Source organism: Meriones unguiculatus, chromosome 14, assembly GCF_030254825.1.
Source record: "Meriones unguiculatus strain TT.TT164.6M chromosome 14, Bangor_MerUng_6.1, whole genome shotgun sequence".
Classification (NCBI taxonomy): Eukaryota; Metazoa; Chordata; class Mammalia; order Rodentia; family Muridae; genus Meriones; species Meriones unguiculatus.
This window is the reverse complement of record NC_083361.1, coordinates 49760619-50017404: the sequence shown is the minus strand read 5'-3', so window position 1 is coordinate 50017404 and position 256786 is coordinate 49760619. Positions and strand designations below refer to the sequence as shown.

Sequence of the window (256786 nt, the reverse complement as noted above, 5' to 3'; positions counted from 1 at the left end):
CTAGTAAATTTACTAGCATTCCAGCATTGGGCAAAAAAGCAAGTATCATTACCACAATTACTTGGCTCTATCTGGCTAATAATGAATAAAAATGGGGGACATAAACAAACAGGTGTGGGCTTATGGGAAATATTACGAGAAGCCTTAACCCCCTCGTTGGAACATCCTGCATCAGTTCTAGAACTAGCAGTGGTGGTGTCCGAGGTCTGAGTAGGTTCAGGAGACCATTGCCCTCAGGGGCGAGATGTGCTCCATGTAAATTGACTAACTGCATGTTTTCCTCCACTTTTGAAAGTCATTTAAGGTTCTTAAATTATTTTTTTCCCTTTTTTTTTAAATTTTTCATCAATTACACTTTATTCATTCTGCATCCCCCCATAAGCCCCTCCCTCCTCCCCTCCCAACCCCACCCTCCCTCCTCCCTCTGCTTGCATGCCACTCCCCAAGTCCACTGATAGGGGAGGTTCTCCTCTTCTTTCTGATCTTAGTCCATCAGTTCACATCAAAAGTGGCTGCATTGTCCTCTACTATGGCCTGGTAAGGCTGCTCCCCCTCAGGAGGAGGTGACTAAAGAGCAGGCCAGTCAGTTCATGTCAGAGGCAGTCCCTCTTCACATTACTATGTAACCCAATTGGACTCTGAACTGCCCTGGGCTACATCTGTGCAGGGGTTCTGGGTTATCTCTATGGATAGTCCTTGTTGGAGTATGAGTCTTTGGGAAGTTCCCTGTGTTCAAATTTTCTTGTTCTGTAGCTCTCCTTGTGGAGACCCTGTCCTCTCCAGCTCTTACTATTTCCCAGTTCTTACCTAAAATTCCATTCACTCTTCCCAACACTTGCCCATCAGGCTCAGCATCTGCTTTGATAGTCTGTAGGGCAGAGGCTTTCAGAGGCCCTTTGTGGTAGGTTCCTAGGTTGTTTCCTGTTTTCTTCTTCTTCTGATGTCCATCCTCTTTGCCTTTCCGGATGGGGATTGGACATTTTAGTTAGGGTCCTTTCTCTTGTTTAGTTTCTTTAGATGCACAGGTTTTAGTGGGTTTGTTCTATGTTGTATGTCTATATGAGTGAGTATATACCATGTGTGTCTTTTTGCTTCTGAGACAACTCACTCAGGATGATCCTTTCCAGATCCCACCATTTACCTGCAAATTTCATGATTTCCTTATTTTTCATTGCTGAGTAATATTCCATTGTGTAGATGTACCACATTTTCTGCATCCATTCTTCAGTTGAGGGCCATCTGGGTTGTTTCCAGCTTCTGGCTATTACAAATAAAGCTGCTACAAACATGGTTGAGCAAATGTCCTTTTTGTGTACTTGAGCCTCTTTTGGATATATGCCCAGTAGTGGTATGGCTGGATCTTGGAGAAGCACTATTCGTAGTTGTCTGAGAAAATGCCAGATTGATTTCCAGAGTGGTTGTACCAGTTTACATTCCCACCAGCAGTGGAGAAGGGTTCCCCTTTTTCCACAACCTCTCCAGCATGTGTTGTCACTTGAGTTTTTGATCTTGGCCATTCTCATGGGTGTAAGGTGAAATCTCAGGGTTGTTTTGATTTGCATTTCCCTAATGGCTAGTGAGGTTGAGCATTTCTTTAAGTGCTTCTCTGCCATTTGGTATTCCTCTACAGAGCTGTTTAGCTCTGTTCCCCATTTTTTTTTTTTTTTTGATTTTGAAACACATTTTTAAAAGTCGGAGAGCTCATAACAAAATACAAAGAAATGAAAAACAAATATCAACAGAAGTAAATTACTAGATCACAATCATCTTAAATATAAGGAATTTGTGAGAAAGGAATGAGCTTTGTTTCTACTGTCGTCATCAGAAGTATAAGAGGGGACTCATGAATTTCCCGAGAATTTTAACCTAATACATTTGTCACATTACTAATGCTATCTTAGATTAATTCTAAACCATAGCTTGAACATTTAATAAGCCTTGGAAACTGTCTTTTGGGGAGATTTTATAATGGCCGCAAATACTACATCCTTATCAAAACAACAACAACAACAAACAATTACAGCAAAATACATAAAGGCTAAATTTACCTTCCTAAAGTATATGATTTGTGGCAATCAGTACATCCCAATACTGTACTACCATCCTCACCACATGTTCTAGAGGACTTCTGTTACTCCAAAAAGAAATCCTTTCCTCACTAAGTAGACATCCCCCTTTCCCTTGGTAACCACTAATCTGATATGTCTAGATTCACCTCTTCCAGAGAGTTCATAAACGTGATCACATGTGGCCTTTTGTGTCTATTATCATCCTTTTTTCAATTAATACCATGTCCTTTTATACTTGAAGGACAGTGATGAGTGTAATTTATGATTGGGTTACTTGGTTTGCTGCTTTTCAGCTTCTTTAGTTCTTTACATATACTTGATATGAGTCCTCTGTCAGATAAAGGGTTGGTGAAGATTCTTTCCCAATCTGTAGGAGGTTGCTTTGTTTTGATGACAGAGTCCTTTGCTTTGCAGAAGCTTTTCAGTTTCATGAGGTCCCATTTATTGACTGTTGCTCTTAGAGCCTGTGCTGTTGGTGTTCTGTTCAGGAAGTTTTCCCCTGTACCAATGAGTTCTAGGGTATTCCCCACTTTTATTTCAAGCCGATTTAATGTGTCTGGTTTTATGTTGAGGTCTTTGATCCACCTGGACTTCAGTTTTGTGCATGGTGATAAGTATGGATCTATTTTCATATTTCTACATGTAGACATCCAGTTGAACCAGCACCATTTGTTGAAGATGCTATCTTTTTTCCAATGTATGGTTTTGGTGTCTTTGTCAAATATCATGTGTCCATAAGTGTGTGGGTTTATTTCTGGGTCCTCTGTTCGGTTCCATTGATCCACCATTCTGTTTCTATACCAGTACCATGCAGTTTTTAAAACTGTTGCTCTATAGTACAACTTAAGATCAGGGATGGAGATACCTCTAGAAGATCTTTTATTGTAGAGGATTGTTTTAGCAATTCAAATCCATATGAAGTTGAGAATTTTTCTGTCCAGGTCTGTAAAGAATTGTGTTGGTAATTTGATGGGCATTGCCTTGAATCTGTAGATTGCTTTTGGTAAGATGGTTATTTTTACTATGTTAATCCTGCCAAGCCATGAGCATGGGAGATCTTTCCATCTTCAAATATCTTCTTCTAGTTCTTTTTTCAGAGATTTGAAATTTTTTTCATACAAGTCTTTGACTTCCTTGGTGAGGGTTACTCCAAGGTACATTATGTCATTTGTGGCTATTGTGAAGGGTGTTGTTTCCCTAATTTCTTTCTCAGCCCTTTTGTCTTTTGTATACAGGAGGGCTACTGATTTTTTTGAGTTAATTTTGTATCCGGCCACTTTGCTGAAGGTGTTTATCAGCTGTAGGAGTTCCCTGGTAGAGTTTTTTGGGTCACTCACATATACTATCATATCATCTGCAAATAGTGATAATTTGACTTCTTCCTTTCCAATTTGTATCCCCTTGATCTCCTTCAACTGCCTTATTGCTCTAGCAAGGACTTCCAGAACTATGTTGAAGAGATATGGAGAGAGTGGGCAGCCTTGTCTTGTCCCTGATTTCAGTGGGATTGCTTTAAGTTTCTCTCCGTTCAGTTTGATGTTGGCTATGGGTTTGCTGTATATCGCCTTTACTATGTTTAGATATGTGCCTTGTATCCCTGATCTCTCCAATACTTTAAACATGAATGGATGTTGGATTTTGTCAAAGGCTTTTTCAGCATCTAGGGAGATTATCAATTATCATGTGGTTTTTTTTTTCTTTCAATTTGTTAATATGGTGGATCACATTGATGGATTTCCGTGTATTGAACCACCCCTGCATACCTGGGATGAAGCCTACTTGGTCATGGTGGATGATATCTTTGATGTGTTCTTGTATTCGGTTTGGGAGTATTTTGTTGAGTATTTTTGCATCAATGTTCATAAGGGAGATTGGCCTGAAATTCTCTTTCTTTGTTGAGTCTTTGTGAGGTTTAGGTACCAAGGTGACTGTGGATTCATAAAATGAGTTTGGTAATGTTCCTTCTGTTTCTATTTTGTGGAATAGTTTGAAGAGAATTGGTGTTAGCTCTTCTTTGAATGTCTGGTTGAATTCTGCGCTGAAAGCATCTGGTCCTGGGCTTTTTTTGGATGGGAGACTTTTGATGACTGCTTCTATTTCTTTGGGGGATATAGGACTATTTAATTGATTTACCTGGTCCTGATTTGGCTTTGGTAAGTGGAATCGATCAAGAAAATTGTCCATTTCATTTAAATTTTCAAATTTTGTTCCGTATAGACTTTTGAAGTAAGTCCTAATGATTGCTTGGATTTCCTCAGTGTCTGTAGTTATGTCCCCCTTTTCATTTCTGATTTTGTTGATTTGGATGGTGTCTCGCTGCCTTTTAGTTAGCTTGGCTAAGGGTTTGTCTATCTTGTTGATTTTCTCAAAGAACCAGCTCTTGGTTTCATTGATTCTTTGAATTGTTTTATTTGTTTCTAATTGATTGATTTCAGCCCTGAGTTTGATTATTTCCAGCCGTCTGCTCCTTCTTGGTGTGTTTGCTTCTTCTTTTTCTAGGGTTTTTAAGTGAGACATTAAGTTGCTTGATTGCGCTGTCTCAAATTTCTTCTTGAAGGCACTTAGTGCTATGAACTTTCCTCTTAGCACTGCTTTCATTGTGTCCCACAAGTTTGGGTATGTTGTGTCTTCATTTTCATTGATTTCTAGAAAGACGTTAATTTCTTTCTTTATTTCTTCCCTGACCCAGCTGTGTTTTAGTAGCAAGTTGTTCAGTTTCCATGTATGTGTAGGCTTTTTGCTATTTCTGTTGTTACTGAGGTCCAGCTTTATTCCATCGTGATCCGCTCGGATACAAAGGATTATTTCAATCTTCTTGTATTTGTTGAGGCCTGCTTTGTGACCAACTATGTGGTCTATTTTGGAGAAGGTTCCATGAGGTGCTGAGAAGAAGGTAAATTCTTTTGTGTTTGGGTGTAAAATTCTGTAAATGTCTGTTAGGTCCATTTGATTCATGACCTCTGTTAGAAACATTGTTTCTTTGTTTAATTTCTGTTTTGTTGACCTGTCCTTTGTTGAGAGTGGGGTGTTGAAGTCTCCCACTATTAGTGTGGGGATCTATATGTGGTTTAAGTTTTATCAATGTTTCTTTCACAAATGTGGGTGCCCTTGTATTTGGGGCATAGATGTTCAGGATTGTGATGTCTTCTTGGTGGAATTTTCCCTTGATGAGTATGAAGTGTCCTTCCCCATCTCTTTTGATTAATTTTGGTTGAAAGACTATTTTATCAGACATCAGAATGGCTACTCCTGCTTGCTTCTTGGGTCCATTTGCTTGAAAAGCCGTCTTCCTTCCCTTTACCCTCAGGTAATGTCTATTTTTGTGACTTAGGTGTCTTTCTTGTATACAACAGATTGCTGGGTTTTGTTTACGCATCCATTCTGTTAGTCTGTGTTTTTTTATTGGAGAATTAAGTCCGTTGATATTGAGAGAGAGTAATGACCAGTGGCTGTTAAATCCTTTGACTTTGATGTTGGCTGTGGTCATACGGTTGTGTGCTTGGTTGCTTTTTGTTTTACTGAAGTGAGGTTATTTATTTCCTGTGTTTACTTGAATGTAGCTAGCTTTCTTGGGTTGTATTTTCCCTTCCAGTGTCTTCTGTAATGCTGGATTTGTTTGTAGGTATTGTTGAAATTTGTTTTTGTCATTGAATATCTTGTTTTCTCCGTCTATGAGGACTGAGAGTTTTGCAGGGTATAGTAGCCTGGGCTGACATCTGTGTTCTCTTAGGGTCTGCATGATATCCGTCCAGGCCCTTCTGGGTTTCATAGTCTCTGTTGAAAAGTCAGGTGTGATTCTAATGGGTTTGCCATTATATGTTACTTGGCCTTTTTCTCTTGCAGCTTTTAGTATTTTTTCTTTGTTCTGTATACTTACAGTTTTGATTATTATGTGGCGGGAGGATTTTCTTTTCTGGTCAAATTTATTGGGTGTTCTATAGGCCTCTTGTATTCTTATTGGCCTCTCCTTTAAGTTGGGGAAATTTTCTTCAATGATTTTTTGAATATATTTTCTGGGCCTTGGTGCAGGGAATCTTCTTTTTCCTCTATTCCTATTATTCTTAGGTTTTGTCTTTTTATGTTGTCTTGAATTTCTTGGACGGTCTGTGTCAGGAATTTTTTAGATTTATCATTTTGTTTGATAGATACATCTATTTCTTCCATTGTATCTTCCACACCTGAGATTCTTTCTTCCATTTCTTGTAGCCTATTGGTTATGCTAACCTCTGTATTTCCTGCTTTCTTCCCTAAGTTCTTTCTCTCCACAATTTCTTCCATTTGTGTTTTTTTTTTTTAAATTTTTCCAATTCTATCTTCAGGTCTTTGAGCTATTTTGTTGGTTTCCTTCCCCTGTCTGACTGTATTTTTATGTTTTTCCGTCAATTCCTTCAGCTGTTTGTTTGAACAATCCACTGTTTCTTTTATTTCATTCAGTGATTTAAGCATTTCCTCTCTAAAGGTCACAGACTGTTTGGCTGCAGCTTCCCGTATTTCTTCACGGATGGCCATAATCTCCTTGTCTTTAATTTCCTCCATTTCTTTGCAGATAGCCATGATATGTTTGTTTTTGTCTTCCTGTAATTCTTTTCGTATTTTATTTGTTTCCTTTGTTACCATCTTCTTGAGCATAGATGTTAGGTCGTCTCCTTGAATTTCATTTATGCTGGGGTGTCTAGGGCTATTTGCCCCTGGATAACTCGGTTCTGGAGATACCATAATGCTCTGGCTTTTGTTGGTTGAACTTTTACACTGTCCTCTACCTATTGGGCTATCTTAGTTGTTTGAGTTTAGTTTCTGGTTGTTCCTGGACTCTTGTAGTGGAGAGAATTGCTTTGGCAGGAAGATGGTTTTTCCTGAAGGAAGCCTTCCCAGCTTTTTGGGTATAGTCCCTGGTTGTCCGTTGTTTTTCAGGAGTTGCTACAGCTCACCTCAGGCCTAGAGACCTGGGTGGTAACTGTGGTCCTGATTAGTCAAGAGGGCTCTCCTCTCACAGGGAGAAGTCCTGGGGGCAGCTGCCCTCCTTCTGGGTTTCTTGCTGTAAATTTTGTGATCAGCTGCGGTAATCTGTGGCGGGTGAGTACTACTCTGGTGTCTTGGGGCACTCAGTTCTGTCTGTTTGCAATCTGCAGTCTGCTAGACTTTCCCTAGGTGACCCCAGCAGCACGGTTTCTTCCTTCTTTGTGGGGTCCTCTCCGGACAGGGGTTTCCAGTCCCTGTTTTACGGGGGCGCAGAGCTTGTCTGTACGGCTGAGCTGAGTGCAAAGCTCTCTGCGCGGCAGGAGCTCGGCTGTGATGGCGGCAGAGACTTTCCGGGGAGAGACTGGGTTACCTGCGATCAGACCCGCAACCCTGCTTCCCCGTGGTGTCCCCCCGCGACTGGGACTCCCAGTCTCAGGTACCCTTGTGCCCACGGATCAGCCTGGGAAAGTGGCTTTGACCTGCCTGCTTACGGTTCCAGCCCGGAGACCCAAAGCCTTCATTACCCGGGATTTCTTCCGGATTCTTGCTGGGTAGCCGTGTGTGGACCGGACCGATTCCCCTGCCGTGGGAGCCTCCCCTCACCTGGGAAACACGATCGATGTAGTTTCAGGGCCCCGAGTTCAGTCTCCTGGTCTCTGCATAGAAAGTGCTGTCCTGCTGCTCAGAAGCGCTGTTTTCCCGGCGCCGCCATCTTGGCTCCCCCCCCCCCCAGAAACCTTGTCACTCTTTCTCATGCTGTCATTTTCTTCTCTGTTAAGACTACTTTCTGTACATTTTAAAACTATTTCAGTGTGTGTGTTTACATGTGTGTAAAGAGACACAGAGACAGAGGGATACTGGGAAGGCAAGAAAACCATTGAGAATTGAGGCTTGACTTTAGGACTTTCTCTATGTATACCTCATTGGTAACTAATCACACACAGCATGCACAGGCTACATTTTTTAAGGCTGTTTATCTAGCTCTTGGTTATGTGAAGCAGTTGCTCTGTTATTGCAACATTTTTTTTAGGCTGCTATCCTTAGTTTTGTCGATGGAATGGCTTTGCCATTGAACTGTTCCTTAAATACTTGAGGTTCGTTTTAACACAGGTCCCACAAACTCACTGTTTTCCCTACCCCAGCATTACTGGAAAAGAATGTACCATGTTTGGTTTTTACAGTTTTGTTAAATACCTTGTGAAGGACCTTGGCTGGATTTATGATGAGCTGTGTTTACTGAGCATGATGAAATGATGCTCAAAATAATTACTCTGAAGTCTAGCCAAAGTGTCAGTTTAAGGACTTGGGTAACACTTTTGAGACTTAAGTTCTTGGAATATCACAAGGCTTTTTCAAGGAGACTGGAGCTGTAGATTTTTTCCAGTAAAGCAAAATTGATTTTAAACCTATTGCATTTCTTTTTTGTAAGGTGCAGCTATTCCCAACACACAACAACTTTCACCTTCATTTTCATGTGATAAATGCTACAAAGAAAGAATTGGAAGCTAGTATATCTATATATCTATCTCTCTCTCTCTCTCTATATATATATATATATACTAACCAGTCTTACCCTGTGTGATAGTTTCTTAAGCATGCTCAGAGTTATTGTGACTGTTTTTGCATTTACTGTGTTAATGAGTATTGCTATATTCTTATAAGACATCAATTGAATTTTGCATTAGATAGGGATTTTATCTTTTAATAGAATGCTGATATTGAAATCATAGAAGTTAGTCAATTTTTATCCCTGTAAGGCATTGGTGGAATAGCGACTTTGTGATTTATAATCATTGTGAGAATTACTTGGCAAATATTTTGGCAGTAGAATAGCTTACTATTCCTATTTTGGAACACTTGGTTGGGCAGTGTAATTATGATAATCTGCATGTCAGTTTGTTTTGGTTCCTCTGAATTGAGTCTACTTGAGCTTATCTTTTTGTATATCATTTACTACTGTAATGTTTCCTTGCTGTGGAGCATCCTCCTACCTTTCTAAGATTTACTGAGTCTGCATATCTGCATGCATGCATATTCGACAAGTAATTTTAAAACATCTCTAAATCTTCAGGGTACAATAACGTTATAGCTGTGATATGACTTAATTTTAAATATGCTAGCTTATTGGCATATTTAGTTATTTAACATGTAAGATTATTGAATGAAAAAATACATCTTAGGTGGTACAGGGTACTTTATTTTTAGTAAATATCTTAGAATTTGAACAGGAAATGATTGCTATCATATAATAACTAACCACAAGGTAAATTTCTATAATGCACTCAGTAAAGTCATCTTTTTATGAAGATTAGGGAAGGCAAGATACTTTTCTGCTCATGTTCGAGTGGTTTAGAGCTAGGGATAGGATGAAACAAGAGCTGCGGGAAGTGATTTAAATATGTTTTATGGATGAATCTACTGCTAAAGAATGATTTGCCTTTATCATAGGCAAATTGTCTCTAAACATTAAATCACGGTTTTACAGATACTATTATATCCAACCACTCACTCACTTCTTTCTTTCTTTCTTTCTTTCTTTCTTTCTTTCTTTCTTTCTTTCTTTCTCTCTCTCTCTCTCTCTCTCTCTTTCTTTCTTTATTGTGTCCTGATTGCAGCCTCTTCTTTATTTAATGTAAATTTATCTATATACCTACCTAACCATTTAGCTATCTACTTATTTATTTATTGTGTCCTGATTGTAACGTCTTTATTCACCATAAATTTTATCCATCCATCTATCCATCCATCTATTCACTTATTTATTTATTTCTGATTGTAGCCTCTTTGTTTCTTCTGAAATTTATGTATACATCTTTCTATCTATCCATTTGTTCATTTATTTATTATTTATTCATCTATCTATTTACCTCTATTATGTCAAGATTGCAGCCCCCTTGTCATTATTTTCTCTGAACTTTATTTACTTATTATTCAACTTCCTTATCTATCTATCTATTTATTTATTGTGGCCTGATTGAAGTCTCCTCCATTTATTTATTTATTATTTATTTTCAAACTTGCCTATTTATCTATTTATTTATTTATGTATTTATTGCTCTCTGATTGGAATCTCCATTTATTTATTTATTGTTTTCAAACCTATCCATTTATCCATTAACCTATTCTGTTTGTTTATCTATTTATTTATTATTTATTGTTCCCTGATTTGAATATCTTCCATTTATTTATTATTTGTTTTCAAACCTATCTATTTATTCATCCACTTACCTATTTATTTACTTATTTATCTCTTTCTGTATTGTGCCCTGATTGGGGTCTCCTCCATTTATTTATTTATTATTTGTTTTCAAACCTATCTATTTATCAATTTACTTATTCATTTATTTATATATCTGTTTTATTTATTGCTTCCTGATTGGAATCTCTTTCATCTATCTGTCTGTCTGTTTCTCTTACCTATTTATTGCACCCTGATTGGAGTCTCCTCCATTTATATTTATCCATTTACTTATCTATCTATTTATTTATCTATCTATCGCTCCCAGATTGGAATCTCTTATCTATCTATCACTTGTTTTTCAAGCCTTTCTATTTATCCACCTACCGCCCCATTCATTCATCTGGCTATTTATTTATTTATTTATTTTGCCCTGATTGGAGCCTCCACCATTTACTCACTCACTCACTCACTCACTCAATCACTTATTTATTCATCCATTTATTTATTTATTTATTTGTTTGTTTTCAAACCTGTTTATCCATTTACCTATTCATTTATTTATTAAACTGCTCGCTCGCCTTTCCATTTATTTATTTATTTATTTATTTATTTATTTATTTATTTATTTATTTATTTATTGCTTGCTTCCTGATTGGATTATCTTCCATTTATTTATTTATTTATTTATTATTTGTTTTCAAACCTATGCGTTTTTCACTTACCTATTTATTTATTTATTTATTTATGTTTTTGTGTATTTATCTATTTATTTATTTATTGTGCCCTGATTGGTGTCTTCTCCATTTATTTATTCATTTATTTATTCATTATTTATTTTCAGACCTATTTACCCATATATTTTATTTATCTGCTTATTTATCTATCTGTCTATCTATTTATTTATTTATTTATTTATTCCTTCATTCATTTACTTATTTTGCTCTGGTTTCACTCTCTGCAATTTATTTATTGTTGTCAAACCTATCTGTATTTATCCATTTACCTATTTATTTATTTATTAATCTGTTTGCTTGTTTGTTTATTTACTTATTTATTTATTTCTCTCTCCCTGATTGAATTATCTTCATTCATTTATTTATTATTTGTTTTCAAACCTATGTATTTTTTCACTTACCTATCTATCTATCTATTTATTTACTTATTTTATTGTGCCCCAATTGGTGTCTCCTCCATTTATTTATTTATTATTTATTTTCAGACCTATCTATTTACCCATATATTTTATTTATCTGCTTATCTATCTGTCTGTCTGTCTATCTATCTATTTATTTATCTGTTGTTGCCTGATTGGACTCTCCTCCTTTTATGTATTTATTTATTTATTTTTGTTTTCAAACCTGTCTATTCATCTGTTTATCCATTTACCTATTTATTTATTTATTTTGTCCCTATTGGAGCCTCTGCCATTTATTTATTTATCATGTTTTCAAACCTATCTATGTATTTATCCATTTACCTATTTATTTATTAATCTGTTTGCTTGTTTATTTATTTATTTATTCACTTATTTATTTATGTCTCCCTGATTGGATTGTCTTCCATTTATTTATTTATTATTTGTTTTCAAACCTATTTTTTCACTAACCTATGTATTTATTTCTCTATTTATTTATTTATTTATTGTGCCTCAATTGGTGTCTCCTCCATTTATTTATTATTTATTTTCAAAACTATCTATTTACCCATATATTTTATTTATCTGCTTATTTATTTATCCATCTGTTGCCTGATTGGACTCTCCTCCATTTATTTATTTATTATTTGTTTTCAAAACTATTCATCTGTTTATCCATTTACCTCTTTATTTATTTATTGCGCCCTGATTGGAGTCTCCTTCATTTATCTATTTATTTATTTATCTATCTATGTATTTATTATCTATCTATGTATTTATTATCTATCTATCTATGTATTTATTATCTATCTATGTATTTATCTATCTATGTATTTATTTATCTATCTTATATATGTATGTATGTATTCATTTATCATATTTATTTATCTTTCTTTCTTTCTTTCTTTCTTTCTTTCTTTCTTTCTTTCTTTCCATCTATTTATTTATTTCAGCCTGATTGGAGTCTCCTCCATTTATTTATTTGTTTTTTTTCAATAGTATCTATGTATTTATTTATTTATTTATTTATTTACTTACTTACTTACTTATTGCAACTTGATTGGCATCTCCTTTTATTTATTATTTGTTTTTAAACCTATTTATCCAATTATCTATCATTTATCTATTTATTTACTTTGTCCTGATTACAGCCTTTTTCCCTTTAATATCCCCAAATTTTATTAATTTATGAGCTTCCTTCTCTTCATTCATTTTAAACTTTATTTATTTATTGCCTCCAAATTACAGCCTTCTCTCCTTTTGTTTGTTTTGTTCACTTTAAATCTTATTTATGTGCTCATTTACTTATTCATATATTTGTTTATTATATGCGCATCACAACCTCCTTTTTATACTAAATTTAATTAATTAATTTTGGACTCTCTTCCTTTTATTTATCTATTATTATCTTCAAACACATGTTCATTAATTCTTTCTGCCTTTCTTTTTCTTATTTATTTATTTATTTAGTCTGTTCTGATTGCAGCCTACTTTTCATCCACTCTGTCTCTCTACCTGCCTGCCTGCCTGCCTGTCTATCTATCTTTATTTATTTTTTTGTATGTGGATTACACCGTCCTTTTTATTCACATTTTTGCTCATTTTTGTACTTATTTATATGTAATTTACTTATTGTCCTCCTATTAACCCTAAATTCTTATTTCTTTCCTTATGTATTTATTGCATATTGATTAGACCCTTCTCCTTTTATTTATTTTTAACCTATATATTTATTGATTGAATATGTTCTGATTATAGCCTCCTTTATTCACCCTCATTTATTTATATATTTATTTTTATTTATTACATTCAGATTATAGCCGTTTTTCCTTTTATTTATTCTTCTTTATTTTTAAACTTATGTATGTAGTTATTTATGTATGTATTTATTATGACATTTTATTGATTGATTACATTCTGATTAGACCCTCCTTTTATTTATTTATTATTTATTTTCAACCCTTATTTATTTATTACATCCTGATTGTAGCCTTATCCTCTTTATTTATTTTAAATTTTATTTGTTTGGTTGTTTACATATTGTATCCTGATTTGAGCCTCCTCCTTTTATTTTTTATTTCAAACCTATTTATTTATCAACTTATGTTCTGATTGCATCCTCCTTTTTATTCACCCTTAATCTTATTTATTTGTTTATTGTGTCCAGATTACAGCCTGCTATTCTTGTTTATTTTAAAATTTATTTATGTAGTTATGTACATATATTTATATTTATTATGTCCTTTTCTTTATTGTAAACTATTTATGTATTTAATTATTAAATCCTGATATTTTATATATTTTCAGACTTATTTATTATGTCCTGTTTGCAGCTTGTATCCTCTATCCACCCTAAAGTTTATTTATTTATTTATTTATTACTTATTTTTTAAATTTATATATTTTTATTTTTATTTCCCTATATTAGATACAGTTTATACAGTTTATTCACTTTGTATCCCAGCTGTAGCCCTCTCCCTCATTCCCTCCCTAACCCACCCTTCTTTCCTCTCCTCCCATGTTCTCCAAGGGGCTCCTCCTTTGTTTACTTATTACATACTGATTGGAGGCCCCTATTATTAATATTTATTTATTTGCCTCGAAATTTATTTATTTATTTATTTATTTATTTATTTATTTATTTATTTATTTATTGCATCCCCATTACGACCATCTCAACATTTATTTATTCTTTGGATTTTAAAATTTATTTATTAATGTACTGATTCATGAACTTACTTACTTATTTATGTATTATTTTATGTCCTGATTGCAGCCTCTTCTGCTTTACTCATTCTAAAATTTATTTAGTTATATATCTATTTATTTACTTATCTATTTGTATATCTATTTATTTATTGCTTTCTGATTGGAGCCTCCTCCTTTTATTCATTATTTATTTAAAAACCTCTTTTTTACTCATTCTAAATTTTATTATTTGTTTATTTAGTAGCCTCCTTTTCATTCTAAATTTTACTTATTTATTGCATCTTGATTGGAGCCTCCTTTTATGTATTCATTTATTTTCCAACCTATACACTGTTTGTTTGTATACCTGTTTATTATGTTCTGATTGTAGCCTCCTTAATTCACTCCAAACTCTGTTTGTTTGTTTGTTTGTTTGTTTATTTATTTATTTATTTATTTATTGTGTCCAGATACATAAGGGCAAACAGGATATATTTATATTTATTTATTTATTTAGTATGTCCTAAATAGAGTATTTGTCTACCTCATGTACTATATCTATTTAATTATTTGATATCTCCTTATTGCAGCCGCCTCCTCATTTATTTATTTGTTTTATTTATTTATTTGTTTCCTTTGTATCCCACTGTACCTCTCTCTGTCATCTTCTCCTGGGTGTCATCCCCCCTCCCTCTTCCTCATCTATCCCTTCTTCCCTAGTCCACTGATAGGGCAGGTGTTCCTCACCTACTGTCTCACTATCAAGTCTTATCAGGACTGCCTAGATCCTCTTGCTCTGTGGGCTGGCTAGATCTCCCCAAGAAGGAGAAGTTTTCAAGGAAGAGGCAACCAAGTTTATGTAAGAGACTGTCTCTTCTCTTATTAGGAAACCAACATTTTAAATGTCTTTCATTCATTCATTCATTTTATTTTTTAAAATTTATTTATTGCATCCTGATTGTAGTCTTTTATTTATTTTTGTTTATTTTAAAACTTATTTATCTACTTATTTACATAGCTACGTATTTATTTATTATGTCCTGATTATAGCATCCTCCTCTTCATTTATTCTAAACTTATTTATTATATGTTCTGATTGTAGCCTCCTTTAATTAATTCTAAATTTATTTACTTACTTATTTATTGCATTGTTGTCACAGCTTCCTTCACATACATTATTTATTTTAAAACATTTGTTGCATACTGTTTGGGGCCTCCTTATTTACTCATCTTTATTTTAAAACTTTACCTTTTTTTATTATGTCCTAGTTACAGCCTCCTATATTTATTTATTTATTGCATCCTGATTGCAGACTCTTTTATTATAAAACATTATTTACATATTGCAGCTTCTTTTAATTATTTAGTCTTTATTTTTAAAATTATTTATTTAAGTTGTTTATCGATTATTCATCTATCTAGTTACCTATCTGTTTTGTCCTGATTGCAGTTTCCTCTTTTCTTCATTTTTTCCAAATTTATTTATTTATGTATTTATTCATTCATTTATTTATGTATTTATTGCTTCTGATAGTAGGCGCCACTGTTTTCTTTATTCTTATTTATTTTAAACTTATTTACTTACACTTATTTCTTACACTCAAAATATGAGATAGCATATCTAAAAATATTTATTTACATATTTATTTTCAGCCTTTTATTTATTCTTATTTATAACATACTTATTACATACTGATTGCGCCCTCCTTTCCCTTATTTATTCCTATTTTAAAAGTATTTATTTACTGCCCTAATTGCTGCATGCTCCTATTTTATTCTAAATTTTATTTGCTTATTTTTTATTGCATTCTGATTGCAGCATTCTTTTATTTATTCGTGATTATTTCTACTTATTTTGTCTTCTAAATTTATTTATGTATTTATTGCATCTTATTCATTTTAAAACGTGTTTATTTATGTACTTGTTTATTTACTTGTCTATTATTTATTATGTCCTGATTGCAGCCTCTTCTTTTATTTATTTTCATTTTTTTGTTTGTTTATTATGTCCTGATTGCAGCTTCCAGTCCTTTTCCTTCTTATTTATTATAAACTTTTTTACTTATTTTTATTACACCACTAATAGTATGACATTGCATATCTAAAAATATAAGAGGGCAGAAATTTATTTACTTTCATTTATTTTTACCATTATTAATTTTTTACATCCTGATTGTAGTGTCCTTTTCTCTTTTATTCTTTGTTTTCAAACTTATTTTTGTCCTGATTACAGTCTTTGTCCTATTATTTATTTATTTCAATCTATTTAAAATTATTTATTTCATCTGGATTGCAACCTCCTTTATTTTTTTTTTACCCATTTTCAAATTCATTACATCCTGATTGCAGCCTCCTCTTTTATTTGTTTATTGTGAAATGTATTCATTTATTACTACTTGTACGAAATAAATGCCTCTATTTATTTTTATGTATTTTACAAATTATTTATTTGGTTGTTTATTATATCCTATTGCAACCTTTTTTCCTCTCAGGACCTCCTCACTCTTTCCCCATTATCCCTTCTTTTCATAGAAGCTGGAGGTCCCCCATTGTTACCAACCCACACTGGCACATTAAATTACTATAGGACTAGGTGCATTCTCACACTGAGGCCAGGCAAGGTTAGTCCAATTATTGGAATAGATCAAAGGGACAGCTCAGAGTCAGAAAGGGTCTCTGATCCAATTATTGGAGAGTCCAAGTGAAGACCAAGTTGTGCATCTGCTACATGTACAGGGTACTTGTACAGTACACACATGCTCTTTGCTTTGTGATTCAGTCTCTTAGCTCCAGAGGCCTCAGATTAGTATTTCTGTCTAAACAGCATTTGATTACTGAAGAAATAAAAGAAATTTGAATACTAAAGAAATAATAACTTTGTGTAGATTGCCTGAGATTCCTACTTTTGCAAAAATACCAACTACCTTCAACTACTATACACACATGATATTACTATTAATGTTTAACCAGTCTTTTGGAAGTATCAAACCCTATTTATTTTATATTTAATTTTTATGATGAGGTTTATTTTACCTTGGTTTTGTTTTTATACAAGTACAGTTTCCTATGTGCAGGATTTCACACTAAATTTTCTTAATATATTTTACTTAAAATTTAAGATGTTTTTTTGTGGTAAAATGTAATGTTGTATACGTTTCAACTATATGTTTTAAGCATTTCACTAATAGAGACTTTGTTAACATGTTTATAGAAAAAAAAAGCAATTTTTGTTTTTATGTTTAAGACAGTTGTCCAATAGTAATTCAGACTTTTGAATGTTTATGAGTTGTAGAAAAAGGAAGTGCATTTTACTGTTAAAATATTATTTGACCTTTATGTAGGGCTCATTGTAGTGGTGTGATAGAGAAAGCCAAAATACCTGAACATTGTGTTAACAAAGCCATCTTTTATTATATGTGTATATTTTACCATACTATCCAATCAGAAGTCTTTTAAGCTACTAAGCTATTTATGAGTATAATTAGTAAAAGCATGAAAGTATCTCTATTATAAAAAATATATATGTGATATAAAAGGCATGTAATTTCACTTTATTTTTCTAGTCACTAATATTTATGTGATTTAGATACCTCAATTACATGATTCTCTAGTCATCTGATATATAACAAAAATGTAACTTTGTAAGTAATGAAGTATTTTTATATCAAACATCTAAAATTTCTAGAAGTATTGAGACTCAAATTTTAAGCTTTTAAATGTACTATGAATACTATCTAGTCTTTTACATTTAAGATGATAAATTGATACTTTATAAAGGGATCATGGAGTCAAAATTTTTCTTAGTTGTTAGAATCCCAGAGAAGAAAGATATAAATACTATGCATTTACTCTATTCTCTTAGAAGAATAGTTGACCATTTTGTCATGTGAGTTGCACATTAAAAAAAAAATGACTTGACAGGCAATTCAGTTGGCTTGTTGAGCACTAATGAAGTTATTGATGCACCTCTTTTATCTATGTTTTGTCAATTTTCATGAATACATTATGTACTACCTCTTGGAACACTACAAAGCTTTGTATGTGTTCCCTGGTTGCATGACAATATTCAAGACAACTTTGTAAATAATAGGCAAATATAAAATTTTAATGTCTAGTCTTTCTAGATATATAGCGTGTCAAAGGGTAAATTTTGTAAATACATCATTGTAAACTTTAATAGCTTTGTAAAAAAAAATTTGAGACTTCTCCATTTTATGTTGCTTGTTACTTGTTAACTGGTTGGCTAGGATTATGAGGCTTTTTAATTTTTTTAGTTTTTGGAGGTAGCATTTCTCTTTGTGGCCTTGGCTGTCCTAGATACTCACTTTGTAGACCAGACTGATGTCCAACTCACAGAGGTTCATCTGCCTCTGCCTCCCAAGTGCTAGGATTACAGGTGTGCACCATTGTGCTATGCCCAATGAGAATTTTTAAAAGCATATTTAATTTTAACTGATTTCTTATCTCAAGAAAAATATTCATTAACCATAGGGTAGGGTAAGGCTTATATTTTACACAGATAAATATTATTAAGGGCACAAATTATAATTCTGTGATTGTACTAAAGAAAGACCATTATGTAACTATTTTGTTGTAGACTGTATAGGAAACATCTTGAAATAATTTCTTATGCATCCTTCAATTAATAAAATATTATTTACTTTGTATGACAGCATTAAAGACAAGTTTAAGTAACTGATATATGTATACATATAACTACTATATGTATATATATATAAAGCTGATCTATATGTCAGTTTGAAAAATCCATTTTTTTTCAGATGTAAATATTACATTGTAACCTAACATTAAAAAAATTATATCTTTAAATGTTTTTTAAATGCAATAGATAAGTATTGTTTGGGCTATCAAGTAGAAAACTGCTTAAGCACAGTTTATCATGTAGAGAAGAATTCTCTAATTCTTTGTATACTGTTTACATAAAGAAAAATTGCTTACTGCAAATGAGTTTTTTTTTTTTAATCTTCATGAAGAAAGATGGAAGGGAAAATGAAAATCTAAATTAATGAGAGAACTGCTAAAATCATGGTAACTTGATTATTTATCCTCTGTACATGTATTTACTTTTATCTGTAGTTATAATCACATTACATCTTATGTTATAGGAGTATATAGATCACTTAGTATTCCTCTTTAATTGTGTATATATTGTTGATTTAAATTTGTATTTCTGCTTTACAAATTGTATAAAATTAGCATTTTATTTCTAATTCAGGTAATTCTGTATTCTCAATGTTATTATCAACCACGTTTTGTTGTAATTACGGAATGCATAGTTTGTGTTTTTATCTAATCTTTATTATATACAATATTAAAACTAGTTAATTTTTGAAAAATTTGTATCTACAACTTTTACAGGTAAATATCTATTGTTTTGTCTAATATATTGTAAGAAAAAATAACCTGTATGACATTAAAGACAATACAAATGTTAATCCCAGATCCATACTCAGTTTGAGGTCAGACTTGCCCCATATGTCCCTGTGTCAAAAGAAAGTGTGAAAACAAGGAAAAACTGAACACTTCAATCAATGTAGAGAACGTAAGGATTGTAGTTTAAGTTGAATGTAATTTAACAGTGAAATATCATTTGTCTACAGAAGGGGGTTTGCTTTATTTAATTGAAAAGGGGGACAATTTGCTTACATGTAGATATATTTTATTTCTTAACTAAAATGGATAATTAAGAAAACCCTAAGTATACATATGGAGTAGCATTCTGACATTTATTACTTTTGTATACAATGTGTGTTACTTTTCAGTAATGATTGAAGATTTGTTCAAGTGAACTAAACAGTGTATACATGCTTGGACTTATCACATGAGACCATCTAGAATGAACATTTAATGCAAACAAAGACCATCTTCAAGAAGAATGATAAAATGTTAACACTTTTATCTGCTCTTGTAATTATGAGGGGATTTGCAAATAAGAGTCTAAGCAAGAAGAAAATATGAAAAAGACAATTTGTACCAATACCTTTGATGTCAACATGGTAGTGCTGGGTTGCCGTATCCAACTTTGTATTCTTAGAAGCCCTTATGAACAGTTTTGAAAAATTTCTGTGAAGAATCTTAGACACTCTTGAGTCAGCAAAGAGTATGGCAATGACCAATGGAAGATAAGTAAAGATGGAATTTCATGTGAGTATTAAACTAAATATATTTTGAAAGATGATTATGTGACTGGCATAATGTGTTTGATAAAAACCATATTGCTGACCACAGCAACTCTTATAAAGGAAATCATTTAATTGTTGCTGTCATAGCAAGGTACAGGCAGACATGGTGCTGAAGAAGCTGAGAGTTCTGTATTTTAATCTACAGGCAGCAAGGAGAAATGGTGTGCCACACTGGGCAGAGCTTGAGCATAGGAGATTTCAGAGCCTGCCCCCACAGTGGCATTATTGCTCAAAAAAGGCCAAATCTCCTGTGGACTGCAATCACACGAGTCTATGGTGGCCATTCCTATTAAAACCGCTATACAGAGTAAGTAAGAATATATCTTTAAGAATATGCTTTCATAGTGGTGTGTATCTTCATAGATTTAGCAGGTTAAATAAAATTTGATTCAGACTTAAAGGGGATAAGCTATAAGTTTCTATTTACCTATTTGTTTTTAAAATATAACCCATGATCTGAAACATGCTGAAACACTAAACTCCCTTCTAATCATCCCAGTTTTTCTATAAATGAAGAGTAGGTTATTCCTCTGTTGTATGTGATTGAGTTGTTTTATAGATCTGAAATAGATATTTAGGGGATTTACACAATTACCAGCAAGAACTGTAAATGCTGACACCATTTAAATAAAAACTAAGAATGTTAAAGAGATGGTAACTTGTGCCTACTCTTCTTTTAGATGCCCTGAGTTCTGTTCCAGTTGCCACAGGTGGTGGCTCACTGCTACCTGCTACTCCAGCCCCAGGGCAGTGTGACACATCTGGCCTCAGGCACTTGAATGAAATGCATGTACGTATATGTGCTGTACATTTTCAGAAGACCTTAGTTAGTAAGATAGTAGCCATATCTTACTTGATCTTTGGATGATCTGATGCCTCTGACTTCTGTGGACTCACACACATGTAACAAATTGGACTGGAAATATTTGCTATTAAATACAAGTTATTGTTTTCTCCCTCAGACCAGGCTACTTCTTGTAATACTTGTTTAATATACAGCATACTCTGTAGTGGGCACTCATCCTCTAAATTTGTCAAATTTCAATTGTAAATTGAATTCTATAATGGTAACTTAATTGAGCTATTGTGATGATCAAAAATTAGGACATTTTCTGAACATTTTAATTTTCTTTAATTTTTTTATAAATTACAGTTTATTCACTTTGTATCCCAGCTGTTACCCCCTCAATCATCCCCTCCAAATCCACCTTCCTTCCCTCATCTCCTCCTATGTCCCTCCCCAAATACACTGGTAGGGGAGGTCTTCCTCCCCTTCCACCTGACCTTAGCCTATTAGGAATGGCTGTATTGTCTTACTCTGTGGCCTGGTAAGGCTGCTCTACCCTTAGAGGGAGGTCGTCAAAGAATCAGCCACTGAGTTCATGTCAGAGACAGTCCCTGTTCCTTTTATTAGGAAACCTACTTGGAGACTGAGCTACCTTGGGCTACATCTGTGCAGAAGTTCTAGGTTATCTCCATTCACGATCTTTGGTTGCAGTATCAGTCTCAGAATATACCCCTGTGTCCACATTTTTTTGGTTCTGTTGCTCTTCTGTGGAGCTCCTGCCCCTCCAGATATGTCTATCTCCCCTTTATTTGATTAGCTTCCCTAAACTCTGCCCAAAGTTCGGCTATGAATATCAGCATCTGCTTTTACCGTGCTGGGTAGTCTTTCAGAGGCCCCCTGTGTCATGCTTCTGTACAATTGCCTGTTTTCTTCTTATGATGTTCCCCCCCCAACCCCGAACAGGTCTTTCACTTATATTCACACCAAGGTACTTTATGTTATTAGTGGCTATTATAAAGGATGCTGTTTTCCTAATTTCTTTCTCAGCCCTTTGTCTTTTTATGCAGGAGGACTACTTTTTTTCAGTTAATTTTGTATCCAGCCACTTTGCTGGAGATGTTTATCAGCTGAAGGAGTTCTCTATTGTTTTTTTTTTTTGGGGGGGGGGGTCACTCATGATGCAGGTGGTCACTCTTTTACTGTTTGCTAATTTTAATTTAAAGCATGTAAAAATAAAAGGTAGACCATCTAAACATATTAAGGATAAAGATGGAGCAGAAATTGAGGCAATGGCAAAGCAATGACTGGTTCAATAGGGGTTTACCCCAGGGGAGAGAGACAACCACTCTGATTCTTAATGATGTGCTGGTATATTTTAATCATTAATACTCACATGGAATGTTTTATATTTTTCAGGTGCTCATGGTGACAGACTTAATGCACCTAACCTAAGTAGCACTGAAAGAGTGTAAGAAAAGGATTGCCAGAAAAAAATAGGTAAGAAAGGATCTGACTGTCATTCCCTTTGAATGAACAAAGAAATATTATTTCAAACATTATTATTTTATATATTCATGTTTCTGAATTAAGATGTGTGTGAAAGCTACATATTAAACTAAGTGTTCTATGAAGAAACTGCAACTGCAGTCTTTAATCATTTTATTTAATGATTTTTTTTCCTGATTGTTTCTGAGTATTCCAGGCAAGCTATGTAGCTGAAGATGGACATGAAGTTCTTTCTGTTTCCATTTCATACCAATCTTATGTACTGGGACTAGAGAGGAATATCCTCATGCCTGGAATATGCAGTTGCAAGAATCTATCACTTTGTTCATTCTTGGAAAGTACAGGCTAACAATATTTCAGTCCTCCTGAAATACTCTTTTTTGAAATAAGTTAATATGAAAAGAAGGTTTATCCTTTTAAATCTTATATTTTCCATATTAGTTACTTGACTTATTGCTTAAAATATGTATCAAGATAAGTCTAGAGAGATATAGCTCAGAAGTTGAATACTGCTCTTACAAAGGCTCTGAGTTTAGTTCCTAGCACCCATGCATGCTAACTCATGATTATCGTACACACGCGCATCAAAAGTCCCATAATTAAAATGTTAAGTAAATACTTAAAAGTGCATGACCAAAGAAACTTAAGTGTTTGGGCTCATAATATGGTGGTCATTTAATCAAGGTAGAGAGAGCATGAAAGCAGGAACATGATGCAGGTGGTCACATTATATTCCTAGTCAGCAGTCACAGAGTAATCATTATCAGAATAATGCATGGGAAAAGTAGGTTCAAGATACAATATATATATATTTATTTTGAAAATGTTTATAATTCACAAGGTAGCAAGGACAGTGAATGCTCACCATAAAAATTAAATTAGAAAAAAAAACTAATTAAAACAGGAAGCTAAAAAATAAAATAGGAAGCTGACAAGTCCTAATAAGAATGCTACAGAAATAATATCAATTACTTGTGAAAATTAACATATTACACAAGAGAGATAGTACTTTAAAAAGGATATACATATTTTTATAATAAAAATAAAAAATGTTGCCCTCTGATGGTTCTGTTGTTTTCTTCCTGTTTGCTTTCAGGTAATTACTACATTGGATAACAGGCATTTTTTACAACCTTCACAGTGCTCTGAAAAGTCTCAAAAGGTGTGTGGGAATAGTCTTGCCAGTCATTAAAAATGAACTCAGCTAATTGGAGACAATCACTTCATATTTACAAAGACTTTCTGATTGTTGTTGGACAAACCCACGAACTAGAGACACTGCTGCATGGATAAAAATTATATTGTAGAATTGATATTGGCTTCATCTCAGTGAAAGTATGAATTGGATTTCATGATAATTTTGAAGCTTTTTTGAAGTTATCACTGAATATAAATTTATAAACTTTTTAATTGGTTTTCCTTTTCAAAGGGTTTAAATATGTAGCAAGATTGACCTGAGTGGTGGGATTATAGAAAATTACAATGTGCTAAGTTACAGTACTAATTTTAACATAGATTGTATACCAAAGTTTATGGAGTTACTGGTACTTTTATTGCATCTCATTTATAAATACTTGTGTACATGCATCTTTCATGGGTTGAGATAATCACATTTTCATGTAAAATTTTTATTTCTTTGAAGTTTATTTTTGGTTACTAATAAGTTAATATAAATAAATTGATATTTGTTTAGTATTAAACTATGATTCATTTCTGTTCATTGTTTTGTTTGAATTTTCATGCTGCTTATCTGTTAATTATCCATACACTCATTTGTGAATTAGCCTGTAATTTGGTCATCATCTGTATCATTTTGTTTTCTGTTTACTTTCTTTTTTTAATACTAGGTTGTACATAAATTATGCATTAAAATACAATAATGTTCCATTTTGAAGCATTGTGTTTTGTGTTTTTTCTTTGCAAGCATGTTTTGTTCATATCATACATGTTTATGTTGTCATTCCAGTTTTTCATCAGAAATTTTTGTTGTTTCTTTAAAAATTAGCTAATTTTAACTAATAAGATTATAAATTTTGCCTGAGTGCCTGTTTGCTTTTTCTTGTATTAACTTGTTAATTACTGATGATTTGTACTGTCTTACCTTTTCTATTGAGTTCAGCCTTCGTTCTCTTCTTTTTCAGACTATCCCCTGTATGTAGTCAAATTATTCCTCAGAGTTGATGCTTATAATTATTTGTCAAGTTGGACCAAATGCACTTTTACTTTGATTTGCAGCACATTTAATAGATTAAGTAGGAGAGAATAGATTTCTTTAAAACTGAGCCTTCCTATACAACCTCAAGGTATGTCTTTCTATTTGTAACAATGTTTTCACTCCTACCCATTCCATTTACTTAATTAATATACTAGCTTGTAACGTCTATTCAGTATAATTGGTATATGAAATTTGCTTTCATATCCCTCTTTCAATAATCTCTGAATTTCTAAGATTGTAAAATTCGTACTTGTACTATCATTTCATCATGAATAAATAATAGGGAAGTACTCTTAGAATATACAGTTATGAACAGCTGTTAGATTCTCTTATGCAATGTTACATACTAAGGATTTTTGTAGAACCTTAGGATTGGTTTTGGTATTTTTCATTTATTTTTGTACTTAAACTTTTGGCCTCATATAGCCTAGGTCGCATTATGATGTGGTTCAGGTTGGAATTGAACTTACAGGAATCCTCCTGCCTTAGCACCTCCCTCAAATAAAGTTTAGTATTTCTCAAAGTTGAGTATTATTAAACTTATTGCTCTACCTGGAGAGACGCCTAAGAGATTCAGAGGATCTTGTTCTTAGAGACCAAATTTCATTCCCACCACCCACTTTATGTGCCTTGCAGTTGCCTATAAGTGTAGGTGCAAGAGTATCCACTGTCTTTTATCTGTGTACTAATGTGGACTCTTGTTTACATAGTATACCCAGGCACATAGTCATAATATTTTCAAAGTAACCCTTTTTAAGGAAAGTATGAAGCTAGGCTCTAGATATCACATATCTTTGATCCCACCACTAGGGAGACAGAAGCAGATAGGTCTCTGAGAGCTAGACCATTCTGGTGTAGAAAGCAATTTCCAGGGCAGTTACACAAAGAAACCTTGTTTCAGAAAAGAAAATTCCCTTTTCTTTGATCTTTTATTATGAAGTATGTTATTAGAGGAGTTTACAAATATTTTGGGCATCATTCATCCAATTTTAATGTTCATTTCTATCTGTTTCTAAAAGAGCCAAGACAGTTATGCAGAGGAAGGAAGGAAGGGAGGGAGGGAGGGAGGAAGGAAGGAAAGAAAGGAGGGAGAGAAAGTTTAATTAGATCATAGCATTTTAAACTACATTCTGTAATGGTGTACACTCTAATCAGTTTTATAATTAGGTAGTACTATTATTATTTGAGGCCAGACTGTATGAAGCCTTCTCAAAATAGAGTATTAAACTTAAAAACTAAAGAAATTTCATATAGCATTTTATATTGATCTCCACCTACTCTTAGAATGTTTAGGTTCAGAAATTGTCATAGCAGTGTTAACTAATTCACAATCCTTATCCATGTGTGCATTGCCGTGTCATTTTTCTTGGCCCCTTTCCGAAAAACTACATAGATTCAATATGATTGTTATTTAGGATGTTCCATAGCCTTCGATTTGCATATTTTGTACATTGAAACTTCATAGGATATTTGGTGATTGAATATTCTGGTTTTACCTAAGCTCGTTCTTTCTTTCTTTCTTTCTTTCTTTCTTTCTTTCTTTCTTTCTTTCTTTCTCTCTCTCTCTCTCTCTCTCTCTCTCTCTCTCTCTCTCTCTCTCCTCTCTCTCCCTCTCTCTCCTCTCTCTCTCTTTCTTTCTTTTTACCTAAGCTTTTTCATTGAGATTATAAGTGTAGTGGGAACAGTACTGTCGAAAGATTTTAAGGTGTTTTTTTTTTCCATTTACTATGAATGACATGTGGTTGGTCTATTTTAGTTCCTGTTACTTTGATCTCTTAGTGTTTTTACAAAGTATCTTATCAGAGGAGTTTACAAATTTCTTGGGCATCATCTAATTTTAATGTTCATACATTCTAAAAGAGCCCTTTATATCTATTTACTCTATTTGTACATTGTGAATTGTGTTTCTATTGTGTTTGGGGGCTCTGGGTACAGTATGTGAATGTTTTGCCTACAACAATGCACTGGTAATATTAGTTTTAATATTTTGTTCAAGTGCCCAATGCATGTAATTTTTTCATAATTTAATTTAAGCTTATTCTTCAGACCTTTCTTTGATAGAGATGGTTCTGCAGTTAAGAGCAATTTAAGAGTACTTTATTTTGATTTCTAGTACTGACATGGCAAGTTCTAGGATATCTCCTGCACAATTCTGGATTCATTGAGTACACATGAGTACAAAGATATACATACAAGGAAAATAGCAGTTTTAAGAAATTACATAATTTCATTGTTTTAAATGAGTAAATGATTCATATATGTGTTTTCATTATAGTTGATTAGCATCTGGACTGACTTAATTTTCTAGGTCAGCTCAGAAAATTTTTAAAAGCTGGTGAAACATGGATATGCAGATATCTCTGACTAGATAAGCTATTCTAATCCTGAATGGCACAAACACTTCAGGGTCACATGCCCCATTCACAGAGATTGAATATCAGAAATTTACTTCATGATTAATGAGAAGAGAAAAATTACACTTAGGAAGTACTAATGAAATAATTTATGGTCAAGGGTCAGTGCAACATGAACAATTCTATTGAAGGGTTTCAGCATTTGAAAGTTTGAGAACCAGTGGTCTAGAGTTCTTTTGAGTAGCTGCCTAGAAGTGGTTTCTTGGGTTATATGGATGTTCTGTTTTTAGCTTCATTTATATTAGGTAACCACCAGTGACAAAACTCAATGTCCATTGTATAATATTCTTTAGATATTTTTAACTTCCAAAGAATGCTTTTTTTAATTTTAGAATATAAAAATGTATCCTTTCACAATTTTTAGAGAGTGTATATATATATATATATATATATATACACACACACACTCTGTCACCTTATCCTATAATCCTGTGTATACTGTATTCTATTCCATGAAAGTCTTTCCTATTTTCGTTTTTATTTTTGTGGCCTACTGAATTTAGTTATAGCTCTTGATCAAGCAGGATTTGTACTTTAGTGAGGCCACTTTACTATGTCACTTAGGAATAATATTTCCCAGTAACCATTTCTTGCCTATAGATTTTCAGGGAGTCCATGCTTGTATGAAACACATCCCATAAATAATGGAAAATTGATTTGCCTTGTTTTGTAATGATTCTGTGCAGTTAGCTACTGATGCTTTGATGTCATTATTATAGTAGCTGATTTATGTCCTGAAGACAGCATTTTTTTTGCCTCTCCCATACTTGAGCTCTTAATTTTTTTTAATTCCCTGCTTTTAATTATCTAAGCTTTTAAAGGAGTGATATTGTTCCTGAGCATTCAAAAGCTACTTATTCAAAGGACATTGGTGTGTCTCTGTGTTAACTCCTGCATTGATGCTACAAGAAGATGCTTCTCTCATTTGAAATAAAATTAAAAAGTAATGGTTAACTTTAACAGTCATTCCATGTTTGTATCATTTGCCTCATTGTACCTGGAAGTCTGGTTTTTTGCTTTCAGTGTTCACAGCTATGGAAGAACGTGGATCAATTTTTAACACATAGCACTTTCCAACATTAATAAAACTAGCCAGTAAAGTTTGGTTCAGTGTCTTCATGTGCATATATGTCCTAAACCTAAAATATGTGGTACTTTCTTCAGTATGGCATTAACTAACTATGGTTGGAAATGGCAACCACATTAGCAATTCCAACAGCCTGTTTGATTTTGTTAATGTGGGATCTCCTTGTTAACACTGTACCTAGAAATATTTTGCAAGCATGTATGGGATAACCATTATTCACACATGTATGATATCTACAAACTTAGAAAAACTACCATTCACCTTTCATGTGACATCTTCTTCAGTGGTGTACCCATTCTAACTTCCTGCATTTCAATTAAACACAAATTAAAAATTTAAGGTTAAGTATTAATAGGGCAGACAAAATGAGTGATTTGTTCTCCTAGACTTTGTTTACACCAATAACAGGCAATTCTGTAAATTTATTATCCTATTCATTATATAGCTCTTAGGATGAGTCCATTTTTTTAGCTATTGTTAGCAGACAGTAAGTGTGAATGTGCAATTATGTTTGAAGTAGTCCTTTGTGGAGATTCCCAGGAATTGTAATGTTGGGTCATCTGGTAGTTCGGGTGCCTTTTATTTTTAACTTTTTTGGGAAAGTTCCATACTGATTTCCTTAGTGTCCTAACTAGATTAAGCTCTTATACTGTTCAACATTTTCCCATAGACTTTTATTCAGCTTCCTAATAGTAACCATTCTCATGAGTTAGGAAGTGAAAGTAGTTTAATTTTCAGTTTTGTGAATTCTGCATATATTGATCACCTTTATTGAAAAAAAAACACCAAGAAACAAAATTACCCCAGTCCAATGCCATATTTTTTATGTGGCTGTTTTCTTAATGTTTAGTTATGAGTTCCCTCTATATTCTAAAGTGTAGTCTTCATGGTAAAGATTTCCCCCCATATTTTCCTAATGAATAGTTTGTTTTAATATGTGAAAGCTTTCTTTTACAAACACTAAACCTGAGGGAATATTTTGTATGCTAAGAATTTGTTAAAAAAAATAAAAAGACAAGTCTGACAAAATGTGAGACAAAGCACCTACAATGATGCCATTGAGTTTGTTCTATTTAGGACATCTTATGAGGGGCATGTCACCTACTAGTGGTTTGTCATCAATGAGACTGTATTAGAGGAAAGTGAATTTTTGTTTGGAAGTAATTCGCAATTGGAGGTAGTGTCTGTTAGGGATTGAGATTACACTTTGCTTTTTCAGCTGTGGGAGTCCTGATTTGCAGATCTATGCATACCCTGTGCATGATGTCACAGTTTTTATGTGGGTATATGTTTGTGCTGTGTTTAGAAGGCTTTGGTTCCTTGGTGTGCTCTATCCCCTTTTGCTCTGAAAATGATTCCATCTCTTCTGCACACTTCCCTTACCCCCGAGGAGCAGAATTTGAGGGAGACTTCCTGTTTTGGGCTGTGTGTTTCAAGGGCCCTCAAACTCTGCAAGTATCTGGTTGTGCATCTCAGTATTTGTTCCCATCTGCTAAAAGGTATAGGTGTATATATATATATATATATATATATATATATATATATATATACACACATGTATGTATGTATGTATAACAATGTTATTAGGGATCATTTTATTGCTATTTGCGAGTTTTATTGATCTTTTTATTGATCTTTTGCGAGTTGGGGGTCTCCCAGGAGAGGTGTACATAATTGCTTGGAGCTAGGAATTCCAAGGATGCTTTATTTGAATTTGGCAGCATGCTCCTATCATGAATGAGAACACAGTATCTAATTATCCTATTGGGGCAGGCAGGGGAGAACTAGCAGTAAACTGTGCGAACGGGCGTATATTCGATGTGATTAGAGGCTTCTATGCCTAAAGACACTCTAAATGATGTCAGGCAGAGAGTAGGAGGCCCTGCTTGTGGAAAGGGAGTCCTCTATCTTGTACAATGTCAGGAAAGCTATGTGTACGCGAAGTAGTGCAACATAAAACAGCACGGCCCTCTAAAATCTCTGTTTTATTTATATTGAAGAAGTGTCACCACGAGTTTAGAGAAATACGTAGCAGAGGTTTTTAGAGTCTGGTAATGTACTATGGCCTAATTGATGGTGATTCTAACAATGGTGGTAATTTGTTGCCAGAGGAAATGTATGAGGCAGGAGGGAAGCATCAAAATAAAATGTAGCAGCTAGGAAAACATGGGGTTTTGAACCAACTTAATTTCACAGTGGGTTGAAATCCCTATAGTACATATGTCTAGAGATTTTTGAGGATATTAACATTGGTCTAAAAAAGAGGTACATTTACATAGAAGTAACATTGTTTTCCCAATACCGTGAAAGTCCCCATGATTAGCAGTTATTAAGTCTAGTGTAATGCACAAGTTAAGCTGGTAAAAGTTTGATTGACAGCACATCAGTGATATGTTGCTTTAGCCATTGAAGAGTGTTGGGGTAACAGAATACACATTTGATTGAAAATGGGACTATTGGGCAAGTGAGGTCCAGTGAATTTGTGTGTGTGTGTGTGTGTGTGTGTTCCTAGGGTACAGAAGAGTAATAACTAGTTGTGCTATCAGCAAAGGTCTATTGCTAGATGTGCAGAAAAAAAGAGAAATGTTAGGATAGGTAGTGAAGGGAAGGAAGTCAGCAACATGTTGAATGTCATCATTCTTTGTTGGCATCCTGAAAGTATTTTGGGGCACTGCAGTGAACAAGAAGAGGCTGCTAAATGTGCAAAAGAAACAGTGTGAGGCTTTTAGGTGTATGGAGTATGGGAGGAAATTATTAGCCCTGTGTTTGTTTATCCTGTAAAACAATATTATTATGAGTTTTCATGGGCTTAGCTCCTGGTAGAAGCTGTGGAAAGGTATGGAGGCATTAGTGTTAAGACATTAGAGTTAAGAACAGCCATAGAATGGCAGATGAGAAGGCTTGACATGTGACTTCAATTAAAAAATTCTAATTGTAAGGTTCTAAACAGTGTCTTTTCCCACTATGGTGGAGTTATTTTTTTAATTTTTATATTAATTATAGTTTATTTACTTTGTATCCAGCTGTAGCCCCTTCCCTCATTCCCTCCCACTCCCACACTCTCATCTCCTCCCATGCCCTTCTCAAAGTCCATTGATAGGGGAGGTACTCCTCCCCTTCCATCTGACCTTAGCCTATTAGGAATGGCTACCTTGTCTTCCATTGTGGCTCTCTGGTAGGATCCTGTCCTGTTGCCTGTTTTCTCCTCCTTCCAATGTACATACTGTTGGTCTTGATGAGTGAGTATTGATCATCTTATCCAGGGTCCTCCTTCTTGCTCAGCTTCCTTAGGTGTATAGATTTCAGTATCTTTATCCTATATTATATGTCTAGTCTCTACTTATAAGTGAGTATATACTGTGTGTGTCTGCTTCTGGGATACCTCACTCAGGATAATCTTTTCTAGATCCCACTATTTGCCTGAAAATTTCGTGATTTCCTTGTTTTAAATTATTGAATAATATTACAATATATAAATAAAACTCAATTTCTGAATCTATTCCTCAGTTGTGGGATTGTTCAAGGTTCTGGCTATTACGAATAGAGTTGCTTTGAATATGGTTGAGCACATGTCATTGTTGTGGACTTGAGCATATTTTGTATATATGCCTAGCAGTGGTATAGCTTGATTTGATGAAGCACTATTCCTAATTGTCTGAGAAAATACCAGATTGATTTCCAAAGTGGTTGTACAAGTTTACATTCCCACCAGCAAAGGAGGAGGGTTCCCCCTTTTCCATATCCACTCCAGCATGTATTGTTACTTGAGTGTTTGATCTTAGCCATTTTGATCTTAGCCTGATGGGTGAAAGGTGAAATCTCAGGGATGTTTTGATTTGCATTTCCCTGATGACTAGGGATGTTGAGCATTTCTATTTATTCATTCATTTATTTATTTATTTATTTTTAAATTTAATTTTTTATAATTAGTTACATTTTATTAACTGTATCCCAGCTGTATCCTTCTCCTTATTCCCTCCCAATCACACCCTCCCTCCCTCATCTCCTCCCTGCCCCTTTCCAAGTCCACTGATAGGGGAGGACCTCCTCCCCTTTCATCTGACCCTGTTTTATAAGGTATCTTCAAGACTGGCTGCAAAGTCCTCCTCTGTGGCCTAGCAGGATTGCTCCTCCCTTGGGGGTTGGGGAAGTCAAAGAGCCTGCCAAGTGTTTTCCTGCTATATGAAGTTGAGAATTGTTCTTTCAAGGTCTGTAAAGAATTGTGTGGTATTTTGATGGGAATTTCATTGAATCGATAGATTGCTTTTGGCAGGATCGCCATTTTGACTATGTTAAACCTAGCAATCCATGAGCACAAGAGATCTTTCCATTTTCTGATATCTTCTTCAATGTCTTTCTTCAGAGATACAAATTGTTTTTGAACAGGTCTTTTACTTGTTTGGTTAGAGTCATACCAAGGTACTTTATGTTATTAGCGGCTGTTGTGAAGGGTGTTGTTTCACTAATTTCTTTCTCAGCCCTTTGGTCTTTGGTACACAGTAGGGCTTCTGATTTTTTTTTTTTTTTTAGTTATTTTGTGTCTAACCACTTTGCTGAATGTTATTATCGGCTGAAGGAGTTCTCTGGTTAAATTTTGGGGGTCGCTAATATATACTGTCATCATCTGCAAATAGCCATACTTTGAGTTCTTCCTTTCCAATTTGTATTCTCTTGATTTCCCTTAGTTGTCTTATTGCTCTAGCTAGGACTTTAAATACTGTGTTGAGATTTGGAGAGAGTGGGCAGCCTTGCCTTGTCCCTGATTTCAGTGGGATTGCTTTAAGTTTCTCTCCATTGAGTTGATGTTGGCTATAGGCTTGGTGTATATTGGCTTTACTATGTTTAGGTATGTGCCATGGATCCCTGATTTCTCCAAGATTTTAAACATGAATGGGTGTTGGATTTTGTCAAATGCTTTTTTGGCATCTAAGGAGATGATCATATTTTTCTCCTTAAGATTGTTTATATGGTGGGTTACTTTGATGAATTTCCATATACTGAACCACCCCTGCATGCGTGGGATGAAGCATACTTAGTCATGGTGGATGATATCTTTTATGTGTTCTTGGATTCAGTTTGCAAGTATTTTATTGAGTATTTTTGCATCAGTGTTCATAAGAGAAAGGTCTGAAGTTCTCTTTTTTGGTTGGGTCTTTGTGTACCAAAAACCCAACCTAGGTACCAATGTGACTGTGGCTTCATAGAATGATTTTGGTAATGTTCCTTCTGTTTCTATTTTGTGGAATAGTTTGAAGAGAATTGGAGTTAGCTGTTCTTTGAAGGACTGGTAGAATTCTGCACTGAAACCATCTGGCCCTGCACTTTTATTGGAAGGGAGACTTTTGATGACTGTTTCTCTTTCCTTCGGGATATATGGCTATTCAATCTATTTACCTTATTTTGATTTAATTTAATTTGGTAAATGGAATCTATCAAGAAAATTGTCCATTTCATTTAGATTTTCAAATTTTGTGGCATATTGTTTTTTTGTAGTAAGAACTAATAATTGTTTGTATTTCCTCAGTGTCTGTTGTTATGTCCCCCTTTTCTTTTCTGATTTTGCTGATTTGGATAGTTTCTTTCTGCCTTTTTAGTTAGTTTGGCTAAGGGTTTGTCTATCTTGTTGATTTTCTCAAAGAACCACCTTTGGTTTCATTGATTCTTTGAATTGTTTCATTTTTTTCTAATTTATTGATTTCAGTCCTGAGTTTGATTATTTCCAGCCCTCTACTCCTCTTGGGTGTGTCTGTTTTTTCTTTCTTTCTTTTTTTTTTTTTTTTTTTCTAGACCTCTGAGGCATTGGGAGGCCTGCCTCTGCTGTTTCAGTCAGCTAGTAGTGAGTTCTGTACTAAGTAGCAATGGGCACTGTGGGCCGCCTCTGCTGAGTAGGGAAGCCTGTCAAGGGGAAGTGCAGGGGGATATAATATTCACCAATGTTAGTCCCAGGAGATGTCTGTGGTTGACCTGGATCTGAATGGGCTCAGCTCATGGGTTTTCCCCTCTTTTCCAATAAGCCTCAGTGTTGATGTTCTTGTTTCAGCTGCCCTCCACTCCCACCCGCCAATTTCAGAGTTTCAGTTCCTCTGCCAGAGCTCTGGTCGCTGCCAATTTGGATGTCTCTCATCTCAATTTTTATTAGTCTTTTTGTTTGTTTGTTTTAAAGGAAAAGTGGTTGTTTATTTTGTTGTTGTTGTTGGAGAGTAATCTTTATAATTTTGCTTTGTTGTATAGTTGTTTTTTTTAAATTTTTTGGTCTATTCTCATGAAAATTTATACCTGTTTTAGCTTGTATAAGCTATAACATTAGGTTGATTTCAATGCCAGGACCTGAAATTTCAGTCTCTCTTTTTTTTTTTTTTTTTTGCTTTTATTTTTAATTGTTTTTAGTTATCTATTTTAAACTGTTCCTTGTGAACATAAAACAGGAGTATTTAGTATGATCTCAAATACGTATTTTGAAGACATTAAAGGATTTGATAATGTATAAGGTTTATTAATTTGTAGTCATTAATTACAGTAGCTTTTATGAGATTTGGATTTTAGGTTTTATTCCTGTTAGGTTTGAGGGCAGCTGAGGCATTTTTGGCAATCTCCATTCCAGTGTCTGATCTCTCCACATTTGAAACATTTTGAATTAGGCCCTATTGAAGCTTCAGAGGCTTGTGGCAAAGAGGAGACCTGATAAGAGGAAGTCCCAATATCATGGGTAGTTACAATATATTTTTCACATTCATGTTTTAGTCCCCCACGTGCCTACCTGTCGTCTATGGTCATTCCTTCTCAGATAAGTTTGTTTAGGAGCAGAGTCTGTTGTTTTTCTCTCTGGCTTATACCTTTAGTATAAAATCAGGGAGGGTATTGTTTCATTTTTTGTTTTAGGACGGCCAGTAGAGGAGTGTCTCCAGGTCCTGTGGACAAGGGAGTTAGATGGTCCCAGGCCTGAAGTGCATGTAAGTGGATCTGTTCAAAGCTGAGAATAAAGGCTCCTGAATTTGGAGAAGTTACCCTGGCCTAATAGTTGGTCGTAATTCCTGTTAATTGATTGAGCAGAAGAAATGTTTTCCTTGTAGTCCTATCCACTGATTATGTATTTCAGTTTTTCTCTCCTGCAACTGACACTCATCTCCACATTGGGCCTCCAATTGTATGAACAGGGAGCAATGGAAAGAAGACTGGCATATATATGTTCTCTCTCTCTCTCTCTCTCTCTCTCTCTCTCTCTCTCTCTATATATATATATATATATATATATATATATATATATAGTTCTGGAGTGTTAAAAGGTTTCTATTGAAACTTTGTAAAATACATTTGGTCCATGGAGCATGAATTCCATCCTCTCGAACAGCTTGGCACTTTTAAATCTGCTGTTAGAAGAGTGTACCAGGCCAGTAGGTGTTGTCTTGTTAAATGTAAATTAACAGTTCAGGTCCCTGTGAGTGGAGATTCTGGGCCTCCAGGCCACTAGGGCTGAGGTGGCTGGGGATAATGGTTCCCAGGCTGGGAATAATTGTTCTCATGCTGGGGGCAATTTCTCTCAATGTCTATGAGATTACAGAGCTCCATGATGGCTGTGTGGGGAGGTTATTTAGGTTCTGTGTGGTGCCTTAGGGTGCAAGAGCACAGGTGAGGGAGGCCTTATCTGAATGTTTTTAAGAGCCTTGGTCTTGCTTCCCTGGCCTTTGCCCTATGTAGCCAGTGAGGACTTAGAGTTTTGTTCTCTGTAGCCAGCGAAGGCTCATAATGAGGAAGAAGCAGGTAGAGAAGGGAGGGGTATTGTGGACTGTAAAATAACTTTTCTTTAATTAAATCAATTGCTTACAGCAGCTAAATCAGCCACTGGACAATTCTCAGGGTCTTCCTCCTCATTTGAGTCCTGTCCTTGGTCTTTTCTGTATATTTTGTCCTTCAATGGAATGTGATATTAGGAATTCTACCTATTTGGTGTTCTACATGTATCTTTTTAATTTAATTTTTAAAAATCTATTTATTTGTTCACTTTACATTCCTATTGTAGCCCTCTCCTCCCTCTCCTCCGTGTTCCACACTCCATCCCTCTTCCTCCTATTCCCCCTTCCCTACCCCTCAGAAAAGGGGAGCCACCCTTAACAACCCACCCTATCACAACACGTTGCATAAGGACTGAGAAAATTCTCTTCCCCTGTGGCCCTGAAAGGCAGCACCTCTAGGGAAAAGTGATCAAACAGCAGGCAACAGAATCCATGTCAGAGACAGCCCCCACTTCTCTTACTAGGAAAACCACATGAAGCCCAAGCTGTCAATCGTCTACATCTGTGTCGGGGGTCTAGGTTCAGTCCTTAGCTGGTGCTTCAGTTTTCACAAGCCCCTATGGGACCTGGTTCGTTTGCTCTATTTGTCTTCTTGTGGCAATCCTGTCCACTCTAGGTCCTTTTATCATTTCCTGCACTTTTCCACAAGACTCCCTATGCTTTGTCCAACGTTTGTCTGTGAGTCGCAGCATCTGTTTTGAGGCACTTCTTGGTAGTGTCTCTCAGAGGACAAGTCTGTCAGACTCCTGTATGAAGCTTAGCAGAGCATCATTCAGAGTATTAGGTGTTGACATTCTCTCATAGGGTAGCGGCATTCCCTCAATCTCTGTTTTATCTGCTCCATCTTTATCCAAATACATATTCTAGGCAGTGCAAATGTGGGATTGAAGATTTTGTGGGTAGGTTGTTCCCCACCATTTACTAGAAGACTAGTCTAATTAGAGGATGTCCTCTTCAGTACCTGTGGTTTCTGATACTAAGAGTCTCTGCTTGAAAACCTCATATCCTTCCAGGAGCCTGCCCTGAATTAGGTCTCCAGCTTGTCACAGAAATGTCCCCACCCTCAATTTCTCTTTTCTCTACAGACCTTCTATATAGCCTTGGCTTTCCTAAAACTCTGTAGACATAGCTGACCTCATTTATATATATATATATATATATGTAATTGTATATAATATATAATTGTATATAATAGATATGTACATATCTATTAGTATACAAACAATCCAATTGACCTGCTCTTAGAGACCTAAGCAGCTGCTTGTGTCATCACCTACCTCATTCAGGTGCAGATAAAAGCATCCTCACCAACTCAGAGCTCTCTCTGCATTGTCTCTCCTCTGCTCTCATGTTTCTCTCTTTCTCTCCCTCTCTCTTTGCTTGGTCTCTGTCTCTCTGTCTGCATGATGACTTCTGATCTAGTTCTATGACACTGGTGAACCCACCTGAGATTTGCACCCAACAAACCTTCTTTTATACTTTTTATTTGGCTTGATTTGGATTATTATGCTAGAGAAACTTATTATCTGGGGCAGAAAACTATTAATATGTCACACATATTTTCATATTATACATGTATACTGATGAGTTGGTTAATCATATATATGTGTGTGTGTGTTTGTGTGTGAATAAAAGATGGATAGGTTTCCAGTCCCTATGATAAACCAACTACTCCACTCATGAGTGGGATTTAAGATAAACTAGACACCCATTTGTTACCACAGAATTATGAGTGTCCTATATTGTATGTTTATAAATACATTGTCATCCTGGTGATTGTGCTACATTACATAAGATATTTTTTATTTCTTTTCTCCCTTGACATAGTATTTTCTAGAACCATGGAAGCTAGACAACAAAAAGAGGCTTTCATGTTAGATCCATCTCATGTCATCTGAATCAGCCATAAGGGTAGATCCTCAATTTGGGGTGGGCAATCAACAGCGGCATCAATATTCTATTGATGTTTGAAGTCAATTGGACTACAATAACCAACCCTTGAAAGGAGGTTTTTTTTTTTTTTTTTCATGTCTGTTACTGCCATTGTTTATCTATGGTTCTTGTAGAGAACATTGTCTGCCCAATGACTTAACTGCCTGTAAGAAATACACATACATACATACATATGCATGCACAAGCAGACAAAAATAGACACATATATCTATGTGTGTTTATATATGTGTACACAGTTATTTTAGGTAAATATGAAACTATGATTTCTTGAGGCTCTACCAAACAATTATGGTGTTATTTTGACTTCCCTTTATTGAGTTTATTCCTCCTCATTTGATGTTACATTCTCCATAATTTTTAATGTCCCACTTGATATCACCTGTATTCTGTTGTTTTCTGATGGCATTTTGGAGAATCTATGTCATTTAAAAAGGGATAATTTGAGTATGTTCTTTTCCTATTGGCATCTTATAGTTTTCTTTACTTGCCTTACTTTTCTACCTGGTGCTTTTAGAAGTAAGGGCAGTGAACATTTCTATATCATTCCTGATTTTAATGACATCACTACAAGTATTTCCTCATTATCACAATTCTGTCTATGAGTTTGTCATATAACTTTTTTCACTGTACACATTTTATTTACAGTTTTGTACACTGCCTTAATATGAATGGGACTGCTTTTCTACTTGAGCCATTGTAACCAAAGCAAAATAACCTACGTAATACAAAGTGTTAAAGTACAGCATAAAGATACAAACGCAGACATACTAATTCTAGTTAGGAATGTAATAATGGTATTATATTTTTATAGTCCACAATTATGTTTAGGGATCACACAGACACAGATCACTGATTTGCATGAAATGCATAAATTTGTAACAAAGCTTTGTAGTTCCAAAAAAAATTACCAAACAATGCACAAATTTAATATTTATTCCACCTTTCTGTCATAATCCTGGATCCTTCACCAATATTAGATGAGGAAAACCCAAAAGCAAAACAAATGAAAAACTGAAATCAGAATCACAAATGTTATCAAGGAGGGAAGCAAATAAATTAAATTCTAGCAGCCATCATCAAGCTGGCAGCAAGGACAATGCTGTGAAAGGAAACGCTGTGCTAAGACTCCCAGAGCAGCTAAATTCGCTCCTGCGTGGTGTGGAACAGAAACAGATCTTTTTCTGCTAAAGTAATAGAAATGCAAGTTCTTTTTCGAATACTGTGGAAAGGCATAGGTGTGTGTCATGGTAATTCTAACCGGCTGTTACAGAGCCGACTGGGAACACACCTACAGGTTCTGGGGTGATGTATACTGTAAGTCTTTGATTGGGATAGTGGACACACTAGCAAAAACTGGGGTGGTAGTGGGGGTAAGAATGAACACAGAAATACAAGACAAAGGCAAATGAGACTTCTCTTATATCTTAGCAACATTTAGATGGAATCAGCTTCAATGCAGTCCACTCTGCTCTGACGAGGCTTTGGTTCAGCTCCCAATCTTGATTGTGTGACGCAGTCTCCTGTGAAAATACTCAGAAGGTGTCTTCTTAAACAACAAACCTATTTTTAGGGGTGGAGCCGCTCTTTGTAGCTGTGTCTGCGTGGGACTGATAACCAATCACTATCTTCGGGAGAAGTCCTAACCTTTCCTTGTATACCCTTCCTATGTGTGATGGCTTCTCTGTTCTCACACTCAGTAGTAGTCCATATTGCTATTTTAGCTCTAACATTGACAACAGCCCCACACACATCATCACTGTAGTCATCAAAAGATTCTCCAGTAAGGAACAGCAGTGTCTCTAGCCAAAAGTGATCGGGGTCACTTCGTCTCTGCTGTTTGTTCAATGTAATTAGTCATTGTCCTCCCCATTTGTTTTTCTCATCTTCCCACATAGGCTCAATACCATCCTTAAAAAGTGAGTAGTCACAGCCAGGCATTAAATTACTAGACAACTGGATATGGTTGGTATAGAACCCAAAAGTCTTCAACAGTATCAAACTTAGAGATCAAATACTCAAACATATGTAATTGTAATTACGACCAGCTGCATTTGATAATGAGGCATACAACATACACTGGAGAAAATAGAGAATTTCCACAAATGCTGCTGGGAAAACAGTTATGCCTATATGCAGAAGATAGTAGTAGACTAATATCTATCACACTGAACAAAAATTAAATCCAAGTGGATCAAAGACCTCAATTTGAATTCAGAAACCCTAAAACATCTAGAAGATGGCTAAATTCTACAGACTTTTTGAACAGGGCTCTATTTGCCAAAAAATTATAGCCAACAACTGGCAACTGGTTGTTGTAGCTGAAATACTCACTTTTTGCTATTGTAGAGCACCTGAATTCCTATGTTCAATATTTCATAATTTTTGGTAATTCTAGGTTCACTTGTTTTGAAACTCTTTCCTGGCCTTTATGAACACTACACTCATGTATACAAACATACAGAAAAACATATACATATACACACAATTTCATAGTTTTAAATAAATGTAGGGAAATGTGAATAGACAAATCTGCTAGATGATCAGGTTTTGTGTCCCTTGATAATTATATAATACTTATTACTTGATTCAAAAATAGAGTGCTAGTGGTCAGTGGTTGTGCCTATCTTTAATCCCAGTACTTAAGAAGAGGCAAGCAGATTTCTGTGAGTTCAAGGCCAGCCTGATCTACTAAATGAGTTCCAGGAGAGCTAGAGATAAAACAGAGAAAACTTGTCTAGAAAACAACAACAAAACCCAAAACAACAACAACAACAAAAACCAATTCTACAGAAAGATTATCCATGTAATTACAAATTGATATTAGCAAATCATGTATAAAGCTGAAGGAAAAAATCAAACAGCTAAGAAGTGAAATCATAATAGTATTAATTAACCAAAGTATTTTGACAGTAAGAGAAAATAAAAATTGAAAAATACTAATGAGTTCACAAATTTTCTTCTAATCAAAATTCTTTCCACTGTACTATATCTGTAGACAAAGATAAATGTTTATGGTTCAATAGTATAGAGTCTGGTGTCATAGCTGATTTCAATTTTTGGAAAATATTTCCACAAAATATATTAAATATAGTGCATATTTTAATGTATTAGTTGCTAGCTAAGAAGCTAGAAAGGAAAAATTAGGCCAACAAATTAGTAAGTGATGAAGTAGCATGTGAACTGTTTATAATAAATGAGAGAATGGTAGCAATAATTTTATAGAATATTTTTCATTGCTTTAGAACTTAGAAGTTGCTACTATGTAGGTCTGATAAAATCTTGAGGATGATTTCTATCTATTGGAAAGCAGATAACATACTAATTTTTTTAACTTACAATTTACTTTTTTTGTGCTCTCCCAGGTGGTGATCATCTTGACTAACACATCAAATGTATCTTCTGAAGAGTTTCGTCTACAGAGTCTCCTAAGTACAGTTTTACATTTATTGTTTCTGCAGTATTATTTTGCTTTTATTATCTCACAACTTTTAAGAAAGACTGTCAAGGAATAGAAATGACCTGCTTTTGGCAAGTAATTGCTTGGAATGTTCAGTACTTCTGGTTTCAGTCTATCTTGTACTCCTATATTATATGTTGCCAATTATCTTTTTTATTTTACTTTGCAAATAGAAGAGAGTTTTATGTATAGATGGTATAGGGAATGATACTTCAGATTGTAACAAAGTTTTCTGAGTGAGTCTCCCTGTATTCCAGTTTTGTTATCATTTGTGAGATGGATTCCTCCTGCTTTGAACAAGAAACTCAAAATTTTAGGCAGGTTGCAAAAAAAAAAAAAGATTGTCACGTCATGCATATTGGTATTCTCTATAGGAAATTTTCTGGTTGTTGTTTTTGCTGATATTACTGGCTTCTATCTGGTGCAGTAATATGAATCTCTGTGGCTTGCTTTTTCTCCAATATCCAGATTTCAGTGTCATTTTAACTGTGAGTGTGTAGAGAATTGTGCTTGCATTGATAAGGAGAGCTGAGGTGATACTATCTTGTAAAGTGTGTGGCATAATAATTTTATTGGAATCACCTTTCAGGTTAGAGTATCAATGAGATTTTAGTTTATTCCATAATATGGTGTTTTTCTCTTTCTGGTTAAATTAAGTAAAGTCAATATGAAGTACTGTTTATTTTATCTACTAGTTGTCTGTTTCTAGACCATAAGCCATATTGTTCATTAAAAAAGTACTGTCAGCATTTCTCAACCCATTTCAATAACTGTTAAGAGTAAAAATAATTGCTAAGAGTTTTTAAAGTGTGTAGGCATGAATGCCTGTATGTGAGTGTGTGCCTGACAGATGTCTGTAGAGGTCAGAAATGAAAGTCAGATCCCCTGGATCTGAAGTTTCAGGTTAGCCATGATCACTCGGCCCCAGATATTTTAAGATTGCATAAAAATTCCTTTCTTCGAAGAATTTTGTCGTTTGCTAACATTATTTAATAGGGGCCAGCAATATGAATCAATGCAAAAAGGGGTTCTTCATCCAATCCTGGCAACTCCTATTGGATCACTGTAACCCAGGTTATATGTAGGATAGGATATAGCAGTGAACAGACAACTTAATAAAATTGTTTTAAGTCTCATAAATTTGTAGTACAACCCATGTGTTGTTACATATTATATTATTACATTTTATATTTCCATTTTAGCTAGATTCTGAGGTATAACCTGTGTTCTTTTTATAATACTCACTTATTTTACATACAGTGGTATTCTTTTTTAATTACAAAGTTAAATTGTTGTATTTCACTTAATCTCTTATGTTAACATTTTCTGAGTTCAGATTGATCATGACTCTAATCAGACACAGTAACTGTGTAATGCAGAAGGTAATAGAGTTTATTAGGTTGTGTTGGGGGTCATAAAACTTTGTGAGTAAGGCTCCAGATTTACAGATCATATTTTTGCAACTAGGAATCTGTTCTTGCAGAACAACAGCACCTATGGCTATTTCTTAAACTATGCCCCATAAATAGTTGCAGCACACTAATCATGGTACAGAATTGGACTTTAGCAGATAGTTTTCTAACCTTTAGCCTACTTTATAGGTGTAGTTTCATCCACAGGATCTTTGGAAGATTTAGAAACAGAAAATGCACACACACACACACACAAATGTCTTTCCTTGTAGTAGTTGCTGAATCCATTCAGTGGTTCTCAACCTGTGGGTCCAGATTATTTTTGGGTGGCAAACAACCTTTTCACAGGGGTATATAAGACCATTGGAGAATACAGATATATTGCATTACATAACAGTTATGAAGTAGTAATAAAAATCATTTATTGGTTGGGGATCACTACAACATGAAGATCTGTGTTAAAGTGTCACAGAGTTAGAAAGGTTGAGAACCACTGACCTACACTATATTGTTATATTTATTAGTGGGAGAAATATTTGTGCTTTTTGATACTTGGCTCTTAAAATGTTGTATTCATAAAGTTACATGCCTCAGTGGATTGAAATGTTACCATCAGCAGTGTTTAAAGCATTTTATAGTCATTTATTCTTAATCTTCTATTCTGTTTCATAGCAGTGATAAGAGATAAGCTTTCACGGTATATATAATAATAACTTTTAATGTTTATATAAATGTATGTGGAGTTTTTAGATGTATGATCTTTGTATTAATGCTTTTAAACTGTCTAGTTAAGATATCATGGAGGTTTAAAAAGTTTATAAAAATGTGCTTTGCTACTACATGTGATGCTGCTGCTGATGTTGTGTATAATTATATAATTATGTATATGAAAATATATTTGAATTCCTACTTGTTTAATAATTTTCCCTGTGTGGTAATATTAGATAATCATCTGTATACACCTTTGGTTGCTGTCAATATTGTGAAATCGCCATTAAATGCTTTCTGGGAAAACCAGAGCAGTAGTGTAATTACAGTGCTAATTTTCATAGATTTGTTCTAGGTGTAAATGGCCTTTTATATAATAGCCAATCTAATAGGTGAAATAGTACTTTTAAAACTAAGGACTAATTTTAATGTTAAATGGACATGATTTTATGAAATTAGTTTTTTTAGATTTAAAAACCACTAAATGTTTCACAATTTTTGCATTTTTCATAAATTTCTTGAGTATATGCTATATTAACAAGTTTTTTCTTTTTTCTTTTGATATTATTTTAGAGCTTTATGCTTTTTATCTAGTCTGACATACTTTCTACATTCTCTCACTTTTCATTCCTTTTCCTCTTTCCCTCACTTTTCTTCTCATGTTATTTCTTTTTATACATGAATTTATTTTCTGAACTACGTATTCATTTAAGATATGGTGTTCAAATTGCCCAGTATTTTTCTGCATGTACTTTATAAAAGTATGTGTTCCTTTAAAACTAACATAAAATTTAAGAACATCTGTTTGCTGTGTCCAATTCTGACATTCATTATATTAAATTATATATTATATTATATTATATTATATTATATTATATTATATTATATTATATTACGTTTCCTTCGAAGACTGTTTTCTAATGAGAGAGAGAAAAAGGTAGTCCCCATTGGGAAGAAAAGTGGAGAGGAATTGAGACTAGTAGAGGTAGGGGAAACCGTATATAGAATATATTTTGTGAAATAAAATGAAGAGAAATGAAAATTAAGACTATCAGATGCATCATCAGTAGCCTAAAAGTAGGCCATATGCATTGTGTCTATTTATATTTCACTAGTTGGTGTAGTCTTTTTATTTTCTGTGGTATCAAATAGTATTCGCAGTAGGCATGTCATTTTTATATTATTTAATTAGAATCAATTATTTGTCTATCTTGGTCCTTGGTAGCACTGGTGTTCTTGAGAAATAGCACCTTTCAGATTTTGAGATTCCTTGGCTTCTGATTTTTTTATACTTGTGAAAGGATTGAGGGCACATATTTATCTTGGATATATGTCAGAATATATGTGTGTTGTCTTCAATAAATCATACCAAGTTTAAATGTTTATGGTTTCAATATAGCTGGTCATTTAGTTTAATTGGAAGTGACCACTTTCTTGAATGCTAAAGTTAATTCAGAAAACATTATATAGAGAGATAAAGGGCCACTTGCCATTATGTAAATCTCTTTATAATCAAACTTTAACAGTATCAATTTAAATACTCCTGTGTTTTTATTTTTGTATACTGGAAGAAAAAAATGTTGTCAGATCTTCTCTGAAAGTCTGGTAGAACTCTTTTTTGAAAGAATCTGAGCCTGGGATTTTTGCTTCTCTATCCTTATCCTTGTTTATTTCAAGTTTGTTGATCTGTTGATCTCTTTTTGGTTTAACTTTGGTGGTTTGGCAAAATCTAAGAATTCACTCAGTTGTTTTAGCTTCAGACTTTAGATTTCTGACATGATAAATTATGTTTTTTTAATTTTTTTGTTTTAAACTAATTAATTGACTTTACATCCTAATTGTAGTCCCCTTCCTCCTCTCCTCACATTCCCACACTTTCTCCCTTCCCTCCATTCCCCTACTCCTCGAAAAATGGGAGCTCCCCAACCCCTCCCAGCACATCAAGTCACATCAGGACAGAGTGCATGCTCTTCCTCTGTGGCCTGGCAAGGTAGCCCAGCCAGGGGGATATGATCAAATAGCAAACAGCAGAGTCCATATCAGATAAAGCCCTTGCTACCCTTACTAGGGAACCCACAAGAAGACCTTGCTGTTCTTCAGCTACATATGTGTAGGTGGCCTGGGTCTAGTCCATGCATGATCCTTGGTTGGTGTTTCTTTGTCTGTGACCCCTGCTAATAAGAGTCTCAGCTAAAGTCACCCCTCGATTATATGTTTTTAAAGTGTTCCCTCACTGTTTGTTATATTTCCCTATTCATCTCTGATTCCAGTTACTTGGGTCATTTTTTGGTTAATTGAGCCAAGAGTCTATCAAATTAGTTCATCAAAGTAGATTAATTTCAAAGAATCAGCTAATTGATTCTGTATATTTGTCCCATTTCATTCATTTCTTGCAATATATTGAATTCATGATTGTCTTGTTTTTGTTTTTCCAAATTCTTGAACTATATTACTATGTCATTTATTTGTACTGTTTTTGTTTTGTTGTTGTTGTTTTTGAGAGATGGTCTGCTTATGTTACCTGGTGTTATGGGATCTTTCAGAAACGAGGAAACAGCCAGACAGGTTAGCACATACCTGTAATCACAGTGTATGGACAGGAGTAGCATGAGTTTCAGATAAACTGCAGCTGAATAGCAATAGTATGTATTAACCAATAAAGAAAAACAAAAAATTATGATTATTATATTAGATAAAACTACTTTTCTCAGTATAAGAGAGGGAGAGAAATTCTGAGAGTTTGCTATTATATTAACCCCTTAACATAACACTTGACTTATGAAATTAAAGCTCCAGATAGTTTGGAGAAACAATAGTTTGTTTTAATCAGTATGAGATTTTTCTTGTCATCATGACAAACATGAGATCTAGTGACAGTGAATATGAAAGGAGAAAAAGCTGTTTGAAATATTACCTTAGATGCCTTAGCATGGAGGTATTGAGAAATTAATCATTCCCTTGTGTATCTTTATCATGTGAGTTTCTACTTGTATTGTTTTTGTTTGCATGCATTGTAAAATGTAAAGGCCCAATCCTTAATCCTTTAGGTTTACTCATTAAAAACAAAAAAAATGTGGTATGCTTGAATATAAACTAAGAATGAAACTCAAAAGCTAATGAGATAGTAATTGGATTTTGTGTGGCAATGAAAATCATAGTTTACAAATATAAATTTTATCACCATTTTTTTGGTAAAAGTGCTGTGTGTTGAGGGGAGAAACTGGTCCAGTTCAAATTCCAAGGATAACACTGAATTCATAGATTGTCCTTTGATAGTGACATCTGTATCATCTTAACCCCAAAATATGCTCACACCTTGTGAGGTTCTTTAAAAAAGTTATTTAATTTTTTTTCATAAAAAATCATTTTGGAGCCAGGTGGTAGTGGCACATGCCTTTATTCCCAGCATTTGGGAAGCAGAGCCAGGCAAATCTCTGGGTTAAAGGCCGGCCTGGTCTGTAGTGTGAGTTCCAGGACACCCTAGACTACACAGAGAAACCCTGTCTCAAAAAATAAACAAACAAAAAAAAACAATCAAACAAAAATAAAATAATTTTGATCATATTTTCCTCCCCCTGTTACTCCTCGTTACTTCTGTTCTCCCTACCCACCAAATGTTATGTTCCTTATCACTGATTTTGTGTGAAAAAAGGAAATATATATTCTAGTGTATAATTTGACATTTTTTTTCAGTATTTCATGTTGTTTTTGTAATTACACAAATATATTTCTTTACCATCACAGAATTCTAATAATAATATTCTGTTCAACTATATCCTTTAAATTCCCATTTGCATTGTTTCTTTTGCATCTTGCATCCATTGGATAATATATTTTGAAGCATGGTTGTTGAACTACTTAGAGATATGGATTTTGTGAAAATTTTAGGGAAGTTTGTTGAGTAATGAAATAGGTGAGAGGTCAACTAAAATAAAAACTAATAATTCTAATGATACATGAATAAAGGAGTCAAGAATATGTGTTGTCAGAAGTTAAGGGAGTAGATTAGGGTAGAATGAATACAAGGTAGAACTTGATAGAAATTGCAAAACTGAGTTTTGCCCAAATTGAAGTATATTTTTTCTGAAAGACAGTAAATGACGATGCCATAAGTAAAGTTAGGAGAAAGACTGTGGAAGATATTCTTCTCATTTGCATCAGGAGAGTTGTGAACCATATCTCCAGAAATACATAGTAAATTATCATTTTATACGGGCTTAGAAATGAGTAACTATTATTTAACATATCAGGATTTAACCATGCAATGTATGAGTTTTGTCTCTGACCTTACATTTTCATTTACTTCATCTTTTACTTATTTATTTTTAGGAAACTAAAGATTATGACCTCCTATTGACAGGTATAGGAGTCATTTCCCCTGGAAAAAATAATATTTGCTGTTTGCTCCCTAACAAAGGATTCATTCTAGCCCTATTTATATTCTTGTAGTTTAAATATTTTCTTTTTGTAGAGAGGCTGTAAATTGGACATTGATTTAAAACAATACAGGACAAAATGTCAGCAAAGAACACTGCTTTTAAACTTTTATAGAGAACACTGTAGTTAAACCATTATGTCTAACTTCAGACATAACATTCATTTTTCACTTGATGCTATGTGTTTATTGCTATTTTTGACCTAAGTTTTTTTAATGTACTTATATTTTTAATTATGTATATTCATGTGTAGGTGTGTGTGGGTATGGGTGTTTGAGTGAAGATTCCTACCTATAGAGAGCAGAAGAGGGTATCAGGCCTCCAGAAGACAAAATATAGGTTTCTATGAGCTGGCCAACAAGGGTGCTGGGAGAGAACGTCAGTTCCTCTCTAAGCAGAATTTAAGCTCTTATCCACTGACAAATCTCTTCCATCCTGACCTAAGTTTTTAAACTTATTTGTCTAGGTATCTCACCTACCATGATGGGTATTTCCTAAAAATACTTTTCATTTGTGAGCCAGTTCAATTATTTAGTAATGGAATCCAAACAGTACTAAAGAAATATCTACTGATATGTGACAGACTGGAAAAACGTATTTAGTAGGGCCTCATGGGACATACCTTTAATCTCAGCACTCCAAAGGCAGCAGACCTCTGTGAGATTGAGGCCAGTCTGGTCTATACAGTGAGTTCTAGGACAGCTGGGGCTACTCAGTAGAGAAAGCATATCTCAAAAAACTGGAAAATAATATGTTGCAAATTAGATATCTATGTCTTACTCTATGTTTTATTGCTATGAAGAGACACCATGACCATAGCAACAGTTACAAAGGGAAACATTTCATTGGGGCTGGCTTACAGTTTCAGAGGTTTATAGCATTAATGTCATATTGGGGAAAAATAGTGTCCAGGCAGAAACAGTGCTGGGGAAGGAGCTGAGAATTCTAATCTTGATCCACAGACAGCAGAAGGAGACTGTGTGCCATACTGGATGTAGCTTGTGCCTAGGAATCCTCAAAACCTGCCCCACAGTGATGCACTTCCTCCAATAAGGCCACACCTACTCCAACAAGGTCACAACTGTTAACAGTGCCTCTCCCCATGGGCCAAGCATTCAAACACATGAGTCTATTCAAACTACCACACCACATAACAAAAGGAAACAGGAGCTGTTTGTCAAAAAGAGAAGGAATGGTCCTCTGTTGGGAGATTTTTCAGAGGCTAGAAACAGCACGATTCCCCATAAGCAATATTTGACCAAATTTGTACAGTTATAGGTACTTTCTTGCATTTTGAGTTGGCTTCTCCTGAACTTTATGAGTAAAAATAATGTTTTTATGATGTTATTACCTTTGTAAAATTGAATTGTCTTAGTTCAATTTTGAGTAGTACCAGATTTACAAAAACCATTTCTTGTTCATTCATGATTAGCTTCACTAATATTATTGTGTGGGATCCCACACTCATTCTTCCTGTATCTAATGTAGAAGTTATGGTTTGTGCATATTTTACTGGATTAGTATATTTGGTGAGATTTGTTGAGAAGCACTGAGACATGAAATACAGGTAAGATTAAGATGCCTTAATGTATATAACTATATGTGTTTAGTCATTTTTACATTTTTCTCTCATTCATGTTTTTAAACATTTGTGTTTATACATTTATCGGTACATCTTTGGTTCACTTTATGTCTAGTATTTTGTCTCCTTTACCCAAAATAAATATAATGAGCTCCTACTTGACAGGGATTATTTTTTTTTCTATTATATAACACTTTTTTTTAAAGGAGAGAAGAAATTTGGTTAAAGTTTATTAAATACGTATGTGAAAGAAGGAATGAAAAAAAAACTGTGACTAATGCTATAATATAGCAATAAAAAAGACAGACTTAGATTTTGATAGAAATGCAATTATGTAAAAAGTAGTGTAATCATTTAATAATTACTAACATTTGTTAGGGTTTCAAAGATCATATAAAATGTCTTGATTGTTTCTCTGGAGTCTTATTTCTATAGTTGTTTAGTGAATTGCTATATAATTCTTATTTGTTTACAACTCCATCTTTTCCAACCCTTCTAACCTTTGCAGAGAATTGAGAGGGTTATCATAGGCAATAGTTTTGGATTTAATTGAGGTTGTCAGGGAAAAGTTTCCAGGAATATTGTGAAACAATGAAAGTAAAAGGGTGTTTTTGCTGTTTTTAATGATACTTTCAAAACCGTTTTGAGAAATCTGAATGCTGAGTTTTGGGACTTAGCTCTTAGTCAAAATTTTATATGTATTCTAACATTTTCCAATTTGTACATTTACTTAAATATTAATTTATTATTTATTGAAGGACATCTTGTATTACAGTATGTTAGGTGATGTTATTCATCCTTACTTTCTCTCACACACTCTGCCTCTCTTACATAATGCACATAGGCTTTGTCACTATTTTAAAGTAGCCAATTTTAAAGTTCTGTTTCACCCTCCTATGTTCTGGGATTGCTAATTTGTCCCACCACACAAGCTTCTAAATTTTTTTGTGTATAATTATGTTTAATTACATTTATTTCTGTCTATGAGAAAGACTATGTCTAAGTATACATATATCTGGCTTGCTTGGAACTCTTTGTGTAGACCAAGTTGACATCAAACTCATAGAGATCTGCCTTTCTCTGCCTCCAAATATTGGGATTAAATATCATCCATCTCTTTTTATGCTAATATATTCTCACATTTAATTCATTATTGAAAGATAAATGCAGGATTAATGTTAAAATGTATATAGTTCTATTTTTTAGAACTTATTGATTGAAATTCTGAGAATATTTGAATAATTGTTCTTCATCATAACATTTTCCCCCAATTTAAGAGTTTCCTAGCATCTTTGCTATTGCAAAATTCCTGTTAACATTAACTTCCTTTCATGTGATTTTCTTCTAATCCTTTGGGTGTTGAGTTTCTGTGTATTTGAGCATGACATTGAATTCTTGGAAATGTGTCTATGCTTTGGCTTTTGTGGAAAACTGAATTAAAATGTAATAGTTTGTTTGAGTAGTTGGTATAGCAGGTAGCTGTAAGAGAAGTTTTAGTTGTTAAAACAGAGTATGAGCAAGTTAAAGTTATTATTTAACTATGAAGAGTCATTAATTAGTTTCTGTCACTGTTTTTATTTTCTTCATGGTTTTGATAAAATGAGCTCCTTTGACAGGGAATTAAATTGTTGGAAGGTATTTTGAGAATTTATTATAAAAACATTTTTTCATACTAGTTTTGCTTTCTTATTAATTAAAATATTAAACAATTTAAATTGGGAATGCCTGAGTATTAGAAAAACGCTAAAAGTAGGAAGAATTAATGAGAGAAATATAGTTAAAAAAAAGAAATACAGTTTTAATTAATTGAGAACAAATTGACTAAAGCAGATTTTAACATTTAGTTTTTTTTATCAAGTGTCACTTTTTAGAGTGATTATGTTGATCATATATACAATCATTATTATATAAGTCACATTAATTATTAGCATTATGTAAGAAACTAGAAAGATAAAAGTCTTTCTATAGTTATGGCTCATGAATTAATTTCCAGAAGTATACCTAACCACATTTTCTCTTTTAAGTTTCTAATTTAGTGGGCATTATCTTTTTATATCTTACAATTCATCACATTTATATGTAAGTCTTATTTCACAGCACCATTTGTTTTCATCTTTATCCCTTGAATAGTGACTAAAGCACTTCAGTGAAAATTACTACAGAAAAATTAAATTAAAGTCAATAGTGCATGCAACAAGTGGGTCATATTTATTCTAATTATGTTTTATTTTCCAAATTTATTCATGTCTGTGAAATCTGGCTCTAAAGGATAAATCTACAGAGAAAAGAAGAATCTAGAATTGTTAACTTAAAATTAACTTGTAACTAATTCTCATTTTGCCATCAATTACTTATTCAAAATATACTTAGTATATTATCTGAAAGCATCACCTAAATCAATTCGAAAAAAGAATCCTATGAGTAAGTGGAAAAGTACATAAATGAATGACTCAGAAATGAATGACGCATGTTATAAATGGCCACAATAATAAAATACATTCAATCATGTTCATATTTATTCCTAAATAATTAAATTATATATAAAATGAGATCTAAAGGATAAAACGAATTTTTCTTTTTTTCACCTATCAGATTTGCATAAATAATTGGGAACAAAATTTTAAAAAATTTCTGATAATGTTGAAAAACTTAATTAAGTTGGAGATATATGATGAAAATTAGCACATTTTTGTCACCAACTTTACTTTTAGATAATTAGTTATGGTATCTAACTAGAAACTTAAAATATATGTAATATTGAGTATTCACAGTAAATGATTATTATGCTTGTAATTATTAGTTAACATGTGATGAGTCATAATTCTATTTATCTGCTTCAATTTTGTTCAGTTATTATGATAAGGTTTGTTCAGATAAACTGACAAAAGTCACAGTTTGAAAAAAGTTCATTCATTTGTTGCTGAGTACCAGATATTTCTGAAGCATTGATGTATTGATTAATATCAAATGTTATATGCCGATTTTCATTATGTGATTAATAAACCAGTTTTATGCAGAGATATTTAAAAATATTCAGTGATTTCTGGTCATTATTTTGCTCTTGCATTTATGCGGTTATGTGATTGTTATGTCCTTTGCATAAAAAGAATATGGGGCATCAGTATGATAGCTCAGTGTATAAAGCCATTTGTTATCAAGACTGACAACCTGAGTTTGAACTGCACACACACACACACACACACACACACACACAAAGAATTATCATTCAAAAAAATAAAGTGGGATCTCTACTACCTTGCTCATTTGCTCATTATCTCATTATCCTTGGAAAAGCTGAACAAAATGAGTGAAAATTCAATACCACCTCTCTCATCGGGACTGAGGTCCGGCACCTTCGGGTCACCCACCTTCTCAGGGGGTCAGACACAGGCTGGGAATCCACTCCTCTGCTCTTCCCTTCCTCCACCTGGAGCCTCACTGCCTCCAGGAGGGCCGGTGCTTTCTCAACTCGGCTAGAAGGGTTTGTTCTTTGGCAAAACAGGCCTCTGGGACATGCTGAGATGCTGCCTTTGGTGTGGAGGAGATGCGTTGCCCAGATCCTAGGGAGATAGGTGATAGCCGCCTTGTGTGCCCTGCAGGCACCTTGAAGCCTCTGGAGGCTTGTAGCAGTGGCCACAGAGCTGGGCTCAGTCTACTCTGAGAGTGGGGCCCTGAGTGTCACCATCCTAGAAGCCAGGAAGTGGCAGTGGTGCAGTGCTTCCATGCTGAGACAGCCCGGTGTCAAGCCTGCACATGCTATATGGGTCCTGTGACACAGTCTCCCAGGGCCTGAGGGAATGTGGTGACATTTGAGAGTAGGACCCCCATGTTGAGGGCAAAGAGTGAAAGTGTCTGTTGTTGTGTGCCTGACATTTTCTCAGGTCCCCTTCGTGGAAGGTGTTAGGGAGCCAAGACAGGGAGTGGAGCCCTGAGAGGCGGCTCTATATGTATGTATTTATTTATTTTTTTAAGATTTCTTCCACTTTCACACTCTCCATGTATTCCAGGACTGATAGACCTCTTTTGAAGACAGATAGGTAACTTAGCCTTGTGGATCCGTGTATGAATCAGTTGATTGGAATCTGTGTTGGATGGCATCCTTGTGTGGTACCCTCATTCCGGGGGGGTGGCTCTTTGAAACACATGATATCCTTGTAGGAAAGCTGTAGAATGAGGACATGGCGGGGATGTCCTCAGAGATCTAGGAAGGAATGGCCTCTGTTGGCACAGGTCTTCTCAAAGTTAAAAATTTCACGTAGGGTGGCTTCCTTTACTTTATTTTGCTTTCTCTTGTGTGACTCAGGTATTCCTCGGTGTAGAAATTGCGGAATGGCTTCCCTGTGGGTGTGTAGTACGAGAGGCAGCTTCTGGGTCTTGGGCTGTCAATCAAGACTGGCTTGAGAACTCTACCCATGAGCAGGGACAAAAGGAATTGGACTTTCACTTAGAGGTGGCTTTGTTGGTAACTGCATTCCTGAAGGGTTTCAGCTCTCCAGGGTCATCGGAGCCTCAGTGGTTTACCACTGTGTGCGACCAGCAGGAAACATTTGCTTTGATACAGTGCCTACGCCTGAAGGCACCTTTCCTGGTCCTTGGACCACAGGGATCCTGCTGAGTGAGAAAGGGATCGTGAATGACAGACAGAGCGACGGAGAGAGACTCAGACACAAAATTTACAGACATAGGTAGAGAAAGACATGCAAAGAGAGACAAAGTTGGTGTGCCTTTGGAATGTCCCTTGCATCCTGAGACCTACTGCAGAATCTTTAGTGACCGTTGAGTCCTGTCCTGTGTCTTGATATTGTTGTGTAGAACCACGAGGCCCGCTGAAAATGCAGAGGAGGACCTCCGTGGAGGCAGAGATGTGTCTGTGGGCATGGCTGGCTCATGGCTCGGGCCTGGCTTGAGTGCCAGGCCTCCATTGGAGTATTGCCAGGGGAGGCTGCTCCCTTGGGGAACAGGGTCCAGATTTGGTGTGTTTGTAGGTGCTCTCATTCTCTTGGGAATTTCCTACAGGCTGGAGTTGGAGCAAGCTGTGTGTTGGAGAGGGTGAGATTATTTGTTTGAAGTTAGAGAGACTCAGCAAAGTGTGTAAAGGCCCTGGGGGGTAGCCAAGAGTCAGTGGGGCAATCCCTTCCTACCTAGCCTTATCCAAATTTTGTCTGGAAGCCGAGGGGACCAACACCGTGCCCTCCTCCTGATGCGGCAGGGCAGGCTGGAGGGTTTGGGAGAGCAGGAGTGGTGAGAGGGCATGTGTGGTCTGACCATCCCTTCCTGTCTGCTAGGCCCCAGGTTTCCCTTTGCATCGGTCCCACTGTAATGGGGGCTTGTCCTTTGTGCTGTCTTCACAGTGTCTCCTTCCTTGGCCAGCTTGGGCCTACTGTAGAAGAAATGGGCCAGCATCATACCGTGAGCGCCGTTGGCACCTGATTTAGCCTCCAGCGAGGATGCTTGGTGCTGGTGACCTAGCTGCCTGCATCGGAGGACAAAGGTAAGCCACCCATGAATTCTGCCAGGTGCTCAGGATAGTCGGTTCTTGGTGGAACTGCGAGGGCAGAGCAGGGCGTGTCACTTCAGCCCCAGGAAGTACAGGCCGGCCTCTGGATGCCCCCACGTGCAGAGATTGGTGCCCTTGCTCCACGGTTCTGGTTGGGGAAGGCCGAGGAATTCCTCGCACTCACCAACACCCGCATTGTCCAGAGGAGCCCCGAAACTCTTTATGCAAGGGCACTCCAGTGTGCTTGGATCGATGATGATTCCTAGTCAAACATTCCTTGGAAAAGCTGAACAAAATGAGTGAAAACTCAATACCACCTCTCTCATCGGGACTGAGGTCCGGCACCTTCGGGTCACCCACCTTCTCAGGGGGTCAGACACAGGCTGGGAATCCACTCCTCTGCTCTTCCCTTCCTCCACCTGGAGCCTCACTGCCTCCAGGAGGGCCGGTGCTTTCTCATCTCGGCTAGAAGGGTTTGTCCTTTGGCAAGACAGGCCTCTGGGACATGCTGAGATGCTGCCTTTGGTGTGGAGGAGATGCGTTGCCCAGATCCTAGGGAGATAGGTGATAGCCGCCTTGTGTGCCCTGCAGGCACCTTGAAGCCTCTGGAGGCTTGTAGCAGTGGCCACAGAGCTGGGCTCAGTCTACTCTGAGAGTGGGGCCCTGAGTGTCACCATCCTAGAAGCCAGGAAGTGGCAGTGGTGCAGTGCTTCCATGCTGAGACAGCCCGGTGTCAAGCCTGCACATGCTATATGGGTCCTGTGACACAGTCTCCCAGGGCCTGAGGGAATGTGGTGACATTTGAGAGTAGGACCCCCATGTTGAGGGCAAAGAGTGAAAGTGTCTGTTGTTGTGTGCCTGACATTTTCTCAGGTCCCCTTCGTGGAAGGTGTTAGGGAGCCAAGACAGGGAGTGGAGCCCTGAGAGGCGGCTCTATATGTATGTATTTATTTATTTTTTTAAGATTTCTTCCACTTTCACACTCTCCATGTATTCCAGGACTGATAGACCTCTTTTGAAGACAGATAGGTAACTTAGCCTTGTGGATCCGTGTATGAATCAGTTGATTGGAATCTGTGTTGGATGGCATCCTTGTGTGGTACCCTCATTCCGGGGGGGTGGCTCTTTGAAACACATGATATCCTTGTAGGAAAGCTGTAGAATGAGGACATGGCGGGGATGTCCTCAGAGATCTAGGAAGGAATGGCCTCTGTTGGCACAGGTCTTCTCAAAGTTAAAAATTTCACGTAGGGTGGCTTCCTTTACTTTATTTTGCTTTCTCTTGTGTGACTCAGGTATTCCTCGGTGTAGAAATTGCGGAATGGCTTCCCTGTGGGTGTGTAGTACGAGAGGCAGCTTCTGGGTCTTGGGCTGTCAATCAAGACTGGCTTGAGAACTCTACCCATGAGCAGGGACAAAAGGAATTGGACTTTCACTTAGAGGTGGCTTTGTTGGTAACTGCATTCCTGAAGGGTTTCAGCTCTCCAGGGTCATCGGAGCCTCAGTGGTTTACCACTGTGTGCGACCAGCAGGAAACATTTGCTTTGATACAGTGCCTACGCCTGAAGGCACCTTTCCTGGTCCTTGGACCACAGGGATCCTGCTGAGTGAGAAAGGGATCGTGAATGACAGACAGAGTGACGGAGAGAGACTCAGACACAAAATTTACAGACATAGGTAGAGAAAGACATGCAAAGAGAGACAAAGTTGGTGTGCCTTTGGAATGTCCCTTGCATCCTGAGACCTACTGCAGAATCTTTAGTGACCGTTGAGTCCTGTCCTGTGTCTTGATATTGTTGTGTAGAACCACGAGGCCCGCTGAAAATGCAGAGGAGGACCTCCGTGGAGGCAGAGATGTGTCTGTGGGCATGGCTGGCTCATGGCTCGGGCCTGGCTTGAGTGCCAGGCCTCCATTGGAGTATTGCCAGGGGAGGCTGCTCCCTTGGGGAACAGGGTCCAGATTTGGTGTGTTTGTAGGTGCTCTCATTCTCTTGGGAATTTCCTACAGGCTGGAGTTGGAGCAAGCTGTGTGTTGGAGAGGGTGAGATTATTTGTTTGAAGTTAGAGAGACTCAGCAAAGTGTGTAAAGGCCCTGGGGGGTAGCCAAGAGTCAGTGGGGCAATCCCTTCCTACCTAGCCTTATCCAAATTTTGTCTGGAAGCCGAGGGGACCAACACCGTGCCCTCCTCCTGATGCGGCAGGGCAGGCTGGAGGGTTTGGGAGAGCAGGAGTGGTGAGAGGGCATGTGTGGTCTGACCATCCCTTCCTGTCTGCTAGGCCCCAGGTTTCCCTTTGCATCGGTCCCACTGTAATGGGGGCTTGTCCTTTGTGCTGTCTTCACAGTGTCTCCTTCCTTGGCCAGCTTGGGCCTACTGTAGAAGAAATGGGCCAGCATCATACCGTGAGCACCGTTGGCACCTGATTTAGCCTCCAGCGAGGATGCTTGGTGCTGGTGACATAGCTGCCTGCATCGGAGGACAAAGGTAAGCCACCCATGAATTCTGCCAGGTGCTCAGGATAGTCGGTTCTTGGTGGAACTGCGAGGGCAGAGCAGGGCGTGTCACTTCAGCCCCAGGAAGTACAGGCCGGCCTCTGGATGCCCCCACGTGCAGAGATTGGTGCCCTTGCTCCACGCTTCTGGTTGGGGAAGGCCGTGGAATTCCTCGCACTCACCAACACCCGCATTGTCCAGAGGAGCCCCGAAACTCTTTATGCAAGGGCACTCCAGTGTGCTTGGATCGATGATGATTCCTAGTCAAACATTCCTTGGAAAAGCTGAACAAAATGAGTGAAAACTCAATACCACCTCTCTCATCGGGACTGAGGTCCGGCACCTTCGGGTCACCCACCTTCTCAGGGGGTCAGACACAGGCTGGGAATCCACTCCTCTGCTCTTCCCTTCCTCCACCTGGAGCCTCACTGCCTCCAGGAGGGCCGGTGCTTTCTCAACTCGGCTAGAAGGGTTTGTCTTTGGCAAAACAGGCCTCTGGGACATGCTGAGATGCTGCCTTTGGTGTGGAGGAGATGCGTTGCCCAGATCCTAGGGAGATAGGTGATAGCCGCCTTGTGTGCCCTGCAGGCACCTTGAAGCCTCTGGAGGCTTGTAGCAGTGGCCACAGAGCTGGGCTCAGTCTACTCTGAGAGTGGGGCCCTGAGTGTCACCATCCTAGAAGCCAGGAAGTGGCAGTGGTGCAGTGCTTCCATGCTGAGACAGCCCGGTGTCAAGCCTGCACATGCTATATGGGTCCTGTGACACAGTCTCCCAGGGTCTGAGGGAATGTAGTGACATTTGAGAGTAGGACCCCCATGTTGAGGGCAAAGAGTGAAAGTGTCTGTTGTTGTGTGCCTGACATTTTCTCAGGTCCCCTTCGTGGAAGGTGTTAGGGAGCCAAGACAGGGAGTGGAGCCCTGAGAGGCGGCTCTATATGTATGTATTTATTTATTTTTTTAAGATTTCTTCCACTTTCACACTCTCCATGTATTCCAGGACTGATAGACCTCTTTTGAAGACAGATAGGTAACTTAGCCTTGTGGATCCGTGTATGAATCAGTTGATTGGAATCTGTGTTGGATGGCATCCTTGTGTGGTACCCTCATTCCGGGGGGGTGGCTCTTTGAAACACATGATATCCTTGTAGGAAAGCTGTAGAATGAGGACATGGCGGGGATGTCCTCAGAGATCTAGGGTGGAATGGCCTCTGTTTGCACAGGTCTTCTCAAAGTTAAAAATTTCACGTAGGGTGGCTTCCTTTACTTTATTTTGCTTTCTCTTGTGTGACTCAGGTATTCCTCGGTGTAGAAATTGCGGAATGGCTTCCCTGTGGGTGTGTAGTACGAGAGGCAGCTTCTGGGTCTTGGGCTGTCAATCAAGACTGGCTTGAGAACTCTACCCATGAGCAGGGACAAAAGGAATTGGACTTTCACTTAGAGGTGGCTTTGTTGGTAACTGCATTCCTGAAGGGTTTCAGCTCTCCAGGGTCATCGGAGCCTCAGTGGTTTACCACTGTGTGCGACCAGCAGGAAACATTTGCTTTGATACAGTGCCTACGCCTGAAGGCACCTTTCCTGGTCCTTGGACCACAGGGATCCTGCTGAGTGAGAAAGGGATCGTGAATGACAGACAGAGCGACGGAGAGAGACTCAGACACAAAATTTACAGACATAGGTAGAGAAAGACATGCAAAGAGAGACAAAGTTGGTGTGCCTTTGGAATGTCCCTTGCATCCTGAGACCTACTGCAGAATCTTTAGTGACCGTTGAGTCCTGTCCTGTGTCTTGATATTGTTGTGTAGAACCACGAGGCCCGCTGAAAATGCAGAGGAGGACCTCCGTGGAGGCAGAGATGTGTCTGTGGGCATGGCTGGCTCATGGCTCGGGCCTGGCTTGAGTGCCAGGCCTCCATTGGAGTATTGCCAGGGGAGGCTGCTCCCTTGGGGAACAGGGTCCAGATTTGGTGTGTTTGTAGGTGCTCTCATTCTCTTGGGAATTTCCTACAGGCTAGAGTTGGAGCAAGCTGTGTGTTGGAGAGGGTGAGATTATTTGTTTGAAGTTAGAGAGACTCAGCAAAGTGTGTAAAGGCCCTGGGGGGGAGCCAAGAGTCAGTGGGGCAATCCCTTCCTACTTAGCCTTATCCAGATTTTGTCTGGAAGCCGAGGGGACCAACACCGTGCCCTCCTCCTGATGCGGCAGGGCAGGCTGGAGGGTTTGGGAGAGCAGGAGTGGTGAGAGGGCATGTGTGGTCTGACCATCCCTTCCTGTCTGCTAGGCCCCAGGTTTCCCTTTGCATCGGTCCCACTGTAATGGGGGCTTGTCCTTGGTGCTGTCTTCACAGTGTCTCCTTCCTTGGCCAGCTTGGGCCTACTGTAGAAGAAATGGGCCAGCATCATACCGTGAGCGCCGTTGGCACCTGATTTAGCCTCCAGCGAGGATGCTTGGTGCTGGTGACCTAGCTGCCTGCATCGGAGGACAAAGGTAAGCCACCCATGAATTCTGCCAGGTGCTCAGGATAGTCGGTTCTTGGTGGAACTGCGAGGGCAGAGCAGGGCGTGTCACTTCAGCCCCAGGAAGTACAGGCCGGCCTCTGGATGCCCCCACGTGCAGAGCTTGGTGCCCTTGCTCCACGGTTCTGGTTGGGGAAGGCCGAGGAATTCCTCGCACTCACCAACACCCGCATTGTCCAGAGGAGCCCCGAAACTCTTTATGCAAGGGCACTCCAGTGTGCTTGGATCGATGATGATTCCTAGTCAAACATTCCTTGGAAAAGCTGAACAAAATGAGTGAAAACTCAATACCACCTCTCTCATCGGGACTGAGGTCCGGCACCTTCGGGTCACCCACCTTCTCAGGGGGTCAGACACAGGCTGGGAATCCACTCCTCTGCTCTTCCCTTCCTCCACCTGGAGCCTCACTGCCTCCAGGAGGGCCGGTGCTTTCTCATCTCGGCTAGAAGTGTTTGTCCTTTGGCAAGACAGGCCTCTGGGACATGCTGAGATGCTGCCTTTGGTGTGGAGGATATGCGTTGCCCAGATCCTAGGGAGATAGGTGATAGCCGCCTTGTGTGCCCTGCAGGCACCTTGAAGCCTCTGGAGGCTTGTAGCAGTGGCCACAGAGCTGGGCTCAGTCTACTCTGAGAGTGGGGCCCTGAGTGTCACCATCCTAGAAGCCAGGAAGTGGCAGTGGTGCAGTGCTTCCATGCTGAGACAGCCCGGTGTCAAGCCTGCACATGCTATATGGTTCCTGTGACACAGTCTCCCAGGGCCTGAGGGAATGTGGTGACATTTGAGAGTAGGACCCCCATGTTGAGGGCAAAGAGTGAAAGTGTCTGTTGTTGTGTGCCTGACATTTTCTCAGGTCCCCTTCGTGGAAGGTGTTAGGGAGCCAAGACAGGGAGTGGAGCCCTGAGAGGCGGCTCTATATGTATGTATTTATTTATTTTTTTAAGATTTCTTCCACTTTCACACTCTCCATGTATTCCAGGACTGATAGACCTCTTTTGAAGACAGATAGGTAACTTAGCCTTGTGGATCCGTGTATGAATCAGTTGATTGGAATCTGTGTTGGATGGCATCCTTGTGTGGTACCCTCATTCCGGGGGGGTGGCTCTTTGAAACACATGATATCCTTGTAGGAAAGCTGTAGAATGAGGACATGGCGGGGATGTCCTCAGAGATCTAGGAAGGAATGGCCTCTGTTGGCACAGGTCTTCTCAAAGTTAAAAATTTCACGTAGGGTGGCTTCCTTTACTTTATTTTGCTTTCTCTTGTGTGACTCAGGTATTCCTCGGTGTAGAAATTGCGGAATGGCTTCCCTGTGGGTGTGTAGTACGAGAGGCAGCTTCTGGGTCTTGGGCTGTCAATCAAGACTGGCTTGAGAACTCTACCCATGAGCAGGGACAAAAGGAATTGGACTTTCACTTAGAGGTGGCTTTGTTGGTAACTGCATTCCTGAAGGGTTTCAGCTCTCCAGGGTCATCGGAGCCTCAGTGGTTTACCACTGTGTGCGACCAGCAGGAAACATTTGCTTTGATACAGTGCCTACGCCTGAAGGCACCTTTCCTGGTCCTTGGACCACAGGGATCCTGCTGAGTGAGAAAGGGATCGTGAATGACAGACAGAGTGACGGAGAGAGACTCAGACACAAAATTTACAGACATAGGTAGAGAAAGACATGCAAAGAGAGACAAAGTTGGTGTGCCTTTGGAATGTCCCTTGCCTCCTGAGACCTACTGCAGAATCTTTAGTGACCGTTGAGTCCTGTCCTGTGTCTTGATATTGTTGTGTAGAACCACGAGGCCCGCTGAAAATGCAGAGGAGGACCTCCGTGGAGGCAGAGATGTGTCTGTGGGCATGGCTGGCTCATGGCTCGGGCCTGGCTTGAGTGCCAGGCCTCCATTGGAGTATTGCCAGGGGAGGCTGCTCCCTTGGGGAACAGGGTCCAGATTTGGTGTGTTTGTAGGTGCTCTCATTCTCTTGGGAATTTCCTACAGGCTAGAGTTGGAGCAAGCTGTGTGTTGGAGAGGGTGAGATTATTTGTTTGAAGTTAGAGAGACTCAGCAAAGTGTGTAAAGGCCCTGGGGGGTAGCCAAGAGTCAGTGGGGCAATCCCTTCCTACTTAGCCTTATCCAGATTTTGTCTGGAAGCCGAGGGGACCAACACCGTGCCCTCCTCCTGATGCGGCAGGGCAGGCTGGAGGGTTTGGGAGAGCAGGAGTGGTGAGAGGGCATGTGTGGTCTGACCATCCCTTCCTGTCTGCTAGGCCCCAGGTTTCCCTTTGCATCGGTCCCACTGTAATGGGGGCTTGTCCTTGGTGCTGTCTTCACAGTGTCTCCTTCCTTGGCCAGCTTGGGCCTACTGTAGAAGAAATGGGCCAGCATCATACCGTGAGCGCCGTTGGCACCTGATTTAGCCTCCAGCGAGGATGCTTGGTGCTGGTGACCTAGCTGCCTGCATCGGAGGACAAAGGTAAGCCACCCATGAATTCTGCCAGGTGCTCAGGATAGTCGGTTCTTGGTGGAACTGCGAGGGCAGAGCAGGGCGTGTCACTTCAGCCCCAGGAAGTACAGGCCGGCCTCTGGATGCCCCCACGTGCAGAGCTTGGTGCCCTTGCTCCACGGTTCTGGTTGGGGAAGGCCGAGGAATTCCTCGCACTCACCAACACCCGCATTGTCCAGAGGAGCCCCGAAACTCTTTATGCAAGGGCACTCCAGTGTGCTTGGATCGATGATGATTCCTAGTCAAACATTCCTTGGAAAAGCTGAACAAAATGAGTGAAAACTCAATACCACCTCTCTCATCGGGACTGAGGTCCGGCACCTTCGGGTCACCCACCTTCTCAGGGGGTCAGACACAGGCTGGGAATCCACTCCTCTGCTCTTCCCTTCCTCCACCTGGAGCCTCACTGCCTCCAGGAGGGCCGGTGCTTTCTCATCTCGGCTAGAAGGGTTTGTCCTTTGGCAAGACAGGCCTCTGGGACATGCTGAGATGCTGCCTTTGGTGTGGAGGATATGCGTTGCCCAGATCCTAGGGAGATAGGTGATAGCCGCCTTGTGTGCCCTGCAGGCACCTTGAAGCCTCTGGAGGCTTGTAGCAGTGGCCACAGAGCTGGGCTCAGTCTACTCTGAGAGTGGGGCCCTGAGTGTCACCATCCTAGAAGCCAGGAAGTGGCAGTGGTGCAGTGCTTCCATGCTGAGACAGCCCGGTGTCAAGCCTGCACATGCTATATGGGTCCTGTGACACAGTCTCCCAGGGCCTGAGGGAATGTGGTGACATTTGAGAGTAGGACCCCCATGTTGAGGGCAAAGAGTGAAAGTGTCTGTTGTTGTGTGCCTGACATTTTCTCAGGTCCCCTTCGTGGAAGGTGTTAGGGAGCCAAGACAGGGAGTGGAGCCCTGAGAGGCGGCTCTATATGTATGTATTTATTTATTTTTTTAAGATTTCTTCCACTTTCACACTCTCCATGTATTCCAGGACTGATAGACCTCTTTTGAAGACAGATAGGTAACTTAGCCTTGTGGATCCGTGTATGAATCAGTTGATTGGAATCTGTGTTGGATGGCATCCTTGTGTGGTACCCTCATTCCGGGGGGGTGGCTCTTTGAAACACATGATATCCTTGTAGGAAAGCTGTAGAATGAGGACATGGCGGGGATGTCCTCAGAGATCTAGGAAGGAATGGCCTCTGTTGGCACAGGTCTTCTCAAAGTTAAAAATTTCACGTAGGGTGGCTTCCTTTACTTTATTTTGCTTTCTCTTGTGTGACTCAGGTATTCCTCGGTGTAGAAATTGCGGAATGGCTTCCCTGTGGGTGTGTAGTACGAGAGGCAGCTTCTGGGTCTTGGGCTGTCAATCAAGACTGGCTTGAGAACTCTACCCATGAGCAGGGACAAAAGGAATTGGACTTTCACTTAGAGGTGGCTTTGTTGGTAACTGCATTCCTGAAGGGTTTCAGCTCTCCAGGGTCATCGGAGCCTCAGTGGTTTACCACTGTGTGCGACCAGCAGGAAACATTTGCTTTGATACAGTGCCTACGCCTGAAGGCACCTTTCCTGGTCCTTGGACCACAGGGATCCTGCTGAGTGAGAAAGGGATCGTGAATGACAGACAGAGTGACGGAGAGAGACTCAGACACAAAATTTACAGACATAGGTAGAGAAAGACATGCAAAGAGAGACAAAGTTGGTGTGCCTTTGGAATGTCCCTTGCCTCCTGAGACCTACTGCAGAATCTTTAGTGACCGTTGAGTCCTGTCCTGTGTCTTGATATTGTTGTGTAGAACCACGAGGCCCGCTGAAAATGCAGAGGAGGACCTCCGTGGAGGCAGAGATGTGTCTGTGGGCATGGCTGGCTCATGGCTCGGGCCTGGCTTGAGTGCCAGGCCTCCATTGGAGTATTGCCAGGGGAGGCTGCTCCCTTGGGGAACAGGGTCCAGATTTGGTGTGTTTGTAGGTGCTCTCATTCTCTTGGGAATTTCCTACAGGCTAGAGTTGGAGCAAGCTGTGTGTTGGAGAGGGTGAGATTATTTGTTTGAAGTTAGAGAGACTCAGCAAAGTGTGTAAAGGCCCTGGGGGGGAGCCAAGAGTCAGTGGGGCAATCCCTTCCTACTTAGCCTTATCCAGATTTTGTCTGGAAGCCGAGGGGACCAACACCGTGCCCTCCTCCTGATGCGGCAGGGCAGGCTGGAGGGTTTGGGAGAGCAGGAGTGGTGAGAGGGCATGTGTGGTCTGACCATCCCTTCCTGTCTGCTAGGCCCCAGGTTTCCCTTTGCATCGGTCCCACTGTAATGGGGGCTTGTCCTTGGTGCTGTCTTCACAGTGTCTCCTTCCTTGGCCAGCTTGGGCCTACTGTAGAAGAAATGGGCCAGCATCATACCGTGAGCGCCGTTGGCACCTGATTTAGCCTCCAGCGAGGATGCTTGGTGCTGGTGACCTAGCTGCCTGCATCGGAGGACAAAGGTAAGCCACCCATGAATTCTGCCAGGTGCTCAGGATAGTCGGTTCTTGGTGGAACTGCGAGGGCAGAGCAGGGCGTGTCACTTCAGCCCCAGGAAGTACAGGCCGGCCTCTGGATGCCCCCACGTGCAGAGCTTGGTGCCCTTGCTCCACGGTTCTGGTTGGGGAAGGCCGAGGAATTCCTCGCACTCACCAACACCCGCATTGTCCAGAGGAGCCCCGAAACTCTTTATGCAAGGGCACTCCAGTGTGCTTGGATCGATGATGATTCCTAGTCAAACATTCCTTGGAAAAGCTGAACAAAATGAGTGAAAACTCAATACCACCTCTCTCATCGGGACTGAGGTCCGGCACCTTCGGGTCACCCACCTTCTCAGGGGGTCAGACACAGGCTGGGAATCCACTCCTCTGCTCTTCCCTTCCTCCACCTGGAGCCTCACTGCCTCCAGGAGGGCCGGTGCTTTCTCAACTCGGCTAGAAGGGTTTGTCTTTGGCAAAACAGGCCTCTGGGACATGCTGAGATGCTGCCTTTGGTGTGGAGGAGATGCGTTGCCCAGATCCTAGGGAGATAGGTGATAGCCGCCTTGTGTGCCCTGCAGGCACCTTGAAGCCTCTGGAGGCTTGTAGCAGTGGCCACAGAGCTGGGCTCAGTCTACTCTGAGAGTGGGGCCCTGAGTGTCACCATCCTAGAAGCCAGGAAGTGGCAGTGGTGCAGTGCTTCCATGCTGAGACAGCCCGGTGTCAAGCCTGCACATGCTATATGGGTCCTGTGACACAGTCTCCCAGGGTCTGAGGGAATGTAGTGACATTTGAGAGTAGGACCCCCATGTTGAGGGCAAAGAGTGAAAGTGTCTGTTGTTGTGTGCCTGACATTTTCTCAGGTCCCCTTCGTGGAAGGTGTTAGGGAGCCAAGACAGGGAGTGGAGCCCTGAGAGGCGGCTCTATATGTATGTATTTATTTATTTTTTTAAGATTTCTTCCACTTTCACACTCTCCATGTATTCCAGGACTGATAGACCTCTTTTGAAGACAGATAGGTAACTTAGCCTTGTGGATCCGTGTATGAATCAGTTGATTGGAATCTGTGTTGGATGGCATCCTTGTGTGGTACCCTCATTCCGGGGGGGTGGCTCTTTGAAACACATGATATCCTTGTAGGAAAGCTGTAGAATGAGGACATGGCGGGGATGTCCTCAGAGATCTAGGGTGGAATGGCCTCTGTTTGCACAGGTCTTCTCAAAGTTAAAAATTTCACGTAGGGTGGCTTCCTTTACTTTATTTTGCTTTCTCTTGTGTGACTCAGGTATTCCTCGGTGTAGAAATTGCGGAATGGCTTCCCTGTGGGTGTGTAGTACGAGAGGCAGCTTCTGGGTCTTGGGCTGTCAATCAAGACTGGCTTGAGAACTCTACCCATGAGCAGGGACAAAAGGAATTGGACTTTCACTTAGAGGTGGCTTTGTTGGTAACTGCATTCCTGAAGGGTTTCAGCTCTCCAGGGTCATCGGAGCCTCAGTGGTTTACCACTGTGTGCGACCAGCAGGAAACATTTGCTTTGATACAGTGCCTACGCCTGAAGGCACCTTTCCTGGTCCTTGGACCACAGGGATCCTGCTGAGTGAGAAAGGGATCGTGAATGACAGACAGAGCGACGGAGAGAGACTCAGACACAAAATTTACAGACATAGGTAGAGAAAGACATGCAAAGAGAGACAAAGTTGGTGTGCCTTTGGAATGTCCCTTGCATCCTGAGACCTACTGCAGAATCTTTAGTGACCGTTGAGTCCTGTCCTGTGTCTTGATATTGTTGTGTAGAACCACGAGGCCCGCTGAAAATGCAGAGGAGGACCTCCGTGGAGGCAGAGATGTGTCTGTGGGCATGGCTGGCTCATGGCTCGGGCCTGGCTTGAGTGCCAGGCCTCCATTGGAGTATTGCCAGGGGAGGCTGCTCCCTTGGGGAACAGGGTCCAGATTTGGTGTGTTTGTAGGTGCTCTCATTCTCTTGGGAATTTCCTACAGGCTGGAGTTGGAGCAAGCTGTGTGTTGGAGAGGGTGAGATTATTTGTTTGAAGTTAGAGACCTAGCAAAGTGTGTAAAGGCCCTGGGGGGTAGCCAAGAGTCAGTGGGGCAATCCCTTCCTACCTAGCCTTATCCAAATTTTGTCTGGAAGCCGAGGGGACCAACACCGTGCCCTCCTCCTGATGCGGCAGGGCAGGCTGGAGGGTTTGGGAGAGCAGGAGTGGTGAGAGGGCATGTGTGGTCTGACCATCCCTTCCTGTCTGCTAGGCCCCAGGTTTCCCTTTGCATCGGTCCCACTGTAATGGGGGCTTGTCCTTGGTGCTGTCTTCACAGTGTCTCCTTCCTTGGCCAGCTTGGGCCTACTGTAGAAGAAATGGGCCAGCATCATACCGTGAGCGCCGTTGGCACCTGATTTAGCCTCCAGCGAGGATGCTTGGTGCTGGTGACCTAGCTGCCTGCATCGGAGGACAAAGGTAAGCCACCCATGAATTCTGCCATTTGCTCAGGATGGTCGGTTCTTGGTGGAACTGCGAGGGCAGAGCAGGGCATGTCACTTCAGCCCCAGGAAGTACAGGCCGGATTCTGGATGCCCCCACGTGCAGAGCTTGGTGCCCTTGCTCCACGCTTCTGGTTGGGGAAGGCCGTGGAATTCCTCGCACTCACCAACACCCGCATTGTCCAGAGGAGCCCCGAAACTCTTTATGCAAGGGCACTCCAGTGTGCTTGGATCGATGATGATTCCTAGTCAAACATTCCTTGGAAAAGCTGAACAAAATGAGTGAAAACTCAATACCACCTCTCTCATCGGGACTGAGGTCCGGCACCTTCGGGTCACCCACCTTCTCAGGGGGTCAGACACAGGCTGGGAATCCACTCCTCTGCTCTTCCCTTCCTCCACCTGGAGCCTCACTGCCTCCAGGAGGGCCGGTGCTTTCGCAACTCGGCTAGAAGGGTTTGTCCTTTGGCAAGACAGGCCTCTGGGACATGCTGAGATGCTGCCTTTGGTGTGGAGGAGATGCGTTGCCCAGATCCTAGGGAGATAGGTGATAGCCGCCTTGTGTGCCCTGCAGGCACCTTGAAGCCTCTGGAGGCTTGTAGCAGTGGCCACAGAGCTGGGCTCAGTCTACTCTGAGAGTGGGGCCCTGAGTGTCACCATCCTAGAAGCCAGGAAGTGGCAGTGGTGCAGTGCTTCCATGCTGAGACAGCCCGGTGTCAAGCCTGCACATGCTATATGGGTTTTGTGACACAGTCTCCCAGGGCCTGAGGGAATGTGGTGACATTTGAGAGTAGGACCCCCATGTTGAGGGCAAAGAGTGAAAGTGTCTGTTGTTGTGTGCCTGACATTTTCTCAGGTCCCCTTCGTGGAAGGTGTTAGGGAGCCAAGACAGGGAGTGGAGCCCTGAGAGGCGGCTCTATATGTATGTATTTATTTATTTTTTTAAGATTTCTTCCACTTTCACACTCTCCATGTATTCCAGGACTGATATCCCTCTTTTGAAGACAGATAGGTAACTTAGCCTTGTGGATCCGTGTATGAATCAGTTGATTGGAATCTGTGTTGGATGGCATCCTTGTGTGGTACCCTCATTCCGGGGGGGGGGTGGCTCTTTGAAACACATGATATCCTTGTAGGAAAGCTGTAGAATGAGGACATGGCGGGGATGTCCTCAGAGATCTAGGAAGGAATGGCCTCTGTTGGCACAGGTCTTCTCAAAGTTAAAAATTTCACGTAGGGTGGCTTCCTTTACTTTATTTTGCTTTCTCTTGTGTGACTCAGGTATTCCTCGGTGTAGAAATTGCGGAATGGCTTCCCTGTGGGTGTGTAGTACGAGAGGCAGCTTCTGGGTCTTGGGCTGTCAATCAAGACTGGCTTGAGAACTCTACCCATGAGCAGGGACAAAAGGAATTGGACTTTCACTTAGAGGTGGCTTTGTTGGTAACTGCATTCCTGAAGGGTTTCAGCTCTCCAGGGTCATCGGAGCCTCAGTGGTTTACCACTGTGTGCGACCAGCAGGAAACATTTGCTTTGATACAGTGCCTACGCCTGAAGGCACCTTTCCTGGTCCTTGGACCACAGGGATCCTGCTGAGTGAGAAAGGGATCGTGAATGACAGACAGAGCGACGGAGAGAGACTCAGACACAAAATTTACAGACATAGGTAGAGAAAGACATGCAAAGAGAGACAAAGTTGGTGTGCCTTTGGAATGTCCCTTGCATCCTGAGACCTACTGCAGAATCTTTAGTGACCGTTGAGTCCTGTCCTGTGTCTTGATATTGTTGTGTAGAACCACGAGGCCCGCTGAAAATGCAGAGGAGGACCTCCGTGGAGGCAGAGATGTGTCTGTGGGCATGGCTGGCTCATGGCTCGGGCCTGGCTTGAGTGCCAGGCCTCCATTGGAGTATTGCCAGGGGAGGCTGCTCCCTTGGGGAACAGGGTCCAGATTTGGTGTGTTTGTAGGTGCTCTCATTCTCTTGGGAATTTCCTACAGGCTGGAGTTGGAGCAAGCTGTGTGTTGGAGAGGGTGAGATTATTTGTTTGAAGTTAGAGAGACTCAGCAAAGTGTGTAAAGGCCCTGGGGGGTAGCCAAGAGTCAGTGGGGCAATCCCTTCCTACCTAGCCTTATCCAAATTTTGTCTGGAAGCCGAGGGGACCAACACCGTGCCCTCCTCCTGATGCGGCAGGGCAGGCTGGAGGGTTTGGGAGAGCAGGAGTGGTGAGAGGGCATGTGTGGTCTGACCATCCCTTCCTGTCTGCTAGGCCCCAGGTTTCCCTTTGCATCGGTCCCACTGTAATGGGGGCTTGTCCTTTGTGCTGTCTTCACAGTGTCTCCTTCCTTGGCCAGCTTGGGCCTACTGTAGAAGAAATGGGCCAGCATCATACCGTGAGCGCCGTTGGCACCTGATTTAGCCTCCAGCGAGGATGCTTGGTGCTGGTGACCTAGCTGCCTGCATCGGAGGACAAAGGTAAGCCACCCATGAATTCTGCCAGGTGCTCAGGATGGTCGGTTCTTGGTGGAACTGCGAGGGCAGAGCAGGGCGTGTCACTTCAGCCCCAGGAAGTACAGGCCGGCCTCTGGATGCCCCCACGTGCAGAGCTTGGTGCCCTTGCTCCACGGTTCTGGTTGGGGAAGGCCGAGGAATTCCTCGCACTCACCAACACCCGCATTGTCCAGAGGAGCCCCGAAACTCTTTATGCAAGGGCACTCCAGTGTGCTTGGATCGATGATGATTCCTAGTCAAACATTCCTTGGAAAAGCTGAACAAAATGAGTGAAAACTCAATACCACCTCTCTCATCGGGACTGAGGTCCGGCACCTTCGGGTCACCCACCTTCTCAGGGGGTCAGACACAGGCTGGGAATCCACTCCTCTGCTCTTCCCTTCCTCCACCTGGAGCCTCACTGCCTCCAGGAGGGCCGGTGCTTTCTCATCTCGGCTAGAAGGGTTTGTCCTTTGGCAAGACAGGCCTCTGGGACATGCTGAGATGCTGCCTTTGGTGTGGAGGAGATGCGTTGCCCAGATCCTAGGGAGATAGGTGATAGCCGCCTTGTGTGCCCTGCAGGCACCTTGAAGCCTCTGGAGGCTTGTAGCAGTGGCCACAGAGCTGGGCTCAGTCTACTCTGAGAGTGGGGCCCTGAGTGTCACCATCCTAGAAGCCAGGAAGTGGCAGTGGTGCAGTGCTTCCATGCTGAGACAGCCCGGTGTCAAGCCTGCACATGCTATATGGGTCCTGTGACACAGTCTCCCAGGGCCTGAGGGAATGTGGTGACATTTGAGAGTAGGACCCCCATGTTGAGGGCAAAGAGTGAAAGTGTCTGTTGTTGTGTGCCTGACATTTTCTCAGGTCCCCTTCGTGGAAGGTGTTAGGGAGCCAAGACAGGGAGTGGAGCCCTGAGAGGCGGCTCTATATGTATGTATTTATTTATTTTTTTAAGATTTCTTCCACTTTCACACTCTCCATGTATTCCAGGACTGATAGACCTCTTTTGAAGACAGATAGGTAACTTAGCCTTGTGGATCCGTGTATGAATCAGTTGATTGGAATCTGTGTTGGATGGCATCCTTGTGTGGTACCCTCATTCCGGGGGGGTGGCTCTTTGAAACACATGATATCCTTGTAGGAAAGCTGTAGAATGAGGACATGGCGGGGATGTCCTCAGAGATCTAGGAAGGAATGGCCTCTGTTGGCACAGGTCTTCTCAAAGTTAAAAATTTCACGTAGGGTGGCTTCCTTTACTTTATTTTGCTTTCTCTTGTGTGACTCAGGTATTCCTCGGTGTAGAAATTGCGGAATGGCTTCCCTGTGGGTGTGTAGTACGAGAGGCAGCTTCTGGGTCTTGGGCTGTCAATCAAGACTGGCTTGAGAACTCTACCCATGAGCAGGGACAAAAGGAATTGGACTTTCACTTAGAGGTGGCTTTGTTGGTAACTGCATTCCTGAAGGGTTTCAGCTCTCCAGGGTCATCGGAGCCTCAGTGGTTTACCACTGTGTGCGACCAGCAGGAAACATTTGCTTTGATACAGTGCCTACGCCTGAAGGCACCTTTCCTGGTCCTTGGACCACAGGGATCCTGCTGAGTGAGAAAGGGATCGTGAATGACAGACAGAGCGACGGAGAGAGACTCAGACACAAAATTTACAGACATAGGTAGAGAAAGACATGCAAAGAGAGACAAAGTTGGTGTGCCTTTGGAATGTCCCTTGCATCCTGAGACCTACTGCAGAATCTTTAGTGACCGTTGAGTCCTGTCCTGTGTCTTGATATTGTTGTGTAGAACCACGAGGCCCGCTGAAAATGCAGAGGAGGACCTCCGTGGAGGCAGAGATGTGTCTGTGGGCATGGCTGGCTCATGGCTCGGGCCTGGCTTGAGTGCCAGGCCTCCATTGGAGTATTGCCAGGGGAGGCTGCTCCCTTGGGGAACAGGGTCCAGATTTGGTGTGTTTGTAGGTGCTCTCATTCTCTTGGGAATTTCCTACAGGCTGGAGTTGGAGCAAGCTGTGTGTTGGAGAGGGTGAGATTATTTGTTTGAAGTTAGAGAGACTCAGCAAAGTGTGTAAAGGCCCTGGGGGGTAGCCAAGAGTCAGTGGGGCAATCCCTTCCTACCTAGCCTTATCCAAATTTTGTCTGGAAGCCGAGGGGACCAACACCGTGCCCTCCTCCTGATGCGGCAGGGCAGGCTGGAGGGTTTGGGAGAGCAGGAGTGGTGAGAGGGCATGTGTGGTCTGACCATCCCTTCCTGTCTGCTAGGCCCCAGGTTTCCCTTTGCATCGGTCCCACTGTAATGGGGGCTTGTCCTTTGTGCTGTCTTCACAGTGTCTCCTTCCTTGGCCAGCTTGGGCCTACTGTAGAAGAAATGGGCCAGCATCATACCGTGAGCGCCGTTGGCACCTGATTTAGCCTCCAGCGAGGATGCTTGGTGCTGGTGACCTAGCTGCCTGCATCGGAGGACAAAGGTAAGCCACCCATGAATTCTGCCAGGTGCTCAGGATGGTCGGTTCTTGGTGGAACTGCGAGGGCAGAGCAGGGCGTGTCACTTCAGCCCCAGGAAGTACAGGCCGACCTCTGGATGCCCCCACGTGCAGAGCTTGGTGCCCTTGCTCCACGGTTCTGGTTGGGGAAGGCCGAGGAATTCCTCGCACTCACCAACACCCGCATTGTCCAGAGGAGCCCCGAAACTCTTTATGCAAGGGCACTCCAGTGTGCTTGGATCGATGATGATTCCTAGTCAAACATTCCTTGGAAAAGCTGAACAAAATGAGTGAAAACTCAATACCACCTCTCTCATCGGGACTGAGGTCCGGCACCTTCGGGTCACCCACCTTCTCAGGGGGTCAGACACAGGCTGGGAATCCACTCCTCTGCTCTTCCCTTCCTCCACCTGGAGCCTCACTGCCTCCAGGAGGGCCGGTGCTTTCTCATCTCGGCTAGAAGGGTTTGTCCTTTGGCAAGACAGGCCTCTGGGACATGCTGAGATGCTGCCTTTGGTGTGGAGGAGATGCGTTGCCCAGATCCTAGGGAGATAGGTGATAGCCGCCTTGTGTGCCCTGCAGGCACCTTGAAGCCTCTGGAGGCTTGTAGCAGTGGCCACAGAGCTGGGCTCAGTCTACTCTGAGAGTGGGGCCCTGAGTGTCACCATCCTAGAAGCCAGGAAGTGGCAGTGGTGCAGTGCTTCCATGCTGAGACAGCCCGGTGTCAAGCCTGCACATGCTATATGGGTCCTGTGACACAGTCTCCCAGGGCCTGAGGGAATGTGGTGACATTTGAGAGTAGGACCCCCATGTTGAGGGCAAAGAGTGAAAGTGTCTGTTGTTGTGTGCCTGACATTTTCTCAGGTCCCCTTCGTGGAAGGTGTTAGGGAGCCAAGACAGGGAGTGGAGCCCTGAGAGGCGGCTCTATATGTATGTATTTATTTATTTTTTTAAGATTTCTTCCACTTTCACACTCTCCATGTATTCCAGGACTGATAGACCTCTTTTGAAGACAGATAGGTAACTTAGCCTTGTGGATCCGTGTATGAATCAGTTGATTGGAATCTGTGTTGGATGGCATCCTTGTGTGGTACCCTCATTCCGGGGGGGTGGCTCTTTGAAACACATGATATCCTTGTAGGAAAGCTGTAGAATGAGGACATGGCGGGGATGTCCTCAGAGATCTAGGAAGGAATGGCCTCTGTTGGCACAGGTCTTCTCAAAGTTAAAAATTTCACGTAGGGTGGCTTCCTTTACTTTATTTTGCTTTCTCTTGTGTGACTCAGGTATTCCTCGGTGTAGAAATTGCGGAATGGCTTCCCTGTGGGTGTGTAGTACGAGAGGCAGCTTCTGGGTCTTGGGCTGTCAATCAAGACTGGCTTGAGAACTCTACCCATGAGCAGGGACAAAAGGAATTGGACTTTCACTTAGAGGTGGCTTTGTTGGTAACTGCATTCCTGAAGGGTTTCAGCTCTCCAGGGTCATCGGAGCCTCAGTGGTTTACCACTGTGTGCGACCAGCAGGAAACATTTGCTTTGATACAGTGCCTACGCCTGAAGGCACCTTTCCTGGTCCTTGGACCACAGGGATCCTGCTGAGTGAGAAAGGGATCGTGAATGACAGACAGAGCGACGGAGAGAGACTCAGACACAAAATTTACAGACATAGGTAGAGAAAGACATGCAAAGAGAGACAAAGTTGGTGTGCCTTTGGAATGTCCCTTGCATCCTGAGACCTACTGCAGAATCTTTAGTGACCGTTGAGTCCTGTCCTGTGTCTTGATATTGTTGTGTAGAACCACGAGGCCCGCTGAAAATGCAGAGGAGGACCTCCGTGGAGGCAGAGATGTGTCTGTGGGCATGGCTGGCTCATGGCTCGGGCCTGGCTTGAGTGCCAGGCCTCCATTGGAGTATTGCCAGGGGAGGCTGCTCCCTTGGGGAACAGGGTCCAGATTTGGTGTGTTTGTAGGTGCTCTCATTCTCTTGGGAATTTCCTACAGGCTGGAGTTGGAGCAAGCTGTGTGTTGGAGAGGGTGAGATTATTTGTTTGAAGTTAGAGAGACTCAGCAAAGTGTGTAAAGGCCCTGGGGGGTAGCCAAGAGTCAGTGGGGCAATCCCTTCCTACCTAGCCTTATCCAAATTTTGTCTGGAAGCCGAGGGGACCAACACCGTGCCCTCCTCCTGATGCGGCAGGGCAGGCTGGAGGGTTTGGGAGAGCAGGAGTGGTGAGAGGGCATGTGTGGTCTGACCATCCCTTCCTGTCTGCTAGGCCCCAGGTTTCCCTTTGCATCGGTCCCACTGTAATGGGGGCTTGTCCTTTGTGCTGTCTTCACAGTGTCTCCTTCCTTGGCCAGCTTGGGCCTACTGTAGAAGAAATGGGCCAGCATCATACCGTGAGCGCCGTTGGCACCTGATTTAGCCTCCAGCGAGGATGCTTGGTGCTGGTGACCTAGCTGCCTGCATCGGAGGACAAAGGTAAGCCACCCATGAATTCTGCCAGGTGCTCAGGATGGTCGGTTCTTGGTGGAACTGCGAGGGCAGAGCAGGGCGTGTCACTTCAGCCCCAGGAAGTACAGGCCGGCCTCTGGATGCCCCCACGTGCAGAGATTGGTGCCCTTGCTCCACGCTTCGGGTTGGGGAAGGCCGTGGAATTCCTCGCACTCACCAACACCCGCATTGTCCAGAGGAGCCCCGAAACTCTTTATGCAAGGGCACTCCAGTGTGCTTGGATCGATGATGATTCCTAGTCAAACATTCCTTGGAAAAGCTGAACAAAATGAGTGAAAACTCAATACCACCTCTCTCATCGGGACTGAGGTCCGGCACCTTCGGGTCACCCACCTTCTCAGGGGGTCAGACACAGGCTGGGAATCCACTCCTCTGCTCTTCCCTTCCTCCACCTGGAGCCTCACTGCCTCCAGGAGGTCCGGTGCTTTCTCAACTCGGCTAGAAGGGTTTGTCTTTGGCAAGACAGGCCTCTGGGACATGCTGAGATGCTGCCTTTGGTGTGGAGGATATGCGTTGCCCAGATCCTAGGGAGATAGGTGATAGCCGCCTTGTGTGCCCTGCAGGCACCTTGAAGCCTCTGGAGGCTTGTAGCAGTGGCCACAGAGCTGGGCTCAGTCTACTCTGAGAGTGGGGCCCTGAGTGTCACCATCCTAGAAGCCAGGAAGTGGCAGTGGTGCAGTGCTTCCATGCTGAGACAGCCCGGTATCAAGCCTGCACATGCTATATGGGTCCTGTGACACAGTCTCCCAGGGTCTGAGGGAATGTAGTGACATTTGAGAGTAGGACCCCCATGTTGAGGGCAAAGAGTGAAAGTGTCTGTTGTTGTGTGCCTGACATTTTCTCAGGTCCCCTTAGTGGAAGGTGTTAGGGAGCCAAGACAGGGAGTGGAGCCCTGAGAGGCGGCTCTATATGTATGTATTTATTTATTTTTTTAAGATTTCTGCCACTTTCACACTCTCCATGTATTCCAGGACTGATATCCCTCTTTTGAAGACAGATAGGTAACTTAGCCTTGTGGATCCGTGTATGAATCAGTTGATTGGAATCTGTGTTGGATGGCATCCTTGTGTGGTACCCTCATTCCGGGTGGGTGGCTCTTTGAAACACATGATATCCTTGTAGGAATGCTGTAGAATGAGGACATGGCAGGGATGTCCTCAGAGATCTAGGATGGAATGGCCTCTGTTTGCACAGGTCTTCTCAAAGTTAAAAATTTCACGTAGGGTGGCTTCCTTTACTTTATTTTGCTTTCTCTTGTGTGACTCAGGTATTCCTCGGTGTAGAAATTGCGGAATGGCTTCCCTGTGGGTGTGTAGTACGAGAGGCAGCTTCTGGGTCTTGGGCTGTCAATCAAGACTGGCTTGAGAACTCTACCCATGAGCAGGGACAAAAGGAATTGGACTTTCACTTAGAGGTGGCTTTGTTGGTAACTGCATTCCTGAAGGGTTTCAGCTCTCCAGGGTCATCGGAGCCTCAGTGGTTTACCACTGTGTGCGACCAGCAGGAAACATTTGCTTTGATACAGTGCCTACGCCTGAAGGCACCTTTCCTGGTCCTTGGACCACAGGGATCCTGCTGAGTGAGAAAGGGATCGTGAATGACAGACAGAGCGACGGAGAGAGACTCAGACACAAAATTTACAGACATAGGTAGAGAAAGACATGCAAAGAGAGACAAAGTTGGTGTGCCTTTGGAATGTCCCTTGCATCCTGAGACCTACTGCAGAATCTTTAGTGACCGTTGAGTCCTGTCCTGTGTCTTGATATTGTTGTGTAGAACCACGAGGCCCGCTGAAAATGCAGAGGAGGACCTCCGTGGAGGCAGAGATGTGTCTGTGGGCATGGCTGGCTCATGGCTCGGGCCTGGCTTGAGTGCCAGGCCTCCATTGGAGTATTGCCAGGGGAGGCTGCTCCCTTGGGGAACAGGGTCCAGATTTGGTGTGTTTGTAGGTGCTCTCATTCTCTTGGGAATTTCCTACAGGCTGGAGTTGGAGCAAGCTGTGTGTTGGAGAGGGTGAGATTATTTGTTTGAAGTTAGAGAGACTCAGCAAAGTGTGTAAAGGCCCTGGGGGGTAGCCAAGAGTCAGTGGGGCAATCCCTTCCTACCTAGCCTTATCCAAATTTTGTCTGGAAGCCGAGGGGACCAACACCGTGCCCTCCTCCTGATGCGGCAGGGCAGGCTGGAGGGTTTGGGAGAGCAGGAGTGGTGAGAGGGCATGTGTGGTCTGACCATCCCTTCCTGTCTGCTAGGCCCCAGGTTTCCCTTTGCATCGGTCCCACTGTAATGGGGGCTTGTCCTTTGTGCTGTCTTCACAGTGTCTCCTTCCTTGGCCAGCTTGGGCCTACTGTAGAAGAAATGGGCCAGCATCATACCGTGAGCGCCGTTGGCACCTGATTTAGCCTCCAGCGAGGATGCTTGGTGCTGGTGACCTAGCTGCCTGCATCGGAGGACAAAGGTAAGCCACCCATGAATTCTGCCAGGTGCTCAGGATGGTCGGTTCTTGGTGGAACTGCGAGGGCAGAGCAGGGCGTGTCACTTCAGCCCCAGGAAGTACAGGCCGGCCTCTGGATGCCCCCACGTGCAGAGCTTGGTGCCCTTGCTCCACGCTTCGGGTTGGGAAGGCCGTGGAATTCCTCGCACTCACCAACACCCGCATTGTCCAGAGGAGCCCCGAAACTCTTTATGCAAGGGCACTCCAGTGTGCTTGGATCGATGATGATTCCTAGTCAAACATTCCTTGGAAAAGCTGAACAAAATGAGTGAAAACTCAATACCACCTCTCTCATCGGGACTGAGGTCCGGCACCTTCGGGTCACCCACCTTCTCAGGGGGTCAGACACAGGCTGGGAATCCACTCCTCTGCTCTTCCCTTCCTCCACCTGGAGCCTCACTGCCTCCAGGAGGTCCGGTGCTTTCTCAACTCGGCTAGAAGGGTTTGTCTTTGGCAAGACAGGCCTCTGGGACATGCTGAGATGCTGCCTTTGGTGTGGAGGATATGCGTTGCCCAGATCCTAGGGAGATAGGTGATAGCCGCCTTGTGTGCCCTGCAGGCACCTTGAAGCCTCTGGAGGCTTGTAGCAGTGGCCACAGAGCTGGGCTCAGTCTACTCTGAGAGTGGGGCCCTGAGTGTCACCATCCTAGAAGCCAGGAAGTGGCAGTGGTGCAGTGCTTCCATGCTGAGACAGCCCGGTGTCAAGCCTGCACATGCTATATGGGTCCTGTGACACAGTCTCCCAGGGTCTGAGGGAATGTAGTGACATTTGAGAGTAGGACCCCCATGTTGAGGGCAAAGAGTGAAAGTGTCTGTTGTTGTGTGCCTGACATTTTCTCAGGTCCCCTTAGTGGAAGGTGTTAGGGAGCCAAGACAGGGAGTGGAGCCCTGAGAGGCGGCTCTATATGTATGTATTTATTTATTTTTTTAAGATTTCTGCCACTTTCACACTCTCCATGTATTCCAGGACTGATATCCCTCTTTTGAAGACAGATAGGTAACTTAGCCTTGTGGATCCGTGTATGAATCAGTTGATTGGAATCTGTGTTGGATGGCATCCTTGTGTGGTACCCTCATTCCGGGTGGGTGGCTCTTTGAAACACATGATATCCTTGTAGGAATGCTGTAGAATGAGGACATGGCAGGGATGTCCTCAGAGATCTAGGATGGAATGGCCTCTGTTTGCACAGGTCTTCTCAATGTTAAAAATTTCACGTAGGGTGGCTTCCTTTACTTTATTTTGCTTTCTCTTGTGTGACTCAGGTATTCCTCGGTGTAGAAATTGCGGAATGGCTTCCCTGTGGGTGTGTAGTACGAGAGGCAGCTTCTGGGTCTTGGGCTGTCAATCAAGACTGGCTTGAGAACTCTACCCATGAGCAGGGACAAAAGGAATTGGACTTTCACTTAGAGGTGGCTTTGTTGGTAACTGCATTCCTGAAGGGTTTCAGCTCTCCAGGGTCATCGGAGCCTCAGTGGTTTACCACTGTGTGCGACCAGCAGGAAACATTTGCTTTGATACAGTGCCTACGCCTGAAGGCACCTTTCCTGGTCCTTGGACCACAGGGATCCTGCTGAGTGAGAAAGGGATCGTGAATGACAGACAGAGCGACGGAGAGAGACTCAGACACAAAATTTACAGACATAGGTAGAGAAAGACATGCAAAGAGAGACAAAGTTGGTGTGCCTTTGGAATGTCCCTTGCATCCTGAGACCTACTGCAGAATCTTTAGTGACCGTTGAGTCCTGTCCTGTGTCTTGATATTGTTGTGTAGAACCACGAGGCCCGCTGAAAATGCAGAGGAGGACCTCCGTGGAGGCAGAGATGTGTCTGTGGGCATGGCTGGCTCATGGCTCGGGCCTGGCTTGAGTGCCAGGCCTCCATTGGAGTATTGCCAGGGGAGGCTGCTCCCTTGGGGAACAGGGTCCAGATTTGGTGTGTTTGTAGGTGCTCTCATTCTCTTGGGAATTTCCTACAGGCTGGAGTTGGAGCAAGCTGTGTGTTGGAGAGGGTGAGATTATTTGTTTGAAGTTAGAGAGACTCAGCAAAGTGTGTAAAGGCCCTGGGGGGTAGCCAAGAGTCAGTGGGGCAATCCCTTCCTACCTAGCCTTATCCAAATTTTGTCTGGAAGCCGAGGGGACCAACACCGTGCCCTCCTCCTGATGCGGCAGGGCAGGCTGGAGGGTTTGGGAGAGCAGGAGTGGTGAGAGGGCATGTGTGGTCTGACCATCCCTTCCTGTCTGCTAGGCCCCAGGTTTCCCTTTGCATCGGTCCCACTGTAATGGGGGCTTGTCCTTTGTGCTGTCTTCACAGTGTCTCCTTCCTTGGCCAGCTTGGGCCTACTGTAGAAGAAATGGGCCAGCATCATACCGTGAGCGCCGTTGGCACCTGATTTAGCCTCCAGCGAGGATGCTTGGTGCTGGTGACCTAGCTGCCTGCATCGGAGGACAAAGGTAAGCCACCCATGAATTCTGCCAGGTGCTCAGGATGGTCGGTTCTTGGTGGAACTGCGAGGGCAGAGCAGGGCGTGTCACTTCAGCCCCAGGAAGTACAGGCCGGCCTCTGGATGCCCCCACGTGCAGAGCTTGGTGCCCTTGCTCCATGCTTCGGGTTGGGGAAGGCCGTGGAATTCCTCGCACTCACCAACACCCGCATTGTCCAGAGGAGGCCCGAAACTCTTTATGCAAGGGCAATCCAGTGTGCTTGGATCGATGATGATTCCTAGTCAAACATTCCTTGGAAAAGCTGAACAAAATGAGTGAAAACTCAATACCACCTCTCTCATCGGGACTGAGGTCCGGCACCTTCGGGTCACCCACCTTCTCAGGGGGTCAGACACAGGCTGGGAATCCACTCCTCTGCTCTTCCCTTCCTCCACCTGGAGCCTCACTGCCTCCAGGAGGTCCGGTGCTTTCTCAACTCGGCTAGAAGGGTTTGTCTTTGGCAAGACAGGCCTCTGGGACATGCTGAGATGCTGCCTTTGGTGTGGAGGATATGCGTTGCCCAGATCCTAGGGAGATAGGTGATAGCCGCCTTGTGTGCCCTGCAGGCACCTTGAAGCCTCTGGAGGCTTGTAGCAGTGGCCACAGAGCTGGGCTCAGTCTACTCTGAGAGTGGGGCCCTGAGTGTCACCATCCTAGAAGCCAGGAAGTGGCAGTGGTGCAGTGCTTCCATGCTGAGACAGCCCGGTGTCAAGCCTGCACATGCTATATGGGTCCTGTGACACAGTCTCCCAGGGTCTGAGGGAATGTAGTGACATTTGAGAGTAGGACCCCCATGTTGAGGGCAAAGAGTGAAAGTGTCTGTTGTTGTGTGCCTGACATTTTCTCAGGTCCCCTTAGTGGAAGGTGTTAGGGAGCCAAGACAGGGAGTGGAGCCCTGAGAGGCGGCTCTATATGTATGTATTTATTTATTTTTTTAAGATTTCTGCCACTTTCACACTCTCCATGTATTCCAGGACTGATATCCCTCTTTTGAAGACAGATAGGTAACTTAGCCTTGTGGATCCGTGTATGAATCAGTTGATTGGAATCTGTGTTGGATGGCATCCTTGTGTGGTACCCTCATTCCGGGTGGGTGGCTCTTTGAAACACATGATATCCTTGTAGGAATGCTGTAGAATGAGGACATGGCAGGGATGTCCTCAGAGATCTAGGATGGAATGGCCTCTGTTTGCACAGGTCTTCTCAAAGTTAAAAATTTCACGTAGGGTGGCTTCCTTTACTTTATTTTGCTTTCTCTTGTGTGACTCAGGTATTCCTCGGTGTAGAAATTGCGGAATGGCTTCCCTGTGGGTGTGTAGTACGAGAGGCAGCTTCTGGGTCTTGGGCTGTCAATCAAGACTGGCTTGAGAACTCTACCCATGAGCAGGGACAAAAGGAATTGGACTTTCACTTAGAGGTGGCTTTGTTGGTAACTGCATTCCTGAAGGGTTTCAGCTCTCCAGGGTCATCGGAGCCTCAGTGGTTTACCACTGTGTGCGACCAGCAGGAAACATTTGCTTTGATACAGTGCCTACGCCTGAAGGCACCTTTCCTGGTCCTTGGACCACAGGGATCCTGCTGAGTGAGAAAGGGATCGTGAATGACAGACAGAGCGACGGAGAGAGACTCAGACACAAAATTTACAGACATAGGTAGAGAAAGACATGCAAAGAGAGACAAAGTTGGTGTGCCTTTGGAATGTCCCTTGCATCCTGAGACCTACTGCAGAATCTTTAGTGACCGTTGAGTCCTGTCCTGTGTCTTGATATTGTTGTGTAGAACCACGAGGCCCGCTGAAAATGCAGAGGAGGACCTCCGTGGAGGCAGAGATGTGTCTGTGGGCATGGCTGGCTCATGGCTCGGGCCTGGCTTGAGTGCCAGGCCTCCATTGGAGTATTGCCAGGGGAGGCTGCTCCCTTGGGGAACAGGGTCCAGATTTGGTGTGTTTGTAGGTGCTCTCATTCTCTTGGGAATTTCCTACAGGCTGGAGTTGGAGCAAGCTGTGTGTTGGAGAGGGTGAGATTATTTGTTTGAAGTTAGAGAGACTCAGCAAAGTGTGTAAAGGCCCTGGGGGGTAGCCAAGAGTCAGTGGGGCAATCCCTTCCTACCTAGCCTTATCCAAATTTTGTCTGGAAGCCGAGGGGACCAACACCGTGCCCTCCTCCTGATGCGGCAGGGCAGGCTGGAGGGTTTGGGAGAGCAGGAGTGGTGAGAGGGCATGTGTGGTCTGACCATCCCTTCCTGTCTGCTAGGCCCCAGGTTTCCCTTTGCATCGGTCCCACTGTAATGGGGGCTTGTCCTTTGTGCTGTCTTCACAGTGTCTCCTTCCTTGGCCAGCTTGGGCCTACTGTAGAAGAAATGGGCCAGCATCATACCGTGAGCGCCGTTGGCACCTGATTTAGCCTCCAGCGAGGATGCTTGGTGCTGGTGACCTAGCTGCCTGCATCGGAGGACAAAGGTAAGCCACCCATGAATTCTGCCAGGTGCTCAGGATGGTCGGTTCTTGGTGGAACTGCGAGGGCAGAGCAGGGCGTGTCACTTCAGCCCCAGGAAGTACAGGCCGGCCTCTGGATGCCCCCACGTGCAGAGATTGGTGCCCTTGCTCCACGCTTCTGGTTGGGGAAGGCCGTGGAATTCCTCGCACTCACCAACACCCGCATTGTCCAGAGGAGCCCCGAAACTCTTTATGCAAGGGCACTCCAGTGTGCTTGGATCGATGATGATTCCTAGTCAAACATTCCTTGGAAAAGCTGAACAAAATGAGTGAAAACTCAATACCACCTCTCTCATCGGGACTGAGGTCCGGCACCTTCGGGTCACCCACCTTCTCAGGGGGTCAGACACAGGCTGGGAATCCACTCCTCTGCTCTTCCCTTCTTCCACCTGGAGCCTCACTGCCTCCAGGAGGGCCGGTGCTTTCGCAACTCGGCTAGAAGGGTTTGTCCTTTGGCAAGACAGGCCTCTGGGACATGCTGAGATGCTGCCTTTGGTGTGGAGGAGATGCGTTGCCCAGATCCTAGGGAGATAGGTGATAGCCGCCTTGTGTGCCCTGCAGGCACCTTGAAGCCTCTGGAGGCTTGTAGCAGTGGCCACAGAGCTGGGCTCAGTCTACTCTGAGAGTGGGGCCCTGAGTGTCACCATCCTAGAAGCCAGGAAGTGGCAGTGGTGCAGTGCTTCCATGCTGAGACAGCCCGGTGTCAAGCCTGCACATGCTATATGGGTTTTGTGACACAGTCTCCCAGGGCCTGAGGGAATGTGGTGACATTTGAGAGTAGGACCCCCATGTTGAGGGCAAAGAGTGAAAGTGTCTGTTGTTGTGTGCCTGACATTTTCTCAGGTCCCCTTCGTGGAAGGTGTTAGGGAGCCAAGACAGGGAGTGGAGCCCTGAGAGGCGGCTCTATATGTATGTATTTATTTATTTTTTTAAGATTTCTTCCACTTTCACACTCTCCATGTATTCCAGGACTGATATCCCTCTTTTGAAGACAGATAGGTAACTTAGCCTTGTGGATCCGTGTATGAATCAGTTGATTGGAATCTGTGTTGGATGGCATCCTTGTGTGGTACCCTCATTCCGGGGGGGTGGCTCTTTGAAACACATGATATCCTTGTAGGAAAGCTGTAGAATGAGGACATGGCGGGGATGTCCTCAGAGATCTAGGAAGGAATGGCCTCTGTTGGCACAGGTCTTCTCAAAGTTAAAAATTTCACGTAGGGTGGCTTCCTTTACTTTATTTTGCTTTCTCTTGTGTGACTCAGGTATTCCTCGGTGTAGAAATTGCGGAATGGCTTCCCTGTGGGTGTGTAGTACGAGAGGCAGCTTCTGGGTCTTGGGCTGTCAATCAAGACTGGCTTGAGAACTCTACCCATGAGCAGGGACAAAAGGAATTGGACTTTCACTTAGAGGTGGCTTTGTTGGTAACTGCATTCCTGAAGGGTTTCAGCTCTCCAGGGTCATCGGAGCCTCAGTGGTTTACCACTGTGTGCGACCAGCAGGAAACATTTGCTTTGATACAGTGCCTACGCCTGAAGGCACCTTTCCTGGTCCTTGGACCACAGGGATCCTGCTGAGTGAGAAAGGGATCGTGAATGACAGACAGAGCGACGGAGAGAGACTCAGACACAAAATTTACAGACATAGGTAGAGAAAGACATGCAAAGAGAGACAAAGTTGGTGTGCCTTTGGAATGTCCCTTGCATCCTGAGACCTACTGCAGAATCTTTAGTGACCGTTGAGTCCTGTCCTGTGTCTTGATATTGTTGTGTAGAACCACGAGGCCCGCTGAAAATGCAGAGGAGGACCTCCGTGGAGGCAGAGATGTGTCTGTGGGCATGGCTGGCTCATGGCTCGGGCCTGGCTTGAGTGCCAGGCCTCCATTGGAGTATTGCCAGGGGAGGCTGCTCCCTTGGGGAACAGGGTCCAGATTTGGTGTGTTTGTAGGTGCTCTCATTCTCTTGGGAATTTCCTACAGGCTGGAGTTGGAGCAAGCTGTGTGTTGGAGAGGGTGAGATTATTTGTTTGAAGTTAGAGAGACTCAGCAAAGTGTGTAAAGGCCCTGGGGGGTAGCCAAGAGTCAGTGGGGCAATCCCTTCCTACCTAGCCTTATCCAAATTTTGTCTGGAAGCCGAGGGGACCAACACCGTGCCCTCCTCCTGATGCGGCAGGGCAGGCTGGAGGGTTTGGGAGAGCAGGAGTGGTGAGAGGGCATGTGTGGTCTGACCATCCCTTCCTGTCTGCTAGGCCCCAGGTTTCCCTTTGCATCGGTCCCACTGTAATGGGGGCTTGTCCTTTGTGCTGTCTTCACAGTGTCTCCTTCCTTGGCCAGCTTGGGCCTACTGTAGAAGAAATGGGCCAGCATCATACCGTGAGCGCCGTTGGCACCTGATTTAGCCTCCAGCGAGGATGCTTGGTGCTGGTGACCTAGCTGCCTGCATCGGAGGACAAAGGTAAGCCACCCATGAATTCTGCCAGGTGCTCAGGATGGTCGGTTCTTGGTGGAACTGCGAGGGCAGAGCAGGGCGTGTCACTTCAGCCCCAGGAAGTACAGGCCGGCCTCTGGATGCCCCCACGTGCAGAGCTTGGTGCCCTTGCTCCACGCTTCTGGTTGGGGAAGGCCGTGGAATTCCTCGCACTCACCAACACCCGCATTGTCCAGAGGAGCCCCGAAACTCTTTATGCAAGGGCACTCCAGTGTGCTTGGATCGATGATGATTCCTAGTCAAACATTCCTTGGAAAAGCTGAACAAAATGAGTGAAAACTCAATACCACCTCTCTCATCGGGACTGAGGTCCGGCACCTTCGGGTCACCCACCTTCTCAGGGGGTCAGACACAGGCTGGGAATCCACTCCTCTGCTCTTCCCTTCCTCCACCTGGAGCCTCACTGCCTCCAGGAGGGCCGGTGCTTTCGCAACTCGGCTAGAAGGGTTTGTCCTTTGGCAAGACAGGCCTCTGGGACATGCTGAGATGCTGCCTTTGGTGTGGAGGAGATGCGTTGCCCAGATCCTAGGGAGATAGGTGATAGCCGCCTTCTGTGCCCTGCAGGCACCTTGAAGCCTCTGGAGGCTTGTAGCAGTGGCCACAGAGCTGGGCTCAGTCTACTCTGAGAGTGGGGCCCTGAGTGTCACCATCCTAGAAGCCAGGAAGTGGCAGTGGTGCAGTGCTTCCATGCTGAGACAGCCCGGTGTCAAGCCTGCACATGCTATATGGGTTTTGTGACACAGTCTCCCAGGGCCTGAGGGAATGTGGTGACATTTGAGAGTAGGACCCCCATGTTGAGGGCAAAGAGTGAAAGTGTCTGTTGTTGTGTGCCTGACATTTTCTCAGGTCCCCTTCGTGGAAGGTGTTAGGGAGCCAAGACAGGGAGTGGAGCCCTGAGAGGCGGCTCTATATGTATGTATTTATTTATTTTTTTAAGATTTCTTCCACTTTCACACTCTCCATGTATTCCAGGACTGATATCCCTCTTTTGAAGACAGATAGGTAACTTAGCCTTGTGGATCCGTGTATGAATCAGTTGATTGGAATCTGTGTTGGATGGCATCCTTGTGTGGTACCCTCATTCCGGGGGGGTGGCTCTTTGAAACACATGATATCCTTGTAGGAAAGCTGTAGAATGAGGACATGGCGGGGATGTCCTCAGAGATCTAGGAAGGAATGGCCTCTGTTGGCACAGGTCTTCTCAAAGTTAAAAATTTCACGTAGGGTGGCTTCCTTTACTTTATTTTGCTTTCTCTTGTGTGACTCAGGTATTCCTCGGTGTAGAAATTGCGGAATGGCTTCCCTGTGGGTGTGTAGTACGAGAGGCAGCTTCTGGGTCTTGGGCTGTCAATCAAGACTGGCTTGAGAACTCTACCCATGAGCAGGGACAAAAGGAATTGGACTTTCACTTAGAGGTGGCTTTGTTGGTAACTGCATTCCTGAAGGGTTTCAGCTCTCCAGGGTCATCGGAGCCTCAGTGGTTTACCACTGTGTGCGACCAGCAGGAAACATTTGCTTTGATACAGTGCCTACGCCTGAAGGCACCTTTCCTGGTCCTTGGACCACAGGGATCCTGCTGAGTGAGAAAGGGATCGTGAATGACAGACAGAGCGACGGAGAGAGACTCAGACACAAAATTTACAGACATAGGTAGAGAAAGACATGCAAAGAGAGACAAAGTTGGTGTGCCTTTGGAATGTCCCTTGCATCCTGAGACCTACTGCAGAATCTTTAGTGACCGTTGAGTCCTGTCCTGTGTCTTGATATTGTTGTGTAGAACCACGAGGCCCGCTGAAAATGCAGAGGAGGACCTCCGTGGAGGCAGAGATGTGTCTGTGGGCATGGCTGGCTCATGGCTCGGGCCTGGCTTGAGTGCCAGGCCTCCATTGGAGTATTGCCAGGGGAGGCTGCTCCCTTGGGGAACAGGGTCCAGATTTGGTGTGTTTGTAGGTGCTCTCATTCTCTTGGGAATTTCCTACAGGCTGGAGTTGGAGCAAGCTGTGTGTTGGAGAGGGTGAGATTATTTGTTTGAAGTTAGAGAGACTCAGCAAAGTGTGTAAAGGCCCTGGGGGGTAGCCAAGAGTCAGTGGGGCAATCCCTTCCTACCTAGCCTTATCCAAATTTTGTCTGGAAGCCGAGGGGACCAACACCGTGCCCTCCTCCTGATGCGGCAGGGCAGGCTGGAAGGTTTGGGAGAGCAGGAGTGGTGAGAGGGCATGTGTGGTCTGACCATCCCTTCCTGTCTGCTAGGCCCCAGGTTTCCCTTTGCATCGGTCCCACTGTAATGGGGGCTTGTCCTTTGTGCTGTCTTCACAGTGTCTCCTTCCTTGGCCAGCTTGGGCCTACTGTAGAAGAAATGGGCCAGCATCATACTGTGAGCGCCGTTGGCACCTGATTTAGCCTCCAGCGAGGATGCTTGGTGCTGGTGACCTAGCTGCCTGCATCGGAGGACAAAGGTAAGCCACCCATGAATTCTGCCAGGTGCTCAGGATGGTCGGTTCTTGGTGGAACTGCGAGGGCAGAGCAGGGCGTGTCACTTCAGCCCCAGGAAGTACAGGCCGGCCTCTGGATGCCCCCACGTGCAGAGCTTGGTGCCCTTGCTCCACGCTTCTGGTTGGGGAAGGCCGTGGAATTCCTCGCACTCACCAACACCCGCATTGTCCAGAGGAGCCCTGAAACTCTTTATGCAAGGGCACTCCAGTGTGCTTGGATCGATGATGATTCCTAGTCAAACATTCCTTGGAAAAGCTGAACAAAATGAGTGAAAACTCAATACCACCTCTCTCATCGGGACTGAGGTCCGGCACCTTCGGGTCACCCACCTTCTCAGGGGGTCAGACACAGGCTGGGAATCCACTCCTCTGCTCTTCCCTTCTTCCACCTGGAGCCTCACTGCCTCCAGGAGGGCCGGTGCTTTCGCAACTCGGCTAGAAGGGTTTGTCCTTTGGCAAGACAGGCCTCTGGGACATGCTGAGATGCTGCCTTTGGTGTGGAGGAGATGCGTTGCCCAGATCCTAGGGAGATAGGTGATAGCCGCCTTGTGTGCCCTGCAGGCACCTTGAAGCCTCTGGAGGCTTGTAGCAGTGGCCACAGAGCTGGGCTCAGTCTACTCTGAGAGTGGGGCCCTGAGTGTCACCCTCCTAGAAGCCAGGAAGTGGCAGTGGTGCAGTGCTTCCATGCTGAGACAGCCCGGTGTCAAGCCTGCACATGCTATATGGGTTTTGTGACACAGTCTCCCAGGGCCTGAGGGAATGTGGTGACATTTGAGAGTAGGACCCCCATGTTGAGGGCAAAGAGTGAAAGTGTCTGTTGTTGTGTGCCTGACATTTTCTCAGGTCCCCTTCGTGGAAGGTGTTAGGGAGCCAAGACAGGGAGTGGAGCCCTGAGAGGCGGCTCTATATGTATGTATTTATTTATTTTTTTAAGATTTCTTCCACTTTCACACTCTCCATGTATTCCAGGACTGATATCCCTCTTTTGAAGACAGATAGGTAACTTAGCCTTGTGGATCCGTGTATGAATCAGTTGATTGGAATCTGTGTTGGATGGCATCCTTGTGTGGTACCCTCATTCCGGGGGGGTGGCTCTTTGAAACACATGATATCCTTGTAGGAAAGCTGTAGAATGAGGACATGGCGGGGATGTCCTCAGAGATCTAGGAAGGAATGGCCTCTGTTGGCACAGGTCTTCTCAAAGTTAAAAATTTCACGTAGGGTGGCTTCCTTTACTTTATTTTGCTTTCTCTTGTGTGACTCAGGTATTCCTCGGTGTAGAAATTGCGGAATGGCTTCCCTGTGGGTGTGTAGTACGAGAGGCAGCTTCTGGGTCTTGGGCTGTCAATCAAGACTGGCTTGAGAACTCTACCCATGAGCAGGGACAAAAGGAATTGGACTTTCACTTAGAGGTGGCTTTGTTGGTAACTGCATTCCTGAAGGGTTTCAGCTCTCCAGGGTCATCGGAGCCTCAGTGGTTTACCACTGTGTGCGACCAGCAGGAAACATTTGCTTTGATACAGTGCCTACGCCTGAAGGCACCTTTCCTGGTCCTTGGACCACAGGGATCCTGCTGAGTGAGAAAGGGATCGTGAATGACAGACAGAGCGACGGAGAGAGACTCAGACACAAAATTTACAGACATAGGTAGAGAAAGACATGCAAAGAGAGACAAAGTTGGTGTGCCTTTGGAATGTCCCTTGCATCCTGAGACCTACTGCAGAATCTTTAGTGACCGTTGAGTCCTGTCCTGTGTCTTGATATTGTTGTGTAGAACCACGAGGCCCGCTGAAAATGCAGAGGAGGACCTCCGTGGAGGCAGAGATGTGTCTGTGGGCATGGCTGGCTCATGGCTCGGGCCTGGCTTGAGTGCCAGGCCTCCATTGGAGTATTGCCAGGGGAGGCTGCTCCCTTGGGGAACAGGGTCCAGATTTGGTGTGTTTGTAGGTGCTCTCATTCTCTTGGGAATTTCCTACAGGCTGGAGTTGGAGCAAGCTGTGTGTTGGAGAGGGTGAGATTATTGGTTTGAAGTTAGAGAGACTCAGCAAAGTGTGTAAAGGCCCTGGGGGGTAGCCAAGAGTCAGTGGGGCAATCCCTTCCTACCTAGCCTTATCCAAATTTTGTCTGGAAGCCGAGGGGACCAACACCGTGCCCTCCTCCTGATGCGGCAGGGCAGGCTGGAGGGTTTGGGAGAGCAGGAGTGGTGAGAGGGCATGTGTGGTCTGACCATCCCTTCCTGTCTGCTAGGCCCCAGGTTTCCCTTTGCATCGGTCCCACTGTAATGGGGGCTTGTCCTTTGTGCTGTCTTCACAGTGTCTCCTTCCTTGGCCAGCTTGGGCCTACTGTAGAAGAAATGGGCCAGCATCATACCGTGAGCGCCGTTGGCACCTGATTTAGCCTCCAGCGAGGATGCTTGGTGCTGGTGACCTAGCTGCCTGCATCGGAGGACAAAGGTAAGCCACCCATGAATTCTGCCAGGTGCTCAGGATGGTCGGTTCTTGGTGGAACTGCGAGGGCAGAGCAGGGCGTGTCACTTCAGCCCCAGGAAGTACAGGCCGGCCTCTGGATGCCCCCACGTGCAGAGCTTGGTGCCCTTGCTCCACGCTTCGGGTTGGGGAAGGCCGTGGAATTCCTCGCACTCACCAACACCCGCATTGTCCAGAGGAGCCCCGAAACTCTTTATGCAAGGGCACTCCAGTGTGCTTGGATCGATGATGATTCCTAGTCAAACATTCCTTGGAAAAGCTGAACAAAATGAGTGAAAACTCAATACCACCTCTCTCATCGGGACTGAGGTCCGGCACCTTCGGGTCACCCACCTTCTCAGGGGGTCAGACACAGGCTGGGAATCCACTCCTCTGCTCTTCCCTTCCTCCACCTGGAGCCTCACTGCCTCCAGGAGGTCCGGTGCTTTCTCAACTCGGCTAGAAGGGTTTGTCTTTGGCAAGACAGGCCTCTGGGACATGCTGAGATGCTGCCTTTGGTGTGGAGGATATGCGTTGCCCAGATCCTAGGGAGATAGGTGATAGCCGCCTTGTGTGCCCTGCAGGCACCTTGAAGCCTCTGGAGGCTTGTAGCAGTGGCCACAGAGCTGGGCTCAGTCTACTCTGAGAGTGGGGCCCTGAGTGTCACCATCCTAGAAGCCAGGAAGTGGCAGTGGTGCAGTGCTTCCATGCTGAGACAGCCCGGTGTCAAGCCTGCACATGCTATATGGGTCCTGTGACACAGTCTCCCAGGGTCTGAGGGAATGTAGTGACATTTGAGAGTAGGACCCCCATGTTGAGGGCAAAGAGTGAAAGTGTCTGTTGTTGTGTGCCTGACATTTTCTCAGGTCCCCTTAGTGGAAGGTGTTAGGGAGCCAAGACAGGGAGTGGAGCCCTGAGAGGCGGCTCTATATGTATGTATTTATTTATTTTTTTAAGATTTCTGCCACTTTCACACTCTCCATGTATTCCAGGACTGATATCCCTCTTTTGAAGACAGATAGGTAACTTAGCATTGTGGATCCGTGTATGAATCAGTTGATTGGAATCTGTGTTGGATGGCATCCTTGTGTGGTACCCTCATTCCGGGTGGGTGGCTCTTTGAAACACATGATATCCTTGTAGGAATGCTGTAGAATGAGGACATGGCAGGGATGTCCTCAGAGATCTAGGATGGAATGGCCTCTGTTTGCACAGGTCTTCTCAAAGTTAAAAATTTCACGTAGGGTGGCTTCCTTTACTTTATTTTGCTTTCTCTTGTGTGACTCAGGTATTCCTCGGTGTAGAAATTGCGGAATGGCTTCCCTGTGGGTGTGTAGTACGAGAGGCAGCTTCTGGGTCTTGGGCTGTCAATCAAGACTGGCTTGAGAACTCTACCCATGAGCAGGGACAAAAGGAATTAGACTTTCACTTAGAGGTGGCTTTGTTGGTAACTGCATTCCTGAAGGGTTTCAGCTCTCCAGGGTCATCGGAGCCTCAGTGGTTTACCACTGTGTGCGACCAGCAGGAAACATTTGCTTTGATACAGTGCCTACGCCTGAAGGCACCTTTCCTGGTCCTTGGACCACAGGGATCCTGCTGAGTGAGAAAGGGATCCTGAATGACAGACAGAGCGACGGAGAGAGACTCAGACACAAAATTTACAGACATAGGTAGAGAAAGACATGCAAAGAGAGACAAAGTTGGTGTGCCTTTGGAATGTCCCTTGCATCCTGAGACCTACTGCAGAATCTTTAGTGACCGTTGAGTCCTGTCCTGTGTCTTGATATTGTTGTGTAGAACCACGAGGCCCGCTGAAAATGCAGAGGAGGACCTCCGTGGAGGCAGAGATGTGTCTGTGGGCATGGCTGGCTCATGGCTCGGGCCTGGCTTGAGTGCCAGGCCTCCATTGGAGTATTGCCAGGGGAGGCTGCTCCCTTGGGGAACAGGGTCCAGATTTGGTGTGTTTGTAGGTGCTCTCATTCTCTTGGGAATTTCCTACAGGCTGGAGTTGGAGCAAGCTGTGTGTTGGAGAGGGTGAGATTATTTGTTTGAAGTTAGAGAGACTCAGCAAAGTGTGTAAAGGCCCTGGGGGGTAGCCAAGAGTCAGTGGGGCAATCCCTTCCTACCTAGCCTTATCCAAATTTTGTCTGGAAGCCGAGGGGACCAACACCGTGCCCTCCTCCTGATGCGGCAGGGCAGGCTGGAGGGTTTGGGAGAGCAGGAGTGGTGAGAGGGCATGTGTGGTCTGACCATCCCTTCCTGTCTGCTAGGCCCCAGGTTTCCCTTTGCATCGGTCCCACTGTAATGGGGGCTTGTCCTTTGTGCTGTCTTCACAGTGTCTCCTTCCTTGGCCAGCTTGGGCCTACTGTAGAAGAAATGGGCCAGCATCATACCGTGAGCGCCGTTGGCACCTGATTTAGCCTCCAGCGAGGATGCTTGGTGCTGGTGACCTAGCTGCCTGCATCGGAGGACAAAGGTAAGCCACCCATGAATTCTGCCAGGTGCTCAGGATGGTCGGTTCTTGGTGGAACTGCGAGGGCAGAGCAGGGCGTGTCACTTCAGCCCCAGGAAGTACAGGCCGGCCTCTGGATGCCCCCACGTGCAGAGCTTGGTGCCCTTGCTCCACGCTTCGGGTTGGGGAAGGCCGTGGAATTCCTCGCACTCACCAACACCCGCATTGTCCAGAGGAGCCCCGAAACTCTTTATGCAAGGGCACTCCAGTGTGCTTGGATCGATGATGATTCCTAGTCAAACATTCCTTGGAAAAGCTGAACAAAATGAGTGAAAACTCAATACCACCTCTCTCATCGGGACTGAGGTCCGGCACCTTCGGGTCACCCACCTTCTCAGGGGGTCAGACACAGGCTGGGAATCCACTCCTCTGCTCTTCCCTTCCTCCACCTGGAGCCTCACTGCCTCCAGGAGGTCCGGTGCTTTCTCAACTCGGCTAGAAGGGTTTGTCTTTGGCAAGACAGGCCTCTGGGACATGCTGAGATGCTGCCTTTGGTGTGGAGGATATGCGTTGCCCAGATCCTAGGGAGATAGGTGATAGCCGCCTTGTGTGCCCTGCAGGCACCTTGAAGCCTCTGGAGGCTTGTAGCAGTGGCCACAGAGCTGGGCTCAGTCTACTCTGAGAGTGGGGCCCTGAGTGTCACCATCCTAGAAGCCAGGAAGTGGCAGTGGTGCAGTGCTTCCATGCTGAGACAGCCCGGTGTCAAGCCTGCACATGCTATATGGGTCCTGTGACACAGTCTCCCAGGGTCTGAGGGAATGTAGTGACATTTGAGAGTAGGACCCCCATGTTGAGGGCAAAGAGTGAAAGTGTCTGTTGTTGTGTGCCTGACATTTTCTCAGGTCCCCTTAGTGGAAGGTGTTAGGGAGCCAAGACAGGGAGTGGAGCCCTGAGAGGCGGCTCTATATGTATGTATTTATTTATTTTTTTAAGATTTCTGCCACTTTCACACTCTCCATGTATTCCAGGACTGATATCCCTCTTTTGAAGACAGATAGGTAACTTAGCATTGTGGATCCGTGTATGAATCAGTTGATTGGAATCTGTGTTGGATGGCATCCTTGTGTGGTACCCTCATTCCGGGTGGGTGGCTCTTTGAAACACATGATATCCTTGTAGGAATGCTGTAGAATGAGGACATGGCAGGGATGTCCTCAGAGATCTAGGATGGAATGGCCTCTGTTTGCACAGGTCTTCTCAAAGTTAAAAATTTCACGTAGGGTGGCTTCCTTTACTTTATTTTGCTTTCTCTTGTGTGACTCAGGTATTCCTCGGTGTAGAAATTGCGGAATGGCTTCCCTGTGGGTGTGTAGTACGAGAGGCAGCTTCTGGGTCTTGGGCTGTCAATCAAGACTGGCTTGAGAACTCTACCCATGAGCAGGGACAAAAGGAATTAGACTTTCACTTAGAGGTGGCTTTGTTGGTAACTGCATTCCTGAAGGGTTTCAGCTCTCCAGGGTCATCGGAGCCTCAGTGGTTTACCACTGTGTGCGACCAGCAGGAAACATTTGCTTTGATACAGTGCCTACGCCTGAAGGCACCTTTCCTGGTCCTTGGACCACAGGGATCCTGCTGAGTGAGAAAGGGATCCTGAATGACAGACAGAGCGACGGAGAGAGACTCAGACACAAAATTTACAGACATAGGTAGAGAAAGACATGCAAAGAGAGACAAAGTTGGTGTGCCTTTGGAATGTCCCTTGCATCCTGAGACCTACTGCAGAATCTTTAGTGACCGTTGAGTCCTGTCCTGTGTCTTGATATTGTTGTGTAGAACCACGAGGCCCGCTGAAAATGCAGAGGAGGACCTCCGTGGAGGCAGAGATGTGTCTGTGGGCATGGCTGGCTCATGGCTCGGGCCTGGCTTGAGTGCCAGGCCTCCATTGGAGTATTGCCAGGGGAGGCTGCTCCCTTGGGGAACAGGGTCCAGATTTGGTGTGTTTGTAGGTGCTCTCATTCTCTTGGGAATTTCCTACAGGCTGGAGTTGGAGCAAGCTGTGTGTTGGAGAGGGTGAGATTATTTGTTTGAAGTTAGAGAGACTCAGCAAAGTGTGTAAAGGCCCTGGGGGGTAGCCAAGAGTCAGTGGGGCAATCCCTTCCTACCTAGCCTTATCCAAATTTTGTCTGGAAGCCGAGGGGACCAACACCGTGCCCTCCTCCTGATGCGGCAGGGCAGGCTGGAAGGTTTGGGAGAGCAGGAGTGGTGAGAGGGCATGTGTGGTCTGACCATCCCTTCCTGTCTGCTAGGCCCCAGGTTTCCCTTTGCATCGGTCCCACTGTAATGGGGGCTTGTCCTTTGTGCTGTCTTCACAGTGTCTCCTTCCTTGGCCAGCTTGGGCCTACTGTAGAAGAAATGGGCCAGCATCATACTGTGAGCGCCGTTGGCACCTGATTTAGCCTCCAGCGAGGATGCTTGGTGCTGGTGACCTAGCTGCCTGCATCGGAGGACAAAGGTAAGCCACCCATGAATTCTGCCAGGTGCTCAGGATGGTCGGTTCTTGGTGGAACTGCGAGGGCAGAGCAGGGCGTGTCACTTCAGCCCCAGGAAGTACAGGCCGGCCTCTGGATGCCCCCACGTGCAGAGCTTGGTGCCCTTGCTCCACGCTTCTGGTTGGGGAAGGCCGTGGAATTCCTCGCACTCACCAACACCCGCATTGTCCAGAGGAGCCCTGAAACTCTTTATGCAAGGGCACTCCAGTGTGCTTGGATCGATGATGATTCCTAGTCAAACATTCCTTGGAAAAGCTGAACAAAATGAGTGAAAACTCAATACCACCTCTCTCATCGGGACTGAGGTCCGGCACCTTCGGGTCACCCACCTTCTCAGGGGGTCAGACACAGGCTGGGAATCCACTCCTCTGCTCTTCCCTTCTTCCACCTGGAGCCTCACTGCCTCCAGGAGGGCCGGTGCTTTCGCAACTCGGCTAGAAGGGTTTGTCCTTTGGCAAGACAGGCCTCTGGGACATGCTGAGATGCTGCCTTTGGTGTGGAGGAGATGCGTTGCCCAGATCCTAGGGAGATAGGTGATAGCCGCCTTGTGTGCCCTGCAGGCACCTTGAAGCCTCTGGAGGCTTGTAGCAGTGGCCACAGAGCTGGGCTCAGTCTACTCTGAGAGTGGGGCCCTGAGTGTCACCCTACTAGAAGCCAGGAAGTGGCAGTGGTGCAGTGCTTCCATGCTGAGACAGCCCGGTGTCAAGCCTGCACATGCTATATGGGTTTTGTGACACAGTCTCCCAGGGCCTGAGGGAATGTGGTGACATTTGAGAGTAGGACCCCCATGTTGAGGGCAAAGAGTGAAAGTGTCTGTTGTTGTGTGCCTGACATTTTCTCAGGTCCACTTCGTGGAAGGTGTTAGGGAGCCAAGACAGGGAGTGGAGCCCTGAGAGGCGGCTCTATATGTATGTATTTATTTATTTTTTTAAGATTTCTTCCACTTTCACACTCTCCATGTATTCCAGGACTGATATCCCTCTTTTGAAGACAGATAGGTAACTTAGCCTTGTGGATCCGTGTATGAATCAGTTGATTGGAATCTGTGTTGGATGGCATCCTTGTGTGGTACCCTCATTCCGGGGGGGTGGCTCTTTGAAACACATGATATCCTTGTAGGAAAGCTGTAGAATGAGGACATGGCGGGGATGTCCTCAGAGATCTAGGAAGGAATGGCCTCTGTTGGCACAGGTCTTCTCAAAGTTAAAAATTTCACGTAGGGTGGCTTCCTTTACTTTATTTTGCTTTCTCTTGTGTGACTCAGGTATTCCTCGGTGTAGAAATTGCGGAATGGCTTCCCTGTGGGTGTGTAGTACGAGAGGCAGCTTCTGGGTCTTGGGCTGTCAATCAAGACTGGCTTGAGAACTCTACCCATGAGCAGGGACAAAAGGAATTGGACTTTCACTTAGAGGTGGCTTTGTTGGTAACTGCATTCCTGAAGGGTTTCAGCTCTCCAGGGTCATCGGAGCCTCAGTGGTTTACCACTGTGTGCGACCAGCAGGAAACATTTGCTTTGATACAGTGCCTACGCCTGAAGGCACCTTTCCTGGTCCTTGGACCACAGGGATCCTGCTGAGTGAGAAAGGGATCGTGAATGACAGACAGAGCGACGGAGAGAGACTCAGACACAAAATTTACAGACATAGGTAGAGAAAGACATGCAAAGAGAGACAAAGTTGGTGTGCCTTTGGAATGTCCCTTGCATCCTGAGACCTACTGCAGAATCTTTAGTGACCGTTGAGTCCTGTCCTGTGTCTTGATATTGTTGTGTAGAACCACGAGGTCCGCTGAAAATGCAGAGGAGGACCTCCGTGGAGGCAGAGATGTGTCTGTGGGCATGGCTGGCTCATGGCTCGGGCCTGGCTTGAGTGCCAGGCCTCCATTGGAGTATTGCCAGGGGAGGCTGCTCCCTTGGGGAACAGGGTCCAGATTTGGTGTGTTTGTAGGTGCTCTCATTCTCTTGGGAATTTCCTACAGGCTGGAGTTGGAGCAAGCTGTGTGTTGGAGAGGGTGAGATTATTTGTTTGAAGTTAGAGAGACTCAGCAAAGTGTGTAAAGGCCCTGGGGGGTAGCCAAGAGTCAGTGGGGCAATCCCTTCCTACCTAGCCTTATCCAAATTTTGTCTGGAAGCCGAGGGGACCAACACCGTGCCCTCCTCCTGATGCGGCAGGGCAGGCTGGAGGGTTTGGGAGAGCAGGAGTGGTGAGAGGGCATGTGTGGTCTGACCATCCCTTCCTGTCTGCTAGGCCTCAGGTTTCCCTTTGCATCGGTCCCACTGTAATGGGGGCTTGTCCTTTGTGCTGTCTTCACAGTGTCTCCTTCCTTGGCCAGCTTGGGCCTACTGTAGAAGAAATGGGCCAGCATCATACCGTGAGCGCCGTTGGCACCTGATTTAGCCTCCAGCGAGGATGCTTGGTGCTGGTGACCTAGCTGCCTGCATCGGAGGACAAAGGTAAGCCACCCATGAATTCTGCCAGGTGCTCAGGATGGTCGGTTCTTGGTGGAACTGCGAGGGCAGAGCAGGGCGTGTCACTTCAGCCCCAGGAAGTACAGGCCGGCCTCTGGATGCCCCCACGTGCAGAGCTTGGTGCCCTTGCTCCACGCTTCGGGTTGGGGAAGGCCGTGGAATTCCTCGCACTCACCAACACCCGCATTGTCCAGAGGAGCCCCGAAACTCTTTATGCAAGGGCACTCCAGTGTGCTTGGATCGATGATGATTCCTAGTCAAACATTCCTTGGAAAAGCTGAACAAAATGAGTGAAAACTCAATACCACCTCTCTCATCGGGACTGAGGTCCGGCACCTTCGGGTCACCCACCTTCTCAGGGGGTCAGACACAGGCTGGGAATCCACTCCTCTGCTCTTCCCTTCCTCCACCTGGAGCCTCACTGCCTCCAGGAGGTCCGGTGCTTTCTCAACTCGGCTAGAAGGGTTTGTCTTTGGCAAGACAGGCCTCTGGGACATGCTGAGATGCTGCCTTTGGTGTGGAGGATATGCGTTGCCCAGATCCTAGGGAGATAGGTGATAGCCGCCTTGTGTGCCCTGCAGGCACCTTGAAGCCTCTGGAGGCTTGTAGCAGTGGCCACAGAGCTGGGCTCAGTCTACTCTGAGAGTGGGGCCCTGAGTGTCACCATCCTAGAAGCCAGGAAGTGGCAGTGGTGCAGTGCTTCCATGCTGAGACAGCCCGGTGTCAAGCCTGCACATGCTATATGGGTCCTGTGACACAGTCTCCCAGGGTCTGAGGGAATGTAGTGACATTTGAGAGTAGGACCCCCATGTTGAGGGCAAAGAGTGAAAGTGTCTGTTGTTGTGTGCCTGACATTTTCTCAGGTCCCCTTAGTGGAAGGTGTTAGGGAGCCAAGACAGGGAGTGGAGCCCTGAGAGGCGGCTCTATATGTATGTATTTATTTATTTTTTTAAGATTTCTGCCACTTTCACACTCTCCATGTATTCCAGGACTGATATCCCTCTTTTGAAGACAGATAGGTAACTTAGCCTTGTGGATCCGTGTATGAATCAGTTGATTGGAATCTGTGTTGGATGGCATCCTTGTGTGGTACCCTCATTCCGGGTGGGTGGCTCTTTGAAACACATGATATCCTTGTAGGAATGCTGTAGAATGAGGACATGGCAGGGATGTCCTCAGAGATCTAGGATGGAATGGCCTCAGTTTGCACAGGTCTTCTCAAAGTTAAAAATTTCACGTAGGGTGGCTTCCTTTACTTTATTTTGCTTTCTCTTGTGTGACTCAGGTATTCCTCGGTGTAGAAATTGCGGAATGGCTTCCCTGTGGGTGTGTAGTACGAGAGGCAGCTTCTGGGTCTTGGGCTGTCAATCAAGACTGGCTTGAGAACTCTACCCATGAGCAGGGACAAAAGGAATTGGACTTTCACTTAGAGGTGGCTTTGTTGGTAACTGCATTCCTGAAGGGTTTCAGCTCTCCAGGGTCATCGGAGCCTCAGTGGTTTACCACTGTGTGCGACCAGCAGGAAACATTTGCTTTGATACAGTGCCTACGCCTGAAGGCACCTTTCCTGGTCCTTGGACCACAGGGATCCTGCTGAGTGAGAAAGGGATCGTGAATGACAGACAGAGCGACGGAGAGAGACTCAGACACAAAATTTACAGACATAGGTAGAGAAAGACATGCAAAGAGAGACAAAGTTGGTGTGCCTTTGGAATGTCCCTTGCATCCTGAGACCTACTGCAGAATCTTTAGTGACCGTTGAGTCCTGTCCTGTGTCTTGATATTGTTGTGTAGAACCACGAGGCCCGCTGAAAATGCAGAGGAGGACCTCCGTGGAGGCAGAGATGTGTCTGTGGGCATGGCTGGCTCATGGCTCGGGCCTGGCTTGAGTGCCAGGCCTCCATTGGAGTATTGCCAGGGGAGGCTGCTCCCTTGGGGAACAGGGTCCAGATTTGGTGTGTTTGTAGGTGCTCTCATTCTCTTGGGAATTTCCTACAGGCTGGAGTTGGAGCAAGCTGTGTGTTGGAGAGGGTGAGATTATTTGTTTGAAGGTAGAGAGACTCAGAAAAGTGTGTAAAGGCCCTGGGGGGTAGCCAAGAGTCAGTGGGGCAATCCCTTCCTACCTAGCCTTATCCAAATTTTGTCTGGAAGCCGAGGGGACCAACACCGTGCCCTCCTCCTGATGCGGCAGGGCAGGCTGGAGGGTTTGGGAGAGCAGGAGTGGTGAGAGGGCATGTGTGGTCTGACCATCCCTTCCTGTCTGCTAGGCCCCAGGTTTCCCTTTGCATCGGTCCCACTGTAATGGGGGCTTGTCCTTTGTGCTGTCTTCACAGTGTCTCCTTCCTTGGCCAGCTTGGGCCTACTGTAGAAGAAATGGGCCAGCATCATACCGTGAGCGCCGTTGGCACCTGATTTAGCCTCCAGCGAGGATGCTTGGTGCTGGTGACCTAGCTGCCTGCATCGGAGGACAAAGGTAAGCCACCCATGAATTCTGCCAGGTGCTCAGGATGGTCGGTTCTTGGTGGAACTGCGAGGGCAGAGCAGGGCGTGTCACTTCAGCCCCAGGAAGTACAGGCCGGCCTCTGGATGCCCCCACGTGCAGAGCTTGGTGCCCTTGCTCCACGCTTCTGGTTGGGGAAGGCCGAGGAATTCCTCGCACTCACCAACACCCGCATTGTCCAGAGGAGCCCCGAAACTCTTTATGCAAGGGCACTCCAGTGTGCTTGGATCGATGATGATTCCTAGTCAAACATTCCTTGGAAAAGCTGAACAAAATGAGTGAAAACTCAATACCACCTCTCTCATCGGGACTGAGGTCCGGCACCTTCGGGTCACCCACCTTCTCAGGGGGTCAGACACAGGCTGGGAATCCACTCCTCTGCTCTTCCCTTCTTCCACCTGGAGCCTCACTGCCTCCAGGAGGGCCGGTGCTTTCGCAACTCGGCTAGAAGGGTTTGTCCTTTGGCAAGACAGGCCTCTGGGACATGCTGAGATGCTGCCTTTGGTGTGGAGGAGATGCGTTGCCCAGATCCTAGGGAGATAGGTGATAGCCGCCTTGTGTGCCCTGCAGGCACCTTGAAGCCTCTGGAGGCTTGTAGCAGTGGCCACAGAGCTGGGCTCAGTCTACTCTGAGAGTGGGGCCCTGAGTGTCACCATCCTAGAAGCCAGGAAGTGGCAGTGGTGCAGTGCTTCCATGCTGAGACAGCCCGGTGTCAAGCCTGCACATGCTATATGGGTTTTGTGACACAGTCTCCCAGGGCCTGAGGGAATGTGGTGACATTTGAGAGTAGGACCCCCATGTTGAGGGCAAAGAGTGAAAGTGTCTGTTGTTGTGTGCCTGACATTTTCTCAGGTCCCCTTCGTGGAAGGTGTTAGGGAGCCAAGACAGGGAGTGGAGCCCTGAGAGGCGGCTCTATATGTATGTATTTATTTATTTTTTTAAGATTTCTTCCACTTTCACACTCTCCATGTATTCCAGGACTGATATCCCTCTTTTGAAGACAGATAGGTAACTTAGCCTTGTGGATCCGTGTATGAATCAGTTGATTGGAATCTGTGTTGGATGGCATCCTTGTGTGGTACCCTCATTCCGGGGGGGTGGCTCTTTGAAACACATGATATCCTTGTAGGAAAGCTGTAGAATGAGGACATGGCGGGGATGTCCTCAGAGATCTAGGAAGGAATGGCCTCTGTTGGCACAGGTCTTCTCAAAGTTAAAAATTTCACGTAGGGTGGCTTCCTTTACTTTATTTTGCTTTCTCTTGTGTGACTCAGGTATTCCTCGGTGTAGAAATTGCGGAATGGCTTCCCTGTGGGTGTGTAGTACGAGAGGCAGCTTCTGGGTCTTGGGCTGTCAATCAAGACTGGCTTGAGAACTCTACCCATGAGCAGGGACAAAAGGAATTGGACTTTCACTTAGAGGTGGCTTTGTTGGTAACTGCATTCCTGAAGGGTTTCAGCTCTCCAGGGTCATCGGAGCCTCAGTGGTTTACCACTGTGTGCGACCAGCAGGAAACATTTGCTTTGATACAGTGCCTATGCCTGAAGGCACCTTTCCTGGTCCTTGGACCACAGGGATCCTGCTGAGTGAGAAAGGGATCGTGAATGACAGACAGAGCGACGGAGAGAGACTCAGACACAAAATTTACAGACATAGGTAGAGAAAGACATGCAAAGAGAGACAAAGTTGGTGTGCCTTTGGAATGTCCCTTGCATCCTGAGACCTACTGCAGAATCTTTAGTGACCGTTGAGTCCTGTCCTGTGTCTTGATATTGTTGTGTAGAACCACGAGGCCCGCTGAAAATGCAGAGGAGGACCTCCGTGGAGGCAGAGATGTGTCTGTGGGCATGGCTGGCTCATGGCTCGGGCCTGGCTTGAGTGCCAGGCCTCCATTGGAGTATTGCCAGGGGAGGCTGCTCCCTTGGGGAACAGGGTCCAGATTTGGTGTGTTTGTAGGTGCTCTCATTCTCTTGGGAATTTCCTACAGGCTGGAGTTGGAGCAAGCTGTGTGTTGGAGAGGGTGAGATTATTGGTTTGAAGTTAGAGAGACTCAGCAAAGTGTGTAAAGGCCCTGGGGGGTAGCCAAGAGTCAGTGGGGCAATCCCTTCCTACCTAGCCTTATCCAAATTTTGTCTGGAAGCCGAGGGGACCAACACCGTGCCCTCCTCCTGATGCGGCAGGGCAGGCTGGAGGGTTTGGGAGAGCAGGAGTGGTGAGAGGGCATGTGTGGTCTGACCATCCCTTCCTGTCTGCTAGGCCCCAGGTTTCCCTTTGCATCGGTCCCACTGTAATGGGGGCTTGTCCTTTGTGCTGTCTTCACAGTGTCTCCTTCCTTGGCCAGCTTGGGCCTACTGTAGAAGAAATGGGCCAGCATCGTACCGTGAGCGCCGTTGGCACCTGATTTAGCCTCCAGCGAGGATGCTTGGTGCTGGTGACCTAGCTGCCTGCATCGGAGGACAAAGGTAAGCCACCCATGAATTCTGCCAGGTGCTCAGGATGGTCGGTTCTTGGTGGAACTGCGAGGGCAGAGCAGGGCGTGTCACTTCAGCCCCAGGAAGTACAGGCCGGCCTCTGGATGCCCCCACGTGCAGAGCTTGGTGCCCTTGCTCCACGCTTCTGGTTGGGGAAGGCCGTGGAATTCCTCGCACTCACCAACACCCGCATTGTCCAGAGGAGCCCCGAAACTCTTTATGCAAGGGCACTCCAGTGTGCTTGGATCGATGATGATTCCGAGTCAAACATTCCTTGGAAAAGCTGAACAAAATGAGTGAAAATTCAATACCACCTCTCTCATCGGGACTGAGGTCCGGCACCTTCGGGTCACCCACCTTCTCAGGGGGTCAGACACAGGCTGGGAATCCACTCCTCTGCTCTTCCCTTCCTCCACCTGGAGCCTCACTGCCTCCAGGAGGGCCGGTGCTTTCGCAACTCGGCTAGAAGGGTTTGTCCTTTGGCAAGACAGGCCTCTGGGACATGCTGAGATGCTGCCTTTGGTGTGGAGGAGATGCGTTGCCCAGATCCTAGGGAGATAGGTGATAGCCGCCTTGTGTGCCCTGCAGGCACCTTGAAGCCTCTGGAGGCTTGTAGCAGTGGCCACAGAGCTGGGCTCAGTCTACTCTGAGAGTGGGGCCCTGAGTGTCACCATCCTAGAAGCCAGGAAGTGGCAGTGGTGCAGTGCTTCCATGCTGAGACAGCCCGGTGTCAAGCCTGCACATGCTATATGGGTTTTGTGACACAGTCTCCCAGGGCCTGAGGGAATGTGGTGACATTTGAGAGTAGGACCCCCATGTTGAGGGCAAAGAGTGAAAGTGTCTGTTGTTGTGTGCCTGACATTTTCTCAGGTCCCCTTCGTGGAAGGTGTTAGGGAGCCAAGACAGGGAGTGGAGCCCTGAGAGGCGGCTCTATATGTATGTATTTATTTATTTTTTTAAGATTTCTTCCACTTTCACACTCTCCATGTATTCCAGGACTGATATCCCTCTTTTGAAGACAGATAGGTAACTTAGCCTTGTGGATCCGTGTATGAATCAGTTGATTGGAATCTGTGTTGGATGGCATCCTTGTGTGGTACCCTCATTCCGGGGGGGGGTGGCTCTTTGAAACACATGATATCCTTGTAGGAAAGCTGTAGAATGAGGACATGGCGGGGATGTCCTCAGAGATCTAGGAAGGAATGGCCTCTGTTGGCACAGGTCTTCTCAAAGTTAAAAATTTCACGTAGGGTGGCTTCCTTTACTTTATTTTGCTTTCTCTTGTGTGACTCAGGTATTCCTCGGTGTAGAAATTGCGGAATGGCTTCCCTGTGGGTGTGTAGTACGAGAGGCAGCTTCTGGGTCTTGGGCTGTCAATCAAGACTGGCTTGAGAACTCTACCCATGAGCAGGGACAAAAGGAATTGGACTTTCACTTAGAGGTGGCTTTGTTGGTAACTGCATTCCTGAAGGGTTTCAGCTCTCCAGGGTCATCGGAGCCTCAGTGGTTTACCACTGTGTGCGACCAGCAGGAAACATTTGCTTTGATACAGTGCCTACGCCTGAAGGCACCTTTCCTGGTCCTTGGACCACAGGGATCCTGCTGAGTGAGAAAGGGATCGTGAATGACAGACAGAGCGACGGAGAGAGACTCAGACACAAAATTTACAGACATAGGTAGAGAAAGACATGCAAAGAGAGACAAAGTTGGTGTGCCTTTGGAATGTCCCTTGCATCCTGAGACCTACTGCAGAATCTTTAGTGACCGTTGAGTCCTGTCCTGTGTCTTGATATTGTTGTGTAGAACCACGAGGCCCGCTGAAAATGCAGAGGAGGACCTCCGTGGAGGCAGAGATGTGTCTGTGGGCATGGCTGGCTCATGGCTCGGGCCTGGCTTGAGTGCCAGGCCTCCATTGGAGTATTGCCAGGGGAGGCTGCTCCCTTGGGGAACAGGGTCCAGATTTGGTGTGTTTGTAGGTGCTCTCATTCTCTTGGGAATTTCCTACAGGCTGGAGTTGGAGCAAGCTGTGTGTTGGAGAGGGTGAGATTATTGGTTTGAAGTTAGAGAGACTCAGCAAAGTGTGTAAAGGCCCTGGGGGGTAGCCAAGAGTCAGTGGGGCAATCCCTTCCTACCTAGCCTTATCCAAATTTTGTCTGGAAGCCGAGGGGACCAACACCGTGCCCTCCTCCTGATGCGGCAGGGCAGGCTGGAGGGTTTGGGAGAGCAGGAGTGGTGAGAGGGCATGTGTGGTCTGACCATCCCTTCCTGTCTGCTAGGCCCCAGGTTTCCCTTTGCATCGGTCCCACTGTAATGGGGGCTTGTCCTTTGTGCTGTCTTCACAGTGTCTCCTTCCTTGGCCAGCTTGGGCCTACTGTAGAAGAAATGGGCCAGCATCATACCGTGAGCGCCGTTGGCACCTGATTTAGCCTCCAGCGAGGATGCTTGGTGCTGGTGCCCTAGCTGCCTGCATCGGAGGACAAAGGTAAGCCACCCATGAATTCTGCCAGGTGCTCAGGATGGTCGGTTCTTGGTGGAACTGCGAGGGCAGAGCAGGGCGTGTCACTTCAGCCCCAGGAAGTACAGGCCGGCCTCTGGATGCCCCCACGTGCAGAGCTTGGTGCCCTTGCTCCACGCTTCTGGTTGGGGAAGGCCGTGGAATTCCTCGCACTCACCAACACCCGCATTGTCCAGAGGAGCCCCGAAACTCTTTATGCAAGGGCACTCCAGTGTGCTTGGATCGATGATGATTCCTAGTCAAACATTCCTTGGAAAAGCTGAACAAAATGAGTGAAAACTCAATACCACCTCTCTCATCGGGACTGAGGTCCGGCACCTTCGGGTCACCCACCTTCTCAGGGGGTCAGACACAGTCTGGGAATCCACTCCTCTGCTCTTCCCTTCCTCCACCTGGAGCCTCACTGCCTCCAGGAGGGCCGGTGCTTTCGCAACTCGGCTAGAAGGGTTTGTCCTTTGGCAAGACAGGCCTCTGGGACATGCTGAGATGCTGCCTTTGGTGTGGAGGAGATGCGTTGCCCAGATCCTAGGGAGATAGGTGATAGCCGCCTTGTGTGCCCTGCAGGCACCTTGAAGCCTCTGGAGGCTTGTAGCAGTGGCCACAGAGCTGGGCTCAGTCTACTCTGAGAGTGGGGCCCTGAGTGTCACCATCCTAGAAGCCAGGAAGTGGCAGTGGTGCAGTGCTTCCATGCTGAGACAGCCCGGTGTCAAGCCTGCACATGCTATATGGGTCCTGTGACACAGTCTCCCAGGGTCTGAGGGAATGTAGTGACATTTGAGAGTAGGACCCCCATGTTAAGGGCAAAGAGTGAAAGTGTCTGTTGTTGTGTGCCTGACATTTTCTCAGGTCCCCTTAGTGGAAGGTGTTAGGGAGCCAAGACAGGGAGTGGAGCCCTGAGAGGCGGCTCTATATGTATGTATTTATTTATTTTTTTAAGATTTCTTCCACTTTCACACTCTCCATGTATTCCAGGACTGATATCCCTCTTTTGAAGACAGATAGGTAACTTAGCCTTGTGGATCCGTGTATGAATCAGTTGATTGGAATCTGTGTTGGATGGCATCCTTGTGTGGTACCCTCATTCCGGAGGGGTGGCTCTTTGAAACACATGATATCCTTGTAGGAAAGCTGTAAAATGAGGACATGGCAGGGATGTCCTCAGAGATCTAGGATGGAATGGCCTCTGTTTGCACAGGTCTTCTCAAAGTTAAAAATTTCACGTAGGGTGGCTTCTTTTACTTTATTTTGCTTTCTCTTGTGTGACTCAGGTATTCCTCGGTGTAGAAATTGCGGAATGGCTTCCCTGTGGGTGTGTAGTACGAGAGGCAGCTTCTGGGTCTTGGGCTGTCAATCAAGACTGGCTTGAGAACTCTACCCATGAGCAGGGACAAAAGGAATTGGACTTTCAGTTAGAGATGGCTTTTTTGGTAACTGCATTCCTGAAGGGTATCAGCTCTCCAGGGTCATCGGAGCCTCAGTGGTTTACCACTGTGTGCGATCAGCCGGAAACTTTTGGGTGTGATACAGTGCCTATGCCTGAAGGCACCTTTCCTGGTCCTTGGACCACAGTGATCCTGCTGAGTCAGAAAGTGATCGTGAATGACAGACAGAGTGACGGAGAGAGACTCAGACACAAAATTTACAGACATAGGTAGAGAAAGACATGCAAAGAGAGACAAAGTTGGTGTGCCTTTGGAATGTCTCTTGCATCCTGAGACCTACTGCAGTACCTTTAGTGACCGTTGAGTCCTGGCCTGTGTCTTGATATTGTTGTGTAGAACCACGAGGTCCGCTGAAAATGCAGAGGAGGACCTCCGTGGAGGCAGAGATATGTCTGTGGGCATGGCTGGCTCATGGCTCGGGCCTGGCTTGAGTGCCAGGCCTCCATTGGAGTATTGCCAGGGGAGGCTGCTCCCTTGGGGAACAGGGTCCAGATTTGGTGTGTTTGTAGGTGCTCTCATTCTCTTGGGAATTTCCTACAGGCTGGAGTTGGAGCAAGCTGTGTGTTGGAGAGGGTGAGATTATTTGTTTGAAGTTAGAGAGACTCAGAAAAGTGTGTAAAGGCCCTGGGGGGTAGCCAAGAGTCAGTGGGGCAATCCCTTCCTACCTAGCCTTATCCAAATTTTGCCTGGAAGCCGAGGGGACCAACACCGTGCCCTCCTCCTGATGCGGCAGCACAGCCTGGAGGGTTTGGGAGAGCAGGAGTGGTGAGAGGGCATGTGTGGTCTGACCATCCCTTCCTGTCTGCTAGGCCCCTGGTTTCCCTTTGCATCGGTCCCACTGTAATGGGGGCTTGTCCTTTGTGCTGTCTTCACAGTGTCTCCTTCCTTGGTCAGCTTGGGCCTACTGTAGAAGAAATGGGCCAGCATCATACCGTGAGCGCCGTTGGCACCTGATTTAGCCTCCAGCGAGGATGCTTGGTGCTGGTGACCTAGCTGCCTGCATCGGAGGACAAAGGTAAGCCACCCATGAATTCTGCCAGGTGCTCAGGATGGTCGGTTCTTGGTGGAACTGCGAGGGCAGAGCAGGGCGTGTCACTTCAGCCCCAGGAAGTACAGGCCATCCTCTGGATTCCCCCACGTGCAGATCTTGGTGCCCTTGCTCCACGCTTCTGGTTGGGGAAGGCCGTGGAATTCCTCGCACTCACCAACACCCGCATTGTCCAGAGGAGCCCTGAAACTCTTTATGCAAGGGCACTCCAGTGTGCTTGGATCGATGATGATTCCTAGTCAAACATTCCTTGGAAAAGCTGAACAAAATGAGTGAAAACTCAATACCACCTCTCTCATCGGGACTGAGGTCCGGCACCTTCGGGTCACCCACCTTCTCAGGGGGTCAGACACAGGCTGGGAATCCACTCCTCTGCTCTTCCCTTCCTCCACCTGGAGCCTCACTGCCTCCAGGAGGGCCGGTGCTTTCTCAACTCGGCTAGAAGGGTTTGTCCTTTGGCAAGACAGGCCTCAGGGACATGCTGAGATGCTGCCTTTGGTGTGGAGGAGATGCGTTTCCCAGATCATGGGGAGATTGGTGATAGCCGCCTTGTGTGCCCTGCAGGCACCTTGGAGCCTCTGGAGGCTTGTAGCAGTGGCCACAGAGCTGGGCTCAGTCTACTCTGATAGTGGGGCCCTGAGTGTCACCATCCTAGAAGCCAGGAAGTGGCAGTGGTGCAGTGCTTCCATGCTGAGACAGCCCGGTGTCAAGCCTGCACATGCTATATGGGTTTTGTGACACAGTCTCCCAGGGCCTGAGGGAATGTGGTGACATTTGAGAGTAGGACCCCCATGTTGAGGGCAAAGAGTGAAAGTGTCTGTTGTTGTGTGCCTGACATTTTCCAAGGTCCACTTCATGGAAGGAGTTAGGGAGCCAAGACAGGGAGTGGAGCCCTGAGAGGCGGCTCTATATGTATTTATTTTTTTTTTTTTTAAGATTTCTGCCACTTTCACATTCTCCATGTATTCCAGGACTGATATCCCTCTTTTGAAGACAGATAGGTAACTGAGCCTTGTGGATCCGTGTATGAATTAGTTGATTGGAATATGTGTTGGATGGCATCCTTGTGTGGTACCCTCATTCCGGGGGGGGGGGGGGGCTCTTTGAAACACATGATATCCTTGTAGGAAAGCTGTAGAATGAGGACATGGTGGGGATGTCCTCAGAGATCTATGATGGAATGGCCTCTGTTGGCACAGGTCTTCTCAAAGTTAAAAATTTCACGTAGGGTGGCTTCCTTTACTTTATTTTGCTTTCTCTTGTGTGACTCAGGTATTCCTCGGTGTAGAAATTGCGGAATGGCTTCCCTGTGGGTGTGTAGTACGAGAGGCAGCTTCTGGGTCTTGGGCTGTCAATCAAGACTGGCTTGAGAACTCTACCCATGAGCAGGGACAAAAGGAATTGGACTTTCAGTTAGAGATGGCTTTTTTGGTAACTGCATTCCTGAAGGGTATCAGCTCTCCAGGGTCATCGGAGCCTCAATGGTTTACCACTGTGTGCGATCAGCTGGAAACTTTTGGGTGTGATACAGTGCCTATGCCTGAAGGCACCTTTCCTGGTCCTTGGACCACAGTGATCCTGCTGAGTCAGAAAGTGATCGTGAATGACAGACAGAGTGACGGAGAGAGACTCAGACACAAAATTTACAGACATAGGTAGAGAAAGACATGCAAAGAGAGACAAAGTTGGTGTGCCTTTGGAATGTCCCTTGCATCCTGAGACCTACTGCAGTACCTTTAGTGACCGTTGAGTCCTGGCCTGTGTCTTGATATTGTTGTGTAGAACCACGAGGTCCGCTGAAAATGCAGAGGAGGACCTCCGTGGAGGCAGAGATATGTCTGTGGGCATGGCTGGCTCATGGCTCGGGCCTGGCTTGAGTGCCAGGCCTCCATTGGAGTATTGCCAGGGGAGGCTGCTCCCTTGGGGAACAGGGTCCAGATTTGGTGTGTTTGTAGGTGCTCTCATTCTCTTGGGAATTTCCTACAGGCTGGAGTTGGAGCAAGCTGTGTGTTGGAGAGGGTGAGATTATTTGTTTGAAGTTAGAGAGACTCAGAAAAGTGTGTAAAGGCCCTGGGGCGTAGCCAAGAGTCAGTGGGGCAATCCCTTCATACCTAGCCTTATCCAAATTTTGCCTGGAAGCCGAGGGGACCAACACCGTGCCCTCCTCCTGATGCGGCAGCACAGCCTGGAGGGTTTGGGAGAGCAGGAGTGGTGAGAGGGCATGTGTGGTCTGACCATCCCTTCCTGTCTGCTAGGCCCCTGGTTTCCCTTTGCATCGGTCCCACTGTAATGGGGGCTTGTCCTTTGTGCTGTCTTCACAGTGTCTCCTTCCTTGGTCAGCTTGGGCCTACTGTAGAAGAAATGGGCCAGCATCATACCGTGAGCGCCGTTGGCACCTGATTTAGCCTCCAGCGAGGATGCTTGGTGCTGGTGACCTAGCTGCCTGCATCGGAGGACAAAGGTAAGCCACCCATGAATTCTGCCAGGTGCTCAGGATGGTCGGTTCTTGGTGGAACTGCGAGGGCAGAGCAGGGCGTGTCACTTCAGCCCCAGGAAGTACAGGCCATCCTCTGGATTCCCCCACGTGCAGATCTTGGTGCCCTTGCTCCACGCTTCTGGTTGGGGAAGGCCGTGGAATTCCTCGCACTCACCAACACCCGCATTGTCCAGAGGAGCCCCGAAACTCTTTATGCAAGGGCACTCCAGTGTGCTTGGATCGATGATGATTCCTAGTCAAACATTCCTTGGAAAAGCTGAACAAAATGAGTGAAAACTCAATACCACCTCTCTCATCGGGACTGAGGTCCGGCACCTTCGGGTCACCCACCTTCTCAGGGGGTCAGACACAGGCTGGGAATCCACTCCTCTGCTCTTCCCTTCCTCCACCTGGAGCCTCACTGCCTCCAGGAGGGCCGGTGCTTTCTCAACTCGGCTAGAAGGGTTTGTCCTTTGGCAAGACAGGCCTCAGGGACATGCTGAGATGCTGCCTTTGGTGTGGAGGAGATGCGTTTCCCAGATCATGGGGAGATTGGTGATAGCCGCCTTGTGTGCCCTGCAGGCACCTTGGAGCCTCTGGAGGCTTGTAGCAGTGGCCACAGAGCTGGGCTCAGTCTACTCTGAGAGTGGGGCCCTGAGTGTCACCATCCTAGAAGCCAGGAAGTGGAAGTGGTGCAGTGCTTCCATGCTGAGACAGCCCGGTGTCAAGCCTGCACATGCTATATGGGTCCTGTGACACAGTCTCCCAGGGCCTGAGGGAATGTGGTGACATTTGAGAGTAGGACCCCCATGTTGAGGGCAAAGGGTGAAAGTGTCTGTTGTTGTGTGCCTGACATTTTCCAAGGTCCACTTCATGGAAGGAGTTAGGGAGCCAAGACAGGGAGTGGAGCCCTGAGAGGCGGCTCTATATGTATTTATTTATTTTTTTTTTAAGATTTCTGCCACTTTCACATTCTCCATGTATTCCAGGACTGATATCCCTCTTTTGAAGACAGATAGGTAACTGAGCCTTGTGGATCCGTGTATGAATTAGTTGATTGGAATTTGTGTTGGATGGCATCCTTGTGTGGTACCCTCATTCCGGGGGGGGGGGGGCTCTTTGAAACACATGATATCCTTGTAGGAAAGCTGTAGAATGAGGTCATGGTGGGGATGTCCTCAGAGATCTATGATGGAATGGCCTCCGTTGGCACAGGTCTTCTCAAAGTTAAAAATTTCACGTAGGGTGGCTTCCTTTACTTTATTTTGCTTTCTCTTGTGTGACTCAGGTATTCCTCGGTGTAGAAATTGCGGAATGGCTTCCCTGTGGGTGTGTAGTACGAGAGGCAGCTTCTGGGTCTTGGGCTGTCAATCAAGACTGGCTTGAGAACTCTACCCATGAGCAGGGACAAAAGCGATTGGACTTTCACTTAGAGGTGGCTTTGTTGGTAACTGCATTCTTGAAGGGTTTCAGCTCTCCAGGGTCATCGGAGCCTCAGTGGTTTACCACTGTGTGCGACCAGCAGGAAACATTTGCTTTGATACAGTGCCTACGCCTGAGGGCACCTTTCCTGGTCCTTGGACCACAGGGATCCTGCTGAGTGAGAAAGGGATCGTGAATGACAGACAGAGCGAAGGAGAGAGACTCAGACACAAAATTTACAGACATAGGTAGAGAAAGACATGCAAAGAGAGACAAAGTTGGTGTGCCTTTGGAATGTCCCTTGCATCCTGAGACCTACTGCAGAATCTTTAGTGACCGTTGAGTCCTGTCCTGTGTCTTGATATTGTTGTGTAGAACCACGAGGCCCGCTGAAAATGCAGAGGAGGACCTCCGTGGAGGCAGAGATATGTCTGTGGGTATTGCTGGCTCATGGCTCGGGCCTGGCTTGAGTGCCAGGCCTCCATTGGAGTTTTGCCAGGGGAGGCTGCTCCCTTGGGGAACAGGGTCCAGATTTGGTGTGTTTGTAGGTGCTCTCATTCTCTTGGGAATTTCCTACAGGCTGGAGTTGGAGCAAGCTGTGTGTTGGAGAGGGTGAGATTATTTGTTTGAAGTTAGAGAGACTCAGAAAAGTGTGTAAAGGCCATGGGGCGCATCCAAGTGTCAGTGGGGCAATCCTTTCATACCTAGCCTTATCCATATTTTGCATGGAAGCCGAGGGGACCAACACCGTGCCCTCCTCCTGATGCGGCAGGGAAGGCTGGAGGTTTTGGGAGAGCAGGAGTGGTGAGAGGGCATGTGTGGTCTGACCATCCCTTCCTGTCTGCTAGGCCCCAGGTTTCCCTTTGCATCGGTCCCACTGTAATGGGGGCTTGTCCTTTGTGCTGTCTTCACAGTGTCTCCTTCCTTGGCCAGCTTGGGCCTACTGTAGAAGAAATGGGCCAGCATCATACCGTGAGCGCCGTTGGCACCTGATTTAGCCTCCAGCGAGGATGCTTGGTGCTGGTGACCTAGCTGCCTGCATCGGAGGACAAAGGTAAGCCACCCATGAATTCTGCCAGGTGCGCAGGATGGTCGGTTCTTGGTGGAACTGCGAGGGCAGAGCAGGACGTGTCACTTCAGCCCAAGGAGGTCCAGGCCGGCCTCTGGATGCCCCCACGTGCAGAGCTTGGTGCCCTTGCTCCACGCTTCTGGTTGGGGAAGGCCGTGGAATTCCTCGCACTCACCAACACCCGCATTGTCCAGAGGAGCTCCGAAACTCTTTATGCAATGGCACTCCAGTGTGCTTGGATCGATGATGATTCCGAGTCAAACATTCCTTGGAAAAGCTGAACAAAATGAGTGAAAACTCAATACCACCTCTCTCATCGGGACTGAGGTCCGGCACCTTCGGGTCACCCACCTTCTCAGGGGGTCAGACACAGGCTGGGAATCCACTCCTCTGCTCTTCCCTTCCTCCACCTGGAGCCTCACTGCCTCCAGGAGGGCCGGTGCTTTCTCAACTCGGCTAGAAGGGTTTGTCCTTTGGCAAGACAGGCCTCAGGGACATGCTGAGATGCTGCCTTTGGTGTGGAGGAGATGCGTTGCCCAGATCCTAGGGAGATAGGTGATAGCCGCCTTGTGTGCCCTGCAGGCACCTTGAAGCCTCTGGAGGCTTGTAGCAGTGGCCACAGAGCTGGGCTCAGTCTACTCTGAGAGTGGGGCCCTGAGTGTCACCATCCTAGAAGCCAGGAAGTGGCAGTGGTGCAGTGCTTCCATGCTGAGACAGCCCGGTGTCAAGCCTGCACATGCTATATGGGTCCTGTGACACAGTCTCCAAGGGCCTGAGGGAATGTGGTGACATTTGAGAGTAGGACCCCCATGTTGAGGGCAAAGAGTGAAATTGTCTGTTGTTGTGTGCCTGACATTTTCTCAGGTCCCCTTCGTGGAAGGAGTTAGGGAGCCAAGACAGGGAGTGGAGCCCTGAGAGGCGGCTCTATATGTGTTCATTTATTTATTTATTTTTTTAAGATTTCTGCCACTTTCACACTCTCCATGTATTCCAGGACTGATATCCCTCTTTTGAAGACAGATAGGTAACTGAGCCTTGTGGATCCGTGTATGAATTAGTTGATTGGAATCTGTGTTGGATGGCATCCTTGTGTGGTACCCTCATTCCGGGGGGGCTGCCTCTTTGAAACACATGATATCTTTGTAGGAAAGCTGTAGAATGAGCACATGGCGGGGATGTCCTCAGAGATCTAGGATGGAATGGCCTCTGTTGGCACAGGTCTTCTCAAAGTTAAAAATTTCACGTAGGGTGGCTTCCTTTACTTTATTTTGCTTTCTCTTGTGTGACTCAGGTATTCCTCGGTGTAGAAATTGCGGAATGGCTTCCCTGTGGGTGTGTAGTACGAGAGGCAGCTTCTGGGTCTTGGGCTGTCAATCAAGACTGGCTTGAGAACTCTACCCATGAGCAGGGACAAAAGGAATTGGACTTTCACTTAGAGGTGGCTTTGTTGGTAACTGCATTCCTGAAGGGTTTCAGCTCTCCAGGGTCATCGGAGCCTTAGTGGTTTACCACTGTGTGCGACCAGCAGGAAACATTTGCTTTGATACAGTGCCTACGCCTGAAGGCACCTTTCCTGGTCCTTGGACCACAGGGATCCTGCTGAGTGAGAAAGGGATCGTGAATGACAGACAGAGCGATGGAGAGAGATTCAGACACAAAATTTACAGACAAAGGTAGAGAAAGACATGCAAAGAGAGACAAAGTTGGTGTGCCTTTGGAATGTCCCTTGCATCCTGAGACCTACTGCAGAATCTTTAGTGACCGTTGAGTCCTGTCCTGTGTCTTGATATTGTTGTGTAGAACCACGAGGCCCGCTGAAAATGCAGAGGAGGACCTCCGTGGAGGCAGAGATGTGTCTGTGGGCATGGCTGGCTCATGGCTCGGGCCTGGCTTGAGTGCCAGGCCTCCATTGGAGTATTGCCAGGGGAGGCTGCTCCCTTGGGGAACAGGGTCCAGATTTGGTGTGTTTGTAGGTGCTCTCATTCTCTTGGGAATTTCCTACAGGCTGGAGTTGGAGCAAGCTGTGTGTTGGAGAGGGTGAGATTATTTGTTTGAAGTTAGAGAGACTCAGAAAAGTGTGTAAAGGCCATGGGGCGCAGCCAAGTGTCAGTGGGGCAATCCCTTCATACCTAGCCTTATCCAAATTTTGCCTGGAAGCCGAGGGGACCAACACCGTGCCCTCCTCCTGATGCGGCAGGGCAGGCTTGAGGGTTTGGGAGAGCAGGAGTGGTGAGAGGGCATGTGTGGTCTGACCATCCCTTCCTGTCTGCTAGGCCCCAGGTTTCCCTTTGCATCGGTCCCACTGCAATGGGGGCTTGTGCTTTGTGCTGTCTTCACAGTGTCTCCTTCCTTGGCCAGCGTGGGCCTACTGTAGAAGAAATGGGCCAGCATCATACCGTGAGCGCCGTTGGCACCTGATTTAGCCTCCAGAGAGGATGCTTGGTGCTGGTGACCTAGCTGCCTGCATCGGAGGACAAAGGTAAGCCATCCATGAATTCTGCCAGGTGCTCAGGATGGACGGTTCTTGGTGGAACTGCGAGGGCAGAGCAGGACGTGTCACTTCAGCCCAAGGAGGTCCAGGCCGGCCTCTGGATGCCCCCACGTGTAGAGCTTGGTGCCCTTGCTCCACGCTTCTGGTTGGGGAAGGCCGTGGAATTCCTCGCACTCACCAACACCCGCATTGTCCAGAGGAGCCCCGAAACTCTTTATGCAAGGGCACTCCAGTGTGCTTGGATCGATGATGATTCCTAGTCAAACATTCCTTGGAAAAGCTGAACAAAATGAGTGAAAACTCAATACCACCTCTCTCATCGGGACTGAGGTCCGGCACCTTCGGGTCACCCACCTTCTCAGGGGGTCAGACACAGGCTGGGAATCCACTCCTCTGCTCTTCCCTTCCTCCACCTGGAGCCTCACTGCCTCCAGGAGGGCCGGTGCTTTCTCAACTCGGCTAGAAGGGTTTGTCCTTTGGCAAGACAGGCCTCAGGGACATGCTGAGATGCTGCCTTTGGTGTGGAGGAGATGCGTCGCCCAGATCCTAGGGAGATAGGTGATAGCCGCCTTGTGTGCCCTGCAGGCACCTTGAAGCCTCTGGAGGCTTGTAGCAGTGGCCACAGAGCTGGGCTCAGTCTACTCTGAGAGTGGGGCCCTGAGTGTCACCATCCTAGAAGCCAGGAAGTGGCAGTGGTGCAGTGCTTCCATGCTGAGACAGCCCGGTGTCAAGCCTGCACATGCTATATGGGTCCTGTGACACAGTCTCCCAGGGCCTGAGGGAATGTGGTGACATTTGAGAGTAGGACCCCCATGTTGAGGGCAAAGAGTGAAAGTGTCTGTTGTTGTGTGCCTGACATTTTCTCAGGTCCCCTTCGTGGAAGGAGTTAGGGAGCCAAGACAGGGAGTGGAGCCCTGAGAGGCGGCTCTATATGTATTTATTTATTTATTTTTTAAGATTTCTGCCACTTTCACATTCTCCATGTATTCCAGGACTGATATCCCTCTTTTGAAGACAAATAGGTAACTGAGCCTTGTGGATCCGTGTATGAATTAGTTGATTGGAATCTGTTTTGGATGGCATCCATGTGTGGTACCCTCGTTCCGGGGGGGTGGCTCTTTGAAACACATGATATCCTTGTAGGAAAGCTGTAGAATGAGGACATGGCGGGGATGTCCTCAGAGATCTAGGGTGGAATGGCCTCTGTTTGCACAGGTCTTCTCAAAGTTAAAAATTTCACGTAGGGTGGCTTCCTTTACTTTATTTTGCTTTCTCTTGTGTGACTCAGGTATTCCTCGGTGTAGAAATTGCGGAATGGCTTCCCTGTGGGTGTGTAGTACGAGAGGCAGCTTCTGGGTCTTGGGCTGTCAATCAAGACTGGCTTGAGAACTCTACCCATGAGCAGGGACAAAAGGAATTGGACTTTCACTTAGAGGTGGCTTTGTTGGTAACTGCATTCCTGAAGGGTTTCAGCTCTCCAGGGTCATCGGAGCCTCAGTGGTTTACCACTGTGTGCGACCAGCAGGAAACATTTGCTTTGATACAGTGCCTACGCCTGAAGGCACCTTTCCTGGTCCTTGGACCACAGGGATCCTGCTGAGTGAGAAAGGGATCGTGAATGACAGACAGAGCGACGGAGAGAGACTCAGACACAAAATTTACAGACATAGGTAGAGAAAGACATGCAAAGAGAGACAAAGTTGGTGTTCCTTTGGAATGTCCCTTGCATCCTGAGACCTACTGCAGAATCTTTAGTGACCGTTGAGTCCTGTCCTGTGTCTTGATATTGTTGTGTAGAACCACGAGGCCCGCTGAAAATGCAGAGGAGGACCTCCGTGGAGGCAGAGATGTGTCTGTGGGCATGGCTGGCTCATGGCTCGGGCCTGGCTTGAGTGCCAGGCCTCCATTGGAGTATTGCCAGGGGAGGCTGCTCCCTTGGGGAACAGGGTCCAGATTTGGTGTGTTTGTAGGTGCTCTCATTCTCTTGGGAATTTCCTACAGGCTGGAGTTGGAGCAAGCTGTGTGTTGGAGAGGGTGAGATTATTTGTTTGAAGTTAGAGAGACTCAGAAAAGTGTGTAAAGGCCATGGGGCGCAGCCAAGTGTCAGTGGGGCAATCCCTTCATACCTAGCCTTATCCAAATTTTGCCTGGAAGCCGAGGGGACCAACACCGTGCCCTCCTCCTGATGCGGCAGGGCAGGCTGGAGGGTTTGGGAGAGCAGGAGTGGTGAGAGGGCATGTGTGGTCTGACCATCCCTTCCTGTCTGCTAGGCCCCAGGTTTCCCTTTGCATCGGTCCCACTGCAATGGGGGCTTGTGCTTTGTGCTGTCTTCACAGTGTCTCCTTCCTTGGCCAGCGTGGGCCTACTGTAGAAGAAATGGGCCAGCATCATACCGTGAGCGCCGTTGGCACCTGATTTAGCCTCCAGCGAGGATGCTTGGTGCTGGTGACCTAGCTGCCTGCATCGGAGGACAAAGGTAAGCCATCCATGAATTCTGCCAGGTGCTCAGGATGGACGGTTCTTGGTGGAACTGCGAGGGCAGAGCAGGACGTGTCACTTCAGCCCAAGGAGGTCCAGGCCGGCCTCTGGATGCCCCCACGTGTAGAGCTTGGTGCCCTTGCTCCACGCTTCTGGTTGGGGAAGGCCGTGGAATTCCTCGCACTCACCAACACCCGCATTGTCCAGAGGAGCCCCGAAACTCTTTATGCAAGGGCACTCCAGTGTGCTTGGATCGATGATGATTCCTAGTCAAACATTCCTTGGAAAAGCTGAACAAAATGAGTGAAAACTCAATACCACCTCTCTCATCGGGACTGAGGTCCGGCACCTTCGGGTTACCCACCTTCTCAGGGGGTCAGACACAGGCTGGGAATCCACTCCTCTGCTCTTCCCTTCCTCCACCTGGAGCCTCACTGCCTCCAGGAGGGCCGGTGCTTTCTCAACTCGGCTAGAAGGGTTTGTCCTTTGGCAAGACAGGCCTCAGGGACATGCTGAGATGCTGCCTTTGGTGTGGAGGAGATGCGTTGCCCAGATCCTAGGGAGATAGGTGATAGCCGCCTTGTGTGCCCTGCAGGCACCTTGAAGCCTCTGGAGGCTTGTAGCAGTGGCCACAGAGCTGGGCTCAGTCTACTCTGAGAGTGGGGCCCTGAGTGTCACCATCCTAGAAGCCAGGAAGTGGCAGTGGTGCAGTGCTTCCATGCTGAGACAGCCCGGTGTCAAGCCTGCACATGCTATATGGGTCCTGTGACACAGTCTCCAAGGGCCTGAGGGAATGTGGTGACATTTGAGAGTAGGACCCCCATGTTGAGGGCAAAGAGTGAAATTGTCTGTTGTTGTGTGCCTGACATTTTCTCAGGTCCCCTTCGTGGAAGGAGTTAGGGAGCCAAGACAGGGAGTGGAGCCCTGAGAGGCGGCTCTATATGTATTCATTTATTTATTTATTTTTTTAAGATTTCTGCCACTTTCACACTCTCCATGTATTCCAGGACTGATATCCCTCTTTTGAAGACAGATAGGTAACTGAGCCTTGTGGATCCGTGTATGAATTAGTTGATTGGAATCTGTGTTGGATGGCATCCTTGTGTGGTACCCTCATTCCGGGGGGGCTGGCTCTTTGAAACACATGATATCTTTGTAGGAAAGCTGTAGAATGAGCACATGGCGGGGATGTCCTCAGAGATCTAGGATGGAATGGCCTCTGTTGGCACAGGTCTTCTCAAAGTTAAAAATTTCACGTAGGGTGGCTTCCTTTACTTTATTTTGCTTTCTCTTGTGTGACTCAGGTATTCCTCGGTGTAGAAATTGCGGAATGGCTTCCCTGTGGGTGTGTAGTACGAGAGGCAGCTTCTGGGTCTTGGGCTGTCAATCAAGACTGGCTTGAGAACTCTACCCATGAGCAGGGACAAAAGGAATTGGACTTTCACTTAGAGGTGGCTTTGTTGGTAACTGCATTCCTGAAGGGTTTCAGCTCTCCAGGGTCATCGGAGCCTTAGTGGTTTACCACTGTGTGCGACCAGCAGGAAACATTTGCTTTGATACAGTGCCTACGCCTGAAGGCACCTTTCCTGGTCCTTGGACCACAGGGATCCTGCTGAGTGAGAAAGGGATCGTGAATGACAGACAGAGCGATGGAGAGAGATTCAGACACAAAATTTACAGACATAGGTAGAGAAAGACATGCAAAGAGAGACAAAGTTGGTGTGCCTTTGGAATGTCCCTTGCATCCTGAGACCTACTGCAGAATCTTTAGTGACCGTTGAGTCCTGTCCTGTGTCTTGATATTGTTGTGTAGAACCACGAGGCCCGCTGAAAATGCAGAGGAGGACCTCCGTGGAGGCAGAGATGTGTCTGTGGGCATGGCTGGCTCATGGCTCGGGCCTGGCTTGAGTGCCAGGCCTCCATTGGAGTATTGCCAGGGGAGGCTGCTCCCTTGGGGAACAGGGTCCAGATTTGGTGTGTTTGTAGGTGCTCTCATTCTCTTGGGAATTTCCTACAGGCTGGAGTTGGAGCAAGCTGTGTGTTGGAGAGGGTGAGATTATTTGTTTGAAGTTAGAGAGACTCAGAAAAGTGTGTAAAGGCCATGGGGCGCAGCCAAGTGTCAGTGGGGCAATCCCTTCATACCTAGCCTTATCCAAATTTTGCCTGGAAGCCGAGGGGACCAACACCGTGCCCTCCTCCTGATGCGGCAGGGCAGGCTTGAGGGTTTGGGAGAGCAGGAGTGGTGAGAGGGCATGTGTGGTCTGACCATCCCTTCCTGTCTGCTAGGCCCCAGGTTTCCCTTTGCATCGGTCCCACGGCAATGGGGGCTTGTGCTTTGTGCTGTCTTCACAGTGTCTCCTTCCTTGGCCAGCGTGGGCCTACTGTAGAAGAAATGGGCCAGCATCATACCGTGAGCGCCGTTGGCACCTGATTTAGCCTCCAGCGAGGATGCTTGGTGCTGGTGACCTAGCTGCCTGCATCGGAGGACAAAGGTAAGCCATCCATGAATTCTGCCAGGTGCTCAGGATGGACGGTTCTTGGTGGAACTGCGAGGGCAGAGCAGGACGTGTCACTTCAGCCCAAGGAGGTCCAGGCCGGCCTCTGGATGCCCCCACGTGTAGAGCTTGGTGCCCTTGCTCCACGCTTCTGGTTGGGGAAGGCCGTGGAATTCCTCGCACTCACCAACACCCGCATTGTCCAGAGGAGCCCCGAAACTCTTTATGCAAGGGCACTCCAGTGTGCTTGGATCGATGATGATTCCTAGTCAAACATTCCTTGGAAAAGCTGAACAAAATGAGTGAAAACTCAATACCACCTCTCTCATCGGGACTGAGGTCCGGCACCTTCGGGTTACCCACCTTCTCAGGGGGTCAGACACAGGCTGGGAATCCACTCCTCTGCTCTTCCCTTCCTCCACCTGGAGCCTCACTGCCTCCAGGAGGGCCGGTGCTTTCTCAACTCGGCTAGAAGGGTTTGTCCTTTGGCAAGACAGGCTTCAGGGACATGCTGAGATGCTGCCTTTGGTGTGGAGGAGATGCGTTGCCCAGATCCTAGGGAGATAGGTGATAGCCGCCTTGTGTGCCCTGCAGGCACCTTGAAGCCTCTGGAGGCTTGTAGCAGTGGCCACAGAGCTGGGCTCAGTCTACTCTGAGAGTGGGGCCCTGAGTGTCACCATCCTAGAAGCCAGGAAGTGGCAGTGGTGCAGTGCTTCCATGCTGAGACAGCCCGGTGTCAAGCCTGCACATGCTATATGGGTCCTGTGACACAGTCTCCAAGGGCCTGAGGGAATGTGGTGACATTTGAGAGTAGGACCCCCATGTTGAGGGCAAAGAGTGAAAGTGTCTGTTGTTGTGTGCCTGACATTTTCTCAGGTCCCTTTCGTGGAAGGAGTTAGGGAGCCAAGACAGGGAGTGGAGCCCTGAGAGGCGGCTCTATATGTATTTATTTATTTATTTATTTTTTTAAGATTTCTGCCACTTTCACACTCTCCATGTATTCCAGGACTGATATCCCTCTTTTGAAGACAGATAGGTAACTGAGCCTTGTGGATCCGTGTATGAATTAGTTGATTGGAATCTGTGTTGGATGGCATCCTTGTGTGGTACCCTCATTCCGGGGGGGCTGCCTCTTTGAAACACATGATATCTTTGTAGGAAAGCTGTAGAATGAGCACATGGCGGGGATGTCCTCAGAGATCTAGGATGGAATGGCCTCTGTTGGCACAGGTCTTCTCAAAGTTAAAAATTTCACGTAGGGTGGCTTCCTTTACTTTATTTTGCTTTCTCTTGTGTGACTCAGGTATTCCTCGGTGTAGAAATTGCGGAATGGCTTCCCTGTGGGTGTGTAGTACGAGAGGCAGCTTCTGGGTCTTGGGCTGTCAATCAAGACTGGCTTGAGAACTCTACCCATGAGCAGGGACAAAAGGAATTGGACTTTCACTTAGAGGTGGCTTTGTTGGTAACTGCATTCCTGAAGGGTTTCAGCTCTCCAGGGTCATCGGAGCCTCAGTGGTTTACCACTGTTTGCGACCAGCAGGAAACATTTGCTTTGATACAGTGCCTACGCCTGAAGGCACCTTTCCTGGTCCTTGGACCACAGGGATCCTGCTGAGTGAGAAAGGGATCGTGAATGACAGACAGAGCGACGGAAAGAGACTCAGACACAAAATTTACAGACATAGGTAGAGAAAGACATGCAAAGAGAGACAAAGTTGGTGTTCCTTTGGAATGTCCCTTGCATCCTGAGACCTACTGCAGAATCTTTAGTGACCGTTGAGTCCTGTCCTGTGTCTTGATATTGTTGTGTAGAACCACGAGGCCCGCTGAAAATGCAGAGGAGGACCTCCGTGGAGGCAGAGATGTGTCTGTGGGCATGGCTGGCTCATGGCTCGGGCCTGGCTTGAGTGCCAGGCCTCCATTGGAGTATTGCCAGGGGAGGCTGCTCCCTTGGGGAACAGGGTCCAGATTTGTTGTGTTTGTAGGTGCTCTCATTCTCTTGGGAATTTCCTACAGGGTGGAGTTGGAGCAAGCTGTGTGTTGGAGAGGGTGAGATTATTTGTTTGAAGTTAGAGAGACTCAGAAAAGTGTGTAAAGGCCATGGGGCGCAGCCAAGTGTCAGTGGGGCAATCCCTTCATACCTAGCCTTATCCAAATTTTGCCTGGAAGCCGAGGGGACCAACACCGTGCCCACCTCCTGATGCAGCAGGGCAGGCTGGAGGGTTTGGGAGAGCAGGAGTGGTGAGAGGGCATGTGTGGTCTGACCATCCCTTCCTGTCTGCTAGGCCCCAGGTTTCCCTTTGCATCGGTCCCACTGTAATGGGGGCTTGTCCTTTGTGCTGTCTTCACAGTGTCTCCTTCCTTGGCCAGCGTGGGCCTACTGTAGAAGAAATGGACCAGCATCATACCGTGAGCGCCGTTGGCACCTGATTTAGCCTCCAGCGAGGATGCTTGGTGCTGGTGACCTAGCTGCCTGCATCGGAGGACAAAGGTAAGCCATCCATGAATTCTGCCAGGTGCTCAGGATGGACGGTTCTTGGTGGAACTGCGAGGGCAGAGCAGGACGTGTCACTTCAGCCCAAGGAGGTCCAGGCCGGCCTCTGGATGCCCCCACGTGTAGAGCTTGGTGCCCTTGCTCCACGCTTCTGGTTGGGGAAGGCCGTGGAATTCCTCGCACTCACCAACACCCGCATTGTCCAGAGGAGCCCCGAAACTCTTTATGCAAGGGCACTCCAGTGTGCTTGGATCGATGATGATTCCTAGTCAAACATTCCTTGGAAAAGCTGAACAAAATGAGTGAAAACTCAATACCACCTCTCTCATCGGGACTGAGGTCCGGCACCTTCGGGTCACCCACCTTCTCAGGGGGTCAGACACAGGCTGGGAATCCACTCCTCTGCTCTTCCCTTCCTCCACCTGGAGCCTCACTGCCTCCAGGAGGGCCGGTGCTTTCTCAACTCGGCTAGAAGGGTTTGTCCTTTGGCAAGACAGGCCTCAGGGACATGCTGAGATGCTGCCTTTGGTGTGGAGGAGATGCGTTGCCCAGATCCTAGGGAGATAGGTGATAGCCGCCTTGTGTGCCCTGCAGGCACCTTGAAGCCTCTGGAGGCTTGTAGCAGTGGCCACAGAGCTGGGCTCAGTCTACTCTGAGAGTGGGGCCCTGAGTGTCACCATCCTAGAAGCCAGGAAGTGGCAGTGGTGCAGTGCTTCCATGCTGAGACAGCCCGGTGTCAAGCCTGCACATGCTATATTGGTCCTGTGACACAGTCTCCCAGGGCCTGAGGGAATGTGGTGACATTTGAGAGTAGGACCCCCATGTTGAGGGCAAAGAGTGAAAGTGTCTGTTGTTGTGTGCCTGACATTTTCTCAGGTCCCCTTCGTGGAAGGAGTTAGGGAGCCAAGACAGGGAGTGGAGCCCTGAGAGGCGGCTCTATATGTATTTATTTATTTATTTTTTAAGATTTCTGCCACTTTCACATTCTCCATGTATTCCAGGACTGATATCCCTCTTTTGAAGACAAATAGGTAACTGAGCCTTGTGGATCCGTGTATGAATTAGTTGATTGGAATCTGTTTTGGATGGCATCCATGTGTGGTACCCTCGTTCCGGGGGGGTGGCTCTTTGAAACACATGATATCCTTGTAGGAAAGCTGTAGAATGAGGACATGGCGGGGATGTCCTCAGAGATCTAGGGTGGAATGGCCTCTGTTTGCACAGGTCTTCTCAAAGTTAAAAATTTCACGTAGGGTGGCTTCCTTTACTTTATTTTGCTTTCTCTTGTGTGACTCAGGTATTCCTCGGTGTAGAAATTGCGGAATGGCTTCCCTGTGGGTGTGTAGTACGAGAGGCAGCTTCTGGGTCTTGGGCTGTCAATCAAGACTGGCTTGAGAACTCTACCCATGAGCAGGGACAAAAGGAATTGGACTTTCACTTAGAGGTGGCTTTGTTGGTAACTGCATTCCTGAAGGGTTTCAGCTCTCCAGGGTCATCGGAGCCTCAGTGGTTTACCACTGTGTGCGACCAGCAGGAAACATTTGCTTTGATACAGTGCCTACGCCTGAAGGCACCTTTCCTGGTCCTTGGACCACAGGGATCCTGCTGAGTGAGAAAGGGATCGTGAATGACAGACAGAGCGACGGAGAGAGACTCAGACACAAAATTTACAGACATAGGTAGAGAAAGACATGCAAAGAGAGACAAAGTTGGTGTTCCTTTGGAATGTCCCTTGCATCCTGAGACCTACTGCAGAATCTTTAGTGACCGTTGAGTCCTGTCCTGTGTCTTGATATTGTTGTGTAGAACCACGAGGCCCGCTGAAAATGCAGAGGAGGACCTCCGTGGAGGCAGAGATGTGTCTGTGGGCATGGCTGGCTCATGGCTCGGGCCTGGCTTGAGTGCCAGGCCTCCATTGGAGTATTGCCAGGGGAGGCTGCTCCCTTGGGGAACAGGGTCCAGATTTGGTGTGTTTGTAGGTGCTCTCATTCTCTTGGGAATTTCCTACAGGCTGGAGTTGGAGCAAGCTGTGTGTTGGAGAGGGTGAGATTATTTGTTTGAAGTTAGAGAGACTCAGAAAAGTGTGTAAAGGCCATGGGGCGCAGCCAAGTGTCAGTGGGGCAATCCCTTCATACCTAGCCTTATCCAAATTTTGCCTGGAAGCCGAGGGGACCAACACCGTGCCCTCCTCCTGATGCGGCAGGGCAGGCTGGAGGGTTTGGGAGAGCAGGAGTGGTGAGAGGGCATGTGTGGTCTGACCATCCCTTCCTGTCTGCTAGGCCCCAGGTTTCCCTTTGCATCGGTCCCACTGCAATGGGGGCTTGTGCTTTGTGCTGTCTTCACAGTGTCTCCTTCCTTGGCCAGCGTGGGCCTACTGTAGAAGAAATGGGCCAGCATCATACCGTGAGCGCCGTTGGCACCTGATTTAGCCTCCAGCGAGGATGCTTGGTGCTGGTGACCTAGCTGCCTGCATCGGAGGACAAAGGTAAGCCATCCATGAATTCTGCCAGGTGCTCAGGATGGACGGTTCTTGGTGGAACTGCGAGGGCAGAGCAGGACGTGTCACTTCAGCCCAAGGAGGTCCAGGCCGGCCTCTGGATGCCCCCACGTGTAGAGCTTGGTGCCCTTGCTCCACGCTTCTGGTTGGGGAAGGCCGTGGAATTCCTCGCACTCACCAACACCCGCATTGTCCAGAGGAGCCCCGAAACTCTTTATGCAAGGGCACTCCAGTGTGCTTGGATCGATGATGATTCCTAGTCAAACATTCCTTGGAAAAGCTGAACAAAATGAGTGAAAACTCAATACCACCTCTCTCATCGGGACTGAGGTCCGGCACCTTCGGGTTACCCACCTTCTCAGGGGGTCAGACACAGGCTGGGAATCCACTCCTCTGCTCTTCCCTTCCTCCACCTGGAGCCTCACTGCCTCCAGGAGGGCCGGTGCTTTCTCAACTCGGCTAGAAGGGTTTGTCCTTTGGCAAGACAGGCCTCAGGGACATGCTGAGATGCTGCCTTTGGTGTGGAGGAGATGCGTTGCCCAGATCCTAGGGAGATAGGTGATAGCCGCCTTGTGTGCCCTGCAGGCACCTTGAAGCCTCTGGAGGCTTGTAGCAGTGGCCACAGAGCTGGGCTCAGTCTACTCTGAGAGTGGGGCCCTGAGTGTCACCATCCTAGAAGCCAGGAAGTGGCAGTGGTGCAGTGCTTCCATGCTGAGACAGCCCGGTGTCAAGCCTGCACATGCTATATGGGTCCTGTGACACAGTCTCCAAGGGCCTGAGGGAATGTGGTGACATTTGAGAGTAGGACCCCCATGTTGAGGGCAAAGAGTGAAATTGTCTGTTGTTGTGTGCCTGACATTTTCTCAGGTCCCCTTCGTGGAAGGAGTTAGGGAGCCAAGACAGGGAGTGGAGCCCTGAGAGGCGGCTCTATATGTATTCATTTATTTATTTATTTTTTTATGATTTCTGCCACTTTCACACTCTCCATGTATTCCAGGACTGATATCCCTCTTTTGAAGACAGATAGGTAACTGAGCCTTGTGGATCCGTGTATGAATTAGTTGATTGGAATCTGTGTTGGATGCCATCCTTGTGTGGTACCCTCATTCCGGGGGGGCTGGCTCTTTGAAACACATGATATCTTTGTAGGAAAGCTGTAGAATGAGCACATGGCGGGGATGTCCTCAGAGATCTAGGATGGAATGGCCTCTGTTGGCACAGGTCTTCTCAAAGTTAAAAATTTCACGTAGGGTGGCTTCCTTTACTTTATTTTGCTTTCTCTTGTGTGACTCAGGTATTCCTCGGTGTAGAAATTGCGGAATGGCTTCCCTGTGGGTGTGTAGTACGAGAGGCAGCTTCTGGGTCTTGGGCTGTCAATCAAGACTGGCTTGAGAACTCTACCCATGAGCAGGGACAAAAGGAATTGGACTTTCACTTAGAGGTGGCTTTGTTGGTAACTGCATTCCTGAAGGGTTTCAGCTCTCCAGGGTCATCGGAGCCTTAGTGGTTTACCACTGTGTGCGACCAGCAGGAAACATTTGCTTTGATACAGTGCCTACGCCTGAAGGCACCTTTCCTGGTCCTTGGACCACAGGGATCCTGCTGAGTGAGAAAGGGATCGTGAATGACAGACAGAGCGATGGAGAGAGATTCAGACACAAAATTTACAGACATAGGTAGAGAAAGACATGCAAAGAGAGACAAAGTTGGTGTGCCTTTGGAATGTCCCTTGCATCCTGAGACCTACTGCAGAATCTTTAGTGACCGTTGAGTCCTGTCCTGTGTCTTGATATTGTTGTGTAGAACCACGAGGCCCGCTGAAAATGCAGAGGAGGACCTCCGTGGAGGCAGAGATGTGTCTGTGGGCATGGCTGGCTCATGGCTCGGGCCTGGCTTGAGTGCCAGGCCTCCATTGGAGTATTGCCAGGGGAGGCTGCTCCCTTGGGGAACAGGGTCCAGATTTGGTGTGTTTGTAGGTGCTCTCATTCTCTTGGGAATTTCCTACAGGCTGGAGTTGGAGCAAGCTGTGTGTTGGAGAGGGTGAGATTATTTGTTTGAAGTTAGAGAGACTCAGAAAAGTGTGTAAAGGCCATGGGGCGCAGCCAAGTGTCAGTGGGGCAATCCCTTCATACCTAGCCTTATCCAAATTTTGCCTGGAAGCCGAGGGGACCAACACCGTGCCCTCCTCCTGATGCGGCAGGGCAGGCTTGAGGGTTTGGGAGAGCAGGAGTGGTGAGAGGGCATGTGTGGTCTGACCATCCCTTCCTGTCTGCTAGGCCCCAGGTTTCCCTTTGCATCGGTCCCACGGCAATGGGGGCTTGTGCTTTGTGCTGTCTTCACAGTGTCTCCTTCCTTGGCCAGCGTGGGCCTACTGTAGAAGAAATGGGCCAGCATCATACCGTGAGCGCCGTTGGCACCTGATTTAGCCTCCAGCGAGGATGCTTGGTGCTGGTGACCTAGCTGCCTGCATCGGAGGACAAAGGTAAGCCATCCATGAATTCTGCCAGGTGCTCAGGATGGACGGTTCTTGGTGGAACTGCGAGGGCAGAGCAGGACGTGTCACTTCAGCCCAAGGAGGTCCAGGCCGGCCTCTGGATGCCCCCACGTGTAGAGCTTGGTGCCCTTGCTCCACGCTTCTGGTTGGGGAAGGCCGTGGAATTCCTCGCACTCACCAACACCCGCATTGTCCAGAGGAGCCCCGAAACTCTTTATGCAAGGGCACTCCAGTGTGCTTGGATCGATGATGATTCCTAGTCAAACATTCCTTGGAAAAGCTGAACAAAATGAGTGAAAACTCAATACCACCTCTCTCATCGGGACTGAGGTCCGGCACCTTCGGGTTACCCACCTTCTCAGGGGGTCAGACACAGGCTGGGAATCCACTCCTCTGCTCTTCCCTTCCTCCACCTGGAGCCTCACTGCCTCCAGGAGGGCCGGTGCTTTCTCAACTCGGCTAGAAGGGTTTGTCCTTTGGCAAGACAGGCTTCAGGGACATGCTGAGATGCTGCCTTTGGTGTGGAGGAGATGCGTTGCCCAGATCCTAGGGAGATAGGTGATAGCCGCCTTGTGTGCCCTGCAGGCACCTTGAAGCCTCTGGAGGCTTGTAGCAGTGGCCACAGAGCTGGGCTCAGTCTACTCTGAGAGTGGGGCCCTGAGTGTCACCATCCTAGAAGCCAGGAAGTGGCAGTGGTGCAGTGCTTCCATGCTGAGACAGCCCGGTGTCAAGCCTGCACATGCTATATGGGTCCTGTGACACAGTCTCCAAGGGCCTGAGGGAATGTGGTGACATTTGAGAGTAGGACCCCCATGTTGAGGGCAAAGAGTGAAAGTGTCTGTTGTTGTGTGCCTGACATTTTCTCAGGTCCCTTTCGTGGAAGGAGTTAGGGAGCCAAGACAGGGAGTGGAGCCCTGAGAGGCGGCTCTATATGTATTTATTTATTTATTTATTTTTTTAAGATTTCTGCCACTTTCACACTCTCCATGTATTCCAGGACTGATATCCCTCTTTTGAAGACAGATAGGTAACTGAGCCTTGTGGATCCGTGTATGAATTAGTTGATTGGAATCTGTGTTGGATGGCATCCTTGTGTGGTACCCTCATTCCGGGGGGGCTGCCTCTTTGAAACACATGATATCTTTGTAGGAAAGCTGTAGAATGAGCACATGGCGGGGATGTCCTCAGAGATCTAGGATGGAATGGCCTCTGTTGGCACAGGTCTTCTCAAAGTTAAAAATTTCACGTAGGGTGGCTTCCTTTACTTTATTTTGCTTTCTCTTGTGTGACTCAGGTATTCCTCGGTGTAGAAATTGCGGAATGGCTTCCCTGTGGGTGTGTAGTACGAGAGGCAGCTTCTGGGTCTTGGGCTGTCAATCAAGACTGGCTTGAGAACTCTACCCATGAGCAGGGACAAAAGGAATTGGACTTTCACTTAGAGGTGGCTTTGTTGGTAACTGCATTCCTGAAGGGTTTCAGCTCTCCAGGGTCATCGGAGCCTCAGTGGTTTACCACTGTTTGCGACCAGCAGGAAACATTTGCTTTGATACAGTGCCTACGCCTGAAGGCACCTTTCCTGGTCCTTGGACCACAGGGATCCTGCTGAGTGAGAAAGGGATCGTGAATGACAGACAGAGCGACGGAAAGAGACTCAGACACAAAATTTACAGACATAGGTAGAGAAAGACATGCAAAGAGAGACAAAGTTGGTGTTCCTTTGGAATGTCCCTTGCATCCTGAGACCTACTGCAGAATCTTTAGTGACCGTTGAGTCCTGTCCTGTGTCTTGATATTGTTGTGTAGAACCACGAGGCCCGCTGAAAATGCAGAGGAGGACCTCCGTGGAGGCAGAGATGTGTCTGTGGGCATGGCTGGCTCATGGCTCGGGCCTGGCTTGAGTGCCAGGCCTCCATTGGAGTATTGCCAGGGGAGGCTGCTCCCTTGGGGAACAGGGTCCAGATTTGTTGTGTTTGTAGGTGCTCTCATTCTCTTGGGAATTTCCTACAGGGTGGAGTTGGAGCAAGCTGTGTGTTGGAGAGGGTGAGATTATTTGTTTGAAGTTAGAGAGACTCAGAAAAGTGTGTAAAGGCCATGGGGCGCAGCCAAGTGTCAGTGGGGCAATCCCTTCATACCTAGCCTTATCCAAATTTTGCCTGGAAGCCGAGGGGACCAACACCGTGCCCACCTCCTGATGCAGCAGGGCAGGCTGGAGGGTTTGGGAGAGCAGGAGTGGTGAGAGGGCATGTGTGGTCTGACCATCCCTTCCTGTCTGCTAGGCCCCAGGTTTCCCTTTGCATCGGTCCCACTGTAATGGGGGCTTGTCCTTTGTGCTGTCTTCACAGTGTCTCCTTCCTTGGCCAGCGTGGGCCTACTGTAGAAGAAATGGACCAGCATCATACCGTGAGCGCCGTTGGCACCTGATTTAGCCTCCAGCGAGGATGCTTGGTGCTGGTGACCTAGCTGCCTGCATCGGAGGACAAAGGTAAGCCACCCATGAATTCTGCCAGGTGCTCAGGATGGTCGGTTCTTGGTGGAACTGCGAGGGCAGAGCAGGACGTGTCACTTCAGCCCAAGGAGGTCCAGGCCGGCCTCTGGATGCCCCCACGTGTAGAGCTTGGTGCCCTTGCTCCACGCTTCTGGTTGGGGAAGGCCGTGGAATTCCTCGCACTCACCAACACCCGCATTGTCCAGAGGAGCCCCGAAACTCTTTATGCAAGGGCACTCCAGTGTGCTTGGATCGATGATGATTCCTAGTCAAACATTCCTTGGAAAAGCTGAACAAAATGAGTGAAAACTCAATACCACCTCTCTCATCGGGACTGAGGTCCGGCACCTTCGGGTCACCCACCTTCTCAGGGGGTCAGACACAGGCTGGGAATCCACTCCTCTGCTCTTCCCTTCCTCCACCTGGAGCCTCACTGCCTCCAGGAGGGCCGGTGCTTTCTCAACTCGGCTAGAAGGGTTTGTCCTTTGGCAAGACAGGCCTCAGGGACATGCTGAGATGCTGCCTTTGGTGTGGAGGAGATGCGTCGCCCAGATCCTAGGGAGATAGGTGATAGCCGCCTTGTGTGCCCTGCAGGCACCTTGAAGCCTCTGGAGGCTTGTAGCAGTGGCCACAGAGCTGGGCTCAGTCTACTCTGAGAGTGGGGCCCTGAGTGTCACCATCCTAGAAGCCAGGAAGTGGCAGTGGTGCAGTGCTTCCATGGTGAGACAGCCCGGTGTCAAGCCTGCACATGCTATATGGGTCCTGTGACACAGTCTCCCAGGGCCTGAGGGAATGTGGTGACATTTGAGAGTAGGACCCCCATGTTGAGGGCAAAGAGTGAAAGTGTCTGTTGTTGTGTGCCTGACATTTTCTCAGGTCCCCTTCGTGGAAGGAGTTAGGGAGCCAAGACAGGGAGTGGAGCCCTGAGAGGCGGCTCTATATGTATTTATTTATTTATTTTTTAAGATTTCTGCCACTTTCACATTCTCCATGTATTCCAGGACTGATATCCCTCTTTTGAAGACAAATAGGTAACTGAGCCTTGTGGATCCGTGTATGAATTAGTTGATTGGAATCTGTTTTGGATGGCATCCATGTGTGGTACCCTCGTTCCGGGGGGGTGGCTCTTTGAAACACATGATATCCTTGTAGGAAAGCTGTAGAATGAGGACATGGTGGGGATGTCCTCAGAGATCTAGGATGGAATGGCCTCTGTTTGCACAGGTCTTCTCAAAGTTAAAAATTTCACGTAGGGTGGCTTCCTTTACTTTATTTTGCTTTCTCTTGTGTGACTCAGGTATTCCTCGGTGTAGAAATTGCGGAATGGCTTCCCTGTGGGTGTGTAGTACGAGAGGCAGCTTCTGGGTCTTGGGCTGTCAATCAAGACTGGCTTGAGAACTCTACCCATGAGCAGGGACAAAAGGAATTGGACTTTCACTTAGAGGTGGCTTTGTTGGTAACTGCATTCCTGAAGGGTTTCAGCTCTCCAGGGTCATCGGAGCCTCAGTGGTTTACCACTGTGTGCGACCAGCAGGAAACATTTGCTTTGATACAGTGCCTACGCCTGAAGGCACCTTTCCTGGTCCTTGGACCACAGGGATCCTGCTGAGTGAGAAAGGGATCGTGAATGACAGACAGAGCGACGGAGAGAGACTCAGACACAAAATTTACAGACATAGGTAGAGAAAGACATGCAAAGAGAGACAAAGTTGGTGTTCCTTTGGAATGTCCCTTGCATCCTGAGACCTACTGCAGAATCTTTAGTGACCGTTGAGTCCTGTCCTGTGTCTTGATATTGTTGTGTAGAACCACGAGGCCCGCTGAAAATGCAGAGGAGGACCTCCGTGGAGGCAGAGATGTGTCTGTGGGCATGGCTGGCTCATGGCTCGGGCCTGGCTTGAGTGCCAGGCCTCCATTGGAGTATTGCCAGGGGAGGCTGCTCCCTTGGGGTACAGGGTCCAGATTTGGTGTGTTTGTAGGTGCTCTCATACTCTTGGGAATTTCCTACAGGCTGGAGTTGGAGCAAGCTGTGTGTCGGAGAGGGTGAGATTATTTGTTTGAAGTTAGAGAGACTCAGAAAAGTGTGTAAAGGCCCTGGGGGGTAGCCAAGAGTCAGTGGGGCAATCCCTTCATACCTAGCCTTATCCAAATTTTGCCTGGAAGCCGAGGGGACCAACACCGTGCCCTCCTCCTGATGCGGCAGGGCAGGCTGGAGGGTTTGGGAGAGCAGGAGTGGTGAGAGGGCATGTGTGGTCTGACCATCCCTTCCTGTCTGCTAGGCCCCAGGTTTCCCTTTGCATCGGTCCCACTGTAATGGGGGCTTGTCCTTTGTGCTGTCTTCACAGTGTCTCCTTCCTTGGCCAGCTTGGGCCTACTGTAGAAGAAATGGGCCAGCATCATACCGTGAGCGCCGTTGGCACCTGATTTAGCCTCCAGCGAGGATGCTTGGTGCTGGTGACCTAGCTGCCTGCATCGGAGGACAAAGGTAAGCCACCCATGAATTCTGCCAGGTGCGCAGGATGGTCGGTTCTTGGTGGAACTGCGAGGGCAGAGCAGGACGTGTCATTTCAGCCCACGGAGGTCCAGGCCGGCCTATGGATGCCCCCACGTGCAGAGCTTGGTGCCTTTGCTCCACGCTTCTGGTTGGGGAAGGCCGTGGAATTCCTCGCACTCACCAACACCCGCATTGTCCAGAGAAGGCCCGAAACTCTTTATGCAAGGGCACTCCAGTGTGCTTGGATCGATGATGATTCCTAGTCAAACATTCCTTGGAAAAGCTGAACAAAATGAGTGAAAACTCAATACCACCTCTCTCATCGGGACTGAGGTCCAGCACCTTCGGGTCACCCACCTTCTCAGGGGGTCAGACAGAGGCTGGGAATCCACTCCTCTGCTCTTCCCTTCCTCCACCTGGAGCCTCACTGCCTCCAGGAGGGCCGGTGCTTTCTCAACTCGGCTAGAAGGGTTTGTCCTTTGGCAAGACAGGCCTCAGGGACATACTGAGATGCTGCCTTTGGTGTGGAGGAGATGCGTTGCCCAGATCCTAGGGAGATAGGTGATAGCCGCCTTGTGTGCCCTGCAGGCACCTTGAAGCCTCTGGAGGCTTGTAGCAGTGGCCACAGAGCTGGGCTCAGTCTACTCTGAGAGTGGGGCCCTGAGTGTCACCATCCTAGAAGCCAGGAAGTGGCAGTGGTGCAGTGCTTCCATGCTGAGACAGCCCGGTGTCAAGCCTGCACATGCTATATGGGTCCTGTGACACAGTCTCCCAGGGCCTGAGGGAATGTGGTGACATTTGAGAGTAGGACCCCCATGTTGAGGGCAAAGAGTGAAAGTGTCTATTGTTGTGTGCCTGACATTTTCTCAGGTCCCCTTTGTGGAAGGAGTTAGGGGGCCAAGACAGGGAGTGGAGCCCTGAGAGGCGGCTCTATATGTATTTATTTATTTATGTTTTATGATTTCTGCCACTTTCACATTCTCCATGTATTCCAGGACTGATATCCCTCTTTTGAAGACAGATAGGTAACTGAGCCTTGTGGATCCGTGTATGAATTAGTTGATTGGAATCTGTGTTGGATGGCATCCTTGTGTGGTACCCTCATTCCGGGGGGGTGGCTCTTTGAAACACATGATATCCTTGTAGGAAAGCTGTAGAATGAGGACATGGCGGGGATGTCCTCAGAGATCTAGGGTGGAATGTCCTCTGTTTGCACAGGTCTTCTCAAAGTTAAAAATTTCACGTAGGGTGGCTTCCTTTACTTTATTTTGCTTTCTCTTGTGTGACTCAGGTATTCCTCGGTGTAGAAATTGCGGAATGGCTTCCCTGTTGGTGTGTAGTACGAGAGGCAGCTTCTGGGTCTTGGGCTGTCAATCAAGACTGGCTGGAGAACTCTACCCATGAGCAGGGACAAAAGGAATTGGACTTTCACTTAGAGGTGGCTTTGTTGGTAACTGCATTCCTGAAGGGTTTCAGCTCTCCAGGGTCATCGGAGCCTCAGTGGTTTACCACTGTGTGCGACCAGCAGGAAACATTTGCTTTGATACAGTGCCTACGCCTGAAGGCACCTTCCCTGGTCCTTGGACCACAGGGATCCTGCTGAGTGAGAAAGGGATCGTGAATGACAGACCGAGCGACAGAGAGAGACTCAGACACAAAATTTACAGACATAGGTAGAGAAAGACATGCAAAGAGAGACAAAGTTGGTGTGCCTTTGGAATGTCCCTTGCATCCTGAGACCTACTGCAGAATCTTTAGTGACCGTTGAGTCCTGTCCTGTGTCTTGATATTGTTGTGTAGAACCACGAGGCCCGCTGAAAATGCAGAGGAGGACCTCCGTGGAGGCAGAGATGTGTCTGTGGGCATGGCTGGCTCATGGCTCGGGCCTGGCTTGAGTGCCAGGCCTCCATTGGAGTATTGCCAGGGGAGGCTGCTCCCTTGGGGAACAGGGTCCAGATTTGGTGTGTTTGTAGGTGCTCTCATTCTCTTGGGAATTTCCTACAGGCTGGAGTTGGAGCAAGCTGTGTGTTGGAGAGGGTGAGATTATTTGTTTGAAGTTAGAGATACTCAGAAAAGTGTGTAAAGGCCCTGGGGGGTAGCCAAGAGTCAGTGGGGCAATCCCTTCATACCTAGCCTTATCCAAATTTTGCCTGGAAGCCGAGGGGACCAACACCGTGCCCTCCTCCTGATGCGGCAGGGCAGGCTGGAGGGTTTGGGAGAGCAGGAGTGGTGAGAGGGCATGTGTGGTCTGACCATCCCTTCCTGTCTGCTAGGCCCCAGGTTTCCCTTTGCATCGGTCCCACTGTAATGGGGGCTTGTCCTTTGTGCTGTCTTCACAGTGTCTCCTTCCTTGGCCAGCGTGGGCCTACTGTAGAAGAAATGGGCCAGCATCATACCGTGAGCGCCGTTGGCACCTGATTTAGCCTCCAGCGAGGATGCTTGGTGCTGGTGACCTAGCTGCCTGCATCGGAGGACAAAGGTAAGCCACCCATGAATTCTGCCAGGTGCTCAGGATGGACGGTTCTTGGTGGAACTGCGAGGGCAGAGCAGGACGTGTCACTTCAGCCCAAGGAGGTCCAGGCCGGCCTCTGGATGCCCCCACGTGTAGAGCTTGGTGCCCTTGCTCCACGCTTCTGGTTGGGGAAGGCCGTGGAATTCCTCGCACTCACCAACACCCGCATTGTCCAGAGGAGCCCCGAAACTCTTTAAGCAAGGGCACTCCAGTGTGCTTGGATCGATGATGATTCCTAGTCAAACATTCCTTGGAAAAGCTGAACAAAATGAGTGAAAACTCAATACCACCGCTCTCATCGGGACTGAGGTCCGGCACCTTCGGGTCACCCACCTTCTCAGGGGGTCAGACACAGGCTGGGAATCCACTCCTCTGCTCTTCCCTTCCTCCACCTGGAGCCTCACTGCCTCCAGGAGGGCCGGTGCTTTCTCAACTCGGCTAGAAGGGTTTGACCTTTGGCAAGACAGGCCTCAGGGACATGCTGAGATGCTGCCTTTGGTGTGGAGGAGATGCGTTGCCCAGATCCTAGGAAGACAGGTGATAGCCGCCTTGTGTGCCCTGCAGGCACCTTGAAGCCTCTGGAGGCTTGTAGCAGTGGCCACAGAGCTGGGCTCAGTCTACTCTGAGAGTGGGGCCCTGAGTGTCACCATCCTAGAAGCCAGGAAGTGGCAGTGGTGCAGTGCTTCCATGCTGAGACAGCCCGGTGTCAAGCCTGCACATGCTATATGGGTCCTGTGACACAGTCTCCCAGGGCCTGAGGGAATGTGGTGACATTTGAGAGTAGGACCCCCATGTTGAGGGCAAAGAGTGAAAGTGTCTGTTGTTGTGTGCCTGACATTTTCTCAGGTCCCCTTCGTGGAAGGAGTTAGGGAGCCAAGACAGGGAGTGGAGCCCTGAGAGGCGGCTCTATATGTATTTATTTTTTTTTTTTTTTAAATTTCTGCCGCATTCACATTCTCCATGTATTCCAGGACTGATATCCCTCTTTTGAAGACAGATAGGTAACTGAGCCTTGTGGATCCGTGTATGAATTAGTTGATTGGAATCTGTGTTGGATGGCATCCTTGTGTGGTACCCTCTTTCCGGGGGGGTGGCTCTTTGAAACACATGATATCCTTGTAGGAAAGCTGTAGAATGAGGACATGGCGGGGATGTCCTCAGAGATCTAGGATGGAATGGCCTCTGTTTGCACAGGTCTTCTCAAAGTTAAAAATTTCACGTAGGGTGGCTTCCTTTACTTTATTTTGCTTTCTCTTGTGTGACTCAGGTATTCCTCGGTGTAGAAATTGCGGAATGGCTTCCCTGTGGGTGTGTAGTACGAGAGGCAGCTTCTGGGTCTTGGGCTGTCAATCAAGACTGGCTTGAGAACTCTACCCATGAGCAGGGACAAAAGGAATTGGACCTTCACTTAGAGGTGGCTTTGTTGGTAACTGCATTCCTGAAGGGTTTCAGCTCTCCAGGGTCATCGGAGCCTCAGTGGTTTACCACTGTGTGGGACCAGCAGGAAACTTTTGGGTTTGATAGAGTGCCTATGCCTGAAGGCACCTTTCCTGGTCCTTGGACCACAGGGATCCTGCTGAGTGAGAAAGGGATCGTGAATGACAGACAGAGCGACGGAGAGAGACTCAGACACAAAATTTACAGACATAGGTAGAGAAAGACATGCAAAGAGAGACAAAGTTGGTGTTCCTTTGGAATGTCCCTTGCATCCTGAGACCTACTGCAGAATCTTTAGTGACCGTTGAGTCCTGTCCTGTGTCTTGATATTGTTGTGTAGAACCACGAGGCCCGCTGAAAATGCAGAGGAGGACCTCCGTGGAGGCAGAGATGTGTCTGTGGGCATGGCTGGCTCATGGCTCGGGCCTGGCTTGAGTGCCAGGCCTCCATTGGAGTATTGCCAGGGGAGGCTGCTCCCTTGGGGTACAGGGTCCAGATTTGGTGTGTTTGTAGGTGCTCTCATACTCTTGGGAATTTCCTACAGGCTGGAGTTGGAGCAAGCTGTGTGTCGGAGAGGGTGAGATTATTTGTTTGAAGTTAGAGAGACTCAGAAAAGTGTGTAAAGGCCCTGGGGGGTAGCCAAGAGTCAGTGGGGCAATCCCTTCATACCTAGCCTTATCCAGATTTTGCCTGGAAGCCGAGGGGACCAACACCGTGCCCTCCTCCTGATGCGGCAGGGCAGGCTGGAGGGTTTGGGAGAGCAGGAGTGGTGAGAGGGCATGTGTGGTCTGACCATCCCTTCCTGTCTGCTAGGCCCCAGGTTTCCCTTTGCATCAGTCCCACTGTAATGGGGGCTTGTCCTTTGTGCTGTCTTCACAGTGTCTCCTTCCTTGGCCAGCTTGGGCCTACTGTAGAAGAAATGGGCCAGCATCATACCGTGAGCGCCGTTGGCACCTGATTTAGCCTCCAGCGAGGATGCTTGGTGCTGGTGACCTAGCTGCCTGCATCGGAGGACAAAGGTAAGCCACCCATGAATTCTGCCAGGTGCTCAGGTTGGTCGGTTCTTGGTGGAACTGCGAGGGCAGAGCAGGGCTTGTCACTTCAGCCACAGGAAGTACAGGCCATCCTCTGGATTCCCCCACGTGCAGAGCTTGGTGCCCTTGCTCCACGCTTCTGGTTGGGGAAGGCCGTGGAATTCCTCGCACTCACCAACACCCGCATTGTCCAGAGGAGCACCGAAACTCTTTATGCAAGGGCACTCCAGTGTGCTTGGATCGATGATGATTCCTAGTCAAACATTCCTTGGAAAAGCTGAACAAAATGAGTGAAAACTCAATACCACCTCTCTCATCGGGACTGAGGTCCGGCACCTTCGGGTCACCCACCTTCTCAGGGGGTCAGACACAGCCTGGGAATCCACTCCTCTGCTCTTCCCTTCCTCCACCTGGAGCCTCACTGCCTCCAGGAAGGCCGGTGCTTTCTCAACTCGGCTAGAAGGGTTTGTCCTTTGGCAAGACAGGCCTCAGGGACATGCTGAGATGCTGCCTTTGGTGTGGAGGAGATGCGTTGCCCAGATCCTAGGGAGATAGGTGATAGCCGCCTTGTGTGCCCTGCAGGCACCTTGAAGCCTCTGGAGGCTTGTAGCAGTGGCCACAGAGCTGGGCTCAGTCTACTCTGAGAGTGGGGCCCTGAGTGTCACCATCCTAGAAGCCAGGAAGTGGCAGTGGTGCAGTGCTTCCATGCTGAGACAGCCCGGTGTCAAGCCTGCACATGCTATATGGGTCCTGTGACACAGTCTCCCAGGGCCTGAGGGAATGTGGTGACATTATAGAGTAGGACCCCCATGTTGAGGGCAAAGAGTGAAAGTGTCTGTTGTTGTGTGCCTGACATTTTCTCAGGTCCCATTCGTGGAATGTGTTAGGGAGCCAAGACAGGGAGTGGAGCCCTGAGAGGCGGCTCTATATGTATTTATTTATTTTTTTTTAAGATTTCTTCCACTTTCACACTCTCCATGTATTCCAGGACTGATATCCCTCTTTTGAAGACAGATAGGTACCTGAGCCTTGTGGACCCGTGTATGAATTAGTTGATTGGAATCTGTGTTGGATGGCATCCTTGTGTGGTACCCTCATTCCGGGTGGGTGGCTCTTTGAAACACATGATATCCTTGTAGGAAAGCTGTAGAATGAGGACATGGTGGGGATGTCCTCAGAGATCTAGGATGGAATGGCCTCTGTTGGCACAGGTCTTCTCAAAGTTAAAAATTTCACGTAGGGGGGCTTCCTTTACTTTATTTTGCTTTCTCTTGTGTGACTCAGGTATTCCTCGGTGTAGAAATTGCGGAATGGCTTCCCTGTGGGTGTGTAGTACGAGAGGCAGCTTCTCGGTCTTGGGCTGTCAATCAAGACTGGCTTGAGAACTCTACCCATGAGCAGGGACAAAAGGAATTGGACTTTCACTTAGAGATGGCTTTTTTGGTAACTGCATTCCTGAAGGGTTTCAGCTCTCCAGTGTCATCGGAGCCTCAGTGGTTTACCACTGTGTGGGACCAGCAGGAAACTTTTGGGTTTGATAGAGTGCCTATGCCTGAAGGCACCTTTCCTGGTCCTTGGACCACAGGGATCCTGCTGAGTGAGAAAGGGATCGTGAATGACAGACAGAGCGACGGAGAGAGACTCAGACACAAAATTTACAGACATAGGTAGAGAAAGACATGCAAAGAGAGACAAAGTTGGTGTTCCTTTGGAATGTCCCTTGCATCCTGAGACCTACTGCAGAATCTTTAGTGACCGTTGAGTCCTGTCCTGTGTCTTGATATTGTTGTGTAGAACCACGAGGCCCGCTGAAAATGCAGAGGAGGACCTCCGTGGAGGCAGAGATGTGTCTGTGGGCATGGCTGGCTCATGGCTCGGGCCTGGCTTGAGTGCCAGGCCTCCATTGGTGTATTGCCAGGGGAGGCTGCTCCCTTGGGGAACAGGGTCCAGATTTGGTGTGTTTGTAGGTGCTCTCATTCTCTTGGGAATTTCCTACAGGCTGGAGTTGGAGCAAGCTGTGTGTTGGAGAGGGTGAGATTATTTGTTTGAAGGTAGAGAGACTCAGCAAAGTGTGTTAAGGCCCTGGGAGGTAGCCAATAGTCAGTGGGGCAATCCCTTCCTACCTAGCCTTATCCAGATTTTGCCTGGAAGGCGAGGGGACCAACACCGTGCCCTCCTCCTGATGCGGCAGGGCAGGCTGGAGGGTTTGGGAGAGCAGGAGTGGTGAGAGGGCATGTGTGGTCTGACCATCCCTTCCTGTCTGCTAGGCCCCAGGTTTCCCTTTGCATCGGTCCCACTGTAATGGGGGCTTGTCCTTTGTGCTGTCTTCACAGTGTCTCCTTCCTTGGCCAGCGTGGGCCTACTGTAGAAGAAATGGGCCAGCATCATAATGTGAGCGCCGTTGGCACCTGATTTAGCCTCCAGCGAGGATGCTTGGTGCTGGTGACCTAGCTGCCTGCATCGGAGGACAAAGGTAAGCCACCCATGAATTCTGCCAGGTGCTCAGGATGGACGGTTCTTGGTGGAACTGCGAGGGCAGAGCAGGACGTGTCACTTCAGCCCAAGGAGGTCCAGGCCGGCCTCTGGATGCCCCCACGTGTAGAGCTTGGTGCCCTTGCTCCACGCTTCTGGTTGGGGAAGGCCGTGGAATTCCTCGCACTCACCAACACCCGCATTGTCCAGAGGAGCCCCGAAACTCTTTATGCAAGGGCACTCCAGTGTGCTTGGATCGATGATGATTCCTAGTCAAACATTCCTTGGAAAAGCTGAACAAAATGAGTGAAAACTCAATACCACCTCTCTCATCAGGACTGAGGTCCGGCACCTTCGGGTCACCCACCTTCTCAGGGGGTCAGACACAGGCTGGGAATCCACTCCTCTGCTCTTCCCTTCCTCCACCTGGAGCCTCACTGCCTCCAGGAGGGCCGGTGCTTTCTCAACTCGGCTAGAAGGGTTTGTCCTTTGGCAAGACAGGCCTCAGGGACATGCTGAGATGCTGCCTTTGGTGTGGAGGAGATGCGTTGCCCAGATCCTAGGGAGATAGGTGATAGCCGCCTTGTGTGCCCTGCAGGCACCTTGAAGCCTCTGGAGGCTTGTAGCAGTGGCCACAGAGCTGGGCTCAGTCTACTCTGAGAGTGGGGCCCTGAGTGTCACCATCCTAGAAGCCAGGAAGTGGCAGTGGTGCAGTGCTTCCATGCTGAGACAGCCCGGTGTCAAGCCTGCACATGCTATATGGGTCCTGTGACACAGTCTCCCAGGGCCTGAGGGAATGTGGTGACATTTGAGAGTAGGACCCCCATGTTGAGGGCAAAGAGTGAAAGTGTCTGTTGTTGTGTGCCTGACATTTTCTCAGGTCCCCTTCGTGGAAGGAGTTAGGGAGCCAAGACAGGGAGTGGAGCCCTGAGAGGCGGCTCTATATGTATTTATTTATTTTTTTTTTAAGATTTCTGCCACTTTCACATTCTCCATGTATTCCAGGACTGATATCCCTCTTTTGAAGACAGATAGGTAACTGAGCCTTGTGGATCCGTGTATGAATTAGTTGATTGGAATCTGTGTTGGATGGCATCCTTGTGTGGTACCCTCATTCCGGGGGGGTGGCTCTTTGAAACACATGATATCCTTGTAGGAAAGCTGTAGAATGAGGACATGGTGGGGATGTCCTCAGAGATCTAGGATGGAATGGCCTCTGTTTGCACAGGTCTTCTCAAAGTTAAAAATTTCACGTAGGGTGGCTTCCTTTACTTTATTTTGCTTTCTCTTGTGTGACTCAGGTATTCCTCGGTGTAGAAATTGCGGAATGGCTTCCCTGTGGGTGTGTAGTATGAGAGGCAGCTTCTGGGTCTTGGGCTGTCAATTAAGACTGGCTTGAGAACTCTACCCATGAGCAGGGACAAAAGGAATTGGACTTTCACTTAGAGGTGGCTTTGTTGGTAACTGCATTCCTGAAGGGTTTCAGCTCTCCAGGGTCATCGGAGCCTCAGTGGTTTACCACTGTGTGCGACCAGCAGGAAACATTTGCTTTGATACAGTGCCTACGCCTGAAGGCACCTTTCCTGGTCCTTGGACCACAGGGATCCTGCTGAGTGAGAAAGGGATCGTGAATGACAGACAGAGCGACGGAGAGAGACTCAGACACAAAATTTACAGACATAGGTAGAGAAAGACATGCAAAGAGAGACAAAGTTGGTGTGCCTTTGGAATGTCCCTTGCATCCTGAGACCTACTGCAGAATCTTTAGTGACCGTTGAGTCCTGTCCTGTGTCTTGATATTGTTGTGTAGAACCACGAGGCCCGCTGAAAATGCAGAGGAGGACCTCCGTGGAGGCAGAGATGTGTCTGTGGGCATGGCTGGCTCATGGCTCGGGCCTGGCTTGAGTGCCAGGCCTCCATTGGAGTATTGCCAGGGGAGGCTGCTCCCTTGGGGAACAGGGTCCAGATTTGGTGTGTTTGTAGGTGCTCTCATTCTCTTGGGGATTTCCTACAGGCTGGAGTTGGAGCAAGCTGTGTGTTGGAGAGGGTGAGATTATTTGTTTGAAGGTAGAGAGACTCAGAAAAGTGTGTAAAGGCCCTGGGGGGTAGCCAAGAGTCAGTGGGGCAATCCCTTCCTACCTAGCCTTATCCAGATTTTGCCTGGAAGGCGAGGGGACCAACACCGTGCCCTCCTCCTGATGCGGCAGGGCAGGCTGGAGGGTTTGGGAGAGCAGGAGTGGTGAGAGGGCATGTGTGGTCTGACCATCCCTTCCTGTCTGCTAGGCCCCAGGTTTCCCTTTGCATCGGTCCCACTGTAATGGGGGCTTGTCCTTTGTGCTGTCTTCACAGTGTCTCCTTCCTTGGCCAGCGTGGGCCTACTGTAGAAGAAATGGGCCAGCATCATACCGTGAGCGCCGTTGGCACCTGATTTAGCCTCCAGCGAGGATGCTTGGTGCTGGTGACCTAGCTGCCTGCATCGGAGGACAAAGGTAAGCCACCCATGAATTCTGCCAGGTGCTCAGGATGGACGGTTCTTGGTGGAACTGCGAGGGCAGAGCAGGACGTGTCACTTCAGCCCAAGGAGGTCCAGGCCGGCCTCTGGATGCCCCCACGTGCAGAGCTTGGTGCCCTTGCTCCACGCTTCTGGTTGGGGAAGGCCGTGGAATTCCTCGCACTCACCAACACCCGCATTGTCCAGAGGAGCCCCGAAACTCTTTATGCAAGGGCACTCCAGTGTGCTTGGATCGATGATGATTCCTAGTCAAACATTCCTTGGAAAAGCTGAACAAAATGAGTGAAAACTCAATACCACCTCTCTCATCGGGACTGAGGTCCGGCACCTTCGGGTCACCCACCTTCTCAGGGGGTCAGACACAGGCTGGGAATCCACTCCTCTGCTCTTCCCTTCCTCCACCTGGAGCCTCACTGCCTCCAGGAGGGCCGGTGCTTTCTCAACTCGGCTAGAAGGGTTTGTCCTTTGGCAAGACAGGCCTCAGGGACATGCTGAGATGCTGCCTTTGGTGTGGAGGAGATGCGTTGCTCAGATCCTAGGGAGATAGGTGATAGCCGCCTTGTGTGCCCTGCAGGCACCTTGAAGCCTCTGGAGGCTTGTAGCAGTGGCCACAGAGCTGGGCTCAGTCTACTCTGAGAGTGGGGCCCTGAGTGTCACCATCCTAGAAGCCAGGAAGTGGCAGTGGTGCAGTGCTTCCATGCTGAGACAGCCCGGTGTCAAGCCTGCACATGCTATATGGGTCCTGTGACACAGTCTCCCAGGGCCTGAGGGAATGTGGTGACATTTGAGAGTAGGACCCCCATGTTGAGGGCAAAGAGTGAAAGTGTCTGTTGTTGTGTGCCTGACATTTTCTCAGGTCCCCTTCGTGGAAGGAGTTAGGGAGCCAAGACAGGGAGTGGAGCCCTGAGAGGCGGCTCTATATGTATTTGTTTATTTTTTTTTTTAAGATTTCTGCCACTTTCACATTCTCCATGTATTCCAGGACTGATATCCCTCTTTTGAAGACAGATAGGTAACTGAGCCTTGTGGATCCGTGTATGAATTAGTTGATTGGAATCTGTGTTGGATGGCATCCTTGTGTGGTACCCTCATTCCGGGGGGGTGGCTCTTTGAAACACATGATATCCTTGTAGGAAAGCTGTAGAATGAGGACATGGTGGGGATGTCCTCAGAGATCTAGGATGGAATGGCCTCTGTTTGCACAGGTCTTCTCAAAGTTAAAAATTTCACGTAGGGTGGCTTCCTTTACTTTATTTTGCTTTCTCTTGTGTGACTCAGGTATTCCTCGGTGTAGAAATTGCGGAATGGCTTCCCTGTGGGTGTGTAGTACGAGAGGCAGCTTCTGGGTCTTGGGCTGTCAATTAAGACTGGCTTGAGAACTCTACCCATGAGCAGGGACAAAAGGAATTGGACTTTCACTTAGAGGTGGCTTTGTTGGTAACTGCATTCCTGAAGGGTTTCAGCTCTCCAAGGTCATCGGAGCCTCAGTGGTTTACCACTGTGTGCGACCAGCAGGAAACATTTGCTTTGATACAGTGCCTACGCCTGAAGGCACCTTTCCTGGTCCTTGGACCACAGGGATCCTGCTGAGTGAGATAGGGATCGTGAATGACAGACAGAGCGACGGAGAGAGACTCAGACACAAAATTTACAGACATAGTTAGAGAAAGACATGCAAAGAGAGACAAAGTTGGTGTGCCTTTGGAATGTCCCTTGCATCCTGAGACCTACTGCAGAATCTTTAGTGACCGTTGAGTCCTGTCCTGTGTCTTGATATTGTTGTGTAGAACCACGAGGCCCGCTGAAAATGCAGAGGAGGACCTCCGTGGAGGCAGAGATGTGTCTGTGGGCATGGCTGGCTCATGGCTCGGGCCTGGCTTGAGTGCCAGGCCTCCATTGGAGTATTGCCAGGGGAGGCTGCTCCCTTGGGGAACAGGGTCCAGATTTGGTGTGTTTGTAGGTGCTCTCATTCTCTTGGGAATTTCCTACAGGCTGGAGTTGGAGCAAGCTGTGTGTTGGAGAGGGTGAGATTATTTGTTTGAAGGTAGAGAGACTCAGAAAAGTGTGTAAAGGCCCTGGGGGGTAGCCAAGAGTCAGTGGGGCAATCCCTTCCTACCTAGCCTTATCCAGATTTTGCCTGGAAGGCGAGGGGACCAACACCGTGCCCTCCTCCTGATGCGGCAGGGCAGGCTGGAGGGTTTGGGAGAGCAGGAGTGGTGAGAGGGCATGTGTGGTCTGACCATCCCTTCCTGTCTGCTAGGCCCCAGGTTTCCCTTTGCATCGGTCCCACTGTAATGGGGGCTTGTCCTTTGTGCTGTCTTCACAGTGTCTCCTTCCTTGGCCAGCGTGGGCCTACTGTAGAAGAAATGGGCCAGCATCATACCGTGAGCGCCGTTGGCACCTGATTTAGCCTCCAGCGAGGATGCTTGGTGCTGGTGACCTAGCTGCCTGCATCGGAGGACAAAGGTAAGCCACCCATGAATTCTGCCAGGTGCTCAGGATGGACGGTTCTTGGTGGAACTGCGAGGGCAGAGCAGGACGTGTCACTTCAGCCCAAGGAGGTCCAGGCCGGCCTCTGGATGCCCCCACGTGCAGAGCTTGGTGCCCTTGCTCCACGCTTCTGGTTGGGGAAGGCCGTGGAATTCCTCGCACTCACCAACACCCGCATTGTCCAGAGGAGCCCCGAAACTCTTTATGCAAGGGCACTCCAGTGTGCTTGGATCGATGATGATTCCTAGTCAAACATTCCTTGGAAAAGCTGAACAAAATGAGTGAAAACTCAATACCACCTCTCTCATCGGGACTGAGGTCCGGCACCTTCGGGTCACCCACCTTCTCAGGGGGTCAGACACAGGCTGGGAATCCACTCCTCTGCTCTTCCCTTCCTCCACCTGGAGCCTCACTGCCTCCAGGAGGGCCGGTGCTTTCTCAACTCGGCTAGAAGGGTTTGTCCTTTGGCAAGACAGGCCTCAGGGACATGCTGAGATGCTGCCTTTGGTGTGGAGGAGATGCGTTGCCCAGATCCTAGGGAGATAGGTGATAGCCGCCTTGTGTGCCCTGCAGGCACCTTGAAGCCTCTGGAGGCTTGTAGCAGTGGCCACAGAGCTGGGCTCAGTCTACTCTGAGAGTGGGGCCCTGAGTGTCACCATCCTAGAAGCCAGGAAGTGGCAGTGGTGCAGTGCTTCCATGCTGAGACAGCCCGGTGTCAAGCCTGCACATGCTATATGGGTCCTGTGACACAGTCTCCCAGGGCCTGAGGGAATGTGGTGACATTTGAGAGTAGGACCCCCATGTTGAGGGCAAAGAGTGAAAGTGTCTGTTGTTGTGTGCCTGACATTTTCTCAGGTCCCCTTCGTGGAAGGAGTTAGGGAGCCAAGACAGGGAGTGGAGCCCTGAGAGGCGGCTCTATATGTATTTATTTATTTTTTTTTTTTAAGATTTCTGCCACTTTCACATTCTCCATGTATTCCAGGACTGATATCCCTCTTTTGAAGACAGATAGGTAACTGAGCCTTGTGGATCCGTGTATGAATTAGTTGATTGGAATCTGTGTTGGATGGCATCCTTGTGTGGTACCCTCATTCCGGGGGGGTGGCTCTTTGAAACACATGATATCCTTGTAGGAAAGCTGTAGAATGAGGACATGGTGGGGATGTCCTCAGAGATCTAGGATGGAATGGCCTCTGTTTGCACAGGTCTTCTCAAAGTTAAAAATTTCACGTAGGGTGGCTTCCTTTACTTTATTTTGCTTTCTCTTGTGTGACTCAGGTATTCCTCGGTGTAGAAATTGCGGAATGGCTTCCCTGTGGGTGTGTAGTACGAGAGGCAGCTTCTGGGTCTTGGGCTGTCAATCAAGACTGGCTTGAGAACTCTACCCATGAGCAGGGACAAAAGGAATTGGACTTTCACTTAGAGGTGGCTTTGTTGGTAACTGCATTCCTGAAGGGTTTCAGCTCTCCAGGGTCATCCGAGCCTCAGTGGTTTACCACTGTGTGCGACCAGCAGGAAACATTTGCTTTGATACAGTGCCTACGCCTGAAGGCACCTTTCCTGGTCCTTGGACCACAGGGATCCTGCTGAGTGAGAAAGGGATCGTGAATGACAGACAGAGCGACGGAGAGAGACTCAGACACAAAATTTACAGACATAGGTAGAGAAAGACATGCAAAGAGAGACAAAGTTGGTGTGCCTTTGGAATGTCCCTTGCATCCTGAGACCTACTGCAGAATCTTTAGTGACCGTTGAGTCCTGTCCTGTGTCTTGATATTGTTGTGTAGAACCACGAGGCCCGCTGAAAATGCAGAGGAGGACCTCCGTGGAGGCAGAGATGTGTCTGTGGGCATGGCTGGCTCATGGCTCGGGCCTGGCTTGAGTGCCAGGCCTCCATTGGAGTATTGCCAGGGGAGGCTGCTCCCTTGGGGAACAGGGTCCAGATTTGGTGTGTTTGTAGGTGCTCTCATTCTCTTGGGAATTTCCTACAGGCTGGAGTTGGAGCAAGCTGTGTGTTGGAGAGGGTGAGATTATTTGTTTGAAGGTAGAGAGACTCAGAAAAGTGTGTAAAGGCCCTGGGGGGTAGCCAAGAGTCAGTGGGGCAATCCCTTCCTACCTAGCCTTATCCAGATTTTGCCTGGAAGGCGAGGGGACCAACACCGTGCCCTCCTCCTGATGCGGCAGGGCAGGCTGGAGGGTTTGGGAGAGCAGGAGTGGTGAGAGGGCATGTGTGGTCTGACCATCCCTTCCTGTCTGCTAGGCCCCAGGTTTCCCTTTGCATCGGTCCCACTGTAATGGGGGCTTGTCCTTTGTGCTGTCTTCACAGTGTCTCCTTCCTTGGCCAGCGTGGGCCTACTGTAGAAGAAATGGGCCAGCATCATACCGTGAGCGCCGTTGGCACCTGATTTAGCCTCCAGCGAGGATGCTTGGTGCTGGTGACCTAGCTGCCTGCATCGGAGGACAAAGGTAAGCCACCCATGAATTCTGCCAGGTGCTCAGGATGGACGGTTCTTGGTGGAACTGCGAGGGCAGAGCAGGACGTGTCACTTCAGCCCAAGGAGGTCCAGGCCGGCCTCTGGATGCCCCCACGTGCAGAGCTTGGTGCCCTTGCTCCACGCTTCTGGTTGGGGAAGGCCGTGGAATTCCTCGCACTCACCAACACCCGCATTGTCCAGAGGAGCCCCGAAACTCTTTATGCAAGGGCACTCCAGTGTGCTTGGATCGATGATGATTCCTAGTCAAACATTCCTTGGAAAAGCTGAACAAAATGAGTGAAAACTCAATACCACCTCTCTCATCGGGACTGAGGTCCGGCACCTTCGGGTCACCCACCTTCTCAGGGGGTCAGACACAGGCTGGGAATCCACTCCTCTGCTCTTCCCTTCCTCCACCTGGAGCCTCACTGCCTCCAGGAGGGCCGGTGCTTTCTCAACTCGGCTAGAAGGGTTTGTCCTTTGGCAAGACAGGCCTCAGGGACATGCTGAGATGCTGCCTTTGGTGTGGAGGAGATGCGTTGCCCAGATCCTAGGGAGATAGGTGATAGCCGCCTTGTGTGCCCTGCAGGCACCTTGAAGCCTCTGGAGGCTTGTAGCAGTGGCCACAGAGCTGGGCTCAGTCTACTCTGAGAGTGGGGCCCTGAGTGTCACCATCCTAGAAGCCAGGAAGTGGCAGTGGTGCAGTGCTTCCATGCTGAGACAGCCCGGTGTCAAGCCTGCACATGCTATATGGGTCCTGTGACACAGTCTCCCAGGGCCTGAGGGAATGTGGTGACATTTGAGAGTAGGACCCCCATGTTGAGGGCAAAGAGTGAAAGTGTCTGTTGTTGTGTGCCTGACATTTTCTCAGGTCCCCTTCGTGGAAGGAGTTAGGGAGCCAAGACAGGGAGTGGAGCCCTGAGAGGCGGCTCTATATGTATTTATTTATTTTTTTTTTTAAGATTTCTGCCACTTTCACATTCTCCATGTATTCCAGGACTGATATCCCTCTTTTGAAGACAGATAGGTAACTGAGCCTTGTGGATCCGTGTATGAATTAGTTGATTGGAATCTGTGTTGGATGGCATCCTTGTGTGGTACCCTCATTCCGGGGGGGTGGCTCTTTGAAACACATGATATCCTTGTAGGAAAGCTGTAGAATGAGGACATGGTGGGGATGTCCTCAGAGATCTAGGATGGAATGGCCTCTGTTTGCACAGGTCTTCTCAAAGTTAAAAATTTCACGTAGGGTGGCTTCCTTTACTTTATTTTGCTTTCTCTTGTGTGACTCAGGTATTCCTCGGTGTAGAAATTGCGGAATGGCTTCCCTGTGGGTGTGTAGTACGAGAGGCAGCTTCTGGGTCTTGGGCTGTCAATTAAGACTGGCTTGAGAACTCTACCCATGAGCAGGGACAAAAGGAATTGGACTTTCACTTAGAGGTGGCTTTGTTGGTAACTGCATTCCTGAAGGGTTTCAGCTCTCCAGGGTCATCGGAGCCTCAGTGGTTTACCACTGTGTGCGACCAGCAGGAAACATTTGCTTTGATACAGTGCCTACGCCTGAAGGCACCTTTCCTGGTCCTTGGACCACAGGGATCCTGCTGAGTGAGAAAGGGATCGTGAATGACAGACAGAGCGACGGAGAGAGACTCAGACACAAAATTTACAGACATAGGTAGAGAAAGACATGCAAAGAGAGACAAAGTTGGTGTGCCTTTGGAATGTCCCTTGCATCCTGAGACCTACTGCAGAATCTTTAGTGACCGTTGAGTCCTGTCCTGTGTCTTGATATTGTTGTGTAGAACCACGAGGCCCGCTGAAAATGCAGAGGAGGACCTCCGTGGAGGCAGAGATGTGTCTGTGGGCATGGCTGGCTCATGGCTCGGGCCTGGCTTGAGTGCCAGGCCTCCATTGGAGTATTGCCAGGGGAGGCTGCTCCCTTGGGGAACAGGGTCCAGATTTGGTGTGTTTGTAGGTGCTCTCATTCTCTTGGGAATTTCCTACAGGCTGGAGTTGGAGCAAGCTGTGTGTTGGAGAGGGTGAGATTATTTGTTTGAAGGTAGAGAGACTCAGAAAAGTGTGTAAAGGCCCTGGGGGGTAGCCAAGAGTCAGTGGGGCAATCCCTTCCTACCTAGCCTTATCCAGATTTTGCCTGGAAGGCGAGGGGACCAACACCGTGCCCTCCTCCTGATGCGGCAGGGCAGGCTGGAGGGTTTGGGAGAGCAGGAGTGGTGAGAGGGCATGTGTGGTCTGACCATCCCTTCCTGTCTACTAGGCCCCAGGTTTCCCTTTGCATCGGTCCCACTGTAATGGGGGCTTGTCCTTTGTGCTGTCTTCACAGTGTCTCCTTCCTTGGCCAGCGTGGGCCTACTGTAGAAGAAATGGGCCAGCATCATACCGTGAGCGCCGTTGGCACCTGATTTAGCCTCCAGCGAGGATGCTTGGTGCTGGTGCCCTAGCTGCCTGCATCGGAGGACAAAGGTAAGCCACCCATGAATTCTGCCAGGTGCTCAGGATGGACGGTTCTTGGTGGAACTGCGAGGGCAGAGCAGGACGTGTCACTTCAGCCCAAGGAGGTCCAGGCCGGCCTCTGGATGCCCCCACGTGCAGAGCTTGGTGCCCTTGCTCCACGCTTCTGGTTGGGGAAGGCCGTGGAATTCCTCGCACTCACCAACACCCGCATTTTCCAGAGGAGCCCCGAAACTCTTTATGCAAGGGCACTCCAGTGTGCTTGGATCGATGATGATTCCTAGTCAAACATTCCTTGGAAAAGCTGAACAAAATGAGTGAAAACTCAATACCACCTCTCTCATCGGGACTGAGGTCCGGCACCTTCGGGTCACCCACCTTCTCAGGGGGTCAGACACAGGCTGGGAATCCACTCCTCTGCTCTTCCCTTCCTCCACCTGGAGCCTCACTGCCTCCAGGAGGGCCGGTGCTTTCTCAACTCGGCTAGAAGGGTTTGTCCTTTGGCAAGACAGGCCTCAGGGACATGCTGAGATGCTGCCTTTGGTGTGGAGGAGATGCGTTGCCCAGATCCTAGGGAGATAGGTGATAGCCGCCTTGTGTGCCCTGCAGGCACCTTGAAGCCTCTGGAGGCTTGTAGCAGTGGCCACAGAGCTGGGCTCAGTCTACTCTGAGAGTGGGGCCCTGAGTGTCACCATCCTAGAAGCCAGGAAGTGGCAGTGGTGCAGTGCTTCCATGCTGAGACAGCCCGGTGTCAAGCCTGCACATGCTATATGGGTCCTGTGACACAGTCTCCCAGGGCCTGAGGGAATGTGGTGACATTTGAGAGTAGGACCCCCATGTTGAGGGCAAAGAGTGAAAGTGTCTGTTGTTGTGTGCCTGACATTTTCTCAGGTCCCCTTCGTGGAAGGAGTTAGGGAGCCAAGACAGGGAGTGGAGCCCTGAGAGGCGGCTCTATATGTATTTATTTATTTTTTTTTTTAAGATTTCTGCCACTTTCACATTCTCCATGTATTCCAGGACTGATATCCCTCTTTTGAAGACAGATAGGTAACTGAGCCTTGTGGATCCGTGTATGAATTAGTTGATTGGAATCTGTGTTGGATGGCATCCTTGTGTGGTACCCTCATTCCGGGGGGGTGGCTCTTTGAAACACATGATATCCTTGTAGGAAAGCTGTAGAATGAGGACATGGTGGGGATGTCCTCAGAGATCTAGGATGGAATGGCCTCTGTTTGCACAGGTCTTCTCAAAGTTAAAAATTTCACGTAGGGTGGCTTCCTTTACTTTATTTTGCTTTCTCTTGTGTGACTCAGGTATTCCTCGGTGTAGAAATTGCGGAATGGCTTCCCTGTGGGTGTGTAGTACGAGAGGCAGCTTCTGGGTCTTGGGCTGTCAATCAAGACTGGCTTGAGAACTCTACCCATGAGCAGGGACAAAAGGAATTGGACTTTCACTTAGAGGTGGCTTTGTTGGTAACTGCATTCCTGAAGGGTTTCAGCTCTCCAGGGTCATCCGAGCCTCAGTGGTTTACCACTGTGTGCGACCAGCAGGAAACATTTGCTTTGATACAGTGCCTACGCCTGAAGGCACCTTTCCTGGTCCTTGGACCACAGGGATCCTGCTGAGTGAGAAAGGGATCGTGAATGACAGACAGAGCGACGGAGAGAGACTCAGACACAAAATTTACAGACATAGGTAGAGAAAGACATGCAAAGAGAGACAAAGTTGGTGTGCCTTTGGAATGTCCCTTGCATCCTGAGACCTACTGCAGAATCTTTAGTGACCGTTGAGTCCTGTCCTGTGTCTTGATATTGTTGTGTAGAACCACGAGGCCCGCTGAAAATGCAGAGGAGGACCTCCGTGGAGGCAGAGATGTGTCTGTGGGCATGGCTGGCTCATGGCTCGGGCCTGGCTTGAGTGCCAGGCCTCCATTGGAGTATTGCCAGGGGAGGCTGCTCCCTTGGGGAACAGGGTCCAGATTTGGTGTGTTTGTAGGTGCTCTCATTCTCTTGGGAATTTCCTACAGGCTGGAGTTGGAGCAAGCTGTGTGTTGGAGAGGGTGAGATTATTTGTTTGAAGGTAGAGAGACTCAGAAAAGTGTGTAAAGGCCCTGGGGGGTAGCCAAGAGTCAGTGGGGCAATCCCTTCCTACCTAGCCTTATCCAGATTTTGCCTGGAAGGCGAGGGGACCAACACCGTGCCCTCCTCCTGATGCGGCAGGGCAGGCTGGAGGGTTTGGGAGAGCAGGAGTGGTGAGAGGGCATGTGTGGTCTGACCATCCCTTCCTGTCTGCTAGGCCCCAGGTTTCCCTTTGCATCGGTCCCACTGTAATGGGGGCTTGTCCTTTGTGCTGTCTTCACAGTGTCTCCTTCCTTGGCCAGCGTGGGCCTACTGTAGAAGAAATGGGCCAGCATCATACCGTGAGCGCCGTTGGCACCTGATTTAGCCTCCAGCGAGGATGCTTGGTGCTGGTGACCTAGCTGCCTGCATCGGAGGACAAAGGTAAGCCACCCATGAATTCTGCCAGGTGCTCAGGATGGACGGTTCTTGGTGGAACTGCGAGGGCAGAGCAGGACGTGTCACTTCAGCCCAAGGAGGTCCAGGCCGGCCTCTGGATGCCCCCACGTGCAGAGCTTGGTGCCCTTGCTCCACGCTTCTGGTTGGGGAAGGCCGTGGAATTCCTCGCACTCACCAACACCCGCATTGTCCAGAGGAGCCCCGAAACTCTTTATGCAAGGGCACTCCAGTGTGCTTGGATCGATGATGATTCCTAGTCAAACATTCCTTGGAAAAGCTGAACAAAATGAGTGAAAACTCAATACCACCTCTCTCATCGGGACTGAGGTCCGGCACCTTCGGGTCACCCACCTTCTCAGGGGGTCAGACACAGGCTGGGAATCCACTCCTCTGCTCTTCCCTTCCTCCACCTGGAGCCTCACTGCCTCCAGGAGGGCCGGTGCTTTCTCAACTCGGCTAGAAGGGTTTGTCCTTTGGCAAGACAGGCCTCAGGGACATGCTGAGATGCTGCCTTTGGTGTGGAGGAGATGCGTTGCCCAGATCCTAGGGAGATAGGTGATAGCCGCCTTGTGTGCCCTGCAGGCACCTTGAAGCCTCTGGAGGCTTGTAGCAGTGGCCACAGAGCTGGGCTCAGTCTACTCTGAGAGTGGGGCCCTGAGTGTCACCATCCTAGAAGCCAGGAAGTGGCAGTGGTGCAGTGCTTCCATGCTGAGACAGCCCGGTGTCAAGCCTGCACATGCTATATGGGTCCTGTGACACAGTCTCCCAGGGCCTGAGGGAATGTGGTGACATTTGAGAGTAGGACCCCCATGTTGAGGGCAAAGAGTGAAAGTGTCTGTTGTTGTGTGCCTGACATTTTCTCAGGTCCCCTTCGTGGAAGGAGTTAGGGAGCCAAGACAGGGAGTGGAGCCCTGAGAGGCGGCTCTATATGTATTTATTTATTTTTTTTTTTAAGATTTCTGCCACTTTCACATTCTCCATGTATTCCAGGACTGATATCCCTCTTTTGAAGACAGATAGGTAACTGAGCCTTGTGGATCCGTGTATGAATTAGTTGATTGGAATCTGTGTTGGATGGCATCCTTGTGTGGTACCCTCATTCCGGGGGGGTGGCTCTTTGAAACACATGATATCCTTGTAGGAAAGCTGTAGAATGAGGACATGGTGGGGATGTCCTCAGAGATCTAGGATGGAATGGCCTCTGTTTGCACAGGTCTTCTCAAAGTTAAAAATTTCACGTAGGGTGGCTTCCTTTACTTTATTTTGCTTTCTCTTGTGTGACTCAGGTATTCCTCGGTGTAGAAATTGCGGAATGGCTTCCCTGTGGGTGTGTAGTACGAGAGGCAGCTTCTGGGTCTTGGGCTGTCAATCAAGACTGGCTTGAGAACTCTACCCATGAGCAGGGACAAAAGGAATTGGACTTTCACTTAGAGGTGGCTTTGTTGGTAACTGCATTCCTGAAGGGTTTCAGCTCTCCAGGGTCATCCGAGCCTCAGTGGTTTACCACTGTGTGCGACCAGCAGGAAACATTTGCTTTGATACAGTGCCTACGCCTGAAGGCACCTTTCCTGGTCCTTGGACCACAGGGATCCTGCTGAGTGAGAAAGGGATCGTGAATGACAGACAGAGCGACGGAGAGAGACTCAGACACAAAATTTACAGACATAGGTAGAGAAAGACATGCAAAGAGAGACAAAGTTGGTGTGCCTTTGGAATGTCCCTTGCATCCTGAGACCTACTGCAGAATCTTTAGTGACCGTTGAGTCCTGTCCTGTGTCTTGATATTGTTGTGTAGAACCACGAGGCCCGCTGAAAATGCAGAGGAGGACCTCCGTGGAGGCAGAGATGTGTCTGTGGGCATGGCTGGCTCATGGCTCGGGCCTGGCTTGAGTGCCAGGCCTCCATTGGAGTATTGCCAGGGGAGGCTGCTCCCTTGGGGAACAGGGTCCAGATTTGGTGTGTTTGTAGGTGCTCTCATTCTCTTGGGAATTTCCTACAGGCTGGAATTGGAGCAAGCTGTGTGTTGGAGAGGGTGAGATTATTTGTTTGAAGGTAGAGAGACTCAGAAAAGTGTGTAAAGGCCCTGGGGGGTAGCCAAGAGTCATTGGGGCAATCCCTTCCTACCTAGCCTTATCCAGATTTTGCCTGGAAGGCGAGGGGACCAACACCGTGCCCTCCTCCTGATGCGGCAGGGCAGGCTGGAGGGTTTGGGAGAGCAGGAGTGGTGAGAGGGCATGTGTGGTCTGACCATCCCTTCCTGTCTGCTAGGCCCCAGGTTTCCCTTTGCATCGGTCCCACTGTAATGGGGGCTTGTCCTTTGTGCTGTCTTCACAGTGTCTCCTTCCTTGGCCAGCGTGGGCCTACTGTAGAAGAAATGGGCCAGCATCATACCGTGAGCGCCGTTGGCACCTGATTTAGCCTCCAGCGAGGATGCTTGGTGCTGGTGACCTAGCTGCCTGCATCGGAGGACAAAGGTAAGCCACCCATGAATTCTGCCAGGTGCTCAGGATGGACGGTTCTTGGTGGAACTGCGAGGGCAGAGCAGGACGTGTCACTTCAGCCCAAGGAGGTCCAGGCCGGCCTCTGGATGCCCCCACGTGCAGAGCTTGGTGCCCTTGCTCCACGCTTCTGGTTGGGGAAGGCCGTGGAATTCCTCGCACTCACCAACACCCGCATTGTCCAGAGGAGCCCCGAAACTCTTTATGCAAGGGCACTCCAGTGTGCTTGGATCGATGATGATTCCTAGTCAAACATTCCTTGGAAAAGCTGAACAAAATGAGTGAAAACTCAATACCACCTCTCTCATCGGGACTGAGGTCCGGCACCTTCGGGTCACCCACCTTCTCAGGGGGTCAGACACAGGCTGGGAATCCACTCCTCTGCTCTTCCCTTCCTCCACCTGGAGCCTCACTGCCTCCAGGAGGGCCGGTGCTTTCTCAACTCGGCTAGAAGGGTTTGTCCTTTGGCAAGACAGGCCTCAGGGACATGCTGAGATGCTGCCTTTGGTGTGGAGGAGATGCGTTGCCCAGATCCTAGGGAGATAGGTGATAGCCGCCTTGTGTGCCCTGCAGGCACCTTGAAGCCTCTGGAGGCTTGTAGCAGTGGCCACAGAGCTGGGCTCAGTCTACTCTGAGAGTGGGGCCCTGAGTGTCACCATCCTAGAAGCCAGGAAGTGGCAGTGGTGCAGTGCTTCCATGCTGAGACAGCCCGGTGTCAAGCCTGCACATGCTATATGGGTCCTGTGACACAGTCTCCCAGGGCCTGAGGGAATGTGGTGACATTTGAGAGTAGGACCCCCATGTTGAGGGCAAAGAGTGAAAGTGTCTGTTGTTGTGTGCCTGACATTTTCTCAGGTCCCCTTCGTGGAAGGAGTTAGGGAGCCAAGACAGGGAGTGGAGCCCTGAGAGGCGGCTCTATATGTATTTATTTATTTTTTTTTTTTAAGATTTCTGCCACTTTCACATTCTCCATGTATTCCAGGACTGATATCCCTCTTTTGAAGACAGATAGGTAACTGAGCCTTGTGGATCCGTGTATGAATTAGTTGATTGGAATCTGTGTTGGATGGCATCCTTGTGTGGTACCCTCATTCCGGGGGGGTGGCTCTTTGAAACACATGATATCCTTGTAGGAAAGCTGTAGAATGAGGACATGGTGGGGATGTCCTCAGAGATCTAGGATGGAATGGCCTCTGTTTGCACAGGTCTTCTCAAAGTTAAAAATTTCACGTAGGGTGGCTTCCTTTACTTTATTTTGCTTTCTCTTGTGTGACTCAGCTATTCCTCGGTGTAGAAATTGCGGAATGGCTTCCCTGTGGGTGTGTAGTACGAGAGGCAGCTTCTGGGTCTTGGGCTGTCAATCAAGACTGGCTTGAGAACTCTACCCATGAGCAGGGACAAAAGGAATTGGACTTTCACTTAGAGGTGGCTTTGTTGGTAACTGCATTCCTGAAGGGTTTCAGCTCTCCAGGGTCATCCGAGCCTCAGTGGTTTACCACTGTGTGCGACCAGCAGGAAACATTTGCTTTGATACAGTGCCTACGCCTGAAGGCACCTTTCCTGGTCCTTGGACCACAGGGATCCTGCTGAGTGAGAAAGGGATCGTGAATGACAGACAGAGCGACGGAGAGAGACTCAGACACAAAATTTACAGACATAGGTAGAGAAAGACATGCAAAGAGAGACAAAGTTGGTGTGCCTTTGGAATGTCCCTTGCATCCTGAGACCTACTGCAGAATCTTTAGTGACCGTTGAGTCCTGTCCTGTGTCTTGATATTGTTGTGTAGAACCACGAGGCCCGCTGAAAATGCAGAGGAGGACCTCCGTGGAGGCAGAGATGTGTCTGTGGGCATGGCTGGCTCATGGCTCGGGCCTGGCTTGAGTGCCAGGCCTCCATTGGAGTATTGCCAGGGGAGGCTGCTCCCTTGGGGAACAGGGTCCAGATTTGGTGTGTTTGTAGGTGCTCTCATTCTCTTGGGAATTTCCTACAGGCTGGAGTTGGAGCAAGCTGTGTGTTGGAGAGGGTGAGATTATTTGTTTGAAGGTAGAGAGACTCAGAAAAGTGTGTAAAGGCCCTGGGGGGTAGCCAAGAGTCAGTGGGGCAATCCCTTCCTACCTAGCCTTATCCAGATTTTGCCTGGAAGGCGAGGGGACCAACACCGTGCCCTCCTCCTGATGCGGCAGGGCAGGCTGGAGGGTTTGGGAGAGCAGGAGTGGTGAGAGGGCATGTGTGGTCTGACCATCCCTTCCTGTCTGCTAGGCCCCAGGTTTCCCTTTGCATCGGTCCCACTGTAATGGGGGCTTGTCCTTTGTGCTGTCTTCACAGTGTCTCCTTCCTTGGCCAGCGTGGGCCTACTGTAGAAGAAATGGGCCAGCATCATACCGTGAGCGCCGTTGGCACCTGATTTAGCCTCCAGCGAGGATGCTTGGTGCTGGTGACCTAGCTGCCTGCATCGGAGGACAAAGGTAAGCCACCCATGAATTCTGCCAGGTGCTCAGGATGGACGGTTCTTGGTGGAACTGCGAGGGCAGAGCAGGACGTGTCACTTCAGCCCAAGGAGGTCCAGGCCGGCCTCTGGATGCCCCCACGTGCAGAGCTTGGTGCCCTTGCTCCACGCTTCTGGTTGGGGAAGGCCGTGGAATTCCTCGCACTCACCAACACCCGCATTGTCCAGAGGAGCCCCGAAACTCTTTATGCAAGGGCACTCCAGTGTGCTTGGATCGATGATGATTCCTAGTCAAACATTCCTTGGAAAAGCTGAACAAAATGAGTGAAAACTCAATACCACCTCTCTCATCGGGACTGAGGTCCGGCACCTTCGGGTCACCCACCTTCTCAGGGGGTCAGACACAGGCTGGGAATCCACTCCTCTGCTCTTCCCTTCCTCCACCTGGAGCCTCACTGCCTCCAGGAGGGCCGGTGCTTTCTCAACTCGGCTAGAAGGGTTTGTCCTTTGGCAAGACAGGCCTCAGGGACATGCTGAGATGCTGCCTTTGGTGTGGAGGAGATGCGTTGCCCAGATCCTAGGGAGATAGGTGATAGCCGCCTTGTGTGCCCTGCAGGCACCTTGAAGCCTCTGGAGGCTTGTAGCAGTGGCCACAGAGCTGGGCTCAGTCTACTCTGAGAGTGGGGCCCTGAGTGTCACCATCCTAGAAGCCAGGAAGTGGCAGTGGTGCAGTGCTTCCATGCTGAGACAGCCCGGTGTCAAGCCTGCACATGCTATATGGGTCCTGTGACACAGTCTCCCAGGGCCTGAGGGAATGTGGTGACATTTGAGAGTAGGACCCCCATGTTGAGGGCAAAGAGTGAAAGTGTCTGTTGTTGTGTGCCTGACATTTTCTCAGGTCCCCTTCGTGGAAGGAGTTAGGGAGCCAAGACAGGGAGTGGAGCCCTGAGAGGCGGCTCTATATGTATTTATTTATTTTTTTTTTTAAGATTTCTGCCACTTTCACATTCTCCATGTATTCCAGGACTGATATCCCTCTTTTGAAGACAGATAGGTAACTGAGCCTTGTGGATCCGTGTATGAATTAGTTGATTGGAATCTGTGTTGGATGGCATCCTTGTGTGGTACCCTCATTCCGGGGGGGTGGCTCTTTGAAACACATGATATCCTTGTAGGAAAGCTGTAGAATGAGGACATGGTGGGGATGTCCTCAGAGATCTAGGATGGAATGGCCTCTGTTTGCACAGGTCTTCTCAAAGTTAAAAATTTCACGTAGGGTGGCTTCCTTTACTTTATTTTGCTTTCTCTTGTGTGACTCAGGTATTCCTCGGTGTAGAAATTGCGGAATGGCTTCCCTGTGGGTGTGTAGTACGAGAGGCAGCTTCTGGGTCTTGGGCTGTCAATCAAGACTGGCTTGAGAACTCTACCCATGAGCAGGGACAAAAGGAATTGGACTTTCACTTAGAGGTGGCTTTGTTGGTAACTGCATTCCTGAAGGGTTTCAGCTCTCCAGGGTCATCCGAGCCTCAGTGGTTTACCACTGTGTGCGATCAGCAGGAAACATTTGCTTTGATACAGTGCCTACGCCTGAAGGCACCTTTCCTGGTCCTTGGACCACAGGGATCCTGCTGAGTGAGAAAGGGATCGTGAATGACAGACAGAGCGACGGAGAGAGACTCAGACACAAAATTTACAGACATAGGTAGAGAAAGACATGCAAAGAGAGACAAAGTTGGTGTGCCTTTGGAATGTCCCTTGCATCCTGAGACCTACTGCAGATTCTTTAGTGACCGTTGAGTCCTGTCCTGTGTCTTGATATTGTTGTGTAGAACCACGAGGCCCGCTGAAAATGCAGAGGAGGACCTCCGTGGAGGCAGAGATGTGTCTGTGGGCATGGCTGGCTCATGGCTCGGGCCTGGCTTGAGTGCCAGGCCTCCATTGGAGTATTGCCAGGGGAGGCTGCTCCCTTGGGGAACAGGGTCCAGATTTGGTGTGTTTGTAGGTGCTCTCATTCTCTTGGGAATTTCCTACAGGCTGGAGTTGGAGCAAGCTGTGTGTTGGAGAGGGTGAGATTATTTGTTTGAAGGTAGAGAGACTCAGAAAAGTGTGTAAAGGCCCTGGGGGGTAGCCAAGAGTCAGTGGGGCAATCCCTTCCTACCTAGCCTTATCCAGATTTTGCCTGGAAGGCGAGGGGACCAACACCGTGCCCTCCTCCTGATGCGGCAGGGCAGGCTGGAGGGTTTGGGAGAGCAGGAGTGGTGAGAGGGCATGTGTGGTCTGACCATCCCTTCCTGTCTGCTAGGCCCCAGCTTTCCCTTTGCATCGGTCCCACTGTAATGGGGGCTTGTCCTTTGTGCTGTCTTCACAGTGTCTCCTTCCTTGGCCAGCGTGGGCCTACTGTAGAAGAAATGGGCCAGCATCATACCGTGAGCGCCGTTGGCACCTGATTTAGCCTCCAGCGAGGATGCTTGGTGCTGGTGACCTAGCTGCCTGCATCGGAGGACAAAGGTAAGCCACCCATGAATTCTGCCAGGTGCTCAGGATGGACGGTTCTTGGTGGAACTGCGAGGGCAGAGCAGGACGTGTCACTTCAGCCCAAGGAGGTCCAGGCCGGCCTCTGGATGCCCCCACGTGCAGAGCTTGGTGCCCTTGCTCCACGCTTCTGGTTGGGGAAGGCCGTGGAATTCCTCGCACTCACCAACACCCGCATTGTCCAGAGGAGCCCCGAAACTCTTTATGCAAGGGCACTCCAGTGTGCTTGGATCGATGATGATTCCTAGTCAAACATTCCTTGGAAAAGCTGAACAAAATGAGTGAAAACTCAATACCACCTCTCTCATCGGGACTGAGGTCCGGCACCTTCGGGTCACCCACCTTCTCAGGGGGTCAGACACAGGCTGGGAATCCACTCCTCTGCTCTTCCCTTCCTCCACCTGGAGCCTCACTGCCTCCAGGAGGGCCGGTGCTTTCTCAACTCGGCTAGAAGGGTTTGTCCTTTGGCAAGACAGGCCTCAGGGACATGCTGAGATGCTGCCTTTGGTGTGGAGGAGATGCGTTGCCCAGATCCTAGGGAGATAGGTGATAGCCGCCTTGTGTGCCCTGCAGGCACCTTGAAGCCTCTGGAGGCTTGTAGCAGTGGCCACAGAGCTGGGCTCAGTCTACTCTGAGAGTGGGGCCCTGAGTGTCACCATCCTAGAAGCCAGGAAGTGGCAGTGGTGCAGTGCTTCCATGCTGAGACAGCCCGGTGTCAAGCCTGCACATGCTATATGGGTCCTGTGACACAGTCTCCCAGGGCCTGAGGGAATGTGGTGACATTTGAGAGTAGGACCCCCATGTTGAGGGCAAAGAGTGAAAGTGTCTGTTGTTGTGTGCCTGACATTTTCTCAGGTCCCCTTCGTGGAAGGAGTTAGGGAGCCAAGACAGGGAGTGGAGCCCTGAGAGGCGGCTCTATATGTATTTATTTATTTTTTTTTTTAAGATTTCTGCCACTTTCACATTCTCCATGTATTCCAGGACTGATATCCCTCTTTTGAAGACAGATAGGTAACTGAGCCTTGTGGATCCGTGTATGAATTAGTTGATTGGAATCTGTGTTGGATGGCATCCTTGTGTGGTACCCTCATTCCGGGGGGGTGGCTCTTTGAAACACATGATATCCTTGTAGGAAAGCTGTAGAATGAGGACATGGTGGGGATGTCCTCAGAGATCTAGGATGGAATGGCCTCTGTTTGCACAGGTCTTCTCAAAGTTAAAAATTTCACGTAGGGTGGCTTCCTTTACTTTATTTTGCTTTCTCTTGTGTGACTCAGGTATTCCTCGGTGTAGAAATTGCGGAATGGCTTCCCTGTGGGTGTGTAGTACGAGAGGCAGCTTCTGGGTCTTGGGCTGTCAATCAAGACTGGCTTGAGAACTCTACCCATGAGCAGGGACAAAAGGAATTGGACTTTCACTTAGAGGTGGCTTTGTTGGTAACTGCATTCCTGAAGGGTTTCAGCTCTCCAGGGTCATCCGAGCCTCAGTGGTTTACCACTGTGTGCGACCAGCAGGAAACATTTGCTTTGATACAGTGCCTACGCCTGAAGGCACCTTTCCTGGTCCTTGGACCACAGGGATCCTGCTGAGTGAGAAAGGGATCGTGAATGACAGACAGAGCGACGGAGAGAGACTCAGACACAAAATTTACAGACATAGGTAGAGAAAGACATGCAAAGAGAGACAAAGTTGGTGTGCCTTTGGAATGTCCCTTGCATCCTGAGACCTACTGCAGAATCTTTAGTGACCGTTGAGTCCTGTCCTGTGTCTTGATATTGTTGTGTAGAACCATGAGGCCCGCTGAAAATGCAGAGGAGGACCTCCGTGGAGGCAGAGATGTGTCTGTGGGCATGGCTGGCTCATGGCTCGGGCCTGGCTTGAGTGCCAGGCCTCCATTGGAGTATTGCCAGGGGAGGCTGCTCCCTTGGGGAACAGGGTCCAGATTTGGTGTGTTTGTAGGTGCTCTCATTCTCTTGGGAATTTCCTACAGGCTGGAGTTGGAGCAAGCTGTGTGTTGGAGAGGGTGAGATTATTTGTTTGAAGGTAGAGAGACTCAGAAAAGTGTGTAAAGGCCCTGGGGGGTAGCCAAGAGTCAGTGGGGCAATCCCTTCCTACCTAGCCTTATCCAGATTTTGCCTGGAAGCCGAGGGGACCAACACCGTGCCCTCCTCCTGATGCGGCAGGGCAGGCTGGAGGGTTTGGGAGAGCAGGAGTGGTGAGAGGGCATGTGTGGTCTGACCATCCCTTCCTGTCTGCTAGGCCCCAGGTTTCCCTTTGCATCGGTCCCACTGTAATGGGGGCTTGTCCTTTGTGCTGTCTTCACAGTGTCTCCTTCCTTGGCCAGCGTGGGCCTACTGTAGAAGAAATGGGCCAGCATCATACCGTGAGCGCCGTTGGCACCTGATTTAGCCTCCAGCGAGGATGCTTGGTGCTGGTGACCTAGCTGCCTGCATCGGAGGACAAAGGTAAGCCACCCATGAATTCTGCCAGGTGCTCAGGATGGACGGTTCTTGGTGGAACTGCGAGGGCAGAGCAGGACGTGTCACTTCAGCCCAAGGAGGTCCAGGCCGGCCTCTGGATGCCCCCACGTGCAGAGCTTGGTGCCCTTGCTCCACGCTTCTGGTTGGGGAAGGCCGTGGAATTCCTCGCACTCACCAACACCCGCATTGTCCAGAGGAGCCCCGAAACTCTTTATGCAAGGGCACTCCAGTGTGCTTGGATCGATGATGATTCCTAGTCAAACATTCCTTGGAAAAGCTGAACAAAATGAGTGAAAACTCAATACCACCTCTCTCATCGGGACTGAGGTCCGGCACCTTCGGGTCACCCACCTTCTCAGGGGGTCAGACACAGGCTGGGAATCCACTCCTCTGCTCTTCCCTTCCTCCACCTGGAGCCTCACTGCCTCCAGGAGGGCCGGTGCTTTCTCAACTCGGCTAGAAGGGTTTGTCCTTTGGCAAGACAGGCCTCAGGGACATGCTGAGATGCTGCCTTTGGTGTGGAGGAGATGCGTTGCCCAGATCCTAGGGAGATAGGTGATAGCCGCCTTGTGTGCCCTGCAGGCACCTTGAAGCCTCTGGAGGCTTGTAGCAGTGGCCACAGAGCTGGGCTCAGTCTACTCTGAGAGTGGGGCCCTGAGTGTCACCATCCTAGAAGCCAGGAAGTGGCAGTGGTGCAGTGCTTCCATGCTGAGACAGCCCGGTGTCAAGCCTGCACATGCTATATGGGTCCTGTGACACAGTCTCCCAGGGCCTGAGGGAATGTGGTGACATTTGAGAGTAGGATCCCCATGTTGAGGGCAAAGAGTGAAAGTGTCTGTTGTTGTGTGCCTGACATTTTCTCAGGTCCCCTTCGTGGAAGGAGTTAGGGAGCCAAGACAGGGAGTGGAGCCCTGAGAGGCGGCTCTATATGTATTTATTTATTTTTTTTTTTAAGATTTCTGCCACTTTCACATTCTCCATGTATTCCAGGACTGATATCCCTCTTTTGAAGACAGATAGGTAACTGAGCCTTGTGGATCCGTGTATGAATTAGTTGATTGGAATCTGTGTTGGATGGCATCCTTGTGTGGTACCCTCATTCCGGGGGGGTGGCTCTTTGAAACACATGATATCCTTGTAGGAAAGCTGTAGAATGAGGACATGGTGGGGATGTCCTCAGAGATCTAGGATGGAATGGCCTCTGTTTGCACAGGTCTTCTCAAAGTTAAAAATTTCACGTAGGGTGGCTTCCTTTACTTTATTTTGCTTTCTCTTGTGTGACTCAGGTATTCCTCGGTGTAGAAATTGCGGAATGGCTTCCCTGTGGGTGTGTAGTACGAGAGGCAGCTTCTGGGTCTTGGGCTGTCAATCAAGACTGGCTTGAGAACTCTACCCATGAGCAGGGACAAAAGGAATTGGACTTTCACTTAGAGGTGGCTTTGTTGGTAACTGCATTCCTGAAGGGTTTCAGCTCTCCAGGGTCATCCGAGCCTCAGTGGTTTACCACTGTGTGCGACCAGCAGGAAACATTTGCTTTGATACAGTGCCTACGCCTGAAGGCACCTTTCCTGGTCCTTGGACCACAGGGATCCTGCTGAGTGAGAAAGGGATCGTGAATGACAGACAGAGCGACGGAGAGAGACTCAGACACAAAATTTACAGACATAGGTAGAGAAAGACATGCAAAGAGAGACAAAGTTGGTGTGCCTTTGGAATGTCCCTTGCATCCTGAGACCTACTGCAGAATCTTTAGTGACCGTTGAGTCCTGTCCTGTGTCTTGATATTGTTGTGTAGAACCACGAGGCCCGCTGAAAATGCAGAGGAGGACCTCCGTGGAGGCAGAGATGTGTCTGTGGGCATGGCTGGCTCATGGCTCGGGCCTGGCTTGAGTGCCAGGCCTCCATTGGAGTATTGCCAGGGGAGGCTGCTCCCTTGGGGAACAGGGTCCAGATTTGGTGTGTTTGTAGGTGCTCTCATTCTCTTGGGAATTTCCTACAGGCTGGAGTTGGAGCAAGCTGTGTGTTGGAGAGGGTGAGATTATTTGTTTGAAGGTAGAGAGACTCAGAAAAGTGTGTAAAGGCCCTGGGGGGTAGCCAAGAGTCAGTGGGGCAATCCCTTCCTACCTAGCCTTATCCAGATTTTGCCTGGAAGCCGAGGGGACCAACACCGTGCCCTCCTCCTGATGCGGCAGGGCAGGCTGGAGGGTTTGGGAGAGCAGGAGTGGTGAGAGGGCATGTGTGGTCTGACCATCCCTTCCTGTCTGCTAGGCCCCAGGTTTCCCTTTGCATCGGTCCCACTGTAATGGGGGCTTGTCCTTTGTGCTGTCTTCACAGTGTCTCCTTCCTTGGCCAGCGTGGGCCTACTGTAGAAGAAATGGGCCAGCATCATACCGTGAGCGCCGTTGGCACCTGATTTAGCCTCCAGCGAGGATGCTTGGTGCTGGTGACCTAGCTGCCTGCATCGGAGGACAAAGGTAAGCCACCCATGAATTCTGCCAGGTGCTCAGGATGGACGGTTCTTGGTGGAACTGCGAGGGCAGAGCAGGACGTGTCACTTCAGCCCAAGGAGGTCCAGGCCGGCCTCTGGATGCCCCCACGTGCAGAGCTTGGTGCCCTTGCTCCACGCTTCTGGTTGGGGAAGGCCGTGGAATTCTTCGCACTCACCAACACCCGCATTGTCCAGAGGAGCCCCGAAACTCTTTATGCAAGGGCACTCCAGTGTGCTTGGATCGATGATGATTCCTAGTCAAACATTCCTTGGAAAAGCTGAACAAAATGAGTGAAAACTCAATACCACCTCTCTCATCGGGACTGAGGTCCGGCACCTTCGGGTCACCCACCTTCTCAGGGGGTCAGACACAGGCTGGGAATCCACTCCTCTGCTCTTCCCTTCCTCCACCTGGAGCCTCACTGCCTCCAGGAGGGCCGGTGCTTTCTCAACTCGGCTAGAAGGGTTTGTCCTTTGGCAAGACAGGCCTCAGGGACATGCTGAGATGCTGCCTTTGGTGTGGAGGAGATGCGTTGCCCAGATCCTAGGGAGATAGGTGATAGCCGCCTTGTGTGCCCTGCAGGCACCTTGAAGCCTCTGGAGGCTTGTAGCAGTGGCCACAGAGCTGGGCTCAGTCTACTCTGAGAGTGGGGCCCTGAGTGTCACCATCCTAGAAGCCAGGAAGTGGCAGTGGTGCAGTGCTTCCATGCTGAGACAGCCCGGTGTCAAGCCTGCACATGCTATATGGGTCCTGTGACACAGTCTCCCAGGGCCTGAGGGAATGTGGTGACATTTTAGAGTAGGACCCCCATGTTGAGGGCAAAGAGTGAAAGTGTCTGTTGTTGTGTGCCTGACATTTTCTCAGGTCCCCTTCGTGGAAGGAGTTAGGGAGCCAAGACAGGGAGTGGAGCCCTGAGAGGCGGCTCTATATGTATTTATTTATTTTTTTTTTTAAGATTTCTGCCACTTTCACATTCTCCATGTATTCCAGGACTGATATCCCTCTTTTGAAGACAGATAGGTAACTGAGCCTTGTGGATCCGTGTATGAATTAGTTGATTGGAATCTGTGTTGGATGGCATCCTTGTGTGGTACCCTCATTCCGGGGGGGTGGCTCTTTGAAACACATGATATCCTTGTAGGAAAGCTGTAGAATGAGGACATGGTGGGGATGTCCTCAGAGATCTAGGATGGAATGGCCTCTGTTTGCACAGGTCTTCTCAAAGTTAAAAATTTCACGTAGGGTGGCTTCCTTTACTTTATTTTGCTTTCTCTTGTGTGACTCAGGTATTCCTCGGTGTAGAAATTGCGGAATGGCTTCCCTGTGGGTGTGTAGTACGAGAGGCAGCTTCTGGGTCTTGGGCTGTCAATCAAGACTGGCTTGAGAACTCTACCCATGAGCAGGGACAAAAGGAATTGGACTTTCACTTAGAGGTGGCTTTGTTGGTAACTGCATTCCTGAAGGGTTTCAGCTCTCCAGGGTCATCGGAGCCTCAGTGGTTTACCACTGTGTGCGACCAGCAGGAAACATTTGCTTTGATACAGTGCCTACGCCTGAAGGCACCTTTCCTGGTCCTTGGACCACAGGGATCCTGCTGAGTGAGAAAGGGATCGTGAATGACAGACAGAGCGACGGAGAGAGACTCAGACACAAAATTTACAGACATAGGTAGAGAAAGACATGCAAAGAGAGACAAAGTTGGTGTGCCTTTGGAATGTCCCTTGCATCCTGAGACCTACTGCAGAATCTTTAGTGACCGTTGAGTCCTGTCCTGTGTCTTGATATTGTTGTGTAGAACCACGAGGCCCGCTGAAAATGCAGAGGAGGACCTCCGTGGAGGCAGAGATGTGTCTGTGGGCATGGCTGGCTCATGGCTCGGGCCTGGCTTGAGTGCCAGGCCTCCATTGGAGTATTGCCAGGGGAGGCTGCTCCCTTGGGGAACAGGGTCCAGATTTGGTGTGTTTGTAGGTGCTCTCATTCTCTTGGGAATTTCCTACAGGCTGGAGTTGGAGCAAGCTGTGTGTTGGAGAGGGTGAGATTATTTGTTTGAAGGTAGAGAGACTCAGAAAAGTGTGTAAAGGCCCTGGGGGGTAGCCAAGAGTCAGTGGGGCAATCCCTTCCTACCTAGCCTTATCCAGATTTTGCCTGGATGGCGAGGGGACCAACACCGTGCCCTCCTCCTGATGCGGCAGGGCAGGCTGGAGGGTTTGGGAGAGCAGGAGTGGTGAGAGGGCATGTGTGGTCTGACCATCCCTTCCTGTCTGCTAGGCCCCAGGTTTCCCTTTGCATCGGTCCCACTGTAATGGGGGCTTGTCCTTTGTGCTGTCTTCACAGTGTCTCCTTCCTTGGCCAGCGTGGGCCTACTGTAGAAGAAATGGGCCAGCATCATACCGTGAGCGCCGTTGGCACCTGATTTAGCCTCCAGCGAGGATGCTTGGTGCTGGTGACCTAGCTGCCTGCATCGGAGGACAAAGGTAAACCACCCATGAATTCTGCCAGGTGCTCAGGATGGACGGTTCTTGGTGGAACTGCGAGGGCAGAGCAGGACGTGTCACTTCAGCCCAAGGAGGTCCAGGCCGGCCTCTGGATGCCCCCACGTGCAGAGCTTGGTGCCCTTGCTCCACGCTTCTGGTTGGGGAAGGCCGTGGAATTCCTCGCACTCACCAACACCCGCATTGTCCAGAGGAGCCCCGAAACTCTTTATGCAAGGGCACTCCAGTGTGCTTGGATCGATGATGATTCCTAGTCAAACATTCCTTGGAAAAGCTGAACAAAATGAGTGAAAACTCAATACCACCTCTCTCATCGGGACTGAGGTCCGGCACCTTCGGGTCACCCACCTTCTCAGGGGGTCAGACACAGGCTGGGAATCCACTCCTCTGCTCTTCCCTTCCTCCACCTGGAGCCTCACTGCCTCCAGGAGGGCCGGTGCTTTCTCAACTCGGCTAGAAGGGTTTGTCCTTTGGCAAGACAGGCCTCAGGGACATGCTGAGATGCTGCCTTTGGTGTGGAGGAGATGCGTTGCCCAGATCCTAGGGAGATAGGTGATAGCCGCCTTGTGTGCCCTGCAGGCACCTTGAAGCCTCTGGAGGCTTGTAGCAGTGGCCACAGAGCTGGGCTCAGTCTACTCTGAGAGTGGGGCCCTGAGTGTCACCATCCTAGAAGCCAGGAAGTGGCAGTGGTGCAGTGCTTCCATGCTGAGACAGCCCGGTGTCAAGCCTGCACATGCTATATGGGTCCTGTGACACAGTCTCCCAGGGCCTGAGGGAATGTGGTGACATTTGAGAGTAGGACCCCCATGTTGAGGGCAAAGAGTGAAAGTGTCTGTTGTTGTGTGCCTGACATTTTCTCAGGTCCCCTTCGTGGAAGGAGTTAGGGAGCCAAGACAGGGAGTGGAGCCCTGAGAGGCGGCTCTATATGTATTTATTTATTTTTTTTTTTAAGATTTCTGCCACTTTCACATTCTCCATGTATTCCAGGACTGATATCCCTCTTTTGAAGACAGATAGGTAACTGAGCCTTGTGGATCCGTGTATGAATTAGTTGATTGGAATCTGTGTTGGATGGCATCCTTGTGTGGTACCCTCATTCCGGGGGGGTGGCTCTTTGAAACACATGATATCCTTGTAGGAAAGCTGTAGAATGAGGACATGGTGGGGATGTCCTCAGAGATCTAGGATGGAATGGCCTCTGTTTGCACAGGTCTTCTCAAAGTTAAAAATTTCACGTAGGGTGGCTTCCTTTACTTTATTTTGCTTTCTCTTGTGTGACTCAGGTATTCCTCGGTGTAGAAATTGCGGAATGGCTTCCCTGTGGGTGTGTAGTACGAGAGGCAGCTTCTGGGTCTTGGGCTGTCAATTAAGACTGGCTTGAGAACTCTACCCATGAGCAGGGACAAAAGGAATTGGACTTTCACTTAGAGGTGGCTTTGTTGGTAACTGCATTCCTGAAGGGTTTCAGCTCTCCAGGGTCATCGGAGCCTCAGTGGTTTACCACTGTGTGCGACCAGCAGGAAACATTTGCTTTGATACAGTGCCTACGCCTGAAGGCACCTTTCCTGGTCCTTGGACCACAGGGATCCTGCTGAGTGAGAAAGGGATCGTGAATGACAGACAGAGCGACGGAGAGAGACTCAGACACAAAATTTACAGACATAGGTAGAGAAAGACATGCAAAGAGAGACAAAGTTGGTGTGCCTTTGGAATGTCCCTTGCATCCTGAGACCTACTGCAGAATCTTTAGTGACCGTTGAGTCCTGTCCTGTGTCTTGATATTGTTGTGTAGAACCACGAGGCCCGCTGAAAATGCAGAGGAGGACCTCCGTGGAGGCAGAGATGTGTCTGTGGGCATGGCTGGCTCATGGCTCGGGCCTGGCTTGAGTGCCAGGCCTCCATTGGAGTATTGCCAGGGGAGGCTGCTCCCTTGGGGAACAGGGTCCAGATTTGGTGTGTTTGTAGGTGCTCTCATTCTCTTGGGAATTTCCTACAGGCTGGAGTTGGAGCAAGCTGTGTGTTGGAGAGGGTGAGATTATTTGTTTGAAGGTAGAGAGACTCAGAAAAGTGTGTAAAGGCCCTGGGGGGTAGCCAAGAGTCAGTGGGGCAATCCCTTCCTACCTAGCCTTATCCAGATTTTGCCTGGAAGGCGAGGGGACCAACACCGTGCCCTCCTCCTGATGCGGCAGGGCAGGCTGGAGGGTTTGGGAGAGCAGGAGTGGTGAGAGGGCATGTGTGGTCTGACCATCCCTTCCTGTCTGCTAGGCCCCAGGTTTCCCTTTGCATCGGTCCCACTGTAATGGGGGCTTGTCCTTTGTGCTGTCTTCACAGTGTCTCCTTCCTTGGCCAGCGTGGGCCTACTGTAGAAGAAATGGGCCAGCATCATACCGTGAGCGCCGTTGGCACCTGATTTAGCCTCCAGCGAGGATGCTTGGTGCTGGTGACCTAGCTGCCTGCATCGGAGGACAAAGGTAAGCCACCCATGAATTCTGCCAGGTGCTCAGGATGGACGGTTCTTGGTGGAACTGCGAGGGCAGAGCAGGACGTGTCACTTCAGCCCAAGGAGGTCCAGGCCGGCCTCTGGATGCCCCCACGTGCAGAGCTTGGTGCCCTTGCTCCACGCTTCTGGTTGGGGAAGGCCGTGGAATTCCTCGCACTCACCAACACCCGCATTGTCCAGAGGAGCCCCGAAACTCTTTATGCAAGGGCACTCCAGTGTGCTTGGATCGATGATGATTCCTAGTCAAACATTCCTTGGAAAAGCTGAACAAAATGAGTGAAAACTCAATACCACCTCTCTCATCGGGACTGAGGTCCGGCACCTTCGGGTCACCCACCTTCTCAGGGGGTCAGACACAGGCTGGGAATCCACTCCTCTGCTCTTCCCTTCCTCCACCTGGAGCCTCACTGCCTCCAGGAGGGCCGGTGCTTTCTCAACTCGGCTAGAAGGGTTTGTCCTTTGGCAAGACAGGCCTCAGGGACATGCTGAGATGCTGCCTTTGGTGTGGAGGAGATGCGTTGCCCAGATCCTAGGGAGATAGGTGATAGCCGCCTTGTGTGCCCTGCAGGCACCTTGAAGCCTCTGGAGGCTTGTAGCAGTGGCCACAGAGCTGGGCTCAGTCTACTCTGAGAGTGGGGCCCTGAGTGTCACCATCCTAGAAGCCAGGAAGTGGCAGTGGTGCAGTGCTTCCATGCTGAGACAGCCCGGTGTCAAGCCTGCACATGCTATATGGGTCCTGTGACACAGTCTCCCAGGGCCTGAGGGAATGTGGTGACATTTGAGAGTAGGACCCCCATGTTGAGGGCAAAGAGTGAAAGTGTCTGTTGTTGTGTGCCTGACATTTTCTCAGGTCCCCTTCGTGGAAGGAGTTAGGGAGCCAAGACAGGGAGTGGAGCCCTGAGAGGCGGCTCTATATGTATTTATTTATTTTTTTTTTTAAGATTTCTGCCACTTTCACATTCTCCATGTATTCCAGGACTGATATCCCTCTTTTGAAGACAGATAGGTAACTGAGCCTTGTGGATCCGTGTATGAATTAGTTGATTGGAATCTGTGTTGGATGGCATCCTTGTGTGGTACCCTCATTCCGGGGGGGTGGCTCTTTGAAACACATGATATCCTTGTAGGAAAGCTGTAGAATGAGGACATGGTGGGGATGTCCTCAGAGATCTAGGATGGAATGGCCTCTGTTTGCACAGGTCTTCTTAAAGTTAAAAATTTCACGTAGGGTGGCTTCCTTTACTTTATTTTGCTTTCTCTTGTGTGACTCAGGTATTCCTCGGTGTAGAAATTGCGGAATGGCTTCCCTGTGGGTGTGTAGTACGAGAGGCAGCTTCTGGGTCTTGGGCTGTCAATTAAGACTGGCTTGAGAACTCTACCCATGAGCAGGGACAAAAGGAATTGGACTTTCACTTAGAGGTGGCTTTGTTGGTAACTGCATTCCTGAAGGGTTTCAGCTCTCCAGGGTCATCCGAGCCTCAGTGGTTTACCACTGTGTGCGACCAGCAGGAAACATTTGCTTTGATACAGTGCCTACGCCTGAAGGCACCTTTCCTGGTCCTTGGACCACAGGGATCCTGCTGAGTGAGAAAGGGATCGTGAATGACAGACAGAGCGACGGAGAGAGACTCAGACACAAAATTTACAGACATAGGTAGAGAAAGACATGCAAAGAGAGACAAAGTTGGTGTGCCTTTGGAATGTCCCTTGCATCCTGAGACCTACTGCAGAATCTTTAGTGACCGTTGAGTCCTGTCCTGTGTCTTGATATTGTTGTGTAGAACCACGAGGCCCGCTGAAAATGCAGAGGAGGACCTCCGTGGAGGCAGAGATGTGTCTGTGGGCATGGCTGGCTCATGGCTCGGGCCTGGCTTGAGTGCCAGGCCTCCATTGGAGTATTGCCAGGGGAGGCTGCTCCCTTGGGGAACAGGGTCCAGATTTGGTGTGTTTGTAGGTGCTCTCATTCTCTTGGGAATTTCCTACAGGCTGGAGTTGGAGCAAGCTGTGTGTTGGAGAGGGTGAGATTATTTGTTTGAAGGTAGAGAGACTCAGAAAAGTGTGTAAAGGCCCTGGGGGGTAGCCAAGAGTCAGTGGGGCAATCCCTTCCTACCTAGCCTTATCCAGATTTTGCCTGGAAGCCGAGGGGACCAACACCGTGCCCTCCTCCTGATGCGGCAGGGCAGGCTGGAGGGTTTGGGAGAGCAGGAGTGGTGAGAGGGCATGTGTGGTCTGACCATCCCTTCCTGTCTGCTAGGCCCCAGGTTTCCCTTTGCATCGGTCCCACTGTAATGGGGGCTTGTCCTTTGTGCTGTCTTCACAGTGTCTCCTTCCTTGGCCAGCGTGGGCCTACTGTAGAAGAAATGGGCCAGCATCATACCGTGAGCGCCGTTGGCACCTGATTTAGCCTCCAGCGAGGATGCTTGGTGCTGGTGACCTAGCTGCCTGCATCGGAGGACAAAGGTAAGCCACCCATGAATTCTGCCAGGTGCTCAGGATGGACGGTTCTTGGTGGAACTGCGAGGGCAGAGCAGGACGTGTCACTTCAGCCCAAGGAGGTCCAGGCCGGCCTCTGGATGCCCCCACGTGCAGAGCTTGGTGCCCTTGCTCCACGCTTCTGGTTGGGGAAGGCCGTGGAATTCCTCGCACTCACCAACACCCGCATTGTCCAGAGGAGCCCCGAAACTCTTTATGCAAGGGCACTCCAGTGTGCTTGGATCGATGATGATTCCTAGTCAAACATTCCTTGGAAAAGCTGAACAAAATGAGTGAAAACTCAATACCACCTCTCTCATCGGGACTGAGGTCCGGCACCTTCGGGTCACCCACCTTCTCAGGGGGTCAGACACAGGCTGGGAATCCACTCCTCTGCTCTTCCCTTCCTCCACCTGGAGCCTCACTGCCTCCAGGAGGGCCGGTGCTTTCTCAACTCGGCTAGAAGGGTTTGTCCTTTGGCAAGACAGGCCTCAGGGACATGCTGAGATGCTGCCTTTGGTGTGGAGGAGATGCGTTGCCCAGATCCTAGGGAGATAGGTGATAGCCGCCTTGTGTGCCCTGCAGGCACCTTGAAGCCTCTGGAGGCTTGTAGCAGTGGCCACAGAGCTGGGCTCAGTCTACTCTGAGAGTGGGGCCCTGAGTGTCACCATCCTAGAAGCCAGGAAGTGGCAGTGGTGCAGTGCTTCCATGCTGAGACAGCCCGGTGTCAAGCCTGCACATGCTATATGGGTCCTGTGACACAGTCTCCCAGGGCCTGAGGGAATGTGGTGACATTTGAGAGTAGGACCCCCATTTTGAGGGCAAAGAGTGAAAGTGTCTGTTGTTGTGTGCCTGACAATTTCTCAGGTCCCATTCGTGGAAGGTGTTAGGGAGCCAAGACAGGGAGTGGAGCCCTTTGAGGCGGCTCTATATGTATTTATTTATTTTTTTTTTAAGATTTCTTCCACTTTCACACTCTCCATGTATTCCAGGGCTGATATCCCTCTTTTGAAGACAGATAGGTACCTGAGCCTTGTGGACCCGTGTATGAATTAGTTGATTGGAATCTGTGTTGGATGGCATCCTTGTGTGGTACCCTCATTCCGGGGGGGTGGCTCTTTGAAACACATGATATCCTTGTAGGAAAGCTGTAGAATGAGGACATGGCGGGGATGTCCTCAGAGATCTAGCATGGAATGGCCTCTGTTGGCACAGGTCTTCTCAAAGTTAAAAATTTCACGTAGGGGGGCTTCCTTTACTTTATTTTGCTTTCTCTTGTGTGACTCAGGTATTCCTCGGTGTAGAAATTGCGGAATGGCTTCCCTGTGGGTGTGTAGTACGAGAGGCAGCTTCTGGGTCTTGGGCTGTCAATCAAGACTGGCTTGAGAACTCTACCCATGAGCAGGGACAAAAGGAATTGGACTTTCACTTAGAGGTGGCTTTGTTGGTAACTGCATTCCTGAAGGGTTTCAGCTCTCCAGGGTCATCGGAGCCTCAGTGGTTTACCACTGTGTGCGACCAGCAGGAAACATTTGCTTTGATACAGTGCCTACGCCTGAAGGCACCTTTCCTGGTCCTTGGACCACAGGGATCCTGCTGAGTGAGAAAGGGATCGTGAATGACAGACAGAGCGACGGAGAGAGACTCAGACACAAAATTTACAGACATAGGTAGAGAAAGACATGTAAAGAGAGACAAAGTTGGTGTGCTTTTGGAATGTCCCTTGCATCCTGAGACCTACTGTAGAATATTTAGTGACCGTTGAGTCCTGGCCTGTGTCTTGATATTGTTGTGTAGAACCACGAGGCCCGCTGAAAATGCAGAGGAGGACCTCCGTGGAGGCAGAGATGTGTCTGTGGGCAAGGCTGGCTCATGGCTCGGGCCTAGCTTGAGGGCCAGGCCTCCATTGGAGTATTGCCAGGGGAGGCTGCTCCCTTGGGGAACAGGGTCCAGATTTGGTGTGTTTGTAGGTGCTCTCATTCTCTTGGGAATTTCCTACAGGCTGGAGTTGGAGCAAGCTGTGTGTTGGAGAGGGTGAGATTATTTGTTTGAAGTTAGAGAGACTCAGAAAAGTGTGTAAAGGCCCTGGGGGGTAGCCAAGAGTCAGTGGGGCAATCCCCTCATACCTAGCCTTATCCAAATTTTGCCTGGAAGCCGAGGGGACCAACACCGTGCCCTCCTCCTGATGCGGCAGGGCAGGCTGGAGGGTTTGGGAGAACAGGAGTGGTGAGAGGGCATGTGTGGTCTGACCATCCCTTCCTGTCTGCTAGGCCCCAGGTTTCCCTTTGCATCGGTCCCACTGTAATATGGGCTTGTCCTTTGTGCTGTCTTCACAGTGTCTCCTTCCTTGGCCAGCTTGGGCCTACTGTAGAAGAAATGGGCCAGCATCATACCGTGAGCGCCGTTGGCACCTGATTTAGCCTCCAGCGAGGATGCTTGGTGCTGGTGACCTAGCTGCCTGCATCGGAGGACAAAGGTAAGCCACCCATGAATTCTGCCAGGTGCTCAGGATGGACGCTTCTTGGTGGAACTGCGAGGGCAGAGCAGGACGTGTCACTTCAGCCCAAGGAGGTCCTGGCCGGCCTCTGGATGCCCCCACGTGTAGAGCTTGGTGCCCTTGCTCCACGCTTCTGGTTGGGGAAGGCCGTGGAATTCCTCGCACTCACCAACACCCGCATTGTCCAGAGGAGCCCCGAAACTCTTTATGCAAGGGCACTCCAGTGTGCTTGGATCGATGATGATTCCTAGTCAAACATTCCTTGGAAAAACTGAACAAAATGAGTGAAAACTCAATACCACCTCTCTCATCGGGACTGAGGTCCGGCACCTTCGGGTCACCCACCTTCTCAGGGGGTCAGACACAGGCTGGGAATCCACTCCTCTGCTCTTCCCTTCCTCCACCTGGAGCCTCACTGCCTCCAGGAGGGCCGGTGCTTTCTCAACTCGGTTAGAAGTGTTTGTCCTTTGGCAAGACAGGCCTCAGGGACATGCTGAGATGCTGCCTTTGGTGTGGAGGAGATGCGTTGCCCAGATCCTAGGGAGATAGGTGATAGCCGCCTTGTGTGCCCTGCAGGCACCTTGAAGCCTCTGGAGGCTTGTAGCAGTGGCCACAGAGCTGGGCTCAGTCTACTCTGAGAGTGGGGCCCTGAGTGTCACCATCCTAGAAGCCAGGAAGTGGCAGTGGTGCAGTGCTTCCATGCTGAGACAGCCCGGTGTCAAGCCTGCACATGCTATATGGGTCCTGTGACACAGTCTCCCAGGGCCTGAGGGAATGTGGTGACATTTGAGAGTAGGACCCCCATGTTGAGGGCAAAGAGTGAAAGTGTCTGTTGTTGTGTGCCTGACAATTTCTCAGGTCCCATTCGTGGAAGGTGTTAGGGAGCCAAGACAGGGAGTGGAGCCCTTTGAGGCGGCTCTATATGTATTTATTTATTTTTTTTTTAAGATTTCTTCCACTTTCACACTCTCCATGTATTCCAGGGCTGATATCCCTCTTTTGAAGACAGATAGGTACCTGAGCCTTGTGGACCCGTGTATGAATTAGTTGATTGGAATCTGTGTTGGATGGCATCCTTGTGTGGTACCCTCATTCCGGGGGGGTGGCTCTTTGAAACACATGATATCCTTGTAGGAAAGCTGTAGAATGAGGACATGGCGGGGATGTCCTCAGAGATCTAGCATGGAATGGCCTCTGTTGGCACAGGTCTTCTCAAAGTTAAAAATTTCACGTAGGGGGGCTTCCTTTACTTTATTTTGCTTTCTCTTGTGTGACTCAGGTATTCCTCGGTGTAGAAATTGCGGAATGGCTTCCCTGTGGGTGTGTAGTACGAGAGGCAGCTTCTGGGTCTTGGGCTGTCAATCAAGACTGGCTTGAGAACTCTACCCATGAGCAGGGACAAAAGGAATTGGACTTTCACTTAGAGGTGGCTTTGTTGGTAACTGCATTCCTGAAGGGTTTCAGCTCTCCAGGGTCATCGGAGCCTCAGTGGTTTACCACTGTGTGCGACCAGCAGGAAACATTTGCTTTGATACAGTGCCTACGCCTGAAGGCACCTTTCCTGGTCCTTGGACCACAGGGATCCTGCTGAGTGAGAAAGGGATCGTGAATGACAGACAGAGCGACGGAGAGAGACTCAGACACAAAATTTACAGACATAGGTAGAGAAAGACATGTAAAGAGAGACAAAGTTGGTGTGCTTTTGGAATGTCCCTTGCATCCTGAGACCTACTGTAGAATATTTAGTGACCGTTGAGTCCTGGCCTGTGTCTTGATATTGTTGTGTAGAACCACGAGGCCCGCTGAAAATGCAGAGGAGGACCTCCGTGGAGGCAGAGATGTGTCTGTGGGCAAGGCTGGCTCATGGCTCGGGCCTAGCTTGAGGGCCAGGCCTCCATTGGAGTATTGCCAGGGGAGGCTGCTCCCTTGGGGAACAGGGTCCAGATTTGGTGTGTTTGTAGGTGCTCTCATTCTCTTGGGAATTTCCTACAGGCTGGAGTTGGAGCAAGCTGTGTGTTGGAGAGGGTGAGATTATTTGTTTGAAGTTAGAGAGACTCAGAAAAGTGTGTAAAGGCCCTGGGGGGTAGCCAAGAGTCAGTGGGGCAATCCCCTCATACCTAGCCTTATCCAAATTTTGCCTGGAAGCCGAGGGGACCAACACCGTGCCCTCCTCCTGATGCGGCAGGGCAGGCTGGAGGGTTTGGGAGAACAGGAGTGGTGAGAGGGCATGTGTGGTCTGACCATCCCTTCCTGTCTGCTAGGCCCCAGGTTTCCCTTTGCATCGGTCCCACTGTAATATGGGCTTGTCCTTTGTGCTGTCTTCACAGTGTCTCCTTCCTTGGCCAGCTTGGGCCTACTGTAGAAGAAATGGGCCAGCATCATACCGTGAGCGCCGTTGGCACCTGATTTAGCCTCCAGCGAGGATGCTTGGTGCTGGTGACCTAGCTGCCTGCATCGGAGGACAAAGGTAAGCCACCCATGAATTCTGCCAGGTGCTCAGGATGGACGCTTCTTGGTGGAACTGCGAGGGCAGAGCAGGACGTGTCACTTCAGCCCAAGGAGGTCCTGGCCGGCCTCTGGATGCCCCCACGTGTAGAGCTTGGTGCCCTTGCTCCACGCTTCTGGTTGGGGAAGGCCGTGGAATTCCTCGCACTCACCAACACCCGCATTGTCCAGAGGAGCCCCGAAACTCTTTATGCAAGGGCACTCCAGTGTGCTTGGATCGATGATGATTCCTAGTCAAACATTCCTTGGAAAAACTGAACAAAATGAGTGAAAACTCAATACCACCTCTCTCATCGGGACTGAGGTCCGGCACCTTCGGGTCACCCACCTTCTCAGGGGGTCAGACACAGGCTGGGAATCCACTCCTCTGCTCTTCCCTTCCTCCACCTGGAGCCTCACTGCCTCCAGGAGGGCCGGTGCTTTCTCAACTCGGTTAGAAGTGTTTGTCCTTTGGCAAGACAGGCCTCAGGGACATGCTGAGATGCTGCCTTTGGTGTGGAGGAGATGCGTTGCCCAGATCCTAGGGAGATAGGTGATAGCCGCCTTGTGTGCCCTGCAGGCACCTTGAAGCCTCTGGAGGCTTGTAGCAGTGGCCACAGAGCTGGGCTCAGTCTACTCTGAGAGTGGGGCCCTGAGTGTCACCATCCTAGAAGCCAGGAAGTGGCAGTGGTGCAGTGCTTCCATGCTGAGACAGCCCGGTGTCAAGCCTGCACATGCTATATGGGTCCTGTGACACAGTCTCCCAGGGCCTGAGGGAATGTGGTGACATTTGAGAGTAGGACCCCCATGTTGAGGGCAAAGAGTGAAAGTGTCTGTTGTTGTGTGCCTGACATTTTCTTAGGTCCCCTTCGTGGAAGGAGTTAGGGAGCCAAGACAGGGAGTGGAGCCCTGAGAGGCGGCTGTATATGTATTTATTTTTTTTTTTTTTTTAAATTTCTGCCACTTTCACATTCTCCATGTATTCCAGGACTGATATCCCTCTTTTGAAGACAGATAGGTAACTGAGCCTTGTGGATCCGTGTATGAATTAGTTGATTGGAATCTGTGTTGGATGGCATCCTTGTGTGGTACCCTCTTTCCGGGGGGGTGGCTCTTTGAAACACATGATATCCTTGTAGGAAAGCTGTAGAATGAGGACATGGCGGGGATGTCCTCAGAGATCTAGGATGGAATGGCCTCTGTTTGCACAGGTCTTCTCAAAGTTAAAAATTTCACGTAGGGTGGCTTCCTTTACTTTATTTTGCTTTCTCTTGTGTGACTCAGGTATTCCTCGGTGTAGAAATTGCGGAATGGCTTCCCTGTGGGTGTGTAGTACGAGAGGCAGCTTCTGGGTCTTGGGCTGTCAATTAAGACTGGCTTGAGAACTCTACCCATGAGCAGGGACAAAAGGAATTGGACTTTCACTTAGAGGTGGCTTTGTTGGTAACTGCATTCCTGAAGGGTTTCAGCTCTCCAGGGTCATCGGAGCCTCAGTGGTTTACCACTGTGTGCGACCAGCAGGAAACATTTGCTTTGATACAGTGCCTACGCCTGAAGGCACCTTTCCTGGTCCTTGGACCACAGGGATCCTGCTGAGTGAGAAAGGGATCGTGAATGACAGACAGAGCGACGGAGAGAGACTCAGACACAAAATTTACAGACATAGGTAGAGAAAGACATGCAAAGAGAGACAAAGTTGGTGTGCCTTTGGAATGTCCCTTGCATCCTGAGACCTACTGCAGAATCTTTAGTGACCGTTGAGTCCTGTCCTGTGTCTTGATATTGTTGTGTAGAACCACGAGGCCCGCTGAAAATGCAGAGGAGGACCTCCGTGGAGGCAGAGATGTGTCTGTGGGCATGGCTGGCTCATGGCTCGGGCCTGGCTTGAGTGCCAGGCCTCCATTGGAGTATTGCCAGGGGAGGCTGCTCCCTTGGGGAACAGGGTCCAGATTTGGTGTGTTTGTAGGTGCTCTCATTCTCTTGGGAATTTCCTACAGGCTGGAGTTGGAGCAAGCTGTGTGTTGGAGAGGGTGAGATTATTTGTTTGAAGGTAGAGAGACTCAGAAAAGTGTGTAAAGGCCCTGGGGGGTAGCCAAGAGTCAGTGGGGCAATCCCTTCCTACCTAGCCTCATCCAAATTTTGCCTGGAAGCCGAGGGGATCAACACCGTGCCCTCCTCCTGATGCAGCAGGGCCGGCTGGAGGGTTTGGGAGAGCAGGAGAGGTGAGAGGGCATGTGTGGTCTGACCATCCCTTCCTGTCTGCTAGGCCCCAGGTTTCCCTTTGCATCGGTCCCACTGTAATGGGGGCTTGTCCTTTGTGCTGTCTTCACAGAGTCTCCTTCCTTGGCCAGCGTGGGCCTACTGTAGAAGAAATGGGCCAGCATCATACCCTGAGCGCCGTTGGCACCTGATTTAGCCTCCAGAGAGGGTGCTTGGTGCTGGTGACCTAGCTGCCTGCATCGGAGGACAAAGGTAAGCCACCCATGAATTCTGCCAGGTGCTCAGGATGGACGGTTCTTGGTGGAACTGCGAGGGCAGAGCAGGACGTTTCACTTCAGCCCAAGGAGGTCCAGGCCGGCCTCTGGATGCCCCCACGTGTAGAGCTTGGTGCCCTTGCTCCACGCTTCTGGTTGGGGAAGGCCGTGGAATTCCTCGCACTCACCAACACCCGCATTGTCCAGAGGAGCCCCGAAACTCTTTATGCAAGGGCACTCCAGTGTGCTTGGATCGATGATGATTCCTAGTCAAACATTCCTTGGAAAAGCTGAACAAAATGAGTGAAAACTCAATACCACCTCTCTCATCGGGACTGAGGTCCGGCACCTTCGGGTCACCCACCTTCTCAGGGGGTCAGACACAGGCTGGGAATCCACTCCTCTGCTCTTCCCTTCCTCCACCTGGAGCCTCACTGCCTCCAGGAGGGCCAGTGCTTTCTCAACTCGGCTAGAAGGGTTTGACCTTTGGCAAGACAGGCCTCAGGGACATGCTGAGATGCTGCCTTTGGTGTGGAGGAGATGCGTTGCCCAGATCCTAGGAAGACAGGTGATAGCCGCCTTGTGTGCCCTGCAGGCACCTTGAAGCCTCTGGAGGCTTGTAGCAGTGGCCACAGAGCTGGGCTCAGTCTACTCTGAGAGTGGGGCCCTGAGTGTCACCATCCTAGAAGCCAGGAAGTGGCAGTGGTGCAGTGCTTCCATGCTGAGACAGCCCGGTGTCAAGCCTGCACATGCTATATGGGTCCTGTGACACAGTCTCCCAGGGCCTGAGGGAATGTGGTGACATTTGAGAGTAGGACCCCCATGTTGAGGGCAAAGAGTGAAAGTGTCTGTTGTTGTGTGCCTGACATTTTCTCAGGTCCCCTTCGTGGAAGGAGTTAGGGAGCCAAGACAGGGAGTGGAGCCCTGAGAGGCGGCTCTATATGTATTTATTTATTTTTTTTTTAAGATTTCTGCCACTTTCACATTCTCCATGTATTCCAGGACTGATATCCCTCTTTTGAAGACAGATAGGTAACTGAGCCTTGTGGATCCGTGTATGAATTAGTTGATTGGAATCTGTGTTGGATGGCATCCTTGTGTGGTACCCTCATTCCGGGGGGGTGGCTCTTTGAAACACATGATATCCTTGTAGGAAAGCTGTAGAATGAGGACATGGCGGGGATGTCCTCAGAGATCTAGGATGGAATGGCCTCTGTTTGCACAGGTCTTCTCAAAGTTAAAAATTTCACGTAGGGTGGCTTCCTTTACTTTATTTTGCTTTCTCCTGTGTGACTCAGGTATTCCTCGGTGTAGAAATTGCGGAATGGCTTCCCTGTGGGTGTGTAGTACGAGAGGCAGCTTCTGGGTCTTGGGCTGTCAATCAAGACTGGCTTGAGAACTCTACCCATGAGCAGGGACAAAAGGAATTGGACTTTCACTTAGAGGTGGCTTTGTTGGTAACTGCATTCCTGAAGGGTTTCAGCTCTCCAGGGTCATCTGAGCCTCAGTGGTTTACCACTGTGTGCGACCAGCAAGAAACATTTGCTTTGATACAGTGCCTACGCCTGAAGGCACCTTCCCTGGTCCTTGGATCACAGGGATCCTGCTGAGTGAGAAAGGGATCGTGAATAACAGACAGAGCGACGGAGAGAGACTCAGACACAAAATTTACAGACATAGGTAGAGAAAGACATGCAAAGAGAGAAAAAGTTGGTGTGCCTTTGGAATGTCCCTTGTATCCTGAGACCTACTGCAGAATCTTTAATGACCGTTGAGTCCTGTCCTGTGTCTTGATATTGTTGTGTAGAACCACGAGGCCCGCTGAAAATGCAGAGGAGGACTTCCATGGAGGCAGAGATGTGTCTGTGGGCATGGCTGGCTCATGGCTCTGGCCTGGCTTGAGTGCCAGGCCTCCATTGGAGTATTGCCAGGGGAGGCTGCTCCCTTGGGGAACAGGGTCCAGATTTGGTGTGTTTGTAGGTGCTCTCATTCTCTTGGGAATTTCCTACAGGCTGGAGTTGGAGCAAGCTGTGTGTCGGAGAGGGTGAGATTATTTGTTTGAAGTTAGAGAGACTCAGAAAAGTGTGTAAAGGCCCTGGGGGGTAGCCAAGAGTCAGTGGGGCAATCCCTTCATACCTAGCCTTATCCAAATTTTGCCTGGAAGCCGAGGGGACCAACACCGTGCCCTCCTCCTGATGCGGCAGGGCAGGCTGGAGGGTTTGGGAGAGCAGGAGTGGTGAGAGGGCATGTGTGGTCTGACCATCCCTTCCTGTCTGCTAGGCCCCAGGTTTCCCTTTGCATCGGTCCCACTGTAATTGGGGCTTGTCCTTTGTGCTGTCTTCACAGTGTCTCCTTCCTTGGCCAGCTTGGGCCTACTGTAGAAGAAATGGGCCAGCATCATAACGTGAGCGCCGTTGGCACCTGATTTAGCCTCCAGCGAGGATGCTTGGTGCTGGTGACCTAGCTGCCTGCATCGGAGGACAAAGGTAAGCCACCCATGAATTCTGCCAGGTGCTCAGGATGGTCGGTTCTTGGTGGAACTGCGAGGGCAGAGCAGGGCGTGTCACTTCAGCCCCAGGAAGTACAGGCCATCCTCTGGATTCCCCCACGTGCAGAGCTGGTGCCCTTGCTCCATGCTTCTGGTTGGGGAAGGCCGTGGAATTCCTCGCACTCACCAACACCCGCATTGTCCAGAGGAGCCCCGAAACTCTTTATGCAAGGGCACTCCAGTGTGCTTGGATCGATGATGATTCCTAGTCAAACATTCCTTGGAAAAGCTGAACAAAATGAGTGAAAACTCAATACCACCTCTCTCATCGGGACTGAGGTCCGGCACCTTCGGGTCACCCACCTTCTCAGGGGGTCAGACACAGCCTGGGAATCCACTCCTCTGCTCTTCCCTTCCTCCACCTGGAGCCTCACTGCCTCCAGGAGGGCCGGTGCTTTCTCAACTCGGCTAGAAGGGTTTGTCCTTTGGCAAGACAGGCCTCAGGGACATGCTGAGATGCTGCCTTTGGTGTGGAGGAGATGCGTTGCCCAGATCCTAGGGAGATAGGTGATAGCCGCCTTGTGTGCCCTGCAGGCACCTTGAAGCCTCTGGAGGCTTGTAGCAGTGGCCACAGAGCTGGGCTCAGTCTACTCTGAGAGTGGGGCCCTGAGTGTCACCATCCTAGAAGCCAGGAAGTGGCAGTGGTGCAGTGCTTCCATGCTGAGACAGCCCGGTGTCAAGCCTGCACATGCTATATGGGTCCTGTGACACAGTCTCCCAGGGCCTGAGGGAATGTGGTGAAATTTTAGAGTAGGACCCCCATTTTGAGGGCAAAGAGTGAAAGTGTCTGTTGTTGTGTGCCTGACATTTTCACAGGTCCCATTCGTGGAAGGTGTTAGGGAGCCAAGACAGGGAGTGGAGACCTGAGAGGCGGCTCTATATGTATTTATTTATTTTTTTTTAAGATTTCTTCCACTTTCACACTCTCCATGTATTCCAGGACTGATATCCCTCTTTTGAAGACAGATAGGTACCTGAGCCTTGTGGACCCGTGTATGAATTAGTTGATTGGAATCTGTGTTGGATGGCATCCTTGTGTGGTACCCTCATTCCGGGGGGGTGGCTCTTTGAAACACATGATATCCTTGTAGGAAAGCTGTAGAATGAGGACATGGCGGGGATGTCCTCAGAGATCTAGGATGGAATGGCCTCTGTTGGCACAGGTCTTCTCAAAGTTAAAAATTTCACGTAGGGTGGCTTCCTTTATTTATTTTGCTTTCTCTTGTGTGACTCAGGTATTCCTCGGTGTAGAAATTGCGGAATGGCTTCCCTGTGGGTGTGTAGTACGAGAGGCAGCTTCTGGGTCTTGGGCTGTCAATCAAGACTGGCTTGAGAACTCTACCCATGAGCAGGGACAAAATGAATTGGACTTTCACTTAGAGGTGGCTTTGTTGGTAACTGCATTCCTGAAGGGTTTCAGCTCTCCAGGGTCATCGGAGCCTCAGTGGTTTACCACTGTGTGCGACCAGCAGGAAACATTTGCTTTGATACAGTGCCTACGCCTGAAGGCACCTTTCCTGGTCCTTGGACCACAGGGATCCTGCTGAGTGAGAAAGGGATCATGAATGACAGACAGAGCGACGGAGAGAGACTCAGACACAAAATTTACAGACATAGGTAGAGAAAGACATGCAAAGAGAGACAAAGTTGGTGTGCCTTTGGAATGTCCCTTGCATCCTGAGACCTACTGCAGAATCTTTAGTGACCGTTGAGTCCTGTCCTGTGTCTTGATACTGTTGTGTAGAACCACGAGGCCCGCTGAAAATGCAGAGGAGGACCTCCGTGGAGGCAGAGATGTGTCTGTGGGCATGGCTGGCTCATGGCTCGGGCCTGGCTTGAGTGCCAGGCCTCCATTGGAGTATTGCCAGGGGAGGCTGCTCCCTTGGGGAACAGGGTCCAGATTTGGTGTGTTTGTAGGTGCTCTCATTCTCTTGGAAATTTCCTACAGGCTGGAGTTGGAGCAAGCTGTGTGTTGGAGAGGGTGAGATTATTTGTTTGAAGGTAGAGAGACTCAGAAAAGTGTGTAAAGGCCCTGGGGGGTAGCCAAGAGTCAGTGGGGCAATCCCTTCCTACCTAGCCTCATCCAAATTTTGCCTGGAAGCCGAGGGGATCAACACCGTGCCCTCCTCCTGATGCAGCAGGGCCGGCTGGAGGGTTTGGGAGAGCAGGAGAGGTGAGAGGGCATGTGTGGTCTGACCATCCCTTCCTGTCTGCTAGGCCCCAGGTTTCCCTTTGCATCGGTCCCACTGTAATGGGGGCTTGTCCTTTGTGCTGTCTTCACAGTGTCTCCTTCCTTGGCCAGCGTGGGCCTACTGTAGAAGAAATGGGCCAGCATCATACCCTGAGCGCCGTTGGCACCTGATTTAGCCTCCAGAGAGGGTGCTTGGTGCTGGTGACCTAGCTGCCTGCATCGGAGGACAAAGGTAAGCCACCCATGAAATCTGCCAGGTGCTCAGGATGGACGGTTCTTGGTGGAACTGCGAGGGCAGAGCAGGACGTGTCACTTCAGCCCAAGGAGGTCCAGGCCGGCCTCTGGATGCCCCCACGTGTAGAGCTTGGTGCCCTTGCTCCACGCTTCTGGTTGGGGAAGGCCGTGGAATTCCTCGCACTCACCAACACCCGCATTGTCCAGAGGAGCCCCGAAACTCTTTATGCAAGGGCACTCCAGTGTGCTTGGATCGATGATGATTCCTAGTCAAACATTCCTTGGAAAAGCTGAACAAAATGAGTGAAAACTCAATACCACCTCTCTCATCGGGACTGAGGTCCGGCACCTTCGGGTCACCCACCTTCTCAGGGGGTCAGACACAGGCTGGGAATCCACTCCTCTGCTCTTCCCTTCCTCCACCTGGAGCCTCACTGCCTCCAGGAGGGCCGGTGCTTTCTCAACTCGGCTAGAAGGGTTTGTCCTTTGGCAAGACAGGCCTCAGGGACATGCTGAGATGCTGCCTTTGGTGTGGAGGAGATGCGTTGCCCAGATCCTAGGGAGATAGGTGATAGCCGCCTTGTGTGCCCTGCAGGCACCTTGAAGCCTCTGGAGGCTTGTAGCAGTGGCCACAGAGCTGGGCTCAGTCTACTCTGAGAGTGGGGCCCTGAGTGTCACCATCCTAGAAGCCAGGAAGTGGCAGTGGTGCAGTGCTTCCATGCTGAGACAGCCCGGTGTCAAGCCTGCACATGCTATATGGGTCCTGTGACACAGTCTCCCAGGGCCTGAGGGAATGTGGTGACATTTGAGAGTAGGACCCCCATTTTGAGGGCAAAGAGTGAAAGTGTCTGTTGTTGTGTGCCTGACATTTTCTCAGGTCCCCTTCGTGGAAGGAGTTAGGGAGCCAAGACAGGGAGTGGAGCCCTGAGAGGCGGCTCTATATGTATTTATTTATTTTTTTTTTAAGATTTCTGCCACTTTCACATTCTCCATGTATTCCAGGACTGATATCCCTCTTTTGAAGACAGATAGGTAACTGAGCCTTGTGGATCCGTGTATGAATTAGTTGATTGGAATCTGTGTTGGATGGCATCCTTGTGTGGTACCCTCATTCCGGGGGGGTGGCTCTTTGAAACACATGATATCCTTGTAGGAAAGCTGTAGAATGAGGACATGGCGGGGATGTCCTCAGAGATCTAGGATGGAATGGCCTCTGTTTGCACAGGTCTTCTCAAAGTTAAAAATTTCACGTAGGGTGGCTTCCTTTACTTTATTTTGCTTTCTCCTGTGTGACTCAGGTATTCCTTGGTGTAGAAATTGCGGAATGTCTTCCCTGTGGGTGTGTAGTACGAGAGGCAGCTTCTGGGTCTTGGGCTGTCAATCAAGACTGGCTTGAGAACTCTACCCATGAGCAGGGACAAAAGGAATTGGACTTTCACTTAGAGGTGGCTTTGTTGGTAACTGCATTCCTGAAGGGTTTCAGCTCTCCAGGGTCATCTGAGCCTCAGTGGTTTACCACTGTGTGCGACCAGCAGGAAACATTTGCTTTGATACAGTGCCTACGCCTGAAGGCACCTTCCCTGGTCCTTGGATCACAGGGATCCTGCTGAGTGAGAAAGGGATCGTGAATAACAGACAGAGCGACGGAGAGAGACTCAGACACAAAATTTACAGACATAGGTAGAGAAAGACATGCAAAGAGAGACAAAGTTGGTGTGTCTTTGGAATGTCCCTTGCATCCTGAGACCTACTGCAGAATCTTTAGTGACCGTTGAGTCCTGTCCTGTGTCTTGATATTGTTGTGTAGAACCACGAGGCCCGCTGAAAATGCAGAGGAGGACTTCCATGGAAGCAGAGATGTGTCTGTGGGCATGGCTGGCTCATGGCTTGGGCCTGGCTTGAGTGCCAGGCCTCCATTGGAGTATTGCCAGGGGAGGCTGCTCCCTTGGGGAACAGGGTCCAGATTTGGTGTGTTTGTAGGTGCTCTCATTCTCTTGGAAATTTCCTACAGGCTGGAGTTGGAGCAAGCTGTGTGTCGGAGAGGGTGAGATTATTTGTTTGAAGTTAGAGAGACTCAGAAAAGTGTGTAAAGGCCCTGGGGGGTAGCCAAGAGTCAGTGGGGCAATCCCTTCATACCTAGCCTTATCCAAATTTTGCCTGGAAGCCGAGGGGACCAACACCGTGCCCTCCTCCTGATGCGGCAGGGCAGGCTGGAGTGTTTGGGAGAGCAGGAGTGGTGAGAGGGCATGTGTGGTCTGACCATCCCTTCCTGTCTGCTAGGCCCCAGGTTTCCCTTTGCATCGGTCCCACTGTAATGGGGGCTTGTCCTTTGTGCTGTCTTCACAGTGTCTCCTTCCTTGGCCAGCTTGGGCCTACTGTAGAAGAAATGGGCCAGCATCATAACGTGAGCGCCGTTGGCACCTGATTTAGCCTCCAGCGAGGATGCTTGGTGCTGGTGACCTTGCTGCCTGCATCGGAGGACAAAGGTAAGCCACCCATGAATTCTGCCAGGTGCTCAGGATGGTCGGTTCTTGGTGGAACTGCGAGGGCAGAGCAGGGCGTGTCACTTCAGCCCCAGGAAGTACAGGCCATCCTCTGGATTCCCCCACGTGCAGAGCTTGGTGCCCTTGCTCCATGCTTCTGGTTGGGGAAGGCCGTGGAATTCCTCGCACTCACCAACACCCGCATTGTCCAGAGGAGCCCCGAAACTCTTTATGCAAGGGCACTCCAGTGTGCTTGGATCGATGATGATTCCTAGTCAAACATTCCTTGGAAAAGCTGAACAAAATGAGTGAAAACTCAATACCACCTCTCTCATCGGGACTGAGGTCCGGCACCTTCGGGTCACCCACCTTCTCAGGGGGTCAGACACAGGCTGGGAATCCACTCCTCTGCTCTTCCCTTCCTCCACCTGGAGCCTCACTGCCTCCAGGAGGGCCGGTGCTTTCTCAACTCGGCTAGAAGGGTTTGTCCTTTGGCAAGACAGGCCTCAGGGACATGCTGAGATGCTGCCTTTGGTGTGGAGGAGATGCGTTGCCCAGATCCTAGGGAGATAGGTGATAGCCGCCTTGTGTGCCCTGCAGGCACCTTGAAGCCTCTGGAGGCTTGTAGCAGTGGCCACAGAGCTGGGCTCAGTCTACTCTGAGAGTGGGGCCCTGAGTGTCACCATCCTAGAAGCCAGGAAGTGGCAGTGGTGCAGTGCTTCCATGCTGAGACAGCCCGGTGTCAAGCCTGCACATGCTATATGGGTCCTGTGACACAGTCTCCCAGGGCCTGAGGGAATGTGGTGACATTTGAGAGTAGTACCCCCATGTTGAGGGCAAAGAGTGAACGTGACTGTTGTTGTGTGCCTGACATTTTCTCAGGTCCCATTCGTGGAAGGTGTTAGGGAGCCAAGACAGGGAGTGGAGCCCTGAGAGGCGGCTCTATATGTATTTATTTATTTTTTTTTTTAAGATTTCTGCCACTTTCACATTCTCCATGTATTCCAGGACTGATATCCCTCTTTTGAAGACAGATAGGTAACTGAGCCTTGTGGATCCGTGTATGAATTAGTTGATTGGAATCTGTGTTGGATGGCATCCTTGTGTGGTACCCTCATTCCGGGGGGGTGGCTCTTTGAAACACATGATATCCTTGTAGGAAAGCTGTAGAATGAGGACATGGCGGGGATGTCCTCAGAGATCTAGGATGGAATGGCCTCTGTTGGCACAGGTCTTCTCAAAGTTAAAAATTTCACGTAGGGGGGCTTCCTTTACTTTATTTTGCTTTCTCTTGTGTGACTCAGGTATTCCTCGGTGTAGAAATTGCGGAATGGCTTCCCTGTGGGTGTGTAGTACGAGAGGCAGCTTCTGGGTCTTGGGCTGTCAATCAAGACTGGCTTGAGAACTCTACCCATGAGCAGGGACAAAAGGAATTGGACTTTCAGTTAGAGATGGCTTTTTTGGTAACTGCATTCCTGAAGGGTTTCAGCTCTCCAGGGTCATCGGAGCCTCAGTGGTTTACCACTGTGTGCGACCAGCAGGAAACTTTTGGGTTTGATAGAGTGCCTATGCCTGAAGGCACCTTTCCTGGTCCTTGGACCACAGGGATCCTGCTGAGTGAGAAAGGGATCGTGAATGACAGACAGAGCGACGGAGAGAGACTCAGACACAAAATTTACAGACATAGGTAGAGAAAGACATGCAAAGAGAGACAAAGTTGGTGTGCCTTTGGAATGTCCCTTGCATCCTGAGACCTACTGCAGAATCTTTAGTGACCGTTGAGTCCTGTCCTGTGTCTTGATATTGTTGTGTAGAACCACAAGGCCCGCTGAAAATGCAGAGGAGGACCTCCGTGGAGGCAGAGATGTGTCTGTGGGCATGGCTGGCTCATGGCTCGGGCCTGGCTTGAGTGCCAGGCCTCCATTGGAGTATTGCCAGGGGAGGCTGCTCCCTTGGGGTACAGGGTCCAGATTTGGTGTGTTTGTAGGTGCTCTCATACTCTTGGGAATTTCCTACAGGCTGGAGTTGGAGCAAGCTGTGTGTCGGAGAGGGTGAGATTATTTGTTTGAAGTTAGAGAGACTCAGAAAAGTGTGTAAAGGCCCTGGGGGGTAGCCAAGAGTCAGTGGATCAATCCCTTCATACCTAGCCTTATCCAAATTTTGCCTGGAAGCCGAGGGGACCAAAACCGTGCCCTCCTCCTGATGCGGCAGGGCAGGCTGGAGGGTTTGGGAGAGCAGGAGTGGTGAGAGGGCATGTGTGGTCTGACCATCCCTTCCTGTCTGCTAGGCCCCAGGTTTCCCTTTGCATCGGTCCCACTGTAATGGGGGCTTGTCCTTTGTGCTGTCTTCACAGTGTCTCCTTCCTTGGCCAGCTTGGGCCTACTGTAGAAGAAATGGGCCAGCATCATACCATGAGCGCCATTAGCACCTGTTTTAGCCTCCAGCGAGGATGCTTGGTGCTGATGACCTAGCTGCCTGCATCGGAGGACAAAGGTAAGCCACCCATGAATTCTGCCAGGTGCTCAGGATGGTCGGTTTTTGGTGGAACTGCGAGGGCAGAGTAGGGCGTGTCACTTCAGCCCAAGGAGGTCCAGGCCGGCCTCTGCATGCCCCCACGTGCAGAGCTAGGTGCCCTTGCTCCACGCTTCTGGTTGGGGAAGGCGGTGGAATTCCTCGCACTCACCAACACCCGCATTGTCCAGAGGAGCACCGAAACTCTTTATGCAAGGGCACTCCAGTGTGCTTGGATCGATGATGATTCCTAGTCAAACATTCCTTGGAAAAGCTGAACAAAATGAGTGAAAACTCAATACCACCTCTCTCATCGGGACTGAGGTCCGGCACTTTCGGGTCACCCACCTTCTCAGGGGGTCAGACACAGGCTGGGAATCCACTCCTCTGCTCTTCCCTTCCTCCTGGAGCCTCACTGCCTCCAGTAGGGCCGGTGCTTTCTCAACTCGGCTTGAAGGGTTTGTCCTTTGGCAAGACAGGCCTCTGGGATATGCTGAGATGCTGCCTTTGGTGTGGAGGAGATGCGTTGCCCAGATCCTAGGGAGATAGGTGATAGCCGCCTTGTGTTCCCTGCAGGCACCTTGAAGACTCTGGAGGCTTGTAGCAGTGGCCACAGAGCTGGGCTCAGTCTACTCTGAGAGTGGGGCCCTGAGTGTCACCATCCTAGAAGCCAGGAAGTGGCAGTGGTGCAGTGCTTCCATGCTGAGACAGCCCGGTGTCAAGCCTGCACATGCTATATGGGTCCTGTGACACAGTCTCCCAGGGCCTGAGGGAATGTGGTGACATTTGAGAGTAGGACCCCCATTTTGAGGGCAAAGAGTGAAAGTGTCTGTTGTTGTGTGCCTGACATTTTCACAGGTCCCATTCGTGGAAGGTGTTAGGGAGCCAAGACAGGGAGTGGAGACCTGAGAGGCGGCTCTATATGTATTTATTTATTTTTTTTTAAGATTTCTTCCACTTTCACACTCTCCATGTATTCCAGGACTGATATCCCTCTTTTGAAGACAGATAGGTACCTGAGCCTTGTGGACCCGTGTATGAATTAGTTGATTGGAATCTGTGTTGGATGGCATCCTTGTGTGGTACCCTCATTCCGGGGGGGGTGGCTCTTTGAAACACATGATATCCTTGTAGGAAAGCTGTAGAATGAGGACATGGCGGGGATGTCCTCAGAGATCTAGGATGGAATGGCCTCTGTTGGCACAGGTCTTCTCAAAGTTAAAAATTTCACGTAGGGTGGCTTCCTTTATTTATTTTGCTTTCTCTTGTGTGACTCAGGTATTCCTCGGTGTAGAAATTGCGGAATGGCTTCCCTGTGGGTGTGTAGTACGAGAGGCAGCTTCTGGGTCTTGGGCTGTCAATCAAGACTGGCTTGAGAACTCTACCCATGAGCAGGGAAAAAATGAATTGGACTTTCACTTAGAGGTGGCTTTGTTGGTAACTGCATTCCTGAAGGGTTTCAGCTCTCCAGGGTCATCGGAGCCTCAGTGGTTTACCACTGTGTGCGACCAGCAGGAAACATTTGCTTTGATACAGTGCCTACGCCTGAAGGCACCTTTCCTGGTCCTTGGACCACAGGGATCCTGCTGAGTGAGAAAGGGATCATGAATGACAGACAGAGCGACGGAGAGAGACTCAGACACAAAATTTACAGACATAGGTAGAGAAAGACATGCAAAGAGAGACAAAGTTGGTGTGCCTTTGGAATGTCCCTTGCATCCTGAGACCTACTGCAGAATCTTTAGTGACCGTTGAGTCCTGTCCTGTGTCTTGATACTGTTGTGTAGAACCACGAGGCCCGCTGAAAATGCAGAGGAGGACCTCCGTGGAGGCAGAGATGTGTCTGTGGGCATGGCTGGCTCATGGCTCGGGCCTGGCTTGAGTGCCAGGCCTCCATTGGAGTATTGCCAGGGGAGGCTGCTCCCTTGGGGAACAGGGTCCAGATTTGGTGTGTTTGTAGGTGCTCTCATTCTCTTGGGAATTTCCTACAGGCTGGAGTTGGAGCAAGCTGTGTGTTGGAGAGGGTGAGATTATTTGTTTGAAGGTAGAGAGACTCAGAAAAGTGTGTAAAGGCCCTGGGGGGTAGCCAAGAGTCAGTGGGGCAATCCCTTCCTACCTAGCCTCATCCAAATTTTGCCTGGAAGCCGAGGGGATCAACACCGTGCCCTCCTCCTGATGCAGCAGGGCCGGCTGGAGGGTTTGGGAGAGCAGGAGAGGTGAGAGGGCATGTGTGGTCTGACCATCCCTTCCTGTCTGCTAGGCCCCAGGTTTCCCTTTGCATCGGTCCCACTGTAATGGGGGCTTGTCCTTTGTGCTGTCTTCACAGTGTCTCCTTCCTTGGCCAGCGTGGGCCTACTGTAGAAGAAATGGGCCAGCATCATACCCTGAGCGCCGTTGGCACCTGATTTAGCCTCCAGAGAGGGTGCTTGGTGCTGGTGACCTAGCTGCCTGCATCGGAGGACAAAGGTAAGCCACCCATGAAATCTGCCAGGTGCTCAGGATGGACGGTTCTTGGTGGAACTGCGAGGGCAGAGCAGGACGTGTCACTTCAGCCCAAGGAGGTCCAGGCCGGCCTCTGGATGCCCCCACGTGTAGAGCTTGGTGCCCTTGCTCCACGCTTCTGGTTGGGGAAGGCCGTGGAATTCCTCGCACTCACCAACACCCGCATTGTCCAGAGGAGCCCCGAAACTCTTTATGCAAGGGCACTCCAGTGTGCTTGGATCGATGATGATTCCTAGTCAAACATTCCTTGGAAAAGCTGAACAAAATGAGTGAAAACTCAATACCACCTCTCTCATCGGGACTGAGGTCCGGCACCTTCGGGTCACCCACCTTCTCAGGGGGTCAGACACAGGCTGGGAATCCACTCCTCTGCTCTTCCCTTCCTCCACCTGGAGCCTCACTGCCTCCAGGAGGGCCGGTGCTTTCTCAACTCGGCTAGAAGGGTTTGTCCTTTGGCAAGACAGGCCTCAGGGACATGCTGAGATGCTGCCTTTGGTGTGGAGGAGATGCGTTGCCCAGATCCTAGGGAGATAGGTGATAGCCGCCTTGTGTGCCCTGCAGGCACCTTGAAGCCTCTGGAGGCTTGTAGCAGTGGCCACAGAGCTGGGCTCAGTCTACTCTGAGAGTGGGGCCCTGAGTGTCACCATCCTAGAAGCCAGGAAGTGGCAGTGGTGCAGTGCTTCCATGCTGAGACAGCCCGGTGTCAAGCCTGCACATGCTATATGGGTCCTGTGACACAGTCTCCCAGGGCCTGAGGGAATGTGGTGACATTTGAGAGTAGGACCCCCATGTTGAGGGCAAAGAGTGAAAGTGTCTGTTGTTGTGTGCCTGACATTTTCTCAGGTCCCCTTCGTGGAAGGAGTTAGGGAGCCAAGACAGGGAGTGGAGCCCTGAGAGGCGGCTCTATATGTATTTATTTATTTTTTTTTTAAGATTTCTGCCACTTTCACATTCTCCATGTATTCCAGGACTGATATCCCTCTTTTGAAGACAGATAGGTAACTGAGCCTTGTGGATCCGTGTATGAATTAGTTGATTGGAATCTGTGTTGGATGGCATCCTTGTGTGGTACCCTCATTCCGGGGGGGTGGCTCTTTGAAACACATGATATCCTTGTAGGAAAGCTGTAGAATGAGGACATGGCGGGGATGTCCTCAGAGATCTAGGATGGAATGGCCTCTGTTGGCACAGGTCTTCTCAAAGTTAAAAATTTCACGTAGGGGGGCTTCCTTTACTTTATTTTGCTTTCTCTTGTGTGACTCAGGTATTCCTCGGTGTAGAAATTGCGGAATGGCTTCCCTGTGGGTGTGTAGTACGAGAGGCAGCTTCTGGGTCTTGGGCTGTCAATCAAGACTGGCTTGAGAACTCTACCCATGAGCAGGGAGAAAAGGAATTGGACTTTCAGTTAGAGATGGCTTTTTTAGTAACTGCATTCCTGAAGGGTTTCAGCTCTCCAGTGTCATCGGAGCCTCAGTGGTTTACCACTGTGTGCGATCAGCCGGAAACTTTTGGGTTTGATACTGTGCCTATGCCTGAAGGCACCTTTCCTGTTCCTTGGACCACAGGGATCCTGCTGAGTCAGAAAGGGATCTTGAATGACAGACAGAGCGACGGAGAGAGACTCAGACACAAAATTTACAGACATAGGTAGAGAAAGACATGCAAAGAGAGACAAAGTTGGTGTGTCTTTGGAATGTCCCTTGCATCCTGAGACCTACTGCAGAATCTTTAGTGACCGTTGAGTCCTGTCCTGTGTCTTGATATTGTTGTGTAGAACCACGAGGCCCGCTGAAAATGCAGAGGAGGACTTCCATGGAGGCAGAGATGTGTCTGTGGGCATGGCTGGCTCATGGCTCGGGCCTGGCTTGAGTGCCAGGCCTCCATTGGAGTATTGCCAGGGGAGGCTGCTCCCTTGGGGAACAGGGTCCAGATTTGGTGTGTTTGTAGGTGCTCTCATTCTCTTGGGAATTTCCTACAGGCTGGAGTTGGAGCAAGCTGTGTGTTGGAGAGGGTGAGATTATTTGTTTGAAGTTAGAAAGACTCAGAAAAATGTGTAAAGGCCCTGGGTGGTAGCCAAGAGTCAGTGTGGCAATCCCTTCCTACCTAGCCTTATCCAAATTTTGCCTGGAAGCCGAGGGGACCAACACCGTGCCCTCCTCCTGATGAGGCAGGGCAGGCTGGAAGGTTTGGGAGAGCAGGAGTGGTGAGAGGGCATGTGTGGTCTGACCATCCCTTCCTGTCTGCTAGGCCCCAGGTTTCCCTTTGCATCGGTCCCACTGTAATGGGGGCTTGTCCTTTGTGCTGTCTTCACAGTGTCTCCTTCCTTGGCCAGCTTGGGCCTACTGTAGAAGAAATGGGCCAGCATCATACCGTGAGCGCTGTTGGCACCTGATTTAGCCTCCAGCGAGGATGCTTGGTGCTGGTGACCTAGCTGCCTGCATCGGAGGACAAAGGTAAGCCACCCATGAATTCTGCCAGGTGCTCAGGATGGTCGGTTCTTGGTGGAACTGCGAGGGCAGAGCAGGGCGTGTCACTTCAGCCCCAGGAAGTACAGGCCGGCCTCTGGATGTCCCCACGTGCAGAGCTTGGTGCCCTTGCTCCACGCTTCTGGTTGGGGAAGGCCGTGGAATTCCTCGCACTCACCAACACCCGCATTGTCCAGAGGAGCCCCGAAACTCTTTATGCAAGGGCCCTCCAGTGTGCTTGGATCGATGATGATTCCTAGTCAAACATTCCTTGGAAAAGCTGAACAAAATGAGTGAAAACTCAATACCACCTCTCTCATCGGGACTGAGGTCCGGCACCTTCGGGTCACCCACCTTCTCAGGGGGTCAGACACAGGCTGGGAATCCACTCCTCTGCTCTTCCCTTCCTCCACCTGGAGCCTCACTGCCTCCAGGAGGGCCGGTGCTTTCTCAACTCTGCTAGAAGGGTTTGTCCTTTGGCAAGACAGGCCTCAGGGACATGCTGAGATGCTGCCTTTGGTGTGGAGGAGATGCGTTGCCCAGATCCTGGGGAGATAGGTGATAGCCGCCTTGTGTGCCCTGCAGGCACCTTGGAGCCTCTGGAGGCTTGTAGCAGTGGCCACAGAGCTGGGCTCAGTCTACTCTGAGAGTGGGGCCCTGAGTGTCACCATCCTAGAAGCCAGGAAGTGGCAGTGGTGCAGTGCTTCCATGCTGAGACAGCCCGGTGTCAAGCCTGCACATGCTATATGGGTCCTGTGACACAGTCTCCCAGGGCCTGAGGGAATGTGGTGACATTTGAGAGTAGGACCCCCATTTTGAGGGCAAAGAGTGAAAGTGTCTGTTGTTGTGTGCCTGACATTTTCACAGGTCCCATTCGTGGAAGGTGTTAGGGAGCCAAGACAGGGAGTGGAGCCCTGAGAGGCGGCTCTATATGTATTTATTTATTTTTTTTTAAGATTTCTGCCACTTTCACACTCTCCATGTATTCCAGGACTGATATCCCTCTTTTGAAGACAGATAGGTACCTGAGCCTTGTGGACCCGTGTAAGAATTAGTTGATTGGAATCTGTGTTGGATGGCATCCTTGTGTGGTACCCTCATTCCGGGGGGGCTGCCTCTTTGAAACACATGATATCCTTGTAGGAAAGCTGTAGAATGAGGACATGGCGGGGATGTCCTCAGAGATCTAGGATGGAATGGCCTCTGTTGGCACAGGTCTTCTCAAAGTTAAAAATTTCACGTAGGGGGGCTTCCTTTACTTTATTTTGCTTTCTCTTGTGTGACTCAGGTATTCCTCGGTGTAGAAATTTCGGAATGGCTTCCCTGTGGGTGTGTAGTACGAGAGGCAGCTTCTGGGTCTTGCGCTGTCAATCAAGACTGGCTTGAGAACTCTACCCATGAGCAGGGACAAAAGGAATTGGACTTTCACTTAGAGGTGGCTTTGTTGATAACTAAATTCTTGAAGGGTTTCAGCTCTCCAGGGTCATCGGAGCCTCAGTGGTTTACCACTGTGTGGGACCAGCAGGAAACATTTGCTTTGATACAGTGCCTACGTCTGAAGGCACCTTTCCTGGTCCTTGGACCACAGGTATCCTGCTGAGTGAGAAAGGGATCGTGAATGACAGATAGAGCGACGGAGAGAGACTCAGACACAAAATTTACAAACATAGGTAGAGAAAGACATGCAAAGAGAGACAAAGTTGGTGTGCCTTTGGAATGTCCCTTGCATCCTGAGACCTACTGCAAAATCTTTAGTGACCGTTGAGTCCTGGCCTGTGTCTTGATATTGTTGTGTAGAACCACGAGGCCTGCTGAGAATGCAGGGGAGGACCTCCGTGGAGGCAGAGATGTGTCTGTGGGCATGGCTGGCTCATGGCTCGGGCCTGGCTTGAGTGCCAGGCCTCCATTGGAGTATTGCCAGGGGAGGCTGCTCCCTTGGGGAACAGGGTCCAGATTTGGTGTGTTTGTAGGTGCTCTCTTTCTCTTGGGAATTTCCTACAGGCTGGAGTTGGAGCAAGCTGTGTGTTGGAGAGGGTGAGATTATTTGTTTGAAGTTAGAGAGACTCAGAAAAGTGTGTAAAGGCCCTGGGGGGTAGCCAAGAGTCAGTGGGGCAATCCCTTCATACCTAGCCTTATCCAAATTTTGCCTGGAAGCCGAGGGGACCAACACCGTGCCCTCCTCCTGATGCGGCAGGGCAGGCTGGAGGGTTTGGGAGAGCAGGAGTGGTGAGAGGGCATGTGTGGTCTGACCATCCCTTCCTGTCTGCTAGGCCCCAGGTTTCCCTTTGCATCGGTCCCACTGTAATGGGGGCTTGTCCTTTGTGCTGTCTTCACAGTGTCTCCTTCCTTGGCCAGCTTGGGCCTACTGTAGAAGAAATGGGCCTGCATCATACCGTGAGCGCCGTTGGCACCTGATTTAGCCTCCAGCGAGGATGCTTGGTGCTGGTGACCTAGCTGCCTGCATCGGAGGACAAAGGTAAGCCACCCATGAATTCTGCCAGGTGCTCAGGATGGTCGGTTCTTGGTGGATCTGCGAGGGCAGAGCAGGGCGTGTCACTTCAGCTTCAGGAAGTATAGGCCGGCCTCTGGATGCCCCCACGTGCAGAGCTTGGTGCCCTTGCTCCACGCTGCTGGTTTGGGAAGGCCGTGGAATTCCTCGCACTCACCAACACCCGCATTGTCCAGAGGAACCCCGAAAGTCTTTATGGAAGGGCACTCCAGTGTGCTTGGATCGATGATGATTCCTAGTCAAACATTCCTTGGAAAAGCTGAACAAAATGAGTGAAAACTCAATACCACCTCTCTCATCGGGACTGAGGTCCGGCACCTTCGGGTCACCCACCTTCTCAGGGGGTCAGACACAGGCTGGGAATCCACTCCTCTGCTCTTCCCTTCCTCCACCTGGAGCCTCACTGCCTCCAGGAGGGCCGGTGCTTTCTCAACTCGGCTAGAAGGGTTTGTCCTTTGGCAAGACAGGCCTCTGGGACATGCTGAGATGCTGCCTTTGGTGTGGAGGAGATGCGTTGCCCAGATCCTAGGGAGATAGGTGATAGCCACCTTGTGTGCCCTGCAGGCACCTTGAAGCCTCTGGAGGCTTGTAGCAGTGGCCACAGAGCTGGGCTCAGTCTACTCTGAGAGTGGGGCCCTGAGTGTCACCATCCTAGAAGCCAGGAAGTGGCAGTGGTGCAGTGCTTCCATGCTGAGACAGCCCGGTGTCAAGCCTGCACATGCTATATGGGTCCTGTTACACAGTCTCCCAGGGCCTGAGGGAATGTGGTGACATTTGAGAGTAGGACCCCCATGTTGAGGGCAAAGAGTGAAAGTGTCTGTTGTTGTGTGCCAGACAATTTCTCAGGTCCCCTTCGTGGAAGGTGTTAGGGAACCAAGACTGGGAGTGGAGCCCTGAGAGGCGGCTCTATATGTATTTATTTTTATTTTTTTTTAAGATTTCTGCCACTTTCACACTCTCCATGTATTCCAGGACTGATATCCCTCTGTTGAAGACAGATAGGTACCTGAGCCTTTTGGAGCCGTGTTTGAATTAGTTCATTGGAATCTGTGTTGGATGGCATCCTTGTGTGGTACCCTCATTCCGGTGGGGTGTCTCTTTGAAACACATGATATCCTTCTAGGGAAGCTGTCCCATGAGGACATGTCGTGGATGTCCTCAGAGATCTAGGATGGAAAGCCCTATGCTGGCACATGTCTTCTCAAAGTTAAAAATTTCACCTACGGTGGCTTCCTTTACTTTATTTTGCTTTCTCTTGAGTGACTGAGGTATTCCTTGGAGTAGAAATTGCGGCATGGCTTCCATGTGGGTGTGTAGTACAAGAGGCAGCCTCTTGGTCTTGGGCTTTCAATCAAAAGGGGCCTGAGAACTCTACCCATGAGCAGGGACAAGAAGAATTGGATTTTTGCTTAGAGGTAGCTTTGTTGGTTAATCCATTCCTGAAGGGTTGCAGCTCTCTAGGGTGGTCAGAGCCTCAGTGGTTTACCCCTGTGTGGGACCAGCAGGAAACTTTTGGGTTTGATACAGTGCCTTGGCCTGAAGACACCTTTCCTGGTCCTTGGACCACAGGGATTCTGCTGAGCGAGAAAGGGATCGTGAATGACAGACAGAGCGACAGAGAGAGACAGAGACACAAAATTTACAGACATAGGTAGAGAAAGACATGCAAAGACAGACAAAGTTGGTGTGCCTTTGAAATGTTCCTTGCATCCTGAGACGTACTGCAGAATCTTTAGTGACCGTTGAGTCTTAGTCCGTGTCTTGATGGTGTTGTGTAGAACCCTGAGGCCCGCTGAAAATGCAGAGGAGGACCACCGTGGAGGCAGAGATGTGTCTGTGGGCATGGCTGGCTCATGGCTCGGTCCTGGATTAAGTGCTAGGCCTCCATTGGAGTATTGCTGGAGAGGCTGCTCCCTTGGGGAACAGGGTCCAGATTTGGTGTGTTTGTAGGTGCTCTCATTCTCTTGGGAATTTCCTACAGGCTGGAGTTAGAGAAAGCTGTGTGTTGGAGAGGGTGAGATTATTTGTTTGAATTTAGAGAGACTCAGAAAAGTTTGTAAAGGCCCTGGGGGGTAGCCAAGACTCATTGGGGCAATCCCTTCATACCTAGCGTTATCCAAATTTTGCCTGGAAGCCGAGGGGACCAACTCCGTGCCCTCATCCTGATGTGGCAGGGCAGGCTGGAGGGTTTGGGAGAGAAGGAGTGGTGAGAGCCCATGTGTTTTCTGAAGATCCCTTCCTGTCTGCTAGGCCCCAGGTTTCCCTTTGCATCGGTCCCACTGTAATGGGGGCTTGTCCTTTGTGCTGTCTTCACAGTGTCTCCTTCCTTGGCCAGCTTGGGCCTACTGTAGAAGAAATGGGCCAGCATCATACCGTGAGGGCCGATGGCACCTGATTTACCCTCCAGGAGGATGCTTGTTGCTGGTGACCTAGCTGCCTGCATCGGAGGACAAAGGTAAGCCACCCATGAATTCTGCCAGGTGCTCAGGATGGACGGTTCTTGGTGGAACTGCGAGGGCAGAGCAGGATGTGTCACTTCAGCCCCAGGAGGTACAGGCCGGCCTCTTGATGGCCCCACTTGCAGAGCTTGGTGCCCTTGCTCCACGCTTCCGGTTGGGGAAGGCCGTGGAATTCCTCCCACTCACCACCACCTGCATTGTCCAGAGGAGCCCTGAAACTCTTTATGCAAGAGCACTCAGATGTGCTTGGATGGATGATCATTCCTAGTCAAACATTCCTTGGAAAAGCTGAACAAAATGAGTGAAAACTCAATACCACCTCTCTCATCGGGACTGAGGTCCGGCTCCTTAGGGTCACCCACCTTCTCAGGGGGTCAAACCCAGGCTGGGAATCCACTCCTCTTCTCTTCCCTTTCCCTACCTGGAGCCTCACTACCTCTAGGAGGGCCTGTGCTTTCTCAACTCAGCTAGAAGTGTTTGTAGTTTGGCAAGACAGGCCTCTGGGACATGCTGAGATGCTGCCTTTGGTGTGGAGGAGATGCGTTGCCCATATCCTAGGGAGATAGCTGATAGCCGCCTTGATTGTCCTGCAGGCATAGTGAAACCTCTGGAGGCTTGTAGCAGTTGTCACAGAGCTGGGCTTTGTCTACTCTGAGACCGAGGATCAGAGTGTCACCTTCCTAGAGGCCAGTAAGTGGCAGGGTTCCTGCAGAACTGCCCTGCTGGGAAGCCGGATGTCAGCCCTACATATGTTATGGGTCCTGTGACACAGTCTCCTAGGGCCAGAGTGTATGTGGTGACATTTGAGAATAGGACCCCATGTTGAAGGCAAAGAGTATAACTGTGTGTTTTTGTGTGCCTGACATTTTCTGAGGTACCGTTTTTGATGGCGTTTAGGAGCCAAGATAGTGAGTTCAGCCATGAGAGTCATCTCTATCTGTATTTACTTTTTTATGTTCTCGCACATTCACACTCTCCATGTTATCCAGGACTGATATCTTTGTGTAGAAGATAAATAGTGACTTAATCCTTGTAGACCCCTGTATGAATTAGTTGATTGGATTCTGTTTTGGATGTTATCCTTGTGTGGTACTATCATTCCGGTGAGGTGCCTCTTTGAAACATATGATATTCTTCTAGGAAAGCTGGTAAATGAGGACATCCCATCGATATCCTCAGAGATCTAGGATCAAATGACCTCTGTTGGCACTGGTATTCTCAATGTTAAAATTTTCGCGTATTGTGGCCTTTTTAAATTTTTCGCTTTCTCTTGTGTGATTAAGGTTTTGCTCTGTGAAGAAATATGTATTTGGCTTCCATGTGGGTGCACGGTGCAAGAAGATGCCTGTGGGTAATGGGCTGTCAATTATGACTGGCTTGATACCTCTACCTATGAGCAGAGACAAAAGGAATTGTCCTTTTGCTTACAGGTTGCTTTTTTGGTAATTTCATTCCTGAATGGTTGCAGCTTTCTAGGTTGATCGGAGCCTCAGTGGTTTACTACTGTGTAGGATCAGCAGGAATAGTTTAGGTTTGATACAGTGTCTTGGCTTGAAGACACCTTTCCTGGTCTTTGACCACTGGTATTCTACTGAGGGAGAATGGGAACGTGAATGAGACACAGAGCATCAGAGAGAGACACAGACACAAAAATCACAGAGTGCCAGGCCTCCATTGGAGTATTGCTGGAGAGGCTGCTCCCTTGGGGAACAAGTTCCAGATTTGGTGTGTTTGTAGGTGCTGTCATTCTCTTGGGAATTTCCTACAGGCTGGAGTTGGAGCATGCTGTGTGTTGGAGAGGGTGAGATTAGGTGTTTGAAGGCTCAGTGTCTCAGAAACCTTTGTGAAGCCCTGGAGGAGCCATATGTTAGTCAGGTAAGACCTTCATATCTAGCCTTATCCAAATTTTGCTTGTAATCCCAGGTGACCAACACTGTGCCCTTTTCCTGATGGAGCATGGCAGGGTGGAGGCTTTGGGAGAGCAGGAGTGGTGAGATGGCATGTGTGGTCTGACCATCTTGTCTTATCTGCTAGGCCCCAGATCCCCTTTTGCCGTGGTCCTACTTTAATTGTGGTTTGTTTTTTGTGCTGTCTTCACAGTGTCTACCTCCTTGGACAGCTTGGGCCTACCGCAGAAGAAATGGGCCAGCATCATTCCTTGAGGGCTGATGGCACCTGATTTAGCCTCCAGGGAGGATGCTTGGTGCTGTTGACCTAGCTGCCTGCACCTGAGGACAAAGGTAAGCCACTCATGAATTCTGCCAGGTGCTCAGGATTTTTGGTTTTTCATGAACCTGCGAGGTCAGAGTAGGTGGTGTCACTTCATCACCAGGAATAATAAGCCTGCCTATGGGTGTCCCCTTCTTCAGAGCTTGTGTTCCCTTGCTCCAAAGTTCTGTTTGGGGAAGGTTGTGGAATTCCTCGCACTCACCATCACTAGCAGTGTTCTGAGGAGTCTGAAACTCTTTATTCAAGGGCATTCCAGTGTTTTGGGATCAATGATGATTCCTAAGCAAACATTCCTTGGAAAGCTGAACAAAATGAATGAAGACTCAATACCACCTCTCTCATCGGGAATGAGGTCCAGCACCTTGGCCTCACCCACCTTCTCAGGGGGTCAGACACAGACTGGTTATCCATCCTCTGCTCTTCTCTTCAGCTGTAGCCACACTACCTGTAGATGGGCCTTTGCTTTCTTAGCTCAGCTAGAAGAGTTTGTTGTTTTGCAAGACAAGCCTCTTCGATATGCTGAGAAGCTTCCTTTGGTATGGAGGAGATGCATTGCTCAGATCCATGGGGGATTAGTAGTAGCTGTCTGATGTGCCCTGCAGGCATTTTGAAGCTTCTGGGTCTTGTACCTGTGGCCACAGAGCTGTGCTCTGTCTACTGTTAGAGTGAGGTCCTGAGAGTCACCTTCCTTGAGGCCAGTTAGTGGCAGTGGTGTTGCATTGCTGCCATGCTGAGACAGTCTGAAATTAAGCCTGCGTATGCTATGGGTTCTGTGACACAGCCTCTTAGGTTCTGAGTGAATGTGGTGACATTTTAGAGAAGGACCCCATGTTGAAGGCAAAGAGTAAAACTGTGTGTTGTTGTTTGCCTGCCATTTTCTCATGTGCCCTTTTTTGAAGGTCTGTAGGAGCCAAGGAAGTGAGTGGGACCATTTGAGTCAGCTCTACATCTTTTTAATTTTTAATTTTATTTTTTGTCCCGTTCTCACTGCTTTTTGTACTCCAGGGCTTATAACCCTTTGGTGAAGACAGGTAGAGACATGAGCCTTCTGGACCTGTGTATTAATAAATTGGTTGGAATCTGTGTTGGTTGGGACCCTTGTTTGTATCCCTTTTCATTGTGGTTGGGCATTTACATGAGACATTGGTTATTCTTCTAGTAAAACTGATGAATGAGCTCATCCTGTGGATGTCCTCAGAAATCTAGGATGGGATGGCTTCTGTTCGCTCAGGTCTTTTCAAAGTTAAAAAATTCACCCATTGGGCCATGTTTTACTTTATTTTGCTTTCTCTTTTGAGATGTAGGTGCGCCTTTTTGTGGAAATGGTGGATTGGCTTCTCTGTGGATGTGCACTTCAAGCAGCCTTTGGGTCATGGGCTGTCAATCAAGATTGGCTTGAGACCCCTGTCTATGAACAGAGACTTAAGGATGTGTCCTTATAATTATAGGTTGCAGGTTACCTTGATGGAAATTTCTTTCCTGAGGGGTTGCAACTCTTTAGTGTGATCACAGCCTCATTGGTTTCCCACTGTGTGGAACCAGCAGGAAAACTTAGGGTTGATAGAGTGCCTTGGCTTGAAGACACCTTTCCTGGTCCTTTGAACACAGGCATCTACTGATAGAGAATGTGTTGGTGAATGAGAGACAGAGAGACAGACAGAGAGACAGAGAGACAGAGACAGAGACAGAGACAGACACCAAATCACAGTCCTAGGTAAAGATAGACATGGAAAGAGAGAAAAGTTGGTGTGTTTTTCAATGTACCTTGTAGTCTGAGGCCTATCGCAGAATCTTTATTGCCCATTTAATTCTGGCCTGTTTCATGACAGTGTTGTGTAGGACCATGAGTCTTGTTGAAAATAGGGAGGAGGACCTCCTTTGAGGCAGAGATACATCTGTGTGCATGGCTTGCTCATGACTCTGACCTGAGCTGTGTCTTAGGTCTCCAGTGGGATTTTGCCATGGGAGACTCTTCCCCAGGTTTACTATGCTTGCAGTTGCTCTTGGGAATTTCACGCAGGCTGGAATTGGAGCAAGGTGATTGTTGGAGAGGGCGAGATTAGTTGTCTGAAGGCAGAGAGTCTCAGAAATGTTTGTGGAGGCCCTGGAGGGAGTCAAGTGTCAGCTGGACAAGACCTTGATACCTAGCCTTATCAACATTTTGACAAGTATCCGGAATCCCATGAGACAAACCCTGGCCTCCACCCCTATACAGGAAAGCTGGCTGTAGCGTTTACGAGAGCAGGAGTGGTGAGAGAGCAGGTGTGGTCTGACCATTCCTTCATATAAGCTGGCCACCAGCTCCCCTTTAGCATCGGTCCCACTGTAATGGGGGCTTGTCCTTTGTGCTGTCTTCACAGTGTCTCCATCCTTGGTCAGCTTGGGCCTACTGAAGAAGAAATGGGCCACCATCATTGCATGATGGATGATGGCATCAAATGTAGCCTCCAGAGAAGAATCTTGGTGCTGGTGACCTTGATGACTGAATCTGAGGACAAAGGTAAGCCACCCATGAATTCTGCCAGGTGCTCAGGATTGTCGGTTCTTAGTGCAGCTACAAGGGCAGAGCAAGTTGTTTCACTTCATCACCAAGAAGTGTAGGCCAGCCTCTGGATGCCCACAAGTTCAGAGCTTGATGCCCTTGCTCCAAGCTTCTGGTTGGGGAAGGCCGTGGAATTCCTTGCACTCACCAACAACCGCATTGTCCAGAGGAGCCCCGAATCTCTTTATGCAATGGTACTCCCATGTGCTTGGATCGATGATGATTCCTAGTCAAACATTCCTTGGAAAAGCTGAACAAAATGAGTGAAATCTCAATACCACCTCTCTCATCGGGACTGAGGCCTGGCATCTTCGGGTCACCCACCTTCTCAGGGGATCAGACACAGGCTGGCAAACCACTCCACTGCTCTTCACTTCCTCCAGCTTTAGCCACTCTGCCTCTAGACGGGCCTGTGCTTTCTCAACTCAATTAGCACAGTTTGTCCTTTGGCAAGACAGGCCTCTGGGGGCATGCTGTTAAGCTGCCTTTGGTGTGGAGGAGATGCATTGCCCAGATCCATGGGGGATTAGTGATAGCCGCCTTGTGTGCCCTGTAGGCACATTGAAGACTCTGGAGGCTTGTAGTAGTGGACTCAGGGATCGACTCTGTCTACTGTAAGAGTGAGGCCCTGAGTGTCACCTTCCTAGAAACCAGGAAGTGGCAATGGTGCTGTAGTACTGGCATGCTGAAACAGCCTGAAATCAAGCCTGCACATGCTATGGGTCCTGTGACAGAGCTTCCTAGGTTCTGTGGTGACCTTTGAGAGTAGGATCGGAACTTAAGGGTAAAGAGTAAAACTGTGTGTTGTTGGTTGCCTGCCATTCTCTCAGGTGCCCTTCTTTGAAGGTCTGTAGGAGCCAAGGAAGTGAGTGCAACCATGAGAGGCAGCTCTATATCTTTTTAATTTTTAATTTTATTTTTTTGTCCCGTTTACACTGCTTTTTTTTTTTTTTTTTTTACTCCAGAACTGTTATCTCTTTGGTGAAGACAGGTAGAGACATGAGCCTTGTGGACCTGTGAATGAATGAGTTGTTTGGAAACTGTGTTGGATGGTACCATTGTTTGTGTCCGTTTTCATTGTGGTTGTGGTACCTCTATGAAACATTGGATATTCTTCTAGTAAAGCTGATGAATGAGGACATCCTGTGGATGTCCTCAGAGATCTAAGATGGGATGGCTTCTGTTGGCTCAGGTCTTCTCAAACTTATAAAATTCACCCATTGGGCTTTGTTTTACTTTATTTTGCTTTCTCTTTTGAGATGTAGGTGTGCCTTTGTGCTGAAATGGTGGTTTGGCTTCCACGTGGATGTGCACTCCCACAAGTAGCCTGTGGGTCATGGGCTGTCAATCAAGACTGGCTTGAGACTTCTGTCCATGACCAGGAACCAAAGGAAGTGGCCTTTTTTATATATATATAGGTTGCGTTGGTGGAAATTCCTTTCCTGAAGTGTTGCAGCTCTCTAGGGTGATCTCAGCTTCACTGGTTTCCTGCTGTGTGGGACTAGCATGAAAAATTAGGGTTGATACAGTGCCTTGGCTTGAAGAACCTTCCATGGTTCTTTGAGCACAGGGATTCTACTGACAGAGAATGTGTTCTTGAATGAAATAAAGAGAGACAGAGATTGAGACAGACAGAAAGTCACAGTCCTTGGTAGAGAGAGACATAGAAAGAGAGAAAGTTGGTGTCCTTTTGGAATGTACCTTGCAGCCTGAGACCTATTGCAGAATAGGTCTTTAGTGCTTTTTGAGTTCTGGCCTGTGTGCTGGTGGTATTGTACAGAACAAAGAAGCTTGTTGAAAATAGGGAGGAGGACCTCTTTTGAGGCATAGATATGTCTGGGTGCATGGCTTGCTCATGACTCTGGCCTGAGGTGAGTCCTAGCTCTCCAGTGGGATATTGCCAGGGGAGACTGCTCCCTTAGGGAACAGTGTCCAGGTTTGGTGTTTTTGCAGGTGCTCTCATTGTCTAGGAAATTTCCCGCAGGCTTGTTTTGGAGCAATTCATGTGTTGGAGAGGGTGAGATTAGTTGTTTGAAGGCAGAGAGATTCAGAAACATTTGTAAATGCCGTTTAGGGAGCCAAATGTCAGTTGGACAAACCCTTGTTATCTAGCCTTATCCATATTTTGACACGAATCTCGAATCACATGGGACAAACAAGCCCCCCACCCCTGATCCTGTAAGGCAGGCTGGGGATTTTGTGAGAGCAGGGTGGTGAGAGGGCATGTGTGGTCTGACCATCCCTTCATATCTGCTAGCTTCCAGCTCCCCTTTTGCATTGGTCCCACTGTAATGGTGGCTTGCCATTTGTGCTATCTTCACAGTGTCTCCTTCCTTGGCCAGCTTGGGCCTACTTCAGATGAAATGGGCCAGCATCATTCCTTGAAGGCTGATGGCACCTGATGTTGCCTCCAAAGAGGATGCTTGGTGCTGGTGACCTAGCTGCCTGCATCGGAGGACAAAGGTAAGCCGCCCATGAATTCTACCAGGTGCTCAGGATTGTCGGTTCTTAGTGGAGCTGCGAGGGAAGAGCAGGTCGTGTCACTTCAGCATTAGGATGAGTAGGCAGGCCTCTTGTGCTCTCAAGTTTAGAGCTTGTTGCCCTTGCTTTGAGCTTCTGGTTGGAGAAGGCTGTGAAATTCCTAGCATTCACCAACACCCGCATTTTTCTGAGGAGCCTGAAACTCTTTATGCAGTGGCACTCTAGTGTGTTTGGATCGATGATGATTCCTAGTCAAACATTCCTTGGAAAAGCTGAACAAAATGAGTAAAAACCCAATACCACCTCTCTCATCAAGAATGAGGTTCAGCAACTTTGGGTCACCCACCTTCTCTGGGGTTCATTTACAGGCTGTCCAAATCCTGCTCTGCCTTTTTCTTTCCTCAGCTTTAGCAGACTGCCTCTTTGTGGGCCTGTGCTTTTACTTCTCTGCTTAAACTTATTAATATTGTGCCAGACAGCCCTTTGTGTCATGTTGTTATTCTCTTTGGTCTTGAGTAGATGCATTGCCTTAATACAAGAGTTATACATATATCCCCATTGTTTCTCCTGCAGTCACTTTAAAGTGTCCCAGGCAGAGTTGGAATCACTATGGCTGCATAACTGGGCTTTGCATACTTTGAAATTGTTATCTTGTATGTCAACTTACCTTCTTTGAAGGCACAAAATGGCTATTGTGCTGCAGTGCTCCTATCTAGAAATATTTTGTTTTCAAGCCTGCACTTTCTATCAGCCCTGTGACACAATTTCTTCTGGCCTGTGTTGATGTTGTGCCTTGTGAAAATATTATGCCCTCTTGCATGCCAAGTGTTAGAGGTAGCCAGCCAAAGAAAGAGAAAGTTTGTGCTGTATTTGAATATATAGTTTACCCTGTGACCCTTTGCAGAACCTTTAGAACTGGTTGTGTTCAAGCTTTTACTGTTTTTGAGCTGTGTAGAATCCTGAATCTTGCTGCTATTCAATTCATAGAGACACTGGTGTGAAGTGTGCACTTGCTATGAGCATTTGCTTCTTAAGGCCTATGGTATTGTGGTAACTTTTGAGAGTCAGACCTCTCTTCGAAGCATAGAGAAAATCTTTGTGTCATTGGTTGTCTGCTGTTTTCTCAGGTATCCTTCTTGAAGGTGTGCAGGAGCCAAGGGATATAGTGTGGCCAATAAAGATGCCTCTACCTCATTTTTTAGGAGTATATGCAACGTTTCATTTTCCACTGTATTTATGTAATATCTATAATATCGTAGAATCATGAGCCTTGTGATCCTGTGCAAGAAATACTTGGTTGGAACCTGTGTAGGATACTACCCTTGTGCTGGTAACATCCCATTTTCTTTCTGATACAATGTTTCTATGAAATGTTGGATATTCTTTCAGGACAGCTTGTGAGTTAGGAAGGTGTGAATATCCTGTGGTTGTCCTCCAAGACCGAGGATGGGATGACCTCCCTTGGCTAAAATCCTTCTCAAATTTAGAGAAACACACATTTTTTTTATTATTTTATTCATTCTTTTTTTTTTTTTAATTTACTTCTCCCTTTGAAATTAGGTTGTTTTTGAACTGAAATGCCGTTTTGGCTTCCTTGTCTGTGTGTAGTGTAAGAAACAGGGTCATTGAACACCTTGTCATTCAAGACTAGCTTGAGACCTCGCTCCATGAGTAATGGCAAAAGGAAACGGACTTTTGCTTTTATGTTGCCTTGATATTACTTGCTTGCTTCCAGTGTTGCGGAATCTTTACACAGATCTCATCTTGAATGGTTTACCCCTGTGTGTGATCACTTGTCCAAGTTTGGATTCATACAGTCCCTTTGCTTGAAGACACCTTTCCAGGATTTTATCCAAGGAGATTCTATTGATAAAGAAAGTGTTAGTAAAAGACAAACAGACGGATAGATAGATAGATAGATAGATAGGGTGTGAGTGTTAGAGAATGAGAGAGACAGAGAATGAGAGAGACAGAAAATGAGAGAGACAGACAGATCCAGATACATAGACACATTCACAGTAAGACGTAGAGACAGACAGCTAAAAAGAGAGAAATTTGGTGTGGTATTTGAATTTATAACAGTCTTAAGACCTTTTGCTTGGAAGTTGTAAGTAAAAACTTTAGATTCTGTCTAAAGGTTCTGGCTTCTTCAGTGAGTGATTTCTACAGAACTGTCGAGTTTGTTGCAAAAAATGAGGATCAACCCCTCCTTCTAGATTGGGATAATCATGAGTACATGGTTTGCTGTGAATATTCTCTGAGGTGAGTCTGAGACTCCAGTGGGATATTGCTACTGCCAGTGGGAAACTGATCCCTTAGAGAACATTGTTTTGTGTTGGTGTTTTGGGAGGTGCTCTTATTTTCTTGTAAACTTTCTGCTGGCCGGTGTTTAAGCAACTTTTTGTTTGCTTTTTGTTTGAGTGTTTAACATTAGTTGTGTAAATGTAGGGAGTCTCAGCAACCTTTGTGAAACCCCTCATGGGAGCCAGTTGTAAGTTGGGTAAGCACTTGATATGTATTCATATTCAAATATTCTATTGAATTCCATGGGACACTACCAGCTCTACCTGGCAAGGCAGGCTATAGGGTTTGGGATAGTAGGTGTGGAGAGAGAAAGCAGGTGTGATCTGACCAATCCATAATATCTACTAGGCCCCTATTTGTATCCCTCTCACTGTAATGGTGGCTTGTCCTTTGTGCTGTCTTCACAGTGTCTCCTTCCTTGACCATTACTGACCTCTTACAGAAAAAAATGGGCCAGCATCATTTGTTGATGTCTGTTGGCACCTTATTTAGCCATCTTTGAAAATGCTTGGTGCTGGTGATGTACCTGCCTGCATCTGATGACAAAGGTCAGACACTCACTTATTGATATACACATTTTTTATGAATTCTTGTATGTTTTTCATTTTGTACATAGTGTCTTTTTTTTCATGTCCATCATTAGGGTTTTTCCCAGATTCCTCTTCTGTATGTGTATTTCTTATATAGGGTAGACTTTCCCTAATTACTCCAATTCTTATTAAGTGAATACTTACGATTGTTCTTCATCTTTAGTCACAGCACAATAGCCTTCAACATGCTATAGCCATTGGTTTTTGAGAAATTCTTTATTATATTGCTACTGCTATGTTAAAACCCTATGACCACAATCAGTGTGGAAAGGAAAGGATGTTTTTTATCTTACAACTTTCATGTTGCAATAAACCACTTGGAGAAGTCAGAGCAGTAGCTCAAGTTAGAAACCTGGAGGCAGTAACTGAAGCAAAAATAATGCATAATTCTGTTTGCTGGTTCACATATCTTATATAACTCAAGATTACCTATTTTACTTGGCATATTTCCTCCACAGTAATTAAGAAAATGCTTTACATACTTGTTGAGGGAAAAATTGATAGAAACGTTGTCTCATTTGATTTGACAAGAAACCCACATGTTTCAAGGAATAGTCACTCTACTCTTGCTGTCTGAATATACCCAGTATGTTTTTTTTTTTTTTTTCAGTGTCGTATGCATCTGAAAAATCCCTCTAAGATAGGGTCTTAGCCTGGTCCAAGTTAGAAAACTACCATGTTTTTACTGTGCACTGTATTTGGAGAACTGGCATTGGGTGAATACTCTGGTCCACGATGTTAAATTGATATATGTCAGACTGAAGGGGCTTGGTGTTTGGGAACATCTTCAAGTAGAATTGTGTACCTTAGGGCCTGAACCAGAATTACTGGCAGAAAGGCCCAGGGATGCCTTAAGCCTAAAAAGGGAGTTTCAAGACACAAAACACTTCCACTTATACCACCTCCCTGCTGAGGAAACTCCTGCCAAACACTTTTCTTTTGGCACTCTCAGAGAGTAGGAAACTAGAAGTTAGAGTTGTTGAGGTAAAAATTACAGATTACACAGTGGGCCTGACTTGGCACTTTTTAATTTCAAGCCTGCCCTCACTCCATATCTTCTCCTCAGGCATAATTTGCCTGGGATTTATTCTTTCAAGTAGACTGGATGTGATGTTGCTCTGAGGGATTCAAGAAAGTGACATGAACTTGGGTGGTGTAGACTGAGTCCAGCAGCACTAGGCCAGCAAATGTGAGAATAGGCACTGCTCTCATAGTGTTGAGGACATTGGAGTCTTTGTAGGGCTCTGAGAGAATCTGTAGTTCCAATCCCCAATCATGAAGTAATTCAAGAACCCCTAGAAGGTGTAACTGATAGATGTTTATCAGTGGTACATCAGTACATTCACCTTCATGCTAGAGGTTTCAGAAATATTGAGCCTGCCCACTGCCCAATAAGTGAATCAACATAATGGACTTTCCAGTGTGCTCTGATCAGTTGTGACTCACATATAAACATTCCTTGGAAGAAAATTAATGAGTACTCAATATCTGTTATTCTCATAATAACTGACACACAGCATGGAGGATCCGACATGTATGGTAAGAGTAAGCCACATCTTCCTTGTTTGTCCAATATTTCCTATGTTACAGGACATCAGCATTTTCAAACCTCACGTTTCCAGAGGAATTGGGCTCACATCAGTTTCTTTAGCTGATCACGACCTCGTTCTAGTCCCTTTACGAGCCATGGTTGGTACTGCTATTAGGGAATCATGCAGCATAAGCAGGAGAATGAAGCACAAATAGGCCTGAAGAGTCCCACACTTCTGGAGAACCATGCAGATCTAGCCAAATCTCTAATTGCAGAGCCCTGACCCATAGCCCAAGCTGAAAAGGTGAGGATGCCTTGTTGATAGTTTTACTCTCCTAGGCCTTGTTTGTGAATAGCTACAAACGAAGAGTTATTGATGTGCTGGGGAAAAATGTGTAGACTGTGCTTCAAGAAGTACTTCTCTTGGACCTCTAGAAAGTATTGAAGATTTGGAAGACTGCTGTGTTTAAATTCTACCCTACCAAATGTATTAATATCTACCATGTATCCAAGTTGTAGGCTTGTTGTGAAGCATGGACACAGTTATGTGTCCAAACATATTAAGAGTTCCGGTGAGACTTGGATTCTTCTCTCATGCACATCTGTGTATGTGTACTCTGTTATATATGTTTGTCTACAATTGCGTAGACACATGCATATTTTAATACATAAACACACAACATGCGTTAGCATATAAAAATAAACAATCTTAGATGCCCACAACAATATATTTTAGAACCTGTGAAACTGTTTTTTTCATGTGGATTTATTCACTTCTGTTGGCAGGCTCCCTTGTTTTTACATTTGTGAGCAGATCTATGTTTTTAAACATGTAGATCATGTCCTCATTATTCCCATGTAGTTTTCTGGGAATTGCTTCTGTGTCCCTTCCATGTGGGTCAATTCTGCTAGGTCCAGAGAGGTTTAATACCAGAAACCCTGGCTAGGGGGAGGCAATGGAATGAAGAAAGTACACACAGACAGATACACGTACAATGAATCCAGGATCAGTTGGAGTTCTCTAAGCCGTGTAATCATGAATCTCATAATATTTATTAGGTGTAGCATAGTGTCAGAAAAATGCTTTCTTCTGTATTTTATAGGCTAACTAGGTATTTTTGTCATGTTTTAGTCACTGCTCTATTGTTATGAAGGGACACCATGACCAAGGCAATGCTTATAAAAGAAAATACTTATCCTTTCCACGTTATACAAACTCCCCCTTCTTTTATATAATTCCCTGCACTCTGCCGAAGGTTTGGTTATGAGTCTTAGCATCTGCTTTGATACACTGCTAGGTAGAGTCTTTCAGGGGCCCTCTGTGGTAGGCTCCTGTCCTGTTATTGGAGTTACACAAGGACCAAACATATCTGGGCATAGTGGTCTTTTCTGAGACTGACACTCAACCAAGGACCATGTATGCATATAACCTAGAACCTCTGCTCAGATGAAGCTCATGGTAGCTCAGTAACCAGTGGGGCAAATTTAAATATCCCTATAAAGGCATTGCAGAATGTCTTTCATTTCAGTCCCTAGTCCTATTATTTTGTTTTGATTTGCAAAGTTTTACATAGCTGTCCAAAACTGAGGCAGACTTTAATTTCTACTATGTAATCTTATCAAGGGGATTGTTATAACTGTCCAGAGATAGACATAGTGAGTTGTGCTTCTTAGAAACAGTACATAGAACCATAAGATGTTAGCTTAGTTAACAACTCAACAAATATTAGGAATGTTACTGCAGATTCTCATTTTTTTTTAGATGTGACAATTCCATAACATTTCTGTGACTTCTACAAATATATGTAGCAAAAATGTGGCTAGTTTCTGTTAAGATTTTTTTTGTAAATGATTTCATATTCTTTTATTGTAAATGATACAGCAAAGTGATAAAAAAAAGTCACAGAATCTTCCATTATTAAAAAGTAGTGGGTAAAGAATATACAGAAATTGTGGTATTTTTACACAATGGAATACTACTCAGCAATCAAAAATGAGGAAATCATGACATTTGCAGGCAAATGGTGAGATCTAGAAAAGATCATTCTGAGTGAAGTGGTATATACTCACTTATTTAGACCTATAAGTTATGATAAACATAATGAAATCTATAGACCTAAAGAAGATAAACAAGAGAGAGGACATGGGGTAAGATGATCAATCCTCACTTAGAAAGACAAATGAGATGTGCATTGGATGTAGGAGAAAACGAGTAACAGGACAGGAGCCTACCACAGAGGGCCTCTGAAGGACTCTACCTAGCAGTGTATCAAAGCAGATACTAAGACTCATAACCAAACCTTCAGCAGAGTGCAGGGAATTATATGAAAGAAGGGGGAGTTAGTATGACTTGGAAAGAATAGGAGCTCCACAAGGACCAAATATATCTGGGCACAGGGGTCTTTTCTGAGACTGACATTTCACCAAGGACCATGTATGAATATAACCTAGAACCTCTGCTTGGATGAAGGCCATGGTAGCTGAGTAACCAATTGGTTTCCCATAGTAAGGGTAACAGGGAGTATTTCTGACATGAACTCAATGGCAGGCTCTTTGACCTCTCCCACCCCCCAAAAGAGGAGCAGTTCTGCTAGGCCACAGAGGAGGACTTTGCAGCCAGTCCTGAAGATACCTGATAAAACAGGGTCAGATGAAAGGAGAGAAGGTCCTCCCTAATCAGTGGACTTGGAAAGGGACAGGGAGGAGATGAGGGAGGGAGGGAGGGTTTGGGAGGAAATGAGGGGGTGGGATACAGCTGGGATACAGAGTGAATAAAATGTAAGTAATAAAAATAAATAAATTAATTAATAAATGAAACAAAACAAAATATTTAATTGATGGCTTGCTTACAGTTTCTGAGGGATAGTCCTCTATCATAATGGCAAGACGATGGGGTTAGCATGGTGACACTCATGACATTGGAGCAATATCTAGGAGCTACATCTGGGTCCACAGGTAGAGAGAGACACTGGGCCTGGCATGGGCTTTTGAAACCTCAAAGCCCATTCAAGAGACATACCTTATGTAGTGCTTTGAATGGCTGTGGGCACCATTGACTCATGTTTGAATGCTTGGCTCATAGGGAATGGCACTAGTAATAGGTATGACTTTGTTGGAAAAATTGTGTCACTAAGTGCACAGGGTTTGACTTCTATGATCATGTTATGCTCAGAGTAGGACTGTCTTCTTCTGCTGCCTGTGGATAAAGATGTGGAACTCTTCAATTCCTTCTTCAGCACTATATCTTCCTGCATACTACTGTGATTTTCTCAAAGAAGATAATGAACTAACCCTCTGAAACTGTAAGCCACCCCCAATTAAATATTTTCCTTTATAAGAGTTGTCATGGTATTTTGTCTCTTCACAGCAATAAAACCCAAACTAAGACACCTCCCCCAAAAAGGACATTCCACCTAATTCCTCTTTGACAGCTCATCAACTGGGGACCAAAAATGCAAATATATTAGCCTATAGGGGATATTCTTATTCAAACTACATGTCGTATCATTTCATGTGTTGAGATCAGGGTTTCAGTGGAAAGTTGTGGGTCAGTACCTTTTAGTGTTATTATTTATTTTCCTTGAAGGTGCATCTTGAGGACATATTGCAAAGTAAATATTTCTCTGTTAATACACATAGTATACAGATGATAGACAATTGTTAGGATACTTAATGTCATTATTCTAGTGACCTAAACATCTTTCTACTTTCCTCAATGTATGCCATACTTTCTTTACATTTACCAGGTGACACAAATCTATATATCCTGATATTCCCTATGAACTTGTTAATATCTGAGACATATGTAGTATGGCTTTCATAGTGTGGTAGTAAGTGGGTGAATCATGGTAATCATTTTCTTCCCCAATGGAGCAAGATTCCTGTGTATCATGCAGGAAGTATGCATTTGATCAATGATGCCTTCCCCTTGTATGTTTGTGCATGCTGAACAATTTGAGTGAGGCATGCATATTGTTATCCTCAATGAACTAAATTACTACACTATCACAGATGGAGACCGACAGACAGTAGTGTCTCTGTTGTCTAGATTTTTTTTTTTTTTTTACTAAATGATTATATAAGTGAAGTTCATAGTGGCTGCCTCAATGATTAGATATCAATCTCTTCTGCAATGTCATGTCCCAGTCATGACCATCATATTCCTATTCTTGCTTGTTGTGAAGAACAACAAGTATACAGATATCAAATTTTCTATAGTACATTACATTGAAGAGAACTTTTTTGTATAGGTTTCATGGCATAGTCTAGTATCCAAAGAGTTTACAGTTGTCTCAAGTAGGACTTTGAGGTGTGAGGTATAGAGAAATACTGGTGGAAACAGAGTCAGATCAACAAATTTCAGCAGCTCCTGCCCTCATACCAGTTTAACTGTAGTATAAAAATTTATAGCATGGGGTCAAATATGTTTGGTAATTAATGTTGAAATATGGCCAATTATTAATGAGGATGTAGAGTTTCTGTATCCAATGTCTTGGACTTTCCCTACTGCAAAGTGGGTACTCAGTGCACAGTACTGAATTGTCTCATACAATGATTTTTTTTGTGGTGAAAGCTTTCATTCCTGAGTCTAATGAAGAGGTGAGTGCCCCTTCCTGCAGCATAGCAGTAAATAGGTATTGCTGTTCTCTACTGCCAGTATAGAGTACAGAACTTGGAAGGAGGCTTGTGGTAAGTGCTCTTTTTTGGTTTTCCCAAAATCCAATGAGATTCCTTATTTCCAATGAGGAAGAATATATGTAAATGGATAAAGACTTCAATACCTACTTTCTTTAAAATTTTTACTATGTGAAGAAATCATCTTCTTCTAACTAACTTTGAGCTCTTTGTTCCTACTGAATCTAAACAGATAGTTTTATTTATTCTCATAGGCATGCTACCAAATTGTTCACATGAAAAAAGATGGGACTTGTAATGTGTGAAGATCAGTTTACAAAGAAGGTAAAAATCTTACAGGTTAAAATTAAATTCTTTTTGAACTGCGTGGCTTTTGTCTTGTAACTCATCCCTTGAAGCTATGCATTTATTAGGAGTCTCTTCTATGTGGACTTTTGTCAACAAATTTGTCAATGACTCAATGTTTTAAATAATATCAAGACAGTGTAGATGACATGTGTATGCCTCTATCTCAGTGTCATAAGGTGTTGTATTTGATGATATTATGAATGAGATATAAAACAAACTTTGTAGCTGGACTATAGGTGGTGGTCACTTCAGATCCATTTCCCCTTCTAGGATTTTCAGCTAGGCTCACCACCATGGGGACCTACCCCATTCCACACATACCCTCCCACAGATTTCAGTTACATTTCCTAGCCCATTCTTCTTTCCCCACACCTGATCTCTCCCACATCGTCTCACACTCCGTTCCTTCCCTCCATCTTCTACAGAGGTCTATTTTTACTTTCCCTGAGTGAGATTTCAGCATCTTCCTTTGAGGCATCCATGTTACTTAGCTTCTTAGGGTCTGTGAATTGTAGTATGTTTATCTTGTACTTTATAGGTAATATCCACTTATATGTGAATACATACAATGCATGTCTTTCTGGGTCTGGGTTGCCTCACTTAGGATGATATTATCTAGTACCATCCATTTGCCAGCAAATTGCATGATGTCCTTGTTTTTAATAGCTGAGTAATATACCATTATATAAATGTTCCACATTTTACTTATCCATTCTTTGGTTGAGTAACATCTAGGTTGCTTCCAGGTTCTCGTAATTATGAATAAAGCTGCTTTGAACAAAGTTGAGCAAATATCCCTCTGGTATTTTGGAGCTTCTACTGGGTATATGCTCAAGAGTAGAATAGATGGATCTTGAGTTATTTTTTTTTTATAATTTTTTTTATTTATTTTATTTTTTTTATCAGTTACATTTTATTAACTCTGTATCCCAGCCGTGTCCCGATCCCTCATTCCCTCCCAGTCCCTCCCTCCCTCCCTCCCTCATCTCCACCGTGCCCCTTTCCAAGTCCACTGATGGGGGGACCTCCTCCCCATTCATCTGATCCTGTTTTATCAGGTATCTTCAGGACTGGCTGCAAAGCCCTCCTCTGTGGCCTAACAGGACTGCTCCTCCCTTCGGGGGTGGGGAGACCAAAGAGCCAGTCATTGAGTTCCTGTTAGAAATAGTCCCTGTTCCCCTCACTTTGGGAAACCAATTGGTTACTGAGCTACCACAGGCTACATCTGAGTGGAGGTTCTAGGTTATATCCATACATGGTCCTTGGTTGAATGTCAGTCTCAGAAAAGACCCTGTGCCCAGATATATTTGGTCCTTGTGGAGCTCCTATCCTTTCCCTATCAGACTAACTCCCCTTCTTTCTTATGATTCCCTGTACTCTGCCAAAGGTTTGGTCATGAGTCTTTGCTTTGAAAACACTGCTAGTTAGAGTCTTTCAGATGCGCTCAGTAGACTCCTGTCATACGTTCAATGCACATCCCATCTGTCTTTCTAAACGAGGATTGATCATCTTACCCCATGTCCGCTCAATTGATTATCTTTTTTAGGTGTATAGATTTCATTATGTTTATCATATCTTATAGGTCTATATAAGTGAGTATATCCCATGTTTGTCTTTCTCCTTCTGGGATATTTCACTCAGAATGATCTTTTCTAGATCCCACCATTTAGGAATAGTGCTTCCTCCAGACCCAGCTATACCACTGCTAGGTATATACCCAAAGTTTGTTCAAGTACACAAAAAGGACACTTGCTCAACCATGTTTATAGCAGCTCTATTTGTAATAGCCAGAACCTGGAAACAACCCAGATGTCCATCAACGGTGGAATGGGTACAGAAATTGTGGTATTTTTATACAATGGAATACTACTCAGCAATCAAAAAGGAGGAAATCATGAAATTTGCAGGATCTTGAGTTATAACTATTCCAAATTATATGAGAAATAGCCAGATTCATTTCCAAAGTGGTTTTACACTATCAGTGGAATAGTGTTCCCCTCTCTTCATTTCTTAGCCAGCATGTGCTGTCACTTAACTTTTTGACCTTAACTATTCTGACAGGTATAAGATAGAATCTCAGAGTTATTTTGGTTTGCATTTCTTTAATTACTAAAGACATTGAACATTTATTTAAGTGATTTTTGGCCCTTAGAAATTCTTCTGTTTTGAATTCTCTGTTTAGGTCAGTCATTTTAAAATAGGGTTTTATGGTTTGTTGTTTAATTTCTTGAGTTTTGTTAATGTATTTTGAATATTAACATTATGTCAAATGCAGGGTTGGTGAAAATCTTTTTCCATGGTGTAGGCTGCTGTTCTGTGCCATTGACAGTGTTCTTTGCATTGCAGAAGCTGTTCAGTTTCATGAGGTCCCATTTATTAATTGTTGATCTTAGTGCCTGAGCTGTTGGTATTTAGTTCAGGAAGAGAACAGAAAGTTCCTGTACCAATGTGTTCAAGGCTATTCCCCACTTTCTCTTCTATTAGAATTAGTATATACAGTTTTATCTTTAGGTCTTTTTTATTTAATTATTTTTATTAATTACAGTTTATTCACTTTGTATACCCCCTGTGCCTCTCTTCCACCTCCCCACTCATGTTCCTCTCCCAGTCCACTGAAAAGGGAGGTCTTCCTCCCCTTCCCTCTGACCCTAGTCTATCAGATATCATCAGGACTGACTGCACTGTCTTTTTCTGTGGCCTGGTCAGGCTGCTCTCCCCTCAGGGAGAGGTGATCAAAGAGCAGACCAATCAGTTCATGTCAGAGACAGTCCATGTCCCTGTTACTATGGAGGCCACTTGGATACTGAACTGCCATAAGCTACCTCTGTGCAGGGGTTCCAGGCCATCTCTATAAGTGGTCCTTGGCTGGAGTATCAGTTTCAGAAAAGACCTCTGCACCAACATTTTTTGAGTGGATTTTAGACATATAATATAGGATAAACATACTAAAATCTGTACACCTAAAGAAGCTAAGCAAGAACGAGTACTCTGGGTAAGATGATCAATCTTCACTTAACAGTTTCATAATCCCATCAATAGAATCATGAATAAATTCAATTTTCTTTTTTTAATTTTTATTTTTTCTTCACAATTTATTCATTATATTCTGTGACTGAAGCCCCCTCCCTCAACTCCCGCAGTCCCACCCTCTCTCCCTCTTTCCCTCATCTCCTTTCTGTAGTCTACTGAAAGGGGGAGTTCTATACTATTGCCATCTGCCAATAGCTTGTTAAGTCTCATCAAAATTGCCCCAATCCTCTTTGTGGCCTGCAAAGGCTACATCAACAATGTGCCGCTAGACAAAAGGCATTTATTCTTCACATACTATTTTTTATTGCCTTAATATCCACAGTGAGGTTGTCTATAATTCAGACTACCTATGAAAGCATATCTTTAGGGTAGTTTGCTTTGGCCTCATAACTAGCTTTCTCAAAGAAACAGCTGAGTATGTACAGTGGGTGTATTCTCTCTGAAAAGCACTAACTTGTTCATTTCTCAGTGTTTATGGAAGCTAATATTATCTAGACCTGGTCCATTGTTCTTTTGACTTTACTAGAGACTACTTGGGAAGTAAAAGAATCTCAGGGAGTTGAAAATTGGTAGTGATCGTCTGTTTTCCTGGCTATAAATATGTACATTCTCCTGTAAGGATGAGCTCACTAAAATTGGTTAAATTTCAAATATAATTTTCCAAGTGGAATATTTAGGATCTTTTCTAACATGTTAGTGCACATTAAAAGAGCATATTTTCACTGTTTTCTATACAGTGGTGACATTTTTATTTTGTGAAATTTGCATTTAATCAAACATAAATATATTTATCTTACTAACATGATAATTAGAAGACATACTTTGTTTGTTGGACAGGAGAATGCCTGTGCATTTATCAAATGGGTGACAGAGGAATCAGCAGACATTTTACTTTAAAATCCACACAGGGCACAACAGACTCATACTTCATGTTTGTTTTACTATAGTATATGAGTGTTATTGTTCTTTGATTTTCCTGTTGAGTGATGATACACCCCAGAGAGAAAGGGCAGTTAATGTCCTGACATTAACTCTGAATTAATGGAAAACTTCCTTTCATCTATGGCATTCATTCCTTCTGCTAAGGGTGTTGGCTGTGGGGGCAATGATGTACCTATTTCAGGAAGGAGCCTAAGGATGCATGTGAGTTGATAGCCTTTGTCTGTAATCTTGATGATATTTGGTTATTGCCAGACAGCATAAAACCCTGTCTAAGTTCCAGATGGATGTGGTTAGCTACAAAGAATTGTAGCTCTTTTGTCATAATGGGTGCACCTGCTTCAGGAAAATCTAACTGGATTTAATATTCCCTTATTAGAGCATTATATATAAGCTAATTATTTGTATGGTGCATTGAGTGAACTTTTATTTACTTTTGGTCACATATTTTTTTAAGTTTATTTTTGTTATAACATAAGCCATACATATTTCTCATTATAGAATAAGTTTTAAGTAGTTTTTTATTAATCGTTAAATTATGCAGTTATTGAATTACTTTTGAATAACTTATTCTACTAAATAATGAAACATAAATGCTTTTGAAGGGCTTTAGAAATATTATTTTCAGAGAGACTCAGATGATCCATTGAACTTTGTGAAAGCATAAAGAGATAAAATACTTGAGAGTCTGTGAATATAGAGTGATAGAAAATTTATAGCTTCAGGGTTGTATGCATAAATAGTGCCTTTAAAATGAAATAAAAATAAACAAAAAGTGAATTTTATAGTTTTAATCTGTATTTTTCTGTGTCATTGGAAATGGTGTTTCTTTCTTTTTTTTTTTTCCTCAGAAAATGAACTGCTACGGGAAACTCTTCAGATAATGTCTAAAAGCAGAAAATACATGAAAGAAGACTTTCTAGATCAAGATCTCTTCAGCACGTATTGTCTCAGAGCTGTACTTCGAAGGTATGTATATTACTATCTTTACTATTAACTGTGACAAATAATTGCCATCCCCTCCCCCGAAGGAGGAGCAGCCTTGCCAGGACAGAGGAAGGCATTCCAGCCAGTCCTGGTGAGACATGATAAGCTAGGGTCAGATGGAAGGGGAGGTGGATCTCCCCTATCAGTGGACTTGGAGAGGGGCATGGGAGGATATGAGGGAAGGAGGGTGGGTGGGATTGGGAGGGAGTGAGGGAGCGGGCTACAGCTGGGATGCAAAATCAATAAAATGTAATTAATGTAAAAAATAAAAATTTAATTAAAAAAGATCCAAACATTTATTTGGGCTGATAGTTCCCGATAGCTAGAGTTTATGATGGCATAGTAAAGGCATGGCAGCAGGAGCATATACGAGCTCACATCTTAAGCCTCAAGCAAGAATCAGAGGGCACACTGGAAATGCCCTGAATATTTTGGAAGCAAAAAAGCTGCTGCCAGGGTCACATCCTAAAACAAGGTCACTTCTGGTCCTTTCCCAATAGTTTCACCATCTGAGGAACAAGTATTAACATATATATGAACTTTGGGGATCCATTCTCATTACACACATTACATTCTTTTGTCCTTATAAAGGTTTATTGTCATATCATGATACAAAATGCATACAGTTCAACATCAAAGACCTCAACAATATTTCAGTCTTAAGACTATTTTAAAGGCCAAAGTCTCTTCTGAGACTCAAGGCAAACTTTTCATTAAAAGCCTCTGAGAAATCAAAGAGCAAATTATATACTTCTAACATTCAATGTTATAGAATATACATTGTCATTCCAAGGAGGATAAATCCGAGCAAAATGAAGTAGTGCTGAGCCAAATCAAAACACAACTCAGAAGGGAAAACTCCAAATCTTGTGGCTCTGCATCTATTGTCAGAGGTCTTGGATGTCTTTAACACTTCAGCTGTCCTCATTCAATAGTTGTCATACAGGCTGGTTTCATTCCTTGTCTTTATCTATACTTGGCAGATATCCCAGTTTTGGCATGTGCAATAAGTTGGGGGATCCATCACAATCCAAGCTTCACCTTCACAAACATTATGCAATGGTTTCTCATGGCCTCTTTTTATCCCAGGCCCTCTGTGTAGTTACTTTACTGCCACATATTGCCTGCCCTAATTGGCTCTTCTTCATCATGTAGGAAGATTCTAAAAACTCATTATTTGTGTATCCCTCATGACTCTAAAACCACAACCTCATAGATGATACTTCCACATTTGGAAGCCCAGTTAGGATGGAGCAAGGCCCTCTTGAATTACAATTACACCAACTTTTATTCATTGTTGCTTTTTAGGATCAGAAAATTGCTTGGCCTTTCCCTTTCACAAGTTGTAAGCTTAGCTGGTTGATGTCATGTCCTCTCTTGATCTTATTATTTGTTTCAGCACAAGCCCTGGCTCCAAATTTTCTGGTGTTCTTTTTTTTCCTTCAACTGCATATTTTCTATTTCTTTTTTTGCCACATATGCTGTTACCTTGTAGACTTCGATTAAAGTGATTAATAATTAAAAAGTGACAGCATCAACATTGGGCTGTCTTTAAAAAAATCTTCCTGGAGAGCATGTCTGATTGCATGCGGGTTGATGCCCCAGGTCCCGCCTCTGAGAGAAAGGTATCGGACGGTCTGATGCTCTTTGGGTGGATGACACCTAAATGAACATCTGTACAAAGTCCCAATTTATTTCTAATATCAGAGATCAGACCTCTACTCTTGCCTGATGCGTCTAAAACAAAAAGGGGGAACTGTAGAGAGCTGCGGAATGCTATGCCTTAAAGATGGAGCTGGTTTCCGCCTCCCACCTTCCCGATGGTGAGTGCTCTCTGTCACGAACAACTCCACATTTGGCTAAGGCCGAGGATCTGGCTTGCTTCCATGTATGTGGACCTATCTGCATTGCCCCCGTGGCACGCCTGGGTTGGCTACCCAGAGGCTATTTAAGCTGTGGGCTGGCTTTCCCCGGGGTCCGAGGATTGTTCAATGTTCCTGAATAAACTGCATTGAAAAAAAAAAAAAATCTTCCTGGAAATTAGTCCTTTCCAGTTCAGTTCTTGGGACAAATGAAGAAGGTAGCTACATTCTTCTCCAAAGTATATCTTAGTAAAGTATCACTGAATCACAGATGCTAATATGTTTCCTTCTTGACCTAGGCCTCTATAGTTTACATTGCTCTTAGCATTACTGTCTTCCCATGTTCTGCTGGAACATCACATTAAGACCGTATAGAAATCTACCATTTTTTTCCAGTCCAAAGTTGTAAAACCTTCTATCGTAGTGCAAAATATGCTAGTCAAGGTAATTCACAGCAATACAGCATTCCTATTATCCAGTTCTGTATCATTTAATTTCTTATTGCTGTGATAAAAAAGCTGTGTTTTTTTCATAACAGCTTATGAAAAAAAATGAATTGGGTTTATGTTTCCAGAGGTATAGAGTCAATGATGGTAGGGTAAGGCATGGCAGCAAGAACATCTGAGATCTTACATCTTGTTCTACATTTGAAAGGAAACTGATAATGGTATGAGTCTTTAAAACCCAAAGCCCACCTCAGGTAACACACCTCCACCAACAATACCACAGCTTTGAATCCTTCCCATATTGCTTCATAAATAGAGGACCAATGGTTCAAACAAGTGAGTTTTAACCTACAAAATAAGGAATAAAAGAAGAAGCACAAAATACAAAGTTCACAGATGGTTTTTTTAGCCTTGATAAAAAATGGTGAAAAAATGAAGAAGGAGGAGTAGAAGGAGGAAGAAGAAGGAAAAAAGAAGAGGAGGAGAAAGAGGAGCAAGAGGAGGAGGAAAAGGAAGAGGAGAAACAGCAAAACATTTTTTTTGTTAGAAAGTTATAAAGACTTTTTTTTTTTTTTTTTTTTTTTGGCCACAGCATGAATCCAATCGTTTGACAAACTGACATTCTCAGTGTTCTTTAAGCAGATTTATTCTAGAACATGTAAGTGTATAGTATAGTATTTTCCAGCCCTCAGCCTCTTTGGGATATGTGTTTCTAAATTCTGCCAATTTTCCCCTCTGTGTCCTGGCAGATGATACCTACAATGATGATTTGGAGTCACTATAGATGGTGCCATCTCTTCTACCAGAAGCTTCATGAAAATAGTCTTCATTAGGCATGCTGATGCCTCTCTCCTGTATGCAGAATACACTACCTGCAGATAAGAAATTCTTAACTGAGAAATGCTCATGTTGGGATATCATCAATGAGACTTTAATTTGGGCATGGTGACTGTTTCCCTTGCTGCCACTTGACTCAATCCCAGGAGCCTCAGTAGAGGAAATAATATTGTACAAGAAGCTCAAAATGGTGGAAGTATTTAGTGCTCCTATAACTATAAATTGATGATTTTTAAATATGGCATCTTAAAAAGAAAATGCATGATTAAAAACTCAATGCATACCCATATGATTAATCCATAAATTATGTACCTCCCCTATTTCAAGATAATCCTCATATTTTCCCTCTGTTAAGGGAGGGAAAATACTTTTAAGCAGATAAATAGACTTTTTTTGGGAGGACTTCAGTAGTGGAGCCATATTCCTCTGCAAATTGCTGCTTTTGTTTAAGAGTCATTTTGATGTGCTTTTGCTACTTCAGTACCACATTCATATCTATGTCATTTGTTGAATGACTGCATGCCTGATTTGTGGATGAAATTAAATTAAATGTCTTAAGCATTGCTCATTCATTGGCATTTATGTAAGTGCCAATTTTCTGTGCAATGAACTTTCGTATATATTAAAAATTCTGTATTTGTCTCCTCTATCATAGTAAAATTACCTACAACTTAAATTATTGAAGTTAAGCATATTATCATTTCAGGTTTTTAAAATTATTATAATTCTTTTAAAAATGTGCTTTAACAGCTTTCTTCACAGTAGCAATAACTTAGACTGCCAAATTCTTCACAATCCCCATATGTCATCATTTTAGAAACGTTTGGGATTTTCCAGTGTGTTAGTCTAAACAATTGTTTTAAATTTTACTTTTTTTAACTTTTAGTTTGATCATTTTCATGTTTATTGGCCATCTGTATTTTTAAGTTTTTCTTTATGTCAAAGTTTGGGAGTATGTGGAAGGTTTAGTCTCTTTTAAAGATCACATTTACAGTTGGGGAAAGATAAGATTTTGGATTGTTAAACATTACATGTTTTTCATGCTTTTGAACTTTGTTTTGTTATAAGAATGTATTATTGTTACGTGTTCAAGTATAACCATGTTTGCTTTTATGGCTTCTGAGTTTCATGTCATTTTTTGGAAAAAAAGTCCTGATCTCATAAAGCCTGTGTTAATCCTAATTCTTTTGTGTTGTTTTTTTTTTAAATTCAGATTCTTATGTCATAAAAAGAATTTTATTTTGAAATTTTAAAGTTGCCAAGTTATTTGCCATTACTTATAATTATTTGCCAATAATTGTCCATTTCTCTGTAATGCCATTTTGCACATGTGCTGTATTCTCATCCATGAATGGCTTCATTTTTGTTCTGTGGATATGTGTGTCTCTTCTTGTGCCGCCTGTCTCATGTGTCTTCTTGTTGGAAGAAATTACAGTTTAGACTGCAATTTCATCAACATTAATAAATTAATTTCAGAAAAACTGGTTTTAAATAATATTGTCTTCTTAATTTAGGACAAGGTCTATTTCTTTTTTTAAACATTTAATTATTGTTGATATTTTTACCATGTTTGGTTTTACTTTTCTTTAATTCTTATATTTTTTTTGTATCTGAAAGTCTTTTTATACTTTTTTGGGAGGGGATTAAGTGGTCACATTACTCCTCCTTTTTGTTTTTAGAATGTACCCAAAATTTGTTGCAAATATTGATTTCTCCCACACCCCACCCAGTTGATACTGATTTTGGTTATGTTGATAAAAGCCCACAGACTGGTACTTTCAGAGCACTTAAATAATTGTGGAAACATTATCCACCCTTGATTTAAATGGGATTTAACAGAATGCTTCTTGGGTTTGAATAGCACACTGCCAGTTGTCTATTCTTCCAAAAAGACCACCTAAAAGAGCTATGATCATACAAAGTTGAGTTTATTAAACTTACTGCAGCAAGGGAAAACACCACCTTAACAGGGTTTAGTAGTGATTGAAAAGATAAATAAGAGTCTTTAGATCTGGGCTACTGTGGTTTTAGGCAGAGACATGATTATGAATGTGCACAGTTCAGCATGCAATACTTTCAGGTGGATGGGGGTGTGATGAAATTCCTAATGTGCTTCTTGATAATCAATCTGGTATATGAATTGTGTCCCTTAATAAGAAAGTAATGACATAAGAGGTATTTACCTCTATGAGCAAATAGAATTTATCAGTTTATAGTTTTGTCTTGCTAGGCAGGACTCTACTAGGGATGATACCAGGTCTTTTTCCCAAAAGGTAAATTATTTCTCATTTGACTAGTTTAAAATATCAATGTAAGTTTATAACTTTAATTTTGAGATACTTGGTTTGTTGTGTTAGAAAACTCTTCCACTTTTTATATTTTTCTAAAGAATCTGGATCAAAGCCATGTGGAAGATGTAACTTTTTTTCACAAATACTTGTATTGTTCTTTTTAGAACTTCTGTAATATATTTCATTTTCAATAATTAGAAATTCTTTTCTTCCATGATTGAACTTACCTTAATTCTGTTTAATTATTTTTATTTACTGCTAATCTATGGACATTTAAATTTAATTTGGAATTTTTTGGAGTCTGTGATTATATGAAATCACTTTTCCATTGACTTTCCTTTCTTCTTCTCTCATGCTTTGGTATTAGAAGTTCTGATTATGTTTAAAAAACGTAGAGAATTTTCATATGGTGCAATGATCAGTGGGTTGTTACCAGTGTTAATTGAGCAAATCAGTGAAATCTACCGCTGGGATTTGGTTATTGATGGAAATAAGACTTTAGTTTTATTCACATCTTACCAGTTATGTTTTCAAATCTTAAGTTTAACATTTTTTTTTTCTCACAGAGGATCACAATGGACACAGATTTTCTATCACTCTAAATTTTGCCTTTTCAAATGAGTACATTTCAAAAGTGGCATTTAAAAAGGATCCATTTTCTCCTCTCTTTCACAATCAAGATTTTATGGCTTTTTTTCCAGTTTTTAAAAATATCGCAATATATATTTATATATTTTTCTATGTCTTTTGCCTCTTTTCTTCCCAAATCCTTTCTACCTACCCAAATCATTTCTTATTCTTCTCTCTCATTAGAAAACCAACAGGCATCCAAAAAACAGATGAAATGAGGATTTATAATGTAAAATAATAACCAACAAATCTGAATAGGTCAAAACAAACAAATGAACAGAAAACAAAAAGCCAAATGAAAAAAAAAAAAAAACCAAGAAACATATGTAGACATACACAGAAGTTTCCCCAAAACATTAATTTGAAAACCATAATATGTAAACAAAAGAAGTGTAAAAAAAAAAAAAGTAAAAACAAAAAGCAAGAGCATTATGAGACAAAAAGACCTCTAACAATGTTATTGAGTTTGTTTTGTGTTGGTCATCTACTAGGCGTGGAGCTCGCCATTTGGAGTAGTTTATATAACCAGTGAGACTCCATTAGAGAAAACTAATTTTTCATTTGTGAGTGGTTATCAATTGGAGATAGCTTTGGGGTTGTGAATATGTGCTTGTGTCTCTTTCCACTCTCAATGCTGGAACACTATCAGGTTAGACCCTATGCATGCTGCCATAGCCTCTGTGCATTCATATGTGTATCAGTCCTGATGTGCTTAAAAGTTCTTATTTTATTGATGTTCTACATCTCCTCTACCACTTGCAATCTATATGCCTTCTCTTCTACAGAAAAGAATGGTTCTCTGAGCAGTGGAGAAGGAAATTTGTGTAGACATCTATTTAGGATTGAGTGTTCCAATCTTCTCATTCTCTGCATATTAACAAGTGTGGGTCTGTGTATTTATTTCCATCTACTATAGGCGTAAGCTTCTCTGTTGAGAAGATTTTGAGCAAGACAATGACCTATGAATATAGCAAGATGACTCTAGGAATCATTTTGTTGCTACATTCCTTTAGCATAATACTATTATTTGGTTTTCTACTAAGTCCCTGGCCCATTGTTCTTAGATACTGGAGCAGTGATGGGGATGAGTTCCATCTCATGCAGTAGATATTATATCTAACCTTTATTATTGTCTCAAAACATTACCTCTGTCTTATTGCCATAAAAAGGCAACATGACCTAGTCAGCTTTTACAAAAGAAACTTTAATTGGGGGCTTGACTACAGTTTCAAAGGTCTTGAGCACAGGACTTAGCTTCATAACACTTATTTTAATAATTTTATTTTTTATATTAATCACAGGTTATTTACTTTATATCCCAGCTGTAACCCCCTCCCTCATTTCCTCCCAATCCCACCCTCCCTCCGTCATCTCCTCCCTGCCCCTTTCCAAGTCCACTGAAAGGGGAGGTCCTCCTCCCCTTCCATCTGACCCTAGGCATCTTCAGGACGGGCTGCAATGTCCTCTTCTGTGGTCTAGCAAGACTGCTCCTCCCTCGGGGGCGAGGGGAGGTCAAAGAGCCAGCCATTGAGTTCATGTCAGAAATATTACGAGAGTAATCTCTAGGACATTTACTAATATTCTTCCCTCTGAAACTTTTTGGATCGAGCTCCCACAGTTCCAATCACCTGCAGCACTTTGCCTTCATGTTTCTACTAGAATGACCCATTAAGCCTTCTTAAAACATCCAAGGGCTTTTGTAGTCCAAAGTTCTAGTCTTCCACACTCATCCAAAAACAGGATTGTCAGACCTATCAATGCAATACCTCAGTCCCTAGTACCATTTTCTGTGGTAATCACCATAGGAGACACGATGACTAAGGCAACTCTTATAAAAGAAAACATTTAATTTGGGAATTGGTTAAAGTTTCAGAGATCTAGTCCATTATCTTCATGGAATACCTGATGGCATGTGGGGAGGCACTGAGGCAGTTCCTGAGAGCTGCATCCTGATATGCAGGGAAAGAGTCAGAGCAAGAGAAACTGGGCTGTCATGGGCTTTTGAAACAATGATACACTTCTTCCAATAATCCCACATGTTCTAATCTTTCTCAAATAGTGCCACTCCCTCGTGACTAAGCATTCATATTTATGGGCCTATTGAGCATTATCAACAATTACAATCTCATTGTGGGGATAAAATATTTTATTATTACTTGAACAATTTTATCCAATGAATCTTTCCAGGCAAGCTGTTTTTCACAAGAAATGGTGTATTGTTTCTGTGAGCATGAATTAGATTTGCCTATTTTTTCTTTTTTATTATTATTTTTTATTTTTAATTAATTAATTTTTTATTAATTACAATTTATTCTTTTTGTGTCTGAGATGTAGCCCCCTCCCTTGTCCCCTTCAATCTTACCCTTCCTCCCTATTCTCCTCCCATGTCCCTTCACAAGTCCTATGTTAGGGGAGGTCCTCCTCCCATTCCTTCTGATCCTACTCTATCAGGTCTCATCAGGAATGTCTGCATTGTCTTCCTCTATGGCCTGGTAAGGCTGCTCCCTGCTCAAGGGGAGGTGATCAAAGAGCCAGCCATTGAGTTTATTTTAGAGACAGCCCCTGTTCCCCTTACTAGGGAACCCACTTGGACACTGAGCTGCCATGGGCTACATCTGTGCAGGGGTTCAAGGTTATATCCATGCATGGTCCTTGGTTGGAGTATCTGTCTCTGCAGGAGCCCCTGGTGCCAGGTTTTTGGCTCTGTTGGTCTCCTTGTAGAGTTTCTGTCCCCTCCAGGTCCTTCTATCTCCCTCTTCTTCCATAACATTTCCTGCACTCGGCACAAAGTTTGGCTATGAGTCTCAGTATCTCCTTCGATACATTGGCGAATAGAGTTTTTTAGAGGCCCCATGTAGAAGCCTCCTGTTCTGTTCCTTGTCTTCTCCTACTTCCGATGTCTATCCCGTTTTCCCTTCTGAGTGAGGTTTCAGCCTCTACCCTAGGGTCCTCCTTATTTTTTAGCTTCTTTAGGACTATACATTTTAGTATTTTTATCCTAAATAATATGCCTAATATCCACTTATAAGTGAGTCTATACCATAGTCCTGTGGTTCATGCTGGCTTCTGAGATTTGAGTGTCTGTTCCTAAGTATTTGTATTATATGTATGCACCATCATATCCATATAACTTTGTCTTTAATATGTCATAATTTTATAAATTTGACATAAAGCATATTAAACATATCTACACACTTAGCAATGTTGGTCAGAGTATGGTTCTCAATTTGTTATTTTCTTTTCTTTTATTACTTTATTACTTTATTTACTTATTTACTTTACTTTTGACTTTTTTTGAAACAAGTTTTTTTTTTTTTTTTTTTCAGTGTCACAGCCCTGGCTCTTCTGAAACTTACTTTGTAGACTAGGATGGCTTTGAAGTCACAGTAATCTAACTACTTCTACCTCTTGAGTATTAGGATTAAAGATGTATTCCATCATTCTTGGCTTTAAATTCATATTTTTAATAAAGGCTTTATGCAGATAAAGTTTCTTGGAAAGATTTGGAATAATACTATAGTAATAAGTTGCTGGAAACAGTAATAATAAAGGCAGTCATGATAATTAATTAAGATAATATTTTAACTTTGTTATATGTCCCTGAAAAATAATATGAGTAAGCACTATATTTTAATGTTATCATATACCATGTTTACTTTGTTGTATAATGTGAATTTTTAAATTAACATCCCACATTAACATAATTATTTCAAGTAGAAAACTTAATACAAATATTTTAAATTACACAAAGTCAAATTATTGCACTTATTTCATCATTCCCAATCTGTTGTAAAGCAACAGATACCACATGGTCAGTAATTGTAAATAGAAATTATTTTTGACATTTTTGACATCATATTAGCATATTTATGTGTTTTCTACTCTTAGTATTTTTGGAAGAATTGTTCAAGAAGCACTACTAAAATGTCTTTCTTAATATTAGTATTGTTAGCTGTTCCTTTTGTTTTTCTTTATAAATTGTTTGCTCAGTCTCATCTCTTAATTATGATTAAAAGTCAACTAACACAAAATACCTTACAGGGAAACATAGAGAATCACAACTTTAGTAATTCTGTTTTAAGGCTCAGTGAAGGCAGGACCTAAAGGAGTAACTAGTCTTTTGTTCCATTTGAAGCTATTAATTATACGATCCTTGGTTTGACTTAATTCTGCAGTCATGTATTTTATGTTGGTGAATTGGCATAAGGTGTATTTGAAGTCTCTAGATTCAGTTCGTACTGACTTTGCACAAGTTGTTCTAGCTCCCTGTGTCCATAAAGGTCAGAGGTGGAAAAATGAGCCTTATTTGAGTAATTCATTATTCTATGAATCACTACAATACTCAGAATTGATGCGGTATATCCCCAGTGGTACATCACAGTTATTCATATTTGAGGATCAGAATGTCTTCCCCCAACACAAAACAAGAACCACAAAGGAAATTATAAACACAGGCAGCTTATGAACTTAGAAGGAGTACAAACACACTTCATATAAAATGCTAATAGTAAAATCTATTTCTACAAAGATCCTACAACTCTGGGTCATAATAACATGAAGGCTTCTATGGCTCTGTTTTGCTATCATTTAAAATATTTGCTCTTTTCCAATTCCCAAGGCTAACCATGACGCCATGGAGTAATATGCTAGAACTAGATAATCGAGACATTAAAGTGTCTTAGGCACATAAATCATTTCCTCTTTTCCACTCAGTTGTATGTGACTTCCTAGTGAGATTTCAACCTGCCCAAAATCTCCCTCAGTGGTGCTTGATTATGTCTATTATTTACATGTTTACAGACATGTAAAATTAAATTGGCATATTTCTTGCTAATGTGTCAAATGAAAAAAAAAAAAAGAAGAAGAAGAATCCCTCCTAATAAATAGACTGCAGGCTCGGTATCATAAATGGAAACTTTTATCCACATTTAAATGAAAAGTTTTGAGTCCTTAAAGAAAGCTATCATAGCCCTATGTTGATCTGATTGCAGTCAATTTCAACTGTCATCAATAGCTCTCACCTTGAAGAATCAATCACTAGTGTGTCTGGTAGGCTGCAGGAAACAGTACAAACTGTATGTTACACTGTTAAATATGTTCTGGGTGTTTTCTGTATGAACTACTTACATACTGCATTTAGTTAAAACCACAAGGAAAATTCTCTGGAATATCCTGAATCTGCATCCATCTAAGAAGGACTAAACGTTGTCTAATGTGATATAAAAGTCAGATTAAACATTGACAAACATAAAGGTAAAATTAGAAAATATGTTTTCTAAATTAGGTTTAAGAGAGAAGCAACATTGACCTTGGAACTGATACTGTTCTATATTATATTTTCACTTTATTCGGTCTCTATTCCATTCAGCATTGATAAAATAAGAGCTCCCTCAAACTGTCTTTATAACTTACTATAAGTACCTTTTAAGGCATTTTTTTTCTTATCATGGTTGTGCTCATTTGAACACAGTTTCGATACTGTAACTATTTTCATTTAAATTAATTATGTTTTAAAGGAAATAGGAAATAGTGTATTTGAATATGAGTGGACATTGCAGAGAAAATGGATTCACTATCCAGAACTGTTCTGCATAAAATAGGATACATGGGCAAAGACAGATGTAAATCGATACATTTCACAAAAACATTGATGCAAGTAGCTTTAGGGGTGATGGTGGCAAGAGATCTGTTTGGCTACATCTCAATAAGCTAATTTACTAGATACAAAATTTCAAATACATGCCAATTGTCCTAAAAGAACTAAGATAGCAAAGATAAATTTCCCTCTTGAACTATATCATGCATATTCTCATTCTGTCTCCATCTCCACAGACACAGTGTTGTTTTAAAAAATGTATTATTTATTACAATTTATTCAGTTTGTATCCTTGGTATAGCCCCTTCCTTTGTCTTCTCCCAGTCCTACCCTCCCTCACTCTTCTCATTCTATGCCTCTCCCCTAATTCAAGGATAGGGGAGGTCCTCCTCCCCTGCTTTTTTAATTTTTATTTTTTGTATTAATCACATTTTGTTCATTTTTTTATTCCAGCTGTAGCCCCTTCCCTCAGTCCCTCCCAATACCCCCTCTCTCCCTCATCTCCTCCCATGTCCCTCTCCAAGTCCAATTCCATCTGAGCCTTGCTTATCAGGTCTCATCAAGACTGGCTACATTGTCTTCCTCTGTGGCCTGGCAAGGCAGCACCCCTCTCAGGAGGAGGTGATCGAAGAGCCAGCGACTGAGTTCATGTCAGAGACAGACCCTGTTCACCTTACTAGGGAACCTACTTGGATACTGAGCTGCCATGGGCTTCATCTGTCTAAAGGTTCTAGGTGAATGGTCTGAGGTTGGAGTATCAGTCTCAGAAAAGAACCCTGTGCCAAAATTTCTTGGTTTTGTAGCTCTCCTTGTGGAGCTCCTTTCCTCTCCAGGTCTTATATCCCTGCCTCTTCTTTCCTAAAATTCCCCAAATTCTGCCCAAAGTTTGGTTATGAGTCTCAGTATCTACTTTGATACACTGGTGCGTCTTTCAGAGGCCCTCTGTGGCAGGCTCCTGTCCTGTTTCCTCTTTTCTTCTTTTTCTAATGTCCATCCTGTTTGTCTTTCTGAGTGAGGGGTGATCATCTTACCCAGGGTACTCCTTCTTGCTTAGCTTCCTTAGGCATAAAGATTTTAGTATGTTTCTCCTATCTTATATGTCAAATAGCCATTTATAAGTGAGTATATACCTTGTGTGTCTTTCTGCTTCTGGGATACCTCACTCAGGATGATCCTACCATTTGCATGCAAAGTTCATGATTTCCTTGTGTTTAATTGTTGAGTAGTATTCCACTATGTAAATGTAAAACAATTTCTGTATCCATTCTTCCATTGTGGGGTATCTGGGTTGTTTCCAGGTTCTGCCCATTATGAATAAAGCTGCTATCAACATGGTTGAGCAAAGGTCCTTGTTGTGTACTTGGGCATATTTTGTATATATGCCTGAGAGTGGTATAGGTGGATCTTGAGGAAGTGCTATTCCTAATTGTCTGAGAAAGCTCCAGATTGATTTCCAAAGTGGTTGTCCAAGTTTACATTCCCACCAGCAATGGAGGAGGGTTCCTCTTTCTCCACATCCTCTCCAGCATACATTGTCACTTGAGTTTTTTTTTTTATTTTATTTTATCTTAGTCATTCTGATGGGTGTAATGTGAAATCTCAGGGTTATTTGATTTGCATCTCCCTGATGACTGAGGAGGTTGTGCATTTCTTTAGGTGTTTCTCTGACATTCTATATTCTTCTATAGAGAATTCTCTGTTTAGCTCTGTACCCCATTTTTAATTGAACTGCTTGATTTGTTGCTTTTTAACTTCTTTAGTTATTTACATATTCTGGATATCAGACCTCTGTCAGATATAGGGTTGGTGAAGATCCTTTTCCAGTCTGTAAGCTGTCATTTTGTTTTGATGACAGTGGCCTTTGCTTTACAGAAGCTTTTCAGTTCATGAGATCCCACTTATTTATTGTTCATCTTAGAGCCTGTGCTGTTAGTGTGCTGTTCAGGAATTTGTTTCCTGTGCCAATGAGTTCCAGGCTCTTCCCCACTTTTTCTTCTAAGTGGTTTAGTGTGTCTGATTTTATGTTGAGGTCTTTGATCCATTTGGACTTTAGTTTTATGCAAGGTGATAAATATGGATCTGTTTACATTTTTCTACAGGTAGACATCCAGTTAGACCAGCATCATTTGTTGAAGTTCCTGCCTTTTTTCCATTGTGTGGTTTTGGCTTCTTAATCAAGTATCCATAGGTGTGTGGGTTTAATTCTGGGTCTTGTATTCTATTCCATTGATCCACCATTCTGTTTCTATGCAAGTACCTTGAAGTCTTTATTACTATTGCTCTGTAGTACTGCTTGAGTTCAGAGATGGAGATACCTCCAGATGTTCCTGTTGTTGTACAGGGAAGTTTTAGCAATTCTGATTTTTTTGTTTTTCCATATGAAATTAAGAATTGTTTTTTCCAAGGTATGTAAAGAATGGTGTTGATGGGAATTGCATTGAATTTGTAGATTACTTTTGGCAGGATGGCCATTTTCACTATGTTAATCTTACCAATCCCTGCGCATGGGAGATCTTTCCAACTTCTGATAACTTCTTCGATTTCTTTCTTCAGAGATGAACTTTTTTTTAACACTTCTCTCACTTGCTTGGTTAGATTCTTACCAAGGTACTTTATGTTATTAGTGGCTATTGTAAAGGGTGTTGTTTCCATAATTTCTTTCTCAGACCTTTTGTTTTTGGTATATAGAAGGGCTTATGATTTTTTTTTAGTTAATTTTGTATCCAGCCACTTTGCTGAAGGTGTTTATCAGCTGAAGGAGTTCTCTGGTTGAATTTTTTTGGGTCCCACATGCATATTATATCATCTGCAAATAGTGATACTTTGACTTCTTCCTTTCTGATTTGCATCTCCTTGATCTCTTTTACTTGTCTGATTGCTCTACGTAGGACTTCAAGTACTATGTTAAAGTGATATGGAGAGAGTGGGCAGCCTTGTATTTTCCCTGATTTCAGTGGGATTGATTTAAGTTTCTCTCCATTTAGTTTGATGTTGGCTATAGGCTTGCTGTTTAAGTATGTGTCTTGTATCTATGATCTCTCCAAGACTTTTTTTTTTTAATTTTTCATCAATTACACTTTATTCATTCTGCATCCCCCCATAAGCCCCTCCCTCCTCCCCTCCAAATCTCACCCTCCCTCCTCCCTCTGCATGCATGCCACTCCCCAAGTCCACTGATAGGGGAGGTTCTCCTCTCCTTTCTGATCTTAGTCTATCAGTTCACTTCAAACGTGGCTGCATTGTCCTCTACTATGGCCTGGTAAGGCTGCTCCCCTCCAGGGGGAGGTGATCAAAGAGCAGGCCAGTCAGTTCATGTCAGAGGCAGTCCCTCTTCACATTACTATGTAACCCAATTGGACTCTGAACTGCCCTGGGCTACATCTCCAAGACTTTAAACATGAATGGGTGTTGCATTTTGTCAAATGCTTTTTGGCTTCTAAGGAGATAATTGTATGGGTTTTTACTTGAGTTTGTTTATATGGTGGATTACGTTGATGGATTTCCATATATTGAACCAACCCTGCATGTCTAGGATGAAGCCTTCTTGGTCAAGGTGGATGATATCTTTTATGTGTTCTTTGATTTGTTTTGCAAATATTTTATTTATGCATCAATATTCATAAGAGAGATAGGTTTTAAGTTCTCTTTTTTTGTTGAGTCTTTCTCTATTTTAGGTATCAAGGTGACTGTGGCTTCATAGAATGAATTTGGTAATGTTCCTTCTGATTCTATTTTGTGGAATGACTTGATGAGAATTGTTAGCTCATCCTTGAAAGTCTGGTAGAATCCTGCACTGAAACCATATGGCTCTGGGATTTTTTTGGAAGGGGGACTTTTGATGACTGCTTTTATTTCTTTGGGGGATATAAGGCTATTCAATCTTTCTTTATGATCTTGATTTAATTTTGGTAAATGGAATCTATCACGAAACTCTCCATTTCATTTAGATTTTTAAATTTTGTAGCATATAAGCTTTTTTAGTAAGACCTAATGATTGTTTGGATTTCTTCAGTGTTTGTTGTTATGTCCCCCCTTTTCATTTCTGATTTTGCTGATTTGGATAGTTTCTCTTTCCCTTTTAGTTAGTCTGGTGAATGGTTTTTCTATCTTGATCTTCTCAAAGAACCAGCTCTTGGTTTCACTGATTCTTTGAATTGTTTTATTTGATTTTAATGTATTGATTTCAGTCCTGAATTTGATCATTATCATTTCCAGCCATCTACTCCTCTTCGGTGTGTCTGCTTCTTCTTTTTTTTTTTTTTCTAGGGCTTTTAGTTGGGCCATTAAGCTGCTTGTATGAGATATTACAAATTTCTTCTTTAAGGCACTTAGTGATATAAATTTTTGCCTTAGCTCTGCTTTCATTGTGTCCTACAAGTTTGGGTATGTTGTGTCTTCATTTTCATTGAATTCTAGGAAGTCTTTAACTTCTTTCTTTATTTATTCCCTAACCCAGTGATCATTGAGTTGCGAATTGTTCACTTTCCAAGTGTGTGCAGACATTTTGCTATTTCTGTTGATCTCCAGCTTTAGTCCATGGTGGTCAGATAGAGTACAAAGGACTATATCAATCATCTTGTATATGTTGAGGCTTGCTATGTGACCAACAATATAGTCTGTTTTGGAGAAGGTTCCATGAGGTACTGAAAAGAAGGTATACTCTTTTGAATTTGGGTAAAAACTTCTGCAGACATCTACGAGGTCCATTTGATTTAGGACCACTGAAAGCGCCTTTATTTTCCTATTTAGCTTCTGTCTTGATGATCTGTTTTTTGGTGATAATGGGGTTTTGAAGTTTCCCACTATTAAGATGTTGGGATCGATGTGCAATTTAAGCTTTAATAATGTTTCATTTACAAATGTAGGCACTCTTGTATTTGGGGCATAGATGTTCAGAATTGTGATGTCTTCCTGATGAATTTTTTCTTTGATGAGAATGGAGTGTCCCTCCTCATCTTTTTTGATTAATTTTGGTTGAAAGTCTATTTTATTAGATATTAGGATAGCTACCCTAGCTTGTTTCCTGGGTCCATTTGCTAGAAAAACATTTTTCTAGTCCTTTTCTCTGAGGTAGTGTTTATCTTTGTTGCAGAGGTGTGTCTTGGATGCAGCAGAATGTTGGGTCCTGTTTCCACAACCATTCTGTTAATCTGTGTCTTTTTACTGAGGAGGTGAGCCCACTGATATTGATAGATAATAGTGACCAATGAATGTTAGTTTCTATTCATTGTGGAGTTGGAGGTGTTACTGTCTTTCATTGCTTGTTTTTTTTTTTTTAACTTTTTGTTGTGAAGTTATCTATATTCTATGTTTTCTTGAGGGTAGTTGTTTTCGTTGGATTGGAGTTTTCATTCTAGTATCTTCTTTAGGCTGGATTGCTGTGTAGATATTGTTTACATTTAGTTTTGTCATGGAATATTTTGATTTCTCCATCTATGTGGATTGAAAGCTTTGCTGTGTATAGTAGTCTGGGTTCGCATCTGTGGTCTCCTAGAGTCTGCATGATATCTGCCCAGTCCCTTCTGGCTTTCATATTTTCTGTTGAGAAGTCTGGTGTGATTCTGAATGGTCTACCTTCATATGTTACTTGGCCTTTTCCCTTGCTGTTTTTAATATTTTTTCCTTGTTGTATAGATTTAGTGTTTTGACTATGATGTGACGTGAGGAGTTTCTTTTCTGATCTAGTTTATTTGTTGTTCTGTAGGCCTCTTGTATGTTTATCTTTATGTTGGGAAATTTTTCTTCTCTGATTTTCTTGAAAATATTTTCTTGGACCTTGGACCCTGGAATCTTCTTTCTCATTATTATTCCTATTCCTATTATTCTTAGATTTTTGTCATTTTATGGTGTCCTTGGATGTTTTGTGTTTGGAGCTTTTCTTATTTTACTTTTTTTTTGAGAGAAGTATCAATTTCTTTATACATACATACACACACACACATATATATATTAGTTTTTAGTATTAGTTACATTTCATTACCTCTGTATCCCAGCTGTTTCCCAGTCCCTCATTCCCTCCCAATCCCACCCTCCCTCCTTCATCTCCTCCCTGCCACTTTCCAAGTCCACTGATTGGGAAAGACCTCCTCCCTTTCATCTGACCCTGTTTTATCAGGTATCTTCAGGACTGGCTGCAAAGTCCTCCTCTGTGACCTAGTAGGACTGCTTCTCCCTTGGGGAGGGGGAGTCAAAGAGCCTGCCATTGAGTTCTTGTCAGAAATAGTCTCTGTTACCCTTACTATGGGAAAAAATTGGTTACTGAGCTACCACGGGCTTCATCCAAGCAGAGGTTCTAGGTTATATCCATACATGGTCCTTGGTGGAGTTTCAGTCTCAGAAAAGACCCCTGTGCCCACATATATTTGGTCCTTGTGGAGCTCCTATCCTCTCCATGTCATACTAACTCCCCCTTCTTTAATATGATTCCCTGCACTCTGCCGAAGGTTTGGTTATGAGTCTTAGTATCTGCTTTGATACACTGTTATGTAGAGTCTTTCAGAGGCCCTCTGAGGTAGGCTCCTGTCCTGTTACTTGTTTTCTCCTGCATCTAATTCACATCCCATTTGTCTTTCTAAGTAAGGATTGATCATCTAACACTGGGTCCTCTTTCCTGTTTATCGAGAAGTATCAATTTCTGCAAGCGGTATCTTCAGCACCTGAGATTCCCTCTTTTGTCTCTTCTATTCTATTAGTGATGAGTACCTCTGTGATTCCTGATCTTTTCTCTAAGTTTTCCAGCTCCAGGTTTTTTTCTGTTTGTGTTTTCTTTATTGATTCTAATTCTGTTTTCATGTCTTGCTCTATTTCCTTCATTTGTTTGAATGTCGATTCCTATATTTCTATGATGGCTTCTATTTTGTTGTTTTTGTTTTTATTTCCTCTTTATATGTCACTAATTGTGCCTCCACTTGTGTCTCTGTTTGTTTGGATGTATTTGCCTGTTTTTTGTTTGTTTGAGAGCTTTCTCTGTTTCCTCTTTATTTGCCTCCATTTGTGTGGTTATTTCATTGAGAGCTTTGTTCATTTTATCTTTATTTTCCTCTACTTGTGTGGCTATTTCTTTGAGAGATTTGTTTGTTTCCTCTATGTGCCTCTAATAACTGGATAAGCATAGCTTTAAACTCATTTTCCTGTGTTTCCAGGGGATTGAAATATCCATTGATTTTGGGGGTTGCTGGTGAAGCCATGACTTCCTGATTTTTGTTGGTTGTATTCTTATGCCTACCTCTGACCATCTGCATATTTATAAATTTCACTGTTTGTTCCTAGAGTCTGTACTTCAGACTGTGTCCATCTTTCTTGGTGTATGGAGTATTCTTCAGGAAGATTAGAGAGATCCACTGGTTTGAGTGTGTTGGTGTTTCAGCTGTACCTAAGGGAGGATGGTGTACAAGTGCAGATGCACAAGTGCAGATGAGCAAGTGTGCACATGTGCATGGAAGTTTACCCTGAAGGACAGAGTGCTAGAGAGTGTAGATGCTTGGACTGTTGGGCAGGACTGTAGACTGCAGGCACAGGAAGGGGTGCAGAACATAGTGCTGTTCACGGGTGCTGTTTGAGGGTGCAATATGCATGTGCAGGTTCCCTGAATACCTCAGTGGCCTACAGGCTTGTCATATTGTCCTTCTGGTATTCAGATCTCTCTGGGCTCCAGGAGTTGTTTGCCTGGACTTAACTGGTAGACATGCCAAACAGGGTCTTCAATGTTGAGAATGCTGTCTCAACAATCCCAGTGTTGCCCACAATGGAGCTGTGGATGGTATGGATCCAATATCTGGCTGTTAGCGTAAAGGGGCGCTGCACATACTCACTTGAAGGCACACTCACTTTCTAGACAGTCCAGTTGGAAAGCACAGTAGTTTCCCCTGTTCCCTACTCTCAGATTTGATCCTGCCAGGGTGAATGTCAGTGCAAATAATCTATTTCTTCAGTGGTGCTGCAGCTGCAGAACTTGGAGGTTGGTATACCAGTCCACTGGGGGTCCAGTCACTGAGGCAGAGCTTGGATGTCGGTAGAGATTCTCTGGAAAGCCCTGGGGAGCCATGGATCTGGTTAGACCATCAGTGCACTCTGTGATAGATGCTGATGGCACTGCAGGATGGCTTGCACATCCACTGAGATGGGAGTAGAGAGGCCCATTCAGGGGAAATGCCAGAGATTGAGTATTCTTCACTCTCAGTCCCCCCAAGAAGTTTACGGGTGACCTGAATCCAAATGGTCTCAGCTCACGTCTTGTCCCAAGAAGCCACATTCCATGTTCTGGATTCAGCTGCCTCTCCACTCATCAATTTTAGAATTTCAGATCCTCTACCCCTCAGATATGGTACACACTAGTTGCTGCCCTTTTGGATCCTCCTCCTCCTCCCGTTTTATATGACCCTAGCCTGTCTGGTCTCATCAGAACTGGCTACATTGTCTTCCTCTGTGGCCTAGCAAGGCTGCACACTCCTCAGGGGGAGGTGAGGGAGTCTTGTAGAGACTGATACTCCAACTAAGGACCATGCATAGAGAAGACATAGACGCCCTGCTCAGATATAGACCAGTGGCAGCTCAGTCTCCAAGTGGGTTCCCTAGTAAGGGGAGCAAGGGCTGTCCCTGACAAGAAGTGAGTAGACACAATGTTCTTAGAGAGATCAGACAATTAAAGAATATTTAATTATTTAGTTTCACCAATTTTTTATTAAATAATTGAATGAATTGATGAAAATATGAGCATATAACATATATATATACATATGGAAATTATGTATAATATGACTTCTTTCAATGTGATTTTTTTGTGAACAGATATGTAAGTAGTAGAAAGGGAAGCTCGAGTATCAGACATGCAAATGAAAATCATACATAGTATGTAAGGGCATTAACATCATCACATTGGCTGTTGACACTATGCTGAGGTCTTTGAAAGCAGCCTCAGAGAGAGAGTTGTACTTTCTGTTTGTCTGACAGAATTTGACTTAAAGGAGATGCTATAGCAAAATCTGTCTACTGAATGAATGGATCAGCATTGTATTTGACTGAGTGAATGGGACAACAAAATTTGTTGGAAGCTTCTATGGTATATTTCCTTTACTTATGACATCTGTGAAAATTTTCATATGTAGTAATTTCATAGATACATGTGTAGCTGGTCTTGTCATGTTGAGGATTCTTCTTTTTCACACTCTTCATCCCCCTGTTTCACTCCCTATCACTAGGAAAAAGGAAAGACAGGAGAGATAGAGATAAATATACCTGAATATAATGTCTTTTTTTCTTGTTCCTTCTTTGAGCACAACTATTAACAAACTGCAATTAATGCCCCTGAATTACCACCACCAACCAACTACCAACCCCACCTATACAAGCTGTAGCATATATATATCATCTGAAAATTTCCCAAATTTCTAAATGTCACACAAACACAGAAACTATCTGCAGCTGGCAAAAACATGCCTATGCTAGAGCATGAGGCAAACCATAGTCAGCTGCTGTGAAGCAACTCCATATCCTCACACCTGGGATTAAAATAATATATTACTTCACTGTTTTAAAAGAAACCAAAACTCCAAAATTGTTACTACATACAACCATGATACTTAACTTCTCAAGACAAAATTAATCTATTTCTAACCTTTCAGAGGTAAAAAACCACAAACAATTCCATATTTTATAGCTAGATCTATTTTATTTATATTCTACATACAGAAGAAAATATGGTAATATTTTCATCACATTCTATGTTGGGGAATTGCTGCATGTCATCTTTATACCCTGTATAGCACCTGTTATCTTTCTTACCAACATGTGCATATGTATATCAATACAGAGTATAGGCCCATTTAATTGAGGAATCAAGAATAAGGTATATTAATAGCTGAGTAGTATTCCATTGTGTAAATGTACCACAAATTCTATATCTATTCCTCCATTCCAACCAGTCCTGATAGGCTAGGGTCAAATAGGATGGGAGGAAGACTTCACCTATCAGTGATCTAGGGGAGGAACATAGAGGCAGACGAGGGAAGGAAGATGGGATGGGGAGGGGAAGAGGGAGGGAGACACAGCCAGGATAAAAATTGAGTAAACTGCTTTGATACCCTGCAGGGTAGAGCCTTTCAGAGGCCCTCTGTGGCAGGCTCCTGACTTGTTCCCTGTTTTCTGGGCAGTGGGGTCTTCTCTGAGACTGATACTCCAACCAAGGACCATTCATGGAGATAACCTAGAACCCCTGCACAGATGTAGCCGATAGCAGTTCAGTGTCCAAGTAGGTTCTATAGTAATGGGAACAAGGACTGTCTCTGACATGAACTGATTAGCTTGCTCTTTGATCACCTCCCCCTGAACGGGAAGCAGCCTTACCAGGCCACAGAGGAAGACCATGCAGCCACTCCTGATGAGACCTAATAGACTAGGATCTGAAGGAAGGAAAGGAAGACCTCGCCTATCAGTGGACTTGGGGAGGGGCACACATGGAGAAGGGTGAGAGAGGGAGGGATTGAGAGGGAAGGAAGGAAGGAGTTACAGGGCCAATACAAAGTAACTAAAGTGCAGTTAATTAAAAACTAATAATAATAAAATAAAATAAAGAAAAAACTGAGTAAGCAAACAAATGATAATAAAAAATTAAAAACATTAAAAAAAGAATAAGGTCACTGAACTGCCATGGGCTACATCTGTGCAGGCATTCTAGATTATTTCCATGCATGGTATTTGGTTGGAATATGAGTCTCTGGAAAGATCCCTGTGTTCAAATTTTCTGGTTCTGTTGCTCTCCTTGTGGAGTTCCTGTCCTCTCCAGATCTTACTATTTCCCACTTCCTTCATAAGATTCCATGTACTCTGCCCAACAGTTGGCCATAAGTCTCAGCATCTGCTTTGATAGCCTGCAGGGCAGAGCCTTTCAGAGGCCCTCTGTGGCAGGTTCCTAACTTGTTTCCTGTTTTCTTCTTCTTTTGATGTCCATCCTCTTTGCCTTTCTGGATGGGGACTGAGCATTTTAATCAGGGTCCTCCCTCTTGATTAGTTTCTTTAGATGTACAGATTTTAGTAGGTTTATCCTACCTTATATATCTATATGAATGCGTATATACCGTGTGTGTTTTTCTGCTTCTAGGACAGTTCACTCAGGATGATCCTGTCCAGTTCCCACCATTTACCTGCAAATTTCATGGTTTCCTTATTTTTCATTGCTGAGTAATATTCCATTGTGTAGATGTACCACAATTTCTGTATCCATTCTTCAGTTGAGGGGCATCTGGGTTGTTTCCAATTCTGGCTATTACAAATAAAGCTGCTACAAACATGGTTGAGCAAATGTCCTTATTGTGTACTTGAGCCTCTTTTGGATATATGCCTAAGAGTGGTATGGCTGGGTCTTGAGGAAGCACTATTCCTAGTTGTCTGAGGAAGTGGGTTGTATAAGTTTACATTCCCACCAGTAGTGGAGGAAGGTTCCCCTTTCTCTGAAACCTCTCCAGCATGTGTTGTCCCTTGAGGAGGTTCCATAGTAATGGGAAGAGGGACTGCCTTTGACATAAACTGATTGGCCTGCTCTTTGATCATCTCCTCCTAAAGCAGGAGCAGCCTTACCAGGGCACAGAAGATGACAATGAAGCCACTCCTGATGAGATCTGATAGACTAAGATCAGAAGGAAGGAGAGGGGGAACTCCCAAATCAGTGGACTTGGGGAGGGGCATGTGTGAAGAAGAGGGAGGAAAGGGGGGATTAGGAGGGGAGGAGGGAGTGGTGTATGGGGTAATACAAAGTGAATAAAGTGTAATTAATGAAAGTTAAAAAATAAATTAAAAAAGTATTACACAAAGCAAAAAAAGAATAAAGTATAAAAGACATTTGTATATTAACATGCTTTATGACTTGTGTTTTAACTGGCTTTCATTGCAATCAAAATTACAAGCCTACTTGCATTTTCCTGACTTTCCTCCCTAGTTTTTACCCTTTCCTTAGATATGTTAATCCTTAAATGGTTATAAACTGTTTCTGCATGCTAGTCTCTAGGCACTCAGAGACTACCATGATGAAATAACAATAAAATGAAAGTTTAAATGACAGAGGATTTTATAATATTATTCAACAACCAGTGATAAACTAAAGTATAAAATAGTACTAGAATATGCAACCTAACTTATATCATCTTCAGGGAGGAAAATACTGGGATAAAAATTACATAATTGGTGCAACTTTCTGAGCCTAAATTTGTTAGGACATTTATATATGCCATTCAATATTATTCTACCATACAATTTTATATCAAATATACAATTAGATATCATCTCTCCAGTTTCATTAATGAGAAAATAAGAAAATATCAATATTTAACACATTCTAACTTTAAACTTGTTCAAAATCTAAGTTTTCATGTTGTTTCTGGTTGTCTCTGGTTAATAGGCGGTGTCAGCCATTGCCAAAATTAAAAGATAATGTTGTGAAAATTTTTACTTAGAATAACATATGGCATGTTATAAGTGTTCAATAAATGTTATATCTATTTAGAAAATTTTAAAGTTATGTTATACATGTCAAATACCATTTTTTGAAAAGCACATCAAAACTATACATTGTTTAATACAAGTGCTCTTAGCTGTATAGTAGAGAAATAGTGGCAGAATCAAGAATATGAAGATTGCTGTTTTTTTGTTTTGTCTTTAAAAAACATTACGAAGTTTCATTAGCTGTGTGGGGAAATCTTTGAGTGTAAGATGGTAATGCACGCCATTTGGGAAAGAGACACAGAAAGGTGAGGTGAGAGATTCTAAGACTGGAAAAAACTAGTCTAAGGTTTTGTCTGAGCCAATGATCTTTCAGGAACATTTTAGCAGGAACAATATTCTTTGCAACTTTCATCATTTTGCTCATGAGTTCCAAAACCATTCCTACCACACTGAATAAGATAGTGATCTCACTCTCTCCTCCCCCTTCTCTCTGCTAACTCTTGCTCTCTCTCTTTCTCCCACTCTGTATCTCTCTTCTTTCTCAGTGTGTGCATGTGCCTGTGTGTTGACAGCTTATGTGCTCACATGTGTAATTTAACAGACAGTAGATAGGAAGCTGCAGTTATGATTCTGGAGATCATACATCTGAAAGCAATGAAGCAGATGATATAAAATATTGTGACAGGGCTTTGTTACCTACTCGTCAACCAGAATCCAGAAGTATATCCATTAAATCAAACAACACATCTCCCTCCAACATTTCAGCATTGCATTTATACTTAATCTGTTTTGAACTATTTCATAATTCTTTGAATTCAGGGGAATATTTCCTGAACTGCCTGATCCTTGCCAAACTACAGATAGCAGCATGTATTAAATCATCTTTCTGGACCTTCAGTACAGCATGGACTAAAGAGACTTTAAAAAGTACAAAACCATTTAGAATTCCATTTGGGTGATTATGGTCTGGGTTATTAAGCCAAGAACTACTTTTTCTCTTTGGAATTAACTGAAGATCTTTTTTAGAGGAGCAATTAATGAGTTAAGAAAGCGATTTGATATTAGAGGTTGTGCTGAAGAAAGGCACTAGTTCCTGTATGGGTTATAGGTAATAACTGATAGACCTTTGTTTTATAACAAAATACTAATGTTTTAGGGCTATTCAATATTCTTAATGCAAAATTCCTCCTGAGGTTGTCAAGTAATATAACAGCTAATATTATTTCTCAAAACAGTGATGTTGATATCAATAAATTTCTAGTGAAAACAAAATGAGTTTTACTTTTGTGAAAATTAGACACCTTTATGGTAATAGCCTAAAAGGTATAGCTCCCTTTCAATTAATCTTTTTTCATTAATTTGTTAATCACTTTATAACTTAATTGAAGACATCTTCCTTCTCCCTCTCCTACCCTTACATCTCCCCCGCACTCTCTTTCTCCTCAGGAAAAGGTACCAACCTACCCTGCACATCAAGTCACAGAAGACAAAGTGCTTCCTCTCTCCCTCAGACCAGACAAGGCATCCCACCTGTGGAAAAGGAATCCAAAAGGAGGCAACAGAGTGAGAGACAGCCCTACTCCAACTGTTAGGGAACCCACATGAACACCAAACTGCACATCTGCCTCACATACATAAACAGCCTAGGTACAGTCCATGCATGGGCTTTGGTGGGTGGCTCAGTCTCTGTGAGCCCCCCTGGGCCAAAGTTAATTTCCTCTGTAGCTCTTCTCCTGCTGTCCTTGACATATCCAGCTCCCACTCTTTGCAACATCTCAATCTTTGCTCCCACTCTTCTGCAAGAATCCCCTACCTCCTTGTATTGTTTGGCTCTGAATCTCTGATGTATGTTTCTATCAGCTGCTTAATGAAGCCACTCAGAGGCCAGTTAGGCTAGGCTACTGTATGTCAGCAAAGCATAGTATCATTTATAGTGTCAGGTGTTAGCTCTCTTCATTGGTTGAGTCTGAAGTTGGATCAGCCATTGGTTAGCCATTCAAGCAATTGCTGCTACATCTTTATCCCTACATTTCTTGTGGGCAGGACAAAGTTTGGGTCTAAGAATTTGTGGGTATGTTGGTGACCCACTAACTCCACTGGATGTCCTACCTAGCTACAAGGGGTAGACAGTTCAGGCTCCATATCTCCCAGTGCAAGGAATCTCAGCTAAAGTCATCCCCTTAGACTCCTGGGAGCCTCCCTTTTGTCAGAAATTAGCCTCCCACTGGTTTCCATTCTCTCTTCCAGCCCTCCCTCCACCTAATCTCCCCACACCCATTTCCCTCCCACACCCTTTCTTACCTAGATCCCACCCTCTATCTACTTCAGATGTATTTTATTTTCACTTCTGAGTGAGGTTCAAGCATCCTCTTTTGAGCCTTCCTTGATTTTTTACTTCTTTGTGTCTGTGGATTGTAGCATGACTATCCTGTACTTCATGTCTAAAGACCAATTATCCATTTGTCTGTTAATATCTAGGTTGCTTACAGTTTTTAGCTTTTAGGAATAAAGATACTATGAACATCTTTGAGCAAGTGTCCTTTTGGTATGGTGGAGTACCTTTTGGATATATGCCCGGAAGTGGTATATCTGGTATTGATGTAGAATCATTCCAGATTTTCTGAGCAACTGCCAGATTGATTTCCAAAGTGATTGCACAAGTTTGCATTCCCACCAGCAATGGAGGAGGGTTCCTTTTGCTCCACATCCTTGCCAGCATATGCTGTCACTTGAGTTTTTTTATTTTAGCCATTCTGATGCATATAAGAGATGTTGTAGTAAATTAAAAAAAATGATGAGTGTTGGGCTATATATTATCTATTATTTGCCCTATGATTATCATGTTGGTATTATTTAACTTGTATCACAAACAATAAGACACAGACAACTATTAGATTTATAATTGCCTTTTTAAACTTGGGCTGGGCAAATATTTCACTTACACTGTCTCAATATCTTCACCGTTCATATCATAGCCGCTGCCTAATGCCATCCACCTGAATACTTTTCATTTGGACTACCTTTCATCCATAATCCAATGGTATTTGCTTTTATTCTTTTTTAATGAAGATATGATTTTTTCTTTTATCTGAAAGAAATTTTGCCATTTTGATGTATCTTTTTTCCTTCACAATTTATTAAAGAGGTGCCTACATTTTCTGAAATTGCTCATTTTTTAAATTTTAATATTCTTCACAATTTATTCATTATATATCCCAATTGAAGCCTCTTCCCTCAACTACTCCTGTCTCACCTTCCCTCCCTTTTCTCCCCTCCCTTCCCCTAGTCCACTGAAAGGGGGGAGTTCTCCACTATTGCCATCTGTCCATAGCTTGTTAAGTCTCATCAGGACTGCCTGGATCATCTTTCTTGGTGGCCTGGCAAGGCTGCATCATCAGGAACAAGTGATCAAAGAGTAGTCAACTAAGTTGATGATAGAAGCAGCCATTGCTCCCCTCACTCAGAGATCGACATGGAGACTGAGCTGCCAATCAGCCTAAGCAGGGGATCTAGGTCCTCTCCATTCATGGTCCTCTGTTGGTGCATCAGTCTCTGCAGGACCCCCTGGGCTCAGAACTTTTAGTTTTGTTGGTCTCCTTGTGGGGCTTCTGTCCCCTCCATGTCCCTCTAATCCTACCCCTATCTTCTTCAATAAGACTCCCTGTGCTCTGCCCAAAGATTAGCCATGAGTCTCAGCAGCTGCTTGATTTCTTGTTGGGTTAATCATTTTAGAGGACCCTCTACAATAGGCTCCCATCTGGTTTCCTCTCTTCCACCTCTTATGGTGTCTATCCTGTTTGCCATTCTGAATGAGATTTAAGCATCCTCCCTAGGGTACTCCTTGCTTTATTCTTTATCTGGGCTTTTCCATGTCTTCACTGGAGTCCTTCCTCCAGTCCTGTGTGTATGTGTGTGTGTGTGTGTGTGTGTGTGTTTCATGCTAACACGTGGTGGCATCCTTCTTTTTCCTCTCTGTCTGTCCCCCTTGATTCTCAAAAGCCTGGGAACCCTCATCATGCCTACCCCATCCTGCTCTGCCCAGGTATAGACTATTTAATCAACCAATCAAGTATGTCTTAGGCAGGTTTATCTAAACAAGGATGGTGTATCTGACAGGCAGTAACCAGATCTTCAGGGCCAGTAATTAGCATAAGGCCAACCTCCAGAAAGGATAGAATCTCAGAGTTATTTTGATTTTACATGACTAAAGAAGTTGAACATATTTTTTGTTTATTTCTTAATATTAATTACACTTTATTCCTTTTGTATCCCCCCATAAGCCCCTCCCTCCTCCCCTCCCAGTCCTCCCCTCCCCCCCTTTCTGCATGCATGCCTCTCCCCAAGTCCATTTATAGGGGAGGTCCTCCTCTCCTTCTTACTGAAGCTTTTTTTTTTTTTTTTTTTTGTTCTTCTCAATGCAGTTTATTCAGGAACCTTGAACAATCTTCTGACCCTGGGGAAAGCCAGCCCACAGCTTAAATAGCCTCTGGGTAGCCAACCCCAGCGTGCCTCGAGGGCAATGCAGATAGGTCCACATACACAGAAGCAAGCCAGATCCGCAGCCTTAGCCAAATATGGAGTTGTTTGTGACAGAGAGCACTCACCATTGGGAAGGTGGAAGGTGGAAACCAGCTCTATCTTTAAGGGGCAGAATTACGCAGCTCTCTACAGATCCCCCTTTTTGTTTTAGACACATCAGGCAAGAGTAGAGGTCTGATCTCTGATATTAGAAATAAATTGGGACTTTGTGCCGATGTTCATTTAGGTGTCATCCACCCAAAGAGCATCAAACCCGTCCGATACCTTTTTCTCAGAGGCGGGACCTGGGGCATCAACCCGCATGCAATCAGACATGCTCTTCTCTGGGTCGAAAGCGGCTGACCCTGAGTACAGTGCTTAGCCTCGCATCCTGAGCGTATCATTTTAGCTTTTTATGGTATCCAACCATGCTTGGGGAGAATGTCCTGCTTCAATGGCTGTAAAGGCCTGAATGATCATGGCTGCATCACACTGTTGTGAGACTCTAATCTTGCATATACACCACAGGCAAACCAAGGAGACCAACACCAGAAGGCCTGCTAACGCTCTCATGCCCGCCCATTCCTTCAAATGATTCATGGCTGCAGCAATCCATGGTGATAATCCTGTGGCTAGTCCTGCGTCCACTCTGGCAGAATTTACTGTGATAATGGCCACTCTCAGCTGCTCCATCATAGTATCGAATTCTCCAGTCCAATTACCTAAAATATAGCTAGACAATTGTTTAGACAGATTTGCAGCACAGGAAAAACTCTCATGTTGTATGCTAGTGACACAAAGTCCAGCATACTTTCATTGACAGCCAGGTTGAGCCATTTGCCATCGGGTATCAATTTGCTCCTGCACGAGGTCAATCCTCTGATTGAACACCATCAAGTCTCCTTTTAGTTGAGCATTAATTCCTTTTTGTACATCTAAAGCATGAGCTACATTGGCTATAAGATTATTTAGGGTCTGAGCAGTCTGCATAGTATGACTCATGGCTAATGCCGCGGTGGTAGCTCCAACAGCCGCCAATGAGATGGCAGTAACAATGGTGGCTGTAATTCCTAGATCCCTTTTCTGTCTGAAGAGAGTCATAGTGTGAGGGGCATCAACGGGCACAGGCACCCAGCGAGGCATGCGAGTAACCAGGGCATACCTAAATTCACTAGCATTCCGGCATTGGGCAAAAAAGCAAGTATCATTACCACTATTACTTGGCTCTATCTGGCTAACAATGAATAAAAATGGGGGTTATAAAAAAACAGGTATGGACTTATAGGAAATATTATGAGAAGCCTTAACCCCCTCGTTGGAACATCCTGCATCAGTTCTAGAACTAGCAGTGGTAGTGTCCGAGGTCTGAGTAGGTTCAGGAGACCATTGCCCCCAGGGGCGAGACATGCTCCATGTAAATTGACTAACTCCATGTTTTGCTCCACTTTTGAAAGTCATTTAAGGTTCTTAAATTATTTTCCCCCTATTTTTTTTTAATTTTTCCTCAATTACAGTTTATTCATTCTGCATCCCCCTATAAGCCCCTCCTTCCTCCCCTCCCAATCCCACCCTCCCTCCTCCCTCTGCATGCATGCCACTCCCCAAGTCCACTGATAGGGGAGGTTCTCCTCTCCTTTCTGATCTTAGTCCATCAGTTCACATCAAAAGTGGCTGCATTGTCCTCTACTACGGCCTGGTAAGGCTGTTCCCCCCCAGGGGGAGGTGATCAAAGAGCAGGCCATTCAGATTATGTCAGAGGCAGTCCTTCTTCATATTACTATGTAACCCAATTGGACTCTGAACTGCCCTGGGCTACATCTGTGCAGGGGTTCTGGGTTATCTCCAAGAATAGACCTTGGTTGGAGTATGAGTCTCTGGGAAGTTCCCTGTGTTCAAATTTTCTTGTTCTGTTGCTCTCCTTGTGGAGACCCTGTCCTCTCCAGCTCTTACTATTTCCCAGTTCTTACATAAAATTCCATTCACTCTGCCCAACACTTGCCCATCAGGCTCAGCATCTGCTTTGATAGTCTGTAGGGCAGAGGGTTTCAGAGGCCCTCTGTGGTAGGTTCCTAGGTTGTTTCCTGTTTTCTTCTTCTTCTGATGTCCATCCTCTTTGCCTTTCCGGATGGGGATTGGACATTTTAGTTAGGGTCCACTCTCTTGCTTAGTTTCTTTAGATGCACAGGTTATAGTAGGTTTGTCCTATGTTGTATGTCTATATGAGTGAGTATATACCATGTGTGTCTTTTTGCTTCTGGGACAACTCACTCAGGATGATCCTTTCCAGATCTCACCATTTACCTGAAATTTCATGATTTCCTTATTTTTCATTGCTGAGTAATATTCCATTGCGTAGATGTACCACAATTTCTGCATCCATTCTTCAGTTGAGGGGCATCTGGGTTGTTTCCAGCTTCTGGCTATTACAAATAAAGCCGCTACAAACATGGTTGAGCAAATGTCCTTTTTGTGTACTTGAGCCTCTTTTGGAGATATGCCTAGGAGTGGTATGGCTGGATCATGGGGAAGCACTATTCCTTGTTGTCTGAGGAAGCGCCAGATTGATTTCCAGAGTGGTTGTACAAGTTTACATTCCCACCAGCAGTGGAGAAGGGTTCCCCTTTCTCCACAACCTCTCCAGCATGTGTTGTCACTTGAGTTTTTGATCTTGGCCATTCTGATGGGTGTAAGGTGAAAACCTTCCCCAGCACATTAAATCACAACAGGACTTGATCCCCTGAGGCCAGGCAAAGCAGCCCTCCCAGGGGGAAGTGATTCAAAAACAGGCAATAGAGTCCAAGTTAGAAACAATCCTCTCTCCACTTGCCAGGTGCACCATATGAAGACCAAGCTGCCCATTGGCCACATATGTGCCGACAGCTTAGACCATGCATGCTCCTAAGTTGATGTTTCAGTCTCTGAAAGTCCCCATGAGACTGGGTTAATTGTTTCTACTGGTCTTCTAGTGAGGTTTCTGCCCCCTCAAGGTCCTTTCATCTTTTTCCTAACACTTCCATAGGATCTCTGGAGCTCTGCCCCATGCTTGGCTGCAATTCCCAGCATCTGTCTGGATCAGATGCTGTCTGGAGCCTCCCAGATTGCAGTCAAGTTGAGCTTCTGTCTGATAGCATAGCAGAGTATCATTATAAGTGTCAGTGACTGGCTGTCTATGGGTGGTGGTGATGGGTGTCTCAGGATGGGCCAGTTATTGTTTGGACATTCCCTCAATCTTTCTTCCCTCAATATCTTAGCATTTCTTGTAGGCAAGGTAATTTTTGGATCACAGATTTTGTTAGTGGGTTGTTTTTCTCCTCCTTCCACTAGTCCTGCCTGGCTAGGAAATGGTCACTTCAGTCTTCATGTTAAGAAGACTGAAGTTCCTTCTTGTTAAGAGTCTCAGCTAGAGTCACACCCATATCTTTTCAGGAGCCTACCCTGTCACAAGCCTCCAGCTTGACTAAAGACATGTCCCTCCTCAGTTTCCATTCTTGTTCCCAGCCCTCTCGCCTCCCGCCACCATTCTCCACACATCTGATCCCTACCTTTCTTTCCTCCCCATTCTATCTCATGCCCATTTCCCTCTCTTCATCCCCTTCTGCTCTCTATTCTATTTCCCCTTCTGAGTGACATTACACCACCCTCCCTTGTGCCTTCTTTGGTACTTAGCTTCTTGGGTCTATGGATTGTAGTATATCCTGTACTATAGGTCTACTATCTGCTTATAAGTGAGTGCATACTGTGGGTCTGGGTTACCTTACTTAGGATGATCTTTTCTAGTTCCGTCTATTTGCCTTCAAATTTCATGATTTCTTTGTTTTTAATAGCTGAGTAGTATTCCATCGTGTAAATGTACCACAAGTTCTGCATCCATTCTTCGGTTGAGGGACATCTAGGTTGTTTCCAGTTTCTGTCTACTAAGAATAAAACTGCTATGAACATAGTTGATCAAATGTCCTTGTTGTATGGTAAAGCATCTTTTGGGTACATGCCCAGGGGTAGTATAGCTGAGTTTTGAGGAAGAACTATTCCCAGTTTTGTGAGAAAGCACCAGATTGATTTCCAGAGAGTTTGTACAAGTTTGCACTCCCACCATCAATGGAAGAGTGTTTCCCTTTCTCCACATCCTCACCAGCATGTGTTGTCACTTGAGTTTTTGCTTTTAGCTATTGTGACTGGTGTAAGATGGAATCTTATTTGACTTGCATTTTTTCTCCCACTCCTGCTTACACGGTAAACCCTAGCAAGTGATTCCAAGATGGATATTGCATAGAATGAAAGAATGTTCTTAGGTGACTGTAACAGGTTGGGGCATTATAATTATCTAAGATTATTGGATAAATCCGCTCTTTGAACTGTTTGTCATTTCTGAGATCAAGGATATGTATACATAGTGCAGTTTAAAACTGATTTTGTAGCAGCCACATGAATGTTTTCTTTTTGGAACTAGAGATTAAACTTATTGCTTCCACTCATACATATCTCCTACTCTTCCTCTCCCTCTCTCTCTTCATCAGAATAAATGTAAATAGTTACATTGTGAATCACAAGGAAGAGTTAATAAAAATTAAAACATTTCCTATTTAATCATATAATCAAAGCACTTAAAAACTTTTAATATTAGAAGATAAAAAAACTTCAGTATATTTGAAGAACAATGTACTCATTGTTAATACTCAGAGAATTTCAGACCAGGAACCTAAGGCTGACTGATTTAACTACTCTTAAATTTGAGTTCTTAGACGTAGATTGCAAAGATATCTGTGGTAAGATACTGGATCCCTAAATATCCTACTTAAACAATTTCTTTGATAACACCAACTGAGTTTTGACTCAATATAGTAATGGAAACAAATTCTCCAACTAATGTTAGATCTTATTTAATGCAGGATTCTCATGATTGGGCTCAAGGTTGTGATGGATGATGATAAAATATTTTAGAATTTTTGTGTGTTGACATAGCAAAATGAGGCTTTACAGAAGGAGAAAACAAAGAATCTTTGATCTTTTCCACTGATGAGGATTTGTGTGTGTGTGTGTGTGTGTGTGTGTGTGTGTGTTTGTGTGTGTTATTTGTGTACATCATACATAGGACAACCTGAGGTGTCACTATTTGAGAGGTTTGTTGTTTAAGATTTAAGACAGGATCTCTCACTGGAACTTGGGACAAGCAAGTAACTTACCGGTGACATACTTATTTGTCTTGCCTATGGCCCTGTATTTGATCACAGGGAGGAATAATAATTCTGATAATAAATAGAAACCTTGTTTGCAAATTTTATTTTGCTGGCACCTAGTTCCTAAAAATAATAAAATTATGTCATTGAAAACAATAGAATTCCTGAATCATGTTAATGACAGCAACTCCATACATAATCTTATTTCTCACAATTAAAGCTACTGTCTTCTTGTAGAAGCACTGAACGTGCTCTTGCATTAATTATATCTCGCTATCATCTAGTATTTTGCCACACCTTCAAACTTACACTCACTTCCTCTGTATGTCACAGACTTCCATCTTTCTGAAAATTTCCATCACTTCTCTGTCTTCCTTATCCAGTGTGATGCTGAATAATATTCATAGTGACAAATGCTCCATCTCCATGAACTGTCAATCTAGATATTTGCGTCTCTGTCTTTGACTGTCCTAACACAAATTCTGTAAGTGTGAAAGACAATTTCAAAAAATAACTTAAATTTGAGAGTAAAAGTTAAATTAAGTTCAAAAGATTGATACACAAAATTATACTTTGAAAGAGTTGCTCTGCTAAAAGATAAATGGTGAGAGAACTACTGTTACATTTTTTTGGTGTTGTTCCATAAGAGAGAGGAACATTATACTGCATTTTAAGGCACAGTACAACTTAAATTAAATGGCATTTAAGGTAGGCTTCCATTAGTTAAAGCCAGGAAAAATACTGTGATCAAGCTGATTCAATCAAAGCAAACTGGAAATGACTGAGAGAAAGACTGAAGAGATGTTTCTGGATTGTGGTTATATAGATGAAAACTAGTTTTAGCCAGTTTCACCACTATATGCATGCTGCATGAAAGAGCAGAAAATTCCACTTATTTTGTAAATGAGGATGATGTTCACCAGGCAATGGTGGCAGATATTATTATTACCATTAGGGACTAAAGGAGAATAAAACTGAATATAAGTCACTGTGAAATCTATACGCCTAAGTTATAGTGATTTACCCTAGCTTAAATTTTTTTTAAAGACAAAGATAAAGTAAAAAAATAACTTTCTGTCAATCATTTAAAAATAGTAAAATGATAAAATATCACAATACTAAACAAATAAAAAAGAGAAATTAGAAATAATCTAATATCTGCCAAAATATAGTTAATTTGTTGAAAATATAGTACTGTATATTTTAAACATCTACATACAGTAATATTCCATGATTAAATGTTCTGTTAATAAAATTTTGTACATACTTAAGGAAAATATATAATTTATTTTTAGAATGGTTTTTATTAGCAAAACTTGGGAATTATCTGTAAAAGAACATTGCCATTATAAACATAGAAAGAATAGAAAATTAAATCATGTTACACTTTTAAAAATGAAGAATTCTGCATTATGCCCATTTAAGATTCTTTTCTATAGAATGTGGACATTTTTCTTTTGTTTTTAAACAAACAACATTCAAACTTCTGGCTTTCACTCTGACATGTATACATGTCATCATTCCTGTCCTACCAAGATAAACAAGGAAAAATATTGTTCACTTGGAACCATCAGATAATGGAAATTTTAGGAGGAAATTCCACTTAAAATCTGGAGAGGCTGAAGTTAATACTTCTATACATGGAATAGAAAACAGTAGAGACACTGATTTATAGAAATGTTTAGATTTTAAAAATAGAGTGAATAACTGAGAAGAATGTATCAAGAATCAGAGGGAAATGTTCTGGAGACTCCACAAAGTGTATTTTGCCTACCTACTGGCAATTCACCAGTGTCTCATAGCCAGTGTCTGAGAATAATGCCCTTATAGTTCTGACAGGGAACAGAAAAAATACTGTGAAATTCAATCTTTCTCCATAACACAGTTCCCCCTTCCAAACAAAATATTTTATCAAAGTTTTATTCCATCTGGGAGT

General features: G+C 46.0%; 2 long non-coding RNA genes, 63 other non-coding genes and 2 pseudogenes across 67 annotated transcripts; 66 read left to right on the top strand and 1 right to left on the bottom strand.

Annotated features, from left to right (window-relative positions):
• The first annotated feature begins 8241 nt into the window (after nucleotides 1–8241).
• LOC132647584 (small nucleolar RNA SNORD64) lies at nucleotides 8242–8308 on the top strand. Its single transcript, XR_009585932.1, has one exon. It is a non-coding gene; the product is annotated as a small nucleolar RNA SNORD64 (small nucleolar RNA).
• A 5917-nt stretch (nucleotides 8309–14225) lies between these two features.
• Nucleotides 14226–52614, top strand: LOC110542819 (uncharacterized). Of its 2 annotated transcripts, none has more exons than XR_009585539.1 (7): nucleotides 14226–20197; nucleotides 20381–20542; nucleotides 20916–21025; nucleotides 22439–22519; nucleotides 23625–23863; nucleotides 24670–24831; nucleotides 41350–52614. It is a non-coding gene; the product is annotated as an uncharacterized LOC110542819 (long non-coding RNA). The 2 variants fall into 2 exon arrangements; XR_002476081.2 differs by having other exon boundaries at nucleotides 14235–20197; nucleotides 23625–23690.
• On the bottom strand, nucleotides 39301–39990 carry LOC110542818 (eukaryotic translation initiation factor 4E-like; annotated as a pseudogene).
• A 210-nt stretch (nucleotides 52615–52824) lies between the features above and the next one.
• Nucleotides 52825–52930, top strand: LOC132647540 (small nucleolar RNA SNORD116; annotated as a pseudogene).
• Nucleotides 52931–55325: 2395 nt separating this feature from the next.
• On the top strand, nucleotides 55326–55419 carry LOC132647528 (small nucleolar RNA SNORD116). Its single transcript, XR_009585893.1, has one exon. It is a non-coding gene; the product is annotated as a small nucleolar RNA SNORD116 (small nucleolar RNA).
• Nucleotides 55420–57814: 2395 nt separating this feature from the next.
• On the top strand, nucleotides 57815–57908 carry LOC132647527 (small nucleolar RNA SNORD116). The gene has a single exon (XR_009585892.1). It is a non-coding gene; the product is annotated as a small nucleolar RNA SNORD116 (small nucleolar RNA).
• Nucleotides 57909–60302: 2394 nt separating this feature from the next.
• On the top strand, nucleotides 60303–60396 carry LOC132647526 (small nucleolar RNA SNORD116). Its single transcript, XR_009585891.1, has one exon. It is a non-coding gene; the product is annotated as a small nucleolar RNA SNORD116 (small nucleolar RNA).
• Nucleotides 60397–62791: 2395 nt separating this feature from the next.
• LOC132647525 (small nucleolar RNA SNORD116) lies at nucleotides 62792–62885 on the top strand. The gene has a single exon (XR_009585890.1). It is a non-coding gene; the product is annotated as a small nucleolar RNA SNORD116 (small nucleolar RNA).
• Nucleotides 62886–65280: 2395 nt separating this feature from the next.
• Nucleotides 65281–65374, top strand: LOC132647524 (small nucleolar RNA SNORD116). The gene has a single exon (XR_009585889.1). It is a non-coding gene; the product is annotated as a small nucleolar RNA SNORD116 (small nucleolar RNA).
• Nucleotides 65375–67766: 2392 nt separating this feature from the next.
• Nucleotides 67767–67860, top strand: LOC132647523 (small nucleolar RNA SNORD116). Its single transcript, XR_009585888.1, has one exon. It is a non-coding gene; the product is annotated as a small nucleolar RNA SNORD116 (small nucleolar RNA).
• A 2398-nt stretch (nucleotides 67861–70258) lies between these two features.
• On the top strand, nucleotides 70259–70352 carry LOC132647522 (small nucleolar RNA SNORD116). Its single transcript, XR_009585887.1, has one exon. It is a non-coding gene; the product is annotated as a small nucleolar RNA SNORD116 (small nucleolar RNA).
• A 2395-nt stretch (nucleotides 70353–72747) lies between these two features.
• LOC132647520 (small nucleolar RNA SNORD116) lies at nucleotides 72748–72841 on the top strand. The gene has a single exon (XR_009585885.1). It is a non-coding gene; the product is annotated as a small nucleolar RNA SNORD116 (small nucleolar RNA).
• A 2395-nt stretch (nucleotides 72842–75236) lies between these two features.
• On the top strand, nucleotides 75237–75330 carry LOC132647519 (small nucleolar RNA SNORD116). The gene has a single exon (XR_009585884.1). It is a non-coding gene; the product is annotated as a small nucleolar RNA SNORD116 (small nucleolar RNA).
• A 2393-nt stretch (nucleotides 75331–77723) lies between these two features.
• Nucleotides 77724–77817, top strand: LOC132647518 (small nucleolar RNA SNORD116). Its single transcript, XR_009585883.1, has one exon. It is a non-coding gene; the product is annotated as a small nucleolar RNA SNORD116 (small nucleolar RNA).
• Nucleotides 77818–80211: 2394 nt separating this feature from the next.
• Nucleotides 80212–80305, top strand: LOC132647517 (small nucleolar RNA SNORD116). Its single transcript, XR_009585882.1, has one exon. It is a non-coding gene; the product is annotated as a small nucleolar RNA SNORD116 (small nucleolar RNA).
• Nucleotides 80306–82699: 2394 nt separating this feature from the next.
• On the top strand, nucleotides 82700–82793 carry LOC132647516 (small nucleolar RNA SNORD116). Its single transcript, XR_009585881.1, has one exon. It is a non-coding gene; the product is annotated as a small nucleolar RNA SNORD116 (small nucleolar RNA).
• Nucleotides 82794–85188: 2395 nt separating this feature from the next.
• Nucleotides 85189–85282, top strand: LOC132647515 (small nucleolar RNA SNORD116). Its single transcript, XR_009585880.1, has one exon. It is a non-coding gene; the product is annotated as a small nucleolar RNA SNORD116 (small nucleolar RNA).
• Nucleotides 85283–87677: 2395 nt separating this feature from the next.
• LOC132647514 (small nucleolar RNA SNORD116) lies at nucleotides 87678–87771 on the top strand. The gene has a single exon (XR_009585879.1). It is a non-coding gene; the product is annotated as a small nucleolar RNA SNORD116 (small nucleolar RNA).
• Nucleotides 87772–90166: 2395 nt separating this feature from the next.
• Nucleotides 90167–90260, top strand: LOC132647513 (small nucleolar RNA SNORD116). Its single transcript, XR_009585878.1, has one exon. It is a non-coding gene; the product is annotated as a small nucleolar RNA SNORD116 (small nucleolar RNA).
• A 2394-nt stretch (nucleotides 90261–92654) lies between these two features.
• On the top strand, nucleotides 92655–92748 carry LOC132647512 (small nucleolar RNA SNORD116). The gene has a single exon (XR_009585877.1). It is a non-coding gene; the product is annotated as a small nucleolar RNA SNORD116 (small nucleolar RNA).
• Nucleotides 92749–95142: 2394 nt separating this feature from the next.
• LOC132647511 (small nucleolar RNA SNORD116) lies at nucleotides 95143–95236 on the top strand. Its single transcript, XR_009585876.1, has one exon. It is a non-coding gene; the product is annotated as a small nucleolar RNA SNORD116 (small nucleolar RNA).
• A 2395-nt stretch (nucleotides 95237–97631) lies between these two features.
• On the top strand, nucleotides 97632–97725 carry LOC132647509 (small nucleolar RNA SNORD116). Its single transcript, XR_009585874.1, has one exon. It is a non-coding gene; the product is annotated as a small nucleolar RNA SNORD116 (small nucleolar RNA).
• Nucleotides 97726–100119: 2394 nt separating this feature from the next.
• On the top strand, nucleotides 100120–100213 carry LOC132647508 (small nucleolar RNA SNORD116). The gene has a single exon (XR_009585873.1). It is a non-coding gene; the product is annotated as a small nucleolar RNA SNORD116 (small nucleolar RNA).
• A 2395-nt stretch (nucleotides 100214–102608) lies between these two features.
• LOC132647535 (small nucleolar RNA SNORD116) lies at nucleotides 102609–102702 on the top strand. Its single transcript, XR_009585900.1, has one exon. It is a non-coding gene; the product is annotated as a small nucleolar RNA SNORD116 (small nucleolar RNA).
• A 2397-nt stretch (nucleotides 102703–105099) lies between these two features.
• Nucleotides 105100–105193, top strand: LOC132647507 (small nucleolar RNA SNORD116). The gene has a single exon (XR_009585872.1). It is a non-coding gene; the product is annotated as a small nucleolar RNA SNORD116 (small nucleolar RNA).
• Nucleotides 105194–107589: 2396 nt separating this feature from the next.
• LOC132647506 (small nucleolar RNA SNORD116) lies at nucleotides 107590–107683 on the top strand. The gene has a single exon (XR_009585871.1). It is a non-coding gene; the product is annotated as a small nucleolar RNA SNORD116 (small nucleolar RNA).
• Nucleotides 107684–110083: 2400 nt separating this feature from the next.
• Nucleotides 110084–110177, top strand: LOC132647505 (small nucleolar RNA SNORD116). The gene has a single exon (XR_009585870.1). It is a non-coding gene; the product is annotated as a small nucleolar RNA SNORD116 (small nucleolar RNA).
• Nucleotides 110178–112574: 2397 nt separating this feature from the next.
• Nucleotides 112575–112668, top strand: LOC132647531 (small nucleolar RNA SNORD116). Its single transcript, XR_009585896.1, has one exon. It is a non-coding gene; the product is annotated as a small nucleolar RNA SNORD116 (small nucleolar RNA).
• A 2400-nt stretch (nucleotides 112669–115068) lies between these two features.
• On the top strand, nucleotides 115069–115162 carry LOC132647504 (small nucleolar RNA SNORD116). The gene has a single exon (XR_009585869.1). It is a non-coding gene; the product is annotated as a small nucleolar RNA SNORD116 (small nucleolar RNA).
• Nucleotides 115163–117556: 2394 nt separating this feature from the next.
• Nucleotides 117557–117650, top strand: LOC132647503 (small nucleolar RNA SNORD116). The gene has a single exon (XR_009585868.1). It is a non-coding gene; the product is annotated as a small nucleolar RNA SNORD116 (small nucleolar RNA).
• Nucleotides 117651–120050: 2400 nt separating this feature from the next.
• On the top strand, nucleotides 120051–120144 carry LOC132647502 (small nucleolar RNA SNORD116). The gene has a single exon (XR_009585867.1). It is a non-coding gene; the product is annotated as a small nucleolar RNA SNORD116 (small nucleolar RNA).
• Nucleotides 120145–122544: 2400 nt separating this feature from the next.
• Nucleotides 122545–122638, top strand: LOC132647501 (small nucleolar RNA SNORD116). The gene has a single exon (XR_009585866.1). It is a non-coding gene; the product is annotated as a small nucleolar RNA SNORD116 (small nucleolar RNA).
• A 2394-nt stretch (nucleotides 122639–125032) lies between these two features.
• Nucleotides 125033–125126, top strand: LOC132647500 (small nucleolar RNA SNORD116). Its single transcript, XR_009585865.1, has one exon. It is a non-coding gene; the product is annotated as a small nucleolar RNA SNORD116 (small nucleolar RNA).
• Nucleotides 125127–127526: 2400 nt separating this feature from the next.
• Nucleotides 127527–127620, top strand: LOC132647498 (small nucleolar RNA SNORD116). Its single transcript, XR_009585864.1, has one exon. It is a non-coding gene; the product is annotated as a small nucleolar RNA SNORD116 (small nucleolar RNA).
• A 2400-nt stretch (nucleotides 127621–130020) lies between these two features.
• Nucleotides 130021–130114, top strand: LOC132647497 (small nucleolar RNA SNORD116). The gene has a single exon (XR_009585863.1). It is a non-coding gene; the product is annotated as a small nucleolar RNA SNORD116 (small nucleolar RNA).
• A 2394-nt stretch (nucleotides 130115–132508) lies between these two features.
• LOC132647496 (small nucleolar RNA SNORD116) lies at nucleotides 132509–132602 on the top strand. Its single transcript, XR_009585862.1, has one exon. It is a non-coding gene; the product is annotated as a small nucleolar RNA SNORD116 (small nucleolar RNA).
• A 2394-nt stretch (nucleotides 132603–134996) lies between these two features.
• LOC132647529 (small nucleolar RNA SNORD116) lies at nucleotides 134997–135090 on the top strand. The gene has a single exon (XR_009585894.1). It is a non-coding gene; the product is annotated as a small nucleolar RNA SNORD116 (small nucleolar RNA).
• Nucleotides 135091–137485: 2395 nt separating this feature from the next.
• On the top strand, nucleotides 137486–137579 carry LOC132647495 (small nucleolar RNA SNORD116). Its single transcript, XR_009585861.1, has one exon. It is a non-coding gene; the product is annotated as a small nucleolar RNA SNORD116 (small nucleolar RNA).
• Nucleotides 137580–139973: 2394 nt separating this feature from the next.
• Nucleotides 139974–140067, top strand: LOC132647530 (small nucleolar RNA SNORD116). Its single transcript, XR_009585895.1, has one exon. It is a non-coding gene; the product is annotated as a small nucleolar RNA SNORD116 (small nucleolar RNA).
• Nucleotides 140068–142461: 2394 nt separating this feature from the next.
• Nucleotides 142462–142555, top strand: LOC132647494 (small nucleolar RNA SNORD116). The gene has a single exon (XR_009585860.1). It is a non-coding gene; the product is annotated as a small nucleolar RNA SNORD116 (small nucleolar RNA).
• Nucleotides 142556–144950: 2395 nt separating this feature from the next.
• Nucleotides 144951–145044, top strand: LOC132647493 (small nucleolar RNA SNORD116). Its single transcript, XR_009585859.1, has one exon. It is a non-coding gene; the product is annotated as a small nucleolar RNA SNORD116 (small nucleolar RNA).
• Nucleotides 145045–147440: 2396 nt separating this feature from the next.
• Nucleotides 147441–147534, top strand: LOC132647492 (small nucleolar RNA SNORD116). Its single transcript, XR_009585858.1, has one exon. It is a non-coding gene; the product is annotated as a small nucleolar RNA SNORD116 (small nucleolar RNA).
• A 2395-nt stretch (nucleotides 147535–149929) lies between these two features.
• Nucleotides 149930–150023, top strand: LOC132647491 (small nucleolar RNA SNORD116). The gene has a single exon (XR_009585857.1). It is a non-coding gene; the product is annotated as a small nucleolar RNA SNORD116 (small nucleolar RNA).
• Nucleotides 150024–152418: 2395 nt separating this feature from the next.
• LOC132647490 (small nucleolar RNA SNORD116) lies at nucleotides 152419–152512 on the top strand. Its single transcript, XR_009585856.1, has one exon. It is a non-coding gene; the product is annotated as a small nucleolar RNA SNORD116 (small nucleolar RNA).
• Nucleotides 152513–154907: 2395 nt separating this feature from the next.
• LOC132647489 (small nucleolar RNA SNORD116) lies at nucleotides 154908–155001 on the top strand. The gene has a single exon (XR_009585855.1). It is a non-coding gene; the product is annotated as a small nucleolar RNA SNORD116 (small nucleolar RNA).
• A 2396-nt stretch (nucleotides 155002–157397) lies between these two features.
• Nucleotides 157398–157491, top strand: LOC132647487 (small nucleolar RNA SNORD116). Its single transcript, XR_009585854.1, has one exon. It is a non-coding gene; the product is annotated as a small nucleolar RNA SNORD116 (small nucleolar RNA).
• A 2395-nt stretch (nucleotides 157492–159886) lies between these two features.
• LOC132647486 (small nucleolar RNA SNORD116) lies at nucleotides 159887–159980 on the top strand. The gene has a single exon (XR_009585853.1). It is a non-coding gene; the product is annotated as a small nucleolar RNA SNORD116 (small nucleolar RNA).
• Nucleotides 159981–162375: 2395 nt separating this feature from the next.
• On the top strand, nucleotides 162376–162469 carry LOC132647485 (small nucleolar RNA SNORD116). Its single transcript, XR_009585852.1, has one exon. It is a non-coding gene; the product is annotated as a small nucleolar RNA SNORD116 (small nucleolar RNA).
• A 2395-nt stretch (nucleotides 162470–164864) lies between these two features.
• LOC132647484 (small nucleolar RNA SNORD116) lies at nucleotides 164865–164958 on the top strand. Its single transcript, XR_009585851.1, has one exon. It is a non-coding gene; the product is annotated as a small nucleolar RNA SNORD116 (small nucleolar RNA).
• A 2395-nt stretch (nucleotides 164959–167353) lies between these two features.
• On the top strand, nucleotides 167354–167447 carry LOC132647483 (small nucleolar RNA SNORD116). Its single transcript, XR_009585850.1, has one exon. It is a non-coding gene; the product is annotated as a small nucleolar RNA SNORD116 (small nucleolar RNA).
• Nucleotides 167448–169842: 2395 nt separating this feature from the next.
• LOC132647482 (small nucleolar RNA SNORD116) lies at nucleotides 169843–169936 on the top strand. The gene has a single exon (XR_009585849.1). It is a non-coding gene; the product is annotated as a small nucleolar RNA SNORD116 (small nucleolar RNA).
• A 2395-nt stretch (nucleotides 169937–172331) lies between these two features.
• On the top strand, nucleotides 172332–172425 carry LOC132647481 (small nucleolar RNA SNORD116). The gene has a single exon (XR_009585848.1). It is a non-coding gene; the product is annotated as a small nucleolar RNA SNORD116 (small nucleolar RNA).
• A 2394-nt stretch (nucleotides 172426–174819) lies between these two features.
• On the top strand, nucleotides 174820–174913 carry LOC132647534 (small nucleolar RNA SNORD116). The gene has a single exon (XR_009585899.1). It is a non-coding gene; the product is annotated as a small nucleolar RNA SNORD116 (small nucleolar RNA).
• A 2394-nt stretch (nucleotides 174914–177307) lies between these two features.
• LOC132647533 (small nucleolar RNA SNORD116) lies at nucleotides 177308–177401 on the top strand. Its single transcript, XR_009585898.1, has one exon. It is a non-coding gene; the product is annotated as a small nucleolar RNA SNORD116 (small nucleolar RNA).
• A 2395-nt stretch (nucleotides 177402–179796) lies between these two features.
• Nucleotides 179797–179890, top strand: LOC132647480 (small nucleolar RNA SNORD116). The gene has a single exon (XR_009585847.1). It is a non-coding gene; the product is annotated as a small nucleolar RNA SNORD116 (small nucleolar RNA).
• A 2393-nt stretch (nucleotides 179891–182283) lies between these two features.
• LOC132647479 (small nucleolar RNA SNORD116) lies at nucleotides 182284–182377 on the top strand. The gene has a single exon (XR_009585846.1). It is a non-coding gene; the product is annotated as a small nucleolar RNA SNORD116 (small nucleolar RNA).
• Nucleotides 182378–184769: 2392 nt separating this feature from the next.
• Nucleotides 184770–184863, top strand: LOC132647478 (small nucleolar RNA SNORD116). Its single transcript, XR_009585845.1, has one exon. It is a non-coding gene; the product is annotated as a small nucleolar RNA SNORD116 (small nucleolar RNA).
• Nucleotides 184864–187257: 2394 nt separating this feature from the next.
• Nucleotides 187258–187351, top strand: LOC132647476 (small nucleolar RNA SNORD116). Its single transcript, XR_009585844.1, has one exon. It is a non-coding gene; the product is annotated as a small nucleolar RNA SNORD116 (small nucleolar RNA).
• Nucleotides 187352–189747: 2396 nt separating this feature from the next.
• On the top strand, nucleotides 189748–189841 carry LOC132647475 (small nucleolar RNA SNORD116). The gene has a single exon (XR_009585843.1). It is a non-coding gene; the product is annotated as a small nucleolar RNA SNORD116 (small nucleolar RNA).
• A 2390-nt stretch (nucleotides 189842–192231) lies between these two features.
• Nucleotides 192232–192325, top strand: LOC132647474 (small nucleolar RNA SNORD116). Its single transcript, XR_009585842.1, has one exon. It is a non-coding gene; the product is annotated as a small nucleolar RNA SNORD116 (small nucleolar RNA).
• Nucleotides 192326–194720: 2395 nt separating this feature from the next.
• LOC132647473 (small nucleolar RNA SNORD116) lies at nucleotides 194721–194814 on the top strand. The gene has a single exon (XR_009585841.1). It is a non-coding gene; the product is annotated as a small nucleolar RNA SNORD116 (small nucleolar RNA).
• Nucleotides 194815–197208: 2394 nt separating this feature from the next.
• Nucleotides 197209–197302, top strand: LOC132647472 (small nucleolar RNA SNORD116). Its single transcript, XR_009585840.1, has one exon. It is a non-coding gene; the product is annotated as a small nucleolar RNA SNORD116 (small nucleolar RNA).
• A 2004-nt stretch (nucleotides 197303–199306) lies between these two features.
• Nucleotides 199307–227454, top strand: LOC110540030 (uncharacterized). 2 transcript variants are annotated; one of them, XR_009585538.1, is made up of 7 exons: nucleotides 199307–199444; nucleotides 201217–201323; nucleotides 201549–201688; nucleotides 204038–204177; nucleotides 206543–206682; nucleotides 220929–221046; nucleotides 224122–227454. It is a non-coding gene; the product is annotated as an uncharacterized LOC110540030 (long non-coding RNA). The 2 variants fall into 2 exon arrangements; XR_009585537.1 differs by lacking the exon at nucleotides 201217–201323.
• LOC132647538 (small nucleolar RNA SNORD116) lies at nucleotides 199697–199790 on the top strand. The gene has a single exon (XR_009585903.1). It is a non-coding gene; the product is annotated as a small nucleolar RNA SNORD116 (small nucleolar RNA).
• On the top strand, nucleotides 201941–202033 carry LOC132647536 (small nucleolar RNA SNORD116). The gene has a single exon (XR_009585901.1). It is a non-coding gene; the product is annotated as a small nucleolar RNA SNORD116 (small nucleolar RNA).
• LOC132647537 (small nucleolar RNA SNORD116) lies at nucleotides 204430–204523 on the top strand. Its single transcript, XR_009585902.1, has one exon. It is a non-coding gene; the product is annotated as a small nucleolar RNA SNORD116 (small nucleolar RNA).
• LOC132647539 (small nucleolar RNA SNORD116) lies at nucleotides 206933–207026 on the top strand. The gene has a single exon (XR_009585904.1). It is a non-coding gene; the product is annotated as a small nucleolar RNA SNORD116 (small nucleolar RNA).
• Nucleotides 227455–256786: the final 29332 nt, after the last annotated feature.